Here is a 286,379-nt window from a genome sequence, read left to right on the forward strand (position 1 = left end):
CGGCATTAATTTAGGAGGGGGATTGATTGCATCCAGTGTTTTATGAATGTCCACAACAACCCCGTCTGAACCACTGAATTCAGTGAGAAACTGACCTTGCCTGCAGCTGTTCGTTCATTCAACTTATTGCGCACATTTGCTCTAGACACTGGATTTCGTGCATCTTTAAAACGGCGTTATGTACACAATCGTACATACAGAATGCTACTAGAAGCGCCTAGACAAACAAGCCTATATAACACTTTGACCTGAGTGTTTATGTGTGTGTATGTTCCCTAAATCTGTTCATAATAACACTCAGTGGTAATACACAAATTTTTTAGACGGGGAAATTAAGGTTCAGAAAAGTTAAGTTACTTGCACAAGGTCAAGCAGCTTGTAAATGACCCAGCTGAGACTAGAACCCAGTCCTGTCATCACAGCCTGTGCTTCCAGGCTGCTCTTTATGTTTCTTAAGGGCCCAGAATTCGTCTTCTGAGCACAGTACAGAAATATGATTTTAGTAAGCAAAAGGAAAGGAGGATGTGGGAACAGAAATCCTTGGCCAGATTCCTTTAGGATGCCAGTTTTCTCTTAGGAGTAATTGTCTTTGAAAAAAAAGGTGGCTTCTCTTTGCACACATGTAGGGAAGTAATAATGTGAGTGTCAAAACCACACTTTTGAATCAGACTTTCATAGACCATAAGCTTCAAAAGGACAAGGGCCAGCCTATATTGTTCATCTTCTACCTTTCATGCCTGGCACATGGTCATTAAGTACTGGTTGAATAGCAATCTGGGTTTGAAACCTTGTTCTACTGTATGTGAGCCAGAACAAATTATTTAACCTCTGTGCGGCTCCTCTGTAAGTACCTCATGGGGTTGATATAAGAACTGAGTGAAAAAATTCATATAAAGCACTTACCATAGTGTTTCACATAAAGTGAGCACTTAATGAATGACAGTATGATTAGACTGTTTCAAGTACATCATTTAGAAGATCCATAGCAGACTAAATAGCAAGAAAAGATAGCTCTAGGCTTACTTTTAGTAGTTTGCTGCTAAGTCGCTTCAGTCATGTTCGACTCTGTGAGACCCCATAGACGGCAGCCCACCAGGCTCCCCCGTCCCTGGGATTCTCTAGGCAAGAACACTGGAGTGGGTTGCCATTTCTTTCTCCAGTGCCCGAAAGTGAAAAGTGAAAGTGAAGTCGCTCAGCAGTGTCTTGACTCTTTGCCACCCCATGGACTGCAGCCTACCAGGTTCCTCCATCCATGGGATTTTCCAGGCAAGAGTACTGGAGTGGGGTGCCTGTGTAGTTTAGCAGCTACTAAAATACTTTTGTACACAATGTTAATAGGTAAGGCTATGTAGGTACCAAAGAGGAAATTAAATCTTCCCTCTGTATCCTTCAAAATGAAGTGAGGGAATGAATACTTTCCCTATTGCACAGGAGATGCGTGCATGCATGCTAAGTCACTTCAGTTGTGTCTGACTCTGTGCAACCCTATGGGCTGTAGCCCACCAGGCTCCTCTGTCCATGGGGATTCTCCAGGCAAGAATACTGCAGTGGGTTGCCATGCCCTTCTCCAGGGCATCTTCCCCACCCAGGGATTGAACTGGTGTCTCATGTCTCCTGCAGTGGCAGGTGGATTCTTTACCACTAGCGCCACTGGTAGCAGGATTTTAATTATTTTCTTGAGGCCAACACTTTGTTAGTCACTAAGTCATGTCCAACTCTTTGCGACCCCATGGATTGTAGCCACCGGGCTCCTCTGTTTATGGGATTTCCCAGGTGAGAATAGTGGATTGGGTTGCCATTTCCTTCTCCAGGAGATCTTCCCGACACAGGGATCAAACCCGAGTCTCTTGCACTGGCAGGTAGGCTCTTTACCGAGTCCCTGGGGGAAGCTCCAGGGCTAAGATACCACCTTCTAATTTTCCATGTCAACTGGAGTTTAAAAACGAAACCCCAATAGAAAAACTAGCTTGCGAAGTATGAGCCAGGTTCCTCTCACTCATTCATGAGATTCATGCATTAAATCTCCATGGAATACATTACAGGTGACCCTCACTTGTAATACCACGTTTGGAGAAACTGCAGCAGATGGTTAGCTCTTCCACCGTTACTGCCCTTTGAATACAGGTATTGTCACCTCCTCTCCTGGGCAGCAGTTTCTTGAGCTCAAGGAGGACCCAGATTCTTTTCACAGCAGGAGGCTCTGCCCACTGAAAGCTCTTACTAGTGAATTACGTTGTATTCCCGCCTTTGCATCTTCTGTTGTCTTGGAAAGGACAGACTTTTGGCTAACAGAGACCTTTCCATCAAGGTTTATTAATGGCTGTATCCTGCTCTGAAGTGAATGAAATCACTGACTCCTAATTGATTTGTTTCTCTGAGTTTTATCCTGCCAGATTGTGCCACAGTCAAAGTTGGCAGGGAGTTAGGACTCTGGAATAGCATTGCTTTGAGTTTCAGAAGGCTCTTCTTGTTCTAGTCACAAGTGGTAACAAAAGGCCATCACCACTTCCAACATGCTTGACCTTGATACTGGCAGAATCATTTCATACTGGGATAGCTGAATCAGAAAAATATGTTTTACCAAATATGAGACAATGAGGTAAAAAAGTAATACTTAAGACTCCACTGAATTCTTAAAAATAATTTTTATTTTGTGATTAGGTAACACATATACACCATGATAAATTCAAAAGGTACAAAAAGTATTAAGTGAATGTTAAATCTCTCTCCCACCCCTGTTCCCTGGCCCCTCAGGTCTCCTTCTCAGAACCAACCAGTTACCCACATTCTCTGTATCCTTCCAGAGACACGGTGAATGCAAATGTTTCATCCACTTTACACCCTGATGTATTTGAACCACTATTCTTGGTGCCAAGACCCCAACTGGAGTTTTACCACCAACTATGAGACCCAGAGTGAGGGGCTCGACCTCTCTGGATTCTAATTTCTTCACCAGGAGAAACTGGATTAGAACCGGATGTTCTTTATGTTCCTTCTCTGAGTCCTCCTAAGGAGTTAAAATAACTGCTATAAGCCCTAACTTTCCTTTTGATCTAAAGTTTGCACTCTTAATTTTTCATTAGAGCACAGACTGAGCCCGGCCTGCTGATCACGCCGCATACATCTTCTAAATGAGTGTTATTCTTTTGAATCTGTGTTTTCTTTCCAGACCCCTCCAGACCTGTATGATATGTTAAGATTTCACAGCTTCGGAAGTGAGATTAATTAACTCAACACTGGAAGATCTTCAGGAAAAGCTGTGTCCTTCGGACACTTTTGAAAACCAATTTTCTTCCTGAGAAAGCTGGAGTGTTGCTGAGGGAGAATCTAAAAGAGATATTAATTGATGCTTGGGAATTGACACCCATTCCTCTTTCATCTCTCCTAAAAAATATTCTTTAAGGGAAGAGGAAAGATCAGTTCTTCCCATTGCCTAAGCCTCTCAATAGAATGCAGTGTTCTTTATGTGACAGTTCTGAGCTTCGGTTTCTTACACGAAAAGTTCAGTCCCAAATGCACTTCCGTACATCGACCATTTACTTGTTTCCCCTAATTCCTCGTCCTCCAAATCCCAGAACACGTCTGCCAAAGGATAGGAACTTGTGGTCAGAAGGTACAAATTAATCTCCAAATTCTAGTCAACCTCCACGGCTTAAGAGCCCGTATCTTTTATGAAGTCTGTTTCTATCATATCTCCCTTTTTTAAAAAATAAGAGGTTTTTTTTTTTTTTAATGTGAACCATTTTAAGTCTTTCTTGAATTTGTGAGAATACCGCTTCTGGCATGTGGGATCATAGCTCCCTGTCAGGGAGAACTGTACTGGGAGATGAAGGCCTACCCGCTGGACAGCCAGGGAAGTCCCTACCATATCTATTCTGGCCTTCATTCATCTTCTTCCTTCTACCACCCAACTGAGAATTTAATATACTCACTGCTTTGCATTATTTGTAATATGTCTGTTGTTGTTATTCTATTAAATCAAGGGGCATAAACACTAATACATCCTTGAATTATGGAGAAAGCTTAGACAGCAGATTCAAGCTTGCTTAGTGATGGATAAAGGAAGAGAAAAAACAAAAAAACAAAAAACCTGACATTTGTTGAGTGCCTAAGGTGTACAGGAAGACACAGTCTCTACCCTGGAGGAACTCAGAAAGCGGTGAAGACTTGACTCGGGACGCTGACAATTCAGTAGAGTTTATGAGGGGAAGCCCTGACCTGCTGGTTAAGAACACGATACATAAGTGTTTCAGGGCCACTTGCTTGCTGAATGATTTGGGCAAGTTCCTAATCTATCTATGCCTTGGTTTCTGTCACCACCTGCCTCACAGGTTGATTTTGAGGATGAAATGTGGGGCCTGATGTCTCATAGGTACTCAACAGTGTTGGTCTCCCCCTCCTCCACCTTCCAGGGAGAAACATGACTGGAAGTTTCTGGGAAGAGAAGCAGCAGGAGAGAAGGGAAAGAAAGTGGCATGGCTGGAGAGGGCAGCACACAACTCAGACTGTTTGGGGACACCATTATCTTCCATGGCAGCATTTCCATCAAAATTGTTTTGTCTGTTTCACTAAGACTGAAAATTTCTAGGACATCTAATAATTCCTGTGGGGTTCTTGTTTTTTTTGCTTTGATTTTGTTTTTGTTTTTTTTTTTTGCCAGCGCTGAGCTGAACATACACTTAGTATCAGCCACTGTTACTGATAGCAAACCAGGAAGCGAGGGAATGAGAACAATCTAGCATTTGTTGTAGGAAAGACTCCCACAGGCCAGGTACAGTAAGACCTTCTTGTTGGGGAGGCCAGAAGTAGGAGGATAAAAACAAAGCGGAGGAACAGACTGATAAGAAGCAGGAACCAAGACCTGTAGCCAGATAGCAGTTTGCTGAACTACAAACAGAGGCGCATTCCAAAAGGCCCAATCGGGCATAAAACTGTGAAGCTGGATTTGAAACACAGGAAGTAAACAGTCCAGAGAGGTCGCTAAAGAAAAGTAATAAAAAGCTCAGAGAATGGACGGTGAATTTAGGGGGTCCTGTATATCCAAGGTTTTTTCCCCCTACAAATTCACAGGGCTTCCCAGGTGGCACTAGTGATAAAGAAGCCGTGTAAGAGCCCTGAGTTCGATCCCTGGGTAGGGAAGATCCCCTGGAGGAGGGCATGGCAACCCTCTCGTGTTCTTGCCTGGAGAATCCCATGGACAGAGGAGCCTGGCAGGCTACAGTCCATGGGGTCGCAAAGAGTCGGACACGACTGAACGCACACGCAGGCACAAATTCACAAGGTTGTAAATTTCCTTCATGCTACAGCGAAACCAGGGATGGTGCCATCAGTTTTTAGTTTTCAGCCTGTTTTCACAAGGTCCAGCCCAAGAGTGGGTGCACAAGATAAATGGGTGTGATGCACCTGCATTCACACTCGAGCCACACCATGCACAGAGCACATTAACAAACCTGAATGCCAGCTGTGGGCTCTATCCTGTGCCAGGAGGAAGCCTCATCAATCTACCCCCATAACTCAATGCCCTTCTAGGCTCCTGCAGGGCTGCCTGCCTTTCTATACAGACCCTCAGAGCACTGGTTCCCTGCAACCTAGGTGGTACACCCATCACTCAGGCCAGGATTCAGCCAGGATTCTGACTGCAGGAGTCCTGGTGAGCTGGCTACCACTGCTCCCCGACGCCCTGACAACCTGTCACCTCAACAAGAGGATGCCTCCTGCCCATGTTGCCCAATCACCTCTTCCCAGTCTGAGAAAAGCAGAAGTCGCCTTTGGGGAACTTGGGAGTAGCAGATGAAACCAAATGGGGATCAGGACAAAGTCTGGGGCAGTTCCTCTTTCCTCCTAGCAAAGGAAGTAATAAAAAGATTCAGGCTCCTGCCAACTCCACAGGAGAAGAGAGGACCAGGTCAGTGGTTTTCTTCTCTCCTCTGGTTGGGGAACAGAGAAGTAGGGAGTAAGTATTAGAAAAGAGGGAAATGTACTATACTGCTCTCTGCCTTACCCCAACCCAGTCACACTCGGGTGAGGTGTAAGGCAACACGATAAAGTCCTTAGGGTCTGGCACCCAACAAACCTAAGTGAAGGTTAGTTGTTATTATTAGTAACAATGGTTCTGAACTTTTCTGGGGCTCTGATGAAAGCCACAGACTTGCTCCCCAGAAAAACTCACCCAAGTATACACAAATCTAATTTTGCTGGTGATTTCAGGGAATGTGCAGCTATTTGTGTAACACTCTGATTAGGACCCCTTGAGGTCAGAGGGACGCTACTCCAACCAATAGACCTGCATAATTTGCAGGTCCAAGTGCAAAATGAGAATGTAGTGACCCCTTGCTCAAAAATTAAGAATTTCATGACGACAAGAGCACAACAGTAAACCAAGTGCTGGACCCTTCTCCGCATGGCATGGCATGACTGCACAGGTCCCACACCCACCCAGCTGGCTCACCAAGACCTCAGAGCTCTAGGTCAGACAGCTGTACCTTTGCTTTAAGCAAATGCAGTATCTCAAGAATGGAACTTACAAAAAAACGCATTTGAAAGCTGGCTGCCCATAGGACTCTTACTGAGCAAGCTTGTAGACATCAAATACTTGAATGCCAGAGATCCTGCCCAGCAAAGCCTTTGCAGCCTGGGGGAAAAGACCCGTAAATTCTAACAGCTGTGATGACAGGAACCAGCCACAGTTGCTGTGGACACCGAGAGTGGCCATACTTTAGGGAGGAGAGCACCCCCAGGGGCTGACTCCGGGGTGAGCACACTGAGATTAACAGGTGCTAGGTGTTCCAGGCAGAGGAAGGCGAGAGAAGGGGCGATGCTGTGCCCAGACCAGCACTCTCGTGCAAATGAGATGTCATGCCTGAAAAATCCCACTTCTGCCCCTGCTTTTCAGAAATGTCAGCAAACAGCAGGCTGTGTGCCCCCTCCCTTGGACACTCAGGTGTGGGTGAAGGCTGTTCCTTTACCACAGGTGCTGTAGAAACAAACCATGGTGAAGAAGCTAAAACTGAAAGACCTCAAGGAGGTCATGTAAGGAAATTTACCCTGGGACAAAATGCCATGGAGACTCAGTGGCAGGCGAGACCCTGCCATCAGGCGCCTCTGGGACTGAATCCCATTACCTCTAAGTAGTAGCTTGTGGCCTTGTGCCTCAATGTTTTCATCCGTAAAATAGGGATAATCGGAGTATTTATCTAGCTGGGTTATTGTGGGTATTGAATGCATTAACATATGTGAAGCATTTAGAACAACCTCTTGTTTATGCAACCGCTACATAAATGCTAGCTATTATCGGCAGCAATAGGACTGATAACAATGATGGAACACATGGGGGTGGGGGGTGGGGAAGCAGTTGCTGAAGGGTCCCAGATCTCAGAGATGGGAAGAGGCTTGGGTGTGGGTAAATGAGGAAGGGGAAGTTGGAGGCACTGTAACCACACCCTCTCAAAGGGCAAGAACTTTGGAATGAGAGGACCTTTGATGGGACTTCTGGGCGGAACCGCTTAAATCATACAACCTTTGTTGACCTCAATTTCTCCAACTGTAAAGAAGGAATACTATGTCCCACTTACTCCTCTCCCCACCTCTAGGTCTCCAGCCTACACTCTACACACTCTTCTCGGCACCCACACCCACACCTTCAGGTCTCTCCATGCTGGTGCCTCATGCTCCCACCTTGAGCCTGGTCCTCCTTCTCAACCTCCAGGCCCATGTAGAAAGTGCCCACTAGGTATCTCCATATGGATACCTCAGGCACCTGCAAACTCTCACTGTCTGTGACTGAACTCATCATGGCCCCGAATCTCAGTGAAAGTTTCCATGGTCCACCCAGCAGAAACCAGAGTGTGATCTCTGATTCTGCCGCCCCCCAACATCCATCAGCCATGTGCTTGTGCTAATAAATATGGCCCCAGTACAGCTACTTCTCTGAAGTCCTTTCACTTGTTTCCACAAATCCAGGACACCTCTCCTCTCCTAGACTCTGGCAACAACTTCATCACTCGTTAGCCTAGAAGACTTCACTCACTCCTGCTTGCCTAGCTCTTACTCATCCTTTGGGTTTCTCCTTAAAGGTCACTTCCTTTAAAAAGCCTTCCTCCACCACTCACTGAGCATTTCTAGTCGACTTAAGCAGCAATCTGTACTTGCTAAGGTCCTGTACCTCTACTGAGGTCCAGTGCTAAACTCTTAAGTTCTAGGAGGTCAGGGACTGAGTTTCTTCTGTTTACCACTGTCTTGAGCAGCTAAGAGCAGAATAAAGACCAGAAGCTGAAAATGCCTGCTGAACATTGCCAAAAACCTTACGTGGTTTGCAAAGTCACACTTAGCTTCTTAACTCATATTTCCCCAGACACAGCGCTTCTACAAAACATCTGCTCCGGATGGCACCCACAACAGCACCACACTTTGGACAGTGGGGAAAAACCATGGAAACCGTTTCAAAATCCTGACGGCAATTTAAATAGAAGCCTGGTTGGATTCAGGTGGGTAGCCGTCTTCGGTGCTGAGCATCCTCAGCCGAATACTCCTGTTTGGGAGCTGGCTGGGAAGTAGTGGGAGTTGGGGAAGAAAGAGCCAATACATTTCACAAGGAGGGGGTTTGGACAGAAACAGCACCACAGTCTGAATGAAAGGCTTGCTTGGAGTGGTTGGGAGTGGAGGAACAGTGGGGCTTTTTCTAACCCGTGTGGGACCCCAGAGCATTCATACCCCAGGCTTCCCCTTTTCTATGTGGGCAGAATCAAAATCAATGCTCCCCGTTCATCTCCCACGCTGTCACTGTGAGCACCTACACAAAGGGAGGCTGGCGTCTCCTCGGCTGAGTGCTCCGCACTCCGTCCTGCTCGGTGCAGACACGTAACCAGAAGTGCTGTGTGAACGCGCGGATTTCACTGGTTCAGAAGAGCTTTAGTGTTTTAATAAACCTAGCTGAGTTCATGTCCCTTCACCCTGAATTACTCTAAAGAAAAAAATGTATGTGTGTGTTTGTGCGTGTGAGCAGGCGCGTGTGTTATATAATGTTTGAAGAAGTACTAACACTATTCTGACAACGTTCCCCCACAAAACACCATTTTCTTCCAATTATAAAATACATGCTCTTTGTGGAAAATCTGGAAGTACACAAAGCTGTAAAAGAAATAATCACAAGAAACAATTTGGTCTATTTCTTATCAGGTTTCTTGCTATGCACATAAGTTTGAAATCCTGTGGGCTTCCCCTGCCCCCGACCCTTAACGTAATATCCTATTATCTTTCGTTATTAAAGAAACTTATTTTTTCTTTTTATTCAAATATTACAGCTTCACTGGAGAAAATGCTGAAAAGGAAAAAGCAAATTAAAATCATTTGCAATTACCATCCAGAGGCAATGTTAATAGTTTGTTATTTGTCTTTTCAATTTCTTTTCTAGGTATGTATTTTGGGGAAAAGACTATTAAATGCACCAGGATATTCCTTTATTGGATGCAGCATGACTTATGTGAGCATCTTCTTTTGCTGAGCATTAAGGTTGCTTTCGATCAATTCTGGTATGATAAGTGTTCTTCACAATAGCACTTTACATTGTTTTTTTTCCTTAGAAAAATTATTTCTACAATTAATTTCATACATTCAATTCTTAAGAGAGAAAACTGAAATGAAGGAACAGGGGAAAAAGCAATACATAATTTTTGCTTAAGAGTCCATCGCCATTTTAAATACATCTGTTCTTCAAACAGAAGAGAACTCTAACATAGAGGAATGGGGACAAAACTATTCTAAAATGCCAGACATATATTTTAAAATATAATTTAAATATAATTTTAAAAGAAGCTGCTGCTGCTGAGTCACTTCAGTCATGTCCGACTCTGTGTGACCCCATAGGCGGCAGCCCACCAGGCTCCCCCATCCCTGAGATTCTCCAGGCAAGAACACTGGAGTGGGTTGCCATTTCCTTCTCCAATGCAGGAAAGTGAAAAGTGAAAGTGAAGTTGCTCAGTCATGTCCGACTCTTAGCAACCCCATGGACTGCAGCCTTCCAGGCTCCTCCATCCATGGGATTTTCCAGGCAAGAGTACTGGAGTGGGGTGCCATTGCCCTCTCTGCAGTTGATTTCAAATTTTTGAAAGACAAAATCCAGGGCCAAATCTTTGAGTCAGAGCAACAGCTTAAAATAATTTTGCATCCACATGTCAGAATATCTACCACTCTTAAAACGAAAAAGAAAACCCAAACAAACAAAACACAACAGAAAAACAAAACAAAACAAAAAAACTGGCCAGAAGAAATAAACAACCAGGTTTATTCAAATATTACAGCAATACCCAAGGAATATATAATAAAAAATTGTTGGGTCAGTGATAAGGGTATAGACATCATTACATGTTTAAGGACAACAAAAACAGTGTTAAAAGAAACCAAGGACCCTCAGATGACATCTACATAAGCATGCCAGAAATTCTCCCGTTCTGGTATACGACCTGGTAGAGCCTGGAAAGGCAGGAAGGATGTGGTCTAGACACTTACGCTATGATTATTTCGAAGAAATCCATCGCCCTGCTCAGAGATCAGGCTTGGAGCCTGGTGTGTGCCTTTTATTTTTATGTAACCCAAGTACAAATGACTAAACAAAAGGGAAAGCGAAAGTCACTCAGTCGTGTCCAATTCTTTGTGACCCCATGGACTGTATAGTCCATGGAATTCTCCAGGCCAGAATCCTGGAGTGGGTAGCCCTTCCCTTCTCCAGGGGATCTTCCCAACCCAGGGATCGAACCCAGGTCTCGCGTATTGCAGGCAGACTCTTTACCAGCTGAGCCACAAGGGAAGCCCAAACAAAAGGGAAACCATATGTTAAAAAAAGAAAGTCAGCTGCCCCACTGGGGCCTATCTTCATAGAAAAATATAATCAGTGGGTCCTAGGGATTTCATCATTTCTTCAAAAAATATCCTTTGTGTATTATCATAATTTACAAATGATCTGTACCACCAATACCTCATATGGTAACAACCTCATATAGCAGAAAAGGGCAGGTATTATCACCATTTTATAGATTAAAAAAACTGAGGCTTGGATATTAAATGATTTTCCCAAAGCCACATTACTAGAAAGCGATGGAGTAATTGCAAAGCTAGGCCCTCTCCTAGTCTAATGATCATCCCAGGCCCACCATGTTCACCGGGCCAGACTTTGGAGGAAAGAAACACTTCAGTATCCTCTCAAAGGGCTGGATGGTGCTCCTTCCAACCTGGGCCCTGGCAGGCACTGGATCAAGGGCACTCTCAAGGGAAAAAGTGTTCGCAGGTGTTCATCTCAGATTCTGCCTGAGTTGCTGTAACAAAATGGTTCAATTATTAGGGAGGAGATGAAGAGAAAACATGTATCTGAGTTTATACCTTAACTGCAGTTAATATTCTTGAGAATTTCATACATGACGAAATAGACTCAAAGGTTAAGTGACTAGTTGGACCCAGACAACCTACTGAATTTTGCCCATGAAATCCGAGTGGGTCTCATCATTCCTTCCTTTCAATGACAGTAATGCATCTCGGTGGTGACAGAGTCACAGAACCTGGCTGTTAAGGGCTTAAAATCTGTCTTTCAGTGGGAGGTGGGGGTAGATTTGAGATGGGGTAGGGTGTGGGAAGGAGGTGTCTCTGATCCCCAATTTGGCTAGGAAGTGAGTTCCTTTCTTCATCATAGGCTTTATGCTGAGGCTTCAGTAGGGTTTTGGTTTGGAGAAAATCCTCTAGGTTCAGGCCTGAGCTGCTGCCTTATTAGGGCCTTTACCTTCCCTGAGAGCTTTCTGAGCAGGATTTTCCAAACCTCCCTGGCACACTGCAGTCCCTTCAGTGCTCACATCCCTGCTGTGAGTGCAAGCAACACACGAATCTTCCTTACCTCTCTCGGTAGGAATTGAATCACACCAAATGGCAAGCAAGCCCGAACGCAAAGAGCAACGTAATCCAGCTAGCCCCATTAATGTCTAACCTCCAGAAGTACAAAAATGGATTTATACAAAGTGACAGAACAAGGCAGAACTCAGGGACCTTGATCAGCCAGGGTCATGACCTCTGCCTTCAATTATGCCATTAAATCGGAAACGTGTCCAACCATGATTGTGAATGAGAAGACCCCCCCAAGAGCTGCACGGACGCTACAGCCCAGGGCTGCTGTGCTGGACCCGTGGAGGCTCCTACAGCTCACGCCGTGCCGAAGTCAGGACGGCAAAGGCACCACTCAACGAAAGCATCACGCTGGGGACAACGGGAGGCTCAGCTTCAAACTCATGGTGGTCTGCTGAGAAGCAGGCCGGGGTGGGAGCTCGAAAGGTTTCAGACTGACCACCAGTAATGCTGGGCAGTAGGGCCTGACTCAAAAGAATGGTTACACAGCTGCTCGCAGGTCACACGCCCCCAACCATGATCAGGGCTCCAAGACTGTGGCATCCTTTTATGTACCCACAGTAACCACCAGCATTGCTTTCTTAGATGACAAATAACAATGAAGGGTCAAATAAGTTGCTCTGATGGGAGACAGCTTGGTCATCCACAAAGGCAGAATTCTTCCTTCCCACCCAAGCCCCAGAGTCGGCTCCTGGCCAGTGGAGCAATGAGAGAGGCCGGGAGCAAGGAAACAGTGCTCTAGAGTGGAAATGAGAAAACACGCATCTCCTCCTTTGTCTGCCGCTGACCGGCTCCCTTAAACCGGGCAGGCAACCCTCCTTTTCTGGGCTGAGATTCCTTATTTATAATAAAATGACGGGGTAGCAGGTATTACTATGGTCCTTCGACATCAAATCTTCAGTGTTTTCTGGATGCCATGAAATTACCTAAAGAAGCCTGTTTGCTGCAAATGTAAAGGATGGAGTTGCCTCTTAGGGAAAACTGTTCAAAATGAAAGAAAAGAAGGAAAAGAAAGAAATGAAAGCAGGAGGGTCACATCAACTTGAAACTCTCTTTGGTCATAAGAATAGCAAAGCAATGAGTTCAGATAGTTTTGGAGGAAAAGAAAAGTACAAACTGCAAAACAGGAAATCCATTCTTGGCTGGCTGTCAAAGAGCCATGAGTCGGTGAAAATTTAGATCCATTTTCATTTTTAATTTCTTAAATCTAATATAGTCCCCAAGTTACTGAAGTATTGAGATGCCCACTGCTAAAATACACAACGCTGTCCCCGTCCCTCCTTAACCACGTGACTGTTCCGTCCCATTTCCGACAGGGAATGGTACAAGGAGCTGCTGGTTCTGGTTTGTCCCTGTGGCTGGTACTGCCCCTCTACCTGCTCAGTATCTCGACTACGTGTTTATGGACAGTGGTGAAACGCGGCCTTGATCTCTAGTTCTATGTAGACCAACCTTACCTCCCAGTAGCCTTCCAGCTCTTGAATTTGCAGGGACCCAATATCCACTTCTTTGACTCCTCCAGTGGCTACAGCAAGCACTGAGATGTTTATTGGATGGTTAGAAATGTACTTACCAGATTCCTCAGTCATCTCAAACTACACAACCAGGTTGATCCATCCAAGCTAAATTGGAAGTACAAAATCACTTTTCAGAAAGGCCTTATCTAGAGATAGAAATGAGCTTATTTAACAAACACAAAAACCAGGTTTCCACAGAAAGCAGAAAAATAATTTATTCCAACAGATGGCAGAAATAAGAAATTCAACCCGAAAATACTTTGGTATAATTCTGTGGGTCAGATTTTCCCTGGAAAACGTGTTCTCCTACTGACTGCCCCACTGGAGACTTATTGTCATGAAACAGTTTTTTAAACACTCCGCTGATTCTCATGTTGTGAGCAGGCAGGAGCCATCTTCCAATCCATCGGTTCCAAGGAGAGAGTAACAGTATTTCTCAGAAGACCAGCACTTTCCATCTCGGAAGAGTACATAAAGATTTTACAGAGGCAGCACAGTTTAGCTCAAAGAGGCACATCATTCAAAGTGTAAAAAAGGTGACAGGAAAAAAACACAGCACTGTAGAAAAAGGCACTCAAATGTGGGTGAACGTTTAAGGCAGCTGGTGGCCACAGTGGGCACGTCAAGGAGGTGGTCTGGGTACTGAGGTGATTTTACATCTAGAGGAGTTCTCTCCGTGACCTGCAAAACAAAACCGTTCCAGTAACTGGGCCTTTCCACCATCCTCAGGAGAGCAAAAGGGTAACACCAAGAAAGTCAACCAGGCTAATCATTTCAAATATTGTATTGGCCAAAAGGTCTGTTCGTGTTTTTCTGTAAGATGGTGTGGAAAAATCCAAACAAACTTTTTGGCCAACCCTATATACAGGTGCTCCATAAATGTCTGAATGAAAGTGGGCTTAGTTAAAACGCAAGGTTCCGGCAGGACTGTGACAAGAAGTCCAGCTACCAAGGACAACGCTAAACCGAGGAGCCCAAGTCCTGCTTGACAGTGTTACGGAAAGCAGGAAGAGTGGAGGGGACTGAAACCAATCGCACTGGGGTCTGACAAGTTCACTTGGCCTTCAAGAACCTGTATATGCACTTTTCCTCCAACAAGGAAGCCAGGCTCCCACAGGCAGGCAGGCTTTCCCTATGTCGAACTCCTCAACAGCAGGCTGCTTGGTACTCGAGATGGCTCACCATTCTTGCCACCCCAAGTGTAGGTGACAAAGGAGAACTTTTCTACAAGTTTAAAGCTGCAACACCACCTTTGCAGAGCTAGCAAGCATTTAAAATAGGTATCTTCACACAGTGGTCTCATGAACTCCTTCATGTAAAGCTGATTTGATGTTTTATAAAGTCACATATGCTTACTTTTGAAATTAAAAAAAAAGGAAAAGAAAATTAAACAAATAGTGTCTTTAAGAGGTAATTTCCACACAAGCACTGAGTTAGTGGGAAAACAAGCTGTTTATTTAGATAAACCTAAAACAAGAGATTTAGGTGCAGGTGGAGTGAAGGGCTAGTTAAAATTCAGATGAGGTGTGGTTGTGGCAGGCAAATCTGACAAAGATTGAAGGCTGAAAAACCCATAGGTAGACCAGATGGACTCTTGAGATTTTCCAAACCAGTGGCACATCCAAGAGAATCCACAGTGCAGGGTGATTAAATGATAGGTTTCCCAAGGCCCCGGGGCCAAGGTGCCTGGAAGCAGACAGGAGACTGCTGCTAAGTCCTCCTGGAGCAAACCGGGTGGGCCAGTTTTCCTGGATGGTGGGAAGCACTAGACTGCTGGGGGCCTGCCAGGGCAGGACACTGGAGACAGTTAACTGAAGATGTCATTAGAGGGCTTTTTTTTTTTTTACCATGTATTAAGGAAAACACCAGAGCAGGCCAGGTAGGGTAATGGCCAGAGCTACCAGTTTCTTCCTCGGCTTCATAAAACCTTGGGTGCGTGCTCGGCCACCCAGTAGTGTCCAACTCTGCAAACCCATGAACTGTAGTAGCCAGGCTCCTTTGTCCATGTGACTTCCCAGACAAGAATACTGGAGTGGGTTGCCATTTCCTCCTCCAGGGGATCTTGCTGATCCAGGGATCGAACCGACATCTCCTGCACTGGGCAGGTGGATTTACCGCTGAGTCATGAGGGAAGCCCTTCAGAAAAACTTTCCTCTGAACTGATATCATTTTCTCTTCTCCTACTTAAGCCAGCGGAACAGCCCTCTTCATAGATCTGAGTTTCAGGCAGATTATTAATTTTTCTTGAGAATATTTGAAGTAGTGAAATCAGATTGTACGTGTGTGTTAATTTCTATGAAGAGCATACTGTGAAACTTCCTCATTGTTTAGACCCTTCTGGGCAAATGAACAACCACAAAAGAGGAAAACGAGTCTTCACTTCTGAAAAACCACGTAGAGAGAGGGGATGATTTTCCCTCAAGCTCAGTGATACCAGTTTAAGATCAATGTGAGTGAGCATTATGTCCAGTGGCACAGACTTGTGGTCTGATTTTGGAGTGAATTAAAGAAGCATATATTCTAATCGTCTCTCTGATATGAAATAGCCATTTTGGGGAACTCGACCAAAGGGTCCATGTTCTCATTTTGTAAAATAAAGGAATCACAAGGCTACTTTCAGCTAAGATTGAGAATGAAAACAACAGAAAAATATTAAGGCTAGAACCAAGAAATTTGCTCAGAGAAGAATGAGTGGATATATTTTTTTAAGCAAAGAATAGATATCATTTTTATCCTTAATTTTTCATTTCAGATAAATTCACAAAATAATTCCTTCTTTACTATAATGTGTAATGTATATATTTATTGTAGGAGATTGACTACAAGAGGTATTTAATCAAACTAAAGGCATGAGTGCTTCACAATTCAAGGCAATGCACTGAATGGATGGCAAAACCTCCAGAGCCAAATACACTTAGGACAGAAGAGATCACCGTGAAGCCATTGTGGCCAGGAAACAAAGTGCAAGGATCTGCAAGCTGGACATTCAAAGAGAAAACATCAGAAAGAACGAAGAGAACGGGTGAGTGGGGACCAGACACCAGGACAATGCTCACCGAGTCGTGTGTTTACTAACTTGCCTTCTGAATTAGTGAAGGGCATAGTAAGAGGCAAGAAAAGCTAAGGAAAGCTAATTAGCTTGAGAAAACAAAAACAGTGTGGCTAGAACCAGCAGGTCACTGAGGAAAGTTGTGAAAAGAGAGGCTGCGAAGGTGGTTTGAGGGCAGATGTGGCAGGCCTCAACCGCTGAGTGAGAAAATGAGACAGAATCTGCAGATCAGTCATTCTTATCTTCTGTGGTGCATGGGACCTTCGTGACCCTGACAAGTTGTGCTTACAACACGTAACATACAGCATTCCAAACAGCATGTACCCATTAGAATCAGAGACCTCATGATCTACAAAAAAGCCCTACGGTAGCTCATACAGAACTACTGAGTTTCTGGGGCAAGCAGTGATGTGTTCCAGGAAGTGCTGTATCAGGAAGATAAACAAGGTAGTGGTTAGTAGATACCCCGAGTACAGAGGCAGCCACTGCAGTAATTCAGAGTTGCAGGGATCAGTTCAGAAATTAGGGTCCCAGAAAGAGAAACAATGAATAGACAGGCAGACAAGTGGTAAAACAGGCTCAAATGGATTCAACGGAGAGAAAGGAGAAAGAAGCCATCGAATGGGTTCTGACCCTAAGTGACAGGGAAGACTATGACAGGCTTAACCATAAAGCACCTTGAACTATTTAAACTTCTCACAAGTATGGCTTAATTCCAACCTCTCAATAGATCGCAAACCCCTTTAGAGCCCACAGATTCTTCTGAAATCCCCACTCATGGTGGATCACAGTGCTATCCATCTCGTGACACGCAAATATTTTTGGAATGTATAAGAAAGCAGCTCCCTCAGGGCAGAGGCCTAATAACCAATACTCTGTTCCTCTCTGGTCCAGACTTTGTAATAAAATAGAATGCCTGCCCTTTTAGGACTGTGGTAAACTATATAGACTCATCTAAATATATTACCATGATGTAGTTAACTAACTAACTTATAGAACAGTGGTCTGAAGCCACTCTGAGTAGACTCTACACAAGTATCACATCCCCAAAGCTGCAGGAAAATGCTGTTCAGTCATAAGTCATGCCTGACTCTGTGACCCCATGGACACGTCAGGCTTCCCTGTCCCTCACCATTTCCCAGAGCTTGCTCAAACTTATGTCCATTGAGTCGGTGATGCCATCCAACCATCTCATCCTCTGTTGCCCTCTTCACATCCTGCCTTTAGTCTTTCTCAGCATCAGGATCTTTTCCAGTGAGTCGAGTCGGCTTTTCACATCAGGTGGCCAAAGTATTGGAGCTTCAGCTTCATCATCAGTTCTTCCAGTGAGTACTCAGGGTTGATTTCCTTTAGGGTGGACTGGTTTGATCTCCTTGCTGTCCAAGGGACTCTCAAACGTCTTCTCCAACACCACAGTTTTGTAGGAAAATAGGACATTGGAAAAATAGCAAACTTGATGTGATAGTTCCCATAAGTATCTCATGGATCGAGGCTCTAGAGGCAGAGCCTCGACTGGCAGGGGGCAGAGATGGACTGAGGATTGTTCTTCGAAGTACTGGGTAAAATTTCCAGCCAATAAACATAATGTGGTATAGCTCAGTCTATCAACATATCAAAGCAAACTACGGCAATTAAAGTGTTTAAAGTAACAAAGGACTGGCTAGCTGTAAGTGTCCTGTCTGAGATCAACACAATTTCATCTGTATAAAAGTATTCCATAGCTTCCATAACTGTTCCTCATTTTTCTCGCTGAATACCATGCCTGGCTTACACCTCCTACTGTCCAAATCTGGCCTCTTAAAGAGTCACGTGCAGAACTGAATACTTTTCCTTACCAGGTGAGGACAAGTCTAAATCTGGTTTCTGCACTCTTTTATCATCCCAGATGTCTTCAAAGTTTCTAAAAGGGTTTTATTTAGCTCATTCTTTGAATTTTACCAGAGAAAAGTGAGGTTCTATCTTAAGGGTTTTGTTTGCTCCAATGTTAGGCAGAGATCAGATCTCCTGATGTGATAATTCCAAATGCCTAGAGCTGTGGTGCTATCACAATCACTCCCTTAGACGTGGGATCAGCACGACCTGACGCTCATGGCCACGGCTGCCTGGCGAGCTCTGTTTCCTGGCATTCTGCTTTCAAAGGAACAAACTGTAACCTAAGGGTTTCAAGCGGTCTTAGTCTGTGCTGTGAACCAGAGTATAAGTGTTAGGAATTCATCCACCGGGTTACAAACATGTGAAAATGAAAAGAATGGGCAAATGAAACAGATCCTCCCACACAGTATGATTCAGGGTAGAAGGGCCCAATTTACTTATGGTAAAAGGTGGAAATGAGGCTCAAAGGAAGGTAAGTGACTGTCTCCACTAGAACGAGATCCCACTCTGAGGCCTGAGGTTCTCAGCTTTAAACCCAATCAATATCCTCATAGTCAGTATAGCTAAGAGGAAGGACAGAAAATACAACTTGATGGAAAAAACAAAAAAGGCAGTTACACACACACACACTCTCACATACGAATCAGATTAAAAGAAAATCTAATTAAAAGGGAATTAAAACCCCTTTGGGCAGACAAAACTTTAAGAAAAAAAAAGTTGCCTACCTATCAGAATGCCAAAAATTCAAGCTATGAGGAAATGGGCACTCTCACACACTGTTGGTGGGAATGTAAAAATAGTACAGTCCCAACAGAAGGGAATGTAGTAAGATCTAGAGGAAGAATTTATACCTTTAACTCAGAGATTCTATTTTCAAGGACTCTAATCCAAAGATTACTGGTAAAAACACAAAAATACGAAATACATGCAGGATGGCACTGTGGCTTTATCATCAATAATAACAAAAAGACTGGAAATAATCCAAAGGGGTATTAATGGCTATACAAAGAATGGAGGAAGATCTCTATACATGGATAGGAGGAGCAATCTCTGGGATATATTTTTCAGTGAAGACAGCAAGGTACAGAATAGCAAATGTAATATGACATCTCCCCTGTAACACCTGTGTATGTCAAGGGAGGATGGACATGCATGCCGACATATACATATGTATGTGCTATCTCTGCACAATGAAATACTGCAAGGATAGAGACTTCTACGAATGTATCTTATTTATAATTTTGACTCTGGAAATGTTCTACATATTCCCAAAAAAGTAGCAAAGAAAAAAGAAAAAATTACTATAAACCGAACACAAAATAAATCATTTAAATCTAATTGTATATCAAAATGATAACCACCAGATGAACTAATTATTTCAAGTAACCTCAGAAAATAGTATTTTGTTTTTTAAACAAAGCAGCAAAGAAATTCTACACTGCATTTGATAACCTTATAATTAGTAGATATATTGGTGTTATTTTTAAAATACTTTATATTACTTAATTACCACTTTGATTACCCTATAATATATAGTTTAATATGTCCTATAAAACACAGGATAATCCTATATATCCTATAACATCTGGATAATCAAAGTCAGTAAGCTAGTCTTCAGGAACCAAGATTTTCAGCATAAGTGAATGAAATTCAAGTATAAAACCAAAGAAGTCAAATAAAAACCCTGTACTGTTACACGTGAATTAGAAATACCGACATAAACTTGTGATTTTTTTTTTTTTTAATAAAAATGTGTACTTTCTGGCTTTGTCCATGGTAAAGACTTAGAAGTAACAACCCACCCTACCAGAAATGAATGCACCCAGCAATCAGATGGTTTTAAAATACTACTTCCACTAGGGGGAGAAAAGGGTCAACTAAGCTTGAGGACTGACTCATGAACCAGGGATCCTTTCAGTCAGAAATTTAGAAAGCAACTGGAGGGAAAGCTGATTCCAGGTGAAGAAACACAGAAGAGAGGTCTGGGACACCTTGATGTTGCCAGAAGCAGAACTACCAAAGACTAACAGCGCGAGGACACGGACGCTGGTCCAGACAGGTGCCCGTGGGGCCCAAGACAGAGCTGAACCTAAACAGGGTGATAAATGTGTACTGATTACAACTGAAAAGCAAAGAATAGAAAACCCCATTGGACTCCCTGGAAGTAACTTGGGCACCAATATCTTACTCTGAAAATTAAAAGGAAAAATTAAATATATATCCTGCTTTTCTTATCTGATCTATATGTCAAGGTTACTAAATAACCCTAGTCGATGAAGAAAAGTTTGTTTCCACAGAAATCTTTCACCTAATCAAATATGTAAGTAATAAAAGAAGTAAAAAATTTCCATTTTGCAATTTCTACTGCAATGCAGGCTAAGATCATCAATGGATAAAAATCACTGGATAAAGGTTGACAGAGACCTCTTCACCTGGAGGGATCAGAATCCAGCACCTTGGCAAAGACCAGAGAGCCAAGCACTGTGTGCCTCCTGATATAAGGCAATATGAAGTTCACAGAACCATTTAAGTATGCTTGCCAAAAAAGCTGAACCTGAATCTAGGGAAGCATTTAGCACTAACCTCCATTTAACAAAATGGAGATAGAGGAACAAATGACATGAGAAGTTTTCTGACTCTTGGCCAGTGAATAAATCTTTCCACTACACCACTCTTCACTTCTCTGATGCTCAGGAAACCTGCAATTTTAAGACCAATTTTCAAAACTTATCTGTCTCTCTCTGCCAAAGCATTCACAGATACCCTTCATCTAAAATCTGTCTGCCACTTCAAGTTGCTGAATCTCGAAATACCAAGTATAAATAGTCATGTTCTTGATCTGTGCCCGAAAGACCACATGCAAAAGTAATTCAAAAATATTCTGGGTAAGAATACAATTTTTAAAAATCTTGTGGATAAATCCTTTGGTAGAGTGAATGGCCTAAGTTCTATTTCTGCTATTCAGTTGTGTTTGCTTTCTGAGCAGCCTGCCCTTGCCAAGTGTTAAAAGAAGGAAAAGTCCAGGCAGACTCTAGCTGACCGACTGACAACACTGATGGGAAAAGGTCAAGGGCATAGTCACCTCAATGACTGAGTACCAGTGAGCAGGTCTTCTTCCTCAAGGCCAATGATACTTGAGGTACCAGATGGTTTCATTTTTCAACTGTGGTCCAAAGAGAGGGTTGAGTTGGGCCAGAATTGCAATCAGCCAACTAAAAAATAACGGGGAAGGAAGCACAACAAAAAGTGGTGAAGTCATGCTGGAATAGGACCATTATAAGTTAGGACGAGGAGAGTGCTTTGGTAGAATTTAAATCTATTCTGTTCAGACCATATTTTCAATACATTTAAAGTTCATAAAACACATCATGTTTAATGGGAGAATACCTTATTAAAAAAAAAAAAGGCTTCACAGACCAAATCCTGTCTTCATTTTGATACATTATTGACACACCAATGAAGCTTCATCATAGCATGCCTCTGATCTTTTCACTCATATTCTTAATTCCCTTTCCAAGTATTCAAGATCTCCTGAATTCATATGACACTGTCATTCAAGAGTGTTTTTGCCTAATCTCAGTTTGTCAAAATCATAACTTCTGGGTTCAGGAAAAATCAGTTTACTTTATCCATTCTCCAAATGCTAAGACCCACAACCAATATGACACACCCATACTTTAAAAATCTTTTATCTATTTATTTACTGACTGCCCTGGATCTTCGCTGCTGTGAGTGGAGATTGCTCTCCAGTTGTGGCGCACAGGCCTCTCATCGCAGTGGCTTCTCGACTTGTGCTCGCAGGCACAAGGGCTTCAGTGGTTGCAGCTCACGGGCTTAGCGGCCCCGTGGCATGTGGGATCTGCCCAAACCAGGGATCGAACCTGTGTCCCCTGCATTGGCAGGCAATTCTTAACCACTGGACTGTCAGGGAAGTACAACACACCCATTTTTACTGGTACAGCCAGGGTTAAACCTCAGCCCACCATCTCCCAATTCCAATGTGCCACTTGAGCACCCCTTTTCTCATTATCATCACCACTAAAATGTGTTACATATCTGTGGGGCCCCAGTGGAGCTGAACCAAATGGGCTTCTAACTGCCCTTGCTTACTTCAAATCTGAAGTAATAAGGTATTCCCCTGTATCAGACTCGATTACGGAGGACGTATGATGGTGTTACGTCCTTACTTCAGGGTTAGAAGTGAAAAACAACACATAGCCCCAAACCGACTTTAAAGTTTTCTTCTACCATTCACAAAGTTCTGAATAAGTGCTCTTCTATCTGATACAGGAACCCACATACCCAGTGAAATGTGAAAATCACTGAACTCAGACCAAAGCAAAGAACAAAAAGAAAGAGTAAATCATACATCTGATAAGGGGCTAATACTGAAAATATATAAAGAACTCATACGACTCAACAGAAAGAGAGCAGGCTAACGTCTGGCCATTCAAACCATTCCATGGTTTACTTCATTAAATAAATATTTAAGGTGGCCTCAGCACACACAAGAAGAAAATGAAATGGCACCGCCCTCGCAAAGCTTACAGAATACAGCATCAGGAAGGAAATATGGTGAGGCAAAGGAGTAGAGAATGATGGAGGCAGTACTCCTGTGATGGGGTGCGCAGGAAGGCCTTTCCAGGAAGGTACTGCTACAGGGGAGCCCAGAATGAAGCAGAACACACAGTGCCTTTAATTCCTTTTCAAAATACATGAGTTTTTATTTAAATTAGAAATAAATTGCTCTCATTTACGGGGAGGGTGTCTGGTACCCAAGCCCAGACTCTTATCTGCTACAGATCCTAGAGGATGGATTTCAGCATCCTAATCTGACATCATTGTCCTGTCTGCATGGGGTCCTAGGAATTGCTTTCTAAGGAAAGTAGATAACCTGCTACAGTAGTCTCTTTCTGCTATTTTAGGACTTTAAATTCCCCTAGAAGAGAGGAAGTAGCCAAACGCAACCAGGCCACAGTCTGGTTAGATCTCTTTTCTTCCATTTGCTGTAATTTTTAGAACTCTCCCAATCAAAGGATCAATAAGCTGATGCTGATCCCTGACCATCAGACTGCTGAAGAGTCTACACACACCAGCTCTAGCAGCTTTACCTACAGAAAGAAAGAAGGTACCAGCCCTCCCAACCCCACCCCAACAGAAAGCGGTTCTGTGACAGGAAATGTGACACCTGAGGACACTGGGCCAAGAGAGCTACCTCCAGCTGACTCACTTTATAAACAAAAAGTTAATTCAGAGGAGATTCTCTCATCTGTCCCTAGAACTCCAGTATTTGACACAAACAAAACATGCGGCCTTGTATCTGAGGTTTACCATCTCTCTGAGAAAAAGAGAGAGGAGGGCACAAAGGCAGACACACTGGAGAGCTGTGGCCACAGAGAGCACGAACAACGCGGAGCTGACAGTCATGGAAAATTCCACACAGACCCAGGGCTTTCCCGATCCCAGCAGGCAATGGAAGCAGACAGTACAAACAGTGTCCGTCCTTTCAGACTGAAATACTGGCCAATGCTTAGAAATGCTAAATAAAAACATGTTAGAGCCTCGCCTCTGTCTCTTCTCTTTACCAAAAATGTATAATACTTAATAAAAACAACCATCTCCCAGCACTTTGTACGATGAAGGACAGCAATGCCTCTTGATTCTGACTGAATGTTATAAACAGCCAGATAGCTTTAAAGAAAAAAATCATGTTCTACTTCACAAATGACCTTTAATTTTCCCACAACATGGTTAAGGAAACTGAGAAGAGAGAGATGAGACATTCGCCTGTGGTTGATACTAATTAAGTGGCAGCAGCTCCTGAACTCATCATCAGGTCGGGATGAATGTTCCTACTACAAAAGTTACCTTCTGAAATACTTTACCTGACAGCAGTTCAGAAGGCATCAGTTTAGCTAAATCTAAACTGTCTGGGAGTTAAGGAAACAAAGAATCCATCTGCTATCTATTGGTGAGGTCCACCACTGAGCCTTTGGTACCTGAGGTGAAAAAGAAATATCCAGAAGCAAGAATGAAGTCCCCTCTGCTTGCTCAGATCAGTATTCAGAAACTTTTTTGAATTTAATTTTACAGACTATTTTTAATGTTTCAAGTCAAGCAAAACAGCTTACTTAAAACAATCACCACCACAACAAACCAAAGTTCAAGAAAATTCCTTGGGAAACAGCCCAGGTCAGTTCATTTGAAATTTCGTGGTGGAATTTTTCTCCCTTGTAACCAGCTGAGTTCTGTGCCTGCCCTTCTGGTTACTGCCTGACTTCAGATTTTTCTTTCAAGCTGATAAACACAGTGGAGAACTCGAAGGATTTAAAAAAAAAAAAAACAACAAAAAAAACCCCACTCTGAATTGATGGAAGTGGGTGGAGAAAGAGCTCATATTCCAATGAATCTATTACTTCATGTGTCCAAGAAAAGAGAACTAAATGTACTCTTCATATTTGCCCAAACTGTACCACATGTCTCCACAACCTGAAGTCCAGCCTAATAACTAACCTTCTGAGCTTATTCAAACTACCGGGGAAGCGACAGCAGTAACATCTTTCAGACAACAGTGGCGCTGGAATGGACCAGAGGTCAAGTTCACCTCCCTCATTTTAACAATAAAGAAACTATGTCCTAGGGAGCTTAATACTCCCGTGGCGAACAGGGAAAGAGCTGGAAAGGGAACTCAGGACTTGAGTCCCATGATACTGGGTTGCCTCCATGGGGCATTACAGACGAAACACATCGGGCAGCTTAGAGTTCCTCTTTTATCCCACAATTCTTTATCAATGCCACGCTCCAATGTCGGCCCGAAGGGTGCCAAAAGGAATCTCGGTCGAGGGGCCCCGCCCCCACCCCCACCCCGGGGTTCAGGAGCTTATGAGAGACAAACCAAGAGTGGTGGGAGCCTGCTTTTGGAAGAGAGAGGAATAGGGTATTCATCTACAAACACTCCTGGCCACTGATCATGAGCTCAACTCTTGGTCATTAGAATTCTTCAAGCACAAAATACCTCCTCCCCACAGAAAAGGCTATACCGAGCTCGCTCAAAATCCTGCTTTGTTCTTCTGTTCCACATTCAGATAAGAGAACAGGGAACACAGGCATGGCTATTTCCCGGTGACGCTCAGGTCAAGCAGACAGCGGCTCGGCTTCCCTGTCGGAAAAGGGGAGCCGGGCTAGGGCTTCCCTTCCGCGTTCCCTGCAGCAAGGGCCCCTTAAGAGGCAGCAGAGACGTGACTTGCCCTGTCTCTACTGAGATGACTTCTGTCAAACACCCTCATTCCAGTCCAGTGACGCAAATTCTTTCAAGGGCAGTGATGTTATTAGATACTATTAGAAAGCATGGAATTCAGTATTAGATAGGGTTAGATTCAATTTTAACTACATCAAAAATTAGTGGATGGTCAGGGAACTAGATGCCACACGCCTGCAACTAAGAGTTCGCGGGCCACAAATAAAGATCCTGTATGTTGCAACTAAGACCTGGTGTGGCCAAATAAATAAATATTAATAAAAATAAGTGGAGTGACTCTAGGTACCTGACCTTCAACCCCGAGCCTCAGTTTTCCTCTGTGTAAAACGAAGATAATAATCCCTGCCCTAAGATGTTAAGAACCAAAGGAATAATAAACTAAAGTGCTCTTGTAGTAGCTGACAAATAGATGTTCAATAAATACTAGTCATTTCTTCTCTTTCTCTGTGAGACAGCTAAAACTGTATTCAAGCCACAGAATGAAATACAACCTATTTTACTCTACTGAGGAGTTTCTCAGGCAGCACTGAGTCATGCTCATCTCCACCTCCTCTCCCACCCCCCACCCAGCCTGCATGAGGCAGAAGTCTAAGACAGTGCCCCCAAATTCCCATCCCCTTGCATATACACCTGTATAAACAGGGGGTGGCGGATATGATGGGAGAACACCGCCATGATTAGATTATGCTGTAAGATACAGCTGCCTTGACAGGGAGAGACAAATACTGGGCATCACTTACAGGTGGAATTTAAAAAATAAAACGAACTAGCGAATATAAAACAGAAACAGACTCACAGATACAGAGAACAGAACAGTGGTTACCAATGGGGAGAGGGGAGGGGAGGGGCATTACAAAGGTAGGGAATTAAGACATACAAACCATTATGTACAAAATTAGCTACAGGGATGTACTCTCAACACAGGGAATACGGCCAACATTTGATAATAACTATAAATGAAACGTAACCTTTAAACATTATGAATCACCATGCTGTACACCTGAAACATAATATTATACATCCACTATACCTCAAAAAAAAATATATATATAGCTCGCTTTAAGAAAGGGCAATTTCCATCAACAGATAAATGGATAAAGAAGATGTGGTATACACACACACAAATATTATTCGGCCATAAAAAAGAATGAAATGATGCCATGTGCAGCAACGTGGAGGGACCTGGAAGTTATCATACTAAGTCAGTCAGACTTACTTAGTATGATACACAGGAATCTAAAAGTTTATATGCAGGAACTGATTTGCAAAACAGAAATAAACTCATAAACAGAAAACAAACGTATGGTTACCAAAGGGGAAAGGAGGAGAGGGATAAATTAAGAGCTTAACAGATACACACTATTATATGTAAAATAGATAATCAGCAAGGAACTACTATTAATACATAGCACAGGAAACTATAGTCAACATCTTGTAGTAACTTACAATGCAAAATAATCTGAAAAAGAATATATGTACGTGCAGGTATAACTGAGTCACTTTGCCATACACCTAAAACACTAGTAATCAACTGTATGTGTGCTCAGCTGTGTCTGACTCTTTGTGACCTCATGAACTATAGTCTGCCAGGGGATCTTCCAGGCAAGAATACTGGACTGGGTTGCCATTTCCTGCTCCAGGGGATCTTCCTGACCCAGAGATCGAACCTGCATCTCCTGCACTGGCAGGGGGATTCTTCACCGTTGAGCCACCTGGGAAGCCCGTATTTCGATTAAAAAAAGAGAAAAGGAAGAGAAATTACTGAGTGGGCTTGACCTAATCAGGTGAGCTCCTAAAAGAGACAGGAGTCTTCCTGACCAAGGACATATGGAGTGCATATACCATTTATTAATTTATTGCAAGTCATCTTGTAATGCACCCTGTAATAAGAGCTCTGTAGTAAACAAATGAGTTCCTTTTTCTCCTTTAAAGTGAGCATGATGTCAAGCTTCCTCAGCAGACGGCGCTGGAGGGGCACGGCAGGCAAGGGCCAGAAGCTGGGGGAGTGGGTGTGAGGCCACCTGGTGGAACCTGCAAGGCTCTAGCCCAGGGCACGGTCATTCTTCGAGGTAGAGGCGAGGCCTGGAAATAACCTTTCTGCAGCCCTCTCAACATGGAAACCAGAGCCCCTGCTTGGACTACATGCTTCAAGGTCCTTCTGCTCATAGGGTCGCAAGGATTCCCAACACACACCCAGGTCACTGATCTCCCATGCCCACTCTCCTGCCTGTGCTCCGGAGTGTGGCCAAGTGTTTGCCCAGCAACTCCAGGCCAACTCCAGCCTGGCCAAACCAATGAATTTCTCCGCTCTCTGGTGGGCTGAACTATGCCTTCTCCAACAAGGTCTGGACCCTCTCCCAGTTGTCTGTGCCCGTCCTTGTCTCCCCTGAGCCCTCAGGTGCCAGGCAGAGTTCCCTTCTCTCTTATGGCTGCTCTTCTGCCACTGTGCACAGTTACAGTAAACTTCCTGTGTTTAATCTACTGTATGGTTTCTACCTCCTACTGAACCCAGGCTGCTAGAGGATGAGAAGGACCGGGCAGAAAGGAAGATTCTCTCTTGATAGCTTTGACAATGGAAGGGCAAGGAATGTGGATGGCATCCATGAGCTGAGGGCAGCCCCAAACTGAAACCCAGCCAAGGAAACAGAACGCTATTCTTCCACAGTCATGGGAGTCTGGAAGAGGACCCCAAGATCCAGAGAAGCTACAAACTTAGTTTCCATTAGTCTGAAGCCAACTATCTCTGCTACGGCCCTTTCACTACTACAGGGCAAAATAGGAATATGCCCTATTTTTGACAGCTCTGAATTTGAATTATCTTTCCTTTTTACTTCCATACTTTCTATACTAGGCCTTTCAGTTCAAATTCTCTTATCTGCCAAATTATAAATAAAAAGATTATACGGTCAGAATAAGATAAACAGATTTTCTCATAAAGTACATAATAATAATATGCTGGGCCAGATACCTAGATTTCCTTTCCACTATCAACAAGTCAAGACATCCTAATACTTCACACACATCCACGAGAGAAATGTAAGCAAGTCTCAGACCAAAAAAACTAAGCGAAGGCAAGTACTCCTCAGAGGGAAATAAAGTGACTACAGGTTGCTTTCCATACTCTGAGAGCATATACTAACCCAGATTAACTTGTGCTTCTGTTTTCAGACCTCACAGGACATGAAAAATGGTAGACAAAGCTCAGGGCCCATTCAAGGTAGAGGGTCTAACAAAAGTTTCATGCATACCCCCTAAAAAGCTAAGACCCCAAAGCGTTCTCTCTGTCTGAAGGCAAGGATAAATAAATCAAAGAACACCCCTGAGTGGAACGCTAGGAAAATACACTGTCTCAGAGACCAATACCAAGCAGGAGGGAGAAAAACACTGCCCAGAGAATTAGTCTTCATGAAAGTCTGCCAGCTCAAATTCATACTTTGCTGTTTTTTTGTTTGTTTAGTCACTAAGTTGTGTCCAACTCTTTTGTGAACCCCTGGACTGTAGCTCACTAGGCTCCTCTGTCTACGGGATTCTCCAGATAAGAATACTGGAGCAGTTTGCCATTTCCTTCTCCAGGGGAATCTTCCTGACCCAGGAATCAAACCTGCATCTCCTGCACTGGCAGGGGGATTCTTTACTGCTGAGCCACCAGAGAAGCCCATGGTTTTAAAGAAGAATATACTGAGAATTTTATTTAATTTAATGACACTCTGCTGATGGCCTTAGGCACCTGGTAGAAGCAATGTAAATCCTTTCTGGAGGAGCCCACCTTCATACCAGGCCTCAAAGAAGTCATACAAATAAAACTAGAGAAAACAGGAGATTCCCTGGTGGTCTGGTGGTTAGACTCCGTGCTTTTTTCACTGCCCAGGGCCCAGGTTCAACCTCTGGTAAGGGAACTAAGATCCTGCAAGCCACAAGGCGCAGCCAAAAAGCAAACAAACATCTATAGGGAAAATGAACACATGACAGTCAAATATAACTAAACGCATATGGAAACAAGGCACCATGAGTGAGAGACAGCAAAAGCAGATATAAACCTGCGAGGACTTCAGATAATGGAATTATCAGATACAGACTATAAATAAACTGCCTACTATTTTTTAAGAAATAAGATACACTTAAAGTATATGCAGGGAAAAGAAAGGAAGAGGCGAAAGAAAGGGGAAGACAGGAAAGGAAAACAAAACTATAATAACAGCAAAAAGAACTTCTACAGAAATGAAAAACTGTAATACTTGAACAGGAAAAAAAGTCAATAGGTAATGTTCTGGTTTTGGTAATAAGTAGCTTATATCAGCGGAGAAGGCAATGGCACCCCACTCCAGTGCTCTTGCCTAGAAAATCCCATGGATGGAGGAGCCTGGTGGCTACAGTCCATGGGGTCACTAAGAGTCGGAAACGACTGAGCAACTTCACTTTCACTTTTCATTCGCATGCACTGGAGAAGGAAATGGCAACCCACTCCAGTGTTCTTGCCTGGAGAATCCCAGGGACGGGGGAGCCTGGTGGGCTGCCGTCTATGGGGTCACACAGAGTCGGACACGACTGAAGCGACTTAGCAGCAGCAGCTGGTATCAGACTCATTCTATAGATAGTAATTATAAACTCTGAACAAAATACAAAAAAATAACTAATTGATGGTACTAGAGAGTGTCCAAAGCAGGTAGAATCTGAAGAGATTCAATCCTTGAAAGAAACAAGGAACTTTTATACAGCATTTCCCCAGAGGACACTGTCCAGTCTATGTGACGCTCAAGCAAAACACTGCAGTCTTCTTGACTTGAGGTATCAAAAGGTAAGTTCAGAGCTGCCAGAGCAGTTGGAAATTAAGAGGGGAAACCTCAAAAAAGATGTCACAAGGGTCCCAAAACATGTTTAAATTCCCCTTAACTCCTTGGCTCATCCCGGAAGCAAGCATGCAAATGCCAAGTGCTGGTGGAAAACACCCCGAGGGCCGAAAAGACAGAGCAGAAACTGCTGCTGCTGTGTGTGACAGAGAAAGAGAACTTGGAGTCTGAAGTTAGAGGGGCTTGAAACACCTCAAACTTTCCACTGAAACCCCAGAAGGGCCACATCTTAATGGAGAACTCACTCTAAGGGCAAAACTGAAATAGATCTACCCCAACAAAGGGTAAAACCAACCTTCCACAGGTTTAAGGTGATCAATTAATAATTTAAGTAGAATCCAGAATTCTACAATATCTTGTTGTTGCTCAGTCGTTAAGTCATGTCTGACTCTTTGCAACCAGGCTCCCCTGTCCTTCACAATCTCCCAGAGTTTGCTCAGATTCATGTCCGTGATGCTATCTAACCATCTCATCCTCGGCTGCCCCATTCTCCTTTTGCCCTCAATCTTTCCCAGCATTGGGTCTTTCCCAGTGATCTGTATCTAGCTTTAGTAAATATCTAGCTAGATTCAATATCTAGCATTTAGTAAAAAATACACAGGCAAAAGAACCCAAGAAATATAATCAACAGTCAAGGACAAAGGAATCGACAGAAGCTGAGTCCAAAATTATATAGAAGCTGCAGTTAAAAGGTAATGCTTCTCTGACTTCCCTGGCAGTCCAGTGGTTAAGACTCTGTGCTTCCACAGCAGGGGGCACAGGTTCGATCCCTAGTCAGGAAACTTCCCCATGCCAAATGCATATGAGGTGCACCCCTCCAAAAGGTAATGTCTCTTAAGCAGAAAGTGAAAGTGAAAGTCGTTCAGTCATGTCCAACTCTTTGGGACCCCATGGACTATACAGTTCATGGAATTCTCCAGGCCAGAATATTGGAGTGGGTAGCCTTTCCCTTCTCCAGGGGGATCTTCCTGGCCCAGGGATCAAACCCAGGTCTCCCAATTGCAGGTGGATTCTTTACCAGCTGAGCCACCCGGGATTTACCCACCCAAGATTATTGGAGTGGGTAGCCTATCTCTTCTCCAACAGATCTTCCTGACTCAGGAATCGAACCAGGGTCTCCTGCATTGCAGATGAGGGAAGCCCAAATCTGGCCTACAAATGGCTGCGTGCTAGAGGGCAAGGAGCTAGAGTTCTATGTGAGGGAAATCAAGGCACAGAAAGGCAAATAAATCCTCCTCCTTCCTATGCTAGCTCATGTAATAAAGGCGTTTATTGTTCTAGAATAAACACAAAACAAAACAGCATTATAAATATGTTTAAAGACTTAGAAGACAAATTGGCTATAAAGAATGAACAGATTGAGAATCTCAGCAACTAAATTAAAACATCAATAAAGAACCAAATAAAAATTCTAGAACAAAAAAGTTTACTATATGAACTGAAGAATATTTGGATGGGTTTACCATAGGTTGGAGACGATAGGAGAAATAGTGAACCTGATGAAAAATCAACAGAACTTATCCAATCTGGAGAAACAGGAAAAAACATTGAAAAGAAAATCAAAGTCTACCATATGTGGAATTGTAGTCTCAGAAGGAGAATGAATAGAGCAAAAAAAAAAAGAATACAGACTGAAATTTTCTCAAATTTGGTGGAAAACAGTTAAGATCCAATAGCTCAGCAAACCCAACCAGAATAAATTCAAACAAAACCACACCTATGCACATCATAGCAGAATTTATACTGAAAAGCAAAAATAAAGAGAAAATCTTGATAACATTCAGAGCACAAAGAATGCATAAGGAACAATTATTCAAATTACAGCTGAGTTCTCAGCAGAAACAATGGAGGACAGATGGTAATGGAAGAGCACCTTTAAAACTGGCTGAAAGGAAAAACCCTTCAAAAACGAGAATGGGGACTTCCCTGGACGCCCAGTGGTTAAAGATCCACCTTCCAAAGCAAGGGACATGGGCTTGATCCCTGGTGCAGCAACTAAGATCCCACATCCAGTAACTAGAGAGCCTGCCCAGAGAGCCTCCATGCCACAACTGCTAACCCTGAGCGCCACAGCAAGAGAAGCCCCCACAAAGCCCACAGCTAGAGACAGTCTACTTGCAGTGAAGATCCAGCACAGAAAAAATTTTAAAAATAAAAATAAATACATAAAATAAAGGGGAGGGGGAGAAAAATACAAAAGAATAGCTAAATGCCCTGGAGGAATTAGAATACTCAAAATATTCCCTTAACTTAAAGGAATGCATAAAAGGACAGAGGAGCACAAATGAGTTGAGCCAAACAGAAAACAATGAACAGTGAACCCAAACCTAGCTATAATCGATACATTACTTACATTAATTGTGTAAGGAATATCCCTTTGCCAAAAGGCAAAGACAGTCAAAATAGAAGAAATAGTAAACCCAAGCAGTATACCGTCTTCAAAAGGGCACGTTCTAAATATAAAGACACAGATATAATGAACACAGGAAAAGCGGTACAATTACTGATACAAATAAGACGGAGTAAAAATTGAGTTAACGAGTATCACCAAGGATAAAGATGTCTGATAATGTTAGAAATGTTAATTCATCAGAAGACATATGACAATCATATATATGCATCCTTCTAATAACAGAGCTGTAAAACATATGAAACAAACAAGGATCTTTCTTTTAAAGAGAAATAGAAAAACCCATGATTATAGCGCCCTAGAGCCTGTGCTCCGCAACAAGAGAAGCCTCCGCAGTGAGAAGCCCTCTAGCCTCAAAGAAGAGCAGCCCCGCCCGCTGCAACCAGAGCCCTAGGACAGTCATGAAGACCCAGCACCGTCAAAAATAAATACACAAATACAGTTATTTAAAAAAATAATTTTTAAAAATCACTGATAATAATACATTTTTCTTATTCTTCATTGCAAATTTTCACACACAGCATCATCGTATTCAAAAATTCAGCAAACCGTACTACAACATAATCAGGTCAAACATTACTCAACGTAGCAGAATTAAGGTCTTCTGGTCTCCTGGTCAACATTTCTTTTTCTCTGTCACTCTGCAGGTAAGATTTACAATTAGTCAAGTGCTTGCACCTTCACAATATAATACTAAATTTCTAATTTACTCTGAAGATGTGAGTTCTGTGACTTAGGGTAAGCTACAACATAACTCAAATTAACAACTAATCTAAGACCAAGAGAAGGTATAGAGTAGTAACTAAAAGGCCTGTCTGCTTAAGAAACAAAAGTGATCTTGCGCCTCAGAGAGGGAACCATATTTAGAGCATTCAGGCTTTCCTCTGCTGAACTAGTAACACAAGCTGGCTGTTCTGGCAGAGATCCTGATTTATTCAGAACTCAAACAAGGTACACCCCATGGAATCTAACCTTGGACTAGAACAAACTGGAAAGAGGGACGAATGCCACAAACAGAAGGCAATTCAAAAGCCTATGACTATTTCAAAACATAGCTTTGTTTAGGAAATCTAGTTTCTTTGGGCATGTCTTACTATAAACGAGGTATGTTCAAGAAACTATATGTATAGTGCCAAACAGTAAAGGTCCCTTTGAATTTCAAATTAAATGTATTACAGAATCACACCCCTGTGTAGAATAAGGTGTGTAAACTATTTGGAATTTGAATTCCATCTGCAGGTTTCAGGCAGATATTTTGTAAATAGGATAAATGATCAAATTTCAAAGAAACAAGAAAAACACAGTTGCATACAGGCTTCCCTGGTGGCTCACTGGTGAAGAACCGCCTGCTCACGCAGGAGAGACAGAGTCACTCCCTGCTCTGGGAAGGTTTCACACGCCGCAGAGCGACTAAGCCCGTGGGCCACAGCTACCACGCCAGTGCTCCAGAGCCCCGGAGCCCCAAGTACTGAGCCTGCCGCCACGGCTACCGAAGCCCCTGCACCTACAGCCTGTGCTCCCCAATCAGACAAACCATCGAAACGAGAAGCCCACTGACTGCAGCCTGAGAGGAGACTGCTCACCACAACTGGAGAAAAGCCCTCACAGCAACAAGACCGAGCACAGCCAAAAATAAATAAAATTTAAAAAGAAAAAAAGAGAACCTTAAAAAGAAATTGCATGAAGTCTATACCACCCAGCTCATTTCCCCATAAAATGGCCTCTGGAAGCATTCAATGTTGCGACACTGTGTACTAACTACCTTTATTAACACACTGATGACAGTACTGACCCACTGGCAACAAAGCCGCCGCCAGCACACTGGGACAAAGGAAAACCTAGACAGCAAGAGGCAAGGCTCAACCAGTTCTCAACTAAGTCACCAAGACTCAAAGTAACATAATTTCCAACCAAGTCCAGTTATTGTATTTTATACTTGAAAATGAAGACATGAGGCATGAGACTAATTGGAAAGGTCTCCTGCCTGTTTTAAAGAGAATATCCAGGAAATTAACCAGATTTCAAAGATCGTGGAGGACCAGAAAGTCACAGAACACTTTTGCCTCATTTTTGTTTAATCTCAAGTCATTCCTCTGTACAATAATTTTCTCTCTCTTTTAAGATCCTACCACCAACCTTACTGCTCATGCAGCAGAGATCAAAGGAATGAAAAAAAAGCTTTTTCAATCATAGGACCACTCCTTGGCTCCTGGATTGATAAAGAGCTCCCTTGCTGGAATTTCTAGAGGGCATTTGATTAGGTAGGACAGGCTGGTACTCAATCACCCCTACTTAGATGAGGAATTGTTGATGCAAGTACTTCTCATTTACTCTTTAGAGCTAAACACAGCTAGAATAAGAACGTCCTCTATTCACTACCTGTCAGACTTCCATTCTGGGGAAGTGTGAAATGTTTCACACTTCAGGTCTTTCGGGGAAGACCCAAAAAAGCCTCTTCACCTTTCTAAAAAGAAAAGACTAAAACAAGGCAACCGCACAAAGTCTCATTATCTAAGCCTGCGTGTCAAGGCAGTTAAACATCACCCTCAGCCACACTTCCATCATGCTATATGATTCAGCTTTAAACACCGCAAGCTGCACTTAAGCAAGTAATCTAATGGCCAGACAGCCAAAATTCATGGTAATTTAACTCTTTGACAGGGGCAGATTTTGATGTATGCCAATAACTAGCATTGGCTCCTACCCACAAACCTCTTTGAAAAACCTCAATGCAAAAGCCCCAGGATATAAGAAATTCAGATTCAGAGCCACAGAGAACCACAGCTTTTCGTCATAGGATCAGAAGAGCTGCTCCCACCATATGTGAGCACTAAACAGCAGCCGGCCATCACCAACACTTTTCCATACAAGGAAGTCTCAGGAAACCAGCAAGCTCTCTTTCATGAAAAAGAACTGCTGGTTTTAAACCAATCAATCCCTAAAAGGATAAATTTTATGGTATGTGAAATATATCTCAGTTTTAAAAAAGAGGGACATCCTTGGCAGTTCAGTGGTTAAGACTCCAAGCTCCCAACACAGGGAGCATGGGTTCAATCCCTGGTTGGGGAACTAAGATCCCACAGGCTACTCAGTGTGGCCGAAAGAATAAATAAATAAATACACAAATAAAATTTAAAAAAACAACAACAGAATACTTCAAATGCTGTTTTGCCATTTCTAACAGTATTTCAAAAATATATGTTGAGAAATGACTTCATATATCCTAAAGCTTTCACTCAACAGTTGATACCATCTATTCAAATCAGAAGCCAATTATTATCATACTTTGATACAGTGCATAGTTAATTACTTTAAAAGATTACCCTTTCTCTGGATTACAATTCCAGTTTAATGTCTATTCATGAGATAAACAAAAGTCATAGTAAAGAATGGCTTTACTGGCTTCATAACACGATATTTAAGTGAAAAGAATAGGCTCAGATACTTCACGGAAGTAAAATCTAAAGCCGTATGAAGACAATTTCCAGCTAATTACATGATTGAAATAAGTGCCAAATAAATTACACCTGTATTGCCAGAACTGGGCATCCGCACAATTCTTAGGTAACATACTGAACATAGGAAAATATCTTCTTTCCAATCTTAAGTTACTATTTCTGGATGTTACACCAAGAACAAACCCCAATTAAACAAAAGTATAAAGTTTCATGATAACCATGAAATTTAACTTGGTTAAGTTTCTTGATAACCTTAACTTAACCAAACTTAACTTGATAACAATGAAACTTAACTTGATAACCACTTACTTAACTTTTAATCACACATATGATAAATACCAGAAATAACCGATTATTATTTTAGAAATAAACTACTTACAAGAGATAGCAGCAAACTGAACAGGTCACCAACATAGTGATGATAACTCTGGGGGAAAAAAAACAGTGCAATCATTAGATAACTCTGCAAAAGTTGTAGGGGTTTAAGCTCCCTTCCCAAGTGATCAAGCTGGCAAGGACTGCACTCTAGGAAAATGGCTCTGATCTGCTAAAACACCAGTAGACATCAGTGTGCCCTGCGCGCAATCGGCAGAATTCTACGTAAGTCATTAACATTTGTATATAAGGGAATGTGAAAAGAAGCGAAAAGCAAAGGAGAAAAGGAAAGATATAAGCATTTGAATGAGAGTTCCAAAGAATAGCAAGAAGAGATAAGAAAGCCTTCCTCAGCAATCAATGCAAAGAAATAGAGGAAAACAACAGAATGGGAAAGACTAGAGATCTCTTCAAGAAAATTAGAGATACCAAGGGAACATTTCATGCAAAGATGGGCTCGATAAACGACAGAAGTGGTATGGACCTAACAGAAGCAGAAGATATTAAGAAGAGGTGGCAAGAATACACAGAAGAACTACACAAAAAAGATCTTCACGACCAAGATACTCACAATGGTGTGATCACTCACCTAGAGCCAGACATCCTGGAATGTGAAGTTAAGTGGGCCTTAGAAAGCATCACTACAAACAAAGTTAGAGGAGGTGATGGAATTCCAGTTGAGCTATTTCAAATCCTGAAAGATGATGCTGTGAAAGTGCTGCACTCAATATGCCAGCAAATTTGGAAAACTCAGCAGTGGCCATAGGACTGGAAAAGGTCAGTTTTCATTCCAATCCCAAGGAAAGGCAATGCGAAAGAATGCTCAAACTACAGCACAATTGCACTCATCTCACACGCTAGTAAAGTAATGCTCAAAATTCTCCAAGCCAGGCTTCAGCAATAGTGAACTTCCAGATGTTCAAGCTGGTTTTAGAAAAGGCAGAAGAACCAGAGGTCAAATTGCCAACATCCGCTGGATCATGGAAAAAGCAAGAGAGTTCCAGAAAAACATCTATTTCTGCTTTACTGACTGTGCCAAAGCCTTTGACTGTGTGGATCACAATAAACTGTGGGAAATTCTGAAAGAGATGGGAGTACCAGACCACCTGACTGGCCTCTTGAAAAACCTATATGCAGGTCAGGAAGCAATGGTTAGAACTGGACACGGAACAACAGACTGGCTCCAAATAGGAAAAGGAGTATGTCAAGGCTGTATATTGCCACCCTGCTTATTTAACTTATATGCAGAGTACATCATGAGAAACGCTGGGCTGGAAGAAGCACAAGCTGGAATCAAGATTGCCGGGAGAAATATCAATAACCTCAGATACGCAGATGACACCACCCTTATGGCACAAAGTGAAGAGGAACTAAAAAGCCTCTTGATGAAAGCGAAAGTGGAGAGTGAAAAAGTTGGCTCAAAGCTCAACATTCAGAAAACGAAGATCATGGCATCCGGTCCCATCACTTCATGGGAAATAGATGGGGAAACAGTGGAAACAGTGTCAGACTTTATTTTTCTGGGCTCCAAAATCGCTGCAGATGGTGACTGCAGCCATGAAATTAAAAGATGCTTACTCCTTGGAAGGAAAGTTATGACCAACCTAGATAGCATATTCAAAAGCAGAGACATTACTTTGCCAACAAAGGTCCGTCTAGTCAAGGCTATGGTTTTTCCTCTGGTCATGTATGGATGTGAGAGTTGGACTGTGAAGAAGGCTGAGTGCCAAAGAACTGATGCTTTTGAACTGTGGTGTTGGAGAAGACTCTTGAGAGTCCCTTGGACTGCAAGGAGATCCAACCAGTCCATTCTAAAGGAGATCAGTCCTGGGGGTTCTTTGGAAGGAGTGATGCTAAAGCTGAAACTCCAGTACTTTGGCCACCTCATGCGAAGAGTTGACTCATTGGAAAAGACTCTGATGCTGGGAGGCATTGGGGGCAGGAGGAGAAGGGGACGACAGAGGATGAGATGGCTGGATGGCATCACCGACTCGATGGACGTGAATCTGAGTGAACTCCGGGAGTTGGTGATGGACAGGGAGGCCTGGTGTGCTGTGATTCATGGGGTGGCAAGAGTCGGACACGACTGAGCGACTGAACTGAGCTGAACTGAATGGTACTGATGCCACAGTTTACAGGTCTATTCCAAACCCATCTAAAACTGAACACACAAGGCTGCAGCAATAATTAGCTTTGATCCCCAAGTAACCGCCCTACCTGATAGTATTCTCTGCAATGAAATGATACTATGCTTTTTAGCCTTGATCTCTCCCCATGTCCATTTCTTTCCGAAAAACAGTTAAACCTGGATCTTTGAGCAGTTGAACTCTGACATTTTAAAAAACCCAACTTGTGATATTCTTTTCACTTTCTCTTTCTAAAGGCTCCCCTTTGAAATCTCCTACTCCCGAAAAGTTCCACCACTTCCATCCCTCAGATTTGTCATCTCCTTGCTCATACCGCCCCTGCACCTGCAGTCACCAACCGACAAGGATTAGTTCTTTGTTTTTTGGCTGTTCTCGGTCTTAATTGCGGTATGTGGAATCTAGTTCCCTGACCAGGGATTGAACCTGGGTAGCCTGCATTGGGAACATGGAGTGTTAGCCACTGGAACACCAAGGAAGTCCTTAACACCTTTAAGGCACGCCCATCATCTGTAAGAACGATTTCCAATTATGGCATCTCCACACCCCACACAATACACAAGACTATCTCCTAGAAGGAAGGGAGCAAATATCACAACTCCTACATGTGATGAGTTTAACTTATCCTTTAGAAATTCTGTGCATGTGTGTGTGTGTGCATGCGTGTGTGTGTGTATACATACATATAGACACACACATATATATTTTCCCCCCTGTGTGTGTGTGTATACATACATATAGACACACACATATATATTTTTCTCCCGTGTGTGTGTGTGTATACATACATATAGACACACACATATATATTTTCCCCCCTGTGTGTGTGTATACATACATATAGACACACACATATATATTTTTCTCCCGTGTGTGTGTGTGTATACATACATATAGACACACACATATATATTTTTCTCCCGTGTGTGTGTGTGTATACATACATATAGACACACACATATATATTTTCCCCCCCTGTGTGTGTGTGTATACATACATATAGACACACACATATGTATTTTTCTCCCGTGTGTGTGTATACATACATATAGACACACACATATATATTTTTCTCCCGTGTGTGTGTGTGTATACATACATATAGACACACACATATATATTTCCCCCCCCTGTGTGTGTGTGTATACATACATATAGACACACACATATATATTTTCCCCCCCTGTGTGTGTGTGTATACATACATATAGACACACACATATATATTTTTCCCCCCTGTGGTTAATACATTGGCTTGTCCATTCACTCATTCAACAGACTCAGTGTCCTGCATGTACCAGGCTCTGGAGAGAGAGGAGAAAACAAAAGGGATGAAGTTTAGCAAAGAAAAGGCTCCTGGTGAGAGGGTATCAGGTTCAAAGAGGACAGAGGCCTGGGTGGCTGAGCACAGCAAGGAGAGCCTGGCAGGAAGTGAGGTCAGAGGTATCTTACAGCCTCTGAAAGGAAAAGGGAAGCTATTTTGGAGGGATTTGAGGAGAGGACTGACAAAATGGGGCTTCCCTGGTGGCTCAGATGGTACAGAATCTGCCTGCAGTGCAGGAGACCCGGGTTTGATCCCTGGATTGGAAAGATCCCCTGGAGAAGGGAATGGCAACCCACTGCAGTATTTTTGCCTAGAGAATTCCATGGACAAAGGAGCCTGGTGGGCTACAGTCCATGGGGTCGCAAAGAGTAAGATCCAACCAAACAACTAACAACACTGACAAAATCTGATCCAAACTGTAATAGGATCTCTCTGCAGGGTGAAAACAGACTTGGGAAGAGGAAGCAAGGTGAAAAGCAGAAAATCCAGTTAGAGGAGAGTTGCACTGTGGACCAGCCTGGTAGCAGTATGGGTCGTGAGAACTGGTCAGACTCTGGATGTATCCTGAAGGCACATTCTTCAGCAAAATATGTACCTCACACATGAAGCTTATAATATAATACATAGATAAATAGGCTTTAAGGGTTGCACTACCAAATTTTGATAGTTTCATAATAAAAATGTTTGGAGATCTATAAAATCAAGTCCAGCTTCTCACCTGTCATCAGTTCGCTCCATTCCTCCTCCTCACCCCTCTACTTTCAAACAGCATTTCGCTCCTGAACGTGGGCGCCCTAGTGTCCCCAAATGCATGTTTGTTTATCCTCCATCCCGAGCTCTTGTTCATCTCCTTCCATTCCCCTGCCCCAATCCAGAACCCCTCCCTCCATCTTCCTCTTCCCCAAAAGGCCATCTCAGAGAATGGGAACAGCTGAGGCCCCTTTGCACTATTCATTTGACACTGGAGAGCAAAGGTCCCTCGTGGGAATTCCCTGCTGGTCCAGTGATTAGGACTCCGAGTGCCCAATGTGCTGGGGAACTAAGATCTCGCAAGCTCAGAGGTGTGACATGGCCAAAAAGCACGAAAATATCAGTTCCTGGTGTGCTTTTTTTCTGAGTTATGGTCTGCTAAAGTATTTAGGGGTAAAGTGTCACAATGACTGCAATGTGTGCTCAAATGGTTCAGCAAAATTATGTATGTATGTATGCACACCTGGATTCAGAGACAAAGCAAATACAAAGCAGATATGAATGCCAACATTATTGAATCTAGGTGGTGTTACGTAACACTTACACTACTCTCTCTTTCTGTATGTTTAACAATGTTATGTCTGAAAAAACTGGAGCTGTGAACCCTTGGCACACTAATCCCCGCGCTCTGTCACCACCCCCTCCCCCTCCTCCACAAGTTTTTAGAGAATCTCTGGATTCCAAGAGGAGAGTGGGAAATCATAAAGAATAGGATCGGTCAGGAACCAGCATTCCAGGTACAGACTTCATTGTATTCCGCCCTTTTTCCGGTGCAGAAAAGATGACAGTAAGGGGCTTGCTTTAGGTTACACACAGATTCAGAAGACCTTTTTCCCTTTTGCCCCCATTTTCCCCCAGTTTCACGAGGTCCTGAAATCCTAATCACCCAAGTTCTGCATTTTGACATGCAGGGATCTCAGAGAAGAAAATTTAACAGCAAAAACTCCTTTCTCTCCTTCTTACACATCACCTTATCTCCTTAATGAAGATGTTTTCAATTCTCAAATCAGAAATGCTCTCCTGCATTAAAAATTCACCAGAGTCCTTGAAGCAATTCAGCTCTTCCGTTAACGTGTCTTTTCAGGAGGTAAAACAGAACCGGTAATAATTTATTACTAATATTTCCATTTTACAGTGAGGAAACAGGAACATGGAAAAGTTAAATTATCCAAGGTCATAGGGATCATCCAACTGGGAGCAGTGTTTCTCAAACTATAATACAGTAACTCCTAGGAGACACCTTGTGTTTTAAGACCTGTTCGATCCTGCCAAGAGCAGGAAATAACAAGGGCTGGGGTGGAGGCTATGAATCAAATCTAACATATTACTAGCAGGTCGAACGTGAATCGTAACCCTAAGACTACAAACTGAGTAACCCATGGACCACAGGAGGCATTTCATTACTCTGGGTTAGAGCAATGGCATCAAGACCCAAGGCTGGGCACAGCGGGCCCCAAATGGGGAACTTCAAGAAAGAAATGGTCAACGCTACCAGCACATTAATAAACGCTTTCTGAGCATGGAGGCTGGAAAGACAGTGGGCAACGAAAGAGCTGAAGACAGAAACACAACAAAAGAGCACTTTGTTGTTCTCTAAATCTAGCAGGAGAAACAAGCCCAAGAAATTAAATTTGGTTAACACACATTGTTTTACTAACCTGAGAATTCTCATCTATTACAGGCTGTAAAGATGACCCTACATAACTGATGCCATCCAAGGCGGGGAGTAGAGAGGAGCAGAATGGGTGGACCTAATGCAACCAGATGATAAATTCACCTACAATGTTTACTTTTTAAACAAATTATGATTTACTTGTAAGCTAGATGAAAGGAACGGGTCTAACACAAGTTTATTCCAGACAGTAAAAGAGGTTCAGGTCACAAACTATTAAGAGCATTTTCTTTCCTTTAATAAAGGCAACAGATCACTCAACAACCCTTTACTGAATGCCTACTATGCATGCAGAGCACTGTGAAGTCACCAATTAGTTTCAAAGACTAAAACAAGAGATGGTGTTCCCCAAAATCTGTGATTCATAATAAGCTTCACCCCACATGATCTTGCCGCTGAGAAAAAATGACTAAAAGGCAAAGAGGAACCAGAAAGAGGGTTTCCAAAGCTCCTTTGAAGATAAGACTATTTCATACCATAATAAAGTTTACTTACAAAACAGATAAAGCTCTATTTAACCAAGAAGTCGGGGGAGCGGGGGGCGGGGGGAGTCTTTCTTAACCAATCATTTTAAGAGCTTGTTACACTCATACACAAGTGCGGGAGCGCCCTTCGAAAGGTATGACGCAGGGGTTTCTTAACAATACCTCCTGATCTTCGGTAATTAACCTCGCTCCAGATCAGGCCCCAACTAGCTCCTGGCTCCCACTAGATGCAAGGCCTGGGTTCACGCTGCGGCACAAGGGTGTGCTGTGCAACTGCGACAGCCTGTGAGGCAGAGAGGTCAATTTCTGTTTTATTTATTTGATCCGTCCCTTTAAAGTGTAGGCAAACGAAGCCTCATTTGGGTAGACAGCGGGGCTAAGGCGACAGCCGTCTGGTGACGAGCCCCAACTTCTCCTCGAGGAGGGATACATCCATTTTCGACGGCAACGTCCCCACACACGGACGTGCGGAGAAAAAATTTCCCTAAAGCTTCTTCCTAAGGAGGATCCGCCGGAGGCCACCCTCCTCAGTTCGGGCTAGGAGACACTGCGGCTGCCGCGACAAGGAAGTCGGGGGGCGGCCGGGGGATCGGGGGCCGAGGCCTGACTGCAGGGCGGGATCACCCGGGCAAGGTCTCCGACCGGCGCCGTCGCCCCTTTCCCCGCCCGGCCCAGCGGGTTCTCACCGCGCTTCCCTCCCCAGGCAGGCCTGGCGCACTTACCCCCGGTTGGGACCCTTAGGGATGAACCAGGGCACCAGGAAGCCGACGATGCCCCAGAACACGCTCATCACGATGAGAGGGACGGTGAGGCCGGTATACGCCATGGTTGCTGCGGGAAGCGCCTGCCCCGGACCCGCCGCCGCACTCGGGTCCCACCCGGAAGTGTCAACTCCGGCCGCGGGACCTGCGCGCGCAAAGGCCCGCCCCCTGCGTCTCCACGTGACCGCGCGCGGGACTCCGCCCCGCCCTCCGCTGGGAACCCGCCGGGCTCCTGCTGTGTAAGACACTGTAGAGCCCCAGAGCTAGAGAAGTGTGTCATCAGGGGCTCAGCAAAGTTTTCAGATAAGAAGGTGGCCCTTATAAGAAAAATGTAGTTATTTACAGCCTTATCTTCTTATGCAAGAAGCATATTTAGAGAACTTCATCGTAAGTTTCTGTTCAGAATTCTGTGTGGTAGCCACTGGGTCATGAGCTTTAAGTGCTTGAGTTTCGTTTTGAACACCTCACGACAGCCTATGACGCCGTTTAATTATTATCCCCACTTTGCAGGTGAAGAAACTGAGGCCCAGAAAGGAGGTTAAGGATCTTGCTCAGGGTCACATAGCTACTAAGTAGCAAAACCAAGATTCAACCTTTGTTGGTGTGATTTTCAAGGCCAGTGCTCTTAACTACTGCCCTACTGAATGACGTGGACTGTGCCAGGTTCGGAGGGTTACAGGAAACAGACACACCTACCCACAGGGAGTTCACAGGCTGGTGAAAAGATGGACATTGAGCAGGCCACTGAATGCAGTGTGAAGGTAGGTTGGACCACAATGCATGACTTTTCCACCCCAAGCCAGTCTTGAGCTGAGCCTTGAAAGAGGGGTAGGGATTAGCTAGGGTAGTAAGAAGAAGTTAACAAGGAATTTCTGATGCTTGCCAAGGATTTGCACACATGTTCAGTGTATGTGACAGCCTTGTAACAAAGGAAGAACGTAATTCTCAGAGAAGTTGATAGAGCTTTCAGGCAAAAGCAAGATGGAAAGCGAATCTATAAACCAACCCAGTGTGCTTTACCCTGGACCATGATTTCGCTGTGACAGTCACATTTCCCTCCCTTGAATTACCTCCTGATTTCTTTCCTCATTCAACTAGAATGAATTTTTGGATTAAATGGGAAGTTGGACCAAAGATCTTTGACATCTCTTCAAACATGATTTCAAACCTTTACCTGAAGGACAAGGTAGGAAACCAGTTGGTCTCTTGTGTGCTCATCCTGCCCCTTCCCAACAACTCAGTCGCAGCAGAAATTCTGTTGTTCTTAAGTTCCATTCCCGGCACCACCTTCAAAAGACCTGTTTCATTCTGTTAATACATGTCTTGTGGCCTTGTACTTGTTTGTGTGTATAAATCAACCAACCCTTTAGTAGAAGGCAAACTCCTTGAGAATGGGTGCTGTTTACCTGATCTGTCTTCCTTAGAAGCATTTTATGCCTAGAATGTGCTCAATAAACGTTTGTACAGCTGCAATGAATAGTTAAGAAAGGGTGACATCAGCCAGATCTAAATTAGAGAAAAAAGCTTGGTCTTTCTTTCCATTTCTTTTTTTAAAAGCTTATTTCTAATTGTGGCATACAAATATACATAACATGAAACATACCTTCTTAACCACTGTTAAGTGTACGGTCCGGTAGTGTTAAGTATCTTAAAACACAGTTGTGCACCAGATCTCCAGAACTATTTTATAACCACTAAACAAGTCCCCATTCTTCCCTCCCCTAGTTCCTGGCAACCATCATTCTACTTAATTGTTTCTATAAGCTTGACTACTCAAGATACCTGATGTAAGTAAAATCATAGAACATTCGTCTTTTTGTGACTGGCTTATGTGTCACTGAGCATAATGTCCTTGAGATTCATCCGTGTGGTAGCACATATCAGAATTTCCATCCTTCTTAAGGCTGAATAATATTCCACTGTATGTACACACCACATTTTGTTTTTCCATTCATCCATGATCGGATAGTTGAGTTCCTTCCACTTTTTTGGCTATTGTAAAAAATTTCCCCCTTTCTTAAATTAATGCAGGTGTTTTAAGTTGATCTTGGTAAGTCTACCTTTTGCCTTGCCTTCCTGGCAGCCTCTCTGAGAAGCAGATGTCAGGAGCACAGGCATGTAGCTGTTCAGACACTGGTTCTGTTCAGACACTGGGCTGAAATCTGTTTCAGCCGTTGTGAAAGAGAAAACACTTTAATCTGGGTATTAAATATGTGGGCTAGTATTGGCCAATAGCACCCTCTATCAGTCAGTCTGTCAAAAACATTTTATCACACATTCCAAGTGAAAGCTGTGGAGAAGGCCAAGAGCTAGGATTGTGTGATGAAGAAATATTCTCTGGTTTCAGGTCTCCTGTAAGAAAAAAATGAGACTTTGGGCAGCATGGTCCCAGGACTGCTGGAGAGTCCTAGAGACTCTCCCAGTGGGTCGGCCAGGTCCTCTCTTTTCTAACCACCAATCGATGTGACGCTGAATTTGACACTGAATTTTCTTCCTTCGCTTCACCAAGAACATCATTGCAACAGGTTGATTGCAGAAGCATTATATGAATCCATTTGTTTTCTACTAAGCCAGACATGAAAATCTGTATGCAGGTCAGGAAGCAACAGTTAGAATTGGACATGGAACAACAGACTGGCTCCAAATAGGAAAAGGAGTACATCAAGGCTGTATATTGTCACCCTGCTTATTTAACTTCTATGCAGAGTATATCATGAGAAACGCTGGACTGGAAGAAGCGCAAGCTGGAATCAAGATTGCCAGGAGAAATATCAATAACCTCAGATATGCAGATGACACCACCCTTATGGCACAAAGTGAAGAGGAACTAAAAAGCCTCTTGATGAAAGCGAAAGTGGAGAGTAAAAAAGTTGGCTTAAAGCTCAATATTCAGAAAACGAAGATCATGGCATCCGGTCCCATCACTTCATGGGAAATAGATGGGGAAACAGTGGAAACAGTGTCAGACTTTATTTTTTTGGGCTCCAAAATCACTGCAGATGGTGACTGCAGCCATGAAATTAAAAGATGCTTACTCCTTGGAAGGAAAGTTATGACCAACCTAGATAGCATATTCAAAAGCAGAGACATTACTTTGCCAACAAAGGTCCGTCTAGTCAAGGCTATGGTTTTTCCTCTGGTCATGTATGGATGTGAGAGTTGGACTGTGAAGAAGGCTGAGCGCTGAAGAATTGATGCTTTTGAAGTGTGGTGTTGGAGAAGACTCTTGAGAGTCCCTTGGACTGCAAGGAGATCCAACCAGTCCATCCTAAAGGAGATCAGCCCTGGGATTTCTTTGGAAGGAATGATGCTAAAGCTGAAACTCCAGTACTTTGGCACCTCATGCAAAGAGTTGACTCATTGGAAAAGACTCTGATGCTGGGAGGGATTGGGGGCAGGAGGAGAAGGGGACGACAGAGGATGAGATGGCTGGATGGCATCACCAACTCGATGGACGTGAGTCTGAGTGAACTCCGGGAGTTGGTGATGGACAGGGAGGCCTGGCGTGATGTGATTCATGGGGTCGCAGTGTCGGACACAACTGAGCGACTGAACTGAAGCCAGACATAAAGGAACTGTGCACAATGTCACTCTTTTGGCTACATTTTTTGGTTTTGTTTTGGAAAAGGGAGTTATTTTCTATAAAAACATTAACATGTTTTGGGTTTATTTTTTTAATGAATTAAAATCTTACAATGTTAATGTCTAACATGGTGAGTTATTTTGATAGATGTAATCCACATAATAAAGGTCTTTGGGTCCTCAGTAACTTTCATTTATTTTATTTTTGACTGATCTGGGTCTTTGTTGTTGCGAGTGGGCTTTCTCTAGTTGAAGTAAGTGGGAGCTGCTTTCCAGTAGCGGTGTGCAGGCTTCTCATAGCAGTGGCTTCTCTTACACGGAGCATGGGCTTTAAGGCGCATGGGCTTCATTCAGTAGCTCTGGTGCTTGGGCTTAGTTGCTCTACAGCTTGTGGAATCTTCCTGGACCACGAATTGAACCCGTGTCCTCTGCATTGGCAGGGATTCTCCACCACTGGACCACAGGGAAGTTGCTCAGTAATTTTTAAATTAGAGGAAAAGTCTCAGAGGCAACTTCAGTAGGATAGAGTAAACAGGAGTGGACTGAAACATTACAGTGCAAACCCCAAGGAGCTCCTAAACAGGAACACGGGGTTACAAAGCCACAGTCGGAAAGCTCCTTTCCAAGTTGATTGAGAAGGTTAGAAGTTAGTGGAGAAGCGGAAACTCCAGCATAATTCACTGCTGTTTGCTCTGCTCATATATAGGGAAAGTGTACTGTGGGCTGACGCCACCGATTATGGCAGCTACCATTTTTTGATGGCCACTCATCAGTCATTAAACAAGGTGCTCTGAATTACCTGTCTCAGTGCTCACAACACCTAAGTAGGTGTTATTAAATTCATTCTACATATTAAAAAAGAGAGGCTCAGATTTGTAACTTGCTCAAAGACTAGCTGTTTTAAGAGATAAAACTGGAATCAGTATGTAAGTCTTTGTAGCTCGTATTCTTCCTAGTAAACCATGCTCCCTCTTCTATCTCAAATAGTAAATCATCAAAAGAAAAAACCCCTTAAATTATATACTACTTTAAAAGATAGAGACATCTAACACATAAGATGAGACCTTTGAAAACCTGTTGCAGAATTAGCTGCCCTCATATTAGGGATAGGCTAGGATGTGGTTGATTTAGTTATTTCTGATGGACAAATAATATTTTACTTATATTGATGTGTATTTGTATTGTAATTATGGTGTTCAGGAAATAAATCAACCTCATATAGCTATTTACATTTGGATGACCTGCCATTCTCATGAAGACTTATTCATGGACCGGACTTTAGTAAAAACCCAATCATGTATGTATAGAATATTTCTAGAAGGATACCAAAGACTGGAAACAGTGACTGCTTCTGGGGAGAACTGAGTGACTTAAGAGTCAATATGACAAGGAAACCTACTTTTCACTGTATACCTTTTGTACTTTTTTATGTTGTACTATATATGCATGTGTGCATACTAATCGCTTCAGTTGTGTCCAACTCTTTGCAACCCTATGGACTGTAGCCTGCCACTCTGCTCTGTTCAGTTTTTTTCTTTAAAAGAAAAAAACTAATTAAAAAGAACAATGAACAAAGACCCAAGCCATTACCAGATTGGAACTGCTCAACTCTGTAGTCTATAGCATCAGCAGAGTACAGAGGACTAAAGTCCTGCCTGGTTCCCAGATCTGATTACTTCCTTGCTTACCCAGCTCACGTGGAAAGCCCTGTAGCTGAACATCTCAAACCCCAGTGCACTGTGAAAGCAGACACTCAGAAGGAGTTATCTGAAGTGTGAAAGTTTGGAGTCTTTCCAAAATAACACAGGGGGACTCACTCACGTAAGTGGACATCTACAAATTTGATGAAAAGGTCAGTAGGAAACTACTTAATTCAAACTCATTCCAGGAAACATGCTAAACCTCCCTCCCCAGCCTGAACCTTGATAAGCAGGCCCATCCAGCTGGCATTCTACAGCCCCAATTTCCTGCAGCAGCCCAAGCACAATACTGCTGCCTTTAAACCCTCCCGCTTTGGTCAAGAACCAGCATTTATCCAAACTCCCTGGAGAAAAACTTTTCCCTGTATTCCTGCAGACAAAGCCACTGCAATCTCCTCAGAAAGACAGTAGCTATCACTTGCTGAGTTCTCTATGCTCTACACACGGTATCTCAAGTAGTAAGTCTTGACAACTCTATTTGGTAGGTACTCATTTCATCTCCATTTTATAACCATACAGGCCCAGAGAGGTTAGGCCATTTGCCCAGGGTCACACAGCTAGAAGATGACAGAGCTGGGGTTAGCTCTCAGTTGATGCCAAATTTCTGCTCTTGATCATGCACTATTATTCACGTGACTGATGATAAGAAGTCTGGTGTGATTTGGGGGAGATGACAGTTCTCAAAACTTACCTATCACTTGATCATGTTGCTGAAAAGAAACCAGATCTGATTCCTAGGAAATAATCATCATTTAAGTGTAATGGTGAGAGTAACGGTTGGAGCCTAGGGCCGAGACCAGGAATCAGAAGATACTATCTTACTATAAATTTAACCTAGTTTGAAATCTTTTATTCAGATTTGGGGGCCTAAAACATGTGTTATCAAGAGTGAAGACAAAAAGAAACAAACTCCAGCCCTCACTGGTTGACCTGTTCATTACACCTGCTAGACACACAGCTCAGTGCGCTGATACAGTTGCCATGTTTTGGGCACCTACTATACTTTATGTGCTGTGATTTGTAGACATCCTGATCCACAATTTCCCAAATTTACCTAGTCATAAGTATCATACAAGGGCCATGTGAAGAGGTCTGAATAGACCTCTCTCTTCAGACCTACTGCATCACAGAATCTCCAGGCAAGGAGGTAGAGACTGTTAGCAAGCACCCACATTGACTCCTAAAATCAGGAGGGTCTGGTGGACTGCTACTTTAATTTTCAGTCTTGAAGATCAGTGTTTCTAGCTTCTTACATAAAATAGGGAAACAGAGGCTCATAAAAAGGGCTGACCAACGACCAGAACAGGACTTGATTCAAGATTCATCTGACTCCAGAGCTGGTACCATTCTGCTCACTGTTAAATCAACGCTGCAGTCAGAACATGCATATTGAGTTCTGTGGTTTGTAATCTTATCCATCTTCTGTGAAAAATCATTACTTGAGTGCAAGGTGAATGTTAGAACTGGAAATACTGAATAATAATAGCAATATTAGAATTTATACACATACTTTCGAAGTGTGCTCAGTAATAGCCCATTTGATCCTGGCATTTTATTTCTGCATTTTCCGTGAGACAGGAAGGCAGTGCAAGTATTATTTTCTTTTGGCTCTGACAGTAAAGAATCTGCCTGCAGTGCAGGAGACCTGGATTTGACCCCTGGGTGGGGAGGATCCCCTGGAGAAGGGAATGGCTACCCACTGTATTCTTGCCTGGAGAATCCCACGGACAGAGGAACCTGGCAGGCGACAGTCCATGGGGTCACAGAGTTGGACACAACTGAGCGACTGACGTCTTCTACCGAGAAAATGGAAGCTGAGATGAGCAGCTTGCTTGAAGGCCTCTGACCACCCAGTGGCAGAGCCGCGACTGGCACTTGATGGCTGGTGACAGCGCTCTCCCCACTACAGCACTATTGCTGCAAACGTAAGTTCTTCTGTTCCAGACGTCTAGGCTCTTATCAGACTCTAATAAAGGGTTGCTAAGAGTAGAGGGAGGAATACCAGAGGGGGCTGATGCGGGAGCTGAATGTCCTTTGATGCACCGAGGTCTGGGTTCAAATCCTAGCTCTCTTATGCTCTCTGGGATTTGGGCAGTTAAACTAAACTCATTTTCTTCAGCAGTCAAAATGGAAAATAATGGAATCAGTCAACATGTATTAAGAAACATCAGTGTCAGATAAACCCTGTTACTCAGATCAGATCAGATCAGTCGCTCAGTCGTGTCTGACTCTGCGACCCCATGAATCGCAGCACGCCAGGCCTCCCTGTCCATCACCAGCTCCCAGAGTTCACTCAGACTCACGTCCATCGAGTCAGTGATGCCATCCAGCCATCTCAGCCTCTGTCGTCCCCTTCTCCTCCTGCCCCCAATCCCTCCCAGTATCAGAGTCTTTTCCAATGAGTCAACTCTTCGCATGAGGTGGCCGAAGTACTGGAGTTTCAGCTTTAGCATCATTCCTTCCAAAGAAATCCCAGGGCTGATCTCCTTCAGAATGGACTGATTGGATCTCCTTGCAGTCCAAGGGACTCTCAAGAGTCTTCTCCAACACCACAGTTCAAAAGCATCAATTCTTCAGCGCTCAGCCTTCTTCACAGTCCAACTCTCACATCCATACATGACCACAGGAAAAACCATAGCCTTGACTAGACGAACCTTTGTTGTTAAAGTAATGTCTCTGCTTTTGAATATGCTATCTAGGTTGGTCATAACTTTCCTTCCAAGGAGTAAGCATCTTTTAATTTCATGGCTGCAGTCACCATCTGCAGTGATTTTGGAGCCCAAAAAAATAAAGTCTGACACTGTTTCCACTGTTTCCCCATCTATTTCCCATGAAGTGGTGGGACCGGATGCCATGATCTTCATCTTCTGAATGTTGAGCTTTAAGCCAACTTTTTCACTCTCCACTTTCACTTTCATCAAGAGGCTTTTGAGTTCCTCTGAGAGCCATAAAAGGCTCAGTTTGATGTATTAATCAATAGATTGTTTACCACAGGGGCAAGGGAGGATTTTAGATGTGGCTCTGAAGCTAATCTTAAGGTATGATTAGAAGTTAGATTGGAGTCCACTGAGGACAGGAAGAGTCCCCTGTCTCCACACACTGATGCTGCGCAGCTGAGGGCCTCACGCAGCCAGATGAAGCAAAAGGTCTGGATTTCTCTGTGCTCTCGTTACATTTCATATGTTGGAAATTAATTTTTAAAGTTATGAAAACAATAGGACCAAAAAAAACACAAAAACCTGTGAACCAAGTCAAGTCTTGCCTGTAGGGCATCAGTTTCCTGAACCATCTTTAGGAGAGGGCGTTTCAGTCACACCAGATAGCACTAGCAATGTCAAGACTTGGGCCGGGCAGCCAGGTCAGGGAGCTCCACGTCCCTGGGTCGGTTAGGGTGTGGAGGAGAGGAAGCTGGCCAGAGGGCAGTGCGGCAGGCCAGAGAGGGAGTGCTGAGCGGCACTGCTCTCGGTGGGGCCTTGTGCCTGCCAGGCACAGGATGACTTCCGTTGAGCAGGGCAGACCTCTGCATCAGGAACCAGAGCACTGTCCTGTCCACCCTGTCAGCATGAGGGTCTAAGCAGCAGCAGGGCTGTCTTAATCTCACAGCTACTACTGTGCTGCTCTCTGTAGATTATGAAAGACTCCCAATGGGGAACTGAGAATTAAGATGGATTTTACCTATAAAGCAATAAATACCATTCGGAACAAGAAAACATTTCCAACTTTTATTCATAAAATTATTAATCAAAACAAAGTGGATTTATAGAACCACATAAACAATAATAACAAAACAGGAAGGAAATAAAATACTCGAGAGAGAGACATCTTGAAAAGTTTCAAAGGCCTACATGCCAGGTAAAAAACCTACAGATAAACCATGGTTGTGCAACAGGGTATATTCATTCCTGCATTTTCTCAATAAGTTCCTCCTTATATTTTCCTTTCTCTTTCCCAACCTGTCGAGATTTGGCTTTGCGTTCAAGAATTTTTTTCCGATCTTTGTCCAGTTTTAGCCTGGTGATGACCACCTGTTAGGATGAGAAAACAAATAGATCTTGATTTCTTTTTTAAGGGGAAAGGACTTAAAAGCATAATTATCTCATACAGCAGATTGTCCCTCAATGATAGCAGCTTGGGTTCCTTCTTCTGCTACCCAATCTCCAATCCCTAACTCCTGTGGGTCTAGGGACCATTTATGTAGTTTAGTGATACAAAGATTGAAGATTATACTACCAACATGGATGGTTTGTCTGTCATCCCCTGGCTGGCAAAATACATTGTTTTTAAAAATACTGCATTCCCACCAGCTACTGGGCGATATAGAGATCACACAGATGAGTGAGACACAACCATTCTGCCCTTAAAGGATCTGAAACTCTGGAGGAGAGACTCTACAGCGTATAAGCTGGGAGTTTAAGAGAGGAACAGTCAATTTCACTAGCTGGGAGTGAGGGCTGAAGGAAGAGGTGTTCTCTCTAGTCCCTCTGCACACTCCCTCGTGGGGAAGTCATGCCTGCAACACTCTTGCTACCAGCTTGCAGACGGGCTGTCACCAAGGATGACAGAGCACACAAGAGAAGAATCTGGATCCTTGATGCTGCCACTAGCCAGTGAACCAACCAAGCCTGCCTGACCTCCCTCTGAAGTCCTTATCACATCTGCCTGTGTGGGCAATACTGATGCCCAACAACTTCAGCAGGAATGCTGGGACACGCAGCCGCTGCCACTGTGTGGCCCCGGGCCATACCTTGCTGGGGTGAATGCCCACGTGGACAGTCGTGCCGTTAGCCTTCTCACGCTGCACCCGTTCAATGTAGATGACGTACTTCTTCCTATACACCTGGACTACCTTGCCAATTTGCTGACCTTTGTAGTGTCCTCGAACCACCTAAGAGAAAATACAAAACTGAATTCTCCCCATTGCTAATGCCTGAATATCACAATAAGGAAACTAATGATCAGCAACATAATGGCTAACAATGAAACTTTCTGCACAAAAAACAGATTAATCTTGGCAGTCAAATTCAGCCTTTTTTCCCCCCTCCCTGGTATAAATCTGCTCTGTGTTATTCTAAGTCAGGTGGAGGTTCTTCACCTGGATTTTTTCCTTCTCTTACCTGAACAAAACATTCCTTGAAGTAGGTCGGTCATCACACAACTAGTCCTGAGAATAAAACTAACGCAACACTGTAAATCAACTACACTTCAATTTAAAAAGAAAGAAAGAAATTATATTGACATTCTCACGTAACCATCTAAAGCCCATGTTTTCAAAAAACAATTTATGACCTAGGGAAATTTTCAAGATATGACCTTTAAAGAAAAAAGAATACAAAGCTAAAAACAGTACAGTCTGAATCTTGTGTGTATATGCTTCATACATATGGGATACACAAGATGAAAATATATCCCAATGTTATCTAATGTTATCTATCCAATGTTATCTAATGTTATATATCTAATGGTTGCCATTAGACAGGAAGTAGAATTCTTAATTTATATTAGTCCACATTTCAAGATTTCTACAGTTAATACAAACATTTTATCATCAGAAAAAAATTAAAATGTCAAATTAAAACACTGTGGGCTATTTTCACACATTAAACATCTGTTCATACTGTAATTCTACTCTAAAAATCAACTAGATTATGGTTTTCCTAAAGGCACGAGCCTATTACACAGCAGCCACATGAGCAGAGAAAATGCCACATGTAAAGAAACGGAATCTCAATACTCTCATCAAGACTACAGACAGATGTTAAAAAGGAGTCAACACACCTGTGATAACAAGTAGATTAAACACGACACCCAGTGAGGAGGCAGACGGGAAAAGACTAGGTCAATGGACTGAGAGGTGAGGGACGTGGCGAGGAGGACATCCAGAGTCCAGCTGGGCACCTGGATGTACGGGCCTGCCTTTCCCAGAGGCATGCAACGGGGTGATTCCATACACGGGGAAGGCCAACTGGGCCGGCGACAAAGACGTGAGAGTCATCCAGACATGGCAACTCAAAGCCTGAGTTTACTCAGGGAACTGCTGGTATGACACAAGGGCAGAATGTAGAAATCTAAGAAAAACCAACATTTTGGAAGGGTTTACAAGAGACTGAAGTGGCCTGAAAGAATGGGAAACCAGGCAGTTTCCCTGGTGGCTCAGGGGTGAAGAATCCGCCTGGCAACGCGAGAGACACAGGTTCAACCCCTGATGTGGGAAGATCCCACATGCCACGGAGCCATTAAGCCTGTCTGCAGCGACTACTGCGCCTGTAGGCCACCACCACTGAAGCCCGAGCTCCTGGAGTCTGCACTCTGCAACAAGAGAAGTCACCACAGTGAGGCCCACCTATGAAACCAGAGAGCAGTTCCCACTTGCCACAGCTAGAGAAAAGCCCACATAGCAATGAAGACCCAGCACAACCATAAATAAATAAATAAAAGGGAAACCAGGGAGTATTGTGTTACAGGAGCGACGAGAAGAAGGTCAGATGCTGTGGAATGGTCAAGAAGAGAAAGGATTAAGTAACAGATGACAACAAGCTGGTCACTGGTGGTCGTGGCTACAGTGCTTTTGGTGGAGCAGAGGGACGAAAGTCGTTTATGGTAAGGCTGTGAATTCACCAGAGGTAGAAAGACGAAGATGAAAAAAGCCTGGCCCAAGAAGCCTGGATCTGAAGAGGATTGGAAAGAGGACATGTGCTCTATGGGGATGTGAAGTTAAGGGATAATTTTTTATTATTTAAGAAGGGGAAACATTAATGTGTTTAAATGAACAAGTATGGAGGAAAAGGTACAGGAAGCTGTAGAGAAAGGAGATAATGGATAGAAGGATCTGAAGAGGGGAGAGGGGAGAAGAGAGTGGTGGGTGTCACATTCAGTGGCAGAGGGAACGCTTCAGATAGAAACAGGATTTATAACAGGAGAGAAGGAAGACAGGAGGGGTGGAAATGCAGGTATTAAGCCAGAGGGTGTGGAGCCAGGAGGTCTGAAGTTCCTGGATAACAGTTTTAAATCCCTCTGTAAAGTAGGAGGAAGACCCAACTACTCAGAGAAAGAGGCAGGTGAGACTTAGAAGATACCAAGAGAGAAAAGGCAGTTTTAACAAACCTAATTGGACTATTTTACTTTCCTGGCTGGAGACGTGCTTACCCCAAATGACCTCTGGAGTTAAGAGACCTGTATTCCTGGCCTGGACACTCATTTTCTATATTACTCTTTATTATTTTACCTGAGTTTCACTGTCTTCATATCTAAAAAGGAAACAGTTCATGCCCCCTTTTCTTTATCTCACGTTCCAATTCCATCCAGATTGTGCCCCTGCTGTGTGCCAGGCTTTGCACTGAGGTCAGAGAAGTTCTCTGGCCTCAGGGAGCTTGGTCTGATGAGTAGTAAAGCAGCTAACAGGTAAACATACAGATATATGATCCATGAACAGGGCACATGGGAAGATACTGAGATGGTAAGACCTGCAAAATGAGGAGTTAGGTAAAGGGGAGAAGAACACTCCAGGCAGAGGGAGCATTCTGGACAAAGACTCTGAGCATTCTAAGGACCTGAAAAGATGTGTTTGATGTACAGTGCAAGTGGGGGGCTTGTAAAATGAGATGAGGTTGGAGAATTAGGCCTGGACTGGATCACTGGAGCCTTATCAATGATTTAGATGTTACAGTTAGCACATCAAGCACCATTGATAGGTTTTAAGTAGGCTCTGATTTGCAAAGAATTTGTCTGTAGAGAATGGACTAGGGTAACAGTGGAAGCTGAAGATGCTTTGAACTAAAATGGAAATACATAAAGAAGTGTCAGATTTAAGACTTGCTTTGAACGTAAAATCAACAGGACATAGTGACAGAAGAGAGGGGTTAGGGAAAGTTAAGAATAACTTAAAGGTTTATGGTATATACAGGTGGGGAGATAGAAGCATCACTTATTGAGGTGTGAAAGATGGGAGGAGAATCAGATTTTAGAGGCAGTGGGAATGTCAGGATCTCATGCATAAGAAGCTTGAGATGTCTGTGAGATATCCAAATAAAGACGTTCAGCAGGCAGTTAGATCTTAGGTCCGTGGTCAGAAAAGTGGTTTGAACCAGGATATAAAGTAGGAAGGTGTTAGCCTAGAGCAGATATTTCAAATTCTAGGTGTAAGGATTACCACCTAGGTAGACAGTGGAGGCCAGCCAATGGAAGAGCAGGTGCAGGCCCTGAGAACTCTAGTATTCAGGGGTCACACAGAGGAGAACTAGCCAGCAATAGGGCTGAGAAGCCGGAAGTAAACTGTGAGCTTGAAGTGTCACAGAAGCCAAAAGGGAGACAATTTCAAGAGTAAGGTGATGCCACCCATGCCAAATGCTGCTGAAAAAGTCAAGGACAGTCAGACTAAGAGGGACCGTTGAATTTAGTCATAAAGAGGTTTTTGGTGGTCTCAGCCAAAAGCAGTTTCTATAAAACAAAGAATCCAGGTTTTCCAGGTCTCACAAAACTGGAGAATCTGACAACTGAAGAGCCTGCATACCCCTAAATGGTACCTACAGGCGTTTCTGCACGTCCCTGACTGGCACCTACAGGCGTTCCTGCGCGTCCCTGACTGGCACCTACAGGCGTTCCTGCGCATCCCTGACTGGCACCTACAGGTGTTCCTGCGCGTCCCTGACTGGCACCTACAGGCACTTGCAATCCCTGGTTCCAGAGCATGTCTGATGGGAAGGGTCCAGAAGAGAAGAGGCTGGACCATACTTCCAAATTATTTTTTCCACTCTATTCCTGTCACATTCTCAACCTAACTTCTCTCCTGCTTCCAACCTTTTCCTCCTCAAACCTTCCAAGTCCCCGTCCCTTACAGATACACCAAATTCCTTACTTCATTCTCTAAAATAATGGTTCTCAATTGGGGGAGGTTGTCAGGGGTGAATTTTGCTCCCCAGGGACAATACCTGGAAATACTGATAGCTCTGCTTATCCTAACTGTGAGAAGGCGCTACTGGCATCTAGTGGGGAGAAGCCAGGGATGCTGCTAAACACCCCACAGTGCACAGGAGAGCTCACCACAACAAAGCATTACCCAGCCCAAGAAGTCACCAGTGCGGAGGCCGGAAATCCGCTCTCAAATGCGAGCCCTACTGCAACAGGGACCCTGTGGATGATGTTCACCACTAGAGTTCTAGGGAACGGTGCCTGGTCTGGTAAATGCTCAATATATATTCCTTCAAGTTGTGAATATAGCTCTGCTCTATCTTACTCACCTTCACTTCCCTTCCCTACTAAACATTCTAAGCTCCAGTCAGAGAACAGACAACTTATACTTTCTCAAAATTTCACGCCTCTGATTTGCTTCCCCATTCTCCCTGCCAAATCCAGCACCATCAAACGTTCAGCTTCCACTAAACCCAATGATGCCAAAATCTTACTCTTATTCCAACACCTTCCCCTGCAAAGATCCAACGCACTTCCCCCAAGCAGTGTCTGGGAACTAGCAACCTCTGGACTAAAAAACAAAGCATTGTTTTGCTTGGCTGGCAAAGCAAAGCAAAACTTCTTAAATTTTTATTATTAAAGAATTGAGTTGGAATGCTCTACATTAAGCTGGCAGGCGCTCTCTGGTGACTCTGTGCCCCAACTCCCGTCACCTGCAGGGTCACATCATCTGCCCCGGTCCTGAGGGCGTGTGAGTCTCTTGACTCCTCCACGTCCAAGCACTGTCGACACTCTCCGGCAAAGGCAGCGCCCGAGCGCCACGCACGTGGGTAACTAGAGCCCGGGAGACAATTACCTGGACCTCGTCGTCCTTGCGGATGGGCATGGAGCGGACGTTGTACTTCTGTCGCAGCTCCTTGGAGAGTGGAGACGACATGATTTTCCTGCGCACGTGGGAGGGGGCATTGAAATGACGTTTGCGGTTTTTGCTGCGGTCCGAGGTCACGAAGGGGTTGAACTTCATCGTGTTCGTCTGCAAATAGAGACAAGGGAAGGAGCGAAGGGACGCTGGGTGGGGTACCAGGGCTTTCTCTCCATCCGGGACACTTCTCTCCATCCCCGCCCAGGGGTTCTAGGGAGGTGGCCTCGGAAGGAGACTGAGGGAGGAAAACGAAGGATATGAAGGGTCTGGGTGTTAAGACAAGCGTGGAGGGCGCATGCTGAACTAAACGGGGGTGGGCAGGGGGCGGCACTGGGGCCTTGAGGCTGAGGGACGAGCGCTCAGACTGCAAAAGAATGCACGGTTGGGGGTCACGCAGAGAGATCTCTGGGGAGGCGGGCAGACCCCCGGGCAGGCAGGATTGAGTCCAGTGGAGCGGAGGGCTTCCTGGCCGGAGAATTCACCGGCTCCACTCACTTACCGAGCGACCGCCGAGTTCAGAGGATGCGCGCGTAGGGACGGAAGTGAGGCTTCCTTGCTGCGCAAGCGCAGAAAGAAAACAATGCTCCATTCCCTTCAGAACGAAACTGAATAGCGCCCCCTGAGGCTTGGGGTGGGATCGCAGTGGCTCGTTTCCAGGGACCCTGGATGGCTTAGGCGGCTCCGGGGATCACGCCCGGAACCCCGGTGACTTGGTGCCGCCGGGGAGAAAGGGCAGATTTGTAGGGCTTGCAATAAAGCCTTGTTGATGTTCTCTTTATGTGTGTGTTGGTCGCTCAGTCGTGTCTTAATCTTTGTGACCCCATGGACTGTAGCTCACCGGGCTCCTCTGTCCGTGGGGATTCTCTAGGCAAGAATACAGGAATAAGTTGCCACGCCTTTCTCCAGGGGATCTTCCCGACCCAGGGATTGAACCTGGGTCTTCCGCATTGCGGGCAGATTTTGTATAGTCTTAGCAACCATGGAAGCCACCTGTTCTTTTTAAAGGTACATTATTAATAGTCTCTTTCCTACTCAAAACTCTTTGCCCCTGTTACCCTCCTCAGAGGTTGTTTAGGCAAATGATCGGGGTGATTATACATCGTGGTGCTTTAAATGCAATTGGCTGACTTGCTTCTTCACAATCACTGAGAAGTCTGTTCAAATGCAAATTTTCATGTTCCACTACAGCCCTACAAAATCAGACAGTATTAGGTTGGGGTCAGGGGCTCTGAATTTAGAGCAAGCGCACCAAAGACTTTGAGGTGCACCAATGTTTGAGGGACATTACAAACCAACCATTTGTCTTTTGCAAAACTTCCCCCCAGTCTTTTAGAAAAGCTGGGGTTGTAGAATGACACATGAACTCAAGTGGCTCTTCAAGTTGCTGAGCCTTGGGGAGATGCCTCCATGTTTCTGAGCCTGTTATCTGTGAAATGGGTGATCTAAAGTAGATGACTCGTTGAATTGTTAATGAAGACTAAGTGTCTTAATCCGGTTTTGTGTGTTTAGAACAGTATCTGGCACATAGCACTCAATTACAACCAGCTATTAATGGCAGCCCACTCCAGTACTCTTGCCTGGAAAATTCCATGGACGGGGGAGCCTGGTAGGCTACAGTCCATGGGGTCGCAAAGAGTCAGACACGACTGAGCGACTTCACTTCACTTTATTATTCCTAAGGGCTTCTCAGGTAGCTCAGTGGTAAAATAATCTGCCTGCCAATGTGGTTTGATCCCTGGGTCAGGAAGATTCCCCTGGAGGAGGAAATGGCAACCCATTCCAGTATTTTGCCTGGAGAATCCAGTGGACAGAGGAGCCTGGTGGGCTACAGTCCATGGGGTCGCGAAGAGTCAGATATGACTGAGCATGCAGGCAGAGAGATTAGTCCTAGAGAGCAGAGGCCTCTTTGTGGGCCTTGCTCCACAATGGCCCTAAGGGCAGGCCACACCAGAATCACACTTTGGCCATTAACTCCCAAAGACGCAAACTGTAAGCTTTCTGTGTTTGATCTAACACGTGCAGTGTGCTCGTGCCAACTGAAGCTGTGCTCACTCTCCCTTTTTAAATTCTGTGAGTCTTTAAAAACTTGGTAGCACAGCTGGGATTCTTCCGACTAGCGACCCTGCGGGTTTGGAGCCATTGCCCTGCCCGACTCACCCTGGGCCCGCCCACCCTTGCCCACCTTGTCCCCACCTCACCCTGCCTGGTCGTGCCAGAGCTCCTCCTTCCACTCCAGGTAGACAGACAGACAGACACACACACACACACAAACACACACACACACCATTATGTGTGGTGTTGGAGGTGTTAACTGATGCTGTGGTAATCATGATGCAATATGTAGGTATATCAAGTTAACACACAGTACGTCTTAAATTCAGAATGTTATAGTTCAATTATATCTCAATAAAGCTGGGGGTAAAAAGGAAGTCACTTCCAATGGGCAAGGCGGGAGCAAATGCCATTATGACTGAGTGCACATAGATGGTCATAGAGTTTTCAGAGCAGCCCTTACAGCGTTCATCAGACCCAAGCACCCAATAAGTTGTTCATTCATACATTCATTCATTCACTTGCTCAGTGGCCCCTTCTTGGCTCATTCATTGTTTCCCTATCACATTCATTCATTTACCCACACATGCATCCATTTGCTCATTAATTTATTTGCCATGTATGTGGTACCTACGTGGTGGCACAAGTTTAGGGCTAGAGCAAAGAGATATGGGAAGGAGTGAAATCTGGTCCCTGCTCCCAAGGAGAGCAGGGCCTCACTGGTAAGGGGCAACCATGTGAGGGTAGATCCTTACAACCCAAGATTATCAAGATATAGTCACCATCAACTGGAGAGGACAGCCATTTCTTCATTCCCACCCTCTGCCCTCTGCTTTAGTCATGTCTGATTCTTTTCAACCCCATGGACTGTAGCCCACCAGGCTTCCCCGTCCAAGGGATTTCCCAGGCAAGAATACTGAAGTGGGTTGCCATTTCCTCCTCCAGGGGATCTTCCCCACCCAGGGATCGAACTGGCATCTCATTTATGTCTCTTGCATTGGCCAGTAGCGCCACCTGGGAAGCCTCTGCCTCCTATGGCTCAAAAGAATTAAGGGACATCACTAGATAAAATGACAGAAGACAGAGGTTCTGCCGTTCTAACAGGATTTAATAGATTTAATAGATAGAAGGTTACTACCCTGCCACATGCCTACCTTGGAAACGCGCACAGAGACTGGCATAAAGCCCTAGGATCTAGCATAGTGCCTGGCTCAGAGGGAATGCCAGGGGAACATTTTTATGCCTCCGAGGCAGAGAGTAATGTGGTGGGGACGTGTGAGAGCCCTGGATTCTGACTGCCTGGGTTTGGATCTCCACCACTTACTGGCCTGGGAGCTTTGGGTGACATATTTAGCCTCTTGGTCACTCACTTTCCTCATCTGTCAAATGGGAATAACAACAGTCCCCACCTCCTGAGTCTGGTGTCAGGATTCCGTGAATCTTTAGCACAATGTCTGGCACAAAGTAACCACTTAACACATGGTAGAAATAATTTGCCTTTTTTTTTTTTTTTTTTTGCCACTTTATGTGGCTCATGGGATTGTAGTTCCCTGACAAGGGATCAAACCCAAGCCTTCAGCAGTTAAAGTGTGGAGTCTTAACCACTGGTCTGCCAGGAAATTCCAAGAAACTATTATTTCTTAAATGAGTGAATTATTACAGCTTGTATTAGGTTGAGCATTTACTGTCAGACATTGTGCTTTATAAACATTACCTTATTTAATTTAGTAAACAATCCTTTAAAGTGTCCCTTTTACAGGTGAGAAAACAGGTTCTGAATGAGATGGGAGCATGATTCACTATCAGATACCTAATCATTATTGCTATCTTGCAGCCAATAAGATAATGAGAATATCTACTGTTACTAACACAGGAAGGTGTCTATTACATGAGGAAAAACGCAAACTACAAAATAATGTTAACAGCATGATTCCATTTTGTTTATGGAAGAATATCACAAAAGTATTAAAAATGATGATCCCTGATTAGTGAGTGGGATTATGGGTGACTTTATTTTTAATCCTACTTTCATTCACTCTTGATCTTTAAAAAATGTATTGGGTTATAGTTTATTTACAATGTTGTGTTAGTTTCAGGTATAATGGGTGACTTTAATTTTACTTTTTTCCCTTTTTGCTCTTCTCTGCTTTTCCTCCAGTGGGGCTATGAGCATGTATTATCTGTGTAATTAAAATCATGTTGTAAGGGTTTAAAATTTTTGCTGAAGAAGATCCCCCTACGGGATTTCCCTGGTGATCCAGTAGCTAAGACTCCATGCTCCCAGTGCAGGAGGCCTGGGTTCCACCTTTGATCAGAGAACTAGATCCCGCATGATGCACCTAAAGGATCGAAGATCTAGTGTGCTACAGCTGAGATCCACCGCTGCCAAATAAACAAAAAAACCTCAGCTCTAATACAAACTATTAAAAAAAAAAAAAATCAAGTCCCCCAGTGTTCAATTGAGCTTTCCTTTGCAGGCTGTTTAAAAGGGAGAAAATAGAAAACCAAAAGTACCCTCCCACTTTCAATTCCCAGCCCCTTTAGGGGGAGGAGTCAGTTTACTCTTTCGACAGGGATTATGGGTAGAAAGGCAGACCCGCACAATCCTCCATAACCCTGGTGGCGTGCGAGCCTGGGTCTGAATGCCGGCTTCACCACGTGCTAGCTGTGTGCCCCAGATGAGTTACTAAGTTCAGTGTCCTTTAAAAAGGAGGCAGCTGCCACCTTGTAGGACTGCTGTGAGGATTAAGAAAGACAAGGCCTGAACCATTGGTAGCTATTACTATAAGAGTTGAGATAAAAATTACTCATTTTGGTCGGAATACAGTGCATGACCTCATCACACAAAACTGACGGAGGACAACTGCTGGGAGGGGCAGGGCAGGGGAGCGTCTTGGGTGAAAGTTCTCCACACAGGCCCCTCACATTGGCTTCTATCTGCTGGAGCGGCTAAGGGACCAGCTTCCTAAGAAGGGATCAGGCTTGCCAGTGGCCTGCCATTTGTTTTGGGCAAGAACCAAAAACAAGCTTGTGACGTTTAGCTATAGAACCTAACTACACAGCTGCCACTTCTAAGCCCCACGGCTTCAGCCTACTTCTCCCCAAGCTTCCCAGCACCACCCCGCCGGCAAGCAGCATGCACTCAGCACGTGAGCTCTCCTGAGCTCCTCACTGAAGCACGTCTGCGACTTCGCCTCTGCTGCAGCTGCAACACCTCCCCAGGAGAATCCACTTCTGCCGGAACCAGCACAGCCCCCAACCCATCACCTAGCCCACTCTGGGTTTGTATCATAAGCCCTGATTGAGAAGTCCTCTCCCATGAATACACTATAGTCTGCACTTGGTTAGGTAACAGAAAGAACTGGTTCAGAAATCATAAAAACGACACCAGGCACTTCCCTGGCAGTCCCGTGGTGAAGACTCCATGCTTCCACTGCAGAGGGCAATGGGTTTGATCCCTGGTTGTGGAACTAAGATCCAGCATGCCAAGCAGCTTAAACACACACACACACACACACACACACACACACACACACACACATTACCTTAAAGGTTTTTTTTCATCAATGTAAAACACATCGGCAGCCAAGACACAGTAGCAACCTAAGTGTCCATTGACAGAGGAGTGGGAAAAGATGCGGTACATATATACAATGGAATATTACTCAAATGCAGTAATGACATTTGCAGCAACATGTCCATGGATGGACCACAGACTGTCATGCTGAGTGAAGTCAGAGAACAAGAAATATCATATGATATCCCTTATATGCAGAATCTAAAAAGAAATGATACAAATGAACTTATTTACAAAACAGAAACAGACTCACAGATTTAGAGAATGAATTTATGGTTACTAGGGGATAGTTCGGAGAAGGCCCTGGTGACCCACTCCAGTCCTCTTGCCTGGAAAATCCCATGGCGGAGGAGCCTGGTGGGCTGCAGTCCATGGGGTCACTAAGGGTCGGACACGACTGAGCAACTTCCTTTCACTTTTCACTTTCGTGCATCGGAGAAGGAAATGGCAACCCACTCCAGTGTTCTTGCCTGGAGAATCCCAGGGACAGGGGAGCCTGGTGGGCTGCCGTCTATGCGGTCGCACAGAGTCGGACACGACTGAAGCAACTTGGCAGCAGCAGGGGATAGTTAGGGTGTTTGGGATGACATGTACACACTGCTATATTTAAAATGGACAACCAACAAGGAATTACTGTGTAGCACAGGGAACCCTGCTCAACATTGAGGCCTGGACAGGAGGGAAGTTTGGGGGATAATGGATACATGTATACATATGGCAGAGTCGCTCTGCTGTGCTAAAACTGTCACAAGATTGTTAACTGGCCGTGTGTTAGTTGCTCAGTCGTGTCCGACTCTTCACAACCCCATGGACTGTAGCCCAAGAGGCTCCTTTGTCCTTGGGACTTCCCAGGCAAGAATACTGGAGTGGGTTGCCATTCCCTTCTCCAGGGGATCTTCCCGACCCAGGGATCGAACCCAGGTCTCCTGCATTGCAGGCAGATTCTTTACCATCTGAGCCACCAGGAAAGCCCCAATATAAAATAAAAAGCTAAAAATAACACAAAACATTGGGCCCATCTTTTGACTCTAAGCAAAGCTTTTCACTGAGCTTTGCATTTCCTCTGTTGGATTTCTCCTTTATCCTCCTTTTGTAAACTACGTCCTTACAAAAACCAATCCCAGGGTTCCAGGTTTCATTTTCTTTACCGTGGAATACGAATTTACAGATTTTCAATGTGGATGCAGAATCCTCAAGGACTGTCCTCCCCCAACCCTTTTCAGTCATCTTCTTCACATTGAATTTGGTGGGGTCTTTTCTGGGGGGGAGAGGGTAGTTGCACGACCCCTGAAGTAGGAGCATGGAGTCCTAACCACTTGACTGCCAGGGTATTCCCTGAGTTCAGAGGCATTTTGAGGAGGGGGTGGCAACTCACCTTTGCCAGATCTCTCCAAAGTATTCAACTTAGTTTTCCTCGATCCTTTCATTTTTTGATTGTATTTCACTGGTTAACTAAGTCACATCACTACAGCACAAAGCCCAACTGGCACAAACAGGTTTGGGAACACATCTCTGTCTGTGTGTACACTTGGTCGTGTCTGACTCTTTGCAGCCATGGACTATAGCCCGCCAGGCTCCTCTGTCTGTGGAATTTTTCAGGCAAGAATACTACAGTGAGTTGCCATTTCCTACTCCAGGGCATCTTCTTGAACCAGGGATCGAACCTGCATCTCTTGAGACCCCTGCACTGGCGGCCGATTCTTTACCACTAGTGCCATCTGGGAAGCCCATACCTCTGACTACCGGTGGGCATATACTCCTGGTCACTAGCTTTGAGTGTCACAATAACTCAAATGTCACACAGAGTGTTAAAGAGAGAATAGAGAGGGTCAGTGAAGAGTCTCTTGCAGACTGGTGTGCTCTCACACTCATCTCTGATATGTTCATCCATGTCCGTGCAGAGAAGGCTTTGAAGCACTGGGCAGCGGAAGGGCAAATGCCCATGCAAGTCCCTTTTTTACAGCTGGTGAGGGGTCTCCCTTACTTGATCTGGGAATACCTACGTGGAACAAGTACTGTTTTTGAAAATTTACCATGTACCACTCCCTGCATACATGAGCTCGTTCTGATCCAGTATAATTTATTTGCACAAACTATAGATTTAATTTCTGCAACAGTGCCTTGAGGTTAAGGACCTGAACTGAGGCTATGCAACTGGAAAGTAAGTAGATCAGGTTAACACAGCGTAGTAAATCAAGCTCAAATACCTCAATAAAATAAATTTTTCAAAAAAAGAAGAGGAAAGAAAGTAGCCGATTGCGGAACATTCTGTAGGGATTCAATAAAGGAAGATTGAATCCAAGGGTTCCTGACTTTCTGATCATGCTCACAGATATTCCCCATATTTCCCAGCTTCTCTCCTCTAGAATGAAATTCCATTCTGACTACGATCCCAGGCTCCGGGCTACCCAACCATAAGCAAGTCAAAAGTAACACACAGCAATGTTTCTGAAAATCAGCCTTTTAATCTATTTGAACCCAATGAGTGGGGAAAGAACTAAAACATTTTTTTTCCCTTGAGATTTTCCTTATGAGTCAGAGGTGTCTCTTCCATAGGAAACTGACATCCCCTATGTCCTCAAGGATTTTTTTTTTTTAATGCATCAACGTGGGATTTCAATTCACGTGCATGCCACACACTTCCCCACCCTGCCCTGCCCACTCTGCACAGGCACACATATTCACACACCCAAGGGACTCCTTTTGTAATGGGGGAAGTGAATGCAAAAAAAAAAAAATCCATCTGAGTGGCCACAGATACCAGAAATAACCAAATACAGTTTACACTTACTTCCATCAACTCAAATGCAAAGGGAAGCTTCTCTAATTGGAATCTAGAGCCAAAAATCACAAAAGGCAGAGACTTGAACCATCCATAGAGATAATTTAAAAATGCCTTCTACTGGACACTCCCCTTAATTACAAAAGTATGCAAACAATCTTGATATAAATGGAAAACAGTGGGCAGCTCTCTCACTGGGACAGAGGGGCATACCTAAAATTCCCTGGGTGGGATTCGTGCCTGGACCATGGCCCCTCCCTTCCAGGACTAAAGGGGAAGCAGAAGGGGGAGCAGTGGGGTGGGGGCCCACCCAGGAGCCAATGAGGAAACAGTGGAGCCACCCCAGGAACCAGGACTGAGTTGCTGTGTGGCCAGCTAATGGGGAGCTCGGTGGGGCAGGCGGGCCACAGCTGGGTTCAGAGAGGTCCAAGCACTGTGCACCCTTGGGAGCCCAAGGTGGACGTGCTAAGATGGGAGACGGGCTGGTCCACTTGGCTTCTCCCACCTAAGGCTTTGAGATGGCTGGCAGCCGTCTGGGAAAGGCCAAGACGTGATTACTTTAGGGTCGCAGAAAATGATGCTTCCCATCTGGACATCGATGTACAAACCATGTCTAGTCCTCAAAGGATGACTTCCCAGTCACAGCCTGCCCCTCCACCAAGCCATGCTGGGGCCACACAGCATGGGGGCTGAGGCACGTTGGCAGGGGGTGCAGAGGAACGAGATGAAGAGAGGAAGGGGAAGTCGCCAAGCGCCCAGTGACCAGTGGGCAGACTTGAGTCTATGCAGGCTGCTGCCCTGCCACTGGGCTTCTGCTTCTGGGTAGGAAAGGAAAGGCATGGGAGAGAGGGCCTTGAGGCCTGGGCTCTAGGTCAGGCAGGAAGGGATGGAGCAGAGGCAAGGGCTCCATCTACAGCGCCACATTTCAGGGCCCTGCCTGGGAAGTACCGTACTTTGTTGAAGGAGCCAGGTGGGAGGTGCCCTTGGGCAGCCGTGTCCAGAACCTGGAGCCCAGGTCTGCAGGCTGCCTGCCCAGGAGAGAACCCAAGTGGCCAGTGGGACCAAATCATGAGGGCTGCGAGATTGTCAAAGCCTGGCTGCGAGCTGATCGGCATGGGTCTGGGCTTCCCCCCAACAGGGAAGGGACTGCACCTCTCCCAGGAGTGTGTCCCCAAGCTGTCCTGGCCTTGTCTCTGGTCTTGGGGCTCCTCAGGGAAAGAAACGGGTGCCCCAACTTCAGGCAGTGTAATTTATCTAAAATTAAACTTGGGGAAAAGAGGTAGCGTCGAACCCAGGAGCCACCCCCTCCCTCCCCTCACCCCCACTTTGGGACACAGCCAGGTTTTGGGCCAGACAGAGGGCAGGAGGAGACGGGGTGCAGGGCAGGGCTGGTGGTCTCCCAGGTCCTTGGCCGTGGGGCCGGGCAGGTCATCAATGCATCTTGCCCAGCTGGATCTTCTTCCAGGCCTCCGAGGCTGTAAAGATACACGAGTCCAGAATGCCGGCCACAGTGAAGGTCCCACCAATGATGGCACAGATCTGAAAGTGGGGGGAATGGTCAGAGGTCAGTGGGGAAGGGAGCAATGGCCAGACCTCCCTAAATCACAAAATGAAGAGCTCAGCAAGTACTGACGCTCTGACCCGTTATGTCCACCCCGTGGTAACCAGTGGGATGTGGAACACATCCAGGGCTCAAGTAAAAACAATAATAAAAATAATTATTGGACTTCCCTGGTGGCCCAGTGGTTAAGAATCTGCCTTCCTTGCAATGTGGGGGTTCAATCCCTGGTCAGGGAACTAGATGCCACACGCAGCAACTAAAACCCAGAACAGCCAAATAAATAATTAAAAAAAAAAAAAACTGCTGTCATAAGGGGCTGGTTATGAATGTCACCTGTATGTCTGTACTTCCTCAATTTACATAGTAAGGTAAGAACTACAGCAAAGCAGACAGCACTCACACACACTTCTGTGCCAGGCCTGGAATGCTGATGTGCCCACCTCGCTGAACCCCCAGCCAGCTCTAGAGGGAAGGACTACTCTTACAACCACAGTGCAGCCGCGGAGACTGAGGCGCAGGGCCACTCAGTCACTCGCCCAATGACACAGCATTTAGTGGCTGAAAAGTGAAAGTCACAAGTATTAGTCGCTCGGTTGTGTACAACTCCTTTTGTGACCCCACGGACTGTAGTCCTCCAGGCTCCTCTGTCCGTGGGATTCTCCCGGCAAGAATACTGGAGTGGGTTGCCATGCCCTCCTCCAGGGGATCTCCCCGACCTAGGGCTTGAACCCCGGTCTCCTGCATGGCAGGCAGATTCTTTACCATCTGAACCAAACTGGAGTTCAAAACATGGCCCTTGGCTGCTTCCCAGGTATGAACAGCCCACCTCACAGAATTACTCACTTTGCTTTGAATTTGACAGGACTCCTACTTGTGACGCATCAACATAATGCTACATTCTCCTCAAAATGTTCCGGCTTACCTATGAGTGCTTTCTGGGGCTATCAAAGAAACCAAAGTGCCTAAAAGATTTGTAAGGAAACTTTAAATGTACTTTTTCCCTAAAGACATACTTAAATCATTCATAAAAACCAATGTTACCCACCACGCCGTATGCCCTGGAGGGAGGCACCTCTTCTCTCATGTACCCATTGGGTCCAGAGAGGGAAAGAGTTTGTCCAAGGTCACATAGCAACGGTATGCCAGAGCCGAGTCTCTGCCTCCTGAGCTCTCACTTCTCCCCCCATGCCACATTTAAGCAGGGAAATGACCACGGGGCTCAGGAGAAGCCATGCTGGGCTGCCCTGCAGGCCCCTGGCGCTGAGCACTGGAGGATTCTGGGAGACAGCAGCGCCTTCCTGGGTCCTCGGTGTCACGTGGACGAGGCCAGGAGACACAGTGGAGGCAAGAGGCAAGTGTGCATCGCACCAGCATTTATTTTTGAAATTATATTTCCACCAGATGAGCTAAGCGGAGGCCTGTGAGGCCCAGACAGACAGAGCGGGTCTGTATGGATGAGCTGTAAGTAAGCAGCTGGCATTCCAGTAATAACAGCCCCAGAAACCGGAGCAGCCCCCCAGGGAGAGAGGAGGATGGGGGTGCTGGGGGGATTATTATGAAGTGTTTTCAGCGGGCAAGGCCTCTCCCCGCCCGCCTCAGAGCATGACGCAGGGCCCCTTTTCAAGGAAGATGACGGCAGGGAAGCTGGGTTATTTCGGTAGAGTGGATCAGATGATGGGCAATTTTATACCACAAAAAGCTTTTAGAGCTTGGATCAGAGGATAGGAAAATGTGACTTAAGTGCGATGGAGCAAATAATAAAAAAATAAAAAATAACCACACACACATATCTATATTCATCTGCACACTCTGGAGCCTGTGTGTGTGATGATTCACACACACCTGGCACCCAGACTGAGCTGCTTTCACGGGGCTGGCCCAGAGCAGAGACAACACGTGCACCGAGGCACGGGAGCAAACGCAGAGCTGGGGGAAACTGAGGCCTGGGAGCGCGGCAGGCTCTGTGGGCATCCACTGCTGCTGCAGCCCTGTGCCCCATTACCCTGCGTGCACTCAGGCGCTGGCCACCAGTCAACTGAGGGGGACCTCTGGCGTCTTCAGGGGGACGGTCCTCAGGGGCTGAGAGGATCTAGCCGCTGCCTGACGTGGCCACCGCCCCCCGCTTTCCTCATTCTGCCTCTGGTCTGCTGGAGCGCCCCACCTCCGCACATCCACAGGGGGTGAGGTGAGGCAGGGGTCATGAGGAGAGGGTCTTGGGGTGCTCCCAGGCTGAAGGGCTCCCTGGACTTCAACAGATGGTGGCCACAGAAAGCCCCAGCACCAGGAGCCTGCCACGTCTGCACTCGTCCTAGAGGGTGGTCAGGCGTGGCCGTGACCCTCATCCCCAGGAGGTCTCTATGTCTGAAATGCAAATGTGGCCATGAGGCTGCACCAGATGGTTTGTCTGCCTTCAAACTTGGGCCCTCCCTTGCTGGTGGTAAGATGACGGCTTCACCAGACCTGGCTGATGGTTGAGGGGAATGACCAACCACACATGTTAGCAGGCGGATCCAGCTCCTGAGATAAAGGCCTCATGGAAGGGAGCATGGTGACTTGGCATCTCCCTAACCAAGGAGCGGGGACAGGGCCCAAGATGAACACGAAGGAAAACGAAGCGAATCATGTCCACGACACTCATTCCCCTGCCTGCTGCTCTGCAGAGCTGGGAGAGCCGGGCCTCTGAGTGCGGAGTCTGGGAGGCGTGAGCCTCCTCACGGTACACGGCCAAGGTGGGGAGATAAGGACTGAGGAGCCCGCAGCAGCCTTCCTGGCTGTGGCAGCGGGAAGAGCTTGGCCTTTGGAAGCCGAGTTGTCTCGTGGCTGTCACCTTTTAACTCGGCACGAGAACGCCTTCCCAGGCCCCAGTTTTTTGATCTGCAAAATGGGCAAAGCACTCCTACTTTGCCAATGATTGTATTGTAGGCAATGCCTCTGGAATGCCTAGCACTTAGTAGGTGCTCAGTAAATGGGACCTCATCTCACCTTCCAATTGACTGGAAGGCTCTGACCTTGTTGCTAAGATCTGAGATTTTTCTAAGCCTGCTGCTGCTGCTGCTAAGTCACGTCAGTCGTGTCCGACTGTGCGACCCAGTCTAAGAAGAACAACATATAAAATATCACTTATTCCCCAGAGCAGGTCTTTGGGGCTAAATTTCCATTCTCTACCTGACTCTTTAAGCAAAGGACAAGGCAATTTATGGAAGGACAGGGCGGTGAGGATGTCCCAGGTACTGCAGGCAGGTTCTTTATAGTTGCTCAGGTCCCAAGCCCTCTGAAGGTCCATTCTACAGATGCAAACAGGTTTGCAAGAAGCATATGTCACAAAGAACACGCCTGGAGGCAAAGCACCGCAGACCACAGAGCCTGTTTCCAGGCCTGGGCCAGGCAAGGAGCGCCCCTTAACTCCCCACGCCCTACCCCAACTCTACGGCTTAAAGCTCGCTGTCCTGAACGCCCCAGGGAGAGAAGTCAGCAGAAGAGCTGGAGCTACATAGGCTCAGGACATGTTCACTGAATCAAGGAGGGAGTGAGAGAGAAGGAGCAGAGGAGGAGTGAGAGAACGAATGAATAAATCAATGTCCCAAGGAGAGGAGGAGGAGGACTCCATGGCCCAGGCAGGGGGCAAAGAAAACTTGCTCTTCCCGGTGTGGGCCAGGGGCTGGTGGGTGGGGGAACAGACTCAGGATGTTGGAGGCCGCTCCTACTGCTCCCTGAGCCTCAGTTTCCTAATTTTTACAAACAGGAAGGCTGATCCCCATCCCTTCCCATGTCAGGACTGCTATGCGCTTGCCTGTGTCACACACCCCCCCTTGACTGCCTGTTCCCTTGGCCTCCTGCATCTCCCACCTTTAGGCAGGGGAACAACCTCGGGGGTGGGGGTAGGGAAGGGGAGAGTGGGGCTGCTGAACTGGGAGTGGCCACCCCAGCAGGCACACGCGAGCCCGCTCTGGTCAGCAGGCCCGCTCCGGTCAGCAGGCCCACTCCAGAAATGGAGACGAGGACAGTTCAGTACGGAGGCCCCAGTGAGTCTGGGAGATGCACGCTCCTTTGCTTCCATCAGAAGCCATCCATAATGCCCCTCTGTTCTCAGGCTGACGCTTCCTCCCTGTGGCTCCCCCAGCTGCCCGCCCTTCCACTGTGGGGAGAATGAAGTCAGCTCGTCTACCTTAAGAAGAAGGAGCGTGTGTGTTCCCTTGACATTTTATTCATGGCTCTTGATGCCTTATAATATGAAGAGGACACGTTCCAACCACACTGGCTGGTGGCCTGAATCCCTCTGTTGTTCCACCAGGCTCCGGAGTCAGCATTCCTGGGGGCAGCTCCCAGCTCTGCAACCCTGGCTGGGAAAGCCAGTGGACTCCCAGAGCCTCAGTTTCTCTCATCTGTGAACGGGGTCCACTAGGAGGCTCTGTCCAGCTGCCTGATGTACCACTGGAAGTGCCTGGGAACCGTTCGTTCATTTTGCTCCTACAGGCAGCCCAGCTTGCAGGGCTCGGGGAAAAGGCACAGTCTGAGGAAATAAATAATGAATCAGAGTCCCATCAAATGCTGGCGGCGGCAGTCAGGCTGGAGCCTCAGATGAGAACACCGAGGCTGTGGCTGAGAGAGGTGGGGGCTGTCGCGGAAGGGAAGCTGATGACTGGAGCTGGGAGAGGTGGGAGTAGAGGCGGGGAGGAGAGGGTGTGGTGATCTCCAGCCATGGGGTCATGCCTGCCGAACCTCCCACTTGCGCCCCTTATTCCAGGGGGCTGGGGGGAGAGAGTGGAGCCCTTTCCTTGCCATTTTTACAGTGGCTGCAGCTGCAAAATACCCAGCACCCTGGAGACTTCCCTGGCAGTCCAGTGGTTAAGACTCGGGGCTTCCAAAGCAGGGGGTGTGGATTCAAGCCCGGGTCAGGGAACTAAGATCCCACACGTCATGTGCTAAAGCCAAAAACACAAGAACCCCAAACCCTCCCCGTCACTGCCCCCTCTGTTCAGCACCTACTATGTGCCAGCGCCGAGACTGCACTTTTCCTCTGCTTTCCCACCCCATCGTGGCAAGTGGTGGGGCAAACGGGCTGAGTGCCTTTTCATAGTGAGGAAACAGAGGCTCCGAGACGGAATGACTTGCCCACAGTCACACAGCTATACCCAGTGGGCAAGCGGGAGGAACACCCAGGTCTGGGAGGCTACAGGGGGCCTGCTTTTCTTCAGTTCTCCCACCTGCTTCTCCCTGACCTGAAGGCTCCCCTCAGTCCTCATCTGCACGTACAGATGGCTTTCTTTTTTTTTTAATGGATGGTTTCTTTCTATTTTGTTTTCTCAGCTCTGTTAAGTCTTACATATCAGATATCCTGAGGTAAGAAGTCTCTGTCAGGGAAGTTCATGAAGAAGCTGTGGGGCTGTAAAAATAAGTGTGGTTTATACAACGTAGCCCATGCCATTCTAATACTCCTTCCTTGTGTCAGAACCTGCCCTAGAAAATAAGTGCCAGGCGCTTCTGTTCCAGACCCAGCTGGAGCAATTAGGGCCTGGTGCACAACCTTCTGGAAGAACGAACTTGGCTCAAATGCCCGGAAGGACCCGAACTGAAGGTTTTGTTTTTGTTTTTTAACCCATTTCCAGACCTGAATAACCTAGCTAATTTGGGGTTCTGCTCTGCTCCTCAGGTAACGGAAACTCTCTTGTGGGCCAAGGCGTGTGCCCTCCCCGTGTTGGCTCGCTGTTTCACACCGCCTCATAACTCGCTGTGCTAGCCCCACTCTGGAGGAATGGTGATGGAGCCCACCCTCCGGGGGAGAGAGACGCACCAAGGAACACCCGAGCGGGAGAGAAGCGAGGCTCTGAGACGGCTGCTGCAGCAGTGCAGCCGCCAAGCTGGCCTTCCCCAGCACACAGTCTCAGATGGAAAACCTCCTCAGTTTTCTCTCCTCTCAGCTTCTGTTCTTTTACCATCCCATGTGCCCCCCACCCCATGCACCTGCTGCCTTTTGTCAATGGAAAAATCCTTGCAGGTGCCCAACAGATGAGTGAGAAGTAATTGGATAAAGGCAGGAAGACCTGCACATCAGCAGCTGACCAGCCTCAGACGGACAGCTTGCCTGCTTGCTTGCGTCTACACAGGCGTGACTGTGACTTTCCCACACGTGCTCATGATATTGGCTTGTTTCCTGCTACAATATTTCTTCTTGAGTCCCAAGATAGAAGTCACTGTATCAGATGATCCTGGTGTCTTATTAAGGGCTCCGTGGCTTCTGGGGGTTCTGTAGCTGGGACATCCTTGAGAGTCTTTGTTTTGGAAACTGCAGGCTCCCAAGCTGGTGGGGAAGGGTATGGCAGAGGCATGTTTGGAGGGCAAAGTCCTGGCCTTGCCATATCCTGGCTGTGTGATCTTAGAAGAGTTTCTTTACCTCTCAGGGCCTCAGCTAATTTCCAAATAAAACAGGAATGATACCATCTATCTTGGAGGGCTCCTAGTAGGATTAAAGGAGATGACTGTAAAATTACCTGGTACCCAGTAGCTGCTATAAGTGCAGCTCTATGATCACTCCTTTAAGCAGCTGTCCCTTGTATATTTCTGAGCACCTATATCCAGGCCAAGTCCCGTGCTAGATGTGGGTAACAAAGAGGTGAATTAGACCTGGAACTCCTCACACTCAGGCCTGGCAGCTATGAAGTGCAATCAAAAGACTGGGGGATTATTTCACTGGCAAGGAGCATCGTGAGGTCAAGGATGCTACCTAACTCAGCCATCCCTGCTGGCCAACGGGGACGTGTCATCACAGCTGCTACTTTCCGGTGGACAAAAACTCACGACCATACTGACCCAGTTTGGTATATACTTGGTGACTTCTGGTTGCTCCCCCCAAGTAGCATAAAACACACAAGGAAAGCAATGTGACACCTCCAAAGCCATCTAATCTGTCACCACTGCCCACTTGAAGGCCATCTCCAAAAAGGGCCTTTGGCAAGTGGCGAGGTAGGGAACAAATGTGTGCATGTGGGAGGGGGCACTCTAAAGGGGATCGCTTGCATGTTGTTAAACACCATCTGTTTATTCCCTCAGTGGTGGAATTTTCTGGAACAACACAAGGTAGCGGTCTGAACAAGGTTCTCCGGGTATCCAGAGAGAGGACCCTTGGGCAGCCTGGTGGAGAATTCCGGAAGGAGGATGCCTCCTCTGCTCAGGCTGAGAATGAACAGGTCTTGTAGACCATAAGAGCCTGGAGGGGCAGCCCTGAATAAGCCAGGGCTTTGTTACTTAGAATGCTTCGGGGAGGTCCCACCTGCCTCTCCGCTCCACACCCACTCTGCCGCCCCGGACTGCACCCACCCCTCATTCCAGCCCACCCACAGCTGCCTCCACACAGCCGCCACATAACGACATCCTGGCTTAAGTCCCCTCTTCAACAGCCCCTCTGAGGCGCTATTTGCAGAGGCCCCCTTTGGGGGTTCAGGGGCTTTGCACACAAGTGTCTGATTTTATAAAGAGAGAAAGAAAAGTCACAGCAGGTGCCTCCACTTCCCTCTTGGCCCCACCCTGCCCAGCGAGGGCTCCTGGAGGTCTCTGTACATGTGTGTCTGCGTGTGAGCGTCATCCCACATCTGCCGCCCAGTGACAGGGGTCTTTGAAGCTCCACAATGACGCCATCTGCCAGGGACAGCCGGCGGGCTCGCACTGGACTGACCCCCACAGTTGCCATGGCAACCAAGATGGCAGCATGGGGCCCTCAGAAAACTCAGCAGGCTAATGATGTCAGGAGGTACCCTGCAGAATGGTCCCCATTCAGGTGGAGGTGGGCAGGGCAGGGGTGGATGAGCGACTGGTGGCCAAAGGGAAGAGAAGAAGGCCTCCAGGCGATGCAGGTCAGGCCTGTGCCTTGGGGGTCTGGGGGACCTCCAGCTCTCAGAAGTCCTTCCCCATCAAAAGAAGCTACAAGGCCTCCACAAGACACGCTGTGCTATACGCCTCAGCACACACTACTCCCTTTGCTGAGACTCTCTCGGCTTTGCTCACCAGCCTAGAAAACGCCTCCTCACCCTGCAAGACCCATCCTGAGGTGTCCTTCTCTGAACTTTCCCAACAGAGAAGAGTCTTTGTCACTGGGGTGCCTGGTCCACATCAGAGTCCTGGCTGATCCGGACTGCAGCTCTGCGGGCTCAGCCATCTCCCTGGCCTGCCAAGAAGCAAGCTAAGGTCAGAGACTGTGTCTAGTTCACTGTTCCTGCTGCCCAGCACAGGGTAAAGTCTAGCAAATATTATTTAGCAAATAAATGAAGTCACTTCACTTCTCAGCCACTTGGCAAGAAATTTCAACACTCAGAGCCTCAGCTGTCAGGAATGCAGGAGCAAACAGAAAGCAGGCCAGGAGAGCCTCCTGACCCCATGGCGAGGTGTGGGCACGGTCATCTCTCCACCAGTGTCGAGGCTGCAGACCCCAGGGCCTCTGAGATGCACACCACGTCCACACAGGGGTGCCGACTTGCGTCTTCGCTTCTGTCCTATTCTGGGCCTGCAGTAGGAGTACTGGCTAAGACTCAGCGCCACGACCTACTTGGGCTGCTACCCTGTGGGGCCTTGGGTAGAATCACCTGCTCAAATTCCCTAATTTGGAGCCAAAGGGTTAGTGCATCTCCATCCAAGTGGCTGAGCCCATTCACATCAGAGAACATATGTGGGTCCTCCTGCTTCGTGTCCTCCCAGTCCTTATGGGGCAGGCCCATCCTTCTACCAGTTTGATAGCATACGATTGGGTCTTGGTGTTTTGAATCTCATTCCTCTGGTTTCTAGTGAACCTTGGCATCTTTCCATTTTCAGTGTGGTCTCTTCTGTCAGCAGTCAAGTCCTTACCTATTTTCTTTTTGATCACTTGACTTTGTCTTATTGACTTGTAGGAATTTTATCTCTTTTGGCCACACCATGTGGTTTGCAGGATCCTTGTTCCCCAGTCAGGGATTGAACCTGGGCCCACAGCTGTGAGCGTACTGAGTCCTAACCATTGGACCACCAGGGAATTCCCTTTAGGAACTTTTTGATATATAAATTCTGAAGCATACCTCTTTCTTGGGCTGTGCTTAGCTGCTCAGTCGTGTCCAACTCTTTGTGACCCCATGGACTGTAATCCACCAGGCTCCTCTGTCCATGGGAATTCTCCAGGCAAGAATACTGGGGTGGGTTGCCATGCCCTCCTCCAGGGGTCTTCCCAACTCAAGGACTGAACCCAGGTCTCCCCCATTGCAGGCAGATTTTTTACCATCTGAGCCACCAAAGAAGCCCAAGAATACTGGAGTGGATAGCCTATCCCTTCTCCAGGGGAACTTCCTGACCCAGGAATGGATCTGGGGTCTCCTGGATCGCAGGCAGATTTTCTACCAGCTGAGCTACTCAGGAAGCCCCACATCTTTCTTGAATGTGGGGCAAATATCTTCTTCCAATCTGTGTCTGGTATTTTAGCTTTATGTTAAGTACCCTTGGCTAATGAGAAGTTTCAAATTTTTATGGAGTCAGAGAACAGCAAAAGGCTATTTTGAGGCTCATATGAGCACCAAACTTTTAACATCCTTTGTATCCACATGGTTTTCTGTAACTGCAGAGCAGCCCTTTCCTGATCTGCTCTGAGTCCCACAAGGCCGTGGGAGGCAGGAAGAGTGGGGACTGTTATTCCTATCTCATAGAGGATGAGACGGAGCGCCTGTAGCGGCCATCCGGCCTTTGGCCTCCGCGCATCCCATCCTCCTTCTTCTAGTGACTGGCCTCTGACTTTTCTCTGGGGAGCCCCACTCCATCGCAGCCTTTGTCCTTGCAGTCTGGGTGGGGCTGGCCCACTGGAGCACACCATTCATTTTCCAGGCCACAAGGATGGCATGGGACCTGAGCCAGGCCAATGAAAATGCTATTCCATCCAGTACTTGGGGTAGAATTACTGAGAAAGAGGCACTTTCTACCGGTAAATTCTATTTGAAAATGAAACCAGTACTGAGGAGAGCAGGACGATGAGAGGGCTTTTCCAGACATCTGTACCTGGATCTAACCATACCTGAAGCCCATGTATCCTTCAAGCCAGCATATTGTGGGGTCCTGTCTCTTCTGGATCAATAACAGGGTCCTAACACAGACCACGTCAGAGCAGGAAATTAAAGAGCCAAGACTGGACAGCTAACTCTCTTCTTTTAAAATTCTCTCATTATTAAAAGTACAAAGAGGCAGAAAGGCAGTTTCCAATCTAAGAAGGAGGGAACACCACACCATCTCATCCACCTCCACCACCTCTGGCTTACTAAACTTCTCAAGGCCTCCTGGCCGGGGCAGGACACTGTGACCCTGCTGTTCTGACCCCAAGGACACTTTGAATGCGAAGTCAGGATAGAACAGTTGACAGAAATAGTCAGTACCAAGGAAAGCTGACATCAGCTTGAAACTGCCCCACAGAAAACTGGACTTAGTGGAGACAATGACAAAAAAGAAAAAAGAGAATAGGCGGAAGGAAAGAAAGAAAAAAAAATCTGACATTATCAGCAGCTAGCATTGAAAAGAATGAGTGAAATCCTCACTGTAAAACTTACACAGAAAGGATAAGCTCTGCTAAGGAATAATTCCCACCACAGTGAAAAACAATGGAGAAAATCAGGAACAGGAACAGCTAAAGATGGAATTGCTTAAGGGATGGAAATGAATGAGTGGCATTCCCCTCTGGAAAAGATTTTCTTGATGAAATGCCATTGATATTGATGCACCTCTGAGGACACTTCTAAACACTCTTGTGTGGACAGGCTGAGCACCCCGCCCTGCGGTCTGAGTCCTGCTTCTCGGAGGCGGCACCTGCCCACTCACCGTGGTGATGAACCGGTACAGAGGCTGCCGTCTCTCCGTGTACTTGACCGTGATGGGGCTCAGGTCGTAGCGGAACCAGATGGCGGGGATGATGCGGCCCGTGTGGCTGTAGGCGACGTACTCCTGTGGCGGAAGGAGAGAAAAGGGTGGGGTACGAGACTCAGACTCCAACCGTGTCTCAGGGCGGTAACTGCACAGGGTCCCCAGCAGCCTACTCCTCCACGCAAAGCCAGGCTTCGTGGACCCCTCCTCCCACACCCTTTCTTCCAAAGCTCTGCCATCAGCGTCCGGAGGGCCACCACTCACTGGGGGCATTTGGGACCCCTTTGACTGCTTAGAAATGGATGGCATGACCTTGGAAGCAGCACCAGAATCAAAATAGAGGCGCCTGAGAGCAGAGCTGTTGAAGGACCACTGCAACGTGGGCTCAGTCTGAGTAAAGGTCTATTTCCCCCTGCAGCTCCTGGGCCATGCAGAATCTACTGGCTTATCCAGTGGCTGTTCACCAAGCATCCCTCCTGTGTGCTGGCCCCGCGCTGGGTGCTGGGGACCTCAGGTGAGAACACCTTGCCCCCTCCCCAGAGGCGCCCACAGTCTGGAGAAGGAGGCAGATGTACAAACTCCTGCCACACTGCAGCGCTGCAAGTGCCGTGACTGAGGAACATGGCGCGCTGAGCGGCCCGTCAGTGAATGGCCGTGTCTCAGGGATGTGGGAAGGCCTGGCGAGGAGGGGACAGGCTAAGTCACACATGGCCTCCTGAGCACTGTGTGTGTGAGAGAGATGTGGGGAAGGGGCTTCTTCAAAGAAGGAACACAATGAACTGGAAAGCCAAAGGGCAAAGCCCCACCACCAGACTCCTGGAGAAGCCCCTGGCTGGGACTCCAAGGATACCAAGGGGCTGAATTAACAGTGCATCCACTTCAGGATGCTAAAAACCTCGGGGGGACTCGTTCGTCCACAGCAACTGGAAACCAAACTAAAGCCTCAACCCCAAACGCTAAGGGCCAAGCTTCTCAGGGACAACCTTGAAACCGGCCCTCTCTGTTGGACTGCCACCAGTCCCCGTGGGTGCAGCCCCTCTCGCTCACAGGGCAGAATGGGGCTGAGGTTGCAGAGAGCTGAACACACAGTCCTGGCCGCTGGGCCCTTGCCAAAGCCTCAGGGGAAGAAGCCTTGGGCAAAACAAGATCAGCTTTCTCCTGGGAGAGCTGATGGGGCAGGGTGACTGTCTGGGTCATGGCCCAGAGCTGAGGGACAGAGGAAAATAATAAAACAGAGCAGCGGTAGGTACCACTTGCCAAAGCCTTTTTTGTGGGCTCAGTGGTTTTAAAAGCACTGCCTCATGTGACAGTGATCTTTTGAGGTGGGGACCATCCCCATTTTACACATGAGTAAACTGAGGCACGGGGTAGTTGTGTGATTTGTCCCAGGTCACAGCCCGAGTGAGCGGCTGAGCTGGGTTTGAGCCGGAAGTTTGCTCCATAGCCCACACGCTTTCTGCTCAGATTGCATCCGCCTTCCCCATCTGTTAGATGCTGTCAGCACTTGAGGGTTCCAGTGAGATGCCCGCCAAGAAACAGGATGCCTCCGCCCCAGAGAGTTACCCCAGCACATCAGTGCAGGTGGAGCCAAGCAGAGGGACCCCAAGCCCCCTGGGAAAGAGAGGCTCCCAGCCTGGCAGTCTCAGAGGGCCCCCCGTTCAGACTGAGTAGGTGATGTGGTCGAGAGACCAGGTTCTGGAGCTGGAGAAGCTGGTTCTAATCCCCATTCATCCACTTTATAGCTCCAGGACCACCTCTCAGTGCCTCAGTGGCCAAATCTGCAAAATGGGGGCAATAAGAGGCCCAACATCAGACCTGTTGTGATGACTGAAAAAAAACGGTGGAGTAGAGAGCTGAGCATGATGTCCAGCCCATGGTGATTCCCCATAAATGACAGCTACTACTCTTACTCCTGGGGCTTCCCTGGTGGCTCAGACAGCAAAAACTCCACGTGCACTGTGGGAGATCCAGGTTCAATCCCTGGGTCAGGAAGATCCTCTGGAGAGGGGAATGGCTACCCACTCCAGTATTCTTGCCTGGAGAATCCCATGGACAGAGAAGCCTGGCGGGTTATAGTCCATGGGGTCTCAAAGAGTCTGAGAGGACTGAGTGACTAATACTTTCACTTTCCCTCTTACTATTACTATTATTAGCACCAAACAATATATCACTTTAAGGGGTTTGGGTGGTCCTTGAACAGGAAAAAAAAAAAAAAGAGGGAGGGACCTAGTGTAAAGGGGTCTTTTGGGGATACTTCAACCAATGGGCTTCAAGCATGCATGTCCCATGGTAGGGTCACCTCCGGGGAAGCTAAGGCTGTCTTGGCTTGAAACCACTGTCAGTCACCCTGTTCTGAGGGCTCTGACTAATCTTTGCTTCTCACCAAGGCCCGCCCACTTCCCCACGACATTGAGTGTTGGGGTCCTGGGACATACCAGTTAACCAACAGCCATCTAGTGTAATTCAAAAGCCTCACGATTTTGGATACAGAGCTTGTGCCCCACAAGCCAGAGTATCTGTTGTGTGCTAACCAATCAGGGTCCCATGTCTGAAGGACCAGACTCAGATACATGGCTGTGATGTTTGCAAACCCTAGATCTTTGGGAAAGGCTACCTGCCTACCCTTTCTCAACCAGATCACACCCTATCTCCCAGTTAGATTTCCTCCCCTTGACTCTGAGACTTGCCTCCCTTCTTTACCCAGGGCAAATGACCCCTTCAGGAAAGGCCCCTTGAAAGGAATCAGAGGGAATCACGCCGGACCGCTGCTTTCGGCCAGCAGAGGGCGCAAGTGCACGCAGCTGCCGCGCTACCTTGTTGGCCACGGTGTACTGGTAGGAGTACTGCTGCTTGCCGCTCTTGTCTTCGTAAACCGTGGGCACGATCTTCAGGATGTAGTCGTGGGAGGCGAGGGCTGTGGGAAAGAGCAGCATGAGGCAGGGCGAAGGGCAATGCCCGGCCAGCAGGTCTTTTCACATCATTTCAATCCTAAACCTGCTTGGAACTGTACTGAGATGGGGTGGGGGCAGGAGAAGGGGTCAGAGGGGACTGCAGGATTTCACCAAACAACCCCCGTTCGTTCTCCCTTTGGGCACCAGGGATTGCAAGGCTCCATCTGTCAGGATCTGCACTCCTGCACTGGACACAGAGACTAGATTCTAGAACAGTCCAAATGTCCCCCAAAGGGCATCTGCTGAGGAGGGGGTTGCTGGGAAAGGCCACTCTCCGGGGGGTTACCGTTAAGTGAAAAGACTCCAAGGGAGGATGGCTAAGCAAAAAGAACAGGAGGACTCACTCCTCTACATGCATGAATACATAGAAGAATTTCCTGAGAAGATACCTAAGAAACTACGAGCAGTTTTACCCTTGGGGCAGGGGAGGCAGGATTTGATAAAAATCACACTTCACCGTGCACGTTCTTGTCTGGTTTGAATACTTGTTACTTTTGAAACGAAATGGGTTCAAGATTTTAAAAAAGAAAAAGCCACCAGAAGAACCACATTTATAGATTACTGATTCATTTCTTTCCCCATTTTCAATTAATGAGAGATGAGTTCTTCCTCCATCTGGCCCTGTGTCCTGTTCCACGGAGACTCTTACGCCATCCCTGCTGGTTGAGCAAGGCCGTGGAGGGCAGGGACTGAGCCTTCCTCATCTCAGTGTCCCTAGAATCCTGCGCAGGGCCTGGTACGAAGTGGACACTGGCAAATGCCTACTGAATGAATGAATGATGGAAAGCTGACTGGTCAGACCCATGAATGGGAGAAGAGATGAATCAGCTTCTGATAAGCATGATGTAACCGGAATCAAACACTAGGCTGAGAGAATGCTGGCCCAAAGCCGCTAAATACCATCCGGGAAAAATGACATTCCCTTGGGCCTTCTGGGATGTGAGGAGAAGCTCAAAGATCCCTCTACTGCTGCCTTCTAGAATCTCCGGTCAGGGCCCATGCAGCTGAAACAAATACAGAGATTTAGGTTTGTGGGCTCTAATCCTGGTCTCCTGGCTAAGTCAGTCCAGAGTCCTCGGGCTCATCTTCTGTAAATGGGTAGAGGATGTGGATGGTGTTCACAGCCTCTTCCTGCCAATATGACATCTTAGTAAGGAAACGGCAGTGCTTCTTGAACTGTCTTGATACCTGACTCCCCTAAAACTCTGGGAAAAGCTCTGTAGTCTTAGGCTAAGCCTAGGAAGACCCCAACATCCCTCTGCTCAATCCTGCTGGCACTGAGATTGTCTGGAGCACTAGAGCCGCCCGGAATTTAAAAGGCAGACACCTGGGCCTCACCCCTGAAGGTTCTGCGCGCTGAGGCTGGGGTGGGGCACAGGCTTTGCATTTTAAACCAGGAGCCCCAGCACCACACCTGAAACACCGTGCTCCAAATCCCCATCGCCCCTGAAAAACATCTGAAGGGATGAGAGTAAAAATGCCCCATGAAAATTACAGCTGTTCAGTCTGTACAAAACACAGATGATTGTAAAGAAAAAAAATTAAAATCACCCACAAAGCCAGCCTGCCCAGAAAATCATATTCGTACTCTCACGTACAAACTGCCAGACTTCTGTTTATACATATATTTATGTTTAAATATGAGTCGGACACGACAGAGCGACTTCACTTTCACTTTTCACTTTCATGCACTGGAGAAGGAAATGGCAACCCACTCCAGTGTTCTTGCCTGGAGAATCCCAGGGACGGGGAAGCCTGGTGGGCTGCCATCTATGGGGTCGCACAGAGTCGGACACAACTGAAGTGACTTAGCAGCAGCAGCAGCAAATGTAAATATAAAATCAAATCATACAGAACCTTCTTCTGGAAATGAACACCACTGACATTGTGACAAGTCTGGGACACAGCATAAGGTCTACCGCCTTGGTTTTATCCATCGCCATATCCCCTCGAGCAGCACCGGCCACGTAGAAGGAGCTCAAGGACCTCATGCTGCCTGAACACCAATAAGGTTCTGACACATCACTGTCACGGCTGCACGCATCTCCCAGGAAAGACCACCTACGATGTGCTCGACCAGGCCCCTGGGGCCAGGCACCAATGTTGTGGCTCATTTTCACTCTTATAAACAATGATCTAATGACTATTATTTTCCTAAATCCTTGCATACTCTCGTTTCCTTAGCTTACTCTCCTTTGAGTAGAACTGATGACTCAATGGAAGTGACCAGTTTTAATGTCTTTGGTATAATTTGCCAAATGTCCACTGGAGACACTGCACCTGATCACACCTGCATGGGCTCCTGGTCAGAGGACCCTCCTCGGGACTGCCAGCTCCAACCTGATCCAGGCACACCCTGTGCCCTGTTGGCCCCCTCCTCCCCCTAAACATCTTTGTAAAAATCCAACCATAAATCACAAGGAAGCATAGGAGGAACCTCCAGGTACCCGCCCGTCTTCCAGCTTCAGCCATGAACAGCACATGTCCAATTCTGCGTCATCTCTATCCTCTTCCCCCATTTTATTTGTAAGCAAATCCCAGACCTCACATCAGTTCCTCTAAAACTAAAACTCACATCAGCCACTCTAAAAGACAGAGACACTTTCAAAGAAAGCCACCACAATGCCATCATCATCACTGCTAGATCATCAACGGAGTCCCTCTCCAGCATCTTCCACACAGTGGTCTGTTCTCGGGACAGAGAGCCGTGTGCTGCCAGGCGTGGTGGCTCCTGTACACAGGTGGTCAGAGAGGCTCTCTCTGAGGCGGTGGCATTCGAGCTGAGACCCGAACGATAACAAGCAGCCCCCATGGGGACGTGGGAGCAGAGTGACACGTGGTGGGTGGCTGGGGACCGGGCTTGGGAAATGAGGAAATGAGAGCCTGGCGGACCCCAGTGGTTCCTCCCCTGCTTTCATCAGCAGCCCAGGAGGAGGAAAGGCTTCCTGCCCACACCCTCCACGGCTCACATACCCTTCCTAGCCTGATCTTCCTCCAGTATCGGGTGGCTGAGGGGTCCAGGCTAACTGCAAGTGGGGGTGGACAGGCCCCTTGCAGGCTGCCCCCACGCAGAACCACAATGACGACCCCACCATATGAAGAATCATCGCCCTCCATTATAACCAGACATCTGCATGAAAACCAGAAAGTACAGGTATATACTGACACGCTGCTGGAGGTGGCACGAGTGGGCATGGACCCAGTCGGGAAGCAATATCCCGACGTAAAGCAAATCCCGTAAATATCAGAGGCATTACTGTGGTAGAAACAATAGACGTTTTCCATGAAAAGACGGTCCACCAAGATAGACCGTGGTGGAGCTGCTAGATGGCCGTGTCCATGACCAGTGGGAAACCTGCAAACTAACTGTGGTTACAATGCCAGGCCCAAACATCAGAAAGTAAACTGTGCTCTATGCTGGGGAAAAATGACTTCTGCTCATGGACAAGGAGGCCCAGTGACACGGAGAAATGAGAAGCCTGATTTGTTGGGGCGGGTCATGGAGGGAAGTTCTCTTTTGCTTGGATTATCCCAGTTCCATGCTTGGTTTGGCAGCGAGTACAGGCACACCTCATTTTATTGCTCCGCTTTATTGTGCTTCAAAGATAGTGCTTTTTTTTTTTTTTTTTAACACATCTGAAGGTTTGTGGCAACCCTGTGTTATCAGGTGATACACTTGTTGGCAATATTTTTAAACTAAGGTATTTACATTATTTTTGAAGACATGATGCCACTGCACACTTAACAGACTGCAGTGTACTGTAAATGTAACTTTTCTTTTTTTTTTTTAAATGTAACTTTTCTATGCACTGGTAAACCAAAAAATTCATGTGACCTGCTCTATTGCGATCTTCAGTTCACTGGGTTAACTGGGAACCAAACTCACAGTATCTCCGAGGTCTGCCTATAAATGTACCTCAAGAAATAATTAAAGACATACGGGTGAAAAGCTGCACTCAGGGGAGGAGATGAGAACAGTCCCGGTAATCTGTCTCGCAGGACCCAGTGGGTAGACCCACATAAGCAGATAGGCCTCCCAGGCCCGTTCTGGGCAAGGCCCCATGGGTGTGCACACACGTGTGTAGGTGTGTGTGTGTGTGCTCGTCTGTTGGTGTGCAAAGACGTGGCACACTCTTTAATCTGTGCCAAGGTGCCGGGGAACCTGGGAGGGAGGGGGCTCCGGGAGAGGCTGGAGCGGGAGGAGGGGTGGGGTGGGCGGCTGCCCAGGAGGCCAGGCTGAGCGCCCCAAAGCCGCGTTCCCACGGTGCCGCCTGGAGCCAGGACGAACTCTGGCTGTGTCAGCACTCCCTGGGGGATCTCGGGCGATCATCTCAACCGACAACAATTATGGGACAACAATAACTTATGAAATGGCAACAATAACAATGGCGGCCAGGTATTCACAGAGCGCTGACAGTGTGTCTCGGCTGCCAGGTCCTCCCCTGCCCTCCCCCGTCAGCCCCGACAAGTCACCCTCCTCCCTTCTCAGTCAGATGGGGTAATTCCGCGTCCTCACAGGCCAACCGGGGGAATGAAGCCTGAGCGGCGTGGCTCGCACCGAGGGCTTGGTCAACGCTCCCTCCCGTCCCCCTTCCTTCCCCGCTGCCCTGGGGAGCTTGGGCAGAAAGCTGTTCCCGGGGCGAGAGCGCAGTACGTACGGTTGGAGGTGAGTCTGTCTGCTCCCCCGAGAGCGTTGAAAGCGCCGTGGACATTGTGGACCTGCGGAGAAGCACAGTGAGGATGCCGCACCTCTAGGCTCGGGCCTGGGGACGGGGAGAGGCCAGGTGCCAGCTGGTCTAGAGACCTTGCCTGCGTGTAAAAGGAGCACCCAGCACGGTCTGTCTCGGAAAGTCCTGGGGCACAAGGCACAGAGGAGGCACAAGCTTGCTTCCGAGCCCTCGCTGCGAGACACTCAGGCCTGGGTCCTGAGGGTCGTCTCATTTAATGCCTTTAAGGATGGACCACAGGCTCATTACAGGAGCAAACCAAGGTTTGGAGAAGCACTGAACCCTGTCCAGTGTCCTGCGGCTGAGAGGGGGCTGAGTCCAGCTCAGGTCTGTCTGACCTCAAGCCAGGGCTCAAGCATGGAGGCAGATGGGAAACTCAGGCACGGGCAGAGGTGGGTGTCAGCACACTCCTCCTGAGACCCCACCTCCCCTTCAGAGAGGGCCCAGGGCTGCAGGCGCCCACCCTGTCTGCGGTGGGAAACACACATGAGCTGTGAAGACACGCCTCCTCCTGGTGGCCGGCCTGGCTGTGTCCCCCCAGGCAGGGGCTGAAGGCCACCTCCTACTCTCCTCTGAGGCCAGTGGGAAACCAGGTCAGCCTCCAGGAAAACTGAAAGCAGGGCAAAGCGTGCCCAGTACATGGACTCTGTCCTCCTGGGCATGCTTAACCGGGGTGGGCGGGGTAGGCCTCCTGGAGGGCTTCCTGGGGGGAGTGACAGCAGGATTTGTAGGAAAGTGGGAAGTTACTAGGCAGGCAGCGCATGCAGACACGTAGGCCTGGAGACTGAGAACCAGAGCTCGCTTGGCCCTAGAGAGGAATGGGATGAGGGCTGAGAAGGGAAGAGGTCATAGAGGGCGGAGGGGACAGGCTCCTACAGTAAGGGCCACTCAGGGACAGTGGGTGACCCGCCCCTTGATCCCAGCCTCAGGCCACTGACGTCCATCAAGCACTTAACAGAGCTGCACACTCTCAACAAGGCCACGGGAAGGCTTGTCCCTTGTGCCCGGAGACCAGCTAATGACATGGTTTCTAACCCCAGGACAGTGGCTGTGGAGGCCAGAGTGCTAGAATGTTCCCTCACATCATCGCATGTCGGGGTCGTACCTGACATTTGTTTGTATGATTATTTGATTAATTTCTGTCCTCCTCTCTAGACTATTCAACACTCCATACAGGCAGGGACCAGGCTCATCCTCACCAATGTGTGGAACACCCAGCACATAGTAGGGGCTCAATAAATATTTGTTGAATGGATGATGGATGATGAATAGGTAGATAAATCCTCAGCTAAGTATTTTACATTAAAAAAAAAAAAATCCTATTTCCATCATAAGAAGCAAGTAGAAGGCTATTACTGCCCTTGTGTCCTGCAGCAGCAGACGGCAATGCAAGACCAGCCCTGCCCCTCCTCGTCCCTCCCCTCTCTCCTCCTGTCCCCCGTCCCTCTTCTCTCTCCTCCTGTCCCCTGGGCTTGGCTGCAGCCCTTTCCTCATCTCCCCACCTGCAGCCTCGCCTCACCTTCCACAAGGCAGGTGGGTGCTCTTCCTATGACAGCCCCCTGCCAGCGTCAGACCCCACCTTCCTAAATCTAATGTGGGTTTCTCTCTACCTGAAACCCAGCTCCCCGCTCCCCACGCCAGGTGACACTTTGAGCCCTCTGCGCTGACTCTGATGAGCCTCTGGCATCTCATGCACAGAACACCGTTCTGATGTCATGGATACTTCTTGCTGGTCCACTTTTTTTTTTTTTTTTTTTCTGAAAGTGATCTTGAGGGTCTTTTATATGAAAATGACTGATTGGACGTGCCATAGAGCGGGTGCTCTGAAAGTGATCTTGAAGGTCTTTTATATGAAAATGACTGACTGGACGTGCCATAGAGCAGGGTGCAAGATGCCCCTGCCCATGAGACTTCCCTGTCCTGAGCTTGGCCAAGTCCTTCTCACCCTTCATCCTTGGCTTAGATGTCACCTTGGATGTCACCTCCTCAGGGAAGCCCACCCCGACTTTCCAAGCTGGGGAGTACCCTGCCCTCATCTCCATATCACTGCCCAGAATCCTATGCCCCTCTTCTCTCTTGTAATTGCATTTATTTACACTTAGTCTCTTCTTCACTTGAGGGCAAGAATCCACTGCTGTTACCCCAGGGCCTCAGGCAAAGCTTGGAGCAGAGCAGAGATTTTGAGGGGGTCTGATGAATCCATAACTCTCTGAGGCACAGTCAAGGAAGGCCTGGGGCCAGACACACCTAGTTTTCAAGCTGTGCACCCCTGGGCAGGTTACTGAACCTCTCTGACCCTGTTTCCTCTTCAGGAAAAATAAATGCCACCCGGCATCCTTGAGGGGGTTTTTGTGATGGTTCAACCGGGCTTCATCTGAACACTGGTCCCCAGTGAGAAAGTGCAGGCTGCGGTGCAGGCTGAGGGGTCAACAGCGCCCACGAGGGAGTGTGGTCTGTTGCCAAGATGGGGTTTGGACTCTGGGGGCGCCTCCAGGGAGCTGCGTGACCCTGGGCCATGACTCCGATCTCAGTCTCCCTGTGCACACCAGGGCTCACAGTGCCCAGCTCCCCTGCCGTGCCAAGGGTCTGCTGACCTGGTGGGTCGCACAGGCAGCTGGGATGCTGCCTAGCGCCCACAGATGGAGGGACCCGGGCCCTCTGCCTGCCTGCAGTTGGTCAGCTCCTGTCCCGCTGGATGGTGAGCACCCCACGTCTATCTCCCCCACGGCTGTGGGAGTCCCTGCGCGCTGGCGGCATCTCACCCTGCAGGGCCTGGTGCAGAATGAGGCCACTGCTCATTTCACTCTGAGCCAGGCAGCTGTTCAAGAGCTTCACCTGCATGAATTTATTTTATCTTCACTACAATTCTATGAGGAAGGTACCATTACTGTTCCCATTTTACAGATGAGATCACTGAGGGTTAGCAAGAATAAATAATTTGTCCATGGTCACACAACTTGTAAGTGGTGAAGCCAGGATCTGAACCCTGAAAGGCAGGCGGGGGAACCATCGCAGAGCAGTCCCTTGAACAGAAAGATGGGAGGCTGTGGGTGTGAAGCCTGTGTGAATTCACCTTCAGGCAGGGTCCACAGTCCTAGGACAGGCTGTGCTTTGCAGAGTGTGTGGACAGCGAGTCTGGCCCAGAGAGACCTCGCCCGCACTGTTCCAAAGCCTCACCTCCAAGAGGAAAACCTCTGGGGCTTCCAAAGAGCCTGAGAAGGCAGTGCTCAATCACATGGTGGGGCAAAGGTGTCAAGACAGAAGCAGGAGCAACGTGGAGGGGAAGAAGTGAGACAGTGCATGGGAGGCGGCCCGCGGTGTGGCCCCCGGGGAGAGCTGCGCTCTGCACCAGGCTGTGCCCTCTCTGGGACAACATCTAGTGTCTCTGGGGCTGCTGAGAAGGTAAAAGAGGACCATGCTTATGAAGGAAGGTGCTCAGCACACACAAGATTCAGTAAGCCTCAGCATGTGTGCACGAACGTGTGAGGCAGGCAGTGGGGGCATGCGTGTACTTGTGGATCCGTGTGTAAGACGTTCCAGTCCAGGGGTGTGGGTGTGTGTGTCTCTGGGTGGTGTATATGTGTGTGTGTATCTCTGGTAGGGGGTGTGTGTATCGCTGGGTGGTGTGTGTATATCTCTGGGTGGTGTGTGTATGTGTGTGTGTGTACCTCTGAATGGTGAGTATATGTGTGTGTCCAGGGATGACTGCTCTGGTTTGGGGGTTGCCTACAAGAACGCTTGTACACCCCAGTGTGTGTGTTGTGTAAGACCCAAGTGTGTGCCTATGTGGTGTGTGTTCAGTGTGTGCGCTCAGGGTGTACGTACGAGCACATGTATGTCAGGGCACACCTTTCAGTGTGTGTCTGATGAGTATGTCTGCTCATGTGAGCAGACGTGTGTGCACATGGGCATGAATGGTGTGTGTGCATGCGCTCGTGTGCTGACCTGGGCCCCGTGCACACATCACCGTGCCTGGAGGGGACCAATGCAGCGACCTCACCCACAAAACGGGATTCCCATCAAGCCAGACTTGGGGGAAGGAGCCAGGGTAGCTAGATCAGCACTGCGGCTGGAGCAGTTACGTCCAGTTCTGAGCCTCGATGCCCCCTTGCCCCGCAGGGCAGAGCAGCCCTCCCCGTCAGCACTGCGGTGCCGGGGGCAGAGGAGAGCCGGCAGCAGAGCTGCCTGTGGCCAACAGAGACCAGGCAGTCAGCGTCCGCCATCCCGGGGAGGAAACTGTCAGGCTGGGCCGGCCGGATGTGGCCCTTCCCATCAAAATCACAAGGACTCTCAGGACACTTCCTTCACACCTCCTGAATGGACATGGGCACCGACACCACGGCGGACAGGGCCCCGGACTCGAGGCCGACACCCGCTGGGGGGACCCGGACAAGTGGCTCCTCCGGGCCCGGCTCCCGCTGTCAGATGCGGTGCCCCCTGCTCCCTCCCGAGGCCAGCCTGGCGCAGAGAGAGCGCCCGCACTGAGGACTTGCTCGTGAAAGTCGGTCCCCTCCCCAGGCCCCAGTCTCAAGCTGAGGCTCTGAGAGCAGTGTGGGGGACAGGGCAGCCACGCTCAGAAGGAAGGTGGGGGGCATTTGGTGGAGCAGAGGCCTGAAGGGCGTGATCCCTCTGGAGGGCCTCTCTCAGTGCCCGAGCAGGACGGAAGAGGCGGTGATGCCCTCCTGCACCCACACCAGCTGTGGCCCGCTCACCTGCAGCGTATCCCCAAAGGAGAGCTTGTGGATGACGTGGGTCATGTCCGGGTTCTGCGGCTGGGCTGTGGCACTGTGTGTGGACACGTGGAAGTTGCCCGGGACCTGGGGGAGAGATGGAGAGCTCAGGGGCAGCCCCAGCGGGCAGGGTGCCGGGCCTCACCTGGGCTGAGCTTGGCCATTTCCCAGCCGTGGGACATGGCTCTCTCTTAGCCTCAGACTCCTCGTCTGTGGAAAGGGGGTGTTAACAGTACCCACTGGAGGGGGCTGCCAGGCTGTGGGTGGAGGAGTCATGTGAAGGGCCCAGCTGGGCGCCTGGTGAAGGACCGAGGCTCAGAGAGGCAGCCGCCCATCATCAATCCCTGGCTGTTCCCTGCATGGCGGGTAGCCGTGCAGACTCAGGAAGCGTCCTCACACCCCAAACACCATCACTAGCCCGTCTACCGCATCACCGCAGACTGGGGCCATTGAAGCTGAGACCACAGGGCCCCCTTTCCCCTCTGGTGCTGAGACCCTGCAGAGCACAGCCTGTGAGCGGTACTGCAGGATGACCATCTGCTCAAGCGAGCGGTACCAGAGAGGCCGCCACGGAGCCTCCTGGGGCCTCCCTCCCCACCGCTGCTCAGACCACTGCCCGTGGTGTCGTCCTGGCCCTGTCTTCCTCTCAAACAGACGTCCCACCCCTCAGGAAATGCTGCCAGCTCCACCCCCGAGATGCCCAGCATCTGACCCCTCCAGCCTCCACCACCTTCCTGGACTGGATGTGGCGGCAGCGTCCCTGCTGGGTTCCCAGCTGCCACCCTTTACTCCCCCGGGCCCTTCCCCAAAGGTGCCCAGTGGGGACCTTTTGAACCTGGGTTTGGTCCCGGCAAGCCTCTGCTCAGGACCCTCCAAGGCTTCTGTTCTCGAGGTGAAGCCACATCCTCGCGTCCTGCTCTGCTTCCTCCCTCTGGCCACGCCGGCCTCCCTGCTGCCCCGGGAACAGTGTGGTACCATCTTGGGCCTTTGTGCTGCGCCCCCTGCTGGAACCCTCTTCCACATGGCTCGCCCTCTGGCCTCTGCTCCGGGAACCCCCCTCCACCATCCCCCAAGCCCCTGATGCTGCTAAAGCACTCAGCATCACGTGCCACCTTGCCCTAACTTGTTCTCATCTGTGTCCCCCCACGAGAACAGAAACCCTCCAATGGTAGGGTCCGTGCCTGACTTGATGCTGTATTCCCCAGACCCTGACCCAGAGCAGGTGCTTAATAAACATGTACTGAATGAATGGAAGAATGAATAAATGACATTAATCCTTAAAATCGCACTTTTGGCTTTGGCACCCGGTAACTCCTGAATATTCACTGGAAGGACTGATGCTGAAGCTGAAGCTCCAATACTTTGGCCACCTGATGCAATGAACCAACTCATTAGAAAAAACCCTGATGCAGGGAGACATTGAGGGCAGGAGGAGAAGGGGACAACAGAGGATGAAATGGTTGGATGGTATCGCCGACTCAATGGACATGAGTTTGAGCAAACTTTGGGAGATGGTGAAGGACAGGGAAGCCTGGCATGCTGCAGTCCCTGGGGTCACAAAGAGTCGGACACAACTGAGTGACTGAACAATTTCTGTTTTACAGAAAAGGAAACCGAGGCTCAGAGCAGTGAAGAAACTTGCTATTGTCACACGTCAAAACTGGGGCGACTGACCTCAGCAGCCCTGGGCTGATGCCATGTGGAGGCAAGCCCTTCAGGAGGTACCAGTCCTTCAGGAGGTGCCAGGCTTGGGGAGATGACCCAGATGAGAGCCTGGCCCTGGATGAGCCCTTGGCCTGCTGTGACACAGACTCAGGACAGAAAATGCAGCTGCCTGACCACACTGGTCCAGAGGGAAGCAAAGACTGTGGGAGTGATGATGGACGGCCCCCAACTCATCTGGGGGTGTTCTCAGGGAAAAGAAGACCCTGTGCTAAGGCTCTGAAGATGAGTCAGGAACAAGGGAGAAGGGCATTTGGGCGGGACTGGCGTGAACAGGTATGGAGGTCAGAAGCTGCTGGGTCGGTGGCACGTGTGAGGAACAAGAAGAGTCAGGTATGAATGAACCCGCAGAGACCTGGGGCTGTGGCTATGGCAGGAGACAAAGAGACACAGGGCAGGGGTGGGGTGGGGTGGGGGACTGCTTAGCAAAGGCCCCGAACGCCACACTGAAAAACTTAGGCTTTAGTTCATTCCAGCTCAAGAAAACCTTAAAAAGCTGTACTGGAGGAAGGAATATGGCTTATGGCTTAGCATCCACCAGCCCACCAGTCCATCAAAGTCTGCTTATTTGATAAGCATGCCTGTTTCCAGCATAAAGCTGTGGGCTTCCTGCAGCAATATTCCTGTCTTCACTGGGACCTGAGCTTTGGACTGACGGGAGAGGTACCAGGCCAACAGCCTGGCCTCAGTGAGTCACAGTCAAGTGTGCCCTGGGCTGCTCGGAGGAGGGGGCAACCTGCTGGGCCTGGCTGGGGGGCGACAGGAACAACAGCTCGGCAAGATCTCCCTGGCGGGACAGCGCTGCCCACTTCAGGGGCCCAATGGTCGGGCAGCAGCCGAGGGCCACACACAGGTTCTGGTCTGGCCTCACTTCCTAGCTGGAGGCCCCTGGGCAAGGTCAGTACCCACCACTCTGTGCCTCGGTTTCCCCATCAGGAAAATGGGAATAATAACCACAAAGGGTTGTGGGAGGGTTAAATGAGATGAGGAATACAAATCTGACGGCAGGTGTTACTGGGTTGGCATCATGGCACAAACACATTCGAGCCGAGAGAGAGAACAACCCTTCTGGAAGAGGGAAAAAATGTACTTGTGCAGGGTGGAGATCCTACTGCATTCTAAAAGTAAGTTAACCTTCATTGTTAGTTAAATGAACAATATTTACATGTGAAAGTGAAAGTCGCTCAGTCGTGTCCAACTCTCTGCGACTCTATGGATGGTAGCCTGCCGTGCTCCTCTGTTCATGGAATTCTACAGGCAAGAATACTAGAGTGCATAGGCATTTCCTTCTCCAGGGGAGCTCCCCAACCCAGGGATCGAACCTGGGTCTCCTGCATTGCAGGCAGATTCTTTACTGTCTGAGCCACCAGGAAATATATTTTTCACTATGGAAAATGTCACGTGATGAAATTAGAACTAAAGTCCCACTGCCTGCTGCCCCCAGAAGTAAGAAGCTGACAGCATCCGGTGTGCATCCTTCTGAGTTTTTCTAGGCAGTGACACGGGGCCCCCTGTGGACAAGGCCGTGGGCAGGGTTTGGAACTGGGCTTGGAGCCTGGGCCTCACGCGGCCAGAGTCAAGTGAGTCAAGGAGGCTGGCTCCGCGCATCTGCCACCCGCGGCTGCCCCGCGAGGCTGTGACTCAGTGACCCACTCCCCCTCGGCACGGAATCCATCACAGGTGGCTGACTCATGCCAACACACGCTGGGCTGAAGAAAGCAGAGACGACACTTTTAGAGCTGTGACTTAGGAACCGACGTCAGTGTCTCTGATGGGCATTCAAAATCATATAGACGGAGCTGGGTTGGCCATCCTGTCCTCCTCCTGGGGGACTGGGTGATTAAGCAAGGAGTCCACGCAGCTGGGGGCTGCTTAAAACACGCGCACTCTGGGATCAGGCTGACCTCCTGATGAATGGATAAGGGGGTCACAGGGCAAGTGTGAACCTGTTGCTGGGAGATAGGGGGGGTGGGGGGCTGCAGACCTCACCGTCATCGCAGCTGCCTTTCCTATCAAAGCACCCCCTGACGGGGTGCTCCAGGGAGGCAATAACCCTTAACCCTGCACAGGAGGCTGGCCTGAGTTGTGACCGAGATGCCGGCTGGAAGCCACGGCGAGCAGGGGTGCAGGGACACAGCAGGGAGCTCCCTGGCTGTCGGGTGGCCTGGCTCCAGATCCTGGCTCCTGGCCCTTTAGCAGGTCACGTAATACCCTGCGCCTGTTTCCGACGCCCTGCTGCAAGAACTAAATAAGCTAACAGTGGGGAAGGGCCAGGTGAGAACCCAATAAGCGGCCACCAGGAGGTGAGGGCTGGTGTGACCCTGTTCTAGAATCCCAGCCCTCCTTGACCAGAGAAAGCCCGCTTCTTGGACATCATCCCTGCACACTTCGTGAGCACACTTGCACCGGAGTGCTGGCAAGTGCCAGCTGGTGAGATCATAGATACCCCACTGACAGGAGATAAGGCCAGCTGGGGAAGGGTACCGAGACTTGTCCTGTCCCCACTGCGACACGCACTTTACAGATTTTAATTTGTTCACATCTCACAAGTTGTGAGGGCAGTATCACTATCCCCATCTTATAGATGAGGAAATTGAGGCTCAGAGAGGCTAAAATTGCTTAGGCTTTTAACCAGTGAACATCGTTGCTAGGATTCTCAAGCTCTTTGTCTGACCCCAAAGAGCAAGTTCTCGTTCAGCCAGACCCAGCAGGAGACCCATCAGAGCCTGCTGCGGGGAGCCGCCTGTAGCCTTGGCATGGCTGCCATGCCAGGGAGGGTGTGGCGCTGGGCTGTTTCCCAGGTGGTCCTCCTGTCTCTCACGGGTGCCTCCTTCTCACCGTCTGGGGTGTCCATATCTGCTTAGCCCACGTGATCACACCCCCCGCCAGGGAGACCCCACAAGAAGGAGGTGTGTGTGGGCTGTTCGTTCATCTCCAACCATCTTTCCACCCCACAGATAGGCCTTCTCTGTCTCAGTGGGTCTCCTCCACTGTAACACTCACTCCATTCTCTCCCCAGCTGCTTCATTAAATTATACACTGACTTGAGGGTTTACCTGTCACCCCGTAACAGACCGTAAGTGCCACCAAGAGCAGGGGCCTCACTCACTTCTCTTGGCACCACATCCCAGTGCCGAACGTGGAGCCAGGCACACAGCAGGCACTGGAGAGTAGGATGCGTGAACAAATGAGCGGGCGGAAGGGGAAGCAATGGTCCAAAGGAGTTAGAATGGGAAAAGGACTGGAGCAACATACAGACCATGATGGTGGAGGAAGGGGAGGGAGGGTGCCCCGAGGGACCCGTGTCAAGACCTGTGAGGGAGCGGCAGCTCTCCAGGCAGAGAGGGGGCCAGAGAGAGGGCGCTGGAGGCGGAACAAAGGCCTGGCACGCCACTCATGCACCCACCTCCCTGCGCTGTGCGCACACTGGCCTTCCCTCATCTCCGAGGCCTGTCCTCCACTGCAGCCAGCATCCCAAGAACCCTACTGTGCAGTGGTCGTGTTCTCTCTCGCGCAGGGGGCTCTCCCTGCAGCACGTGGGTCAGTGGTCCTGTTCTCTCTCGTGCGGGGGCTCTCCCTGCAGCACGTGGTCAGTGGTCCTGTTCTCTCTCGTGCGGGGGCTCTCCCTGCAGCACATGGGTCAGTGGTCCTGTTCTCTCTCGCGCAGGGGCTCTCCCTGCAGCACGTGGGTCAGTGGTCCTGTTCTCTCTCGCGCAGGGGCTCTCCCTGCAGCACATGGGTCAGTGGTCCTGTTCTCTCTCGTGTGGGGACTTTCCCTGCAGCATGTGGGTCAGTGGTCCTGTCCTCTCTCACGGGGGGCTCTCCCTGCAGCACATGGGTCAGTGTCCACCCTGTCCCTGGAGTACCAGCCCCCCTCTTTGCTGATGTTCTCTTTCAGACTTCAGGGCCCACTCAGCCCTGGTTTCCTCCTGCCTATCTGGCCGCTCCTTCTGCCTTTCCTGCCCACTTCTAAACGCTGGTGGGCACCAGAAGTCGGTCCTCAAACTGCATCTTTATATTTTTGGTGCCATGAACCCTTCGTCAGTCTGCCAACATATACATTTTAATTGCTTCAAGTGTTTCAAATGCATAAAACATATAGAATCATAGAGTAAAGAAATAATATTTTAAACAGTAACAAAAATAGATCAAACATTTGCACATGCCTCTTTATTAATGCAGCAAACAACAAGACCTGGTCGCAGGCCAACTAATGACTGTAATTTCAAAACTGTGATGAGTGTAAACAGCATCTCAAAATGATCTGTGACAATTTTAATGTGATATATGCATAGTAATTTCTATTGGTGACTAGGTCATGGGTGCTGCTAATGCTACTATGGCTTATTGCCTACGTTCAGCATAGAAGAGAGTGCTGAATCGGAGTTTAGCACTTATAAAAGTAAACATGTCATTTTTTTTCTTCCATCCAGGTTCACAGACTCCTCAAATTTGATCTGCATTCCTGGGACGCCTGTGGACCCCAGGTTTAGAACACTCTACACCTCTCCCTAGGTGATCTAGCTTAGATCAATGATTCTCAAACATGAATGGCATCAGGACTCCCTGGAGGGCTTGTTACAACACAGATTCAGTAGGTCTGATGTGGGGCCTGAGAATCTGCATTCCTGACAGGTTCCGGGTTGCTCTGCTCTTGCTGGGGGACCCACTTTATTTATTTGTTGACATATAGTTGATTAACAATGTTGTATTAATTTCTGCTGCATCGCAAAGTGACTCAATTATACATACATACATTCTTTTTCATATCCTCTTCCCTTATGGTTTAATCACAGGATACTGAATATAGTTCCCTGTGCTATCCAGTAGGACCTTGCTGTTTATCCATTCTATCTGCAATAGTTTTCACTGCTAACCCTAAACTCCCAGTCCACCCCTCCCTCCCCCTTGGCAAGCACAAGTCTGTTCTGTCTGTGAGTCTGCTTCTGTTTTTAGATAAGTTTGGGTCATATTTTAGATTCTGCATATAAGCGATATCATACAGTACCTGTCTTTCTCTTTCTGACTTACCTCCCTTGGTATGATAACTATCTGGGTCCATCCATGCTGTTGTAACTTGGGGACCCCACTTTGAGGGGCGCTGACATAGACCTACAACAGCCATCATCTGTTTACAGATGACTCCCACATTTATATCTCCAGCCCAGAGCTCTCCAACGAGCTCCAGAAGCACCCCCTCCACTTCCAATTTAACATCTCCAGTGAGAATCCTAAAGGACGTGTGTCCAGAATTGACGGTCTGAGTCCCAGCCCCCACTCCCACAGAATCCATGCTTTTCCATGCTTCCATACATAGAAAACGGGATCGCCTGGCTGTCGAGACAAAAGCCCAGGAGGTTTCTTTGATTCCATTCTCGCCCTCACCACCCACAACCAATTGATCAGTAAGTCTTGTTGATGCCACCTCCCTGGTCTGGACCCTTCTCTCCAATACCACTGCCACAAGCATCGCCTGTGACCTCTGCTCTTGGCCCCGTCCTGTCTACCTCCGTGTAGATGCCCAGGTGACCTTTCTAAAGGTCTGCTGTCCAGGAGAACATTCCCTGATGATGGAAATGTTTCATATCTGCACTAATATGGTAGCCACTAGCCACGTGTGGCTATGGAGCGCTTGCAATGTGGCAAGGGAGACCAGGGGACTGAATTTTACTCAATTTAACAATAGTTAATTTAAATGGAGCTGTAGGCTACTGTACTGGATAGTGCAATTCTAAAGCATAAATCAACTACACTGCTTTCCTGCTTAAAACCTTCAAATGGGCCCCGACACACGCACCATAGATCCAAGTCACAGGGCACAGCCAAGACCCTGTGTGGTAGCTGATCAACAAAGGGAGCCCTGAGCCACACCTCCCAGCACGCACACCCTTGAGTATTTCTCCCAGTCCTTCCGTATTTCCACTGCAGAACCTGGGCTGGCAGCTAACTCCCATTAACCCACAAAATGTGGCAGAAGTGATAGTCTGTGCTTTAGCATTTAAAGAGACCTGAGCTGTGATGCAAGAAATCCACATGGAGAGACCACATGGAGAGAGAGACAGGTCCAATTATCCCCAGCATCTGAGCTGAGCCTCCCAGTCATCCAGCCGGGACTGCAGGAAGGAGGGCACACCAAGGAGGGCACACAAAGGAGGGCACACGAAGGGGGGCACACGAAGGGGGGCACGCTAAGGGGGGCACGCTAAGGGGGCACACACTAAGCAGGGCACACCAAGGGGGGGCACATGAAGGGAGGCACATGAAGGGGGGCACACTAGGGGGCACACTAAGCGGGGCTTTAGCTCCAGGTGGTTGTTTCCAATGAGACTCAGGCTCAGTGCGACTTTTAAAAGCCAGAAATCTGAACAACCATTGACAGGAGGGTGCTAGACCCCACCAAAAATAGGTACCCCATGTCCAAAGACAAAGAAGCAGCCACAACAAGATGGGAGGAGGGGTACAATCACAATAAAATCAAATGGGTAGGAGACTCAGAATCTGGAGAACAATAATACCAAAGAGGTTCTTACACTGTTGTGAAGGTTCTGAGTCTCATGTCAGGGTTCCCAATCTGGGAATCTGCAAAGGGAATGGGAATCCCCAGGGAGTTTAACTCTGAAGGCCAGTGGGATTTGATTACAGGATTTCCACAGGACTGGGGAAAACAGACTCCAGTCTTAGAGAGCAGACAAAATCTTCTGTGCACCAAGACTCGGGGTAAAGGAGCAGTGACCTCACAGGAGACTGAACCAGACCCACCCCCTAATTTTGGAGGGTCTCCTGTGGAGGTGTGTGTTGGCAATGGCTCGCCGAGGGGACAAGGGCACAGGCAGCAGCAGTCCTGGAAGGGGTCGCTTGGCGTAGATCCTCTTGGAGGTTGCCATTAACCCTACCATAGAGCCTGTGCCTCAGGCCAACCACCAGGAAGGGAGAGCAACCCACCCATCAGCAGACAACTGAATTAAAGTTTTACTGAGCATGGCCCTGCCCACCAGAACAAGACCTAGTTTTTCTCACCACCAGTTCCTCCCATCAAAAAGCTTCTACAAGCCTGTTAGCCTCATCTAACAGAGGGCAGACAGAAGAAGCAAGAACCACAATCCCGCAGAGGCTAGAAACAAAACCACATGACAGAAAGTAAACCAGGATGAAAAAGCAAAGGGTTTTGTACCAAATGAAGGGATAAAATAAAGCCCCAGAAAAACAACCAAATGAAGTAAAGATATGCAACCTTCCAGAAAAAGAATTCAGAATAATGATAGTGAAGATAATCCAGGATCTTGAAAAAAGAATAGAGGCAAAGATTAAGAAGATGCAAGAAATGTTTATCAAAGACCTAGAAGAACTAAAGAACAAACAAACAAACAGAGATTAACAATATACTGGAAGGAATCGATAGCAGAATAACTGAGGCACAAAAACGGATAAGTGACCTGGAGAACAGAAAGGTGGAAACCACTGCCCCAGAACAGAATATATAAAAAAGAATGGAAAAAAAAAAAAAAAAAATGAGGACAGCCAAGGAGACCTCTGGAACAACATTAAATGCACCAACATTTGCGTTATAGGAATCCTGGAAGGAGAAGAAACAGAGAAAGGACCTGAGAAAATATATGAAGAAATAACAGCTGAAAACTTCCCTAATATGGGAAAGCAAATAGCAAACCAAGTCCAGGAAGCAGAGAGTTTCGGGCAGGATACACCGAAGGAGGAACACACAGAGACACACAGTAATCAAAAATGATGAAAACTAGAGACAAAGACAAAATATTAAAAGCAACAAGTGAAAAACGACAAATAACATACAAGGGAACTCCCATCAGGTTATCAGTTGATTTCTCAACAGAAACCCAACAAGCCAGAAGGGAAGAGCATGGTATATTTAAAGTGAAGAAAGGGAAGAACCTACAACCACGAACACTCTACCCAACAAGACTCTTGTTCAGATTTGATGAGAAATCAAAAACTTTTCAGACAAGCAAAAGTTAAGAGAATTCAGCACCCAAAAAATAGCTTTACAACAAATACTAAAGGAACTCCTCTAGGCAGGAAACACAAGAGAAGAAAAAGACCTACACAAAATAAACCCAAAACAATTAAGAAAATGATAATAGAATCATACGTATCGATAATTATCTTAACTGTAAATGGATTTAGTGTACCAACCAAAATCACAGACTGGCTGAGTGGATGAGAACGTGTTCACGTATGCACCGCCACTTGCCACTTCACTCTACTTAACCTCCCAGCTGTATGTAATGATTTTATATTGTTAGGTTAATCATGATCCCATTATGTCTTGCAATCATAATTATCTTTTGTTTTTTGTATTGGTATTGATTGTGAAAACCGATAAACATCTTTTACTATTGTGATTATGTAACTATCATTCACTTAATACCATTTGTATCATGATTGGTCAACAGAAAATAAGAGAATTCTTTATGATTAAAACTACCATTTAATAGAAAAATCTGAGTCTACTTTTTAAAATCCAGATGCATAACAGGATTACTTTGACATTTTTTTAAAAACACAAATGCCCAGGTATTGCTATTCTTCTCCAAAGCTCCAGAAGCATTTCTAATGAGCAGCCATGTTTAAAAACAACTGGACTAAATGAAAACATCATGCCGTACACTTAAATATATACAATTTAACTTTGTTAATTATACCTCAATAAAGCTGGAAAAAAGGTAAATGTAAAGACATACATATATACAGAGTACAGATCAGAAAGATTTAAGAAACATTAACCAAACCAAACACAAGGCAATATGTGAACCTTGTCATTATTGTTTTGAACATATAACAGAAAAATACATTTTTTTAGAAAATTGGAGGAATTTGGACACCAAGTGGATGTTTGATGATAATAAGAGATTATTTTTTAGGCGTAATGATGGCATTGGGACTATGCTAAAAAGAATACTTGGTTTTAGTCACACTGAAGTATTTATATAAATACTGAATTATTTACAGATATAATGATATAATGAATGTCTATATTAAATAATCTAGAGTGAGTGAGTTGGAGAGTGGAGGAGGCATGGACAAAACAAGATTGTCCAGATGTTGACAGTTCTCAAAGCAGGGTGATGGGAATGTGTGTATGGGGGTTATAGTTTCCTTCTCCTTTTCTATATTTGAAATTTTTTAATAATAAAAACTTTATTAAAAAAATAAAAGCCAGAGATCTGGACGCCCAGTCTTTGATATTGGCTCTGATGGATCCGAACGCTGTTACAGGGCAAATGTAACTTGTTTTGGGGCTGGGTGTGGTCAGTGAGTTTGCAACCTCTAATTGAGATGGCAGGAAGAAGGGCATCTGAGCAGAGGCTGCAGGAGGGCAGGCAGAAACCAGGGGCTCAACGACTTCCCTGGTGGTCCAGTGGTTAAGAACCCACTTTCCAAGGCCGGGGACTTGGCTTTGATCCCTGGTCGGGAAACTGAGATCCCACGTGCTTCGGGGCAACTAAGCCAATGCAGTGTAACTGCTGAGCCACTGCACTCTGGAGCCTCTGCAGGCCCGTGCAACTAGAGAGCCTACACAACTAGAGAAGTCCATGTGCCACTATGAAGACACAGCACCATGGAAAAAAAAGCCAGTGGCTCAGTCTGTCTGGGACTGGGAAGGAGAGCTGGGGGACATGGAGACAGCTGTGCAACCTTGGCTGAGACAGTTAACCTCTCTGGGTCTGTTTCCTCGTGTGTAAAAAGCTGCCACCTCACAGCTGTTGCTCCACTGCAATAACACACAAAAAGCCCAGGAGAATGCTGGCCGCCTCCAGGGTTCCCCGGCTTTCCCAAATGCACCATGCTGACAACTTTAACTTAGGACCTGAAGCTCCCGGTTTTAGTGACAGAACAACATCGATACCTGAATGACCCTTTGGAGCTGACTAGGTATTTTCAAACCCATCCACTCTCATGCCTCCCCTGCTTTACCCCTCATCACAGCACTTACCACCCACTGAAATGCTTTTTAGTTTGCACACTGTCTGCCCTCCTCCACTAGAACGGAAGCCCCACCAGTGCAGGAACACTGCCCACCTAGTCCAGGCACTGCCCAGAGCCGACAGCCCACCCTGGAACACAGCAGGTGCTCCATGAAAGTGTTTTGAATGAATGAATGTGTAACAGCTCATTTAATCATCACAAAGACTTTGTGGAGTGAATGGGGTCATATGATTATCATCACACCCTCAGCCCAAAGATTTAAAAACTGAGGTTAAGATAGCTCGAGTGACCTGGAGACCTTTGCTTGGCCAAGAGAGGGTAGGACAAGGAGGCACACTCGGGTTCAGGGCTGCCAATCCCACCGTCTTCTCACCACCCACTCCTTCCACGCTGGGGAGAAGAGTAGCTCCTTCCTCAACCAGCCAGGTGGGGTTCCAAACCTCAGGGAGCCTGAAACCCCCACTCAAGATTCTCAGCAAGAACTGCCAGGTACCTTGATGCTGGTCCTGAGCTTGCCAGGGGCCTGGGGAGGGAGGGCGAGTGGGTGCACAGCTCCACCATCCAGTTTCCAGGGAGGAAGGGGATGGTGGGATGGGGAACAGGCGAGAGGGGACCAGGCAGGGTCTCCTACCTTGTTGATGCTGAACTGCCCCTCGAAGCGGCAACCCACCCCGTTGTTCAGTGGGATCTTCATCGAGTTGTCGATGTGCCCCACTTCATGCCTGCCCATCTCATCCTGGATGTCAAGCCCGACCACTGCAGGGGGCAAGGAGAAAAGAGTCATGAACACCCAGAGAAACAGGGACCCCTCATGCATCCACTAGATGGCCAGGCAGGGCCCCCAGCCATCCAGGAGCTCACAGTCTAGAGCCACAGAGAGGAGGAGACAGGGATGGCTGGAGCCAGAGAGAGGCGGCACACAGCGTTCCTGTCCCCCGCCACGACCACCGCAAGCGAGAGAGTCAGGGGGTGCAGGGCTGAGGACTCTGCTAGCTTCGAGGCTGCAGGGGGGCGGCGGAGGGCCAGGCTTAGAAGGTGTCTTAATCCTGGTCTGGCCTTTTCCCAGCTTGCAACCTTGGCTAAGGCACTTCACCTCTCATGTCTTGGTTTCCTTCCCTGTGAATGGGGAGTGGGGGAGGGAGGGATAATAATTAAGGCTTCCTTGGAGAATCACAAGGATCAGATAATTAGTATGTGTTAAAAATGCTTACAATGGGGCCTAGTGCTCAGTAGGTGGCAAGTACCTAATGGACGTCAGCACTTACTAAGTCTCAGACAGTCTCTGCGTTCCCTGGGCATCATTCAGGGTCAGGCAGTCATTCATTCACAACTCACACCTTCCTTTACCCAGTGCCTGTTCCTGCCCTCTAGGAGAATGGGCACTTTTCTGAGTTCCCAGGTTAAAGGGGAGATCTGGGGCCTGGAGTCCTGGTCCTGGCTCCAATGTGACTCTCCATCACCTACTATGACTCAGCTTCCCAATCTGCAAAATGGGCAGGCTCAGGCCAACTGTATTCCCTGAGATGGTCTAAGTAGCAAGTGCAGGATCCGTGTAAACTATGGAGATGCAGAGATCGCCTTGAGAGGAAAGCTAAGAAAGCAGGTTGTGATACAGAGAAAGAGCTGCTGGAAGCAATTTTCAGTGAGCTGACGACTATAAAAAGGAAAAATGGGAAGAACCCTGCATTCCTCAGTGGGGGACGGAAGGACAAGAGGGCTCATCCATAGAAGGGAGTGTGATGCACTATTAAAAATGATGCTCCCGGGTCTGTAGTATGTGGGAAATGCTGATGTCGTAATGTTCAGATTAAAGGAAACACAAGCAGGTCTCCGTTTGATTCAGCAGTTCCACCCCCAGGGAGCTCATTCCCCAGACACACAGGCATTGAGACGTGTTGCAAGGCTCCGGCCAACCTGGTTGGAAATCATGACGATGGGAAGCAACCCAACTGCCCACCAACGGGGGACTGGTCAATGGCACAGCCCCCTCTAGGACACTGTGCAGAGGGTGCGAGGGAAAAGCTCGATCCATATGTGGGGAGAGGCAGCCTGAGCTCTGGGGGTGTCCTGTCCTGTCAGGGGTTCCTGGCTCTGCCCCTACTGGCCACGGCACCTTGAGCAAGTTAGCTAACCTCTCTGTGCTTCTGTTGCTTGCTCTATCCTAGTTAAAACAGAACTGACTATGGGCTAGACCCTCTTCCAAGTGCCTTTTCCATGAAAAGACACCCTCTGAACACCCCTGTGGGGAAGATATTATCATCAGACCCACCCTACACTGGGGGACACTGAGGCACAGAGAGGTTAAGTAACTCGCCTGAGATCTCACAGCTAACAAACAATGGCACTTAGAAACCCACAGAGTCTGGATCCAGACTCTGGCCTCTCTGCGAGAACACCTCATCTTAGTGCACTCACACAACCAAGGGATTCGGGACATGGCCTGGCCCCGAGTAAGGGCTGAATCAACAGCAGCTGTGCTTATTATTTTACCAATATCATGAGTAATATAAGAAGAGCCCCAAGATACAAACGGAAAAAACAAGAAATCTCAGAAAGGTCCCCTGTAGTCTGGTCCCAATTATGTTAAAAAAAAAAAAAAACCACCACCACCAAACATGACCTATGTCTGCAGACAGACAGACAGACACACAGGGGTGGGAGGAGGGGTCCCAGCTGCTGACAGAGGATTCCTCCAGGTGGCTGGCTTGTGGGATGAACTTACTTCTTTTACTTTTTTTTAATGTTACTTCTGTATTTTGAACTCATTACCTTTTTTAAAAAAAGTATCCCTGTTATTAGTTGTGTAACAGAAAAATATTATTTCTGAAAGCAGGATATGAGATTGCACAGGCAGCATGATCTCAGCCATGTTTAGAAGCTCAGGGACGGAAGGCCAGCAGGATGGAGCGGCGTCAAATGTCAACTGATGTTGTCATCGGGAGTGGAATTATGGGCGATTTCTTCTCTCTCTGCTGCTCCAGATTTTCCAAAGGTACAATGATGAGCGTGCATTTTTTTTTCTATAACACAAATCTGACGTTCCTTAAAGGAAAGTCTGAGTGTGGGGCTCTGGCGGGGTGGGGAGGGCCCCGTGGGTCAGCTCAACCAGCAGCTTGAGGTCACTCAGCCCCTCCTGGGCTGGAACCCAGCCTAGAACCACCTCTCCTCCCACCCCTGCCCTGCTGGTCCCAGTCCTCGGCCTAAGAATTTCCTTGTTCCAGAGATGTGGCCAACTCCCGAATGAGAAGCTGCCAGACCAAGTATTTTTCTAAGAGAAAGAGAAAAAATAAAAATAAAACCAACCCATTTCAACAGGTTCCCTGGCTCGGGGCCCACTGTGGATTCAACACTGTGATGTAATTCTCACCAAAAGCAATAACAGGGTTGAATCTCTCCCTATCTCAGACCCACCCAACGGTCTGCCCTTCAGGAGGAAGGGAGGGAGTGGGAGGAGAAGGAGGGTCTGCACAGGGTCAGCGCCAGGCTGGGCAGAGGGGCAGCTGGGAACCCAGCCTGCTCATGAACAGATCTAGGAACCAGTTCCTCAGAGCCTCCAACAACAAGCCGGAGACAGCACCACGCTGGGCTTCCCTGGGGGCGAGTGGTAAAGAATCTGCCTGCCAATGCAGGGGACGCGGGTTCAGCCCCTGGTCTGGGAGGATCCCATGCGCCGAGGGACAGTTAAAGCCCGGGCGCCTCAACTCCTGAGCCTGAGCTTCAGAGCCCGTGCGCCTCAACTCCTGAGCCTGAGCTTCAGAGCCCGGGCGCCTCAACTACTGAGCCTGAGCTTCAGAGCCTGGGCGCCTCAACTCCTGAGCCTGTGCGCCTAGAGCCTCAGAGCCCGGGCGCCTCAACTACTGAGCCTGTGCGCCTAGAGCCTGTGCTCTAAAACGGGAGAAGCCACTGCAGTAAGAAGCCTGTGCACCGCAGCGAGAAAGAAGCCCCGCTGGCCACAAGCAGACGGAGCCCGAGCGCTGCAGTGAAGATCCAGCACAGCCATAAATACATAATATAGATTTTTTAAAAGAGATAGCACTCTGCCTGTTTTACAGTTGACGAAATGAGGCCGGGAGGGGTCATCTTAGCCAGGGCCACACGGTTTCAGTAAGCAAAGGAGCTAGAATCTGATCCCTAAACCAGAATCCCAAAGAGCTTTGTTTTATACAGGTAATTCATTCTCTTGGTTTTGAAACAAATTTTTTTTTAAAGTGCTCACTTTGGCAGCACATATACTAAAGAAACAAACAAAAGCCAGAAAAGTGCCCCCCACCCACCACAGACACATAAAGGAGTGCACAGTAAAAGGGGATTTTCCCATGGCTAATAACTCTGCGCTCACCCTGTTCCAGGTGACTCCTCCTGGGTAGCTGGAGGTCTCCATGCCTGGGATTGCCTGGGAGGTTACGTGGCCTCCGGCCCTCCCCGCACACTACTCTGTAGCCATCAGCCAAGACCATGGATAACAACAGGCCAGCCCCCTTGCTGCCAGGAGGGACAAACCACGACGTCATTCACACACCACAGCTCCCCGTGGGACCAGGCTGCCATCAGACGTCCGCTGAACACACACCTCTGCCTGTCGTCTCGCCTCCCTCATGCCCTTACAGGCTCCTCCTGGGAGCCCTCTCTCACTCAATCACTTACGAAACATCTAGGTTTTGCTTCTTGGGAACCTGACCTCAGAAACACCCTACCCCTACCTCAACCTGGCTACTCTCTAGAGGTAAAGTGTTGGCAGTTTCTTAGATATAGTTTTTTAATTCCCCCGTGCACGACATCCTCCCCACGAAAAGTAGGCAGGGAGAGATTCCTGCTGCTCCTTATTCGCAGCTTGCCATCCACCTAATGTCCTGACTTATCTCACCACTTCTGCACACACGGCACTGTCTACAGGTGGCGTCTTGAGGAGCAGAAGGGTGCTGGGAATACTCACATTCGCAGTGCAAATTGGGGAGACTGATGTTCAGGCTGACGTCAATCTTGCCCCCGCTGTCCTTGTCCGGGTCATCGACGTACAGCTCGTTCACGCTGCGGGAGACAAGTACGGGAGCCTTGATGAGACGGGGGGACCCATCCTGGCTGCAGGGGACAGCCAGGGACACTTCACTTGGTAACCATGGCTCTGATAACCTGGACTCCCAGCTGGGGGAAGCCTGGGCCTGCCCGGGCACAGGGGAGCCGGGCTCCCATCTCCATATGTGGTTGTGGCTTAGTTGCAAAGTCGTGTCCAACTCTTGTGACCCCATGGATCAGAGCCCACCAGGCTCCTCTGTCCATGGGGTTTTCCAGACAAGAATAGTGGAGTGGATTGCCATTTCCTTCTCCAGGGGATTTTCCTGACCCAGGGACCAAACCCGGGTCTCCTGTGCTGCAGGCAGTCTCCTGCACTGCAGGTGGATTATTTGCCGAGAGAACCACCTTGGGAATTACAACCCATCTCCATGGCATTCTCCAAATTCGGGCCTCACCACTCAGAAGGAGGGGAGGGGGACTGGACAGGATGGTGGAAACAGCATGGTTTTCAGAGTCAGACGACTCATTTTCCACTTGTGATCCTGCCACTTCTTTATGGAACTCAGGTAGATAACTTCACCTCTATGAACCCATCGATTAAACGGGGGTACCCCACCCACTGTTCATGGGGTGTCCTGAAAACTTAAATGCGAAATCAGACCATATTAGGGATCAGGGCCTGACACCGACAGGCACACAGGTCCAGACTCCCTCCTCCTCGAGCTCCCCTGACTCCCTCAAGTGGGGCAGTCTCTGGGTGCCCATCCTCTCCCCAGCTCTCACAAGGCCCTGGGCCAGGCATCACGTCCAAGACATGACTAGCACATAGATCCCTCTCCTGTGTCTGCTGTTACAAACTATCACAAACCTAATGGGTTAAAACAACACACATTTATTCTCTTCTACTTTTGGAGGTCAGAAGTCTGAGATGGGTCTGTGGGGCTGTACTCCTTCCAGGGAGAACCAGTTTCCAGCTTCCAGAGGCCTCGGCTCCTGGCTCCTTCCTCTACCTTCCATGCCAGCCACAGGGGTGCTCTTCTCTCTGATCTCCTCTGTCCCTCTTGTGAGGACTCTCGTGATTCCATCCACCCGATAACCCAAGATCATCTCCCATCTCCAGACCCTTGACATAATCACATCTGTAAAGTTCCTTTTACCTTTGTAAGGTAACATACTTGCTGCTTTCGGGGACAGGGACCTGAATCTCTGGGTGGGGCGGGGAGGCAGTGTGGGGCAGGTAGCTCCATGGACAGCTAGGCCACCTTGCTGTCGGGGACAACAGCACCACATTGGGACCTGCTGGCAAGATGCTAAGTGTTCAGTGTGCGCTGACCTATTTGATCACCAGCTGTTCTTTTATTAACAAGTATTTACTTGTTGATTTGGCTGTGCCAGGCCCTAGGTGCAGCACTTGGGATATCTGATCTTTGCTGCAGCATGTGGGATCTTTATCTGTGGCATGAGAAATCTTAGTTGCGGGATGTGGGATCTAGTGCCCTGACCAGGGGTTGAACCTGGGTGCCCTGCATTGGAAGCATGAAGTCTTAGCCACTGAACCCTTAAGGAAAATCCTTCAACCGATACTTTTTGAACATGTACTGAGAGAGTGAGGAATTGGATAGACAAGGTCCCTTCCTTCATTTATGACATTTGCTCCCTGGAAGAAAAGCTATGACAACCTAGACAGCGTATTAAAAAGCCAATTTGCCAACAAAAGCCCACATAGTCAAAGCTATGATTTTTCCAGTAGTCATGTTGGACCATAAAGAAGGCTGAGTGCCAAAGAACTGATGCTCTCAAACTGTGGTGCTGGAGAAGACTCTTGGGAGTCCCTCGGACAGCAAGGAGATCAAACCAGTCAATCCTAAAGGAAATCAACCCTGAATATTCATTGGAAGAACTGATGCTAAAGCTCCAATACTTTGGCCACCTGATCCAAAGGACCCTGGATGTTGGGAAAGATCGAGAGCAGGAGGAGAAGGGGGTGACAGAGGATGAGATGGCTGGATGGCATAGTTGGATGGCATTACCAACTCAATGGACATTAGTTTGAGCAAATTTCAGGAGACAGTGAAGGACAGACTGGCATGCTGCAGTCTGTGGGGTCGCAAAGAGTCAGACACGACTTAGTAACTGAATAACCAACAACTGCCTTCAGTGAGCTGAGACACTGTTTGCCTCCTAAATAAACACGTCACCCCAACTATGATGACTGCTTTGATGGAAAGCTTTGGGGTGCTGCAGGAGGGACTCACAGGGTGATGGACCCCTGGGGAGAGTGAGTTGGGAAGGTGTCTGAGGAGATGAGAGATGAGGTCTGAAGGATGAAGAGGCTGTCCTGGCAAAGAGGGAGGGAGAGTCGTTGGGACAACCTGTGCAGAAACCTGGAAGCAGGGAGGGCAAGGGTCGTTTGGGGAAATGCATGAAGGTCGCCATGGCTGCAAAGCAAAGGGAAATGGGTGTGATGCAGTCAGAGAAGGGGCAGAGGCCAGGTTAGGCGGGCACGAGGCTACAGGAGGCCTTCACACTGGATCCCAAGCACAGCAGTGTGGTCTGGCTGGCACAGGATCCCTCGGGCAGATTCAAGGATGGCCCAAGGGGTCCCTGTACACCAGGGAGACCTGGGAGGCTGCTGTTGTGGTCAGAGGTGGCAGCCTGGACCCGGTGTCCAGGAAGATGGATAGGAGGGAGAGATGCAGCGTACAGGGTGCAGAGCAGCCAGGACTTGCCAATGGACGGGGCGTGGGGATGGGTGGACGGAGGCGTGTTAGCAGATGGCTGCGTTTCTTTCTGGAACCACGTGTTAGGCTGGGAGCCCCTGAAAGAGAGAGCCCAGGACTACTGGGGAAGGAAAAACACCAAGTTCCATACGGCTGTGCCGAGCTCAAGGTGAATTGGAGACATCCTCGATGACCTCCTGAGTGGACACCAGGCGGCTGTGGCTGAAGCCCACCTCTGATTCCCAGGTCACTCCCCACAGGGAGAGAGCACCAAATCCAGAGACCAGCCTAATGGACAGTGCGTGAGGCAGCCAGGCTGTGGTTTTTTTAAACATAAAGTCAGGTCCTGTGGGTCCTGTCCACAGGCTGTAACATAAAGGACTGTTGGCTCCAAACAGCTGGACTCTAAAGCCTTGTGAATGATCACTTCTTTGGGAAAGAATGAGTCAGGCTGGGACAAAGGTACTTCATTTTTACTAAGACCCTGTCTTTGTGTCCCTAGCTCCTGGTGCAATGTTGCTGATGTTCAATTAACAAGAAAAGGTAGGCTTGGAAAGATACCTGGGGCCTGTTTCCTTGGGAGTCACAAGGATGTGCTCAGAGATGAGAGAGCAACAGGCCTGGCTTAGCCTTCAGATGGCTGGGCCTGCAGCCCATTAAGCCAGGAAAGGCCCAAACAGGTCTATACACATTCACGTGATCCCATCTGCTCCTGGGAAATATTCTGATCTCCATTTCATTCTCTTTTTTGGCCATGTCACGCAGCATGTGGGATCTTAGTTTCCTGACCCGTGCCCCTTGAAGTGGAAGTGTGGAGTCCTAACCACTGGACCACCAGGGGGTCCTTGATCTCCATTCCAGAACCAGGAAACTGAGGCTCAGAGAAGGTGAGCCCCTTCCCCAGTGAGTCGGTCAAGGTGGAGCCCCAACTCAGGCCTGCCTTCTGCCAGGCTCTCCAGGGCTCACACTGCCTCCCCTCCCTCCCACCCTCAGCATCCAGGGTCAAGGGTGAAACTGAAGGGGGCCCTGGCCCTCTGAAGCCACCGGGTGTGAGAGAGGGCACGGGGCTGGGCTTGGCCCGCATAAGTGATCAGCAGCAACAAGTGAGCCAGTGGCAGGGGAGCGATCAGGACCACAGGAGCTTACGAGCCAAATGCTCCTTCTCAAGCCCTCAGTGCCCCATTTCTATAATTCGCAGCCCCACAGGGTTGCTGAGTAATAAGGTCGCTGGGTGATTAAAAGAATGTCACAGAGGCAGAGCCCCCTGCTTCCCTTCCCAGCTGCGTAAGACTCTTTCTTGAAGCTACTCCCCGCTCCTACCTGGGAGGCGGGGCCCCTGCACGTCACTGAGGGCCTGTGGGATGATGTCACCCCCTGGCAATCCTCCGGAGGTGACCTCAGTGCAGAGTGAGGTGCAGCCCAGGTGTGGCGCCAAGGTGAGCTCACCCCCGAGGCTCTGGAAGGCCTCTCCCGGGCTGAAGTACCGACCCTGGACAAACCGGCCAAAGGACTGGGGAGGGACCGGGAAACTCACTGGGCTGAGAGCTGGGGCCAGCCTGGTTACATAAGGCTGGGGCTGGCTGCTCCCAGGCACCTTTCGGAAGGGCCCGGGGCTGCAGATAAACACGGTTCAATCACCTGTCCGCCCGCCCAATGAGGTCAACACAGCTACCTTCCACGTCCCGGGAAAATGTTCCAGGGACCCTGGGCTCCTGCCATGCCTTCCAGTGCCGCGGGCCCACCCCCAGCACCACTCACAGGTGCCTGCCAAGCTGAGCTAACCGCTACCAGCTGGACTGACTCTGACAGGCCAACCGAGGCTAGAAATCGGCCCACTGTATGTTACACACATACCTGAAGAAAAAGGAGGAGAGAGGAAAGGAAAGGGGAGGGAGAAAAGGAGAAAAAGGGGGCTGGTGGTTCCAGCGACTTCACAGGCGTGTGTGAGGATCGGTACAAAGCTGCCGGCTGCCCTGGGCCAGGGGTGTGCGTCACTCCTCTGTGTCTTGGGGGCTAGCACAAAGCACAGGCCCTGCTGGGGCAAGAGAGCGACACTGCGCAACAGACCTCCAGGCTCCCAGGGTCCTAACTCTGCCACCCACGGGCTGGCTGACCTCCTACAGGGGGCTTTCCCTTCTTCACCCGCTGTTTTTCCAGACGGAGGACGGGGACACAACCTCAGAAAATCATACACGCCCAGTGACTGACTGTCCGCTACGCTTACTGTTATTACTATAACGTTTACTGAGTTCTTTTAAAGTCCCAGGAACAGCGGCAGAGTCTACTTCACAGCCTTGCTGTGAGGAATAAACGTGTGTGCAAGACGCTTGGCAGTCCCTGGTACATTCTGTGGTGCTCAGTCGCTCAGTGGGGTCCGACTCTCAGACCCCATGGACTGTAACCCGCCAGGCCCCTCGGCCCATGAAATTTTCCAGACAAGAATACTAGAGTGGGTTGCCATGTCCTACCCGAGCGGATCTTCCCGACCCAGGGATCTAACCCACATCTCCTACCCTGGCGGGTGGATTCTTTACCACTGACACACCTGGGAAGTCCTGGTATACTGTAAGGCCCGCACAAAAGCTGGTCTTGCTAATCCAAGGAGACGTCCCAGTTCTGGGCACCCAGCTGGTGCCAGACACTATGCTGGGGCCTTTCACACATATTAGCTCGTTTAATACTCACGGCACACCACCGTTTAGTTACTGTTCTGTTTTCACAAGGATGAAACTGGGCTCAGAGGCAGATAAAAGACTGGCCAAGATCACACAGCTGGGAAACCAGACAGGCAGAATCTGAAGCTGGAGCCACTGGTGCCCAGAGCCATGCTCTTTCCACCGCATTCCACTGGATGGGACAGGATCAGTGAAATACCGAGAGGCAGGTGGCTCCCAGGAGGCCTGTGATGCAGGGGCCACCATCTTCCTGATGAACTCCAGATGCCCAGCCCACCTCACCCCACCCCTGGCCCAAGCACCTACCGGGCATGGAGGTGTAAGGGGTCCACTCCCTTTGTGCCCCTCCCTTTGTCATCTCTACCCTGCACCCCTTGGTGGGCTGCAGCATCTGCTCCCCACCCCCAGCCCCCACCCCAGACAAGGGCTCCCTGAACTGGTAACATAAAGTGCATGCTCACGACCTCTGTTGGGGTGAGGCACATTCCAGGTGGAGGACGCCAGACAGCATGGGGGTCAGTGAGCAGCGGCCACGTAGGGAGAGAGGAAGAGAGGGATTGGGGAGGTATGGGCAGGGGAGGGTAGGTGGAATGTAACAGGGGGCCTTGAAATTCTAGGCTGAGGCGTGAGTCCGATGACATCTACGGAAAGCAATTTTATTTGCTTTTAGAAGAGTACTTGAATACTTCGGATTCCTGCCCAAAGTCGCTGACCTCCATGCTTAATCATTTGATTTAATGGAAACTTACACAGCAGTGAGGCTCGTGGTAAGGGCCTGAGGTGGGAGTGGTAAGAGAGGGATGAGGTTATGCAGGCAAGTTTGAAATCCTGACAGTTCCAGGGGCAAGTGAGTCCATCTATGACCTACTAGGCGGATGTCCAGAAAGCATCTTTTTCCAGCCACCTAGTCCTGCCCCTCGCCCCTTTCCCCACAGCCACTGCCCTGGGACCCTCAGCCCCTCTGTCCTGGGTCATCATCCAGCCTCCCCTCACCAGGCCTTGGCCTCCAGGGTCACCTCATCCCACACCCATCTTTGCAAGAGGTGATCTTTCCGAGGCACGAACCTGATCCCATCAGTCTGCTCAGAAGCCTTCAGGCTTCCCGCTGCTCCTCCACGTGGTCACCATGGCTCTCTACCCAGCTTGGGCTCCCAATCCAGACATCAGAGTGGGTAACCTGGGCTCCTAGGGAGCCGTCCAGCCCCTCCTCCTGGCTAAGCTACTGGCCACCCCACTCTGGGCCTGCGTGTGAGGATAATGCCCAATTAATTCAGGGGAATGCCCAAGCTCCAACTTGGTGGGCAAGGGCCTCCTGCCTGTGCAGCCCCCTCCCCCTAGAATGGTGCATCCAAGTCTCTCAGGGAACTATTCCTAGCAGAAAACAGGAGTTCCCGTGTCCCTGGGGCTCCAAAATGCTCTGAACAGGAAAGGGCAGGATAGGGGGGCCTGGTACCAAGTCTAGGCTTTGCCCTCAGACAGGCTTAGGCCTGATTCTTGCTCAGACAGCTCACTAACCAACCTCGCTGTGGTTTTAGCCTCCTGGTGCCTCAGTTTCCCCAGCTATAAAGTCAGGCTGATGCCAACAGCAGTACCTGGCACCAGGGGTTCTGGGACCATTAAGAGACGAGCATTGTAAAGTGCTGACGTAGGTGACCAGCACATGGTCACCCACTATAAATCAAAACTGGAAAGTACAATGTGTTGTATTAAGCTGTAAATGATCAGTGGAGAGATCCAGTGATCATATTTCTAATTATAAATCTTCATCAAGTTAATAACGGAGAAGAGCCAGAGCCTGGGCAGTCAAAGACCGAAATGTACTGTGGCAATGTCCTCTGAGGATGGGGTGCCATTCCCCTGCGAACACGGAGCCTCTGCGCACCCTGCAGGGCCACTTTCCCATGGATAATTAACGGCCGGGTCAAAGTCCAACCACGCAGACAAACAGGTCTCCCTCTCACCCGCCTGGGTCAGAATAGCCTATTATGTCACTGAGAACCACAGGCCAGTGCTGGAGCGATGTTGATCCACCAGCAGTGACCTCATCTCCTCGGGTTACAATTTCAGGGTGGGGAGTGGGGAGGCCGATCCACGGTGGTCACCAGACTGCCAGGGAGGGCCAGCCATCCCGAAAAGGAAAGCAACTGTGACCCACAGTCCTTCCTGGACCAGCAGCGCTTCCTGGGAGCCAGGGGTGATCAGAGAAGCTTCTGAGAGAGGAAGGACCCCGAGGCACAACTCCTACTCCTCTGGAATGTTCTGTGGAGTCCTCGCCCTTAAGGACGCCCTCTGGGCAGCTCCTGCTCCTTGGTCACAAGGCCGCAGAGAGAAAGGAGGCATCAAGGTCACTGCATCATCGTGGACGGAGCCTCTGGCCCCACAGGCCTCTCCTCTCACCCCCCTGCCCTCCCTCTCTCCCCACGGGGAAGTGCTCATCAGCCCAGAGCCGGACACAAGGCAAGCACCGAGTGAATGGCCCCTGTGTTTGGATTCTGCCCCTCACCCCTCAAGTTTCTTCCTCTCCAGGCAGGTGGTGGGGCCAGAGTGTCCAGAATGCCCCCAGGAGCCAAGAAGAGGACGTCCTGGAAAGGGGAACGGGCCAGAGCGGCGGGGACACACCGTGCTCCTGGGGAAGGCGTGGGCCCCGCCCTGGTAAGCGGGCGAGCTGGCTGGCTTGCACACGGCCGCAGGCTCCTCCTGCCGCGGTCACCGGCTCTGACGTCCAAACGCATCTGCTGGGTGGTCCCTCGGCGCCCTGCCTCACTATGGGTGAAGCCGAGGATCAGCTGAAGGAACTGCCCCTCAGGACTTCGGCAAAAGGCGAGGGAGGCCCCTTCTTAACTCAGGAAAGGACAAAGAAATGAACACTCACAAGAGCACTTGTTACACACACTGCTTTTTTCTGTTACACAGGGAAGAAATATGAAATGAATAAAGGTCTGAAGTGATATGGATCTAGTGATATTAAAGTATATAAGGCTCTATGTTAAGGTCCTTGTAGGTAAATAATCTTGTTAAAATCTCACAAAACACCACATACCTTCCTTATCTCCCATCCTGCTTTTCTTCAAAGCCCTACCACTGCCTGACACATTCCATTTTTTTTGCCTGCTGACCGTCTGTGTCAGTGCCTGCATCTTTGGCTCCTCTTGAGCGTGCAGCACAGGAGTGAGTCAGGCAGATCTGACCCGACTTCCGGGGTCAGGACCAAGGGTGATCCGCACGAACCTATGGCAGTGCACAGCGGCCACTGGCTCCACGTTCTGCTCTCCCTGTGTGCTCACTTTGCTCTATCCACCCCAGCTCTCTATACATACACTGGGTAGCTCCTGCCTCGGGGCCTTTGCACTTGCCAGCGTCCCTGCCTGGAATACGTAAAGCCTTACACCTGGCACCTGGGACGTGGTCAGGGCTCCCTCCTCATAGCTGCCACGTGGGGACCCCTTCTCACCTCATCTAGAACATGAGTAGTCTGCACAGCAGCCCCCCTCCCAGGGAGTGGGGTGTGCCTGGGAGAGACCACCAGGTGCCTGGCACACAGTAGGTCCTTAGTAACGCCAGCAGGTCTCAATTTCTGGCTGCTCTCCCTGCTTCTACCTCCAAATCACGATGCGATGACCCGTGAAATATCCAGTGGCCCAAATGTGCGTACTTGACTAGGAGAGAATCCATTCTGGGGGGAACAAAGTCCTCTGTCTGACCCTTGCCTGGTCAAGGGGTTGTGTCTTAGGAAGCAGACGAGCCTCCTCAGACCTGGAAGGGTGCCTTGATTCTGGTGTACCCTCCCTTGTTTGGCCAGCAACACTGGGACCCAGAGAGGGGTGGCACCTTGTCCAAGGTCACAGAGCAGGTAGTAACTGAGCAGAGGCCTGACCCTGGATCTCCCAAGGCCTTGTCCAGTGTTCTTTCTACTGCTCCATGTGGGCTTTGGTATCATCAGGGCTACAAACAGGATCAAAGGAACAAGGAAGACAAAGTCTCCCACGTCAGAGGAGGACAGAAAGTTATTTTCAGAAGCGAATTGTGGCGGCTGGGTGGGGGAGAGGCAGGACCGTGGGCAGGGCCCCCCGCCTCTCAGAGCCTCAGTTTCCTCCTCTGTAAAGAGGGGACAACTGTGTCCCAGGGCCGTCTGAAGATGAAAGGCGGGATGGCTGCACAGCTACGCTTCCCGTTTCCTATTGTCTTGTGGCTGACGGAGAGGCACAGGAAACCAAGAAATTCCATGAGTGAAAAAGAGAATTCCAGTGTTGGACAGGGGAGTGGGTGGCCACAGCCCAGCCCCGTGATGACTTTCAGGGTTGTAAACATGGAAATGAAGAGGTCTGGAAGACAGAGGTAAAGGCAGGAAGCTTCTGGGTCTAATTCATCTTGGAGGGGCATCTGATGAGGCCGTGACTGAATAATTCCAGTGGCATTCGATGTTACACAGGCCCCAGAGGATTTACTGGGTTATCTAGACAACAGATGATTCTAGGAATCCGGGATGCATTCACAACGCGTCAATCACTGCCAGGAAGCCCACGCGGACTCCGCACCCAGTGTGGGCTCAGGACAGGGGAGGGGACGCGGTGGAGGGGCTGCCCTCTGATGTCAGAACCTCGCCTCCACTTGGGTAGAAAGCTGCCCTCTTTTTTTCCTCTGAATTCTTCCAGCTTTAACATCAAATGACCCTGTGATGACTCAGAGGGAAAAAAGCCCACTGGCCAAACACAGAGACGGCAAACATGAGCAAATGATTTCTGCTCCTCTGCGGACCCAGGAGGCGCCATCCGGACCCCAGAAGGCAACCAAAATTTTCTCTTCGGCTTCAACAAAGCGACATTAGTTTTCGCTCTAGCTTTAAAACCCTTTAGGAAACAGAGGAGGAAGTGATGCCACAGGCTTTGAAACTGGGAGGCGGAAGGTTCGGAGGTTTCTCTCCTCTGTCAAGCCCCTCCCTCTTCTTGTCTGGGGTCCCCGGAACCTCTGGAATGGCCCACCCCGGGGGGGATATAACTTACATTTCTGTCGTTATGAATCCAGTGAGCTCCGAGAGGAAGAGGAAGAGGATGAAGAGGCAGCAGCAGACAGAGACTGAAAGAAACGACACAGACGCCCAGTTAAGGGGTGGTGGGCACTGACAGGAGGAGGCCGGCCCCCGCCCTCAGACGGACCCCCCCAAAGCCCCTTCCGCCTCTTGGCCTGCACGTGAAGCAGCCCCACTCCCACAAAGGGAGACCACCTCCGGCTGACCTGACCTGCCCATGTGGACAGAGCCCCAGGTTTGGTCAGATCCTTCAGGGCAGCGGCCCGGGACCCTTCCGGCGCCAGTGACTGATTTCACGGAAGACAATTTTTCCATGGAGGGGGATGGGTGGGAGTGGAGAGACGGGCCAGGCAGTCATGTGAGAGGTGGGGGGCGGCGGATGACGCCTCCTTCCTCACCCGCCGCTTCCTTCCTGCTGTGCAGCCTGGTTTCCTACAGGCCAAGGACCAGTGCCAGTCCTCGGAGGGGCCAGCCCAGCTTCTCCCCACAAGAACATTTTAACACAGACATCAGTCACAAAATGACATCTGCCTCAATGGCCCACAGATGTGTTCTGTCTCGCTCAGTGGGTATATATGTTAGCACTTGGAGGGACTTCCCCGGTGGTTCAGTGGTGAAGAGTCCACCCTCCAACGCAGGGGCACAGGTTCGATAGCTGGGCCAGGACATAAGACCCCACATGATGTGGGGAAACCAAGCCCACACACTGTAACAGGAGAAAGCCTGTGCACCCCAATGAAGACCCAGCACAGCCAAAATGAACACAAAACAAGAGAAAACCCTGGAATCGACATCGACCAATGTGCAGATGCCACATTACAGCCCAGATTTCTGGCTGCTCCAGAACAATCGAGCCCTGCTTCCACGAGGGGGTGGCCTGAGCTCACCAGTTTGCCTCAGGCCTCAGCATTCCCTCCTGCCACCCAGATTCCAAGGCTGAGGCAGGGTGTTCACTGCCATCTCTCCCCGCCTGCTGTGCACTCATCAACGTGCCCGAGTCCCCATGTGAGGTGAGAAACGAGGACACCCAGAACCGCGCTTCCAGAGAAGGCTCTCTCTGTGGACTCATCAACGTGCTGTGGACTCATCAACGTGCCCGAGTCCCCATCAGAGGTGAGAACCGAGGACACCCAGAACCGCGCTTCCAGAGAAGGCTCTCTCTGTGGACTCATCAACGTGCTGTGGACTCATCAACGTGCCCGAGTCCCCATCTGAGGTGAGAACCGAGGACCCCCAGAACCGCGCTTCCAGAGAAGGCTCTCTCTGTGGACTCATTAATGTGCTGTGGACTCATCAACGTGCCCGAGTCCCCATCAGAGGTGAGAACCGAGGACACCCAGAACCGCGCTTCCAGAGAAGGCTCTCTCTGTGGACTCATCAACGTGCTGTGGACTCATCAACGTGCCCGAGTCCCCATCTGAGGTGAGAACCGAGGACACCCAGAACCGCGCTTCCAGAGAAGGCTCTCTCTGTGGACTCATCAACGTGCTGTGGACTCATCAACGTGCCCGAGTCCCCATCAGAGGTGAGAACCGAGGACACCCAGAACCGCGCTTCCAGAGAAGGCTCTCCGTGGGAGGGACTGACGGTCCTACAAGTCTAAACACAGAGAGTGGAACGGAGCTCCAGGGTTATCCCACGTCACTCATATTTGTCTTGCCCGCCTGGCCCCTGGCGAGGCTGGGATTTGTGACCCTGGAGTCATTTCTTGGGGCAGGGCATAACAAGCACCCTGGGGCTGGCCCTCAATTCTTCTCCAGCCCCATCTCCCAACAGCACCCGCAACATCTAACTATCCAGCCACCCCGGGCCATGTGCTGGTCCCTAAATGCGAGCATCCTCTGTCTGGAAGGCACCTCCCCGTCTTCACGCCTCCTCCTTCGTCACCACCTCTGCCTGGTGAACCCCTACTCATCCTCCCAGGTTGAGGCCCAACTCAAATGCCCCTTCTGGTGGGAAGCTCCTCCAGGCCTTAGAGGTGGAACCGGTCCCTCTTTCTTCTGTGCTACCAGCCTCCATATGAACACCTTCCACGTGTTATTGATTATCTGCAGCCCTGCCTTTCACTAGCTGGATAACCCGGAAGGCAAAAACTCCACAACCCCAGCGTCTGGCCTGGGACTGGGTACGTAGAAGATGATAATAGGCTTTGTGGAAGACAGGAAGCCAGGCCCCAAAATACAGAACACGGGCTCAGCGTGCCTCATCCGGGTATATCATAGAGGCGTGTCCCTGCTAACTCACATGCTGTGTGTCTCTGGGTAAGCTAATTAACCTCTCTCTGCTTGTTTCTTCATCTGCAAAATGGCACCAATAGTAACACCTGCCTTACGGGACTGCTTGAGAGTTTCCACAACACAGACTCTGGGCTTGAAACGGTGCCTGACAGGTAATAACGGTGCAAGCATTAGCTCATTTTAGGATTGTCATCAGGGAGACCCTGGTGGGTTCGCTGCTTTCAGGAAGCAGCAAATGGGTTGACCCTCAGTTTCCCACGAAGAAAAAAGTTCTCAGTCAGTCCCACCTACATTCAGCTGCATTCTCGACAGCCAGCACCGGGGGGACTAGGCCATCCTGACGGATGCTGAAGCCAGGTGTTCAGCAGCAGCAGCAGTGTTATTACTGCATCACCTGTTCATGGTAAAACGAACAGGCAAAGATGTGTTCGGAGGGAAGAAGGCGGAGAACAAGTGTCTGAGGGGCACCTAACACATGCCCTGTTGTGGGAACGTTCATAGATACAGATCACGTCACGCTGCCGTGTGGCAGAGGGCACAAGCCCTCGTGGAGGGTGCAGAAATGAAAGCTCATAGAAGGGAAGGGTCTGACCCCAGAACACACTGGGCGGGGGACTGAAACCTGACCGTTCTGCAGCCAATGCCCTAAGAAAAGGACCCTGAGATCTCAGAGCCCAAGAGAAGGATGGCACAGGGACACCCCAGAGTCCCCACCAAACCTCCAAACCCACACCCAGATAGGGGGCATGCTGGAGGGACTCCCCCATTCTTCCAAACTGTGAGAAAAGCTGTATGAGCAGAGTTTAAGGGTTTTACTCTAAATGATAAGAAAAATCATCAATCTGTATAAAAAGGCATACCATGCAAGTCTCCTTCTCACTCCCGACCCAGAGCCCCCTGCCCAGAGGTACTGCCCCTACAGTCTTGTGTCCTGCCACAAGCATAGGAGTTTTTCCTCTAAGCAAAGAGAACAGTGTCCACATGCTTTGCTCATGCAGCAACCTATGTCCAGGCAGGAGTCACATCAGTTTATACAGAGTGGCCATGTGGTTTGTTCTCATGGCATAGAAATTAATGTCAAATGTCTTCTCCAGCTGCTGAACAAATCCACTGCAGAAGACTGGCTGGCAATCCAAATTTCCCAGACTCACAGCCTTCCCCTTCTTACCTGCAAATAAGCCACTGCAGCTATGATGCCTCCTGATTAAAAACAAAAACAAAAAAACAGCCAGCTGGGCAAAGCACCCTTTACCTGCATCTCACACCTTTTCTGACTCACATTTCAGTCATTTTCACCTCTCCCATCCCACCTTCAAGTCCCAGAAGACAATTGGTTGCTATAAGAATGAACAGGTACAGACTTAGGAGGTGATTTTGAAGGTCAATGCCAACTGAGAGGAATCCAAATTTTCTAGCTGCCTTCCTTGCCCCAAGCCTGCAGATGGCCCAGGCATGGACCCAGCAGTGGGGTGAGCGCAGCGTTTGTTCAGCGGAGTCGCAGCGTCCAGCAGCCCAGGCTGCGGGTCCACTGTTCCTACACTGTTTCCAGACTGGGGGCCAGACAACAGCTCAGCACCACTGGGGCCTCAGGGCTTAGCAGAGCACCTGGCTCAGAGAAGGCAGGAAATAAACATCTGAGTCAAGTGAGTGAATGAATGAGAAACGTGAAGACAGGTAGGAAACATTTCCACCAAAAAAGCCTTCTGATACTGAAGCATTTTTCAGTCCATGTTTGGGCAAGATGCTCAGGCACGCTGACTCCAGACTTCTTCTGAAATTGACTTGGGCACGGGACAGTAGGAATGTGACCCCACGTTCGCTCCTGGGAGGCCAGTGGAACCAGCAAAGGGGGCCCTGGACCCAAGACCCCAGACGCTGGCAAGTCGGGGGGTTTGTCCAAGGCCACACGGCCGCCTCAGTGCAGGAGGCAAAATTCAAACCTCGACCTCTGAGTCTCCAACACCCTTGCTGCTTCCTTCGGTTATTAATAGCACTAAGGGTGACGTCAGGAAATGGCATGTTTCTGTGCCTGCCCTCCTGCTCAGCCATGTGCTCTTCAAGGACAATGACCGAAGCCCATTCATCAACGTGGTCCCAGGACTTGGCACGGGGCCTGGCCTCAGACCTGGTGGATAAATATTTGTTCACTAAATGGTCGGTAAGGGCTGGCTTCCCATGCTTACGCCTTTCCTTTTGTGCAAGGGAACTTGCCCTCTTGCACACTGTGCTCAAGCCTGCAAAGCAGACCATGTCCCCGGAGGGTCATTTGGCAGTACCTTCTACATTTTACAATGCACATGTCCTATGACCCAGTAATTCCTCTTCTAGGAAGGTTACCTTACAGAAATAACCATACAAGGATACAAAAACATATGGACAAGGCTGTCTGTAATAGCAATAAGCTGGGATCAGAACGCCCAGCCTCAGGAGGCTGGTTACATAAACTGTGGGGTGGCTGGACGATGGAACACAACACAGCTGGAAAGAGGCACGTGGTGGCCATCTACATGCTGGTCTGAAAGGTGTGCAAGACATCAGCTGGAAAAGGGCAGGGAGCGATGGTGTGCCTGGCACGCTCCGCCTGGAGAGAGGAGGTAAAATGATGACACAGGTATTGCAAAGCCTGAATATGTTTTTTTTTTTAATTCTAGGACACAGACCTGATTGTTAAACATATTTGACAAGGGAGAGGACTGCAGAGCCTGCAAAGAAATGGTCTGGGCTCTTGGATGGTTGTAGGAAGAAGACAGGAAACCTCATTGGAATTTTGTGACCAAGGTTCACAAATTCATTGAATGGACAGATGAACAAGCCCCTTTCTTCATGTCCCCCAAATACCTTTTCCTTGGGGATCAAGGCACGAAGTGCCACAGCTCCTGCAGTCGCTGATCCTCATGGGCCGTGGGCTCCAGGAGGACAGTAATGAGAAGAGGCGTGTGGTCCAAGCTTGGAGGGTTTGGCATGTATCCTATGCTTGACAGGTGTGATCACATTTAATCCCCAGATCAGAAAACTGAGGCTCAGAGAGGTGCACCGACTTTCCGAAGGTCACCCAGCTGCTAAACAAGAGAATGAACCCAGCTCTGCCAGACCTGAAGCCTGCTGCCAGGCTGCTCTGTCCTCTTCTCCAGGCATGTGGAGGTCCAGGCTCCAGAAGGCACCTGGAGCTTGGATGACTGAAGCTGGAGGAGGGAGAGCTTGGCAGGGCTGGCTGGGCTGCAGGGAGTCCCCAGCGTCATCCCCGACCTGACAGCAGCCTGCTCTGGGAGGCAGCAGTGGCCTCTTGTCCGACTGCCCTGCTCCAGGGCCCCGCTCAGGGGGCTGGCCACGGGGAGGGTCCCTCTCCCACATGAAGTGCTGGAGAGGCGAGGGTGGGTACAGGGAGGCCCACCTCTTGCAAGCTGTGAAACTTCAGACAAGTCGCTTCGCTTCTCTGAGTCCATTTTCTCATTGGGAAAATGTGGGTAGAGCATTCCTGCTTGCAAGCTGCTTTTGGTTTGTTTTTATTTAAAATAAACTTTATCGCGGAATAGTAATAGAACACAAAAATAGCACAGACAGTTCTCATACACTCTTCACTCAGCTTCCCCTTTGTTAACACCTTATATAACGCTGGTATATTGGTCAAATTGAAGAAATTAACACTACAACTGCTGACTAAGCTACAGATTTATTAGATCGCTAATTTCCCCTCTGGTGCCCATTTTCTGTTCCAGGACCTGGCCTGGGATCCCATTTTGCCATTCGTCATTGTGTCCTTAGTCTCAAATCTGTGACGGTTCCTCAAGTCTCTTCTTGGTTTTCAAGACCTTGCCACTTTTGAAGGGTGCTGGCCAGGTGTCCTGAAGAGGGTCCCCAGGCTGGGTTGGCGGGGGGGTCTGCTGCTTTCCCATGACTGCACCGGGCTGTGCTTTGGGGGGAAGATCCCACGGAGGTGAGGTGCTCCTCCCATCACACCCCACGGTGGGGGCCGGATGGATGACATCCACGTGACCTCTCTCTCACTGGCTGATGCTAACCTTCGTCACTCAGTCACGGGGCCACCTCTGGATGTCTCCACCATAGTCACTGTTTCCTTTCCATTCTGTCCTCTTTAATAGCGAGTCACTAGCCCACACTCCAGGAGAGGAGAGTTGATTTGTACCTCCTGGAAGTGGGTATATTAATATATATCATTTAGAATTCCTCTATAAGGAAGATCCATCCTTTCTCCCCCATTTATTTAGATCACTCCAGACTCACGGACCTTTTTCTTAATTCTTTGGCAATAAGCCAATAGTGCTATTATTTTTGTTTCACTTATTTATGGCTATGCTGGGTCTTCACTGTTGCACGCAGGCTTGCTCTTGTTGCAGGGAGTGGTGGCTATTCTCTAGTTGCAGTGCAAAGGCTTCTCAATGCGGTGCCTTCTCTTTAGCTTTGGCTCGCGGGCTCCGTAGTTGAGGTGCATGGGCTTGGTTGCTCCGTAGCGTGCGGAATTATCCCAGACCAGGCATCGAGCCCATATCCCCTGCATTGGCAGGCAGATTCTTAACCCCTGGATCAGCAGGGAAGTCCATACCATTATTTACTGTGTTACTCAAACTGCCGCAGCTTGGGCTTTGCCCTCTTTCGGGTTGGCTCCTGGGGCCTGGTGACATGCCCCCACCCTTTTTTTCCCTCTGTGCACTTTTTTTGTTTTTCTGCACAAGGAGTCCAGGTTTATTTTGTACACTTCTTGCCCCAGCCCTGCTCTCAGCCATTTCTCCCGGGAGCCTGGATCCTTTTAGTGAAGACTGGCAGTCAGAAACCCAAATCTGTGAGAGATGGTTACTTTTTTAAAGGGATAGAAACATCCTTACACCAAAAACTCACACAGTCTGAAAGGTGTGGAGAGAAAAGTCGTCCTCCAACCCCCAGGCCCCATTTCCCCTCCCAGGGGCAGCTACCCTTGATGATTTCTGGTGTCTCCTTCCAGAAACAGGTGATGCTATGCTCTGTGGGGTTACAGCAAGGACACGGCTGGGCTGAAGGACTGACTAGACACAGGGCCCGGCAGGATGCCCGTCCTTTCTTCCCTCTGCCTGTCTGCCCGTCTCCCACCCTGGCCCAGCGTTTCTGCAGGGGGTGAATGGGCACAGGTATGGAGGGTAGCGTGAGGGCACGCAGGGGGCTACTCACTGATGGCGCCAGTGTACGTTGGCTGTGTGAGGTCCTTGGGCACCTTCCTGTAGATGTCAAACCTGCGGAGAGCAGAGGGGACGGGGTGAGGTGGGCGCAGGGCACAGATGCCAGGCAGTGGGGGGAACAGTGCTGGCTGGGGGTCCCCCCAGGTCAGCAGCGGCCATCCTTCCCAGAGCCAGCTCCTCCAAGAGGCCTGAAGGACCCCCCGGGGCCCCACACCTGCCTAGTCACAACTTATCAGTCCAAGGCAGACGCCCGGGACCCCTCAGATGCCTATGGCTCCTGGCTGGTCTTGCCCCCATCAGAGTGTGTCCTCCACCAGGGCTGGGACTCCTTAGGTGTCATCCCAGCTGCACCCCCAGCCTCTCGCCTGGGCCTGGGGCACAGCACGTCCTCAGCAAGCGTCGGGGGAGTGAACTGAGCTCCAGTGCTGACGCCAAGGGAACAGGGGAATGCAGTCTTTCCTGAGTTCTCTGACGCTGCCTTCTCGCCTGGCGTCAGCTCCCCGCCCCCTCTTCCCCTTCCTGCCTCCACCTTCTCCTGTTCCCACTCCCCTCTTTCCGGGCTCCTGTGGGGTCCTTGTGGTGGAGTCTCCTGAACTCAAAGGCAGGAGGTTAACAGAAAATCCTGTCCGGGCCGACATCAGCTCGTGACAGCGCTGGCTCCCGCAACTGTGGGTTTCTGCCCAGAGGCAAAGCACATGCCTTTCTTTCATAGGGATCCCACCAGAGCAGACAGGAGCTGGGGGGTGGTGAAACTGGGGACTCTAGAGTCAGGCAGACATGGCCAGTTGTTTTTAAGAGTTCAGGCCCTAGAATCAGAGGTGTCCTGGTTTCAAATCTTGCCTGGTCTTCTTCCTTGCTGTGTGACGTCAAGCAAATGATGTCAGCTCTCTTAGCCTCAGTTTCCTTTTCTGTAAAAATGGGGCTGCTACCATGAGACCCTGCTCAGCTACCGAGAGGAATAAGGAAAAGAAACGTCTGCGGAGGTGCTGACATGCAGCACTCCCAGGGAACACACTTCGGGCACTTAGTTTCCCCGCTTCTGCGCGCAGAGGCTGGCTGCTCCATCCCCCAGGGCTGATGGGCTCGGGTGGTTTCTCTCGGGTGATTGGGAAACAAGCTTAGTGCCCTGCCAATCCCACTGCAATGACTTAGAAATCTTGCTTAAGGCCGCATCCTTGACTCCTGGGCACTCACTCTAATTACACGTGAAAGGTGCTTGGTTTCCCAAGACCTAGAGGGAGAAAAAACTCCTGTGGGCTGCAGAGCTGAAATGTATCACTTTCTCTCCTACCTGCTCAGCCACCAGTCACTGGTGCTTAGGCCCCAGAGGGCACAAAAGTGGGGCTGCTATGGTCAGGAGGGAGGGGAGCCTCACGTGACTCAACTATCACCTCCCTCATTCTGAAAATGCTGCCCCTTTTACTTTGGGAGGCAGGTTAGAGGGGAGACAGCATGTACTGGGGAGTGAGCCTGCCTGCGCTCGAAGGTGACCCTAGGACTGTGTGACCTTGGGTGCCTCACAGAACCTCTCTGTGCCTCAGTTTCCTTGTCTGCAAAATGGGGACAATAGTAACCATCTCACAGCATAGGGATTAGGACCAAATGACTTGGTGCATAATATGAAGCATTTAGAGCATGCCTGGAATCTAAAAGTGCTCTATGAGTATTTGCTATGACTATGAATGCTTCTTTGACACACACGTACGAATACCTACTGTGCACTACCCCTCCTTCACCTACTAGGGACATGGAGATAGAACGGGCCCTTGGCTCTGCGCACCTACAGTTAAGCAGCAGAGACAAAGGAGGACACAGAAGGAGAACACAGTGGTGCTTCATCACAGGGTGGAGGAGCCCACAGAGGGCACCCAGGGCGACCTTGAAGCTTCCTGCAAGAAGTGACGTGTGAACACAGCAGGAGGATGGGAGAAAAGGGCAGGTGCCGGTCCAGGCAGTGATCACAGCGAGAGCAGAGGCTGAGGAGAGGACAGGCTCTAGTGTGCTGGAGAGGCAGGAGGGCCCTAGAAGCCAGCTTCCTGGTTCAGTTAATGCCAGGGCACAGTCAGAAACAGGCCTCATGGTTTAAATAATATATGAGGCACCATTTCAAAACTGGAAGTTTTGGAGAAGGAAATGGCAACCCACTCCAGTATTCTTGCCTGGAAAAGTCCACGGACAGAGGAGCCTGCTGGGCTGCAGTCCATGGGGCTACATGACTGAGCATGAGGGTGGAGGGAGATGGGTTGGTTGCAATAAACTGGTAGAACTAAAAAAAAAAAAAAAACTGGGAGTTTTATGGGAAGTCGGAGGCCACTCAGAGTGAGGAGGTGGAGGTTGTCTAGAGCAGACTGTCAGAACCAGAGAGGGGTGAGACAGAGAGATGGGAGATCGTTACATGTGGGGGAGCTGATCAAGTTTATACATACAGTAAGGACAACGGGGGCCAGGCGCCTCACTGTTGGAGAAGGGACATAACATCTGGATAAAAACGTAGAATAAACCTTGCGGTGTCACAGTAGAAATGAAGGTATTGCTGTGAATTCATGGTTTTCAGCATACACAGAGAGATATTCATGTGTAAATACACACCACATATATATTTTTTCCTAGCTCATTCTGTAGAGAGGGTACAGGAGCAGTGACAAGTGACAGCCAGATAGCAATGAGCACATCAAGCTCTCAAATCTTGGTTTCTAAATATCACTCTTTACCAAAAGGAATCAGCTCCTTGGAGAAATGGCTGATTTGGATAGGGAAAATGCAAGATGAACTTGGGAGTATCTTCTTATGTCAGAAAGCAAGAAAGAATGATGAGATGCAATAAAAGGACAAGAAGCCAGCTTAGGCAAAAACCACTACAATATTGTAAAGTAATTAGCCTCCAATTAAAATAAATAAATTAAAAAAAAAAAAAAGAAGCCAGCTTAAAGGGGCTCCCACTGGCCAAAGAAGGGGCAATGTTAGTAGTAAAATGCTCTGAGCCCCAAATCTACATAGATGTAAAGAAATAAGTAAATCAAAAGTCTGATGAGGAACAAGATACTTACATACCTTCTAAGTACCTCCCCCACAAAATCTCTATTAATCATCAAGGGGAAAAGAGTAACCTGACAAGAGGAGAAACTCAACAGACCATCATCTTAATCAAGTGACCAAAATGAGTGTCATCAGCAAGGAGACACGTCATGTGCCTCCTGATATGACGTACTGGGGAGGGCACCCCATTCCACCCGTGGGGAACTTGCTCAAAATGCACAACTCAGATGAATTACAAGAAGACAAATCCAAACTCAGGGTCACGATGCAAAACGACTGGTCAGCAGCATCTGTCTAAAGTATCAAGGACGTGGAGGCAAGTGAAGACTGAGGAGCCGTCAGAGGCGGAGACTAAAGAGACATGACAGCTAAATCCCACGGAATGTCCTGGGTCAGAAAAAGGACGTCAGCGGGACAACTGATGGCACTTGAATAGGAACTGTAGATTAGTTAACAGGATGGTGGAGTGTGCTTTCCTGGTTTCGAAAATGGTTTGGTTATATAAGATGTTAACATTTAACGAAGCTTGGGTAAAGGGCATATGGGAAGTCCTGGTATTATTTTTGCAAGTCTGCAATTATTTCAAAATGAAAAGTTAAAAAAAATTTAATGAAAAAGACATTTAAAGCTTAAGGGGGAGATTCCATGTAAAACTCCCACTCAGTCTGCTTTCTTCATGTATGGTTGGTCATGCTGGCTTAAACAAAGGTTGGACAAGTGTGCCGGGTGTCAGGTAGAGTCCACCTTTGTTGGGGGAGGGAGGGGAGACAAAGGCTGAGTGAGCAAAGGTCTAAGAGGAGGGGTGAGACTTGGATCAAACTACAGGAGGCAGTGGCAGTCAAAGGGCGGAGGCGCTTCAGAGACAGTGAATGACACAAACCGAGATCACGGGCTTCTCATGCTGGCGGGTTCCCACGTATACTTGTATTTAATCCTCAATAACTCTAAGATACTGATATCTCATTTTTTCAGGAAGAAAACCGAGGCTCAGCCAAAAGCAACTTGCTTAATTAAAGGCAGCAAGTTAAGTTAATGATTAGCAGAGCTGGAATTCAAACCCAAGTCTAGGTTCATAGGCCACTGTCCTTCCACTGCCTGTGCTTGTGGGACTCAGTTTACAGCTCATTTATTGGTCAACTTAAACTCTCAAGTTTTCATTTATTTGCTTTTCTAAAGATGCTGTCCCACAGCAGGTGGCAATCTCCTGGAAGACAGGGAACAGTTCAAAATACATTCATTTGTTCAACTAAGTACCTAGGGCTTCCTGGGTAGCTCAGCTGGTAAAGAATCTGCCTGCAATGCAGGAGACCCCGATTTGATTCCTGGGTCGGGAAGATCCACTGGAGAAGGGATAGGCTACCCACTCCAGTATTCTTGGACTTCGCTGGTACCTCAGCTGGTAAAGAATCCAGCTGCAATGCGAGAGACCTGGGTTCAATCCCTGGGTTGGGAAGATCCCCTGGAAAAGAGAACAGCTACCCACTCCAGTATTCTGGCCTGGAGAATTCCATGGACTGTATAGTCCATGGAGTTGCAGAGTCAGACACAAACTGAGTGAATGTCACTAGATCTAGAACAGCAGCGCTCTAGTTGGTAGAAAATGAAAGTGGTCAAAGTCGATGTGGCCCCTGCCCTGGTGAAACTGTCGGTCTAGCAATGCTACTGGCTCCCTGAGAAGGGCCAACTAAACAGAATGTTCTTTGATAATGATTCCATTCCCACGCCACAAATCCCAGGCTGGGGAGTGGTGGCAGGGTAAAGAGAGAGCTGAAAAAGACCCTGGGTTCAGAGCTGACCACAAGCCAAGTGAGTCAGCAGTGAATGCCACTAAGAAAATGGGCCACTGGGAGGCTGGTGAGAACCCAGGCATGTGACAGATCAGGAAGTGAGCTGTCCTCTCTGGCTCACACTAGTCAGTCCCCCTCTGGGGCAATGCGGTGATGTGATTAGCTGTGGCCACCCACTGTTAAGAGAATGTAGAGTAAAGAGTAAAGAAAAAGGGGCAGAGGGGAAGAGATGCTTAGTGCCCACCTCGTGTGGGCTGGGCTCGTGCTGGGCCCTGGACTGGCATGTTCTCATCTAACTCCCTCAGCCCACTTGTGAGCTGGGGATTGTTAGCCCATTTTACAGATGAGAGTCACAGGCCGCTGATTTGGCCAAGCTCTCACGTCTATAAAGTGTCACGCCACGGATCTGAATCCAGGCCTAATTTACATTGTTGCTGCTTTTCTCAATGATGTGGGGATAACTAGGACCATTTGGGTAGAAAATATTTCTTAGGAAGAAAGATTAAAGAACTAGAATTGCTTAATCTTAAATGGAGAAAGCCCAAGGATGGATTCTTGATGTTTATCAAAAAAAACAACAAAAAAAAATGCTCTTTCCCCACTCTCCCCCAACTCCAGGAAAAAACCAGGGCCTCTTGCTGCTCAGCTCTGCCCAATGCAGGCCCTTGGGGAATAACCTGAATGAATGAGTCAATGGATGAGTCTACACAAAGATAAGGTACACTGGCTGGCCCTCCAAATAAGATTAAGATGAAATGGATGGTGGGGATACATCCTCAGGGGTTCCTTGGACTGTATTTGGAAAATTTCACTTACAAATCAGGCAAAATGGGCTTAAATGAAAGCAAGAAAATAATCAACTGGACTTAAGAACGAGTAAGCTTAGGTGCCAGGAGAATGGGAGCAGTGCCTGGAGCCAGGTAGACTAGATCTGTCACCTGCTGGGACAGGACCCGAACACAGGAACCCTATGGCTTCATCACACTCCGCTGTGGGGTCTAGAGGGTGTGCTGAGATCATTGTGTCCAACCCATTCATTTTACAGGAGAGAAAGCAGAAGTTCCAAAAAGGAGTGACTTGCCCAATTTAAAGTATAATTAAACTCAAGAGTATTTAAAACAAAAAGAAGCTAATAAAAAGCTTGTGAAATCCTTGTTATCTCATGCTCTTGAAATGTCATATGCTAGTGACTTTCAACCAGTCAATTTTGGGTGCACTTTTGGCCCCCCAGGGGACATTTAGCAATGTCTGGAGATATTTTTGGTTGTCACCCTGGGGAGTGGGTGGTACCCAGCGGGGAGAACTCAGGATTGCTAATGCATCCTACAGCCCTACAACGCACAGGGGGCCCCCTACAGCAAAGGATGTGCATGCCTAAGCGCTAAGTCGCTTCAGTCGTGTCTGACTCTTTGCGACCCCATGGACTGGAGCCCACCAGGCTCCTCTGCATGAGATTCTCCAGGCAAGAATACTGGAGTGGGTTGCCATGCCCTCCTCCAGGGGATCTTCTCGACCCAGGGATCAAACCTATGTCTCTTATGTCTCCTGCAATGGCAGGTGGGTTATTTACCCCTAGCACACCTGGGAAGCCCACAACAAAGGATACAGTCCCCCAGTGTCCATGGTGCTGAAGCTGAGAAACCCTTTTGTAGGCAGAGCAACAGGCAGTGGGAAGCTCATTTCCCACTGGGCCTGGGTTCTCTCCACAGAGACGCCTCCGGTTGCCTCTGCTCCGGCTGGGTGTCATGGCCATGGCCTTGATCACCTCCATGGAGACCAGGAATCTGGACTAAGTAGTCTTTCCCTGTCCTTTTTTACCCTGTGTCTGGGAAAGCACACTTGGAGAGAACTGGACAAAGGAAACCACAGGGAAAAAATAAAGTCCACCTAGATTTGTGACTTCTTATAAACGTGCAGTAAGAGTAAGTGGAGAAGACTCTTAAGAATCCTGTGGATGCCAAGAAGATCAAACCAGTCCATCCTAAAGGAAATCAATCCTGATTCACTGGAAGGACTGTTGCTGAAGCTGAAGCTCCAATCCTTTGGCCACCTGAGGCAAAGAGCCAACTCACTGGAAAGGACCCTGGTGCTGGGAAAGATTGCGGGCAGGAGGAGAAGGGGACGACAGAGGATGAGATGGTTAGACAGCATCACCGACTCAATGGACATGAATTTAAGCAAACTCCAGGAGACAGTGGGGGACGGAGGAGCCTGGCATGCCACAGCCCATGGGGTTACAAAGAGTTGGACACGACTTAGCAACTGAACAACAATGAAGTGAATCAAAAAGACAAAAACAAAAGTTGTTGGACCCACGCCTCCAACTTCATTACACTTTAGGATCAAACAAATTCTTTGGAATAAAACACACATCAACATCAGAACTAGAAGTCGATGAGGATACAGGGTTTACTTAACAGGAAATTCACTGTGCAGGCCACCTCCAGCCTACAGAGTGAGGGACGGCTGTATAACCTCACCCAGAATAAACAGGCATCAGTCTTCTCCTGCTCCCAAGCAAGGAAACAGCCACTGGAAATCTCTGACTAATGGATTTCTTCTGTAATTTCTTTTCATAGCAGAATGCCTCAGCTCTTGCTATTTTAACTTTTGCTGCTTGGGACCTGACTTCTCCCCTGTTCCTGAAGACGAATCTCAGAGTGCCCTGTGGTTCGCCATGTGTGGGCGGTCACCAGGCAGGCGCTCGTGATGTCACTGTTTCCATGGCCTAATGAAATTAGATGCCACTTAGGAGCAAGTCATTGGAAGTGGTGGGTCACTAGTCCCAAAAATAGGCAGCAAGGCTTTTAGTGGGTTCTTTGGCTGCTCACCCTTGCCCACCAGCTCATCAGAGCCCTCAGTGAGGCTCAGGGAGCTGGGTGAAAACTGCTTATTGGTTCACTTAGTCATCTCCTCCACCTTACTGAGAACCACTGGCATGTGCGTGCCCCATGTGTGTGCTGAAGGGCATACAGAGGTACGTGGACACAGCAGAGCTGAGCATGGTGGGAGAGAACTGTGCGAGCATTGGTTCTAATGACATCTAGAATCATTCTCACCACTCTGACTGCCAGTCCGCAGATCCTGTCCTTGACATTCAAACTATATACCACTCTGAGCTCACACACCACACCTCCCTCTGGCAAAATGAAGGGGAAAAAGTCTGCCTCTCCAGCCCCACTGGAGGAGCTTAGCGGGGAATAACAATAGCAAGAGCCGTCACACCGACGCTGCCACCGTCCCCGTTGTGACGTTCGCTGTGCACCTGGCCTTGGCTTGTGCCTGCATTAGCTCACGTCCTTTGTACAGCCCTGGTCAGTGGACACCAGCATTCTCCCCGTTCTCCTGGCCCCAGATTCCGGGCCAGGATTCAAACTGCTGCAGCCTGGCTCCAAGACCTCTGCTCTGTCCACTGCAACCCATGCCTGGCTGCAACAGGCTGGGAACAGGAGGGGTAGAGGCCTGTGTGTGCGGGATGGCTGGGTGATGATGCTCTGTGTATGCAGTACTAAAACACACACAGATCCACAGCCCGCCCACTGTGGCTCTCTCCCTCAATCTCAGTGCCCACGTGGAGGTTACCTATCTGCAGGGTGGCGTCCTAGCGCCAACTGCCTCCACCTGCGATGTCTCCTGTCTCAGAATATCCTCTCTGACCACCAGGCCCTAGCCAAAGAGAAAGAGGGATAAATCTGACAGCTGAGCTTCCAGAAGGCACCTCTCAAGGCGCCAACATCCCCCCAACCCATCTTCCTGGGCTCTGAGGGCATAAGCATTCTTGACACAGCTCCAAGGTGGCTGCAGGGTCTTCTGCTCCTGCTGAGCTGGGACAGTCAGATTTGTTCTTGAATCTCCTGTGGGTCATGCAGGGCTCGGCCCATTAATGGCATTCAGTAAATTCCAGGTGAAAATATAAAATTACATAGGCACAGGTTCACCATTACACCGTCTGTCACAGCAAACAACTGGAGACCGTTCAAATGTCCGTCCAGTGGGACCAGTTCATAAACTACAAACCATCCATAAAGTGGAGGCTGGTGATAAAAATAAACTGACATCCTTGCTTATTATCTTTAAAAAGAAACAACAGAAGCTGTAACCAAAAGCTAACAAAAAATGGTTGCTTCTATTATTCTTAGGAGATGCATAAAATATATTAAATATTTGGGATAAATATGACAAAAGAAGTGCAAGACCCACATACTGAATGAACACAATGAAATACTGTTGAGAAAATTAAAGATGTAAATAAATAGCGTAATATACTGTGTTAAAGGGTCAGAAGACTCAATATTGTTAAGACGGCATTTCTGCCCAAATTGATATGGAATCAACTCAATTCCAAGAACAAAATCCCAGCAGGCATTTTTGTAGAATTTGGCAAATTGATTCTAAGATTCATACAGAAATCACCGGACTTACAAGAGGCAAAACAATGATGAAAAAGAACAAAGTTGACTCTGACTTCAAGACTTACTATAAACGTTACAAAGAAAACATGGGAGAAAATCTTAGCACTCTTAGGTTAGGCGAAGACTTTAGATAAGACGCCAAAAGCATGATCTATAAAAGAAAAAAAATGTAAATAAGGCCTCATCAAGATGAAAAACCTCCACGCTTCAAAAGGCATTGTTAAAAGAATGAAAAGATAAGCTCATAGGAAAAATATGTGTGAATCACATATCTGTGAAAGGATTTATATTCAAAATAAAGAACTCAAAACGCAGGAATAAGAAAACAAACAACCCATTAAAACTATGGGCAAAAATTTGAACATTTAAAGAGGCATTTCACCAGAGATTCACTGATGGTGAATAACCAAACGAAACGATGCTAGTATCAGAGTTACCGGGGAAATATCAATTAAAACCACAGAGACACCAGCCTATACCTATCAGAATGGCTGAAACTGTAAAGACTGGTCACACCAAGTGTTGGTGAGGACACGGAGCAACTGGAACTCTCTGACACTGCCGGTGAAATGCACAGTACAACCATTAGGGAGTAGAGTTTGGCAGTTTCTGAAAATGTTAAATATATACTTACCATATGATCCAGCCATCCCACTCCTAAATGCCTGGGTAAATTCCAGGCATTTACCCAAGAGAAACGGAAGTATATTCCCAAAGACATGTATATGAATATTCATAGAAGCTTAATTTGTAATAGTCACAAACTGGAAACAACCCAAATATCTATCAACAGGCAAATGGATAGATGGCACATCCACACAATGGGATATTATCAGCAGCAAAAAGCAATAACATTGACACAAGCAACAATATGGATGGTTCTCAATGAAACCAATTGTGGTATGAGTCCATCTCACAGGTGTATGCATATATCAATTTGCTCAAACTGTACACTTTACGTAAGTGAAGTTTATTGTATGTCAATTATACCTCAGTAAAACTATTAATAGAAAAAATTTTTTCATGATAGCCATGACTGAAACACATCAAATACAGTAAGCAATCTATGAGTTCATAAAAATACTTCAAAAAACAAACAAACAAAAAGCCTCTTTAGATACCTTTGAAGACACAAGTCATTATTCTGAAAATTGGTAAATAATGGCAAAGCATGTATTCTGGGTTTTTTTTTGTTTGGTATACACAATGTATTTCTAGGAAACCAAATAGCTGATGAGGACAAAGTCCTATTTTATAGAATAAATTCAAAGAACAATGTGGAGGAACTAATAGAATTGGAAAAACCATCACTGTGCATCCTCTGATGAGATGTTGGATTTAGGGATTTATTACCTAAATTTCATAACAGACAGATCAGCTACCATCACCTGAACCCAATAACCGATCTTAGTATTTAAAAAAAAAAAAGAAAACCCATTATTCTGTACCTCTCTCTCAGTGCGATGCTGTACATTCTCAATGGCTCGCCTAGAATAACCTCACATTTCACCTTCCATCTGATCCTTATCCTGTAGCAGCCTGCCCCCCTCACCCACTCTCTCTTCCTGCCGTAGCTAAGATCACCCAAGAGTCACGACGGGCCAGATGCCACTGGCTCCGCTCAGTGCTGCCTCTGCACCAATCCAGCTGACTGCCCTTGCCCTCTCTGATCACGCCCTTCTCTTGGCAGCCTGAAGCACCATGGCATCCTCACTTCAGCATCTTCTCTGTCTGTTCCTTTTCCTTCTCCTGCCCGATATCCAGGTATACCCCCAGCATCTGTGTTCAGGCCCCCTCTCTTTTAATTCCCACCCTCAACTTATGACTTAATTTACTGTGCCAAGCTCAAGAGAGACAGGAGAAAGTCAACAAGACAGAAGTGGCCCCATCCTTGTGGCGCTCACATGGTAACGCCCAAGGAGCTTCCCCGTTCCCAGAGGCATCACACCTGCCTCTTACACTCGACGTGGAACAAAACAGAACAGAAATCAGCAGCTCCTCACACAAAACCTGCTCTTACGATCTGAAAAAAGGTAGAAGGAACTTCCCTTAGGGGTCATGGAGCCCAAACACGCACATCTGCAGACACTCACAATGAAACACGCGAAGGATGCGTTTCAAGACGTCTAACATCTTGTGTCATACATAAGGATCCCTGATTCTTTCCAAAGAATCAGAAAAGAACACAGCCTGTGTATTCCGGGTTCCCAAACATCTGAGAAGTGGTAAGCTGTGCTGTTCTGGGCCACCACGATGAGCAATAAAGTCAAGTCAACTGACGAGGAAGACGACCATCCAGGAATTCTCAGAGTATTTAAGATGGTCTATCAGCAAAAAGACGGAGGCCTCACTGTGCTAGGCAATGCCCTTACCTGTCTCCTGGATCCAGGCTCATTGGGGGAGGATAACACTCACACACAGCAAGGAGGGGGCACCGGTCTTATAATTTATGTTTAGCAGCATTAGCTCTAAATCCTAACACAGTAGTGTTGTGTTCCTTGAACAGTCAGGCAAGTGGGCTTTCATCTCAGACCCTTTGCCCTTGAGTTCTTGTATCTGGGATGTTTTTCCCTCAGATCTTTTCCTGTCTTGCTCCTTCACTTCTTCTAGGTCTATATTCAAATGTCACCTCCTCAAAGACCTGTCCCGGCGACCAAATAAAACACAGCACTCCGCACACTCCTTACTCTGCTGCCTGTTTCTTTACCACACTTGCAATCACCACCTTGTGTTATGTGTATCTGCTCACTGCTCCACTCCATCACTAACAGGAGCCTGCCTGCCACTATATAAAACACAGCACTCCGCACACTCCTTACTCTGCTGCCTGTTTCTTCACCACACTTGCAATCACCACCTTGTGTTATGTGTATCTGCTCACTGCTCCACTCCCATCACTAACAGGAGCATATGCCCAGGGCCCAGAGAAGCACCCAGCACACGGTAGGTCTACAGAAGTGCTTTGCAATGGATGAAGGAGGCAGTGTTTCTCAGTCTGGTCCATGGAACTGCCTCAGAACCCGCTAGGAGGATGGTTAAATGTGCAGATTCCAGGGCTCTGCTGCAGAATGGACTAAACCAGCACAGGGGTGGGGAGGGCAAGGAGTCGCATGGCCAAAAAAACTGCAGTTTAAGAGACATTTGGTGTGCAAGGACTGCTAACGTCTAAGTCGTATGTTTATTTCCAACTTCAAATGTATTTCCTAAGACATTCTGCTTGTACCCATCTGAATTACCACGGGTCAACAGAGGGACAGGCAAAGGGACTGGCATTTCCCGGTCCTACCCTGTGGGCCAAGCACTACTTGAGACCCTTGACCTACTTTATCCCACTGAACCCCTCCCCCCTCACCCACAAGGTACCATCAACCAATGTAGAAACTGATACTCAGAGAGGCTTAGCCACTGGCTGAAGCTCACACAGCCAGCAGGAAGCAGGGTCAGGGTTGGAGGCTGTATACTGACCCTCTGTGGCCTCCCCATAGCTCCATACTAGCTGCTGGGGGCCTTGGCCATCTGTGCACAGCCTGGCGCCAACAGCAGGCTGGGGGCACTTGGTGAGCGAGGGAAGGAGGAAGGGTGCCGAGGAGCTACAGACTGCAGGGAAGTGCCACTGAGGCCCCAGCAGAGCACAGCAGGACAGGGGTCCCTCACCCCCCTGACCTCCCCCGCCCAGCAACAGCCCGAGGAGCCCACGCTCCCCCAGCAACAGGAAAGGCCTGATGTCGGGCCCGAGGCCGTCAGGCAGCCAGGGCTTGGCTGGGAGTCAGCTTCCCATGCGTCCAGGCCATGGAACGAGGGCCAGGGCTGGGGGAAACAGCTACGGCCCCCAACGTGTTTCCAGATCACTGGAAACAGGACGCAGCCGGCGGCTCCACACCAGGACACGACAACATCCTGAGCGCAGACGCTATAAATGGAAATGTATTCTTAGAGGGGCAGGACCTGAGCGGAGTTTTTTAGAAGTGACCCATCATCGGATAAAAATACAGACGGCCTTTAAATGCTGAGCAGCAGGAGCTATTCGGGGATTAGATTCTCATGGCCATGGCTCCCCGCCAGGGCACAGCCTTCTACAGAGATTTAAAAGGAAGAAAACATTGAAGACACCTGTGGAAGGGGCCCCCTTCAAGGGACCCCAAATGCCCTTTGACCTCCACCTGCTCGGGGGATTCAGAATCACTCAGCCATGAGACCTCCTTTTGGACAACAGTTCAGCTACTGGGGAAGTGAAGGCTGAGTTCTGGCTGGTCCTGGGGTAGAAGCCTAGGACAGGATTAAGGTTTGAAGAGATTCGCAGGCAAGGAAGTATCACAGAAAAAGCTGGTGTCATGGGAGGGGAAAGAGCATGCACTGAGCACTTCCCATGAGCCAGTCTCTTAGCTCACATCTCCCCAACGCAGCCTCAAAACCATTCAATGTCTCAAAATGAGGTTCGTCCCCACTTTCACAGGAAAAGGAACTGAGGCTCAGAAAAGACTGGGTCGAGAGGCTGAGTTTTGGGCTGGGTCCCTGAGTGCAAGAAGACGAGCGGACACGAGGCCAGGGCAGCGAGGAGAGAGAAGCCCCAGACAGAGTGACAGCTCTGGCCAAGGGTCACGGCTCTGGATGCCCGAGGTCACGCACTCAGCAAGTGGCAAGGCCGAGGTCTGTGTCTCCGTCTGTCCAAACATGAAGTTACGGCGCCAAGCTTGGGAGTGGCTGTGTGCTTTAGGGAAAGAGGTCTGGCTCACAAGTGAAAAGGTGGGATGTTCAGACAGTCCCAGGCAAAAAGACGCAGGAAAGAGATCAAAGTATTCCCCTGTTTGCCTGGGGGAGAGCTTGCTTAGGGTCCCTTGGGCATATCCTGGTACTTGTCAGTTATTCCATAATAAACAGGTTACAAGCAGGAAGATAATGGCAGTCAGGGTCTTCACAAGACTTGTTGTGGGCTCGCCACCCCTGCCTCTCTATTATCGGCCCCTCACCCCATGACCCCACTCTTGGTTTCAGAAAGGCTCCTGCTGCCCAGCTCTGTCCCTTCTACAGACTGTGCTCTCATCTGCAGCATCTCTCTCTGCCAGCTCAACTCCGCTCCATTGCCGAGTGCCCACTGTGGACAGAGCACTGTTCTTGGTGTTAGGAGTACAACAGTGGTCAAGACATAAAGCTCTCTGCCTTCACTTAGCTCACATCCCAGGGGACACAAACAATAACGAACTCATATATGCCAGTGCCATGCAGAAAAATAAGCCATGCTAGGGAGACAGAATGTCGTGTGGGTGCTGCTTTAGGTGGGTGTAAGAGAAGGCTCATCTGACAAGGTGACATGCACACAGATATCTCATTCAAGTGGGACAGCAGCCATCTGGCTGTCCAGGGGTGAGAGCTCCAGGCTGAAGGGATGGTAAGTGCAAAGTCCCTGAGGCAGGGAACATATCTGGCAGGTTTCCCAAATGGCAAGGAGGCAGATACAGCTGGAATGGAAGATGAAGTCAGAGGCCCCAGGTAGTTCTTTAAAACTGAGCTCACACACCCTTTCCTCTGAGAAGCCATCTCCAATCAGCATCAGGCTGGCCACGGCCCCTGAGCTGCTCTCTCATCATTTGGCACACAATATACAGGTGTGTGTCATACATGTGTGGCACATCATGTGTGTGCAATCATGAATGAACAACACAGCTAACTCTGTCTCATTACTATTGTTGGTGTCTTCCACCCACAGGTGAATGGATAAAGGATATATATATACACACACTTATATATGTATATATCCATTTATCCAAGGATATATAGATATACACACACACACACACACACACACACGAAGTGAAGTGAAGTGAAAGAAGCTCAGCCATGTCCGACTCTTTGTGACCCCGTGGACCGTAGCCTGCCAGGCTCCTTTGTCCATGGAATTCTCCAGGCCAGAATACTGGAGTGGGTAGCAGTTCCCTTCTCCAGGGGATCTTCCCAACCCAGGGATCGAACCCAGGGATCGAACCCAGGTCTCCCGCGTTCCAGGCGGATTCTTTACGGGATATATACATACAAAGGACTACAACTCAGTCATGACAAAGTATGAAGGTTTGCCATTTGCGACAACAGGGATGGACCTGAGGTACCACACTAACGGAAATAAGTCAGCTAGAGAAGGAGACAGTGCCTACTGTCATTCAACGTGCGGAATCTAAAAAATACAACTAGGGAATACAAAAACAGTAAGAAACCAAACCTGTGTTACTTTATTATCACTTGTTTTCCCTCTATCTGTCCTTTATAGTGCAGCATCATATCCATTAAAAAAATACACTGGTGTCGTCTTATTTTCACAGATACGAACTCTTCAAGGGCAGGAGCTGGTCTTACACACTGTGGGGGCCTCAGTACCGGCACGTGAGTGGGGAGCATAATTTTTAAGCAATAAGAGATCCACTGAGTCACATAAGCCTGGTGGTCTTTCTGGGCCAAGAGCTCACCTGAAATGTGCAGGCGACTCTCCTCAGAGAACCTCGTGGCTTCCTAACCAGCCCCCAGCAATGAGACATCACAGAGGAGACCTACGGGAGGCAGTGGGGTGCGTGACTGGCAGTGGGCGGGCAGGGGGCCTCCTCCCTACTCCCCATTTCCCCCATCTGCCTCCACCTGCACTTCCCTCACCAGCACACAGCTTAGCTGAGCCCTCGTTTTCAGAAAAGCCCACATGGGAAAATAAAAATTTAAAACCACTTCACCAGGGGGTGATTATTCACGGAGAGAGAACACTCTTCCCTTTGAAAATGATCCAGGAAACAGCAAGCATCCCAAATGGGCCCAGACACTGATCCCCGAGTTGCTCACAGCGCCCAAGGAGGGGCAACGAGGCATTATATGTTCCCCAGTGGAAAACGCCCACCAAGGCTGGACAGGTACTGGATGAGAGAGGTGGGCCGGTGGAGCCTGTGGCAACCAGAGGATCCACAGCCCACCTAAAGAGGGGAGAAAGCCTCCTAGCTCGGCCTGTGGCCAGAAGAAGGGCAGCCAGATCAGAGGAAACCAGAAAGAAATCTGGGGTCTTACATGAAATTACCAATTTGAACATGATGGTGGGGATCAGTGGTAGAGAATCCACCGGCCAGTGCAGGAGGCACAGGTTCTCTTCCTGGTCCAGGAAGCCTCCATATGCTATGGCACAACTAAGCCCATGTGCCCAGTACTGACGCTCACGCGCTCCAGAGCCCATGTCCACAGAGAAGCCACGGCAGTGGGAAGCCTCTGTACCGCAACTACAGGGCAGATCCTGCCCTCTGCAACCAGGAAAAAGCCGTGCAGCAGTGAAGACCTAGCTAACTCCAAAATAAAAATAAATACAATAAAAATGATGGCAACTGGGATTTCCAGGGTTTTTTTAATTTGCTTTTTGTTTTTTAAATAAAATAATATGCACATCAAAGAAAACATTCCTATGGCTCAGATTCAGCCCGGGGACTGTTGGTGAACTTGGCCTTCAATCTTGAAGTATTTTTGTTACAGAATACACAGCAGGAATGAAAAGATAGCAAGAGGGCAGCAAGAGTTGGACGCTTAGAGCTAGGACACTGAGACCACGAGTCCCTGCGTGGCCAAACCAGGGCTTCTCAGGCATCGATTCTAGTGGCTGCCCAGATGCAACAGCTGGGACTGGATGTGGTGCGTGTGTGCTGGGATGGATTCGCAATGTCTGCCAAGGCCGAGGAACTGGGGGCACTGGTGACAAGCTTCCTGGGTATTCAACAAAGTGATTTAGTTCAGACCATTTTAACGTTAGAAAAACGCAGGTTCAGGAAGCAACACTGAATTCCCTAATGTCACAAATGAGAACTACCTGCGAATCCTATCTGGGGCTCTTCCCATGACACCAGGGTGCCCCTACATCTACCAAAGGCTTACCTTAGAGAGGAGTCATCTCTAAGTCAATAATGTAAGCTAATAAGAAAATCTGATTTTAACAGTGATTCATTTTCTCCATAGCTCTGTCGGGACCCTTTCTAACCAGCAAGGGGGTCTGAGCCCTGACGAAGCCACATGACGATGCTCCCCAGAGCACGCACACTGCCCCAGCTGAGGGCCTTGAGCTGGCAGAGAGGCCTGGCACCAGAGCGAGCCTGGGCCCACCTGGGAGCCGAGGCCTGCCTTGAGTTCGGCCCGCCTCCCTCCCACTCAGCGTGAGTCACAGCGCTCGACTCCAGTGTGCTGGCTGCAAGACCTTCAGTTTTACTTGGCTCCTGAGCAGAATGTACTTTTCCAAAGGACACTGATTCAACTGAACTTGAGTTTTGCAATGCCCTGGCAGGGGCAAGGCCAGCCTCCCTGAGCACACACTGTCCCAGGGAATGAAGACCAAAGAATGTGGTTATCACCTCCCTCACCTCCTCCTTCCTCCTCCCCAAGTGGGAGGATCAGTCCATCCCCAGGCACAGTCCCTTGGCATGCCTGCCATCTCACAGGTAACCCAGGGATGCCCCCACACTCTACAACCCACCCCACTCACATCACTGCTGAGGGCGGTTGGAAGAACACGGCCTGGAGGTCAGGCTGGCAGCGGCTCAAACATCATGTGCATTGTGTATCTGTTTACTTTTTTAAAAACTAGACCACTGCTTAGAGCAGGTTTAGGTTCGCAGGAAAATGGAGCAGCAGGCACAGAGATTTTGTCCACATGTCCCCTGCTTCCACACCTATAGAGCCTCTCCCATTATCAACCTCTCCCACAGAGTGGGGCATTGGTTACAATGCAGGTACCTGCATTGACACGCCATTATCACCCAGAGTCCACAGTCTGCATTAGGGTTCACTCTTGGCATTGAACACTCTATGGATTTTGACAAATGGAAAATGACATACATGCGCCATCACAGTATCATGCAGAGAAGTTCTGCTTACTATACAAATCCTCTTACTTTGCCTGAATAACAGAATCCCTCCCTCTCCCCACCACCTCAGGCAACCACTGTTGCCTTTTTCTTTTTTCTACACTCTTGCCTTTTCCGGAATGTCATACAGTTGGATTACATAGGTATATAACCTTTTCAGATTGGCTTCTTTCGCTGAGCAATATGCATTTAAGTTTCCCCCATCTCTGTCCCGGAGAAGGCAATGGCACCCCACTCCAGTACTCTTGCCTGGAAAATCCCATGGATGGATGGTAGGCTGCAGTCCATGAGGTTGCTAAGAGTCAGACACGACTGAGCGACTTCACTTTCACTTTTCACTTTCATGCACTGGAGAAGGAAATGGCAACCCACTCCGTTGTTCTTGCCTGGAGAATCCCAGGGATGGGGGAGCCTGGTGGGCTGCCATCTGTGGGGTCGCACAGAGTCAGACACGACTGAAGCGACTTAGCAGCAGCAGCAGCAGCAGCATCTATGTCCTTTCATGGCTTGGTGGATCATTTCTTTCTAGTGCTGAATAATAATCCAGTGTCTGGGTAAACCACAGCATTCCTGGTTTTTCAACCCCTGAGGTGTGGGTCCGCAAAGCCAGGGGCTCTACTGCCTCATTCATTAGCTGTGTGCCTTTGGACAAAATTTCCCCTGAGCTTTCAGTGTTTTTCATCTGCAAAATGGGAATAAAATTACTGACGACCTCATGGGATTAAGGACTGTAAGCGGAAGGACATGTAAGGCACTGAAGACAGTTCACAGCAGGGAGCAAGCACAAGGCAGATGACAGACGTCAGCTGCAATTTTCATCACTGATGAAACCACCACGATGGTGCGGCTGTCACTGCCCCTCGTGGGCTTACTCTTGCCTTCTCTCTGCAGAGCAGCATGGCGGGGTGGGGGGGCACGGGTTGCTCGAAGGCGAGTGGAGACAACCCTGGCTTCTGTCTCACACCAGCTGGCATTCTAATGCTGACTCTGTTTAAGCAACTAGCCGGACCTCTCTGAACTCCTGTGGATTACACCCTGACTCTAGTGTGATGTTGAGAAACAAATGGGACCACTAACTGGAATGCAGAAAGAGCCCTTAGCACCCGATAGGCAATCACAAAAGGTGAGTTCAATGCTATGAGGGAGAGATCCCGCATTTTCTGTTAACAGCCTGGCTGAGCTCCTGACGCAGACAAGGCAAAGAGTGGTGTATTAGAGGATGGAGATGCAAGCCTGCTGGTTAGTACTAGGACCAGAAGGAGCGACTTCAAAGCAGGGTGCCTGTGGGGAGAGGCAACTGCTGTCCTGCCCAGCCAGGACGGAGCAGACGTCAGCCAGGAATGGGGGTGGTAAGTCCTATGCAGCCTCGCTGGCTGGCTGTCTTCTTGGTAGCGAATGACAGCAGAGGGCTGAAATTCAGAGGCAGTGGCCAAAGCCAGGCAGTGTTCCTGTACTTTCTGAGGGGCAGGACGGGGGACACAGGGTCAGTTACAGGACAGCACCCATCAAACAGCTCACATGTGCATGCAAGTTCCATGCGACTGCAGGGCCTGCGCCAGGACTCCTCTCCCATGAAATCACCCTGATCTTTTGTCTACCCAGGACCCACCTGCCTGGGAGACCTAGCTGCCCGACATGCACCCAGAATGGCCTGTGATGCCGCACACCTAACCGTGCGGTGTCGGTGACCCTGGGAGGGAGGGACTGTCACCAGCCCCATGTTCCAAATGAGGAAGGTCAAGGTGGTGCTGCTCGGGCACCGTGGAGCTGCACCCAGACCCCTGGCTCTCAGATTCCCCAAAGCCCAGAGGCAAGACTGGCATGTGCAGAATCCACCTCACAGTTCCCCAGCTCTGTTCCTGCACGGCTTCCCATTCATTCATTCACTCAGCATCCATTCTGCAGCTGTCAGCAGCATCTACTCTGTGCTGGAGGCTGAGCTAGGACCTCAAGACCCAGTGTGAACCAAACAAAGGGAGCCCCTGCCTGCCTGAAGCCAGTCAAGCAGAGGTCTGTAACAAATGTGTAGTCACAGAGGAGATGAGTACCAGGAAAAGGCCTCCCCACCGTAGAAGAGCCGAGGCTGCGGGGTGCACAGTCCCAGAGGGGCTGGCCTTTCTCTGTGAGTCCACATTCTCCACTTGCTGGGAGTGGCCTTGGGAATTTGCCCCACCCCCTCGTGCCTCAGTTTCCCAGTTTGTCAAGCAATGCCCCCCTCCCTGCGTGGCTCTGAGGCGGTCCACATGTTAACACATGGAAAGTGCTAATTTAGCACAGCGCCTAGCCCCATGAGTGAGTGCTCACCATTGCACCTATTACTACCAGGCATCAGGGCGCAAGGTAGAGAAGACCACAAGCCTTTTCTTCTTCCCAAAGGAGAATCTCATCCTCTCCTCACCAAATCCCTGGGAGGGCGGTCTCAGCAGAGATGGGACCGCTGGACCCAGGAAATCAGGTCAGAAAGAAGAACACAGTGGGACTTCCCTTCCCCACAGTGGGACTTCCCTGCGGACCCAGGAAATCAGGTCAGAAAGAAGAGCACAGTGGGACTTCCCTGCGGACAACTCCACCTTCCAATGAAGGGGACATGGGTTCAGTCATGGTGGGGGAACTAGGTCCCACGTGCCGTGGGGTCTGGCCAAACATTTTTTTGAAAAAGAAAGAGGGGCACAGTGAGGTCCCTATGGGTCCAGAATGAGACAGAAGGGAGGGTCCCAGGCCCCAAGGTTGCAGCTGCTTCACACGGCGGGGAGTGCCCACCCCCCTCTTCTCCTGCCCCAGGCTCCCATCCCCACTCTGCCCTCTGCTTACCTCTCCCTGCCTGGCCTTTCCTTCTGGACCGTGCCCAGGCTCTCTTGACCTCAATAGCACAGAGCTGAGGTTCTGAATTCCAGAAGGACTTGGAACATTTTTAAAATATTTTTTATCTGGGCTCAGCAATGCAAAAAAGAAAAAAAGTATGTGAGCACATGCGCACACGCGTAAATGAAAGACCCATTAAGAATCTTCATACACAAACAGTAAAGCTTTGCCAAGCCATGCAGGAAGGATCAATACCACATCTGGGAGAGTAGTTATCCTGGGATAGCGGTGGGGTGGAGAGGGTGCGTCAAAGATGGAAATGGGAGATAGGTAGAGTCTCTATGCTATTTGATGTGCCCAATATAGTGTATGAAAAGTTCTAAAAAAAGCTTACAGGTACCAAAAAAGAAATCAGATGCTACAACACAAAAGTGAATGACTGACGCACACAACACGCATGAACCCCACAGACTGAAAGAAAGAAGGCCGGCACCCACACACCTGTGACCTTGAAGGATGGACAAAACTAACCCATGGCGAGGGAAGCCAGGAGAAGGGTCCCCTTTTGGTTGGGGTCTTGACCAGGATGGGACGTGACAGAGCCCTCTCGGGAGCGGGCAATGTTTTACGTCTGGATCTGGGGGTGGGCACATGTACATAAAAAGCCATTGAGCTATACGCTTTACGGTGAGCTATACTTCAATTTAAAAAGTAATCAAAAAGCTAAGAAGTTAAAAGTTAAGAAGAAAGAACATCAAATAATTGGCCATTGAGCCCCCACATGGGCTTAACGTAAAAATTAAAGAGATTCTTTTTGAGTTTCTTTCCGTACCAACTTGATGTTTGATTCCGTCATTTACACATCCACCCATACCTCCTCTGCGGACCATCTGAAAAAGGTACAAAAGGCAGATACACAGGGGAAGTGTTCCCAAGCCCAAAGGACGTGGGCAACCAGGTGGGAATCCTGATTCTGCCCTTACTCGCTGTGTGAGCTGGGCTGAGTGACGCGCCTGAGACTCAGTGATCTGATGAGCAAACGTGGTCAGGATTAAATGAGATAGTGCTCAGCACTGTTCTGGGCACATACCAGGCACTCAAAAAAAATGGGGCCTGTTACTATGGGTCATGCTTTCGCCCTCCAGAGCAATGTTTTACCAACTCCAAGTTGAGACTGACTAGGGAATTGAGGGGCTTCCCTGGTGGCTCAGCTGATAAAGAATCCACCTGCAATGTAGGAGACCTGGGTTTGATCCCTGGGTTGGGAAGATCCCAGGGAGAAAGGAAAGGCTACCCACTCCAGTATTCTGGCCTGCAGTCCATGGGGTCGCAAAGAGTCGGACACAACTGAGCAACTTTCATTTTCACTTTTTCGGGCTTTCCTGATAGTTCAGTTGGTAAAGAATCCGCCTGCAATGCAGGAGACCCCAGTTCAACTCCTGGGCTGGGAAGATACGCTGGAGAAGGGACAGGCTACCCACTCCAGTATTCTTAGGCTTCCCTTGTGGCTCAGCTGGTGAAGAATCTGCCTGCAATGTGGGAGACCTGGCTTCAATCCCTGGGCTGGGAAGATCCCCTGGAGAAGGGAACAGCTACCCACTCCAGTATTCTGGCCTGCAGTCCATGGGGTTGCAAAGTCAGACACGACTGAGCAACTCTTACAGGGAGCTGAGAAATCAACTTAGTGGGCTATGACCAGCATTTTAAAAAATATTACATGGGACTTCTCTGGTGGCCCAGTGGCTAAGACTCCACACTCCCAATGCAGGGGGCCTGGGTTCGATTCCTGGCCAGGGAACTAGACCCCACATGCCAAAACTAATAAGGATCTGGTGCAGCCAAATAAACAAATACAATTTTTAAAAAATGCTACAATATTTAAAAATTGGAGGGCTGGAGCCTTGAGCCTGGAGGGCTACAGTCCATACCATCGCAGAATTGGACAGGACTGAAGTGACTGAGCATGCACACAAAATAAAGTAAAAGGCATCCTTCTGCACTGCCTGTATAAAGGAATCACTCATGTTGTCCACTGGGCTGCGATACAGAATGCCTTTCTTTTTCTTGGCAATGCCTTGCAACATGTGGGATCTCAGTTCTCCAACCAGGGATTGAACCCTCGTCCCCTCGTCAGTCTTAACCACTGGAATGCCAGGGAAGTCCTTATAAACTGTATTTCTTACATAGGGTAGATGTCAAAAGTGATTAAGAGCCCTGTTCCACTGAACTCCACACAGCTCTGTGACACAGCAGGTACCACCTCAACGTGACAAAGCTTGGTTCTTGGAATCAAATAGGAACAATAATGTAATATGAGAATAATTCTAGTATCTCCAAGAAAGTCAGATGTTTGCTTTTTTTAAAGCCAACATGCTCTGACTCTGAGGGCAGATGAGGGACAGCTGGTCAGAGCAGGTAGCTTCAGACGTGAGCACTCATGCTCAGACCTGAATCCCTGGGGCTGGAAGAAAGAGGTCTCATGGCTGCACACCCTGACGGTGTGGCCAGCTCAGCCGGGTGTCTGCCCTTCAGGAAGAGCGAGGTGGCTCCAGGGGAGTGTCTGTAGTCCCGAGTGAGATGGTTTTAGGCGGAACCGAGACAGGGCAGCAAACCACCCGGTGAGGGAGCTCCCCGCACTCCGCTTCTCCACCAATCTCCTGAACGAGACTAGGAGAGAGTCTCACTTTGGGTCCGTGGATCTTTTTAACACCGCATAATCTCACTTTTTAATAAATCCAAGAGCAGGTTTCAGGCTTTGAACTTTCCACCAGCAATAGCCGAATTTTCTTTGAAATTCACGTCTTTGAATTTTATGGATACTTCGCATTCACAGCAGATGATGTTGGTCTTACCTTTTGTTTTTAACTCATCTGTTTAAATCTTTAAAGTAAGTCCACATAAATAAAATAGAAAGTTTATAACAGTATGGGTAGAGGTAGATATGGCAAAAGGTGTCAAAATGGCCCGGGAATGGTATAAATTTAATAAAACTGCTATAAACTTCTGAAATCTGTGGAGTCCTACCGTGGCTTTCTACAGCCTGACATCAATGGGCGTCACTAAAGGACACACCCTCTGCTGAGTAAGGGGTGACAGAGCTCAGGAGAGAAGAATCAGAGACCCTTAAGGAAGAGCAAAGTCAAGGCCAGCCAGCCAACCAGCTGTGGAGAACTCTTCATGGACCCAGGATTTTTTCAATAGAATGGTTTCTACCTCTGTGCCTTAGAACTCAGGTCACCATCACCAGGCCTTTCTGCAAATACACACTCATTTTGCACGGCAATAACGAAGTCTCTGGGCTTCCCGGGTGGCACAGAGGTAAAGAACCTGCCTGCCAGTGCAGGAGATGGGAGAGACACAAGTTTGATTCCTGGGTGGGGAAGATTCCCTGGAGTGGGAAATGGCAACCCACTCCAGCACTGTAGCCTGAAAAATCCCATGGACAGAGGAGCCTGGCGGGCTACAGTCCTTGGGGTTGCAAAGAGACAAACCACGACTGAGCACCTGAGCATGTAACAAAGTCTCCATTAGATTTGTCCTGCCATACTTCTTACTCTCCCCCTTTAACTAGAGTCACCCTTCTAAACTTTTTGAGATCTGAGTCTTAACAGAAGCACACAGACAGTAGGGAAAGTTCCCACACGGTCTTCAGCAGTGTCCCCTCGTGGTACATCGTACAGAACCAGAGAAAACCACAGAAGAGTTCTTGAAACCAGGAGATGAACCCTGGTACAATGCCATTAAGGAAAAGACAAACTTACCTGGGATTTTACCAGTTTTTCCCCTAATGTCCTTGTTTTTCTGTCAAGGACCCAATCCAGGATCCTCCCTAGTCTCCAGTCTCTGCTTGTCTGTCATGACTGTGACGCTTTTGAAGAGGGTTTGCCACTTACTCTGTAGAATCCCTGTCAAACCAGGACTGCCTGACGTCTTCCGGTGATCCAAGCCAGGCTGTGCATCTCGGGGACGAATCCCACAGGGCTGTCCCCTCCTGAGAGCTCCACACTGGGCACGTGAGGCTGTATGTCTCATCACTTGTGCTGCCAGCCTCGATCACTCGGCTAAGATGAGGTCTGCAGGATTCTCCCGGCCGTTGTCAGCCTCGATCACCCGGCTAAGATGAGGTCTGCAAGATTCTCCCGGCCGTTGTCAGCCTTGATCACTCGGCTAAGATGAGGTCTGCAAGATTCTCCCTTCCGTTGTCAGCCTCGATCACTCGGCTAAGATGAGGTCTGCAGGATTCTCCCGGCCATTACTACTTCCTACTTTGTAATTACTAAATATCTGGGGGGAGATACTCTGAGACTATAAAAGTATTTTGTCTCTACTTAAACTTTCACCCACTAATTTTAGCATCCATTAGCAGACTTTAACTGAAACAATTATTACTGTGGGGTTTTAATGGTGACTTTTAAATTCTGTCATTTCCAGATTTATTAATTGAAATTACCTGTGCCTTCCCTCTTTTCTTGTGGTCTTAAAATATATATATATTATATATATCTTGGCAGAAATTTACAAACTTTCCAGGAGGCAAAGCTGGCCTTGAGAGAAATCATCTCTTTCTACGTTTCCACTGGAAAACAGTCCACAACCCAGGCCTTCTTTCTTTCCATGGTTTCTCTTTCCTTCCTTCACCTGCTTCTGCCTCACCCTTCACCTCGATTTTCAGAGCTGGTGAGCACCAGGTTGGCCTGGTATTGTCAAAAAAAACCTAGCTATGCAGCATCCATGGAGTCTAAACTAGGATGGACATTCATTCACTCCTGGGTCATAGCACATGCTTTGTTTACCAATCCTGAGTACCTACTCTAAGCGCGAGGTCTGCATGAGGCACCTTAACCTAAACACACTCTAATCTTTACACCACCTTTATCAGAGCTGCAAGCGCCTTCCCATTTTACAGATGAGGAAACTGAGGCTCATTCGTCTAGCTAACAAACATTTAGTGTCCACAAGTGCCAGGTACCACTGATGGTGTTTGAGAAAGGAGAGTGAACAAGACAGGCAAGGCCCATGAACTGAGGAACTGGTGTTCTCGTGGACGGGATGGACAAAACAGAGACATGGCTGTTTTGAAGTGTGCTAAGTGTACACAGGAGCACACACGGTGACGTGGGGAGGATCATGGGGACACCGCAAGGCTGAGTGGTCAGGGCGGGACCTCTGAGGAGAGACCTGCAGGGAGAGGACGAGTCGGCCATGCCGAGACCAGGAAGGGCCTCCAAGTGGCAGGATAAGGGGGAAGCGTGGTCGAGCTGCTCACCCAGCATCAGTGCCCGCACGGCTGGGGCATGGGGAGCAGGGATGGTGCAGGATGAGCTCGACGGTGACGGGGGAGGGCGGGTCTCGCAGGCCCCGGCAGGCGGGGGAAGGTCTCTACTGTCCTCAGCAGTGGCTGTGCAGCGGCACACTGAGCGCCCAGAAGGGCGGACCCCATCTTACCCCGAGTGACCCCAGCGGTCAGCGACAGCACCAGGTTCCGGCTGAGGCTGGCCCGGCCTCCGTCTGCCCCGGCCAGGCCCTTCCTCCTCCACACAGGACCGGCCCAGGCCCTCAGGCAGGGCTCCAAACACTGTGGAACTCAGGGTCTGGCTCTGGAGTATGTTTTTGTGCTCAGTGAGACACACGGGTGCGGCCGACACCCTGGCTCCGTGCTCACTCAAGATCACTCTGGGTCTCTCGGTCTGGAAGGACCTGAGCCCTGGACGCACACGAGGCACCAGCTCCCACCCAAGCTGGTCTCGATTCTGCCACACGAGCCTCGGGGCAGTCTGCTTCTTTTGCAGTTCTGCAATTTGCACACTCTTGTTCCCATTTCTTTCTGTAACAAGTTCACAGTCATGCAGCTTGGCACAGTTAGGGCCCAGACTGGGGAGCCAGGAAGCCTGGGTTCAATCCCGCCTCTGCCACTAGCCAGGTGTCCCTGGGTAAGTTAGCTAGCTCCCGATGTATTTTAAGAATCAGGTGGGTTTCATTTTATTTGTTATTATTATGGTTTTATGACCTTGCTATGCAGCATGCAGGATCTTAGCACCCTGACCAAGGATAGAACCCATACCCTCTGCACTGAGAGCACGGACTCTTAACCACTAGACCACCAGGGAAGGCCTAGCTCCTGAAACGTACAGCGTTCATAATAACAGACCCTGTACCACTTCACAGCAACAGTCGTGATGAAATCAGTTAAGAGATGCAAGAAGGCCATGCAGGTGCCCTGAGACCGCTGTTCAGGGTTAGCTCTGCCCGTCACCAGCATGAAGGGCCAGGTAGGTCGGCCTGCCCCCCGTTCAGAGTACCAGCCCCACTGCCGCACACAGCAGGGGGACCCTGTCCTCGTCCTCACTCTGAGGACAGGGACGAGTCCGCTTCACCTGTCTCTCCCCTCCCTGGCATGCAGGGGCCTGGTCCTGAATAAACGCTGTTTGTTGAAAGAATGAATAAGTAATGAACAAACATGTAGGAGAATGGGGTGGGTAAATGTGCGTCAAAGGTAAGATTGAAAACTTGTAATTACTCAGGACAAACACTGTGAACAGCACCTCCGGCAGAGCTGGGGGAGGAAGACAAGGCCTGAGGCACAGCACTGCCGAAAGGCAGAAACACCGCGGGAACAGCCAACAAACAGTAAAGAACCCCAAAGGACTGGCTTTGGGGTAAGAGGAATCAGGCTCCCACGTCCAGGAACCACCACCTACTGGCTGTGCTGTGGTCTTGGCGAGGCCACCATGTCCAGCTGGGCAGGCTGTCCTGCCCAAGGACACCTGACCGAGGCAGGGCATGAGGGCTGGAGTCTCGCCCGCACTTGGTCAGAAGAGGTGTCAGGGCTGTATCAGGCTCCAGGGGCCCCACCCAAGGGGCTTTTAACATGACTCCCCCCAGAGGTGGCAGAGAGGCGGCCAGGAGCCCCTGGAAACCTGCCCCAGTGCTCCACACCTCCGTGCGCACCTGCAAAGTGGAGCCAAGGAGAGCTGCTGGGCCTCACCATGCGGGCAGGTGGCACCGTCACCTCTGCGACACTCGTTTATTTCCACGCGTTCTGTGCCCAGGGTCTAGAACAACGCCTGGCACACGGTAGACAATTAGTGTGTCTGCTGAACACACGAGTGAACAATTAGTGCATCTGCTGAACACACGAGTGAGTGACCGGGCTAAGGCACCACCTGACCCTTTCCCCACAGGTGGCCTGTATGTGAGTCAGGCCCTGATGGATGCAGGGGGCTCGACCATGAACCCTAGTACACTTGCCCACCCCTCAGTCGGGAAGAAAGGCAGAGAGGGCAAGGCTAATTGGGGGCTGGAATGCAGCCTTTTTCAGTCAGCTGGGAAAGGCGATAAGGAGGTGGCCATGGGAATCTGGGGACTGGGAGTGGGGAGGGACGGCCCATTCACACAGTGCAGGGAGGTTAAGATTCTGGCCCCGGCGGAATGCGGGCTGGGTGTGGGGCTGGGCCTGGGAGCAAAGTTCCTGAATGACTGGCTGGCCGGGTCAGGGCCCCAGTTCCCTCTTGGGAACCTGCACAGCCAAGAGCAGTGTTTCATCAAAACAGGAAAAATCATAGAGGAAAAATGCGCATGTAAGGGCACTGGTATTTACAGGGAACAGCCCTGCCTCAACCCAAGGCCTGAAAGATAAACTGGAGGTTGGGGGGGGTGGGGTGGGGCGGGGGGAGACACAGAGAGGGGATATGCATGGGAGCAGAGCCGTCCCTAATAAGGTCACCCGCTGTCCCCGGGCCTGAGGGAAGTGATGAACAGGGCCTGGGCTAGGTGGCATGAGCAGGCGATGTGAGACTCAAGAAGTCACAATCTCAGGGAGGTTCTCCTGGCGCCAGGACCTCCTGACCGGGAGCTGCCGTCCAAAGTGCTTCGGAAACAGACGTGCTCTCCCAGGTGTTACCTACAGGCAGGAAGTACGGACCTTGCCCCAAACCTGGCACGTAGGAGCCTCGGGATCCTGGGCAGATCCCTCACCAGCGCCCAACCCTCTTTGCTTTCTTTGGACAACAGGGCACTCCTCCCCTGGTCCACAGGGCACTCAGAAGGTCAGCTGAGAGTATGAACTTGGACCTGCTGGGCACACACTAGGTTTTCCCTGGGTTCCTCTGAGCTGCCTTGACACCACCAGCATCACCACCGTGACAGGCGGTGATTCGACAAAGGCTCCTGGGCCCCACCCCATGCTTCCGGGATACACAGTCCTGCCCTCTGTGACTTTCTTCTGTATCAACACAAGGACTCTGGTCGCGCCAAGGGCAAGTCGTGAGTGGCTCCTCTAGCGTGTGATGAAAGGCCGTAGCGCGTCACCACCCTCACCTGGACACTGAAGGAGACTCTGACGTGAGCCGTTCACAAAGACCTGCTTAGAAAGCTTCAAGGGGCAAAGACTTCTCTAGGATAAAGGTCACCCCCCCAGCTGTGCCCTGTGAGGCCCTAGCGGCCTGGCCCGGCTGAGCCCTCCCATCCGGGGTCTGCGGGGCTCTGCCCCGCGGCCACCTGCACCTGGACAATGTTCCCTCCCTGCAGGGCCCGGGCCCATGCTGACCCCTCCACCCGGGCCTCCCCGAGTGATCCCGAAGCATCTTTCAGAAAGCCACTCAAGCATCACTGCTGTGAGGTTTCCCCTGACCTCAGAAGAGCCCCTGTGTTCCTCCTGTCTCACAGCAGCTGATTAGTACAAATTTAATTGGATGCTTGATGTAATTGCTGAAAATGGAGGCTCCATGACAGGAGCAGCTATATCCCTCCCGTTCACCATTGCTCCCCACCCCCAGTGCCTAGCACAACCACCAGCATCCGTACGTGTACATAATGAGTGAGTGAATGGACGAATGACTGACTGAACAAACAGCCCAGGGTATGAAAAATGAAATGGGGAGGGAGGTTGGACTTCCGGCGCCCAGACAGAGGAGAGGCTTGAGTTTTCTGCTCTCTCTGGGCTGGGTAGAGTTAAAAAAAAAAAAAAAGAAAAATGAAATGGGAAGGAAAGCAAAGAGCAGATGGAGAGCCCCAGATTTTATTACCCCCAAAAGGAGCTATAAAGGGACAAGAAAGCAACATGAGCTGGGAACTCATGAGGGCTGCCTGGGGTCCTGGGGTTGAGGGGACCCCAAGAGGAGGGGGTTGGGTGCCAGGTGGCCATGATGGCGTGCTTGCTGACAATCCACACATTATTTCATTCTGCCTCACACAGTGCCTGGCGCTGGGCAGTAGTGAGGGTTACTAGCCTATTGTTACAGATGAGGAAACTGAGACCCACGGGGATGGAGGACGTGCCCGGGATCCCACAGCTGGGAGGAGGTGGAGTCAGGGCTGTGACTATTCATTGCCGCACACAAGGAAGAGTCCAGACACTAGTCCAGTTCTAGACTCAAGGGGGGAAGTCTCTTACACCAAGCATCCCTGCAAGAAAATGAAACAAATTTCTTAGTATCTCCCTGAAACTGCTGGAACAGACATGCGCATGGTTTTTAGCAGGAAAGGATGGTAAGAGGGGATGAACTGGACTCTCCAGGCCATCAACTGAAGAACCTACCCCAGCCAAGTTCAATGCCAAGCGTCTCATCTGCATCAATCCATTTAATCCTCAGAACAGCCCTTGGAAGCAGGCACTATCCTTAGGACCATTCTACAGATGAGGAAACTGAAGTTACAAGTTCCCGTTATTCCTAATTTGAGATGCTTAGCGCACTGCAGATATTCTCTTTAGTGTATTATTCTAGTGAAATTCAACGTACATCAATATGTTCCTCAAGCCCACGAGTGGCCTTGGGACCCCAATGCTGTGTTCCAAATGCTTTCTGATTCTCCATCTGTGAATTTCCTGCTCTGGGGTTTTCAGAGGCTCCAACCCTTGGCTCTAGTTCCCACAGTGGCCCACATGTCTTCAATGTGAGGCACTTTTGTATGTAGGGCTTCGGTCTCAGGTAAGCCTCCACAATCTGTTTTCAGTCTCCTTGAGGGTGTGAAGAAGGAGCATTCTTCCATCAGGAAGAACGGTCCCGCACTGTTTTGGGAAACATCCTAACACAAGCCGATGGCTCTCAGCTCCCCTCTGCCCATGCCCCAAGCAGCTTTTACATTCACTCGGTCCCTTTCTCCTTCCTAAGAACCATCCCTGCTCAAGAACCTGCCATGGCTCCCCAGTGCCCGATGCAGCAGACACAAGCCCCACGTCAGGTTCCTCTGGGTGGTCCACACTCCAGGCCCACCTCCCGCCCCGCTGCATCCCTTACCCTTTCCCACACTGCTGCCCCTGCTTCCAGTCTCATCAAGCCGCGGAGCCCCATGGCTCTGCATGGGGAGTGTTGCCCCCAGCCTGATGCTGACCTGACTCTTCTCTCGAGGGTCCCTCCTGCAGGAAGCCCCCACCCACCCATTCCCTGCCTGTGCACATCCTGCCTTTCATGTTCTCTCCTAGTCACATGCTGTTGCCGGTGTGGCACTGACTCCTCTCCAGCCCATATGAACTGACCTCACCTTTCTAAGGGGATTCTCGGCTCCTTGAAAGTGATGCTCAAGTTCACCCACCTGGACCTGGCATTCCAGCCTTGCCACAACTTCTCCAGCCTGGCTGCTACCCCAGCCTCATTCTCAACCCAGTTTCTCACAGAGAAGACACTGCCACCGCCTGGGGAACCTGGGGACAGGGGCTGGGGGTTCACGGATCAGGCACCTATTTGTTCTCTGGTCTCAAGTGCTATCCAGTTCCTGCCCGCAGGCCATGAACTAAGTCATCAATCCACTGTCCTTTCTGTAAATTGAAAAGGATATGACTTGCAATTTAATAAGTGACATTTGATTAGTTGCAGGTCAACATTTCCAAAACATCCAGTCCTTGTGGAAAATGTGAATCAAAGAGGCCTCTTGGCAGGAAGGTTGGACACCACAAGAGCCAGCGGCTGCTGGCCTGGCCCCCGCCGGCTGCACCCAGGCCCGAGTCCGCAGCAGAGACTTACAGGCTGCCCACGGCACAAACAGATGCCAGCTGCCCACTCAAACCTACCTGGCTGTGCTGAGGGTCAAGGGCACGCTCCTCATCACGCCCACGATGCATTCTCCGGTCAGTTCACCGCAGGCTGAGGGTTCACTCCTGCCCCTACCTCTGGACGGGCCTGGACCCCTCACCCGGGCATCTACCCAGCTCTGCTCTCCACAAGGCCTCAAGGTGGCATGAAGGGGAGGCTGCCCAGAGCCCTGCACCAAGTTAGATGAGAAGGTCCCCAAAGACCCCTGGACATTTTTGCTCAGATAACTCTTGATGGTTTAATTGTCCATCTTCCTTGTGGGAATGGAAGCTCCCTGAGAGTGGGCACCATGTCTATGGTGTTCAGCTCTGCACCCTAGAGCCAGGCACAGAACATGGCACACAGCAGGTGCTCAACAGGTAACTGTTACATGAACAAACGGCCAAATACGCAGGCAGGGTGCTGGCTGGACGGAGACCATCTCCGCAGACATGCTTTGGGGGAACTTATGGCTCAGTCAAGCCACCAGTGGAGAAGTGAGGGGGAACGCAGGAGGTCGTGTTCCCTGGACCCAGAGCAGGTGTGGCTGTGCTTCCTCTCCCACGCCCAGGGCCCTCCTGGAAATCAGCATCACCATCTCTGCCCGGAGGTGTTTCCCGGGATTCTGAGAAACACCACCCGGGCCGGGGGTCGGGGTGTGGTGCGGGGGACCATCCCAGCCCGCTGCTGTGGTCACCCAGGGCGGCCGCCGGCCACGCCCACCCCGCCCCCACGGGAGGCCCAAATCCAGCCTGTCCCTCAGCAGCTTCATCTCTACGGTGCGGCAGACATTCCTGGGTTTCGGCACCAAATACAGAACTAAATAAAGTGGGGCGGAGCCACCCTGACCCCAGCGTCCTGAGATTCCTACTTAAGGGAGAAGAGAAGACACGGCTGTAAGTAACGCACAGGTTATCTTTTTTCTTTCTTAAATCGCTTTTGCAAGAAATCGCATTTGGAATAATAGCAACAAATGAATACTCCCTGAATCCTAAGAATGTTACATGACTAACTGCCAAACAGGCTTAGACAGACCGCTTATGGGATTCTCACAACCACCCTGTGCGGTAAGTACCCCTTACTCTCCTCACCTCACACAGCGGGGGACACTGAGGAAGCCTGCAGAAGTCAATGATTTGGCTGACTGAGCAAACAGCAGGGCCAGAGCTCAAGCCCTGAGTGTGCTGGGGTTTCCCCTCCTCTCCTGATTATTACAATGTCCCAAAGAGGTTTCTTAAAAATACAGAGGCTGGGGCCCTGCTTCCCCATACCACACTCTCTCGGTGGAAATTTGCATTTGAACCAGCAACTGCCCCAGCTGACTGTGCAGACTGTAACTCCCTGGACCTCAACTTTCCCATCTGTGAAAGGGGTGGCCCCTTCCCCACAGAGCCACGGCGGATGATCAGGGCATGTGAGCTGGAGACAGCCACAAGGTACTGAGCACAAGGTCCCCCTGCAGAAGGCGCTCTGGGCCACCTGACCAGCCCTTCCACTTCTGGAGCCCTGGGGGCTAGAAAGGGTCTCTAAAGACCAGCACACACTGCTGTGGGGGCTGCAGCTGGACTGCTGTAGCTGCTTCCAGCTGGGGCAGGAGCAGACCCAGGAGCCGCTCACACGTCATGGGGCCTGCTGGGCCCAGGGCACATTCCTACTCATCGTGTCTTCCATGCAACACCTTCAGGCAACAAGAGCATGCGGCGAACCAGTTCAGCCTGTGGGAGGGCGGACACCACGTCTGCGCCCCACGTCTCCACGCCAGGAAGTGACACCGGCCGACAAACAGCTGGTCCTCCCTGGGGACCTGCACCCCTGGTCGAGCCCGTGTGCCCCCTCTCCTCCGGGCTATTACCACCAGCATGCTTAGGCAGATCCCAAAGTTGTAACCCCACTACCTGCAGGGGCAGAGTGCCAAGTGGTGGCCTGTATCAAGGTTCAAGCACAGAAATATCTGTGCCAACTAAATAATCGTCACAGCCACATGTGCTGGGCACTTTACACAGTGGGTGCTGCCATGCTGAGCGGTTTACCGAGTTACCTCACTGTAGTTCCACTGCCCCCCAGGACAAAGGTACCGTCACCAACCCTGCTGATGACGTGGGTAAGGTGCTGGCAAACCAGCTCTGCAAGGAGCGGGGCTGTGGCTCACTGCCAGAGAGACCGCAGTTCAATACACCTTTTTCAGTGTGCCCGTCACTATCCTAGGCCCTGGGGACCTAGGCAGAGCAAGCCACTGGCAGCCAGGTGGGAGACTCGGAGACCAAGCTCCCAGCCCTGGTCTCCACTGGCTCCTTCCAAAGGGAGACCTCCCTGACGGGGTTCCCTGTGTCCACGGTGGGCAGGAGGCCTACAGAAAGACCCTGTGAGGAGGTGGGCTGGGTTAGAGACACTGGCCAACAGGAGCCAAGCCCTGCCGGCTCAGCCACGACACGTGGCCCATGCCAGACTGCAACAGTGTCGTGGACGATTACACCATTTCTGAGTCTACTCCCTCCCTGGAGAGTGGCCCTAACAGAACCTTTAAGCATGGGGCTCAAAGTGGAGCCACGAGAAATACAACACTGCCACGTCCCAAACGATGACAATATACCCGATTCTGATTCTTTGGCAGTTCACTTTTGGCCAGTGAAGCCTGGAGCCCCATTCTTCTACAGGCACTGGAAATCCAGATGTTTATGTGAAATCTCCTTATCTGAAATGCTGGCATCTACCTTAAAAATTTTTTTAGATGGTTTTAGATGGGAGAACCAAATAATCATGTCTGTGATTGGGCAGAATTTGATGCCCAATGCTGCCAGTTTACAATCTCTGCTTTAGGATCAAGTGTGACAGAAGTTTCATAAATGGGGAAAGGGAGAAGAGGGTCCTGTCAGTGAATTAGGCCCCACAATGAGCCAGTAGCTGTGGGAGGCGCTCTCAACTCAGACTGGTGATCCTGTGAGGTCAGGGTGCACATCCCCAGAGAGCAGACTCAGAGAGGTGAAGTGAGCTGCCCAAGGACACACAGCGAGTGGCAGAAGCATCAGGATCGGGACCCAGGTGCACCAGTCTTCAAAGCCCAGCTGCCCTACGTCTGTCTAGCACCTCTCAACAGTGGTTCAAGAACAAGCTGAGTCCTGGGCAGCTGACTCTCCATGCTCCAGGGCGTGTGGGGCAGGCGGAAGTCCAAGCGGGGTGACGTCTGTGCAGCCCCACAGTGAGGGGCCTGACCCAGGAAGGGGCGGGTGGGGTGGGGCAGGGAGGAGGTGAGTGAGCCCTCTCATTCCTCCTTTGACTCAGGGTTAACTCAGCTCTGACAAACCACCTGGCTTTGAGAATGCCCTAGTTTCGAAGCTCAGCCACCCGAAGCCAAGTTGGGGAAAGTGGGCAGGCCTGAGAGGGGAACCAGCCTGGCCACCTGGCTTGCGGGGCTTGGGGGCAGGGCCCTCCACTCCAAAAGGAAGGGTTTGGCTCCACCCATCTCCCGGCCTTCCCCAGCTCCGGTGTTTAGAGTCTAATCAGCCTCCTGGAACCTGAACACCCATAAGTCTTCTCTGTAAAATGGGGAAATAAAAGCCCCCACTTTTGGTTTGTTGTGAGAACTGAATACAGTGATAGACTCACAGCACGTAGCACTGTGCCGGATGCCCAGGAAGTGCTCAGTAAATGTTTACCTCTATCACCATCCCTTCCAACCGTCCAGCAACTGTAGCCTCTCTCTGTCCTCCTTCCAGAAACATCTGCCTGCAGAGGACGGGTCAGGACTGGTTCTCTGCACTGGGAACAAAGAGGGGTCAAAACCCATGTGTCGTTATGCAGGAGCTGAGGACCTAACACTCACCAGGACGCAAACACTTCCTACGAAAAGTAGAAAAGGTACAGGATCCAAGTGCAGAAAAGCTGTATTCCCATAGCCCCTCTGAACCTCTGTTTCCACATCTGCAGAGAAAAACGATCATCCCCAGGCCCCACGCATCTTCTAAAGGCTTTCTAAACTCTGAAGCCCCACGTGACGCTCCTGTGATGATCATTATTAAGTTAGTTAAGACTTGTGGTACTCAGTCTCAGAAGTACACTTGAATAATAACAGGGACCCTTCCTCAGGTTCCCCAGCTTACCTTGAGAATCACTGAGGAAACTCTGAAAGATGCAGACCCCCAGACCTATATGGGCTGGACTTGAGCGTGGGGCCCGGACAGCACCCTGGTGAGTAAGAGAAACAGCCAGATCTAGAGAGGACAGAATTACTGGCCTGAAACTGAAAAGGGGCATTTAGGATGCCCACAATCAGGTGATCTAACAGAAAGTCTCGTTTTCTGGGGGCTGGAAAGTCTTGACATTAGGGACTGGCTGTTACTTGGCTAACTGTGTGGCTCTGGGCCAGGCCCTCAACCTCTCTGAGCCTCTGTTTTCTCAAAATGGGAAACAATTAGGCTGAGGCCCCTGGCTAGGGTGACTGTGGAATGTCAGGTGTCTGCTCCCTCCCAGCTTCCCCACCTCAGCTTCCAGAGGCTCACGGGTCATTTCAAGCAAGTGGAGCTAGCGGGGATGAGGGGACCCTGGGAGCCTCCAGTTAGGACGGGCAGCTGGCCACCCACTCCCAGTATGGGCGGCCCTGAGTAATGAGGGGTTTCCCAATTCCTCAGGACACCTTCATTTCCCGTTACCATTACCCACTATGGTAATGGTAACAGTAGAACATTTCCCATTACCACTGCTAGAGAAATAAATCCTTTCCGATGCGCTCAGACTCTTATAAGAAAACTGAAAACATTTTTCCAAACACAGAGATATGGCAACGACCGCCCCCAATTCCAGGGGACCTGGACCCCTCTGCCAGGTCTTGGGGAGTTTCATCTGTTTTGGGTTCTGAGCTGTGGGAGATGTGAAGTTCGTAGAGCAGGGCCCCACCTCCCACAGATTAAGGATCTGATTCCAGCTTACCTAGACCTTCTTTCATATAACAACCATCCTGAGCACCTGCTGTGTGCAGACCCCAGACTCAGTACCAGGATCCAGGGATGACAGAGAGGTTTGGTCCCTGCCCTCCGGAACTTAGACTCCACTAAGACAGACATATGTCAGGTGACAAATGGCACACAGATCACTGCAGTTTTGCTAGGTGAGCTGATGGACACGTCCAGGTGTGATCAAAGACACAGCCAGGGAAGGGACAGGGGTCAACACAAATTGGAGAGAGATCTTCTGGAGGAAGGGCACTGGGTGGCCAAGCTAATCCAGGGAGCTCCTCCTGCACAAGCTCGTTCTCACCCTGCCTCCTTTTCCTTCCCTCTCAGTCCCTGGCACAGTACTCAGTACTCACCATAATCCTTCCTTCTCAGTCCCTGCCACAGTACTCAGTACTCACCATAATCCTTCTTTCTCAGTCCCTGCCACAGTACTCAGTACTCACCATAATCCTTCCTTCTCAGTCCCCACCACGGTACTCAGTACTCACCATCATCCTTCCCTCTCAGTCCCCACCACGGTACTCAGTACTCACCATCATCCTTCCCTCTCAGTCCTCACCACAGTACTCAGTACTCACCATAATCTGTGCAATTATTTGTTCACCGTCACTCTGCTTACCCTTCCCACTACCTTGGAAATGCCATGCTGGTAAAGACGATGTCAGTCTTATTGTCCCTGGAATCCTCCTCAATCAACCTTTGAGTGAGTGCATGAATGGATGAATGAATGAACCCTGCTTCCCTGGGCTTCGATCTCCTCAGAGAGAGAGAGTAACAATACTTTTGGCCACGTTGCTGGGAGATCCAGCCTGTTTTCAATGGGTGGGCTTGGCGCTGGCCTAACAAGGGAGTGGGTGGGACAAAGGAGAGGGGAGTTAGGAGCAGGAGAGGAAGCTGAGCTCCTCTACCCCAAGAACAAACCACTCGGGGAGCATCCCCAAGTCAAGAGCGTAAAACAACTTCAGTAAGACGTGGCAGGGCACACAGGGAGCCCTCCCCTCAAGAGCAGGCAGGGAGGCAGTCCCCAAGGACAGCACCCACTGTTGCAGTCCCCACACAAATCTCGTGTCACTTCCTGTGCCAGTGAGCGAGTGACAAGTTCCCAAGCACGCCGAGGGGCATCTCCTGATTTCCCGACTCCCTGAAGCAGGCCTGGGAGATAGGCATACCTGTGCACACACAGTCACGTGTCCCAGGCAGGCAATGGTAAGCAGGGCAGGGAGGCGGGAGAGCATCAGGAAGACACGTAACCCCTGCCCAGCATGGTCACACCTATGGCAAGAAGCCTTCTCTGACCAAAGTCAGCAACCAGGGATAGAAGGCGGCCGTGAGTCCTGTGGGAGCCAGGGGTCATGCTCTGCTCCGGGCCTCAGTTTCCCCACTGGTTAAGTGACACCATTAGTTAATAGCTTGAGTCTCAGTGAAAACTATAAGGGGATGAGTGTTATGAGGTGAAAGGGTGATTTCATCCACCTCTCTCTGCACCAAGTTTTGGATCTGCCTGTGCACAAATTGTGGGCTTTCTGTCCCCCAAGCCAGCATTTCCCAAAGTGGGGCACCTAAGCCGCCCGAGTGACCCATGGTGATTTCAGGCCAGGCAGGGCCCTGGTGGTTAAATGGCATCCGACTTCACAGTGAGAAGGCCAGGCCCTGTCCAACTCCCTTGAGGGCACTGAGAACATCAAAGAGAACATCTTGAAGCAGAGCTATCTGGCCGTCACCTGCTTGTTTCTCTAGCACTTGCTAACATCCCCTTTTAAACAGACCCAGCCACTGTAGCAGGCACCAGCTGGATAGAAAGGAATAAACTTGCAATTATTTATTTGTATCTGCTTGCCGTAGGAGATACCTTTGTCCATTTTCAAAGATGTTATAAAGTTACCTTTAATAAGTAAACGTGTTACAGGAAAAAACCCAGTGTTGACATGCTAAGTCGCTTCAGTCATATCCAATTCTTTGCGACCCTAAGGACCACAGCCCATCAGTTTCTCTGTCCATGAGATTCTCCAGGCAAGAATACTGGAGTGGGTTGCCATACCCTCCTCCAGGGGATCTTCCCAACCCACGGACTGAACCCACATCTTTTATGTCTCCTGATTTGTCAGGGGGGTTCTTTACATTAGCACCACCTGGGAAGCTGAGTACTTTCAATAAAAGTTGCTGCTGCTGCTGCTGCTGCTGCTAAGTCACTTCAGTCATGTCCGACTCTGTGTGACCCCAGAGACGGCAGCCCACCAGGCTCCCCCATCCCTGGGATTCTCCAGGCAAGAACACTGGAGTGGGTTGCCATTTCCTTCTTCAATGCATGAAAGTGAAAAGTGAAAGTGAAGTTGCTCAGTCGTGTCCGACTCCTCACGACCCCATAGACTGCAGCCTACCAGGCTCCTCCGTCCATGGGATTTTCCAGGCAAAAGTACCGGAGTGGGGTGCCATTGCCTTCTCCGTCAATAAAAGTTACTGAATATATAACATATGCTGTTTAGGAACACACCCCCACAGTAGGGAAATGGTCCCAGGATGGTGGGAGATTGAAAATGCTGACTGAGTTCCTACCTCTGCTAGTGACATATGTGTCAAGGACCGTCCTTTTTCCCTTCTTTTGGGACCCACAGCCCAATCGGATCTCCTGACCCCTTCTGGAGCTGGGTGAGACCAGGGCCCCAGGTCAAGGCAGAAGTGACAGCCACACCCAGACCTGCCGTGAGGCCCCCACTGCCTCCCTCTCTCCCCACTGCCAGGCTGCAGAGGGCATCCAGCACACTCTTGAGAAAGACCCACAGGATGGTAGACACCTGAGGCTCTGGGCGCCGCGTGGGGCAGAGGCCCTGCCGCCTCGGGACTTCTCAAGAGAGATGAACGTCTGGTGCATTAAATCACTGAGGTTTTCAGTCTGCTTATGAGAATTACCTGACTGAGGCTAATACAAAGGGGGCATCTCTAGTCCAGTTTCCTGCCAACCTGGAATCTTCTATACCAGCCTGACATCACTGAGCAGCTAACAGATGCCAGGCACAGTCCCGAGGGTTTCACTGAGATGAGCTCAGTTAGTCCTCATGTCAGGACGAGGAGCCAGGCACTACCGAGTAGCGGGCTTATTATGTCTCAATGAGGTAATGGAGACCCAGAGGGCTTCTTGCCCAAAGTCACACGTTTGGGAAGCCATGAAGCTGAGACCTGAATCCAGGGCTGTCAGAGTCACAATGCCTCGTAGCCCCTGCTAAGCACATCCCCCAGGGACTGCCACGCCCTGACTATGTGTCAGTCCCCGGGCAGGGTCCTGCAGGAGATGGCATGAGTGGCACTGCCATGGCCTGGAGCCCCGCAAGCAGGCGGGAAAGGAGAAGGGAGGCGGCTGGCCCTGAGATGGACGGACACAGGATGGCGCAGTCAGGGAGGGCTGCAGCGAGCATGGCGCGTCACCCCCCAAAGAACAGGGGGTCTCTCGGAGGACGTGGTGCTCGAGGCCGCCCAGGAGGGTGGGTGAGAGTTCAGCCCGCAGAGATGAGTGGGGAGATGTGCCTCATCTAAGCCAACCTCCTGGAGCCACAGGGCTTGGCTGGGGCCAGGTCCACCACTCTGTCTACGGAGGGGCCTGAAAGACTGAGGACGAGCGACGAGTCTTTCAAGCGCCTCCCTGAGCTGGACGAAACACGCCTAGTCCTTTCAAAGTTCCTCTTACGGCTCCTCCAGGCCTCGCTACCGGCTCTTCTTTCAAAGGGTATGAGGTGTAACGGAAAGAACTGAAGCGGGCATGGTGAGACACCTCCGACCCACTCAGAAGTGACACAGGTGTCTGCTTCAGCACGTCCTGCACCAGCGGAGCGGGAAGAGGCTCTGCTGACAGCATGTGAAACTCCTCGAGGATCCCAGAACCTGGTGCTCTGCTTCCCCGCAGGAGGGCCACTTGAGAGTGAAGGGGGGAAAGACTGCTGATCAATAAGGAGTGTCACGGGGGCAGCCTGGCAAACACCGTCGGATCCGGCTGAAGGTCAATGCTAATGTGACGCCACGCAGGTATCAGGTAACCCTGACAGGATGTGCTAAGAAAGGCACTCCACCCTCCACCCAGCCTAACCCTGAGAAAACGTCAGACAAACCCAGGGTGGCGTACATTCTGCAGGACACCTGGACAGGGTTCTTCAAGCCTGCCAAGGTCACGAAGAACAAGAAAGACCAAGGGAACTGTCCCCAGGCAGCGCTGGGGGAGACGTGATCACTGAATGCATTACGTCCTGGAGCAATAAATGGGCACTAGTGAAACAGGTGTTTTTAAGTTTTATCTTGTGTTGAAACTTTGTTTCCTTCAGGTTGGGGTGCACTGGTTACCCCACCTGGCTGTGAAAGCTATGGTCTGTGGGCTGGCAATGTACGATCTTTTAAAACGTTTCTTTCCTGCCCAGTCTCCCCTTTCTGGTGAGGCTCCAGAAAGGTCTGCTACGTGTGTGCCTTCTCCTTCGGTGTGGTCTCTTGGGGAGTCAGTTGGGAGAAAGGAAAACCAATAGTATAACTATTTGGATACTGAAAATTGATTATCTTTTTGAAATAAAAAGCCTGTCTCCACCCACACCCCCCCCCCAAAAAAAAGGATATTAGCGGAAAAGAGGCAAAATCCAAATAAAGTCTGGAGTTTAATAATAATACACCCGTGTCAGTTTCCTACTTGGGACAGATGTGTGAACCACGGGGAACACTGGCGGGGCTCTGTACCACCTATACAACCCTCCTGTCACTCTAAACTATTCTAAAATTTAAAAGTGTCTTTAATTAAAAAAAGAGAGAGAAGCGACACTCCGATCTCCAGGGGACCTTCCCAACCCAGGGATCGGACCCAGGTCTCCTGCACTGCAGACAGATTCTTTACTGTCTGGGCCCCCAGAGAAGCCCGACAAAACATATGTCCAATGAGGCTGGGGGGCAGGAGTTGTCTGGCTGGCTCAGCGCTGTATCCCCAGCTTTGAGCACAGTGTCTGGCACACAGCAGGCACCCAAAAAATATGTTCAACAGACAATGTCTCCACCACCGCAGCCCAGGGCTGGCCTGCTGACTGGGGCTCCAGAGGCCACCAGAGCCAGGGCGGGCTGGGCAGCCCCACCCGGGTTGCAGCTGGTCCCCTGCCTAGGTGTACACATTTGAATACTGGCAACGGCCTCTGAGGCCCGGCCTCCACTCCCCCAACACAGCTTCCATGGCAGCAAACTGCAAACACAACCGAGCAGACAGCAGCTGGCATCGGGAGCACCCACGGAGCAGCCCCTACACCAAGGTGATAACACTCCCCTCTGGGGCTTACAAGTTGGGTAAGAAAACCAGCTCTGGCATCACAGACGAGTGCTCCACTTGCCCGTGGTCTGTGCGACTTTGGCCAAGCCTCATCTCCTCTGCCCAGCATGCTCATCAGGCAAGTGGGAATGACCCTGGGTTCCCACCTGACCTGAGGGTGACCTGAACCAAGAAAGGCCTCCAGCCTGGCACTGGATAAGCAGGGACCATCGTGGGCCCTGTGGGCACAGCACAGCGCTGGAAGGTACCTGAGAGAGACACCCTGGGGGCTGAAGGTATTCAGGGATTTGGAGAAGGGAGTGCCACTCCGACTGACGTTTGGCCAGCCCCAGACTGCTGAGGAGGAAAGGCAGGTCTGGTGGCAGAGCTGGCCGTGCACCCCCAGCACCATCCACAGGAGGAAAGCCCCAGGCCAGGAATCGTGCCCTGAGATGCCTCTGCCCAAATCTGGGGGCCCCTTACTCCTCTGCTTCCGGCTCCAAGTCCAGACCCACCAGACCCCCTCCTGAGTCCAGGGCTCCACCCCAAGTCCTGTCCACCGGGCGAGCATGTGTTGGCTCCCTGGTACGTGTGGCACACAGCCCACCCGCCACCAGCCACAGGCCGTCGTCAGCCCTCAGAAGGCTTTGGTTTGGCCCAGCATAACGTTCAACAAAAATAAAATTGAAAGCAGTTACTAATCATTTTCACGCAATTTATGAGATTTTCATCATTTCCTGAAAAACAGGGTGATCTGCAGGGCAACAAGCCACAGGGAGCTGCCCCTTCCCAACAGAGCGTCACTCTCTGACAGACTCCAGCCCCTGCACCCAGCTGCCCTCCCACCCCGTGTCTCTGACGGGCTCCAGCCCCTGCTTCCAACTGCACCCCCCACCCCAAGGTACCTTCTGGGATCCTGGGGGCATCTGCGTGTGTGACCCTGTGACCGCTTTGTCTCCCGCTAGAGGTTACTGCCTCGGTGTCCGGAGTCACCATGTGGGTGCCACTTAGAGAAGGGAGCCCACCTCCCGGCTGAATCACCCCAGGTGTCCTCACCAGGGCACATTTCTGCCCTGCACACCCCAGGAGTCCTGGCCTTACCATGTCTGCCCATCAGGTGCCCCTCTGAGCAGATCCACCAGGGCCGAGCGTGGGGCACAGCACAGAGCGGCCAGACAAGGCCAGGATGAGAGAAACAAACCCTGTTTTCTAAGCATACTTGTCCCGCAATCCACACGGTTTATCCCATCCTCACAGAAGTCCTGCCGGGAAAGTGTGAGCACCCCAACACGCACATGAGGAAAAGGGAGGCTCAGAGTCAGGCGTCTTGTTCAGGGTCTGGAGCCCAGTGCACACGGGGAAAGGCTTTGTATCCAGGGCAATCTGCCAAATGGGCTGAGCGTGAGGGTCTGTTCCCAAGGGAGGCACTCCGAAGGCAGCCCTGGAGGGACTCGCAGGGAAGAAAGCCACTCCTAAGGGGGCCCACAACCTAGCCCTTGCCCCTGAAGACACCTGCTCCACGTCATACAGGTGCGCTCGGGCCAGCAAAACACCCAAACAAGGCAAGCGTCACCAGGTCCTTCCAAAGTGGGGAAGGGGTATTTTAGTTCAATTCTGCTGTCATAGTGGCTCCTGGTGTGAAAGCAAGAGAGAAAAGGACGGTGCAAACCTGCTGGGGAGTCATAAAAATCAACACTGTCTGGGTGCCAGCAAGGCAGGGAGCGCATGGCAAAGCACCTGGCTCTTGACTCAGACCCCAAGTTCAAGTCCTAGTCCCACACTTCCTCAGCTGTGCACCCGGGTCACTTCCCAGCTCTGAACCTAGGCTTCCTGTTTCCAAACTACATTAATAAAGGAAACAATCAGCAGAGTGAAAGGGCACCTTTTTCACTGGGAGAAAATACTTGTGAACTATGTATCTGAAAAGTGGTTAATATCCAAAATACATAAGAAATTCCTTCAACTCCACAGCAAATTACACACACACAAAACACACAACAACCCCACAACCAAACAACCTAATTAAAACTGGGCAGAGGACCTGAATAGACACTTCTCCACGTAAGACACACAAATGGCCAACAGGTATACGGAAAGATCCTCAACATCACTAACAATTCAGTTTCAGTTCAATTCACTCGCTCAGTCGTGTCCGACTCTTTGCGACCCCATGAATTGCAGCACGCCAGGCCTCCCTGTTCATCACCAACTCCCAGAGTTCACCCAAACTCATGTCCATCGAGTCGGTGATGCCATCCAGCCATCTCATCCTCTGCCCCCAAATCCCTTCTCCTCCTGCCCCCAAATCCCTCCCAGCATCAGTCTTTTCCAATGAGTCAACTCTTCACATGAGGTGGCTAAAGTACTGGAGTTTCAGCTTTAGCATCATTCCTTCCAAAGAACACCCAGGACTGATCTCCTTTAGAATGGACTAGTTGGATCTCCTTGCAGTCCAAGGGACTCTCAGGAGTCTTCTCCAACACCACAGTTCAAAAGCATCAATTCTTTGGCACTCAGCTTTCTTCACAGTCCAACTCTCACATCCATACATGACCACTGGAAAAACCATAGCCTTGACTAGACCGACCTTTGTTGGCAAAGTAATGTCTCTGCTTTTTAACTTCACTAACAATTAGGGAAGCGCAAATCAAAACCACAGTGAGATACCACCTCACACTTTGTCAGGATGGCCATCCCCCAAATAAATAAAAGATAACCAGTGTTGGGGACAATGTGGAGAAACTGGAATTCTTGTATATTGTTGGTGGAAATGTCAATCAGAGAAGCCACTACGGAAAACAGTAAGAAGGGTCCTCAAAAAATTAAAAATAGAAATACCAAACCAGTAATCAGGGTATTTATCCAAAATAACTGAAATCAGGGTCTTAAAGAGGTATATACAGCCCACCGCAGCATTATTCATAACAGCCGAAATGTGGAAATAACCCGCGTGTCCATGGCCAGATGAGTGGATAAGGAGAATGTGGTGTATACCGCAATGCGGTGTTACTCAGACTTTAAAAGGAAAAACTCTGCCATGTGTGACAACATGGATGAACGTAGTGAACGCTGCGTTAGGTAAAATAAGCCAGTCACAGAAACTGTGTTAGTTGCTCAGTTGTGTCCAATTCTTTGCAACCCCATGGACTGTAGCCTGCCAGGCTGTTCTATCCATGGGATTCTCCAGGCAAGAATACTGGAGTGGGTTGCCATGCCCTCCTCCAAGAGATCTTCCCAACCCGAGGATCGAACCCAGGTCTCCCGCATTGCAGGCAGATTCTTTACTGTCTGAGCCACCAGCGAAGTGGTTAGTCATAGTCACAGAAGACCAAATTACTATGTCTGCTTATAGGAAGCATCTAAAATAGTTAAACCTACAGCAGAGAGTAGAACAGTGGTTGCCAAGGGCTGGAGGAGGAGAAGGAAATGGGAATTTGCTATTCAACAGGTATAAAGTTTCAGTTACGCAAGACAAATAATAAGTTCCAGAGATCTGCTCTACCACACTGCGCCCGTCATTAACAATACTGGATGGGGCACTTAAAAAGCTGTTAATAGGGCAGATCTCATTTTAAAGTGTTCTGACCACAATTTTTAAAAATTTAATTAATAAAGTGATAGAATTAGAGTTTCTTGGGGGGATGAAACTGTTCTATATCCAGATTGTGGGGCGGTCACATGACATGAAGTCCACAGAAGAGTACACCCAAAAAAGGCCACTTTTACTGCATGTTAATTAAAAAGATAAACCACAGAAAAATAAGTGACTATAATCGTATCTATCTCGTGTGACCAGTGTGATTTTCCAGTTCAATAACAGGCCCAGCACAGAGCACACACATCGGCAGCTGAGGAACTGTCAGGAACTGTCAGGCACCTCTGATAAGATGCGGACTGCCCCCTTTCCCCCTGAGAAATGCAAGCCGCAGACCAAAATTCAAGAGAAAAGTATTGCCAACACCCGATGTTCAGGGACCTGCGACTAAAGTTTGGTAACAGCCAGGCCACTCATCTCAAATAGGGTTTCCACCTTCTGGATAAACAGAACACTCAGTCCATTTCGAACGGATCTTGCTTCCTATCCAGCTGTGCTGCCCGGAAGGTTCCAAGAGGCAGCGTTCAAGGAAAGGATTATGCTTTCAGGTGTCTGAGCTGAGCTGGTCCCCTGGGGCCCCTTTGAAGTACCATCTGTGTGACCCAGCATCTCCGGGGGTCAGTTTCCCTGGATGTAAAATAGGAATAATGTCCAGAGAGTGGAGAGATTTGTAAAGCACCTTCCATATTCCCCTAGCTCTTGGTAGCACAGGGAACCCTGAGTCCCCCCTGCCTCTCTTAAAAATGAACTCATAGAAGCGTTGGCAGGCTTTTCTCCCTGGCTGGTACTTTTCCCGCACACTGTTGTTGTTTAATCGCTAAGTCGTGTCTGACTCTTTTTAGACCCCATGGACTGCAGCCTGCCAGGCTCCTCTGTCCATGGGATTTCCCAGGCAAGAATACTGGAGGGGGTTGCCATTTCCTTCTCCAGGAGATCCTCCCAACCCAGGGATAGAACCTGGGTCTCCTGCGTTGGCAGGTGGATTCTTCTTTCCCACTGAGCCACCAGGGAAGCCCTATTTTTCCTGCACAGACCAATGTAATTAAGTTAACAGACCTGAATGTTAAAGTTGACAACAATTAGGCTAATTACCACTTCCTTAAAGGATCAATTAGAGCTGTGTTTCCCAAACAATATTTTGAGAAATGGTAGTGGCCGCCCTATGAACCACATGGTGGCTTACAGAGTACATATGGCAAAAGCTGGACTGAATCAAGTGACTCGGGTTCCTTTTGTGCAGGACTTCTCAGTCTTTAGTAAGCTATGCGCATGCTACGGATCTCCCAGGAGGGAACCCATTATGGAGCAGCACAGACCAGGAGATGCTGAGCTAGTCAACCTTACGTACATCCAAAGCCCCTGGGAACCCTGGTAGACTACAGATGCAGATTCAGGGTGGGCCCTGTGACGCTGCCTTTCCAGCAAGCAAGCTCCCAGGTGATGCTGAAGTTGTTAGTGTGGGACCACAGTGTGAAAAGTAAGGATATCAATGGTAAGGTAACGCCCCAACCCTCACCACCACTGACCTACCATATTGACAGCTTTACTAGTGAAGAACCAACCCAGGGGAGGGAATGGGCTTTACTAGTGAAGAACCAACCCAGAAGGGGGAATGAGCAGGGCTGACCAGTGGGACCAGACTCCGCCCCCCAACCTCCCCTGCAGGGACCCACTCCAGCATCTGGCCTTCCCTGTGCTCTCAGCCTACTAAAGATGGTTCTCCTGATACAGAGGAATCTCCTCAGTCTGAGCTGTGCACTGGGATCACACAGGGGCCTTTATAAAATACTGATGCCTCAGCCTCCCACCCTTAGGTCCTGAGTACTGCGTCTGGAGAGCCACCTGAGTTTGGGGATTTTTAAAACTCCTCCAGTGAGTCTTAACATTCCGCCAGAGCTGAGGGTTACTGATACAAGGGGAGTGTGTATGGGTAAGTTTCAACCCAAACACCCTTCTCACATCCTGCTTGCCTCTCCACTACCGCCCAGGAGCAGTTCCAAAATTTAAAAAATGAACAGATTACCAGATGGGAAACAGAACTTAATGAATCCACAGCTGGCTAAAGATACTACAGTATCGAGGTCAGGAATCCAAACTGCCTCGGGAGGAGAGATTTTCCATCTCCTTCCATGTCTGGATGAGCACATAAACGTATGCCCTACACTCTAGAGCCCCAGGGGCTGGAGCAGGAAAACCTAGACCCTCCAGAGTGAGAGGCTCTAAGTCAAGGATCCTCAACCCCTGGGCCACAGACCAACACTGGTCCGTGGCCTGTTAGGAAACGGGCCCACACAGCAGAAGGTGAGCAGCGGGCGAGCTTCATCTGTATTTACAGCAGCTCCCCATCACTCGCCTTACCTCCTGAGCTCCAACTCCCGTCAGATCAGAGGCAGTATTAGATTCCCATAGGAGCGTGAACCCCAAACGTAATGCGCTTGAATCATCTTGAAACCATTCTTCCCCACCTCCCTGCCCGTCCGAGGAAAAACAGTCTTCCATGAAACCAGTCTCCAGTGCTGAAAAGGGTGGGGACCACTGCTCTAAATTACCGTGAGATCATAGTAGGGGGTCGGGGGGTCTTTAAAGACAATTTTAGAATCAGGTGTCAGACCACATGAGGCTAGTTTAAAAAAACAAGGGTTGGTGACTTTCTTAATGAGCACTTCTGGGAAAGGGTCAGAGATGAGAAAACCAATGAGTCCAACCAGAGAGGGATTCGGTTCTCTCTGAACTTGGTGAGTAGGAGGGGAAAGCTTTAGAGATGAGCCCACAGGATACAAGCGGGGCTCTGGGGCAGAGAGCAGCATTCCAACCCCCAGGACATGATCCATCATGTCCCTTACCTCCGCTGCACCTCAACTGGCTCGTCTGTAAACTGGGATAACAACAGTGTCTGCCTTGCAGGGTTACTGAGGGATTAAATGAGCACAGGAAGGATTCTTACAAGAGTCAGGCACTAGTAAGTGCTCAATAAACACAAAATACTGGCTTGATTTTCACCTAAAATGTTCCTCTGGTCTGATCTTTATTTCCCTTTTGCCCTCATTTTTAAATCTATTTATATTTTTTTACACTTGTTGTAAAGTATGTGTTTCCATCAGCTTACCCAAGTTCTTTCTGGGACGAAGCAGGGCAGAAATGCAGGCACTCAGGTAAGCTGCTATCTGCCGAGTGCTGACTGTGTGCTCAGAGCCCTCAGAGTGCTGACACTGGTGTAGGGAGTGAGGGGAGCTGCAGGGACCTCCTGGGGCAAGGCTACACGGGGAGCTAAGGAAATTGTCCTTGATCAGAGCCACAGGCCCCACTCAACGGGCTGAAACCCGAATGTGAAAAAAAATCATGTCAACTTCAGAAAGTTCCCCTGGGGCTCTGAGGAGATCTACGGCCTCTTGGAGATGCCCGACCACTCGGAAGGCGAGACTGAGAGGCGATGGAGGCTGAACCAAGATGCCAACAGCAGAGCTGGCATCACCGGCTTGAGAACCGTGTGGTCACACAGGGCCCCACGCTCGGAGGGCTGCGTTCAGACCTGGCTTAACATTCTGCTGTCACTGTCCCGACAACCTTTTCCAACAAGGGGTTCTGCATTTTCATTTTGCACTGGGCCCCACAAACTATGTAGCTGACCATACCCTACAGAGACAGCACATTTGCCCCTGCATCGACCCTACCGGGGAAGGCAACAAAGGTTGCCATCTCCTGAAAATGAAGACACTGAGGCTCAGAGAAGGTTAAGTTAACTCTTCCAGGGCTCGATGGTCAGTGACAGGGGAGCATCATACCCCACGTCTTCGGGTTTCAACTCAGGGGCTGCCGCTGTGGGGGAGCTGGCCACCTCTGCATGCCTGAGCGTCCTGCTTAGGCTCCTCTGGGCCTGGGCAACGGGAACTGCACCCCTGCCCCCACCTCGGGCCAAGGCAGAGACAGCAGGTGTTCTGGCCCCTGCAAGCCGGAACTGGGTCCCGGCAGGGCCAACACCCACGGAACTGGGTCACCAGGCCAGTTCCACCACTTCAAGGTCCAGCGACTAACGAAACAAAGCCCTGGGAGCAAGGCAAACACAAGTCACCTTTGAAAGCCGGGGGGCCCTCCTCTGTGGTCTGCCTACTCCCCTACCCCTGAGTACAACTTAGAAAAGCACATGTTCAAGGAAGAAAGGGGGGAAATGAACGACCCAGATCTGAAAAGGTACCCAGTAAAGGAAGAAATGGCATTATCAAATTATAATTGGCTTCCCTGACAGACTCTGAGAGACACGTCCTCAGGGCAAGGGTGGCCCTGGCAATTTTTTCTAGGCACTGGAGTTACAACAATGAAGGAAACAGATAAAAGTCTTTGCCTGAGGCAGCTCATGTTTTCATGGGAGGCAGAAAGAAAATAAGCACAAAACAATGAAGTGAATTACATAGTGTTAGGCAACAGGTGCTTTGATGAAGTAATACCAATAACGAAAAGAGTGATCAAAATTTCCTGGGTGCTTACTCTGCATCTAAATGCTTTGCACACAGTGGCTCAGTTAATCTTCTCAACAATGGGTACTGTTTTCATCCCCATTTCACAGACAGGAAAGCACACAGGAGGTGAGGTCCCACAGGCGCTAAGAAAGCAAGGAGTGCTAATAAGAAAGGGCAGGAGATTCCTTTCTCCCCCTTCTTCATTTTATTCTGTATTAAGGAGAGCAAAATGAGCAGGAAGCCTGGTTTTCTCCCTGGCCTCGAACTGGGAGAGGGGGAATTCAACCAGACTATGTCCCTCTCCATCTCCCGTGGTCTTTTTTTCTTTTGTATGAAAGGTTATTTAACTGCAGTATGTACATTTCACTCAACATAAGTTGAGCATAAATTGCACCACTATATACCTATAACAAAACTGATATACGTTCTTAAACTTCCATACAGTTGTGACCACAATTCAGTGGCTGGATTTTATACTCTCAATAGGTTTATACAAACTACAGAACAAGAGATGAGTCAAGTGGCAAGTGGCAAGACAACTTTTCAAACGTCACCTACGAGTACACGTAGAAGAGACTACAAAAAGACACGTGTAAAACTTCAGGTCGTCTCTGGGGTTGCTGGGGCAGCCCATATTGCTGGTGGAGCGAATCCTCTGTAGTTACTGTTTAGTGATTCTTTTGCGACCACACAGACTGTAGATGACCAGGCTCCCCGACCATGTGATTTCCGAGGCAAGAATACGGCGAGTGGGTTGCCATGTCCTTCTCTCTCCCCCATGGTTTTTAAGAGATCTGACAGGGCTGGGGACCCTCCAAGTCTTCCCTTTTCACCCACGGCTAACAGACCAAGCTCCAAGGCTTTGGAGCCAGCAGTCCCCAGTTTGAATCCCAGCTCCATTACCGCCCGGCCCTGGGCAAACAAGTCACGTGTCGCCAAGCTCTGCAGTGGGGCATCGGGCGGAGGGCTGAGCACAGAGCAGACACTCAGTAAATGTCTGATCAGTGAACACTGAAGTGCATGGGACGGAGGACCCTTCCTTTGAATCTGAGCCCTGAAAGGAGCACATCTTAGAAATGTAGGTTACTAGGCTCATCCTCCAAGGTGCGAGTGGAAAGTGTTGAATACATTCTCACTGTTCTGGAGTAGCACAAGCTTTCAAGGAAATTGATTAAAACACCTCATTAAGCTGGGGCTCCCATGGCACCTGGACACGCCCAATCTCCAACTCAAGGGGCACCAAGTCAGGAATTCTGTGCAACCTGGGACCCTGGCCCACCCTTCAATCTAGGGCAAGACCCTCAGCCCTCAACTTCCTTCCCTTAAAATGTGAGGTTAGGTGCAGAGTGAATGAATTGTATGCCCCAAAGTAGTGACTTCTTCAATAAGGTCAAAATCACCAGAACCTACTGAACCACACAGAAGACAGAGGCAAGGGCAGGAATTATCAGCCTGGGTAAGGGGAGGCTTTATGGAACCAGGGATCGAAGGGCCAACTACAGCTCTCTCGTGACCTGAATGTTAACTGTTGGTATGAGGTCTGCCCCTGAATTCCACCAGAGGAGCCTTTCCTTGTGTGAAAACTACCCTGTTCGCAGCCCCAGGGCTGCGTGGAAGGGGCAGACAGTGCCCACAGTGCCCGCCCGCCAGTGCAAGAGTTCCCAGGCCACTGTGCTCGTCAGGCTGACACCCCAATACGCCCACACGCCTGGGGGGCACTGCCAGGCTTTTCTGGCAGGAAGGCTGGCACTTTACCCTGGCTTCGTTCACACCTGCAGGGAGGGACCAGAAGCCCTAGTCTGTGGGTGAGGAAATGGCCTCATGGAGAGGCGGCTTGTCCACCAATATCCCACTTCTGAACTCCACACCCCACCAGGCTCTGAATTAAGCGCCTCTCAGGCTCTCAGCCCTACCAGGTGGGACTTTATTTTTAGCCCCAATCTGCAGGTGGTGACAGAGATACTGACAGGGCTCAGACACTTGCCCAAGTCATCCAGCTGAGCAGCTCAGGGGAGGTCTGTACCCAGAGCCTTCGCCCCAACTTCTAGAATATACCAACCTGCTCAGGGGAGGGGAGAGAGACAGGATTCTAGTTCAGCTCGCACTAAATTCTAACCCACTGCTATTTTTTCCCTGGTATACACATCCAGCAATGTTGCCTCAGGCCAGGGCAGCCCCTGGGGCTCCATACCTCAAGGGAAAGTCTGGTGGAGACCCTTGTCAGTCAGGCTTCCAGAAGGCCTAGCCTAGCACAACGTGGACCAGGTGGTGGCCAGACCCCACAAAGGGCTCACTGTGGTGATTGCAGAAAGCCGAGGCCAGACCCGGCTGGGCCCTCTCTGCAAAGCCCTGCCCACAGGTCCCTGATATGGTCTCCTCGTCTCCCCCAAGGAGCCCCCAGACCCAGAGCACAGGAGTAGGACCAGCGGAGGGACAGGCCTCCAGCTGGAGCCAGTGGGGAGAGGCTGAGCCTACGGAAACCTGAAACCCTCCAGCAGCTGCCTGGTGGGAGGGGGCTGCAGAGCCCTGTGGACCCCTGGGGGCTCATCCAAGGTGCCCTGGCCGCACCTGTCACTGGGGTGGGGTTCAGGAGAGGCTCTGTAGAGGGGAGGAAGGAGATGGCTTCTTAGCTCTCTCGCGCCCATCTAGGGGAGGGAAGAAACCTGTTTCCCAGTATGGGGGGAAAGGGATGCGACTTTGCGAGGTGTCAGGGCAGCCTGGGGAGGGGGACCCCGAGAGGGAAGGGGTGGAGCGGCCCGAGAGGTGGGTGGCCTCGCTTCCCGCTGCACGAGGAGGCCCTCCGAGCCTCCGGCTGGCTTTGTGTGCGGCAGGGGGCCCGCCTGGAGTCCCCGAGGGCCGGCGGAGGCATGCACAGGGTGGGGGACTGCTTTTGCGTTTCAGGCGGGAGGGATCCGCAGCGTGCCCGAGCACGCCCCGCGCGGGTGTTGCCACACTCACCTCCTGAAGTCAAAGGGCATCGTGCCGTCGCCGCCGCCGCCAGGGATGGGAGCGCTGCAGGCCAGGTGGGCCGCGGCGCCGCGTGGGTCCCAGCCCGCTGCCAACGCCGCCTCCGGCCGCCCCGCCCCCGCCGGCCGCCCCCCGCCTCCGACACTCGCCGCTGCCTCCAGCCGCCGGGAAGTGACGCTCCGCTCAGCGCATTGGGCACCGCCCCCGCCCCCGGCCGCCCCTTCCGCCGCACCGTTAAAGGGGCCCGGGGGCTGGGGTAGGGGGCTGGGTGCCGGGACGGAGGGGCGGGCCTTAGCGGGGCGCGCGGTGGGGCTCGAGGCTTGGAGAGGGAGGGAGCACCCAAAGATACAGTTATTCATGCCTTCCCAGCTCTCGCCCCCCACTGTTTTCCATCAGTTCTCTGTGGCCTTGAGCAAATCCCACTGCCTCCGTTATTTTGCATTTGCAAACCAGTTTTCCTGAGTTGAGGCCTCCCTGATAGCTCTGTTGGTAAAGAATCCGCCTGTAATGCAGGAGACCCCGGTTCCATTCCTGGGTCGGGAAGATCCGCTGGAGAAGGGATAGGCTACCCACTCCAGTATTCTTGGGCTTTCCTGGTGGCTCAGCTAGTAACGAATCCGCCTGCAATGCGGGAGACCTGGGTTTGATTCCCTGGATTGGGAAGATCCCCTGGAGAAGGGAAAGGCTACCCACTCCAGTATTCTGACCTGGAGAATTCCATGGACTGTACAGTCCACGGGGTCCCAAAGAGTTGGACACGACTGAGCGACTTTCACTTTCTTGAGTTGTGCAAATTAAATGGCATGGTACAGATTTGGGCTATGCACAGCATCTAACTCTGAGTAAAGGGCCTAATACCGTGACAGAAAGGTGGAGGTCAGGCAGGCCTAGATTTGTAAAGTGGACCCAACCACATCCCTGCTGAGCCTCTCTGGGAAACACGCTGGGCTTCTCTGAGCCCACACCCCTTTCCACATCTGCAGGAAGAAGCTGATGATGCTTACCAGAGGAGGTTTTTCCTGGGGATCCAATGAGAAAGTTGGGAAAGTGCGTAGTGTGATGCCTGGCACCTAGTAAAGGCTTGTCACCTGAAGCTGTTGTGTTTGGCCTGCTAGCTCTACTTCTCTGCTTGCATCTTCAGTACATGGTTCATTTCAGTGGTATTCACTGAGCCTGGCTCTGAGCCCAGTCTATTGTGGATGGCAGACCAAGACCTGTTGTGTGACTTGGCCCAGGGTGGACCTCTCTGAGCCTCAGTTTCCTTCTGTGAAATTCACAGGTAATCAGCATCTCCTTTCAGGATTGCTGAATGAGAGGAGCTGGTAGTTGTAATACAAGACCCAGGTGGAGGAAACTCATTTTGAACTTCCCCTTCTATGACTGGCCCCACCTCCAAGGCTTTGCTAACACAGAAGCCTAAAAAATCCCAAGGGAGGAAGGGGGGTGGTGGGGCTCATGTTCAAAAAGCAGGGCCAGCAGGCCATGTCTTGTCTATAAATAGAGGGAAATGGTGGTACCTGTTCCTTTGGGAGGATTCAGAATGCATGGTGCCAGTTCCTGTCTGGTGTAGGGTGTGGGCTGTGAACCACACTCTTCCTCTGGACCCTATACAGTGTTGCCTCTTCTTCCCTTTTCTTTCATTCATTCATTCAGCCAGCAAGGGGCCTGGCACCCTTGGGAGAGAGAAGGAAATCTCAGCTGGAACTTGAGTCCTAGGAGCAGTAGAAACATAAAAGGGGCCTTGAGTAGCCACTGAGCCCAAAAGACTGTTTGCCTGGCCCTCTATAGGAGGGGAGTCACACAATGGTGAACATTTGACAATGAGTCCTCCCCCTCAAAGTCTGGTCCACAGCCTGGTGCTGGTCCACCAGCCAACTGCAAAGGCGCCATGGGGCACATTCTCAGCCCTAGCCCAGACCTATTGAATTAAGTGTGCATTTCACACGGTCTCCAAAAGATTCATTGGCACATTTAATTCCTAGAGACACTGTGATAAAGGACCACGTTTTGGGGGGTTAGGGGACTTCTGCATTTGCTGTTTCTTTTGCCTTGAGCACGTTCATCTCTCTGTGTTGCACCCTGCTGTATTGAACAGAGACTATGCATGCCTCCCAGTAGATTCTCCCTTTCTTCATAACTCTTAGCTGTGGTAACAGAGTCCATGCTCCAGCCAAACTGCGTGGTGTCACATTCTAGTCTGTCTACTTACTAATTTATCTTACTTCTGTACCTCAGTTTCCTCATCTGTAAAATTAGGACAATAATACTACCTCCCGCATAGACGTGTTGTAAGGATAAAATGTGTCAATGAATGTCAAGGATTTAGGAGAGTGCCTGGGACAGAGTAAATGTAAGAGAGGTTTGACTATGGTTGCTATTTTTGCGTGAAGATGGAACTCCCAATTTTTGGCTGGGCATATGGGTGCTCAGAATGAAAGTTACATTTCCTAGCTTCCCTTGCAGCTAGGCGTGGCCATGTGACTAAGTTCTGGCCACTGAGATGTAAAGAGATGTAGCTGCTTCAGGGATTCTCGGTGGACGTTACCCACTGTGTCCCTCTCTCCCTCTGGCTACCCAGAGTGTGGATGCCACCATCCTGCTCCATTCAGTGAAGGTCATGTAGAGCAGAGCAACAAGATAGAGGGAGCCTGGGCCCCTGCCGTTGAATGACACAGTACCTGTCCTCGAACATCTCCCCAAACTTCTAAGCCAAAGAGAAACACACATGTCTGGTTTAAGTTACTGTTATTTTGTATTTTCAGACACTAACACCTGAACCTAATACTAGTACACCTGCCCAGCCTGGTTAATTTCTTGACTTGGTTTAACTACCACATGCAGAATAGGCCAGGACCCCCATTATATGGTCACATGGCACCCATAGGTTTTTAGGGGGAGAAATTGTCACAGTTTGTGATGAGATTATTATTAATTGGCTAGTGTCTACCTCCCTATGTTGACTGGAAGTTCTCCGTGGAGGGTGGATGTCTGTTTGCGCATCACTGTATCCTAGCAACCAACCAGAGCCTGCACATGGTTCGGCAGGTGGTAGGGGACCATAACTGTGTATTGAAGGCTGAATGGCAGTTTCCCAGAGAGGCAGGCCTTCTGTAAGAATTCCCAGAGAGAATAGGGGGAAGGGACACATCAACAAAGATCTCTGTGGGGACTCTTGAGGTCTGTAAGCCAGTTCCAGATGGCCTGTGTGCTCAGAAGACAGTGTAAGACGGGACAAAGGAAATCAGACGTTGTGTTACAGTAAATGAGAAAACCCTGCATCTCTTGACCAAGGGAGTAACTTACTACAAACTGAGTTTTAGGATTGCTAATCTTTCAGGACCCTATCGTAGCCAGCCTCAAGTGGCTGATATTCCCATGCCCTTGTGTAATCACCTCCCACAATGTGACGTGCCAAGCTGGGTAACCAACAGGGCATTGCAGAAATCACCTCATATGACTCTGTAGGCTGGGTAGTAAGGGCATTGAGGCTTCTCCTTAGGCTTTCCTGAATCACTTGTTCTGGAGAAAACCAGCTTCTAGGTCATAAAGATACTCAAGCACGGTTAGAGAGGGATTGGATGGCAAAGAACTGAGGCCTCCTGCCAACAGCCATGTGAGCGAGTCATCCTAGAAGTGGATCCTTAGCCTCTAAGTCTTAAGAGCTGCAGCTCCAGCCCACAGCTTAACTACAGCCAAGGGAGAAGCCCTCATCCAGAGCCACTCATCTAAGTCGCTCCTGGATTCCTCCTGAGTCTTAGAAACTTTGTGAGATAATAAATGTTTAGTGTAAGCCACTAACTCGTGGGTATTCAGTTACACAGTGTAGACAGTCAATAAAGACTCCATCCCCACATCCTTGTTCTACCAGCACCTTCTCCCTGCCTTCTTCTGCCTCATCCCCAACAGGCTTAGTGAAATGGTAAAGCACTGCAATCAGATGACTCTCTAGCTGAGAGACATGGACACACAGTTTAACTAGCTGGTTGTCTGAGTATGCAGTGAAGGATAAAAATACCTTTCCTGTGGCAGGTAACCTCTAAAATCACCATCCCAATAAACCCACCTCCTTGTATCCAAACGCTTTCATAATCTCCGTCCTTACAATGTAGGCTGGACTTGTGATTCACTTTGAATGAACAGAATATGGCAGAAACAGTGGCATGTCGCTCCTAAGACTAAGATACAGAAAAATTGTGGCTTCTGCCTTGAACACTGTTTCTCAGATCAACCATTCTGGGCAAGCCAGCAGCCCTGTGGAGAGGTCCTGTGAGAGAGCTCACTAGTGAATCTTCTGGCACCTGACAGCAACCATGTGATTGAACTTGGAGCAGATCCCTCAGCCTCAGTTGAGCCTTGAGATGACCGCAGCCCTGACCCACAACTTGACTGCAACCTCCCAGAAGACCTTGACCCAGAGGCATTCGGCTGAGCTGCATCTGGATCCCATGAAATGAGAAGTTTGTTGTTCTAAGCGACTAAGTTTGGGACAATTTGTTAGGCAGCAACAGGTAACAAATACATGGCCCTAAAAGCTTGCTGTAAAAATGAAGTAACATGTACAGGGCCAGGCATATAGCAGGTGTTAATTAAATGCTTGCTGAATGAATCAATTGATAAACACATGAACATTCTATAATGTAGAAAGTTCCCTGGCTCCAAATGCTCACTGGTCTCTACCCCCTCTTGCCAAACACATCACGGAAAGTTGTTTGAGGCAGGGAAATGCCCAAGTCAGATTTGTTTTTCTGTAATAGGAGCCTGGTTTGTGTTCTAGGGGTGTGGCTGGTTCAACTGTGGCCTGGATGAAGAGCTTAAGAAATAATAGTCCTTTGTCAGCTTGAAGAGGTGTTGAGGGTAACTTGGGCCTCATAACAGGCTTCTGAACAAATTCTCCTTTCTTGCTCTGGAAAGTCTCCTGGCCAGCTAAAAGACTGTCATTCATTCACTCATCCATTTTAAGTTATTCAGTGGACACCTCTCTACGACAGGTCCTCTGGCTGCAGAAAGAAGCACGACACGTCCCTGTGTTTAGGAAGCAAGGAGTAGGTAAGCAGAAGTGTGCTGCTATGATAAAGACTCGAGCTCAGGGGCCCCAACTCCTGTGCAGGTACAGTTTCATGCTAAGTGCTGTGTTAGGGGCAGCACCAGAGGTTCTAGGAGGCTGGTACAGCGTTCCTAATTCTACGCATGGACATAAATTGGTCTCAACACTTTCAGTTCAAGGTGGCTGAGATCATCTCAAATTAACATATCCTGCCTCGGGCCAGAGAGAGAGAAACAAAGAGAAAAAAAAAGAAAGAAAGAAGAAAGATAAGTCCAGACGTAGATTTGGTTTCAGGCACTTCAATAATTGCATTAGGAATCTCTCTCCCCATCCCTAGGCCCACCTTTTAAAATTTTTTTTTTTCTTTTGCTGTGCCGTAAGACATGTGGGATCTGCCTTGGATGTGCAGGGTCTTAACCACTGGACCACCAGGGAAGTCCCATAGGCTTATCTTTTAAATTCTGACTTTGTCTCCAGAGAGGCTTTCCTTTTGTGCTGGCAAAATGCTTGCCTGGAGCTCCAGGCTGTTTTTCCAGCTCTGCAACTCCAGCAGCTGAAGGCAAGCTCTTTCCTGCTGCCTCAGGCAAAGGCTCCTGGGCTGACCCTCAGGGGTTCTCGTTGGTGGCAGACCAGAATAGTGGGCTCAGGAGCAGGGATAGGCCAAGCCTAGACTGAATGCCCACCCTCGAGCCTGGAGTGGAATCAGCCTTATTCAACACACACAGATTCAGATGGAAGAAGTGTGGTTTCCTAAAGAAAGGTCAGGGGTGGGAATTCCCTGGTGGTCCAGTGGTTAGGACTCAGTACTTTCACTGCTGAGATTTAATCCTTTGTCGGGGAACTAAGATCCCAGAGCAAGGCCTTTAAAAAGAAAGAAAGTCAGGGCGGCATTGCCAAAGAAGGAGAGGATGTTGGGAGGAAAAATTGTCCGGTATCTTCTACGGGGAGTTAGGAGAAGCTTCGAGGAAGAAGAAGAATCTGAGCGGAGACCTTGAAGAATAAGTAGATTTTAGGAAGAAAAGCAGATTGAGTGAGTTATCTATTTCTGTGTAACAAATTATCCCAAACTTAAACATCAATTTATTGCCTTGCAGTTTCTGATGGTCAGGAATCCAGGAGCAGCTACCCGGGTGGTTCTAGCTCAGGATCCATGATGAAGCTGCAGTCAAGCTGTTGGCCAAGGCTGCAGTCTCAAGACGACTGGAGCGGGTGGATCCAGGCTCATCCACGGGGCTGTTGGAGGAGAGTTTAGCCCTCCCCACGTGGACCTGTCCTTAACACTGGTCATGACATGGCTTCTCCCTGCCAAGTGAGAGAGTCAACCTTCTATGAAGTCTCTCCAAAGTGCATGCTGTCATTTCCACCTTCTTTTATTCGTAAGTCCAGCCTCCACTCAAAGGGAGGGAATCTCACAAGGGTGTAATACCAGGAGGTGGGGGTCATCTTGGGGGCTGGATACATCCTGGGAAGGACACAAAAGCATGGTGCTGGGAGAGCAGGCGGCAAGGCTGTGGCCGTGGGTTACGTCAAGCTGGAGAGTAAGTGGGTGGGGACTGAGTTGTGAAGGGCTTTGAGAGATGTGTTCAAAGCGTGAACTTTCTTCTACAGACAGTTAGGGGCCCTGAAGTATATAAAGCGGGGTTGCGTCACAATATTTTGATTTAAGGCTTTGTGGGAGCCCAGTATATGTCCTCTCTTTCCCAGCTGTGCTTGGAACAAATGGGACTGCTATCTGCATGGGGGCTTCCTGACAGTGAATCTCTGAATGTGGCATACAGACCCAGGCAGGCACAGGAAGGGCAGGAAAAGGTCAGGCCTCCCTGGGGTGATCTGGGATAAGGCAGAGCAGAACGCGGTTCCCTGTGCGCAGCCTCCTTCCCAAAGAGCTGGACAGTATAGTCACAGACCTCAGGTGACAACTTGCCAATCAGAATTCACCCATCTCCCCACACAGTAGGTGAGGGGACCCCACAATTGTTGAGGGAAACCCCTTCTCGTGAAAATCAAAGGAGAACGCAAGCACGCCCCCCATCAGCCATCTGCCAAGTTTTAGACAGGGCATATCTGGCTGCCTCTGCTGTGGCATTTCACCCATGTTTTTCAAGACCTGAGAAGCTCACCAGGCTGAGGTCCCACTCAACTCGGTGCTCCTTTCTGCCAGCAGCAGTCAGCTCTGCTGGCTTGGTGACTCGGCATCACCTGGGCATCTTCCTCATCTCTTTCTGGCCTGGAGGTCACCTGGACCCTTTCCTCCGCAGTCGGTGGTGTGGTTTGGGGCTTCCCAGCGGCTTCATCCCCCATGGCTCCTCCCTCCATCCCTGCCCCTTGGCTGAACCTGGGGACCTTGGGGAGGCCTTTGTGTGGCCCGGGCATGAGTATGTGTCATGGTGTGTGGGACACCCAGGGAGCAGATGGGGCTGTTCTCCTGGCTGAGGGCGGAGCTGTGTTTCCTCATGGTGGGCTGGTGGCGGGCTGGGTGTTAAGCCAACCTTGACTCTGAGGAGGAAACAGAAAAGGAAACCCTGGAAGGCTCTGGGTGCAACTCCCATGTAACTGAAGTAAATCCCTTCAGTTCTCTGAGCTTCAGCCTCTTCATCTGTAAATCGTGGATCTCCAGTTGTTCACTCATCACTCAAGCTGATAATTTGCTAGAGCACAAGGCCGAAATTCCCCTCACACAGGAGTGTATAGCACCCCCAAAATAGTGGTAAATATAGGGAAGCCCAATAATAATGTGCCTCTGGCAAGGTTCATGTATTCCAAGGTGCCTGCAAATGGAGAAAAATCAGATGAAAATCAGGCTCACTGGAACCCCAAGAGCTGCATGATGAGAGGTGAGGTCAAAGATGGAAGGGAAAGCTTTGAAGTCAGAGGTCAGAATCCCAAGCCTAGTTCAGTTGATACCTGTCTGAGTCACCTTGCTGCTGCTGCTGCTGCTGCTAAGTCGCTTCAGTCATGTCTGATTCTGTGCGACCCCATAGACGGCAGCCCACCAGGCTCCATTGTCCCTGGAGTCACCTTGGGGCTGTCTAATTTCCCACCATGATCTCCGTTTCCTGCTCTGCAAAATGGAGAGAATGCTCACTTCATGGGATAGTTGAGGAGGTGAGTGTTTATCCAGTGGTCATATGTGAACTCCCCCTGCCTTGGATCTGGGTTTAGCTGGATACCAAATCCCATCCGCCCCTCCAGTCTCATGGCTGTATCGGTGAAGTGAAGAGATCTGAAGGACAACCAAGCCCTCTCCTTGCTCTGTGAATTCATTCTATCCTCTCATTTTTCTCCTTCTTTCCAGAGCAAGTACATTTTTAGCAGACCCGAGACGTGGTTTCCTATGTGAGTTAAATTCAAGAAATCCTAAAAAATAAAATAAAATAAATACATAAGTATAAATGAAAGAAATCCTCACTGAGCTCTAGTCAGTGGGTTGTTGTTGTTTTTTTTTTTTTTTTTTTCGGCTGTGCTCCATGGTATCTGGGATCTTAGTTCCCCAACCAGGGATTGAACCCAGACCCCTGTTATGGAAGCATATAGTCTTCACCAGTGGATCACCAGGGAAGCCCAGTGTTTAGGTATTTTGGATGAAGGAGACATTAACTCTAGCTTCCACTCCAGAAGAGTCACCCCACTCATCATTCACACTTAGAGTCATCAAAAGACCACTGCTTTTTCTGCCCTGACTCCATTCAAGTCTATATTGATCAAAGACTCTAATCTGGCCTCAGTCAGGGTTTTCAAAACAGGATTGGTTTTTGTGAGATGTTTTTGTTTTCTCAAATTAATTATTTAAAGAAACAGTGATAATTTAATTTAAAAAGTAACTATTTAAAAAGATATTCAAACAGGAAAGGGGGTTCACAGTGGAAAATGAAGTCTCTCTTGTCCTCCCAGCCCCCAGCAAGGGCACTCACTTCTGAAGGTTTTCTTCAGTGGACTGGGCCTTTTGGTGGCCAGGGGTGACCCCAGCCTTTTTTGGGAAGGCAATGGAAGCCAGCATCTCTCTACTTTGCCAGCCAGGAGCTCTGAGGCCAGGAGAGAGGAGGCAGAGTGGAGCGTCCCATGGAGCCGAGGGTCTATCAGAAGGCCACAGGGAGGGCAGTATCCTGGGCAGGGTGGGGACACTGAGGATGGAATTGAGTCCCTCAGGTGGTCTCTCGGGGAGACTGTGGGGTCTCAGGTTCACCAAGGGAGACCTTTAACCCACTTGCAAGAGACCCACCACCTTATCAGAGAGATCTTCTACAAATATTTGTTGAGTGACTATGACAGGCCTTCTGGCCTTCACCTAGGGTAGGAATTGGGAAATGGGGCTGGAAAGGCCCCAAATCTCACTGTGAGAGCAAGCAGGAGGGAACGCTGACCAAACATCTTCTCACTGTCAAGGACTTTTTTTAGGTTATTTTAAAATTAATTTTTAAATACACAAGTAGTATAGGAATACATTTTTCATGTAAAAAAAAAAGAAAACTACAGATAAGGCTAAATCTTCCTTTGATCTCTAACTCCAGTCTTGGTTTTCTTCTACCTCTCTAGAAGGAATCGCTATTTTCAGTTTGGTGTGAATCTTGCTAACATTTTTCTCTGCATTTTGGCTTGTGTTTGTTTCATACATATTCTTCTGCCACTTCACTTTTGGATTGATAATATACCTGGGAAGTTTCTTTTCAGGCGGATACAGATCTATGCTCAGGGCTTCCATGGGTGGTGTTTCACGTCAGCCCCATTCCAGAAGATCAAGCACGGCTCAGAGAGCCAGGTGACTCACCCCAGCGAGTGAGAAGGGGAGCAGGATTCAGACGTGGATTTGTCTGCGTTTGGATTGTACCTGCCCTTTACCCAATCTGCTTGTGGTTTATGCTCTAAGTTTCCTGGTTTATGATATCATCTATTTTAATGGCAGATTAATCATAATGCAAAAGACAAATCAACTACCTCCATTCCCTGTTAAAATACCTACATGGCCCCCCAGTTCGCAAAGGATTGGGTCTAAGTCCCTCGACTGGGTAAGAATAGATCTTTTGGACAGAGGGCTTCTTGTCATTTCTCCAGCTCCCTGTGGCCAGGCCCCACCTTGTCATCAGTTCTCCATCCAGCGTGTGTTTTCTGACACCTCCAAGCAGTTCGCTCCATTCTGACACTGTCTACCTGGAGATAGCATTTAATCCCACAGGCTAAGTGCCCACTGCCCACTTCAATTCCATTCTCAAGTCCAGGTTGTCACCTGTGCTTCTGAGTGGTCAGCAAGGGGAGGTTCCCATGAGCCCCTCTTGGGTTCAATTAACTTACTAGAGTGGCTCTCGGTTTACCAGTTTATTATAAAGGATATTATAAAGGATACAGATGAGAGTCAGATGAAGTACTTGGGACGAGGTATGTGGAAGGGGCTTCCATGCCTTCTCCAAGGAACCACTCTGCCAGCACCTCCACATGTTCACCAACCTGGAAACTCTCTGAACCTCATCGTTTTGAGTTCTTACAGAGGCTTCATTAATTACATAAGCACTATGGATTAAATCATTGGCCATTTGTAATTGAACTCAATCTCCAGCCCCTCTCGCCTTCCTGGAGCTCAGGGAGACAGCTAAGTTACACCCCTCTAATTACATAGTTGGGTCCCCTATCAAACAGCTTTCATCTTAGAGGCTTTCTAAGCCACCTCATTAACACAAACCCAGGTATGGTTGAAAGGAATTTGCTATGAATATCTAAAGACAACTTTAGGGGCTTCCCTGGCTGTCCAGCTTTCCTGATAGCTCAGTTGGTAAAGAATCCACCTGCAATGTAGAAGACCCCGCTTTGGTTCCTGGATTGGGAGGATCCCTTGGAGAAGGGATAGGCTTCCCACTCCAGTATGCTAGCCTGGAGAATTCCATTGCATTGTATATTCCATGGGGTCCCAAAGAATCAGACACGACTGAGCGATTTTCACTTGCAGTTTCTTTTCACTGGCTGTCCACCGGTTAAGACCTCCCCTTCCAATGCAGGCTTCGATCCCAGATCAGGAGCTAGTGCCTCACAACAAAAAAACCAAAGCCTAAAACAGAAGCAGTATTGTAACAAATTCAACAAAGACTTTAAAAAAATCAAAAATTAATTAAAATTAATTTTTTAAAATTCTTATTAAAAAAAATTAAAAGACAACTTTAATCACTGAGGAAATTCCTAGGGTTTTAGAAGCCCTGCACCAGAAACTGGACAATGACCAAATATATATTTCTTATTATAAATCACAGTATCACATTCCAGAAAAAACAAGGTACTTAGGGTTCTCTTCAGGCCCGTTGTTTCTCTCCTCCTCATCCCTGCCCATGCAGTCTGCTCTGCGTGTGGCAGACCAGCTCCCCATCTTAGCCCCTCTGTGCCTGGTTCACTGTAACTCGTCCTGTGCACCTTGGTACAGGGGTCATCCCCTCCTGGGCGCCTCTCCTGTCGCCCATAGGCTAAGCTAGCTGTTTCTCCTGTGTGCCCTCAATGTCTTGTACTTATTGTTATCAAAGCATTTCCCCTCCTATTTAATTGCCACTATATTTGCCTTCCTCTTCTTAAGGGTGATGACATAAAATTCATATTTTATGGCAAGGTAAGAAAAATGTAAACATAAAATTTTTCTTTGCCTGTTTGGGCCCATTCCCTCCCTGTTAGTAAGTATTGTACAGCTGTGTTAACTAGACGTCCTTTGGAGATAACAGTCCTTTTCAGGCTCAGCTTGGGACCAAGATGATCCATGACGCAATACTCTTTGTATGCGTAGATTTGGATTGTGTAAACCATCAGTAATGAGTCATTGACATATAACCTTTGTCTCAAAAATTTATATTACCGTGTTTTGACCTCTAATGGGCAGAGCAGTCCTTAGAGCGTTCTGAAAGACTATCTCCCAGATTATAATTGGCTCCAATAAAATATTCAGTTCCTTTCTTAGACTGAATATTAACTTTTTCATTGACAGGGGTTAGGTCCTTGAAGTGAGGGTCACTGTCTCACTCACCTGCACCTCCAGGTCCCAAACAGTGTTTGTGGAGTACACGAATGCCTCAAGAGAGTGAACAGAATCTTGAGGCAATCTTCAGAATCTTCACACATCCTAAGTGAACAGAATCTTCGTGTTGAGATTTCACTGATGTGAGAGGAGATACACAAGATAATAGTGCTGGGAAGAGAAACCCATAATCTCTTGAAGTAAATTTGCCCAAACGCAATCATACTATACAATTGTGTGGCGACTGTATGGGACCATATTTTCTCAAGCCATCTCCTAGCTCAAATGTTTCTCTTAGCTCTGTGATGTTACTCTTATTCTTCTCTTTCATCTGGTCTTTCATGCTCTTGAAAAGGGATCCATGCCCTGATTTCAGGGGATCTGAAATCAATCCCACCAAGGCTTCATCTCCTTAGTGATGTCCCTTGTTTCCAAAGGGCATCAGAGCCCTCTGCCCACTCTTGAAACCTCTGCCCACTCTTGAAACTGGCAGGGGTTTCCTGAGAAGAGGGACGGGGGAGTTCGCTTTGGGAGGAATGGTTCCCCTCCTCAAGATAACAGTTAAAATTCATTATCTCTTTGCCTCAAAATCCCAAAGTCATCTGTTACTACTAAAATTAGGGAAAGCCCAAAGCTTTCACCCATTTTTCTCTCATTTCCCTTTTCTCTGAGAAAATCCGAGGTAAAAGCTCTCTTCATTTTTTTTTTCCTTAGTATGGTCTAGTGCTCTTTTCAGTATGAAAGGGTGAAAGAATATTTTAAAAATAGAGAAAAAGAGAAAGTAAAAGAGTACCAGTCCTGAGATACCATCACATTGAGAGTTCTTTCCATCTTTTTTTTTCTATGTAATTTGCTGTTGTTCAGTCAGGTTTTAAAAAATGTATGTAATATAGATACACCCAAAGTATATATAATGCAGATGTATAACTTAAAGAATTACAGAGTGAAGACTCATGTATCCATCACCCGTTTTAAGAAATAGAACTTCACCAATAGCTTAAAGCAAGCCCCCACGTGCCCCCGTCTCCCAGCCCACTCAGAGGGAGCCGCCATTTTGAATTTTGTGTCAGTCCTTTGCTCGTCTTTAGTTTTACTGTATTTGTGCTGTGTAAACATACAGTGTAAAGCTTTTTGCCTTGATATAATTGAAGTGTGTTGTTTTCCAGCTTGCTTCTTTCATTTATGATCTTTGCGAGATTCAGCCGCACTGATGTGGGCAAGTGTGAACTACTCATTCGCAGCCCTTCGTGGTGGCGCATTGCACGTGTATGTCGCAGTCCCGGTTATTTATCCATTCTCCTGCGGCTGGACATGTGGATAGCTTCCAGGATTTTTTTTCTTTTAAACATTTTATTAAATGGAATGATTAAAGATATATTTTGTTGTGATAAAATATATATTAACATAAAATTTACCATTTTTAACCACTTTTAAGTGTAGAGTTCAATGGCATTAAGCGATTCACATGGTTATGCAAACATCACTACCATCCATCTGAAGAACTTTTTTCATCTTCCCAAGGTGAAATCTGTAACAGTTAAACGGTAACTCTCCATTCTCTGCTCTCCACGTCTCACAGCCACCATTTTACTTTCCCTCTCTATCAGGTTTTACTGCTCTAAATATCTCATGTAAGTACAATCATAAAGTCTTTGTCTTTTTGTGTCAGGCTTATTTCACTTAGAATAATGTCCTAAAGATTCACTCACATTGGACCAGGTGTCGGAACTTCCTTTTTTTTAAGGCTGAATAATATTCCATTGTGTGTATATACCACATTTTGTTTATCCATTCATTTGTTGATGGACACTTGGGTTGTTTTGACCTTTGGATCCTGAGAACAATGCGTTTATGAACACAGGTGTACAAATATCTGTTGGAGGCCCTGCTTTCAGTTCTTTTGGGTGTATATCCAGATGTGGAATTGCTGGATCATGTGTTAATTCTACTTTTCATTTTTGAGGAAATGCTACACTGTTCCCCACAGTGGCTGCACCGTGGTACATTCCTACCAGCAGCTCATAAGGATGACAGTTTCTCCACATGCTTATCAACACTCGTTCTTTCTTTCTTTTCTTCTTTTAGTAATAGCCATTCTAATGTGCATATAAAGTGATTTCAGAATTTTTGACAAACAAAACAGCCATGACCACGCTAGTACATATACCCTGGTACATATTTGCAAGAGTTTTTCTAGTTATACAGTTGATAATTGAATTATTGGATAGTAAACTATATGCAGGGCAGGAAGCAACAGTTAGAACTGCACATGGAACAACAGACTGGTTCCAAATAGGAAAAGGAGTACGTCAAGGCTGTATATTGGCACCCTGTTTATTTAACTTCTATGCAGAGTACATCATGAGAAACTCTGGGCTGGAAGAAGCACAAGCTGGAATCAAGATTGGCGGGAGAAATATCAATAATCTCAGATATGCAGATGACACCACCCTTATGGCAGAAAGTGAAGAGGAACTAAAAAGCCTCTTGAGGAAAGCGAAAGAGGAGAGTGAAAAACCTGGCTTAAAGCTCAACATTCAGAAAATGAAGATCGTGGCATCCGGTCCCATCACTTCATGGGAAATAGATGGGGAAACAGTGTCAGACTTTATTTTTTTGGTCTCCAAAACCACTGCAGATGGTGATTGCAGCCATGAAATTAAAAGATGCGTACTCCTTGGAAGGAAAGTTATGACCAATCTCAGTAGCATATTCAAAAGCAGAGACATTACTTTGCCAACAAAGGTCTGTCTAGTCAAGGCTATGGTTTTTCCTGTGGTCATGTATGGATGTGAGAGTTGGACTGTGAAGAAAGCTGAGTGCCGAAGAACTGATGCTTTTGAAATGTGGTATTGGAGAAGACTCTTGAGAGTCCCTTGGACTACAAGGAGATCCAACCAGTCCATCCTAAAGGAGATCAGTCCTGGGTGTTCATTGGAAGGACTGATGCTGAAGCTGAAACTCCAATCCTTTGGCCACCTCATGCGAAGAGTTGACTCATTGGAAAAGACCCTGATGCTGGGAGGGATTGGGGGCAGGAGGAGAAGGGGACGACAGAGGATGAGATGGCTGGATGGCATCACCGACTCGATGGACTGAGTCTGGATGAACTCCGGGAGTTGGTGATGGACAGGGAGGCCTGGCATGCTGTGATTCATGGGGTCGCAAAGAGTCAGACACAACTGAGTGACTGAACTGAACTGAACTGAACTGAAGATATATGTATGTGTATTATTTTCCATTGTGGCAGGGTCAATATATTCATCATCGAGAACAGATGATTGTTCTCGTTTCATCACACTATTGTGAAACTTACCATTTTTGCCAGTTTGGTGGGTGTGAAATAATATTTCAATGTGGTTTTATTTTACATTTTCATGAGTAATAACAATATTAAGTATCTTGCCATGGGTTTCTTGGTCATATTTATTTCCTCTTATGTAAAATATCTAAGTCTTTTGTCCATTTTCCTATTAAATTGTTTGCCTTAGTTTTACGAATTGGAAGACTTTATCTCTTTTAGATACTAAATATTTATTGAGTATACAGTACAAATGTCTTTTCCAAATTTATGGCTTGTCATCTCATCTCTTTTGATGTCTTTTGATGGAAAGGAAATTATTTTAATTTAGCTAAATGTTTTTCTTTCAAATCTTTTTCTTTATGATTGTACTTTCTGTCTTTTGTTGATTCAGAATCTGTCTCTACCTGAGATCATAAAGATATTCTATATTTTCTTCTAAGTCTTTTGCCCCCAGCTATATTGAGACATAACTGACAAGTAACATTGTGTAAGTTTAAGGTCTACAACATGATGATTTACTGTATGTATCACATATTGTGAAATGATCACCACAATAAGGTTAGTTAATGTATCCGTCATCTCACATAGTTACTATCTGTGTGTGTGTGTGATGAGAATATTTAGGATCTACTCTCAGCACATTTCAAGGACAAAATACAGTATCGTAAACACAGTTACCATGTTGTACATTAGATCCTCAGCATTTATTCATCTGTAACTGGAAGTTCATATCCTTTGACCAACATTGCCCCATCCACCCCCCCAGCTCTGCCGCCAGATACCACACATACATGATATCACATAGCATTTGTCCTCCTCTGTCTGGCTTACTTCCCTTAGCATAATGCCCCCAAAGGTCATCCATGTCACAAATGGCAGGATTTCCTTATTTTTCATGGCTGAATAATTCTTTTAAGAATTTTAAGGTTTTTCTTTCACATTTAAGGCCTTGGGCCACCTGGAGTTGATCTTTTATGTGCTAAGGGTATTGTTTTCCCCATCTGGATAGCCAAATTTCCCAGATTTATCTGTGGAATCAATGTTTATTTCCTCTCTGGGCTTTAGGGCATCTGCCATCCAAATTTTCTAAAAAGTAAATAAATAAAATTAAAAAGCAATAATTAACAAAATCAGGCTTTCTAATATGTGTGGATCCCTTTTAGGGGCCCCTCATTTTGTCCCATTAATCTTTTTGCCAATCACTGTACCAACTTCACGCAGTTGAACTTGTGGTTGCTTTACTAATTTGATATCTGGGAGGCTAAGTCCCTGCCCAGAAATCTGCTTGGGATTGTCTTAGCCTCTCTGGGCCCTTTGCTCTTCTGTATATTTTGAAGGTACAGCATGCCAAGTTATACGAAAAACTGAGCTGGGTTTTTGCCTGAAATAGTGTTAGGATATTTTGAGGAAAACTGCCTTCCTATCCACCAACATAGCATGTGTCTCCATTTAGGTTTTCTTTAAGGTCATTTAATGAAATTTTATGCTGCTGCTGCTGCTGCTGCGTCGCTTCAGTCGTGTCCGAATCTGTGCGACCCCATAGATGGCAGCCCACCAGGCTCCCCCATCCCTGGGATTCTCTTGGCAAGAACACTGGAGTGGGTTGCCATTTCCTTCTCCAATGCATGAAAGTGAAAAAATAAAGTGAAGTCGCTCAGTTGTGTCTGACTCCTAGCGACCCCATGGACTGCAGCCCACCAGGCCCCTCTGTCCATGGGATTTTCCAGGCATGAGTACTGGAGTGGGGTGCCATTGCCTTCTCCGATGAAATTTTATAACTTTCTTTAAAAGGCTTTCACAGCTTATCCTAGGTACCTTATATTTTTTATTGCTTTTGTGAATAGTATTTTGTGTTCATGGACTTATAAAATGTACTTGTAGTCACACTGCATATAATGTGCTTTTCCCACTTATATCATATTGCACAATTTTTTCTAAGGGTTGCTGACTATTCGTAGGGAAGAGTGACTACCCCACTGTTACCGAACATGCCAGACTTCTGCTTTTATTTTTGCTCTGGTCTCAATAGATGGTTTACTGTCCTCTATACACTTGGGAGGTGTGAGGTCTGACGACCTTGAATCACGGTCCTTGTCCTCTCTCACCTTAGACAACATCCTCAACCTCTCTGTTCCTGTGTTCCTCATCTCTAAGAGTGAGATCACAGATGATACCTGCTCCATGGGCTAATCATGATGATTATATGAGAAAGAAAGAAAGTGAAGTCGCTCAGTCATGTCCAACTCTTTGCGATCCCATAGACTGTGGCCTACCAGGCTCCTCCGTCCGTGGGATTTTCCAGGCAAGAGTACTGGAGTGGGTTGCCATTTCCTTTTCCAGGAGATCTTCCCAACCCTGGGATTGAATTCGGGTCTCCCACATTGTAGGGAGACGCTTCACGGTCTGAGCCGCCAGGTGAGCGTATGGAGTAAAATGACTGTGGTAGAACCTGGCATACAGTAAGAGTTCAGTGAAAATTAGATATGATTATTTCTCAGTAAAATATTTGTTTTCCTTCATTTTTTGCCAGGTTTTGACTGTTCTAGCTAAAAATCAGTGTTTGAAAAATTGGGGAAGAAAAAAGTCAGGTGTCCCCTGACTTCACCTTGCCCCCCTCTCAGGATCTCCCTCCTTCTGCTCCTCTTGTCCCCCCGTCCAGGGTTAAATCCAGGAGACCAGTGCTGCAAGGAGGCTCTCAGACCCTCTAGTTGACAGGAGTGGAGAAAGAGGACACCTCCTCCCAAGGGAATGCCAATTCCAGGCCAGCTCTCGAATCTGTTCCTCCTCTTCATTCTCCAGCCACTGCCTGAGTTCGGGTCTCACAGCTGCTCCGCTACCTCTTGCCTCTCCCCGTCTTGTCACACTGAGCAAGACGTCCCCCGCCACAGCTCCAGCACCGAGTATGACCACCACATGCTGAGAGTCATCATCGCTCCCCCAGTGCCCTCAGGATGAAGCCCAAGTCCATTAGTTACTTTTCAAGGCCCTACATGATCTGACCTCCACCTAACTGCTAATGCTGACCAAACTCCTATTTCTCCGTACCTGACAGATGTCAGTGATCTGTGCTACAAAACTGCTGGGTAGGAATCCTTCTTCCATTTTGTACGTGAGAGCACTGAGGCTCAGAGAGGTAAAAATGACCTCATCAGAGACCCCGCAATTAGGCAGCACAGACACAAAAATTTGAATCCAAGTCTCTGGCTCCCAGACAGCTTTTTTCCCCTGAGTGAGTGGCAAAGCCTCAGCTTATCCAGTATAACCTGCAAATAACCCTGGGAGGGTTGATTTTTGCTCACTCACAGCGTTTCTGCAGAAGTGAGTAAAAGGGTCTGAAATGGGTCAAGGAGAGGGAAAAGGTCAAAAGATCATCCTGAAGAAAAAGAGAAAGTGTGCCCTCTCGGCACTTTTTTTTCTCAAGCTGAACCCTGGAGTTGGTGGTGGGGTGGGGAGTCGGCTAAGCCTGGGGCAGGGAGCGGTGATGTGGCTCGTGGGAGAGGCAGGGCGGGGACAGTGAGTGAAGTAAGGACTGAGAATGACGTAGGGGGTGATGGAGGAAGTGATTATGACCAGGAAATAAGCTTTTTGAAACCACCCTAGGAAGATCGTCAAAATATTCCTGGCATCAAATGGCATTTAAAAAATAGTAATAGTTACATTTTTAACACGTGCCACTCATTTGCCTGGCCACTCAATCCTTTCAGTGACTCTGAAAAGCGGTCATTCCTCTTACCTTTTTACAGAGTAGGAACTGAAGCTCAGACAGCTGAGAGAACCTGCTCAAGGTCTCTCAGCAAGAAAGTGAAAAAACCCAGAATACCCTACAGATCTGCCTGGTGCCCCAGCCCTCCACTGTGCCATCCTGCAGTCAAATAGATTCCCCAAAATGTGGCCAAGTACTCTGGGGGCCACAGAGATCATACATGTTTTGCTAGATGTAAAGGTTCCAGCAATACCAAAGAATGTCAGAGGAAGACGGTCGTAATCCTGCCATTGGGTGGATGCGGTATTAAGACTTCCTGCGTGTCTGGGCAGCCAGATCTGTGCAATTCCAGCCTGAACGTTCCCAGGTCCACTTCCAGAGCCTGCAGAGGCCTGTGTCTGGTCCTACCTGACAAGGGTAGGCCTAGTGCAGAGGAGTGACCAAGGATCTGCTTTCGAGTGTGGGGAGTGAGCCGAGCAAATGTGAGCTAGGCTGTCCTCCCACGACTGCCCAGAGGCTGGATCTGGGATGGGAAGGGAAGGGGCAGGGGCAAGCAATGGTCAGAAGCCTCTTTCTGCTCTCTTTATCTGAACTCTGTAATGATAAGGGCAGGTCTAGATGGCAGTATAATTATTTTTTTAAAAACATAAAATTAGTGTAGAGAAGGGCTTCCCTGGTGGCCCAGACAGTAAAGAATTCGCCTGCAAAGCAGGAGACCCGGGTTTGATCCCTGAGTCAGGAAGATCTCCTGGAGGAGGAAATGGCAACCCGCTCCAGTGTTCTTGCCTGGAGAATCCCACGGACAGAAGAGCCTGGCAGGCTACAGTCCTTGGGGTCACAAAGAGTCGGACATGACTGAGCAGCCAACACTTTCACTTTCAGAGAAGAACTTAATTGTTCAGAAGAGTGGAAAATGGCATGCCAAGCCTCTACAGAAGAGACCACTCTAAACAGTTTCAAGTGGGACCCCGGGACGCCAAAGGGCAGCAGGTCCCAGCCTGACCAGCAGCCTACTGTTTGCGGTGTCAAGCGCTCAGGGTGCTGAGCTTTGGTCTTGCCAAGCAGGAAATGCCAGGAAGAGCAAGAAGAAGGGAAAGGAAGCCAAGGTGCTTGGAGAAGGAGGCTGAGTGGAAAGTTGGGGGTGAGGTGGAGAGAGGGGCTTTGGGAAAAGAGCAGGGTACTTATATGGAGTTTCCAGAAGCCTCCACAAGCCCTACATCCTGTAACCCCCTTCTCTATCTCTATGGGAAACCAGAAGTAAAATCTATTATTGAAACTTCCATTTCTGGCAATACAGTGGGCCAGACTGTGCATATTCTTTATTCATATATTTCATGATAAAGAAAGTGAAAAAACAGGGACTTCCCTGGCGGTCCAGTGGCTAAGACTCCGCACTCCCAGTGCAAGGGGCGCAGGTTCGATCCCTGGCCAGGGAACTAAGATCCCATATGCTGTGCAGTGTGGCCAAAAAAAGAAAGTAAAGAAAATCAAAAGCAAAATGTACACCCTTGGTAACAGTTCAGGATTGGGTTTGTGGAGGGAGGTAGTCAGGCTATGCTGAGTCTAGCCTCAGTTCAAGAGCAGGGCAGCTGCAGGGTTGGTTCCCACTGGGTAACAAGTCTGTGCAATTTCCTCCCTTTCTTCCTCTTTCTCTCTGGCCATTTCCTCCTCTCCTTTCACTGTATCTATCTCTACCTATCAATTTATCGTCTATTTATCATTTACTTACTTTTCCCACACAAAGTGGATTATATTCTGCTGCAAACTACTTTTTAAAAATTCAGTACCATCTCGTGGACAGCTATGCCAGCCCATGATCGTCTTATACAAAGGCTGTCAGTTTTAGGAGCAACATTCTCTAAGGTTAGAGAGGTCTCATGTCTTCCAGAGCTTGTCTGGAAGAGATATCATATCCTCCACCAGCTTCTGCTGCTGGCGGGCCTGCCATTCACCCATTCTATTTTCTCAGATGCCTTTATTGGCTTCTCACCGTAGCCAAGCTTCCAGAGCCCCCATCTCTCTGGGCTCACAGGTGAAGAAGGCCCTTTCACATTCTCACCCTCCCTCCTGTCTCACTCAGCTTCCCTGACCGGCCCCTGCTCTTCAGATCGGCCTGCACCTCTTGGCCTGAGCACTTGTGCTGTACTGAGCTTGGGACAGCTCGCCCCCAACATCAGCAGCTCCTTCTTCACCTTCCTGGGGTCTGTGCCCCAGCGTCGCGTTCACACTGAAGTCCTCACTGTCTGCCCCAGGCGCCCTCCACTCTCCTTCCCTGCTTTATTTCCACCCCTAGATGACACGTCATGCCTTTTGCTTATTTCTTTACTGGCTGTCTCCCCCTCTTCCTCCCACTAGAATGCCAGCTCCATGAGTGCGTTTTTAATCTCTATTATTTTAATCACTATTACGTGCTGCTTTTTAGTCTCTATTATTCCCAGGTGGCGTTAGTGGTAAAGAACCTATCTCCCAATGCCGGAGACATAAGAGACGCAGGTTCAACCTCTGGGTGGGGAAGATCCCCTGGAGGAGGGCATGGCAACCCACTCCAGTATTCTTGCCTGGAGAATCCCATGGGCAGAAGAGCCTGGCGGGCTACTGTCCGTAGGTCGCAAAGTATCAGACACGACTGAAACCACCCGGCGCACACGCATTCCCAGAACAAGGCCAGTCGTGGCGTGTGTGCGAGCTAAGTTGCTGCAGTCATGTCTGACTCTGTGTGATCCTCCTCCATGGGGACCTTTCTGACCCAGGGATCAAACCCACATCTCTTACATTAACCTACATTGGCAGGCAGGTTCTTTACCACTAGTACCACCTGAGAAACCTGGTTAATCAGAGATGCTCACTAAATATTGGTTGAATTGAATCCAATATGGAAGTTGATTTCGGTGGGTGTGCTGCATCCTTGCTTGCTGAAGAGGGAAGAAGCACTTTCTTTAACCCAGCTCTGAAGACCCTTCATGAATTTGCCTTCCGACCACTCGTGTCTTCACTGGCCTTTTGCTACGTGGACTTATCCTCCAGATGCCATGGTACACCCTGGTTGGCATCCAGCCCCCCAGAGCTGGATGTCCTGCATCTCTACCCTACCCTGGATAGCTTTTACTGGCCTCCAGGCACAGCTGTAAATGCTCACTCCTGCAGGGGGTATTTTCTCCCCTGGCCAGGTGATAGGACCCCTGGGCTCCTGCAATCTCCTGAGCTCCCCTCTCTGGTTCCTATCTGTCACCCTTCTCCCAGAGGCCTGCATCTTCCTCTGCCTCCCTAGGGGCTCCCGACCCAAGTGCCTGGCACACCGAAGGGGTCGTACATGGGTACCGGGAGAGAGGGTGAAAGGCAGAGTGAAGTGGCAATTACAGGGGATGGGAGGGTGAGCAGGGGGGGACTCACCTCTGGCACCATTGGGTTGAAGGCTGCTCTAGCCCTGATCCAATCACGAAAGAAAGTCTCCACTCATGAAAGGATTGAGAAACAGATGAGCAATCAAATGCCTGAGCACGGAGTAATGATGATTAAGGAATGCTGGGAAAAGGCATCATTACATGGCTCCAAAAGCATTCGAAAGCTCTTCAGGAGAGTTCAGGAGAGTGGTTTGGGCAGGCGGGGCCGGACTCTTATCAGAAGATGCCAGACCCCTCATTCCTGCCCCGCTAGGTCACTGTGAGCTGAGAGCAAGGCTCCGTGTCATTGTTTGCACTTCGCCTTACCTCACCCTCTTTTGAAAGGCGATGATGGGCAGGTCTGCAGAAGGTCCCTGTGGGTAGGTTTTAGTATTAGTATTAGTACTGGCCACCCCTAACTGGCAAGTGGGATCTTATTTTCCCTGACCATGGATCAAGCCAGTGTCGCCTGCATTGGAAGCGCAGAGTCTTAACCACTGGACTGCCAGAGAAGTCCTGTGGGTAGGTTTCTAAAGCGGGAGAATGTCATCTGTAAAATGGGATAACAATCACGAGGCAAGATTTGTCTTGTGAAGCAGTTAAAGAGTTGAGATGAGATCCTGCTGGCGCGATGTGGGGTACTGGGCTTGGCATATATGAATAGTAAACCCTCAACAAACACGGGAGGGCATGGTTAGAGTGTATTTTTCCTCCAGAACGGCAGCCCCCTGAAGTGGGGATAGGACGTCTGCCTCTGCAGTGTTCCCAGAGCACCTTGCACACAGTGGGCACTCAGCACACAGATGTCAAAGGCGGGTTACCTAACCGCCTTCCGGCAACAGGGCCAGCTCTGGGCCCCCGCGCTCGTTCCCACCGCTCTCGGTGCTGCAATCTGCCATTTCCCCAGCTGCTCTGCGCAGCTCTGACAACGCAGTGATTGCCTGGGGCACATGACTCGCAGGGTACTTTTCTAACTGCTCCCAGGGGCCGAGGAATCCCCAGGGCCTGGCTCATCGGGACAAGCCGATGACTGGGACCCAGCGTGGTCTGCCTTCTCGGTCAGCAGGCTGATCTGGAGGTTCTGTGTGGGGAAGCAATGAGCGCAGGCCCCCTGAAGCAGGAAGTGTCCCTCACCACGGCCCCTCTCGGAAGCTTACTTCCCTCCCTCCTCTGACCCCGAGCCTGCCTTCACCCTGGAAGATGATTGGGCTCTCTGTTGGAGTCTTAGCTAACCTCTGAAGGTCAAGTTCGTGGACCATTTGTCAATACTAATGGCCAACTTTAATGGAGCACTTACTCTGTGCCAAGTCCTACACTAAATAAAAAGATTTTATTTCATTTCCTCTAAAGAGACACCCAACTGTTCTCCAAACATTCTGTCCTTTGATGCATCTGGGCCTTGGCACAGGCTGTTCCTCGGTTTGAAAGGCACTTCCTCATTTTATCTGCCTGGTGAATACTCACTCTTCAGCACCCAGCACTCTCTGTCTCTTCCTGCTGGAAGCTTTCTTAGCTTGCCCGAGACAATAAAGTCCCAGCCTCCCGTGGGTCGCCACAGTCATCATCTGGGTGTGTGTGTCTCTCTCCCCCTGAGGTGTGGCTCCCCAGATGCTACGGGCTGCCACGTTCGCCTCCTTATCCTCCGTGTCCACCTCCGCATCCAACTGGGGCACTGGAAATGTTGGTCCCTCCTTTTTCAATTCCTTGGCTCATCATCTCTGTCCTTTGTATGCCCCTCATCACTTTGTCTTTATTCCAAGTACAATGCTTATTACATGATGCTGCTGCTGCTGTTAAGTTGCTTCAGTCGTGTCCGACTCTTAGCAACCCCATGGACTGCAGCCCTCCAGGCTCCCCCATCCCTGGGATTCTCCAGGCAAGAATACTGGAGTGGGTTGCCATTTCCTAGGTATTTATAAATGTAAGTTGAATGACATAAATGATACTATGATCTTGTTTCAGGGTACCAGATAGGAAGTGTTGAATTATTTTGCTGTAGACTGCTTGGTTACCTTTAGCAAGAAATCATCAGAATAGATAGGGAAAGAGGAAGTCAGAAGAAGGAAGAGAATGGGAGAAAGTACTGAACTAGCATTTTCTGAGCACCTAAAGGTGCCAGGGATGTGTTTCATTAACTCTCCACTGTAATCCAGTGAAGTGAGTATTACAATCTCCTTTGTATAGACAAAAAAACGAGGGCACAGAGGGGTGAAGTGATCTGCCTAAGGTCACACAGCTGGCAAGTGGCAGAGCTGGGATTTGAGCCCATCTGCCTGCCTAGTTCCACCAGCTGGATGGAGAAGTTTGGGTGGTCCTCAAGTATGAGAGGGTGGGGGAAAGTGAGAAGGGCCTGCAGGACTCTGGCGGAGAAGGAATGGGATACGTCTGTCCTGTGGGTCAGACCCAGACTCCTGAGTATGCATCGTCCTTGCCTGAATTTCCCAGAACAGACATTTGCTGGCCTGTGGACCCACCCAGACTCCTCCAATACATTTAACCGCTTTCCCTTGAGACAGTTCTTTATAAAAAAAAAATTGAAGTACAGTTGATTTACAATGTTGTGTTAATTTCTGCTGCAGCAAAGTGACTCAGGTATACACACATATACATTCTTTTTCATATTCTTTTCCATTCTGGTTTATCCCAGGACATTAATGAGCATTCTCTGTGCTATACGGTAGGACTTTGTTGTCCATCCATTCTATATGCGATAGTTTGCATCTGCCAATCCCCAACTCCCAGTCCATCCCTCCGTCTCCCCTAACACTTCAGTTCAGTTCAGTTCAGTTCAGTCGCTCCGTCGTGTCCGACTCTTTGTGACCCCATGGACTGCAGCACGCCAGGCCTCCCTGTCCATCACCAACTCCCAGAGTTTACTCAAACTCATGTCCATCGAGTCGGTGATGCCATCCAACTGTCTCATCCTCTGTCATCCCCTTCTCCTCCCGCCTTCAATCTTTCCCAGCATCAGGGTCTTTTCCAAGGAGTCAGTTCTTCGTATCAGGTGGTCAAAGTATTGGAGTTTCAGCTTCAGCATCAGTCCTTCCAGTGAACACCCAGGACTGATCTACTTTAGGGTGGACTGGTTGGATCTCCTTGCAGTCCCCTGGCAACCACAAGTCTGCTCTCAGTGTCTGTGAGTTGAGACAGCTCCTCTTCACAAGTAGCTTCTTTTTTTTTCTAACATCAGTCCTGTCCTAAACACTTCCCTCTCAATCTCTGGCCCACAGTTTGGGTACCCCTGACCCCACAAGATTGTGCAACACTCTGTAAGGGCTCCAAGAACCCGCAACTTCTCAATAATGCTGAACTGGGTGAAATTTCCCAGTAACCTCCTCCCCTGCCTGACTAACACTCTCTTAACTTGGCAATGCAATGTCCTATTTTTAAGGAACCTAGTCATTTGGTTTAGATTCTTTAGTTGTTTTATTTTAATGACCTTCTGAATCATTCATTTTTCTTCTTTTGAACTGATTCATTCCTGGCCACTTCCTTGTATAGAAATCCAACCCCTCCTTTAAGACTCAGCACCAACACCCCCTTCTCATGAAAACCCTCTTCATCTATACCATCCCTCTCCAGGAAGAGATATTGCCCTCCCTCTCTTTCTGAACCATTCATCTGGCCTTTATTATATTGCCCTATCATCCTTGTCCTAAAAATAAAAATGATATGCCGGCTATTTGAACTGTTTCTTATCATTCTCATGGTGACTCTAGAAAGAAAGTAATTATCATTTCCATCTAAATGTAGTGAAATTGAACCTCAGGGAGCTTACTAAGCCTCCTGCTCCAGGTCACATGAAATTAGTGACGAAGCCAAGATGCTAAGCCCAGCACGACTGTAGAGGGAGTGTCTTGAAATGTAACTCTTTGTGTGTGGGTGCCTGCCTCTTACTGCGATGCCTGTCGCCACCATCTCCCTGCTCCCCAGACGGTAAGCTCTGTGAAGCCCTTGTTCCCTATTGCATTGTATGCAATAAATATCTGCAATAAATAGCTGATGTTCCATAGATGTTGACCAATGGCTAGGAGACTTCCTGTCCCTTCTATAGAGTTAGCTGCTCCAAGCTTTACACAATCTTTGCATGCTTACAACATCAATAGCCTGGTAGCCAAAACAATCAATACATATTGACCGAAGGAAGTAAGAGAAAGGCATGGGCTTGGAAGAGTCCAGTGGACATATTTTCCAGTTGAAAAATTTCAATCAGAAGTTTAAAAAATTCTCTCTGTAGCTCAGGACCCATGCTGCCAGACAAGACCTCCTCCTCATCACTTTTTCGGGTTGAACTAACATTTAACAGACTAAGGGTTCGATTTAAGCTCACTCCACCCATCTTTAATGGATGTCTACTCAGCCAGGCCCCATGCTCACTCATAGACAAGTGCTGAAGTTGGCTCTGTGAGCAACTCACCAGGTGGAGGTCTTCTGGATGCCCACTCCCCCTCCACTCCTCTGCAATGCAAACTCCCTACTATCTTGAGATCAGGCAATGGTGGGGCCTTGGAAACAGGGGGACAGATGGGCAGTGGCTCTGTCTGGTCCAAGAGGAACCAGGCAGGAAAGATCTCAACAAGACAACAGCCTCCAAGAAGTGGATGTGAGCAGCAGTGTGGAGACCTGGAGGAGACTGGCTCCATGCTGCAAGTAATATGAAGACAGGTTTTGGACCAGGAAGCAATAATGAAGACCTGGATGAGGTTGAAAGGTCTGGGAAGGACATTAAAAATAAGAAGCCACGGGGCTTCCCTGGTGGTCCCGTGGCTAAGACTCTGCATTCCCAATGCAGCGGGTCCAGGCTTGATCCCTGGTCGGGGAACTAGATCCCACATGAGGCAATGAAGATCAAAAATCCTGTGTGCCACGACCAAGACCTGGTGCAACCAAAAAAATCAATTAAAAAAGCCAGTTGAGGATAGCACGTGGCGGCAAAGAGAGTTAAGGCTCCCCTTACTATCCAACTGAATGCTTTTTTCTTCAAATCATGCTCTGTTATCAACATTGTCAGCCCTGCTTTCTTTTGTTCATCTTTTCCTGATTATCATGTCTTTCAGTTATAACCTCCCAGGGATACTTGGACTCGGTGAGTCTTCTGTTACCAGCATTTCATTGGTCATTTGATTTGGAGGTTTGGGGGCCAAATTGCAAGCCTCGTCTTTTAACAGGAGCATTCTTCCTGGGAAGCAACGGAGCCCAGTGGCTACCATGGGCTGCTGGGCTGGAGGGCCTGCTGACGGCCTGCCAATATTCAGCAGGGGCTGGGCTGGAGGGCCTGTCGATGGCCTGCCAATATTCAGCAGGGCACGCAGTGCACTCCTAGCACTGTCTCACCTGTTCCCAACCCAAGATGAGTTAGAACAGAGCATCTCCACTCGACAGATAAGGACACTGGGGCCCAGAGACATGAAGTCAGTTGCTCGAGGCCACCCAGCAGGAATGCTGACTTGGCCTACTCAGGGACCTACACATTTGGGTGAGCCAATGACTGTCTTTGAGCTTCTTAGATTTAGCTGGAAGGGCAAGGAGCTCTCGCTCACTTCTTTTCATGGTCAAGAATGAGACTCAAGGACTTCCCTGGAAGTCCAGTGGTTAAAACTCTGTGCTTCCAACAAAGGGGGCACAGGTTCTACCCTTGGTCAGGGAACTAGGATCCCACATGCCACTTGGCATGGCCAAAAAAACAAAAAAAAATGAGACTCAGACATGTTGATGGCAAAGCAAAAGCAATAGTGGTAATAATAGTGCCAGCAAGCATTCAGAATCCACTATGTGCCCAGCACCATGCCACTCGCTTGATGTGCTTCATCTTTACTTTTCTCAGCATAATGATTAAGAGCCAAGACTCTGCAGCCTGACAGCCTGGGTGTGCATCTCAGCTTTGCCACTTACTGGCTGTGTGAGCTTAAGCAAGTTACTTTATCTCCCTGGGCCTTAGTTGCCTCATCTATCAAATGGGGTTGGTGATAGCACGTTATAATAGATTCCTCGCACATAGTAAATGGTAGATAAATATTACTGTTCCATTTTAAGAATATCGATTTCCTCTCTCCTTGGCTTATGAATGGCAAGTATATAAAAAAGAAAACTGATAGAAGGGAAGGGTTCATTTTTTAGAATTGCAAGCAAAAGGGAAGAGATTTTTTCAATAAAGATATTAGAGTCATTTGCTGCAATCACCGTTTATGAACGGGGAAGCAGGCTCAGAAGGTTGGTAAGTCAGTTGCCTGAAATCACACACCAGCACCAGGAGGATTTGAACTCAGGCCTGTCTGATGTCACAGCTCCTGTCCTTGGTTCCAACGCCGTATGGCCCACCCTGGTGGTCATGGAAAAATCTGGTCCCTGGCCCTGTGTTGAAAATGGAAACATGAGTCACCAGCCATCCCCGGGGACGGCTAGGGAGTGAGAGGCGCTCAGCAGTGGGCCAGAATGTTCCGCCAGATGCTGAGGAGACTCTGCCAGCAGCTCCGTCTCCTTCATGCTGAGGAAAGGGAGGAGAGGAACGTGGAGGAACGCAGGTCACAAGCCAGCGGAGCGCAGCCTGGAGCGGGCCACGACCTGGTGAATCGCCTCAGGCCCGCACATCTGGCCTCTGGAATGCTGAGACCCCGGGGGACAGGCCTGGGGTTTTGCTGCTCTTTGGGGCAGGCTCCTCCTCCGAAATAACCCAGGCTGCTGGGTGGAGAAAAGTCTCGGGCTTTCTAGACTCTCCTGGCCCAACTCATCTGGTGACCTATAAAGGGGGCATTCTTTGCCCACTGATGGAGACTGGGTTTCTGTAGACACAGGATCAGAAGAAGCAAGGCACCAGAGTCAGACGGCTCTGGAACCAATTCCTGGCTGGGCGACCCTGGCCAGTGTCTTGGTTTCCGCATCCTCGCAGGAGCGTCACGTTCGGCAGGGTCTGCAGGAGCAGGAGTCTGCAGAAAGCCTGGAGGCTGCTGGCCACCCCATCAATGCTCCTGACCCGCCCGAGTCAGTGAACAAGTGAGCAAGCTTGCGTGGTGTCCAAACAGCCACCTCAGAGAGGTGGGTCACCACCTTGAGGCTGGTCTCCATAGTGGCCTTGTGGCCGACCTTTTTCTGGTTGCAGTTTCCACTTTGCCCCCAAAGAGCGCCAAGTCCAGTCTGGCTTCTTTCAGGGGCCAAGTTGAAGGTGAAGAGTAAGGAAGAGCATAGCCTTTTTGCGCTTGATGGGGCCCCCCTGACTCATTTGTGATGCTTGGGACTCATTTGCGATTCTGCGTGGGAAAGTTTGGGACTGGCCAGTGTGGCTTGGTGGGAGCTGTGATTCATTCGGGCCCACAGGGAACAAAAGCCCAGGTCCTAACAAGGGCCCCTCTGCTCTGGTCAGCCTGGTCCTTCGGTCGAGGGGTGAGTCACACACACACCCCTCAGGACTGCTCCTATTTTCACTTAGCCTGGGCCTTCAGAAATCAAACAGCCAATTCCTCTTTTCTTGACTTTTGGAGGGGATAAGAGGAGTATAAAGAGGGAGGACTGACAAGAGGAACTAAGCTGCCATTGGTTCCAGGGCAGCCCCTGGAAGGGATCACATCTCGGGAAGGAGCTTGTAGGTGCAACCTTGCTGTGCCTCACAACCTCGTTCCTGCCTGGCTGGAGGCAGGGCCCGCAGCCTCCACCTCCAGACTCTCTCCCTCAAAGTGAAAAACAACCCACCCGCTACGACCTGCTGGAATTTTCAAGTATCCTAGATGATAGTTTGCCGAGGACACTGGTCACTGGGTCCCTGCTTCGGTAAATCACATGAGCTCCATTTCCCACAAAATGAGGATTGCCGCGTGGAGCTGACAAAGTTGTCATGGACCGAAAAGAAGATGATGAGCGTGAAACATGGTGCGTGTGCCCTGGTAGAATAAATGCCCCCCTTCCCCCACTCCCCAGTTTCAATGAGGAACCAGGAAGTGGGTGTGATGTGAGCTTCTCCTGTGACTCCTGTCTTTGTTCCACCCTAGGGCTCCGCTTATCTGGAGGTCAGACCTGCCTGAGGCTGAGCCCTTGGTTATCTGAAGCTCAGCTACAGGCCCAGAGTAACAGGACAGGAATTCTGAGTTGGGAGTGAGAGTCACAAAGTCCAAGCGTGTTTCTTTAAAGCCTCAGCTGAGTCGATCAGAGTAAAAGAAGATAGAAGCAGGATATCCTCAGAGGCCATCATTTCACACAGTGTGACGTGGGCTGACTCACTTCCCTTCTGGGCCACAGGTTTTTGGTTTTCTTAAATCAGTGAGACAGATAATAATTCTCACCTCTTAGGTCTGTAGGGACTTGGACATGACCGACTGATCAGGAGCCTGGCTCTTGGATTCAGATCCCAGGTGAATGAGGCCATCTTACTGCATGGAACCTACTTGCTCATCCTTTTGGTAGGGATGGTCAGGTTGCTGTGGGGATTAAATGAGATAATCAGTAGACTGGCCACAGCTGGTGGATGTCAGCATTCAATACCTGATAGTTGCTGTTATCTCCATCACTGCGTTTAGTTCCTGGCATATGCCAGCTGTTCAATCAGTGCTAGCTATTGTGGCAATGGTGATGCTATTAACAGAGAAGACAAAAAATAGCATATCAGCCGTCAAAGCAACACCAGAGGGCGATTACAATCTTATCTTAGATCATCTCTTATTTTACCACAGAGGATGAGGAGACCCATGCAGGAGGAACACCCAGCCTGAGGTTACCGCAAGCTCACTTTCCCCAATCAGAGCTCTTGGAAGATCCCACTTAACCCCACAGGCTGGGGCCATTTGGAATGAAGACACTCACGAGCCTTGGTCTCTCCCTAGGATTTGCTGTGTCATGGCCAGGGAAGGAATGGAGGGCTTTAGGGTGGCTGGAGTCAGCCAGAAAGAACTGGAGGGCATCAACGGTAGCGCAGGGAAATGCTGATGACTTTCCAGAAAGTTCTGTCCCAGTTGACTCAAGGTGACAGCCCTGCTTCTAGAAGCAATCCAGGAGTGGGGTGCATGTGCAAGTGTGTGGCTCAGAGACAACTATTCTAGACAATAATGATGGCCATGACTTGGTGATGCTGACTGTCGGCTGGGCCCTGGGCCGAGTGTGTACATCTCACGGATCTTCCGTGGGACGAGTACTCTTTTACCCAGCAAGCTGAGGCACAGAGAGGGAGGACACTGGTTCAAGGGCCCCCCTGCTGGTCCATGGTGGAGGGGACTCAAGCCTAGGCCCTGTGGCCCGGAGCCTGTGGCCCGCACGCAGCCCAGATGTGCCATGACTCACACCTGTGTCACCCTTCACACTGTTTCACCGGGTTTTCACCTCTGTGATCTCACGGTCAACTCCCATGCAGCCCTTCAGCCTCATGAAACGGGCCTTGCTGTGTGCCTCTAATCTTCACAGTGACCCTTTCATGGTATTATCGTGATTATCACTGCATTTTGCAGTGCAGAGACTGAGGCTCTGAGCGGTATGTGAAGTCACAGAGCTGGGAGTGACAGGGCTGGCAAACGGGGGTGTTTCATTCCACAGCCCAGGTTACCTCCTCTCCAAACATCAGCACTGTCCCTCCAGAACCTTCTTGTATCCAGAGTGCCTACTCTGTGATACGTGCCCTCCTGGGTGCTGGGACAGGTGTACAGTGATGGGCCAGGTCTGTCCCTGCGTGGATCACAGTCCACGAGAAGTCTGTGAGGTAGTGTTATTACTCGTTGGAGGCAAAAAAAGCTCTGTCCCCTCAGCTCAACTCCTCCCAGCTCTACCACAAGCCTTTAAAAATTTTTTTAATTTAATTTTTATTTTATATTGGAATATAGTCGATTTACAATGTTGTGTTAGTTTCAGATGTACAGCAAAGTGACTCAGTTGTACATGTACATGTATCTATTCTTTTTCAAGTTCTTTCCCGCATAGGTTATTACAGACTATTGAGGAGAGTTCCCTGTGCTGTATAGGAGGGCCTTGGTTATCTATCTTATATACAGTAGGGTGTATATGTTAATCACAAACTCCTAGTTTATGCACCCCCCAACCTTTCCCTTTTAACCACATGTTTATCTTCAAAGTCTGTGAGTCCTGTTATTTTGTAAGTTCATTTGTGACGTTTTTTTAGATTCTACATATAAGCGATATCATGATATTTGTCTTTCTCTGTCTGACTTCACTTAGGATGACAACCTCTAGGCCCATCCATGTTGTTGCCAATGACACTACTCCACTTGTGACCACTGCCTTCTCTCCCTGCATCTCTGTGCCATGGCTATAAAATGGGGAACATATCAATTTCTACTCCATCTGGCTGTTGGGAAGAATTCATTAGGAAATGCTCATCCATGCCCAGCAGTTACGACAATAAGTGGCTCAAGGAAGGTGCTCGATTCCCTGTCAAAGCCTGTCATCATTCAGTCTGCAAGCATGCATTGCAAAGCTGCTGTCACCAACTCCACTGACAGCTGAAGAAACCAAGGCTCTGAGGGGCCAAGTCTGTGGCTTTACACCAACCAATAGGTGAAGCTGAGACAGAACCCTGGAGGGTCCTGGATGCATGTTCTCTTCCCCTGAACCCATGGTACCAGCCTCTTGTGTCCCCTCCCCTCTGGGTTCTGGAAAGGAGGCCCAGGGGATGAGGGCTTAGGCAGGCTGCTGGCATCACAGCAGAAACTTCAGGAAGCGCAGCACTGAGAGGACTTCTAAGAAAGAGGGAGGCGGGAAGGGACGCCCTTGTCCTGGCCTGAGAGCCAGAGGTCCGCCTGGCTCCTGGCCCGGAGGCTGGCTCTCCAGGGGCCCTTCCTCCGGTCCAGTCTGGCTCAGCCCACACACATGCTCTGCAAGGCTGAGGCCAGCTGCAATCTGCCCGCATCCAGCGCCTTCTCCGGGCCTTCCTGGTGGATGCCTGAGGCTGAGGACTGGGGGGAGGCGGCCAGGGCTGGAGGGAAGCCCTCTGCCCCTGCTGCATCCAGGCGCTGAGAGCGCTGTAGGGCCTGCCCTTCAGGATAGTGGTCTTGAGCTCAGTCTGGCTTCACCCCGTTTGTGGGGACACAGGTCATGTACCCAAATGACAGCCCCAGTTTTCTTGACTGTAAATGGGGAAATGATAGCACTGTCACCCGGAAGGCAGGTGACGCTTTCCTTTCTCTAAGCAGCTGGCCTGGAGCAGGTGACTCAGTGATGTCATTTCCTGTTCTTGTAGGCCGGGCAACAGGTGATAGGGCCTTGGCTTTCCTGGGGCTGGGCCTGGGGTTTCTCAGTGCTCTAGGTCTCCAGGGGATCGCATTACCAGGGCCCTATTCTCTGTCTAGCAGTGGAGAGACCACCAGGCAGAGTCCCTGGGACAGTGTGAGTGGGGAACGGACCTCAGCCAGGCTTTGTGGGCCACAAGGTGCTGTGGGTCCTGAAACCAGGGAGTTGTGTGGCTTAGGACCAGCACCCGGATACCCTGAGCCTGGCCTCAGTGCCCTAGCAGCAGCTGGGGGGCTCCTGCTGGAGCCCTTGGAGCTCTGGCCCCGGGCTGTGTGGAGGTCTCATTAGATAATACGGCCCTTCTGGGCTCTCTGCAGCCCTGTCTGGAGTTTCCTCTGAAATGACCAGAGGCAGGGCCAGGTGACTGTGTCAGAGGGAGGTCACCAGGATGACTTGGCCCCAGGACCGTGACCCAGTGGAGCCCCGAGCCCGGTCTCCAAGGGCCAGCTGGCTCGAGAGCTGGAACCCAGGCCCCTTCCTGGCTCTCGGGGTCTGCTCCGGGAACTCCCTGCTCCTGGGATGCCCTGACCCTTTGCGGTGTCCAACCTGCTGGCCTTGGAAGGGACCCGGGCACTTTGGAAGGGGTTTTGGAGGGCTGAGCCAGACAACTCAGCCCAGCTGGCTTTGGCTCACTGACTCAATCCTCACCTTGACCTTTCCTTCTCACCAGCTATTTATGGGTGTTTCCTGTCCCCTGAATAGGTAAAGAAAAGGGAAGTGAGAGAAGCTCAAGGCATGGTGGCTTTGTCTTTATTAATAATTTTAAAAATGACACGTGCTTGGAGTGAAAAATGTCACTGCTTGAGAAGCACACACTCTGAAAATTGAAAGTGCCCTACCTCCCCATCCAGAAGGACGGTGTCGGTTTGTTGTGTCGGTTTGGCTGGAGCCCCACCAGCTCTGTCCTGAGGGATTGATTGTAGCGCCCCCATCCCCCACCCCACACACATACACACTAACTTTGAAAAAATAAAAGCAGGGAAGCCACTCTATATACATCTACATACAATCTGTATACATATGGGGCTTCCCTGGAGATTCAGGGTAGAGAATCTGCCTGCAATGCAGGAGACCTGGGTTCGATCTCTGGATCGGGAAGATCCCCTGCTCATTCCAGTATTCTTGCCTGGAGAATTCCATGGGCAGAAGAGCCTGGCCGGCTACAGTCCATGGAATTGCAGAGTCGGACATGACTGAGCATCTAACTAACACTTACATTGAATAAATATACACTGAGTATATTGAATGAATATATCACACTGAATGAACATGCAGTAAACTACTATCTGCTTTTTCCCTCAGCAACAGATGCTGGACCTCAGAGATAATCCTTTAGGGCTGTAGTTTTCAGCCCTGGCTGGACTTCAGAGCCCCTGGGCAGATATGGAAAGTCTCAGTGCTGAGGCCCCACTCTAAGTGAGTTACATTAGAAGCACTGGGGATAGGACCCAGGTATCAGGACTTTGAACCCAGGGACTCCAGTGTGTGGCCAGGACTGAGAACGCTGCTCTGGGCTCCCCGCCAGCACCCGGGAACAGGAACCAACCTGCCTCGCAGTATGTGGGGTGGGAGCTAATGTGACCAGGACTCTCTGATTTTATTTTATTTATTTATTTAAGGCCAAGCCAGTCAATTTATGGGATCTTAGTTCCTTGACCAGGGATCGAACCTCTGCCCCCCGGCACTGGAAGTGAGGATTCTTAACCTGGACTGTCAGGGCAGTTCCAGGACTCTCTGCTTTTTAGAGCTGACAGTGCTGAGTTCTGTCTGGGAAAATGAAAAAAAATTTTTTTTATTTTATAAAGTCAGAGAAATATCCCCAGTGTCGTAGTCTCTCTTTCTCTTTGGGATGGTTACTTTGCCAGGGCTAGGACCAAGTGGGTTGAAGGTTCTCCTGCCTCTTCATCAAAGAAACCTGTCAGTTAGGACCTGGAAGAGCCACCCAGCTTATCCTTGACCAAGTAAGCCCCATGGGACACCTACTGTGTTCATTTCCACAGAAGGCATTTTATAAACACTACCCCTATTCTGGAATTTGATGCTTTGACAATTGGAACTTATTAATGGTACCACCCTTATGGCAGAAAGTGAAGAGGAACTAAAAAGCCTCTTGATGAAAGTGAAAGTGGAGAGTGAAAAAGTTGGCTTAAAGCTCAACATTCAGAAAACGAAGATCATGGCATCTGATCCCATCATTTCATGAGAAATAGATGGGGAAACAGTGGAAACAGCGTCAGACTTTATTTTTTTGGGCTCCAAAATCACTGCAGATGGTGACTGCAGCCATGAAATTAAAAGACGCTTACTCCTTGGAAGGAAAGTTATGACCAACCTAGATAGCATATTCAAAGGCAGAGACATACTTTGCCAACAAAGGTCCGTCTAATCAAGGCTATGGTTTTTCCAGTGGTCATATATGGATGTGAGAGTTGGACTGTGAAGAAAGCTGAGCACCAAAGAATTGATGCTTTTGAACTGTGGTGTTGGAGAAGACTCTTGAGAGTCCCTTGGACTGCAAGGAGATCCAACCAGTCCATTCTGAAGGAGATCAGCCCTGGGATTTCTTTGGGAGGAATGATGCTAAAGCTGAAACTCCAGTCCTTTGGCCACCTCATGAGAAGAGTTGACTCATTGGAAAAGACCCTGATGCTGGGAGGGATTGGGGGCAGGAGGAGAAGGGGACGACAGAGGATGAGATGGCTGGATGGCATCACTGACTCGATGGACGTGAGTCTGAGTGAACTCCAGGAGTTGGTGATGGACAGGGAGGCCTGGCGTGCTGCAATTCATGGGGTCGCAAAGAGTCGGACACGACTGAGTGACTGAACTGAACTGAACTGAACTGAATGGTATATGTTAGTAACTGATGCTTTTGAACTGTGGTGTTGGAGAAGACTTTTGAGAGTCCCTTGGACTGCAAGGAGATCCAACCAGTCCATCCTAAAGGAACTCAGTCCTGAATATTCATTGGAAGGACTGATGCTGAAGCTGAAACTCCAATACTTTGGCCACCTGATGCGAAGAACTGACTAATTTAAAAAGACCCTGATGCTGGGAAAGATTGAAGGCAGGAGGAGAAGGGAACAACAGAGGATGAGATGGTTGGATGGCATCACCGACTCAATGGACATGAGTTTGAGCAAGCTCCGGGAGTTGGTGATGGACAGGGAAAGCTGGTGTGCTGCAGTCCACGGGCAAAGAGTCAGACACGACTGAGCGACTGAACTGAAGTGAATGGTATGTGTATCTGGGTCTGTGTGTGTTCACATGCGCATCTGTGTGTATATATCTGTGTATTTGTGTCTCTATGTATGTGTGTCTCCATGTACGTATGTGTATGTCCATGTGTCTGTGTGTGTTTGTGCTTCTGTGTGTGTCTGTGTACATCTGTGTGTGTGTGTGTGTGTGTGTGGTCTGGGGAAGTATGTCTCATTCACCCTGTGTCCTGGCTGGCATGGTCTGCGGTGTGTCAGTAAATATCTGCCAAATAAAGGCCTCTGAATAGGTGGCGCTGTTTGCGAGATGCTGACTCCAGGCCCTGGACTTCAACTTCACTGGCTGGGCCTTACCCTCAATGACTTCTGTAGGAGGTGTTGCTGCTATTTGCCCATCTCCAGGTGAGGAGCCGAGGTGGTGGTGGGTGACACGGTCACGGTTACTCTGTACTCCGCCTGTCTTCACTGCATGGCACCGCGCCCTCTGGGAGCTGACCACCAGCCCCGGGGCTTCCCCTGAGGGACGGGTGTTTGCTGAACCTGGCTTCCTGCAGGTCATGAGACAGACGGTCGTGACCTCCATGAGCTGTGCTTCATCTCCCTGGGCCAGCGGTACTGGGGATGAGACGGTGATCGTGACACCAACTAGTGAGTTTGGTGTGTACTCTGTGTCACTGTGCTATGACTGCACTGTGAGCTCATCTCATCCTCACACTCCCAGCTGAAGTGAGTCCTTATTACCCTGTTGACACACACCCTCCTGGTCACTGCTCTGCCCACAGCCTCCAAGGTCCTGCTGTGAAGCCCTGCAGGGTCTGGCCACTCTGCTTCCTTCTTCCCCAGCTCCCTCCCCAGGATTACTAGGATTCTGAGAATAAACACTAAATATTTGTTCTCAAGAAGCTTATACGGAAGTGAAGAGCCCGATGTGTAAACCAGTAGTCACGCTCCACTGGGGCTGTGCTATGGAGCTATGACCCACGGCACTCCATGGCCACAGGGTGATCGCTGTCCCAGCCTACCGCAGCCCAGGAAGGATGCCTGGGCCAGGTGTAAAGTCAACCTCAACCCGAACCTTGAACACAGCCTTTTTAAAAAAACTGCTTTATTGAGGTATACTTTAAATATCGTGACACTTAAGAGTACAATTCAGTGCTTTTGGGGGTAGTTTCACCCACTGGTACAACCATCACCATAAATCACTTTTAGAACATTTGGATAGTCCCCAGTCAGAAGCCTTTTCCATGCCCATTTACAGGTAGTCCCTGTTCCCACCCCGCCCTACACAACTGCTAATCTGCTCCCTGTCTCTGCCGATTTGCCTTTTCTGGACATCTTATTAAAGCAGAGTCATACACTGTTTAGTCCCTTATGTCTGGCTTCGTTCGTTCATCATAACATCTCTGAGGTTTATCTGTGTGGCAGTGTCTGTCATCTGTCTGTCCCTTTTTATTGCTGACGGTTCTGGTGTGTGGATCGGCCACATTTGGCCTATTCATTTCATTTATCGGTTGATGGACATTTAGGTTGTTTCCAGTTTGGGGCTATTATGAATAACACTTCTATGAACACTGACTCACACCTCTTTGTGTGGGCATATGTTTTTGTTTCTCTAAGGTGGAGACCTAGGAGTGGAATTGCTGGGTCACGTGGGAGGTTTATGTTTACCTTTTTGAGGAGCCATCAAACTATTTTCCAAAGATGTTGCCCCGTTTTATGTTTCTACCTGCATGGTATGAATGTTCCGTTTCTCCACATCTTAGCCAGCATTTGTTATTATATGTCATTTTGATCACAGTCATTCTAGTGGGTATGATATAGATCTCATTTGACATTTGTGCTTCCTTAATGACTAATGAGCATCTGTTCAAGTGCTTATCACCTATGGGTATGTCTTCTTTGGAGAAATATCTGTTCATCTTGCTTATCTTTTGATTGGGTTGTGTGACATATCGTTGAGCCACAGAAGTTCTTTGTAGAAACCAGATCATGAGTCCTTTAAGAGATTCGGTTTTGCAAATATTTTGCCCTAGCTTACTGTTTACCTTTTCATTTTCTTAGTGGTGGCTCTTAAGCACAAAAATTTTGAACCTTGATGAATTTCAGCTTATTGATTTTTTTTTTATTTTATAAACCAAGCTAAGAAAGCTTTGCCTGACACGAAGTTTATAAGATTTTCCCCTCCGCGTGTCCTTTTAAAAGTTGTATAGTTTTAGTTCTTACATTTAAGTTAATGATCCATTTTGAGTTAATTTTTGTATGTGGTGTGAGGTAAGGGTAAGTTCTTCCTTTTGCAAGTGGACAGAGAGCCGGTTATTCCATCACTATTTGTTAAGCAGACTATCCTTTCTTCCAATGAACTGCCTTGGCATTGTTGTCAAAAATCAATCAACCACAAATGTAAGGATTTATTTCTGAACTCTCGATTCTGTTCCATTGACCCATATGCCAGTACCACAACATCTTGACAGTAACTTTATAGTGAGTCTTGAAATCAGGAAGTGAAGATCCTACAAATTTGTTCTTCTCTTTCAGGAATGTTTTGGCTATTCTAGGTATTTTTCATTACCATATAAATTTTAGGATCAGTTTGCAAATTTCTGGGGAAAAAATGCCTGCTGGAATTTTGATAGTGATTATGTTGAATCTAAGGGCTTCCCCAGTGGCTCAGCGGTAAAGAATCTACCTGCGATGTAGGAGACCTGTGTTCAATCCCTGGTTGGGGAAGATCCCCTGGAGGAGGAAACGGCAACCCCCTCCAGTGTTCTTGCCTGGAGAATCCCATGGACAGAGGAGTCTTGCAGGCTACAGTCCATAGGCTCGCAAAGATCGAACACAACTGAAGTGACTGAGAGAGCAATGTTGAATCTATATATCAACTTGGAAGACCAACATTGTCTTCCAATCTAAGAACATGGAATGTCTCTCCAATTACTTACAGTTTAATTTCCCTCAGTGAAATATTGTAATAGTGTATGTCTCGTATTTCTTTTGTTAAATTAATTCCTAAATATTTTATTCTAGTTGACACTATTAGGAAATGGGGCGGGGATGGTGGTGGTGGTGTGTCACACGTAGCCTGCAGGATCCTAGTTCCCTGACTAGGGATTGAACCTGTTCCCCCTGCAGTGGAAGTGCAGAGTCCCAACCACTGAACTGCCAGGGAATTCCCTGGAATTATACTCTTAATTTCATTTTTGGCTTGCTCATTGTTTGCTACGTGGAAATAAAATTGACTTCTATGTACTGATCCTGTATCCTGTGACCTTGTACTTGTTTACTAGTTCTCATAGTGTCAAACTTTTCTTTCAGATTCCATAGGATTTTCTCCGTATGGGATTACGTCATCTGAGAATGAAGCCAGTGTCCTTCTTCCTTTCCAGTCTGGATGCCTCTGGCCTGTTTCCTGTTCTTGCGAGGCTTGTTTCTGTTTGGGGGTGTCTGCCTGAATGGTTCTTCCCCTAGATGCTCCATGGCTCACTCCCTCACCCCCTTAAGTCTTAACTCAAATGTCAACTTCTTGCCAAGGCCTTCTTGGAACACCCTACTTACACTGAGCCCCTCCCCCAACCCACTCCTACTTCTAACCCTTTTCTTCCTTTGTATCAATATTTCTCTACAGCACTGACCGTTTCAGACTTTATCCCTCTCCCCTCTCAAGATGGTCCTGAGAGTTCCAAGAAGGAATAATGTGCCTGGAAGGAGGGCCTGAGTTGGTCTCAGCCACTGGGGGATGAAGGAAGGTATAGAAAGCGTGCCTCTGGGGCTCTCACATTCCTGCCCCACCCTTCGTGGCTGGGAGGGGAAGGATCTCTACACAGATATTAAGGAGGCAGTGGGTGGGGGTACCCAGGGAGGCTCATATATATCCATGCCTGCCTGAACACCCCAGCCACACTCAGACAAGGCCTCACTTAGACAAGGGTTCTACCTGAAGCTTGATTTCACCAGAACAGAAAATGCGGGCACTCAGGAGATGGGGAGACTAGAGATGGGAGCTCAGTGACTCCTCCAGCCGCTGACCCTTTGGAGACCATCCTCTGCCCCTGGCGACCAGGAAAACACATTCCCTCTCTACGCGGGATTAAGGAATAGGATCTCTTTACACCCTCTCCCTTGTCTGGAGCTTGTCCCAGAACTAGGACAGGGGCTAGGTGGGGGTGATTCCAGGGCCCAGTCTAGGCGTTTGTGGGTGGGGGCTATGGCAGAAAAAGCCCCCAGCTGGACGTCAAGCGGTCCTATTCTGCTCTGTCTTTGCAGCAGAGTCGACTTGAGGCTAGAGAGTCAAGCCTTGGGTGGGTTTCCATCTCCATCAGATAGACCTGAGGAAGCCGCCTTATTCTTGGGGGGGGGGGTGGTTGCTCCCCCACTCTGGGCCTCCATTTCTTCATCTGCACAACCAGTGTAAGAACACCTCTTCTGGGCCTGGGGACTCCCCAAGAAGGTATTGACCATTAAAATATGGATTACATATTCATATACAATATACATACTTTTTTAGTGAAATACACATAAAAGTTATCATCTCAACCATTGGTTAAGTGCAGAGGTCAGTGGCATTAACTACATTCCCATTGCTGTGCAGCCCAAGGAGATACTGTCCTTTAAACAGTACTGTCCATGCCCCAGGCTCCCCTCTGGGGCCCCAGCTGTGCTGGTGTCATCCTCTGCCTGTCCATGTGCACCTGAGTGGCAAGATGACTCATGTGTTCCTCTCTCTCCAGGCTGAGACCATGTGTCGTTCATCTCCTGGTCCCCAGTGCGCCGCACAGGCTTGGCACAGACTGGACACTCCATAAAAAGGAGCGAGTTAGCCTTGCGGGAGGTGGAGCCATCACGGACCAAGCTGTTGGTGCAGTTTCTCAGGGTGGCTGCAGAGCAGCATGACGGTGCTGCTGCTGCTGCTGCTAAGTCGATTCAGTCGTGTCCGACTCTGTGTGACCCCAGAGACGGCAGCCCACCAGGCTCTGCCGTCCCTGGGATTCTCCAGGCAAGAACACTGGAGTGGGTTGCCATTTCCTTCTGCAATGTATGAAAGTGAAAAGTGAAAGTGAAGTCGCTCAGTCGCGTCCGACTCGTAGACTCATGGACTGCAGCCCACCAGGCTCTTCCATCCATGGGATTTTCCAGGCAAGAGTACTGGAGTGGCGTGCCATTGCCATCTCCGGGAGCATGATGCAGGGGGTCTCAAACCACGCATATCCCTCCAGACAGCACATCCAGATCACTTAACCCTCCGGAGAGCTTTAGAGAAGGGTGCTAGTCATCTCCACTTTAGAGATGAGGAAACTGGGGTCAAGGGAGGGTGTGTGACTTGCCCCAGCATCATCCTCTGAGGCTACTGGCAGAGCTGGGATTCAAAGCCAGGTGCTGGGGTGGGGTTGCACTAGTTTTCTTTAAATTATGAAACTTTTTAATTGATGAAAGCACTCTACATCATTAAACGCACTTTGAAAGTGATTACATTTCACTTCAATTGTAAGTTATCTTTTGTTAATATACCTTGATTTAAAGAATACCCTAAATTTGCATTGACAGGTTGCTAGGTGAATCATTAGACTGAATGCACAACTGCCTTATTACAATTCTTTTCTCTCCTCAGTGAGTCTGAAATGATTGAGTCTAAATTAGAGAACAGGACAGTAAACCTTATAAATGGCTAGTGTTTCTGAGATGCATCAGCAAGATCTCTGCTAACCCTTTGAATGAACCCTTTTACTTGAGTAAAGAACTTAGTCCAATTTAATAACATTTGGATTTAAGGCTGTTTTTTCAAAGCCTATTAGCAGTTCTCAGGGACTGGCTCAGATTAAAATCAATCAGCAGAGCTTCCAGAGTTCAAATCTCTGTGGATTTGGCAGATTGCGGATGCCTCAGTTTCCTTGTTTGTAAACGGGGACAGTAATGATTAATGAGTTGGCTGATGAAATAGTGCCCGGTGCTCACAGTATCAATTATTACTGTCTCACCTGAGCTAGCTGTTTTTGCTGATAGCTTCCACTTCACCAGTTCACCTCGAGGCCATGTGACTGGAACTCACGTTTTATTATGAAAAATTTCAGGCATACAGAAACGGTGAAAGAATAGCAGTCATGGACACCCTTACACCCTACATAGACTCAATAATTGTGTTGCGCCATTTAATTCATTTACTGGTGTGTGTATTTTCTTCTGAACATTTCAAGCAAGTTGCTAACATCATGACCTTTTACTGCCAAACACTTCAGCATGCATCTTTTAAGGTCTAGACATTTTCCTAAGCAACCACCAAAGTGAACATTTCTATAGTATCTTTTAACACCTAATTCATATTCAAATTTCTCTTCTCAGCAGAGGGTACCTTCAAATTTTTGGATTTTTGCCAACCTGAAGGATGCGAGTCTCTCACCTTCGTTAGAATTTTCTTGTCTCTTATTATGATTATGAATACACATCTTCTTACATGTTCTGGGTCCTTTTGCAGCTCTTTTCCTGGAACTATCTCCTTGTGGTTTTTGTCCATTATAAAATCATACTTTTGTTTTTTTTTAATCTCTATTTTTAAATACTCCTTAAATACCAGTGAAATTAGCCTTTGTCTACCACTTGTCTTTTTTTTTTTTAAAAATGTTGCTTATGAAGTTTTATTTTTGCCATAAAAAGCTTTTTAAAAATTTATGTAGTTGAATTTATCAAGTTTTTCTTTTACTGTTTCCGAATTTTGAGTCCTAAACTGAAAGGCTTTTCTCACTCCATTGTTATATAGGAATCCCCTCATGTTTTCTTCTACAAGTTTTATGGGTTCACTTAAAAAAATCTGAGTCTCTGGTCCATTGGATATGTATTCAAATGTGTGGTGTGAGGTATAGCTCTTTTTATCTTTTTTCAAAATGACTGTCCAATTGTCTCAAGATCACTTATTTAAAAGTCCATCATGTCCCAATGATTTGAGATGCAACTTTCATCATACATCAAATTTCAGTATGTACTTGGGCAAATTTCTGGACTTCCTATTCTGTTTCATTGCTCTGCCTGGCTATTCATGTTCCTAACTACACCATTTTAATTGCTGGGGCTTTATGATATGTTTTAATATCTGGTAGGACTTATCCCCACAACACTGCTTTTCTTTTTCAGTTTTTCTGTCTATTCTTGATTATTATTTCATATCAACTTCAGTATCAACTCCAGGGAAAACAAAAAACCATCCCATCTTCAGTATTTTCATGAAGATCATGTTAAATGGATATATTAATATTTACCTGGGCCATACTGAACATGTTATTCTTAGGCAGCTATCTCTGGGGCTCTGTTTTGGGTTGAATTATGTTCTGCCCAAAAGATACGCCTAAGTCCCAACCCCCACTTCAGAATGTGACCTTATTTGGAAACAAGGCCTTCACTAAGGTAATCAAGTTAAAATGAGATCATTAGGGTGGAACCTAATCCAGCATGACTGATGAAGATGGAGGCAGAGATTGGAGTGATGACTCTACAAGCCAGGGAATATCTAAGACTGCCCGCCAGGCACCAGAAGCTGAGAGAGAGCCCTGGGACAGATGCTCCCTTACAGCTCTCAGAGGGCACTAGCCTCGCCAACACCTTGGTCTTGGACTTCTGGCTTCCAGAGCTGTTAGACAATCAGTTTCTGTTGTTTTAAGCCACTCAGCTTGTGGTACTTTGTTTCAACAGCCCTAGGAACTAACTTTAAGCCCCCCAGAGGAAATCTTAGGCTAGAAGTGAGATGCCCAGCCATGGTCTCAAGACATTGAGAAGCATTTGTGTGCTTTCCTGACCCCAAGTGAGGCCAGCCAGGTCTGTTTCTTGCCTGCCTGAAGTTGGGTGAGTGAACCAATGAAAGCGTTGGAAAGCTGGAGGTGTGACTTCACTCTCAATGCGTGGCCAAACCCACTGAGATCCAGGCCAGCGAATGAATCATTTGTGCAATGTGGCTCAGTGAGTCAGGGAGGGCCAGGCAGAAAGCCCCAGTTTGAGGTCGATTTCCTTTCCCCCTTCCTTAGGAATCTAGAAGCAGCCCCCTAAAAGTCATTATCCCACGAAATGACCGCGAAATGATGCAACACTCTACCCTCATGATACACGCACCATGTGCTGTGGAGAGATAAGGACAAAGGACTTAGAGAGAGGGAGTGACAGGCCCCAGGCAGTGGCTCTTACTTGCTGCCTTTGGACAAGTTAGTTAACTTCTCTGAGCCTCAGTACCCTCCTCTCTTATTGTGGAGGTGGTTAATGGTACCTGCCTCACAGAGCTAGTGTCATGATCTAAGAGGAAATGTATATAAAACACTTGGCAAAAGGCTAGGCTCATAGCAAGCACTCAGGGCTTAATTGCTCCGTCATGTCCCACTCTACAACTCCATGGACCGTAGCCCTCCAGGCTCCTCTGTCCATGGAATTCTCCAGGCAAGAATACTGGAGTGGGTTGCCATGCCCTTCTTCGGGGGATTTTCCTGAGCCAGGGATCAAACCCAGGTCTCCCACGTTGTAGGTGGATTATTTACCATCTGAGCCACCAGGGAAGCCCAAGTGCTCAGTAGAGATTAGCAATTATTAGTAAAAATTGCCCCCAAATAACTTAGACATGAAGGCAAAATTGGTGGGCACAATTTCTGAGTCTTCAACTAGGATTCTGAACACACCACTGGTAACTTCTCCTTCCTTCAGGGGAGAGTTTGGAAGAGACAAACTATGACCTCATTTGCTCCCTTCAACACTAATTAATGTTTTCTAATCATAAAAAGAAAATTACGTCTCAATTCATACTGTCTAAAAAAAATTAACAACAGAGATCTGTCACTTCTCACTGCAGCGTCAGTTCCCCTGGTGGCTGGGGCGGGGCTTGGGACCATGTCAGCAAGCGGCGCCCTGGGTTAGGGCTGGGCCTGTCTGAGTCACGGAGCCCTGCTACTTCCTAGTCCCTCTCCTGGGCTCCTGGGTTCATCTGCATGTGTTTATCCAACAAACCTGCTTTGGGGTTTGTGCTGGGGACCGAGAAAGACAAGAAGTCTTGTCCCTGCTCCCAAGCTAGTGGTAGACACAGAGATGGTTGGCCATGGGGTCTGTTCACACAGGCTGCGGGGCTTCATCTGGTCCCATATCAAAACTGAGAGTTGGCCTCTTGGGACTCTTACTGCCCCCGTTTTATACGGCAGAAAACTGAGACTCGACTCTCAGGGTCTGAGCAGTAGATCACTGAGACCCATCTCGCAGAAGTATTTCATCCAGACATTTCTATTCTGCAACAGTCTTTGTTTCCAGGGAGACAGCCCCTCCCCTGGGCATCTTTCCCTCACATTCCTCTCCTAGCTTGGGGAGGGCCCCTTTTCTGGTCTTTCTTATCTCTATCCTGACTCTTAGCACCTGAGCTGCACTTGTCTAATTGACAAATCTGTCCCCCTGACAGAATGTTTATTGATGAAATGACTGTAGTGCTTTAATTCCTGTCCATCTGAAACCTTTTAACTTAACTGTATTCTACTGAACTAAGAGGTCAGCAATTCTGAGATCCCTCCCCTCTTTAATGCATATACCATTAAGAAAGAGAAATGCTGGGGATTTCCCTGATGCTCCAGTGGTTAAGAATTCACCTTCCAATGCAGGAGTTCAATCCCTGGTGGGGGAACTAAGATCCCACGTGCTGAGGGGCAAGTAAGCCCACGTACTGCAACTGCTGAGTCCACGAGCCACGACTAAAGAGAAGCCTGCATGCTGCAACTAGAGAAGCCCACTCTCTGTGATGAGATCCCAGTGCCACAGCTAAGACCAGGCGCAGCCAAATACATAAATATGGAAAAACCAAAAAGAGGGAAATGCTGGCTATTAACTATGTCAATCAACTATCCTTTGCCTCTGACCGTGAGTCTATATTCCACTTTGAGGAATGTTAAAATATGAAAAGTGTGTTTTAGGCTCAATGAAATATAAAAGCAATTGTTGCTTTTGAACACATCCTATGGAAAGAAGATTTCGTAGATATCCATATATTAATAATAACAAAATTCACTAAATATCCTGAGCCAGGCATTGCTCTAAAGTGCTTTTCATCCATGATCTCATATCAGGAGTTGGCAAACTTTTCCTGTAAAGGGACAGAAGCAAATATTTTAGGCTTTGTGAGCCAGGCAGTGTCACGGTTACTCACCCCCCACTGTAATGAAAGCAGCCACAGAGGATAGCTGAGTTTTAATAAAACGTTATTTGTGGACGATGAAATATGAATTTCATACAACTTTCGTGTGTCACAAAACATTCCTCTTCTTTTGATTTTCCTCCCAACCATTTAAAATATAAAAACCATTCTTAGCTTGTGAAGTGTACAAAAAGGGAATGGGCTAGATTTGGCTCATGGGCTGCAGTTTGCTGCCCTGTTTCATATGATCTTTGCATCAGCCCTACAAGATAGATGCTATTATTGTCTTCATTTTATACGTCAGGCAACTGAGTCTCAGAGACGTAAAGTAACTTGTCTGAGGACGACTTGGTGAGTGGTCAAGCTGGGATTCTAAACCCAGGTAGTCGAACTCTGTACCTTGCTTTTAACAAGTTACCTGAAAGTCGAACTCTGTACCTTGCTTTTAACAAGTTACCTGCAATATGGTAAACAGGGCTTATCCTAGATATGGCTGCCTTTTAATACTTTTAGCTTTCCCCCCAATTACAAAAGTTTCGCATTTGCGTTAGAAAATTCAAATCATACAAAGCTTTACAGAAGAAAATGAAAGTAACCCCACCCTCCAGAGACAAACACTTAAGGTTTTGTACACAGAGTTCACACAGTGCTGACTAGATGTGGTATGTTCTGGACACTGTGTGACTTTGGATAGGTTGCCTAATGTCTCTGGGTCCTTGTCTCCCAAATGAGGGGGCTGACTGAGATGATGCACTCCCATGGGCCTTCCTGGTCCTGACCGTGGTGATCTGTTTTTAAGGATTGTGCAATAGAAGCTGGTTCCGTCCTAACTGCCTGGGTGTGGAGGGTGAAGTCACCCTTGCCAGCCCGGCTGCTGAGTGTCTGTGCCTACGTGTGTGCTCACTAGTTCAGTTGTATCCGACTCTTTCCGACTGCACGGATTGTAGCCCACCAGGCTCCTCTATCCGGAGGATTCTCCAGTCAACAACACTGCAATGGGTATTCCCTTCTCCATTCCCTTCTCCAGGGGATCTTCCTGGCCCAGGGATTGAACTCCAGTCTCCTGCACTGCAGGCAGATTCTTTACCATCTGAGCCATCAGCTGTGCCTGTGGCTGCCCCAAATTCCAAGCACTGAGTGACTTCAGAGAGGCAACAGGGACACCAGGGCTGGAGTCTGGAGTTCTAGGAGGCTTAGGCTCCCTCCAGGGCTGGTGCCAGAGGCAGAGCTTCAGGCAAGCTGAGAGTCAGAGGCTTCAGCCAGAGCTGTGGGGATGCACTTGCAACAGGCCGGGAGGCCTTACAGACCGGGTTTTCTACCACAGGATGCCTGGGTCCTCCTCCATATCACCATCAGACAGGACTAGGATCTGCATCTGATGATTACCAGCTGTGTCATCTTGGGCACATTCTCCTCTCTAAGCTGTTTCCTTGTCAGTAAGATGAGGATAATAATCGCCTCATGGGATCATTGACTGCTTCATGAGACGATATCTGTAATGCAGGTGGCTCGGGGTGAGGCTTCATGAATGGCCATTCCTGTCCCTTTCTCTCTTACACTTTTCAACATCTCATAGGAAATTCTTCTTTTCAGCATCTCATAGGAAATTCTTCCACCATGCTACAAATTGTGGACCTACTACGTGCCAGGCACTGTAACTATGATAGTAGGGTGGGGAGATCAAAGGTCAGAAAAACACACTCCCCGCCCTTAAGCAACTCAGGGTAAGATAAGGATCTAAGAGATGTTTACATAATTAGAAAGTTGTGGACAGAGTCTTCCAGGACCTAGGGCAGAAGTGATGGCGCTACTGGTTTAGTCCCTAAGTCTTGAGACCCCATGGACTGTGTAGCCTGCCAGGCTCCTCTGTTCATGGGATTCTCCAGGCAAGAAAACTGGAGTGGGTTCCCATTTCCATCTCCAGGGAATCTTCCAGACTCAGGGCCCAGGAATCAAACTCGTGTCTCCTGCATTGCAGGCAGATTCTTTACAAACTGAGCTACGAGGGAAGCCCTAGAGCATAAGTCAGAGAAACCAAAGAAGGCTTCCTGGGGATGGTGCTCTGGAATCTGGAGCCCTAAGGGGAGCATCCTGGCATGGGAAGGTGGGCAGTGTGAGCAAAGGAGTGGGGGTGGGAAAGGATGAAAAACGCATCCAGGGGTTTGCCTAGAAAGCAGTGTGGGGGCAGGGCCAGATGAAGGGGTGGCGCCCAGTGGTGAGATTTCCCGGGATAGAGCGAGTTATGAAGGGTACTAAGCAAAGCCAAGAGCTGTCTGCCACACAGCACAAGGGGGATCGTACAAGGATCCCAGAAGAAAACATGAATGGTGGGAGCCAGCACCCTCTCTTAAGAGCACCCCCTCCAGATGGGACCCACAGCAGGCCCCAGATGGATAGTACTCCTAAGAGCCAATTCTGACTCCATGATGGATCTGTTTCTTTGACTTTAACCTTTGTTTTTCATTGTTTTTGTTACTATAATCATATATAATGACCTGCCTCAGGGAACTCTGCCCCTCTGCTTGAAGAGATTAACACCCTCCCTGAGGTTGGCCATTCCAGGAGATATTTGTAGGATAATAGTCTTTACTTCCTCAACTCCTCCCCGTCTCTGTCCTATAAAATAACGGGCATCCCAACCCCCCTGTGCTGGGCCCTGCTGGGCTTAGTTGCTCAGTTGACTCTGTGACTCCATGGACTGTAGCCCACCAGGCTCCTCTCTGTCCTCGGGAATTCTCCAGGCAAAAATACTGGAGTGGGTTGCCATTCCCTCCTCTAGGGGATCTTCCCAACCCAGGGATTGAACCCATGTCTTCTGCATTGCAAGTGAATTCTCTACTGTCTGAGCCACTAGGGAAGCCCAATACTGGAGTGGGTAGCCTATCCCTTCTCTAGGGGATCTTCCCAACCCAGGAATCAACCCAGGGTCTCCTGCATTGTAGGCGGATTCTTAACCAGCTGAGCTAGAAGATGGTTACTTTGAGACACTAGTCTGCCATCTTGGACTGGGTAGCGCTCCCAGTTTACAAACGGGGAAACAGAGGCTCAGAAACGTTAAGCCACCTGCCTGCCAAGGTCACAGAGCAGACAGTGAGCTGGGGCTACTTTCTGACTAGCATCTGTGGGAGCACCACTTTTTCTCCTCCAGTGACCTCAGAACAGGTCCAAAGTCAACTCTGAGCGCAGGATTTGGACAGGGATTGTAGTGTAAAATCAATCGGGCTACACAGTCTCCTCACAGCCCCTGTGTCCTTACCTTTATCACAGGAAGGAGGGAGTCGGGGCACGAGAGGAAAAGTCACTTTTCACTGTTAAGCTACACATTAACGGTGCCTCCAGGTTTATTCTACACTGCCTCCAGGTTTATTCCTGAGCACATCTAAAATCAGCAAGAGCCCAGGTGAGAAAGACCAGGTTCTCTCTCCTGAGTCAAAATCCCTTGATGCTCTTTCATGTTCCTCTGCCTCCCAGGACCACAATTCCAGTCCCTTCTGCCTCTGCAGGCACCACAGACCAGATTATATTGGGCCTCTCTTTGGCTCCATCTCCACCCAGAAGTAGCACCTCTACATCCTTCCCGGACTGAGGGCTTAGGTGGCTGCATCTTTACCACCAGACTCCCTAACCTGAGCCATTGTGTGTTGATTGGTTTCAAGGAGGGACCTCTGTACCAGCCACGCCTACTGGCATCCTGTGGTGACCTTCTCACCAGGCTCTGGTGCCAAATGCTGAAACACAAAATGGCATGATTATATAAGAAGTGCTCTTCTGGGAAGGGGAAAGCCAAAAGATCTAGTGAATCATAGCAAGAAGGCACGGGTAGGGCCTGGGCTCCTTATATCTATCATCTCTAACTTGGGCCTCAAATCATTCACAAAGTAGGCAGTTGTAAGACAATTGTTCAGATGTCAGCTTAGAGCCTCATTAGGGGAAGAGATTCAACTAGGATCACCCAGGAGCAAAATGACAGCATGGGGTCCAAGCTCTGCTCTTTCTAGACAGGCTAGAGAGGAAAACCTTGCAGAGCTCAGCAGACACCTAACTGTAGGGCCATACTGCCACTCACCGCTCTAATATTTGTATTAAAAAAGTTTGCTTTTTGAAAATGCGTAGGTATTAAAAACTGCTCTTGGTAAAACACACACACAAAACTTGGGGTAGATCAAGTTGGTATGCTGTGAAAAGTCAGCAGCTGTAACATTTCATGATTCAATGCGTAAAATATGTTGAGTTCCTCAGCTGAATAAGTAGTATAAACAAATACTTTCTCTCTCTCTTTTTTTTTTTTAAAGATACAGGGTGGGCGTCGCCATTATCTAAGGACCTCTTTGATGTCCTCACAGTGTTCACCTGAAGGCCAAAAATGCTCTTTTTAAAAGGCACTTAGCCTTTTACTTTTTTAGAATTTAGGCAGAAAGTCTGAGCATGTGAGAACACAGAAACTAAGCGAGGCAAATGCAGAAGTTGCCTCTGCTGATAAACCAGCAGATCAACGGCACTGGGCGGCAGTGAAATCCCCCGCTCTCCTAGAGGAGAGGGGAAGAAACCACAGAACGTTCCTGACTCAGCACCCCAGTCTGATGGCGCAATATTTATGTTTGTGTACCTAGCACTTCGGTGCTACAGGGGGTGGGGAGGTTGGAGCGCTTCACTAGGGCCCAGGATGAGGCTGACCGCATGGGGTCTCCCCAAACCTTTGTCCAGGTCCTGAAAATCCTCTTAAATCGCTGTAGGATTGTATTTCAAGACCCGCTCACGTTGATGGCAAGAACCAGGGCCCCGGGGCTGGACCAGGCTCCTGTTCCCAGTTGCAGTCCCCAGCCCAGCGCTTAGTAGGCGCTCAAACAGTACATATTTAGGGACTAAAAGAAAATCCCCAGGAGAAGGGAATGGTAACCCACTCCAGTATTCTTGCCTGGGAAATCCTATGGAGAGAGGAGCCTAGTGGGCTCCAGTCCATGAGGTCGCAGAGTCTGAAAAAACCACCACAAAGAGATGAAGCCGCTCAGTCTTAGGTAAACGTGACCAGAAACGTGTCTGGCGGCCCCTGGGGAGGGGGGCGGCGCTGTCGATCCGCAGTGGGGGCTCGCCTCACTAAAAGCCGAACGCCGGCAATCCACAACCGCACCTTGCGACCCCCACCCTTATTTCAGACCCCTGACCCGCCTTCCTAGGCTCACAACCACGTAAGGACCGCATGACTAGGATTGACATTTTCCTGCCTGGGGTTTGGTTGGACGGCATTTTACTTGTTAAATGTACATTTTAAAGTAACTGGAAAGCCTGGGGAACACGAATGTATTTCCCTGAACACTTCCATCCCAACCTACCCCGGTTGTTCTTGGGTGGACAAACTCAATTTTTCTCCGACCCTCATTTCAGTCTCCTCTCGGTCCCCTCACCCCCGGCAATGCGATACTGGGCAGGTATAAATCGCTTCTCCTCGGAACCCCGTGTTTCCTCGCCTGCTGGGTACGAGGAAATGAGAGAAAGGGGCGCATGTGTATCCAGTAACAAAGGAAACCCCTTTCGGCTCCGGTCGGCGGAGGACGGAGGAGCCGGCGCCGGGAAGCAGCGCGGTGGAGTGGGAGGAGGGGAGGGGAGGCGGGGGCCCGTGGCACGCGGCCGGGGTCTCCCAGGCACTCGCATACGGGAGTCAGCCCTCGGCTGGCAGAGCCCAACCCTCTCCCTTCCCCGCTGGGCCCGGAGAGTGGCGCGGACCAGCTCCCTAGGGACGCGCCAGGCGCAAGTCGGACGGCCGGACGGCCGGGCGGGGGCCGGAGCCCGAGCCAGAGCTTAGCCAGCGGACCCCACTCGGAGGCCGCTGACGTCTTCGCCTTTGGCTGCTCCGGCGCCAAACCGGGCAAGGCGGGTGACGTCACCATACCAGTCACGTGACCGTCATTCAAACAAACAATCCCCTCCCCCACAGCGAGCGCGCACCCGCGCGCGCGCGCCCCGCCCCGCGCCGCCCCGCCTGCTTACGCGGAGCCACGATATAAACGCTCTCCGCCGGGTCGGGCTCGCTGCGAAAGACTTCGGGGCTCTGGGTGAACCGCGGGTGGAAGAGCCGTAGGGAGAGCAACAAGGAAGCCGAGGCGGTCGAGAGTCCCACACAACGACCCCTCGCTCGGTCCAAAGGCAGTTTGGGTTTGGCGTAAAGAAAACCGGGGTCGGGCTTTTCCTCGAAAGCCATCGCCCTGCTGTTCGCTTCCCGGGACAAAGAACACAGGACGACTTGCACGCTGGGGGCGCTGGGGCCGGCCATGGTCATGGAAGTGGTCTCTCTGGACGCCGGAGGCCTCCGGACGCTGCTGAGGGAGCGCGCGGCGCAGTGCTTGCTGTTGGACTGTCGCTCCTTCTTCGCTTTCAACGCCGGCCACATCGCCGGCTCGGTCAACGTGCGCTTCAGCACCATCGTGCGTCGGCGGGCCAAGGGCGCCATGGGTCTGGAGCACATCGTGCCTAACGCCGAGCTGCGCGGCCGCCTGCTGGCCGGCGCCTACCACGCCGTGGTGCTGCTGGACGAGCGCAGCGCCGCGCTGGACTGCGCCAAGCGCGACGGCACCCTGGCCCTGGCCGCCGGGGCGCTCTGCCGCGAGGCGCGCAGCGCGCAAATCTTTTTGCTCAAAGGTACGCCTTCGGGGACGTTCAGGGGCGGGCCGCACGCCCTCCGCCGCCTGGTTCTCAGCTCCGGGGGGGCTGCTCCACCTGGAGCGCTTGGACGCCTGAGTCGCTTTGTGGGAACTTGTTGGCTTTGTTTAGCTCTAGGAACAAAGACTCGCCTGGGGCTCTCCGGGCTAAACTTCCAGCCCTGGTGGATGGGGAAGTTGTCTGAAGGCACCCTGTCTCGGCGGTACTAATGGAAAAAAATGTGTCTCTTTGTGTTCCCAGGAGGATATGAAGCTTTTTCTGCTTCCTACCCGGAGCTGTGCAGCAAACAGTCGACCCCCATGGGGCTCAGCCTTCCCCTGAGTACTAGTGTCCCTGACAGCGCTGAATCGGGGTGCAGTTCCTGCAGCACCCCGCTCTACGATCAGGTTAGTAGGGGGCTGTGCCGGAAGGGAGAAGGAACAGCTGGCAAAGGTGGCAGAGCTGCGCTAGTGAAAATATAGAAAGTGACGTGCAGCTTTATTTATAACAGGGGACACAGGGAGATTTCATTTATCCCATGGTTAAATGGTATGATGGAGCGGAGCCTCTAGTTGTGGGCAATACAGAAATTAGCTTGTTGGCCCTGCCTAGGCAAATGGGTTTAGACCCCTATTTATTTACACTCTTTTAACAACAGTGCTGTGAGGTTCACCCAATATTGAAACTAACTTGTCCAGCAGGGAGATTTTGTGGATGTGGGCACCACCATTGACGTTGAACAAAGCTTGACAAGCGTTGGATGTTTCTGGATTTCAGGGTGGCCCAGTAGAGATCCTGCCCTTTCTGTACCTGGGCAGTGCCTATCATGCTTCCCGCAAGGACATGCTGGATGCCTTGGGCATCACTGCCTTGATCAACGTCTCTGCGAACTGTCCCAACCATTTCGAGGGTCACTACCAGTACAAGAGCATCCCCGTGGAGGACAACCACAAGGCGGACATCAGCTCCTGGTTCAATGAGGCAATTGACTTCATAGGTAAGTGGAGCAGATGCTTGGGACTTTGCCACACTCCTTCTGTTTTAGTGACTGAGACTAAACTCCATGGCAAGAACTTGAGCGACATAGTTTTAAGCTTTCCTCTAGACATTAAAATCAGTCTGGCATGGGCAGCATCCCTGCAAAGTACGGGTTCAATGTCCCACTTTATAAATTAGCAAACTGAATCTCAGGTTGAATTGATCTGTCCAATATCAATCTGCTTAGTGGCGATGCTTTGCCTGGGTTTAAATCCCCGGATGTTTAAATCCACTGTGCCCACATTGCCTTCACGGACAGTATGTCTGTGATGACATGAGGTGATATTGACTGTACTGGACAGGACACGTGATATTTCTTAGACACCTGGGGTTGGTTGGAGTCACTCTCCTGGGCTGTCAAATAACCAGCTGCCCTGTTCTCCAGACTCCATCAAGAATGCTGGTGGAAGGGTGTTTGTGCACTGCCAGGCGGGCATTTCCCGATCGGCCACCATCTGCCTCGCTTACCTCATGAGGACTAATCGAGTCAAGCTGGATGAGGCCTTTGAGTTTGTGAAGCAGAGGAGAAGCATCATCTCCCCCAACTTCAGCTTCATGGGCCAGCTGCTGCAGTTTGAGTCGCAGGTCCTGGCCCCCCACTGCTCGGCAGAGGCGGGGAGCCCCGCCATGGCTGTGCTTGACTGCAGCACCTCCACCACCACCGTCTTCAACTTCCCGGTCTCCATTCCCGTCCACCCCACAAACAGTGCATTGAGCTACCTTCAGAGCCCTATCACGACCTCTCCCAGCTGCTGAAAAGCCACGGGAGGCGATCTTCACAACCCACCGGGATTCCAGGCTCCTGGAAAATGGACATGCAATAACTCCAGGGAAGGGGGCTCGTGAGGGCTGGTCCTTATTTATTTAATTTCACCCAAGTTCCACTGGGTTCCTGAGCAGTTGTAATGATGACTTCATGCCAAGATGTTTGCTGAACTCAGCACATTCCGGGACCAACATACAGTGGGTACATCAAGTCCCTTGGACAGAAAGGGGCAGAAGAGAGAGGACTCAAGTGTGAGAGCCGATTTCTTTGTTCTTGTCCCTGTTTCCTGAAGACACTTTTCATGCTTGACATACCTACCAGTATTACCATTCCCGACAACACGTACACATATGAGAATATACTTTGTTTTATTTATTTTTGTGTAGGCGGTTCACCTTCACAAATGTCAGTGTCTACTCCTAGAAGAACCAAATACCTCAATTTTTGTGTTTGAGTACTGTAATGTCCTGTAAATATATCCTAAGCAGGTTTGTTTTCAGCACTGGAAAGCACCAGTGTTGATTTTGTTTTGTTTTTTTAAGTTGCCAACAGTTGTATGTTTGCTAATTATTTATGACCTGAAATAATATATATCTTCTTCTAAGAAGACATTTTGTTACATAAGGATGACTTTTTTATACAACAGAATAAATTATGGCATTTCTATTGAAATCTCGATGCTTTTCTTGGTCAGCCCCTCTGATTCCTTTCCCGTAACTGAAACAGGGGAAAACAAGGTCCTTCAGAATGTGTTTTGACATCTGATCCCATACTCCTTGGTGGCCCCTCAGTCCCATGAGATGGCTGATTTGCCAGGGTGGTAGACAATGTGATCAACTCTAGAACTAAGCTCTTGGTAATGAATTCAAGTGTCTGCCTATGTTTTTCCCAACATGTCACACAAGGGAACCCAAGTGTACCCAGAGCGAAAGCTAGGAATAAGTGGCCATTTGCTTGGTTGCTTTTTTCATTTAATACCTTCCCCCAGGTTAATCTTAAAAAGCCTCCTTCCCTCCTCTGATCTCTACTAAAGAGATAAAGATAGTTTCCCAGTACATTTGCCACGAGTGTGTTTCTACTGTGTGCAAGGTGGGCTGTGCTTACCTCAGAAAAGATGTGCAAAGGATAGAGACCCAGCGTAGCTAAGTAACACAAGTGGGGGCACTGGGCCCTATGTCTGTTTCCTAATTTTATGGCCTTTTTATTTTATCACTTGCTTCTCACGCGCTCTTTTTCTTTTGAAAAGACCTTTAGTTGTGAAAGGAATACTGAGCACAGTAAGCCAATACAATGCAGACAAGTCACCTGGAGCTCCCACCCCAGCCTGACCCTTATTCTTCTGGAGTCCATTCCCTGGGCATCTCCGCACCTGTACCCAGCATTTTTGGTGGCAGCCTCCTTCAGGTCACTTGCTGCCCTGATTTCATGATTTTGTTGAAGAAGATAGACAATTAAATCTGGCTTGCTCTAGGGCAATATTCTGGATTTTCACTATCTTGCCAAGCAGCCCCAAACAGAGAAGGTGTAATTGACTACCAACCGGTAGCCCAGTCTTTAATGTTGAATTAAACAACAGGGAAGCTTCTGGATTGCTGGCCCCTTAGCCTCTGCATTCCTTTGTTTCTGGATAAAGTGCTGTAGGAAGCCAGAAAGCAAACAGCTTACGTTAGTTTTCCAGGGGTTCCCAGGGAATGGTCTTGGTCCAGCCCCATTGTTCAAGGCCTTGACCTTTCTCCACTGGTTCACCGTGCACCACTTGACTCCCAGGGGCTGAAAGATTCCTGTGTTCCCTGTTCTGAGAACTTACCCTGGGCCGGCAAGTTCATTTCCTTGACTGGGCTTCCGATTACAAGTGTGTTCACGCCTTTCAAAACAAACCATATCCAGTTTTGTTTTGTTTTGTTTTGTTTTATCAAACCCTAGACATTTACTGTTGCAAATATCTCCCTTTGTGGAAACGTACCAGGGACTTCAAGTCCACGGCAGATGCCACGGCTGGCATCACTGTGGGCTTGGGCCATCACTTTCTGCTTGGCAGGCATCGGCTGAACCAGAATTAATCTCCAGTGTGATCCACACAGTGGAAAAATACAGTGGCTGCCTAAGGGAGCCGCCAGTGAAAACAATTCACTCACTTACCCCAGTGCAAGCTACTTAACCTCCCTCCAGCCAGGACAGCCAGCATTATAATAACCCCTCCTCTTTGTGTGTTCAATTCCTGGTCTTCAGGCCCTCCAGAAAATGTCACTTTGGGCCTGAGACTGCTTTTCTTAGGAAGCATGAAGTGAAGTGAAGTGAAGCGAAGTTGTTCAGTTCATGTCCGACTCTTTGTGACCATGGACTGTACCCTTCCAGGCCTCTGTCCATGGGATTTTCCAGGCAAGAATACTGGAGTATGTTGCCATTTCCTTCTCCAGGAGATCTTCCCAACCCAGGGATTGAACCCAGGTCTCCCGCATTGTAGGCAGATGTTTTACCGTCTGAGCCACCAGGGAAGTCAAGATAAAAATTACTTAAGATGAGAAGAAAGATGCTTAAGCTATTAAAATGTTGCTCAGCTGGGAGACTGACATAGGGACATCTCATTTAATACTGATAAATGTAATAACAGCTGTCAGTTTTAGAACTGGTGTCCTGTGCTAGCCACTGTACTGCTTTCCATAGGATTGAATTTAACCTTTAAAGCAAAATCCATTTTACAGAGGCGGAAACAGAGGCTCAGAGAGGTGAAGGGACAGCCCTCTGATTGTAGCTCAAGGTCATAGAGCAAATAAATGGCCTTGCAGAAATGGAAACGTGGGTGTGTAAAAAGACTAGGGAAGGAAGCTCCAGTTCAGTCCAAAAGACAGCTCATGGGAGTGAGGAAAAGATGAGTTTTATAGCCAACCAGGCGTCACCATGGTTTTACCCCCATGATATTGAGGTGGAAAAACCATTTATCCCTTTGGGCCTCAGTTTCCTCATCTGTAAAATGAAGATAAAACCTATTGGACTTCACCTGGGAGGGAGAGATAGGCTCTTGAATGCAGAAGTGCCTGGCAGGTTGTGGGCCCTGGGAAAACGTCAGATTCCTTTCCCCTCTCCTGATGACCACTAGCGGTTCTTGGGGCCCAGTTTTCCCACCCAGAAAATGACCAGTTTGCACTGGATCTAATGGGTAAGCTTCCTCCCAGCCCTCTAATTCTAGGACGTAGAATATGCATCAGTGCATACTTTATGCTTTCCTGTGGTTTCCAGGCATCCATTATTCCATTAGGAGACTACCAACCCCAGATGCTTCCACCATATCCTCGCCTTTCTTTGGAATTTTGCAAATCGCAGCTAATTTGCTTTAGACTTGCAGCCTCTGGCCTCGGTTTCCCTCCCTCCCCTGGCTCCTGGCAGATGACATCATAGTGTGTACACCTTTAAGATTATATAAATCTGTGATCACACAGTAGCCTCCGTCCCCATGGAAACACGGAGGAGTTTCCCTTTTGTGAGGAAAGCTGTCTTGTCACTTCCTGCTGCTGACAAATCAGTTTAGGAGATTAAAATAAAGGGGGGCGGGGAGGGCGAGAGGTGGCCTCTGAGAACTGCTGGCTCGGTGGTTTCTGGTTGCCATACACAGAGGCAAACAAAGCCGAAGCCGTGTGGGGTGGCCCCGCCCAGCGCCAGCCCCGGCTCAGGTTTCCCACACCTCGCCGGGTGGATCCAGGTCACCCGGGGCTGTTTTTCTCCGCAGGTTGCGTTCTGAGGAGCAGGTGGGAGGGCTGCCCACTTCTGGGGACTTTCCTGGGGCTCTGCAGGGCGAACTTGTTGGAGAAGAGCCTCGGGGTCCACCCAAGCCTCTGCTCCCCTTTATGGGCTCAGGAGGTGTCTTCATCTTCCAAACAAAGGGTGTGGCTAGCTCCACCGTGCGCACAGCTGTGCCCGCCAAGGGAAATAGGGTAGAATCACCTTCTTTTTGTGGCTTTTTAGGTTAAGCAGTAGTCCATTCGTTCCTTTGTTCGTTCATTCATTTTTTTATTCATTCATTGAACAAATATTTATCGACTCTCTACAAGCCCAGGGATGCTTTAGTGCTAGGTAAAGTTCCTGCTCTCACGTAGCTAACAATGGTGGTGTTGGGGTGTATAAATAATTAGGACATAAGAAGGATGAAGGCTCTGAAGGTGACATATTAAGAGAGGGGGTCCTTTAGATTTTGCTGATCAGGGAGGCCTCTCTGATGGGGTGACTGGTGAACCTAAGACCTGAGTGATATAACCTATTTGAGAGGTAAGCTGGGAAGAGGATTCCAAGCCAGGAGGGCAGTAAAGACCTGAGGTTTGAGAGGGATTTTTGTGGACGGTAGATAAAGCATTTGACTTGGAGTCAGCTAGACCTGAGTTCAAGACCTGCTTCTGCCACTTGTTAGTTTTGTGACTTACTTACTGTGGGTAAGTTACCAAACTCTTTAAGCCTCAGTTTCCCCATCTGTAATATGGGCCAACAACCTCTGACCTTCAAAGGCTTTTTAAGGATTAAATGAAAGGTGGTCACATCTGGGTTCATCAGAGAGGCTTAGGAGAGACTCACTGTCCTCTGGTGACACAGCTAGTTCCCATTCTGGCCCCATTCTGTCACTTGCCCGGAAGCACCCTTCCCCAGGGAAACGGCAGCGCACTCCAGTGGGATTCTGAAGAATCCCATGGACAGAGGAGCCTGGAGGGCTACGGTCTATGGGGTTGTAAAGAATCGGACATGACTTAGCAACTGAACAACAACAACCCTTCCCTAGAGTCTCCTGGTGAAGGAAAACAGGGAGAAGTGAGTTGTCTGGCCCCATGTCTGGGCCCCAGGACTTACTCTAAGGGTTAGGGAGAAGCGGGTACTTATACATGTTTTCTGAATGATGGAGTGAGTGACCATCCCCTAGAAAGTGCTCAGTAGTTTGGTATCCCCCAAATTCTGAGACTTAGTTTCATATGCCTGAACAACAACTAATAGCTGTATGACCTTGGATTACTTCTCCACTCCACTTTCATCTCTCTAAAGGAGTCATGGAAGTATTTGCTTTACATGGTAGTTGTTAATATTAAATGAAATAATATATATAAAATATTTTGCACGGTACTCAACACACAATAAACAATAAGTGCTAGCCATTTTAACCATAATTATTATCAACACTACCACCCCCACCTCCATCGTCAGGAAAAAATTTAAAAAGGAAACAAATTTTAATATTTAGCCCGGGGCCTCTCTCCTAACTGCAGACTCCAACAACCTCCTTGACATATCCATTTCTTTGTTAAGGAGACTTCCAAATTTGGCAATTCCAAAAACAAACCTTTGAATTACCCCCAAACCAGCGCCATCTGTGCCCTTCCCATCTTGGTTACTGGCAACTTCATTCTTCCATTAACTCAGGTCAGAAACTTTGGAGACACCCTTGACTCCTCTCATTTTCTCATAGCATGTGTTTGATTCATCAGTAAATTAAGAAACAGGTCCATTTTTAAACCAAAACAATTTTCAAAATAGACCCGCTTCTCATCAATTCCAAAAACCAGCCCTCTGGTCCAGGTGCCCTCACAAGTTGCCTGCATTGTCACAGTGGCCCCACGGCTGTTCTCCCCTTTTCTGCGCTGCCCCTCTCTGCCTGCCACCAGAGGCTGAAGCTATCCTTCTAGGCTTGCCTATACATAGGACACATCTTTGACGACAAATTCAGTTTTTGCTTCCCTACACATTTTTAAAAATTCACTTTCATTATTGAAAAATGTTTTCATGGGGCAAAGAACTCTAATTTTCAGTCTTACTTCTTTAACCATTTTGAAGGCATATTCCATCATCTTCTGAGTTTTGTTGTCTTTTAGGAAGTCAGCTTACTAACTTAGTGTTGTCCCTCTGAGGGTAACTGGTCTTTTTTCCTCTGGTTGCTTCAGCTTTCTCTCTCTCTCTGTTTACAAGCAGTTCTTGTTACAATGTCTCTATAGTTTTCTTCCTATTTACCTTGCTTATGATGTATAGTTTTTTTCAAATCTGTGGCTTGATGTCTTTCATTAGTCTTGGAAGATTCTGTTACCCTCCACTTTGGTACTTTCACATGTAAACAGCTATTTTAACATCTGTGACTAATAACTCTATGGGTTCTCTTGTGTTGCCTACTGTTTCTTCTGTATTTGTAAAATCGCGTTTTATTCCCGCATATGCCTGGTTATTTTTGATTGTCAGGCTCTGTGTATGAAAAATTTTAGAGATTATTTAAGGCAGTGTTACTTTCTTTTCAAGAGGATTTACTTTGTTGTAGGTGGCTTGGAGGCCTAGGAATCTGAGAAAACCTTAACCCAACCAGAGACAGAGACGGCTTGAGAGGACCTGAAGCTGGACTTTAGACCCTGTGAGGACTGAAATCTTCTTCTAAAGCTGTATTCTTTAGTAGTTCCAGGGCTTCCCTGGTGGCTCAAATGGTAAAGCATCTGCCTGCAATGCAGGAGACCCAGGTTCAATCCCTGGGTCAGGAAGATCCCCTGGAGAAGGGCATGACAACCCACTCCAATGTTCTTGCCTGGAGAATTCCATGGACCATGGAGCCTGGTGGGCTACAGTTCGTGGGGTCTCAAAGAGTGAGACACGACTGAGTGATGAACACTTTCTTAGTAGTTTCAACTAAAAGTTTGGGGAAGTTCCAAGCCCCCTGAGCCCATATTACTTTTTGGGGTAATATATAAGAAAGCCTAGGAGTGGACCAGATTCCTTCCTGGTATGCCCTCAACTTTAATATTTGTCCCATTATACTCATGAGTCTTTTAAAATCTCTGCTCACATTGTTAGTCTTTCAGCCTTCCACTTCAGAACTGGCAGATAACCCTTTGGGGAAAGGAGACACCCAAATCCTATTCTCGTCCCTCAGGGTTTGCCTCTTGATCCCACAATTCCTCACTGCCCTTTTAGTGCTTGGATGTCTTCAATCTGAAATGCTTAAAAATATTTTGTTCAGCTTTCCTAGTCCTCAGCAATAGAGGGATGTGGTCTGTCCAGGAAAGGAGTTAGACTTTTAAAACCCCTCCACAGCACCCATCTCCTTCATAATAAAGGGCAAGTCTTTACAAAGGCTACAAGACTTGACATGACTTGTCTGGCTGATACATCTCTGACCACATCTTCTGCTCCTCTTCCCTTTCAATTATTTCTTCAAGACAAGGTGGCCTCGTTGATCTTCCTCGCACACGCAAAGTTCACTCTTGCTTCAGGGACTCATTCTCTTCCTTCCACCAAACAGACCTCCCTTGAGATCCCTCCAAGGCTGGCTCCCTCACTTCCTTCAGCTCACCTCTTTAATGGGCCATTTCCTGACCTCCACTCCATTTAAACTTAGCAACCACCCTGCCCCACGGCCACCCCATGTACCTTTTTCTGTTTTGTTTCCCCATGTAGCACTTATTACCACCTAACACTGACTTCTTTGTGTATGGTCTCTCTCCCTGCTGGAATGGAAGGCCTTGAGAGCAAGGATCTTGTCTGTCTCGTTCACTGTGGGGTCTTCTGCCCTTACAACAGAGCCTGGCATGTAGTGGGCACTCAGTCAATACACGTGGTGAATAAATGAGAGAACTTGGACGGCTCCAGACAATCCCTCTCCTTTCTGGGTGGGTCTTGGGCTCAAGCTAGGGGGAAGTGGTTCTTTTCTGCTCAACCGACTTCTTTCCCTTCCACATGAGGCAATTTCCCTTGGAGAATTTCCAGTAACACAACATTGGTGTGCAACTGATATAAAGCCTATAAAAGCATTTGGTAATCAGGAAATAACGTGAGGGTCCTGGCTCACCCTGGGGCTTCGTTCTCGGGATCAGGGCTGAGACTCTGGCAGGACAGCAATGGGGAGAGCTGCTCAGGGTCTCCATTCTGAGCCCCAACCTCCCACACTTTCCCCCACATTTCCTCCCTCCCATCCAAAGGAGAATTCCCCGCGGTGGGTGCCTCTAATGCGGAGATGGGGCAGTGGGTGATTCATGGGGAAGTCTGTAGCACTGCTTGGGGTGCTTATGACTCACAGCTTCTCATCTAATAAGAGGATTAGATCTCCATACTGAGTCTTCTGGAAATGTCCCTTGTCAAGGTCTCAAGTGACTATTGGGGATTCTCCCCCACAGAGCTCTCAGCAGCACCTTCCCGGCACGCCTCAGTCTGTTCGGCTGTCTGTCTGTTGCTCATTAAGTGCGTATGGAAGGAGGGAAGGCAGGGAGCGGAGGGGAGGAGGGGAGGTGGGGGAGAGGACATCTGACTCTCGCCAGATTATGAGCCACCGAGGGCAGGATCATGCCTTTCTCATTTCTGTGTCCCAACATGAGGCTGGGCTTATAGTTGGGGAAAGGAGTGGTTGGGGAAATGAAGGGATATTGGGGGATCTTGAGGGACCTCATTCTAGGATATTGCCAGCCTCCTGCTAGAGCCGCATGCAGTGACAGGCGGGTGGATGTCAGTGCCAGTCAGACTAGGGTTTGGTATTTATTGTGATGACACTGGAGAGTCTAGGGCAGATGGTCCTGGTCGAGATAAGTACCTTAGCCCACAATCCAGGCATGAAAGCTAGAGTTCTGACTGGTACCAGGGCCTCCACTGGACACTGGACGCACAGGAATGGAGAGGACACGGTCCCTGACCTTGGGTTCTCAAACAGCAAGTGGCAGAGACTGATGGGCTGACCCAGGATTTTAGTGTAACGGTCTGAGAGCTGGTGGTGAGGTGTGGAAAGGACAAGAAAGTGGGGAGATGCAGGGAGGAAAGGGTGGAGGGCAGAAGAAGAAGAAAAGGCTTTCTGCAGGGGATGACCCTTGAGCCCTAGAAGTCTAGGGACATGGCACAGAAACGAAGCCTGTCCTCGGGGGTATAAGCAGTGGTCTGAAGCCAATTTATTGTTGTTTAATAGATTTTATAGGAGGAAGAAGGGCCCTAGGACTTGTCGCAGGCCGAAACTGCTTGTTCTAGAAGTGAATTCCCAGGAGCATCACGAGAGTCCCTGCACCTGTTCTGTTCTTACACAAAATGGAGCAGAGCCCTGTGCCCCACACAGTGGGCATCTCAAATTGTGGGCACTGTGGGGCCCTAAGTGAGGCCAAGGGCATGGCCCTCAGGGAAGAAAGACTGAAAGGCATTAGCTGGGAGCCTGGCCCCGTGCTTCCTCTCCATATTTTAATTGAATGAATTCGTTAGGCTCTTCTCATCAGGGACCTAAAAACTGCGGCAAGTACAGTATTTCATGAAGATGAGACAATATGATTATGACTGCCTTGCCCCCATGGCCCAGAGTCAGCCCTTTGGGTTCCCATTCACATTGATTTGAATGTGACAGGACACAGCATTCAAGCCCAGTTATTGTACTATGAGCTGCTTCTCTGGTGTCAAGGGCCCTGCAGCCTTGAAGAGTCAAGACCTGGGTTCCACTCAGGCCATTGCTCATCCTGGGGACAACTTTATCTCTGATATCTCTGGCCGGAGCTGCAGCTGCTGCTGCTGCCGCCGCCAAGTCACTTCAGTCGTGTCCGACTCTGCGACCGCATAGACGGCAGCCCCTCAGGCTCCCCCGCCCCTGGGATTCTCCAGGCAAGGACACTGGAGGGGGTTGCCATTTCCTTCTCCAAAGCATGAAAGTGAAAAGTGAAAGTGAAGTTGCTCAGTCGTGTCTACCAGGCTCCGTCCATGGGATTGTCCAGGCAAGAGTACTGGAGTGGGGTGCCACTGCCTTCTCCGCTGGCCAGAGCTCGTGTCCAATATAGCCATGATAGCTCAGGGTCAGAAAAGAAAGATAAGGGAACTCTCATTTACTGAGCACCTCCTGTGACTATTGCTTTCCATATGTGATTGATTCAGTGCTCCCATCTAGCCTCTTCATCAGGGTTTATGATTAGTGCCATGTCATAGATCAGATCAGATCAGTCGCTCAGTCATGTCCGACTCTTTGCAACCCCATGAATCGCAGCACACCAGGCCTCCCTGTCCATCACCAACTCCCAGAGTTCACTCAGACTCACAACCATCGAGTCAGTGATGCCATCCAGCCATCTCATCCTCTGTCGTCCCCTTCTCCTCCTGCCCCCAATCCCTCCCAGCATCAGAGTCTTTTCCAATGAGTCAACTCTTCACATGAGGTGGCCAAAGTACTGGAGTTTCAGCTTTAGCATCATTCCTTCCAAAGAAATCCCAGGGCTGATCTCCTTCAGAATGGACTGGTTGGATCTCCTTGCAGTCCAAGGAACTCTCAAGAGTCTTCTCCAACACCACAGTTCAAAAGCATCAATTCTTCGGCGCTCAGCCTTCTTCACAGTCCAACTCTCACATCCATACATGACCACAGGAAAAACCATAGCCTTGACTAGACGAACCTTTGTTGGCAAAGTAATGTCTCTGCTTTTCAGTATGCTATCTAGGTTGGTCATAACTTTCCTTCCAAGGAGTAAGTGTCTTTTAATTTCATGGCTGCAGTCACCATCTGTAGTGATTTTGGAGCCCCAAAAAATAAAGTCTGACACTGTTTCCACTGTTTCCCCATCTCACAAAGGGTAGTAAAAAGTAGAGGGGCCTGAAAAGGCAGAGGATTCACTGAGAGTCACAAGTTGGGCTGAATTCAGCGTGAGGCCCAAGGCCCAACTTTGGCAGGGCCTTTCCACTGCACCAAGCAAGACAGGGGTGAGTCCTGCCCTCAGTCTGGGTGCCGTCACTCAAAGACTGGGGAAGGTGGGAAGTACTGATGAGGCTTTCACACTCCCAGGGCTCCCGGGAAGTGGGTTGATGTATCCTTGTATTCTCAGCATTTTCAGTAAATTAGCAGACCATGATTAAACTGATGAGGGCAGAGATGGCTAATGGCCACTAGTATCTGTTCTTGCTTTTTTCTTTAGTAATAGATTTTTACCCAGGTACACGTCTTACATTTGCCGTCTCTCCTGTAGCCAGGTGCGTCTATTTTAATAAGTCAGGCCTAATGTGTGTGCAACTTCCAGAGAGTATCCTTAAAGATTGTCCTTAAAGACTGCTTTTCTTCCCCTTTTCTTTCTTCTTGTCTGGAATACTGATGTGATGACTGGAGCTGAGGCAGCCAGTTAAAACCATGAAGCATAATGGGAATGATTCGTGCAGAGCATGAATATCTTGCAGAGCAGCAAGATAGGAGTCTGGGTCTCTGAGGACTGTCAGGAGATAATTCTCCATGGAATTTTTATACCTTCTGTGACATGGTTTATACAGAGTCACATCTTTTTGAGAATTTTTAAATGGCAAATAGCCTGAGGGAACGAAGATAGTGTCTTCTTTTGGAACAGAGAACAGATTTGTTCTGAACAGGATAAAGAACAAATGCTGGCTAGATTTTTTAGCAGCCTCCTAGAAGATAATGATTTTCCTAAAGTCAGTGTGTCTCAGCTCTGATACAAACCCATAGCATCCATCTGGGATTACTGCACTGGTCCCATGGAACTTGGGCGGCAAGAGGACCCAACGCAAACAAGAACCTCATGCTGCCCACTGTGCTGTGAGAAATAAACTCCCTTGTCTCTGACCCAGGAGTCCTGTGTCTTCTGTAAGCATCTGTAAAACTTTGGTTGGCTCACTTGTTAGTTTGCAAGTAAGAAAGAATCTCATTGAGCAGAGCAAAATCACTAGCCCTAGTGGGATTTTTTTTTTTCCTTCCTTTTTTCTAATTTCATTGAGATAAATTTTACCTCAATAAATTATATAGATTTGACAAATTATATATATTTGTCAAAAATCACTACACCATATTTTATTTTAATCTTAAAATAAATCTTATGGTGTAGTGATTTTTGACAAATCTATATAATTTTATATATATTTTAATTTTAACAAATGTATACAGAATACCCACTAACACATCCAACATCTAGAGCATATCCATCATCAAAAACTCCCCCATGCCTCTGCCCAATCAATCCCTACCCCAGCCATCTAAGGGTATATCTTTTGTCACGATAAATTAAAATTGTAATCTTAGGGTTTCCTCTAAATGGAATCACACAGTATTCTTTCTGTTGTGTCTGCATTTTTTCAATCAGCATGCTTTTTTTTCTTTTAGCATAGTCCATTTTGTTGTCTGTATCAGTAATTAAAAATTTTTTATTAGATTTTATTTTTTAGAGCAGTTTTAAATTCACAGAAAATTGAGTGGGAAGCACAGAGAGTTCCCATGTACCTTCTTCGCATACAGGCCCCAGACTTCCTGCCTGTCAACATACAGCCCCAGAGTAGGATGTTGTTACAATGATGATACATCGTTACCCAATATCCACAGTTCACATTCGGGATCACTCTTGGCCTTGTACATTCTACAGGTTTGGATAAATATATAATGACGTATCCACCATCGCAGTATCTTACAGAGTAGTTTCACTCCCTTAAAAATCCTGTGATCAGGACTTCCCTGTCGGTCCAGTGGTTAAGGCTCCATGCTTCCACGGCAGGGGGCACTCGTTTGATCCCGTCAGGGAACTAAGACCCCCTCATGCTACATGCAACAGCAAAAAAAAAAAAAAAAAAAATCCTGTGCTTTACCTATTCAGTCCTTCCCCTACCTGGAACCCTCGGAAACCACCAATCCTTTTACTGTCTCTGAGGTTTAATCTCTTCCAGAATGTCACTCCCCCTTCATGGATTACAACCTGGCTATGGTGAAGGGGCTTGCATAACTCAAAGAGCCATGCCCTGCAGGGCCACCCAAGACGGACGGATCATAGTGAAGGGTTCTGACAAAACGTGGTCCACTGAAGAAGAAAATGGCAACCCACTCCAGTATTCTCGCCTGGAGAATCCCTTGAACAGAGGAGCCTCGCAGGCTATGGTCCATAGGGCTGCAAAGAGTCCAACACGACCGAAGCAACTTAGCACACAGCACCAGGAGACGACGGAGGACAGCGGAGTCTGGTGTGTTACAGTCCACGGAGTCTTAGAGTCAGACACAACTCATCGACTGAACAACAATAACAACAACAATGTCATTTATGATTATACAGTATGCAGCTCTTTCAAACTGACTTCTTTCACTTACTAATACACATTTAAGTTTTCTGCATGTCTTTTCATGGTTTAATAGCTGAATCATATTCCATTGTCTGGTGTATGACCATTTATTTATCCTTTCACCTACTCAAGGACATCTTGGTTGCTTCCAAGTTTTGGCAATTATGAATACATAATTATAGATATAATTCATAAATAACTATTATAAATAATCATGAATAAAGCTGCTCTGGGTTTCATGGACATAAGCATTCAGCTTCTTTAGGTGCGTAACATGGAGAATGACTGCTGGATTGTGTTGAAAGAGCATGTTTAGTTTTCTAAGAAACTGACGAATTGTCTTCCAAAGTGGCTGCACCCATTGCCGTCCCACCAGCAATGAATGAGAGTTCCTGTTGCTTCACATCCTTGCCAGCATTTGGTATTGTTCGTGTTTTGGATTTTGGCCATTTTAATGGGTGTGTAGTGGTATTTTTGTTTTTGTTTTTAATTAACTATGGTTCTTGTACAGTATTACATAAGTTACAGGTGTACAATACAGTGAATCACAATTTTTAGAGGTTAGACTCCATTTTTGGTTATTTAAAAATATCAACTATATTCCCTGTGTTGTACAATATATCCTTGTATCTTATTTTGATATCTTGTTTTAACTTGTGATTCCCTAGTGACATATGTTGGAGAAGGCAATGGCACCCCACTCCAGTATTCTTGCCTGGAAAATCCCATGGACGGAGGAGCCTGGTGGGCTGAAGTCCATGGGGTCGCTAAGAGTCGGATACAACTGAGCGATTTCACTTTCACTTCTCACTTTCCTGCATTGGAGACGGAAGTGGCAACCCACTCCAGTGTTCTTGCCTGGAGAATCCCAGGGACGGGGGACCCTGGTGGGCTACCATCTATGGGGTCGCACAGAGTCGGACACGACTGAAGTGACTTAGCAGTGACATATGTTGGGTATCTTTCCATATGCTTATTTGCCATACTTATATCTTCTTTGGTAAGCTGTCTGTTCATATCTTTTGCTCATTAAAAAAAAAAAAATTGGGTTGTGGGAGTTCCCTGGTGGTTCAGTGGATAGGATTCTGCATCTCCACTATAAGGGGGCCCAGGTTCTAACCCTGGTCAGGGAACTAAGATCCCACATGTCAGGCAGCACAATAAAAAAAAAGAAAAAAAAAATCAGGTTGTTTTCTTACCATTGAGTTTTAAGATGTTTGTATGTGTATTTTGGATAACAGCCTTTTATCTCCCAGCCTGTGGCTTGTCTTCTCTTTCTCTGGAATCTGGTGAGAGTTTTTGTGTGTGAGAAAACTCTATTCTATATTCCTGTTGTTCAAACCACTGTTATACTGGACTTTTCTTGCTGCTGCTGCTAAGTTGCTTCAGTCGTGTCCGACTCTGTGTGACCCCATAGACGGCAGCCCACCAGGCTCCCCCGTCCCTGGGATTCTCCAGGCAAGAACACTGGAGTGGGTTGCCATTTCCTTCTCCAATGCATGAAAGTGAAAAGTGAAAGGGAAGTCACTCAGTCGTGTCTGACTCTTAGCGACCCCATGGACTGCAGCCTACCAGGCTCTTCCATCCATGGGATTTTCCAGGCAAGAGTACTGGAAGGTGCCACTGCCTTCCCTGGGACTTTTCTTGCACCTGACCCTGACTGTGACTAACGCCTGAAGTCACACTTCTGCTTAGAACCTTGCAGTGACTTCCAATCATACCCAGAATAAAAGCCCAGATCTTTCCCTGGCTTCCATGGACTCAGTTAGCCTGGTCCCTGGCAGAACAGTTAAAAGAGAGGTCCCTGAAGCCAGTGTTCAAACTCTGTCATCTTGGGGAAGTTATTTACCTTTTTGGTGCCTCAGTTTCTTCATCTGTATAACGGATTAATAATAGGAATACTTCCTCAAGTTGTGGGGCTCAGCGAGTTCCTATGTAACATGGTGTCTGGCACATGACGAGTGCCCCATACGTATTGCTACTGGCAGAGCCCCTCTTCCCCACACCACCTCCACTTTCTTTCTGAATCTCCTCTATTCTCTTTCATTTACTTCAATAAACAGATTGTGTTTTCCCACTGCAGAACATTTGTACCCTTCCCTCTACCTGGAACTCAAACCTGCACACCCAACACACACTCACACCCACACTCACACACCCACACACACTCACCTGCAGTCACACACCCACACAGACTCAAACACGCACACATATCCACACTCAAATACATATGCTCTCACATACTCACATACTCACACTCACATGCATTCACGAACACTCACACATTCACACACACCACTGCACACTCCCCTTTGTAAGGCTGGTTTCTCCCTTTCTCAGAGAGGTCCTGCCTGAATACCTTCACGCCAGAGGCCCCTCCCTCCACTTCCACACCCCCGCACCTTGCTACCTGACTACAGACCACTCCTGGCAACTCATATCAGGCGGCGAGATGCACCAGGCAGGCCCAGGCCTAGCTTCTTGTCTAGACTGACAGTGTATATTTCTGCTCCTCTGTCTGCACTGTAAGCCCTCGTCATTCGCTGGACAGGGCCCTTATCAAGCTCTTTCACAGTTGCATTCCCAGCCCTAGACCAGGTCTGGAATATAGTAGGTGCTCAAGAAATACTTGGGGAAGTGAATGAATGCACGAGTGGGAAGGACCACAGGTTGTCTGAAACCCCTGTCAGTGGCAGCTGAGGCTGAGTAAGGGGCAAGGACCTGGCCTGGCCAGAGCAGGAACGGGGTGGGGATGCCTGAGTGGAATTCAGCTTCCTTCCTCGGCATTCACTTGGGACTTGTCAATCCTGGCAGGCCGCTCTCTTTCCTCTGCTTTTCCACAGGACGAGGATGTGGCCTCCACTCTATGGAGGGCTGCTTCCGGAACACATTCCTTCTTCTGCTTCTGCTTTCCTCCCAGAAAGAAGGCAGACAGGCCAGGGTGGGGTTTGGGCAACAGCAGAGACAGCACCCAGAGTGAAAGCCCAACTATTTCTGTGTCTTCCATGGACTCAGTCTGGTCTGCTGAGGTGCTGTGGAGGCCTGGCGTGCTGCGGTCCATGGGGTCGTGAAGAGTCAGACACGACTGGGCGACTGAACAACGACAAACAACAGGGAGCACGGAGACGTCACTTTGCCGACAAAGGTTCATCTAGCCAAAGTCACGGTTTTTCCAATAGTCATGTATGGGTGTGAGAGTTGGACCATAAAGAAGGCTGAGTGCTGAAGAATTGATGCTTTTGAATCGTGGTGTTGGAGGAAATTCTTGAGAGTCTCTTGGACAGCAAGGAGAGCAAATCAGTCCATCCTAAAGGAAATCAATCCTGAATGTTCATTGGAAGGACTGTTGCTGAAGCTGAAGCTCCAATACTTTGGCCACCTGATGTGAAGAGCTGACTCACTGGGAAGGACCCTGATGCCAGGAAAGACTGAAGGCAGGAGGAGAAGGTGATGGCAGAGGACGAGATGGTTAGATGGTATCACAGACTCAATGGACATGAGTTTGAGCAAGCCAGGGAGATAATGAAGGACAGGGAAGCCTGGTGTGCTGCAGTCCATGAGGTCACAGAGTCGGACACGACACAGCGACTGAACAACAACACAGGGAGCACAGGCTGTGTCTGCTCCAGCACGCGGCGGTGCCCCAGGAGTACCGCCCCCAGGCCCGGCCCCTCTCCAGGCAGAGCGCCTTTCTGCCCCTCTCCCGCCTCACACCAGGACTGTGAGCCTCAGGCTGGGAGACTCGGTGGGGACCTGGAGCCCCCAAAAGTGCCCCCAGCCACCCTCTCTCTGTCGGTCTTGGACTTCACTGATGTGAAGGGAGGGAGGTAGGGGACAGATATGAGATCTTGGGAATCATAGATATTGACTAGCTTGAAAATGCATATTCATCCTTTTTTTAATTCTTCTTCTTTTTTTTAACCCTGGGTACCAATAGCAAAAAGTGAATTTCTTAGCATTTGCAAGGTGGAGGGGTTGCAGAGGAATCGAGGCAAAGGTATTAAAGATTTGGAAACAGTGCTTTAATTAAGAAGGCAGAGACAACTGAGTAGTTGGAAATAGATACTAGAAACTAGAAAAGAGATACTTGGTGTGTGCGAGCGTGTCACTGCTTTGCAGGTGCTGAACTGCGCATGGGGTAGGTGGTCAGGGAGGGGGCCTGTGTCCTTGCTTGTGTAAGCACTGCGGAGGCCTTTGTGTGACTGTCCAGGTGTCAACTCGGGCAATGTGCCGTCTTGTCGGGGTGGAGGGGAAGGACATGCCATGGGGTAGAGGAACGATCATCTCTGGGTGGCAGGCCAGAGTGGTCCTGACCTGACAGCTGGCCTGAGGAAGCTGAGGCGGAGCCAGGCTTTTCTGTGTCCGCTGCCCTTGGTCGGCAGGACTAGCAGAGCTCATGGTCATTTAAGGTGCTGGCTGGGTCAGACAGCTGGCTGGGTGGCAGGCCACCCGGGGCCAAGATGGTGCAAGCCTTCCAGGGGGCCATGGGAGCTATTTTTAGTGGCCTGGGCTGATTCCCAAAGCCTGCTGACTATTTCTGGCATCAAAAGATTGCCCTGAAGGATGTGGAAAATTTTTATGTTGAGAATGTCTGGTTTCCCTTTGGCTATGCAAGGGCAGAGGATGGAGACCAGGACAAAGGGCTTGAGGCCTGAGGGCTTCTGGGAAAATTCACCTGCAGTGAGAGCACCGAATGGCTGTCCTCCCCCTTTTGGAGACTAGCATGGACTGTTAAAAACACCAGCATCATGATGGGTGACCATCCCTGCTGGCTTGCCCACAGTATCCTGGTTTTAGCATTGGCCACTGGAACAGTCAGTCGCCTGAGTTCCATTTCAGCCCCATTTAGCTCCAGAAATGAATTAATACGAATAAGAAGGAACCACCTGTGTCATCTTCCAGAATGTTCACCATCATCCTACACAGTAGGTACTGCTATTGTCTTCATTTTACATGGAGAAGGAAATGGCAACCCACTCCAGTATTCTTGCCTGGAGAATCCCATGGACAGAAGAGCCTGGAGGGCTACAGTTCATAGGGTGGCAAAGAGTCGGATACAACTGAGGGCCTGAGCACACCATTTTACAGAGGCACTGAGGGGTGAAGCAAACTTGCCCACTGCAGAACAGTGAGCTGAGTTAATGGTGCCAAGATCTAGATTCTGCTATTCTGGGGCCACAGTACCCCAGTTATGCCAGGAAAAAGGATGACTTTGGACTTAAGAAAACCCAGGTTCAGTCACTTCCTAGCCAAACACTCAACCTGGGAAAAAGAGTATCTATTTGGTAAGGCTGTCATGAGGATCGAGGAGTGTCATTACAGGAAGCCTGACCTCAGTAGGGGCTCAGGAAGTGACGGCTCCTTTCCCCACTGCTTGTCCCTTTTGAGGTGGCAAGACCTGGTCACATAAATCCGCTGTCTCAGTGGTCCCACGGACACCCCTGCTGGCTGCACCTCAGGGCACCTGGGTACCGAAGCCTCCTGCCAGGCCCTCCTCTCTCCTGCTCCCTCCCCAGCAGTGAAGTGGGGAAAACGTGCCCTGTAGGTAAAAAAACACAGCCGCCAGCCCTGAGCCCTGGTTCTGCCCTTTTGCCCTGGGCATCCTAGCTGCCTCTGGCCTCCACTTTGTTCAGCTGTTCAATGGGTGACTGAGCCTACCGCCGTCGGGGCGGGAAGTTTCAGGGAGATTGAGGGCATCTGGTCCCTGACCCCCAGACTCCCCAGAAGCCCCCTCCCAGGGCAGGTGGGGAGCAGGGCCGCGGCCGAGGGGTGCTGGCACGCCGCTGGAGGTGCGGACGTGCGTGCGGCCGGGCGGGGCAGCAAAGGAATGCGGGGGCCCCGAGACGCGCTGTTCCTTCCGCAGGCCTCACGTCAGCGCTGGCAGGAAGGGCCCCACAGGCCACCCCCTCCGGGCTGGGGAAGTGGTTGAACAATAGGGCCTCCCGGAGGGATAGTGCTGGGAGTGTGTGTGTGTGTGTATACACACTGGGGTGTATGTGTACACTGGGGTGTGTGTGTATGTGTGTGTATCCTGAAGGGGGAATGCTGGAAGAACAGGGCCTTGTGTGTATATGTGTGTGTGTGTGTGTGCACACTGGGTTGTGTGTGTACACCAGGCTGTGTGTGTACCTGTGTGTTTCCCGAAGGGGGAATGCTGGGAGAAAGACCAGGGACCTGTACTGGGTTTCTCTGGAGGTCAGGCCCCTGCTGTACTATCTCACGGAATTCCCACAGCAGGCATGCAGAGGGTCATCCACCGCAAACCGGGTTTGTGCATGGCTAAAGGAAGGCCATGCACAAATGCCTTGCACGTGCACATGGGCTTCCCTGGTGGCTAAGACAGTAAAGAATCTGCCTGCAATGTGGGAGACCTGGGTTCAGTCCCTGGGTTGGGAAGATTCCCTGGAGAAGGAAATGGCAACCCACTCCAGCATTCTTGCCTGGAGAATTCCAAGGACACTACAGTCCATCAGGTCTCAAAGAGTCGGACAGGACTGAGTGACTGACATTTTCACTTTTGAGGGAAGGCCTGTTGGCTTCTGCCATCTTCCAGCAGTGGGGTTTGGGATGGAGGCTGGGTGAGGGGTGGGAGGAGGCCAAAAAACCCTGCTGCATGCCTGGTTCTGCAGTTCATGGAAAGTCGGCCTGAAAGAGAGGGCTGAGCACACAGGCCAGAACAGGTCTGTAGTAGACCAGCACCCCATTTTATAGGTAGGACATCAGAGGTTCGGAGAGATGTGCCTGCCAGCACACATTTATTGTACCAAAAGGGATTTAAGCTGCTAAAGAAAGAGAAAGCATCATGAGTAAGTCTACCTTTCTGTTTAGAGAAATAGAAACTTGCTTTAAGCTTTAAACTTGCTATGCCTGCTTTAAAATGTAGCAAAAATGATCAAATTAGACACTCATCATCGTGTCACCCCGAATGGATGAACTGGCAGCTACGGCTGCTCACAGCACAAAAAGGCAGTGTGACCTCCTGATGCAAAACACGCTGCACCCAGAAAGTAGTCTCGCCCTGAACTCAAACCTGAATTTGATCAAACCCCTAGATCTGAACAATTTACAGGAACTACAGGGGACAGATGGAGAAGGCAGTGGCACCCCACTCCAGTACTCTTGCCTGGAAAATCCCATGGACGGAGCCTGATAGGCTGCAGTCCATGGGATCTCAAAGAGTCAGACACGACTGAGTGACTTCACTTTCACTTTTCACTTTCATGCATCGGAGAAGGAAATGGCAACCCACTCCCGTGTTCTTGCCTGGAGAATCCCAGGGACGGGGGAGCCTGGTGGGCTGCCGTTTATGGGGTCGCACAGAGTCAGACACGACTGAAGCGACTTAGCAGCAGCAGCAACAGGGGGCAGAGGAACATGATAAGTGGCACCTTGAAGATGAAGTCAGCCAATGTCAGATGTGGGCAGCTCTGTAGATACACAGATGGTTTCTTCTGTAGATAAATTGCAAGGAGAGAGACGGAGGGAGGGAGAGGAATAATAAGCATGAAAGTAGTAATAAATGGAGAGGAAATCAGTAGAGTACAGGAGATTCGGAACCATAGCAACCAATCGCCAGGTGCACATATCATTTGGGATTCCGACCTGAACAAATTATAAAACAAACAAACAAAACCCCCAAACAGATGAAAGCCATTTGAGAAATAAGAAACCTGACTGGAGGCTAGTGATCTGTTTTGAACCAATGACCCTAGATGGGATTGTTGAGATCAAGCAGCTTTGAGATTCCTGACTCAGGGTGAAATGGGAACTGCCCTGGGTCACTGCTTCCCCGCTGGGCACCCCTGGCAGATAGGCACTCACTGGAGTTTGCAGAAGGATGGAGAGAGGAAGGAGTAGGGAGAGATCATTTCCTCTCTCCTGTCCTCGGCACTCAGGGTCATCTTTTTAAAGGGCTTGCATCTTGGAGGTAGCCAGGATCTGACCTTTCTGTTCTGTCTGCCCAGAACCCAGAGTTTAAACTTAGACCCTTTGAGCCAGAGGCTACTGTGATCCTGCTCCCTGGGATCTGGTGTAAGCAACAAGCTCCAATTGCTAGGACCTAGAACTCATGCCCAAATTAGGGGTGGCCCTCAATGGTGACATCCCACACCTGGGCGGACAGCCCTGCTGAAATCCAGCAGTGGCCCTCAGTCCTGGATCACAGCAGTAGGCCCTGGGACGTGAGAACAGAAATCCGGTCTCTTCCCCTGATCGTCCTTCCATTTTAAAGATGGGGAAATGGGGTCACTATGAGCTTTGCACAAGGTCGAATAACATTATTATTATTATTAATTCATACATATCAGCCTCAAAACCTTATTTAAAATGGTTTGCTTTCATTTTAAAAGTTCATGTCCATGGCAAAATATTATAAGTATCCACTAATCTGATTAGTAATAAGTGACTTCTTTACACACCTACCCGTAGTCTCCTGATTCCTCATTTCAGGAATTGCATTATCAGTTTCTCAGAGACCATCTGGTTGGCCTTTCTCAGTGGGGGTTCCTTAATGGCTCACAGGATCACTGTGTGTAAGGAATTAGCTTCTTTCCTCTGCGTCCTGAGCAGTACTAGTGATGAACAATCCTAGGGTGAACCGAGGACGTTTCCTCATGTCATTTTCCATGTTCTGTGTCAGATCCTGACCCCCAGCTGAGTCATTAAACGTACTGTTCCATACCTTTCTTTTTCCCTTGCTTTATCTCAGAAATGGCATATTGTTAGTAAGCAGAGAGCTGCCTCTTTGCTATGGCTACGTGGCATCCATGGTATGCTACTGCTACTGCTAAGTTGCTTCAGCCGTGTCCGACTCTGTGCGACCCCGTGGACTGCAGCCCACCAGGCTCCCCCGTCCCTGGGATTCTCCAGGCAAGAACACTGGAGTGGGTTGCCATTTCCTTCTCCGGTGCATGAAAGTGAGAAGTGAAAGCGAAGTCGCTCAGTTGTGCCCAACCCTTCGTGACCCCGTGGACTGCAGCCTACCAGGCTCCTCCGTCCATGGGATTTTCCAGGCAAGAACACTGGAGTGGGGTGCCATTGCCTTCTCTGACCCATGGTATAGATGCATGTAACTCACTAATCTATCTCTTCTGATGGGCATGGAGTTCATTTCCAGCCTTTTGCCCCTATACGTGAAGCGTTGGTGTATAGTCTCATGCACACATATGAGGGAATCTGTGAGAGAAATTCCCAGAGGAACAAGGCCTTACTGATTTGTTTCAAACTGGTCCTAGTGACTAGTTTGGAACAAAAAGGCTTTATATTCAGTCTGGGAGGAACTCGGCCTGGACGTGCAAACAGTCTGGAAGTTTGAGGAGCAGGGCAAGAATTCCAGATGTCCAAGGAAGGGAAGGAATGGCAGTCCCGTGAAGTGGATATTTCTGTTTCACTGCAGAAGCTCAAAGAGGTTGGGTCATTTGCCCAGGGGCACACGGTGAATAAGTGGCAAAACTGGGATTTGAACTCAAGTGAGTGAATCCAAAGCCTGTGCCCTTTCTGTTCCACTATCTGATGGGCTGCCCCTGTTTCCAGGACGGCCAGGAGCCCGGCTGGCATGTTGCCCGCCTTGGAGGGCATCACTCACATCACTGTCTGTTTGTTTGGCATCCCTGGCCTTGGGCAGTGCACAGTCTGTGAGACTGGGATGTCCGTGCTCTCTCTACTTTCAACAGCATAACTAAACACAATTGCTGCCTTCAAGAATGTGGGATGGCAAGCCAGCTGATTCATAAATTCTTTCACATGTTCATTTAGTTATTGGTAGACACTAATGACATCAAAGCTGAGAGGAGAGGCTGTTTTCTACCTTCAGGAGCTCTCAGTCATTGTGATTTAGAAGCACCTCATGATGAAAGAGGAGGAATGGACTGAGCCTGTCAGGCTGAGGATCAGGGAAGCTTTCTTGGAGGAGAAGGAGGCAGTTGACTGGGCCCTGAAGTATGAGTAGGAGTTTGCTAGGTGGGAAAGGAGTAAAGGAGGCATCAAGGGTAGGGGAAGGGGATTTCAGCCAAGGGAACAGTCAGCAGAAGGCCCAGGTTTGAGATAAGCAGGCCGGTCAGGAACTGCAAGTTCTTGGGTACAGGGAGTGTCAGAGGAAGTGGAGAGCAGGTTGGGGGCCCTTGAAGGGGATTAAAACCCACAGACAAATACACATGTTTGTGCAGTGGACAAAGAAGGGACCCTGGAGCCCCTGACTTGGCTTTAACTCCTGATCCTCACTGTATGACCTTGGGCAAAGCCCTTCCTGACTCGGCGCCTGGTCTGCTTGTTGAGGGAGCGGAAGGCTTGAGGGAAGGTTCATCAAGGGGGTCCTTGGTTAGGGCTGTGTGCCGAGCCCTCAGCACACGGGTCACTAAGCCATTCCTCTGCACTGTGTATGCATTTCATTTACCGTGACCTTCCCTCCTGGGGTCAGTCCCAGCCAGTCAACCCGGGAACTCCTGGGGTGTGGATTGGGGCATGGTGGGGCAAGAGAAGGATAGGCTTGCTCAGCTGGTCTGGGTACTGGCTGGGCTGGGCTGGGCATGCAGACAGCTAGGAAACTCCTTCTGACCATCCTTGGGATGGTTCAGTAGATACTGTTTGTTTGGCCTATACTGTATGAAACAGTATTCTAAGTACTTCTTACATATGTAGTTCTCATAACAACCTCATGAGGTTGGGTTGTTATTATCCCCACTTCACTGAAGAGGAAACTGAGGCTCAGAGAGGGTAAGTAACCAGCTCAAGACCACAGAGCCAACAAGTAGAGTAGACAGGGCCTGTTGAATGCTTGAGTCTCCAGTCCTAACTTACATGACACTGTTTCTCAAACCAGCATGAGATGATTTGAGCTAGTACTTGGATTAGCTTTTTATTTATTTTTTTTATTTTTATTTTTTATTCTTTTATTTTTTGGATTAGCTTTTTAATTCAATAACCAAGTATTTATTTTAGAGTGTGTTAGAAAAGAAATAACTAGTGTATCAAACTCATATGTTTCTGGTGAACTATTAGTCTTGTAATTTCACTAATCATCGTTAGTCTTAAGACTATATTCACTTGTTCATTTCAAACCATTTAATGGTTGTGTTTTTGTGTTAATTATGTTAATGGGTATTAGAAAAAAAAATGGAAGTCATGCATTAGACTCGTGATTTTTGGAAGTGATATTATTTCCTTTTAAAAAACAAGTAAAAATAGCAATTAATTTAAGGGAAAATTTCAAGTAAAAACAGGAAAGGTATAGGAAAAAAAACTACTGCAATGATACTAGAATAAGAGTGGGATGGGGCCCTGGTGGCCTCCTGGAGACAGTGGACGAAGTCGAGGGCAGAGGGAGCCTGACCCCTAAGGTACTGAAGCCTGGCCCCAGGTTTCCCCTAACCCACCGCCAATGTGAATCCCTCCAATGGCTTCCCGTTGCATTTAAAGACAACAAACTCTTCCCCAAGGTGCAGAAGGCCCTATATAATCCAGCCTGTACCAACCTATTTTCTGCCCTCCCTCACTGGCTGAGAGTTCTGATCATGGTGGACTCATTGCCATTACTGCCTCAGGGCCTTTGCACGTCCGTCCTTCCAGTGAATATTCTGGGTTGACTTCCTTTAGGACTGACTGGTTTGATCTCTGAGCAATCCAAGGGACTCTCAAGAATCTTCTCTAGCACCACAATTTGAAGGCATCAGTTCTTCGGTGCTCAGCCTTCTTTATGGTCCAACTCTCATATCCGTACATGACTACTGGAAAAACCATAGCTTTGACTATATGGATCTTTGTAGGCAAAGTGATATCTCTGCTTTTTAATACACTGTCTAGGTCTGTCATGGCTTTTCTTCCAAGGAGCAAACGTCTTTTAATTTCATGATTGCTTTCCTCTGCTTAGACCAGTCTTTTTCTAGATCTTCTTTTACACACTTCTTTATCACGCTTCTTCTCCCCAGAGAAGCGGCTTGCTACCACTCCCCCCACAGCTAGATGTAGTGACTTCTAAGTTCCACCATCACCTCATGCTGGCTTATGAACAGCACTTCTAACACCATCTAGATTTTTTTTTCCTTTAAAAAAAAATCACTGTATTTTGTGTTGTTCCATTAGAGCAAGAGTTCTGTCTTGTCATCGATGTGTCCCCAGATTCGTGTCTGGCACATCGTCGGTGCTCAGGAAATACTTGCTGGGCACATACATGTGTGAGTGGTCGCCGAGCGGGCTGGAGAATGGGTTTAATTAAGCTCGTGCTGCCTCATCTGGGAGGCAAGCTTCTCCAGAAACAGCTGAGAGGTTTGAGGTCCTCCAGATGAGCAGTCCAGGCAGCTGAAACCAAAAATACAGATGGGATTAGTCACCCTCAGAGCCTGGTAACGCTGGCCCCAAACTCACTCCTCATCCAAACACATCACAACACTGCGGGCCCCTGCGTCGTCAGGGCTCCAGGTGGCAGCTCTGGCATTTGAGAGCTGGTGGCAGCTGAGCAGTGTGGGCACGGGGGAGGCGGGGCTGGGGAGGGGTGCGGAGCAAACTAGGTCAAGGGCCACGGACCGGGTGCCTGGCCTGGGGACAGAGCAGTGGTGGAAGGCAGAGAGCTTCTGAGCACAGAGCTTGAGAAAAAACGCCTTGAAGAATGAACTCAAAGCTGTTGAAAAAGAAAAATTCCACTCCTAAACTGAAGCAGACCACTCAGCTGTGAAATCCATCCCCACAACACTTTGCCTGCTTGAAAGAGGAAATTCTCTGCTTTCTTTCTTTTTTTGCTTTTATAACAGCTTTATTGAAATATAATTCACATGTATAATTCACCCATTTAAAATATACAATTCAGCGGATTTGGGTATATTCAGAATTTTTCCAGCCTTACCACAATCTCTTTCAGAACATTTTTATCACTCCCCAAAAGAACCCCTTTTCATGGCCCCGTTTCATGGCCAGTGCTAAGAACCATGAATCTGCTTCCCTAGGCAACCACGATTCTACTTTGGTTTCTATAGATTCATCTCTCTGGACACTTACTATAAATGGAATTATATGGGCTCTTCTGTGACTGGCTTCTTCCACGTAGCACAAGTGTTCCCAGGTCCATCCGTGTTATAGGATGTATTAGTGCTTCATTGTTTTCTATATGGCCAAATAATGTTCCATGGTATGGATAAGCCACGTTTACTTTATTCGCTCGTTGGTTTATGGACATCTGGGGTGTTTCCATTTGGGGAGTATAATGAATGGTGCTGATGTGCACATTCAACAAGTTTTACGTAGACATATGTTTTCATTTCCCTTGGGTATCTATCTAGGAGTGGAATCTACTTTCTTCTAAAAGGAAAAAATATCCCCCAAGTCAGCATATGTGTAGGGAGAGTGGATTTAAAATATCGCTTGTAGCTGTGACAGAGCAAGTGAGCTTCATGAGTATGGGGGATACAACTGTGCCAGGCACATGCTAGAAGCTCGTGAACACTTTCGAATGCATGTTTAAAGACGTACTCATTCTGATATCCTCAGGGACAGGGCCCAGGGTGGAAATGCAGCAAAAATGGATCTCTGTCCATCCGTTCATTCCTTTGTTCTTTCAATGAATACAGTAGCGCAGAGCAGTTCATTCAGTGTCACTTGATTTAATCAACTGTTGAGCATCTTTTGCACAACGCTGGAGAAGTCCTTACCCCTGTGTGTGCGGAACTCAGTCGAGATGGGAAAACAGACCAGTCACCCACACTGTGACACAGGAAGGGAAACAGGACACTTTCTGGCCCCTCTCATTTTTGATGTTTCCTTTTTGAGCCAACAGTGCTTCCCTTAAGTTCTTGGGTTGGGGTTCCTCTTGTCCCCAGGGCAGAAGCCGCAGTGGGAAAAGGAGCTGCATCTGGAGGCGGAGCTGGGTCCGCCCTTAAGGATCCATCCCTGGTGCCCTTATACCTTTTGTCTGAAATCAAGGACCTACCTTAACTCGTTTACAGAGTCAACCTCATCTTGTCTGTTGCCTTTTTCTGACGTTCACCTGTTTCTGCTGGACTCCTGAGAGGAGCCTAAGCTGCGTGGGCACCCTGGCTTCAGAGCTGTGCAAAGACAGTCCTTGTCTATGGATCTGCAAGACTGATGGGCAGGACACAGGGTCCACAAGCAGCCCAGCGGGACAAGGGGACTTAGATGGGGACACGGGTGTTGGAGCTGCCGCTGGGGATCCTGTCTGAAAACATACAACCTTCTGTGTTTTATTGACTTGTCGGACACATTCTTACATCAGTTCCTGGTACACTTAGAGCTTCCGTGTGTATCTTTTTTTAAAAGGAGATATTGATTTGTTCATTCGTGAGCATTTATTGAGTACCTACTATGTACAAGCCTTCAGAGGGACAGAAAGATAAGTAAAACTGTCCCTTGAATCTTGAATGCCTCAGAGTCCAGCAAGAGATAAAGACAAGTAAACCACAGGGAGCCCTGAGTATGTGCTGTACTGGGAGATATACAGGAGATACAGTATTTTATTCTATCTCACATGTAATTTTCTCATTTAGAATATATTATTGCTACCACATTTATCATATATTATTTTAGTCACATATCTTAAATGTATTCTGTTCTCATCTGGTTTATATGTTAATTATTTATATTACCTTTGCTTTAAATGTTATAATTTTGCATCTCTTCTCAAAATATATTTTATAGCTTTTTACTGTATCTCTGGGTTTCATCTTTTTAACAATTTGATCTTTTTAAAAAGATGCTTTCTCCTTGTGATTTTAATGATGATGTATTTTCAATGGAAAAAAATTTGGAAAATATAGAAGAAATAAATACATAAATAAAGATAGCTCAAAAAGGAGGGGATCTTGTATATGTATAGCTGATTCACTTTGCTGTATAGCAGAAACTAGCACAAATTTGTAAAGCCACTATACTCCAATAAAAATTGATTAAAAGAATAGCTCCTAATCTCTTACCATCCAAAGACAGAAATTGTCTCCCCCTACTGTCTTTCCTTCTAGTCTTTCTTCTAGGCAGTATGCAATGTTACATATATTCTTATTAAGACTCATGGTATTTAATTTTAATGATACTGGTAGATGATGCAGATGTCTCAGAGGATGAAGCAACTTTCATTCCCAAAGAAGGTCTTGCTTTTCTTCTTCTCTGGATCGCCAGTCACCCTATCCTGGCTACTAAATTGAGCCGCCCCAGGCATAAGCAGCCAACATGGCAGTTCATGGCAGTGAGGGTTTCTGGAAGGCCTGGGACTAGAGTTCTGAGGCTGTGCTCAAAGCTAGGGAGTCAGCCTGGCTCCAGAGCCCAAGCCCTTGTTTACCCTGGGGTGGGGGTGGAGGTGAGGGGAGAGTGGTTGGGGGAGTGTGTCAGCTCCCCCCCTCCCCCCAACCCGAACAGCAAAGGTTCTAAATAAGGCCCTGGAATCTGCTGTGTCAAGAGACAGCTGGGAATCCGTGTGGCCCTGTGTCCTCTGCACCAGCCCCAGCGGGACATGTGTCGGGCAGGGGGCACTGGGAAGCCAAGAGCCACCACCCAACATTTGGCCATTCTCAGAGAACGGTGCATGACAGACATGGAATACTGAACCCAGGCTTGGAAGTGGAAGTTCCGGTTCTATTTGTTGACTGTTGGTAGCCAGTTTTCACAGAGCTAGAAAAGAAAGAACACCCACTGGCGGTTTGGGGCTGTGGACGGCCTCATAGGACCCTTGTGATGGTGCTAGGAGGTGGGTGTCTCTGCCCCCTTTACAGCGAGGTGGAAGCTGAGGCTGGGAGAGGTAGGGGAGCTGTCTGAGGTTACCCTAAAACAGGCACTGTCGACGCCTATGCTCCCCTGCCCTTAACCCAGGCATTTGGGGCCATGTCTGGGCTCTCTTCTCTCCAGGGGCTGAGCCCTCCACAGGGCGAATTTCCCGGCCTGGGCCCCCACCTCGCTCCCCTCCTCCCTCCGTCCCTGTGCGGGCAGGAAATACAGGCTCCATGTCTCTGCTTCTCAGCAGCCCCTAGCCTCGGCCTTCACATATAAATATTTATCTAGTGAATTAAACACAGAGAGAGGAGCCTGCAGATAAACCCAGACTGGAGAATAATCCTCCACTCAGGTTCTCCTGGAGGTCTCTACGTGCATAGCTGCACAGTGACATGTGTGTGGAGGAGGGGGTGGCGTGGAGTGGGTTGGCGTGGGGAAGTGGTGATAGAAGAGTCAGGTAATGGAGGGCAGTGGCTTCACACCCAGACTCTGGAGCCGGGCTGCCTGTGTCTGAATCCCAGCTGTGTGATCTTGGACAAGCGACCACCCTCTTTGTGCCTATTTCCTCCTCTAAGAAACAGTGCCGTAGCCAATGGTCTGCACCTCCTAATTCATGCAACGGCACTGGCACCAGAGTCAGCACAGTGCCTAACACATAGTAAAAGCTTTTATTTCAGTTTTGAAAATATTTATTTATGCATTTGGCTGCACTGAGTCTTAGTTGCGGCATGTGAACTCTTAGTTACAGCATGTGGGATCTGGTTCCCTGGCCAGGGATGGAACCCGGGCCCCCGGCACTGGGACCCTGGAGTCTCAGCCACTGGACCACCCAGGAAGTCCCAGTAAAAGCTTTTAGAGTGAAACAAGATATTGGAGAAACTGAGTCAAGATTCTGAAATGAAGTAACTTAACAAGAGAGGCTACTTGCACCAGGAAGCTCCCCAGAGGAGATAACATCTAGAATGTTCTGGAATTCTGCCTGAAACCCACTAGTGGCTCCTCTGCTGTCCTCAGGACCAACGCAGAGCGGGTTTGTTTATTGTTTCCATGGCTCCCAAGGCTCCACGCTGTCTGGAACCCAAACTAACCTCCTGATTTTGCCCCCACAAACACACTCGGCTTGCATCTTCCCCATCCCATTCCCCTCCCCCGCAGCAGCGGCTCTGCCTGCAGCCCCAGAGCTGTTTTTGACTTGGCCTCCCCTCTCTCATACCCTGTCCCTCTAACAGGTATTCTGAAACTGTTGCAGGAGGGAGGACCCCTTCCAGGGCCTGAGAGTGTGCGTCATCCGAGGAGATGCATGTGCTGACAAAGCAAGAGACTTCATTGCTTTGAAGGGAAGGGGCCCCTCTGGGTGGGGAGAAGGTGAGAAGACCCAGGAGGCCTGCTCTGCCACGTGGCTCAGTCTCCGGTTCTATGTGACGGGCTTAGCTTCTGAGTTGTCTCTGGCCGATCACTCCAACTCCTGGTCCTTCCCGGTGGCAAGTGCATTGTTAAGCCAAGATGGGTCCCAGCAAGGTGGGTCCTGGGAGATTGGTGGGACACATGAAGTGGTGTCTCCTTCTGACCTTTGCCAGCTCCCTCCGGTTGGTGGTACCTTGTTGGTTCTGCGTTCCTTACCAAGACCTCCTGTCATTAAGATAGCTCATGCAAGTGGCTGCTATCTGGCCTGGCCAGGGCCGTTCAGGCAGTGTTGTCCCTGAGAAAACCAACCACCTCTCCCGAGGACCACCAGCACTAGTCCCTCAGGCCTGACCCGTGTCCCGCCCGGATGCAGCAGGAGCCTCCTTCTGCCCGATGTCTGCTTCCACCGTTGACCCATGGGCAGCCAGAAAGCCTTTTAAGGTCCAGCCCCGATGCTGCTGTCTCTGCATTCCGCTCCCTGGAGCTTCTCGGCATGTGGAAGAAAACCCCAGATCCTCCTGCAGCTCAGCAACCCCTGGACCCCAAGGCGCAGCTCTCCGCCTCTGCTCCCGTGCCTCTCACTGTGGAACCACACAGCCTCCTTGCTGTCTCCCTCGCAGCCTGTGGGCTGCCCTTCCCTCCCCTGAGGTGTGTCTTTCTCAGTCTCCTGTGTCCCCTCCAGGTCTCCGCCCAAATACCACTTCCATGGGGCCTCCCCCGACCCCCGGCTTCAGTGCCCCCAACTCTCTCCCACACGTACACCCTTATCTCCTCTTCATCTCTTTCCTGCCTGCATTTTTCTTCAAAGTGCTCATCATCTCTACCTGAAGTTATATTACAGGGTAATTTTATTTATAAAATGTATAAATCAATTTTACAATTCTCGAGCACACAAAGCCCTGGGAGAGCATGAATGTTTCCTGAGGGAAAGAGGGCAGGGAGAAGGGATGCAGGCAGGCAGGAGGGAGGGAGGAAATAGAGCTTGTCTGATCTGATCCCATCCAGCTGGGAGGACACAGGAAGGAGGGGAGAGGTGAACCCCAGGTGCAAGGATATTTGGGGGCTGGCTGCTCTGGCTCGCAAGGCACTTTGGAATATGAGGCTAGGGAAGACTTTAGGACAGAATTTATGGAGTTTGAAATACCTGGAAAGGGAACCAAGAAACAGAATTCAGTACTGACCCTAAAATGTCTTCCTTTTCACTGGAAGGCAAGTTAACATCTGGAAAGGACAATGAGGATCAAATCGTATAAATCATATTCCAGCCTTGGTTTGAGCTGCTCTCCTGACGGTCCCTCGGCTCAGCAGCTGGGGAGGGTGTGGACGCGGGGTCTGGGGCCAAGGAGGAACTTGGAGCGGCGTCACACCCTCTGGAATGCTGTGGCGGCTATGAACTCGCTCCAGATTTGCACAGTTCCCGTCAGAACATGAAACCAGAGGAAAAACCCCACGAGGTCCAGACCGATCAGCACAGATCTTAGCAACAGCACAACAAGCTGGAGTCAGCCCACTTCCACAGTCGAGGTGCTTTCCGCCAGGCCCAGGGCTTGGGGACTCGCTGCCTCTGTGGGCCGGGGGCCCAGAGGCTCACTCTGTGGCCGTGGGAGGTGGGGGTGTTGTGGAGCGGGGCTGGAGCCGGGATCACGAGGGCTCCAGGAAAGGCTTCAGATCCCGGCATTCCCTGTGCGCTCTGGGGTCTGAGGATGGAATGTGATGGGTGACCCCTCGGGCACCCTGGTTCACCCTGCTATTTGAGGGGCTCACCCTGTGCACACCCTTGCCAGAAGTTGGCAAGGGGAGAGGGGACTTCAGAGTTTCAGAAACATCCAGAAGATCCCCGCATTTCTCAGTGAGTCACAGCCTCCTGTCTTCACCATCACAGCTGGATGATGCGGAGCTTGGCCAGCTTCTGGCCCCGTTTCTCAGACCTCCTCCTGCCTTCCATGCTAGTGTGATTGTATCAGAAAATAGCTCAAGCATTCGGCAAAGTTCAGAAAACCATATTGCAATCAAGCACCCCCTCACTCCTGTTTAACCCGTAACCATCTGCCTTATTTGCTTCATTTTCTCTTCTAATAAATAAGGTACATAAGGGCTGTGTGAGCATGGCCATGGTAGGCGGTGGTGAGGGGGCCCCAGGCCTGTCTAGGGAGATAAGCAGACCAGCAGATCATCCATCCTGCTGAAGAGAGGGTGCCTAGCCAATTCCTGAAGACAGGATGGCACAGAGTGCTCAGGAAATAGTGGTTTTCCTGATAATATGGCATCTCACCCACCTACGGCCTCTGAGGTGGGCAGTCTGCAAATAGGGCTCAGGGTCACTCAGCCAGGAAGGGGACTGGGGCTGTGAGCCTTGTTGGGAGCTGAGAGAGGACAGCCACTAGTCGCCCAGGGCCACCCCTTCCTGAGGGTGCAGGGTGGAGTCCCTCCAAGAGGGGCTGATGGCAAGAACCTGCCAGAGAACAGGGAAATGAGAGAAGTGCCTGGATTTTCTTGAAGCAGCCATTCGGGGACTTTAAGGCAGGGTCAGGGCTTTCTTCAGGGAAGGGGGTCTCATCAGGAGATGCCCTCTGCAGCAGCGACAGCCCAGCCTTGCTGAACCTGCTCACGGCCTTGATGCCATGGCAAGGAGCTGGGGCAGACTCATTGCAGCTGGGGATCCACAGGTAGGGTGGGTGAGAGGGCCCGGAGCCCAGGGACACAGCGACGCCCACACCTGTTGGCTTGAGCCATGGATTTGGTGACTGTGACACTCACCGAGGACTGAGCACCCTGTCCTGCCCTCCGAGAGCCCCATCTCTGGCTCCCTCTCAGAGCCGAGGAGTGGGGGAGGTCACTCGGAAGCTCTAAGCCCCCAGGGTGGGGCTCCTGCCCCAGCACGGAATGGCTGTGTGGACTGTGCTGGCCATCTCTGCCCACCGAGTCTCAGGGCTTCGTCATCTTTGAGCTGCAAGGATCAAGCGACCAGTGTGGCAGCCCTTCTTCCAGCAAATACTCAGGCACTCCACACTGCTGTGCTGTTCTAAAGCAGCAGCTCTCAGCACGGGACGCCGTACCGCCAGCAGCACCTGGGAACTGGTTGGAAATGAAAATTCCCAGGCCCCACCCCAGACCTAGGGAATCAGAAGCTTGGGGGTGGGGCCCAGTTGTCTAAGAAGCCCTCTGGTGCCCACGCATGCTTGGGCACCACTCTTTCAGGGCATTGACCTGATTGTGTCACTCTCAAGCTCTACATCTTTCCATGCCTCCCCATGGCCTTCTGGATAAGGCTCAAGGGCTCTAACCAGCATCTGAAGCCCTTCCCTGGTGGCCCTGACTGATGTGAGGTGCCAGACCTGTTTCCCCGGTCAGATGAGAGACTGTGGAGGGGCCATGCCCGTGACTCAGGCCTCCATCTGGTGTGCCCTGCCCCAGCCAGGCTGGCTGACCTCGCAGAGGGCAGGAGACGACGGTGGCATGTGTTGATCGCGTGCGTGGCTCTGAGTGGTGGTCTGACATTTGGAGGTTGGCTGTCATACGTGAACCCGGCCAGCTGCTGCAGTTTGGAGCCTCAGTGACCTCTTCTATCCAATGAACTTAATAATAAAGTGGCTGCATAGGTTACTGTCAGGATCAAATATGGGCAGAGCGCTCAGTCTAGTGCCTGGAAAAATAGCAAGAGCCTTAGGGTATCAGCGGTTCACAATCCCTTATCCCAAATTGCTGGGGTTAGAGGTTTCAGAACTCTGAGCTTTTCAGATTTAAAAAAGTGAAATATACCTTGTATTTACACAACACATCCAGTGGGAGGGTTCTTCTAGAAACAAACACACTGATGTTTCTACACCAAAATGTATGGATACGCAAAGAAAGTGCAAATAGTGAAGACAGTCTGTAAATAGCCTCCTATCAGTTCAGATCACTCCAAAGCCGTTGGGCTTTCCCAGAAGACAATGGCGAACCATGGAAGGATTTAGAGCCGAGAGGTGACACAGGTTGATGCTCTGAAACAGCAGTGCCCACACAAGAGCGAGCCTCAGAATCCCCTAAGCGGCTCGGTGAACGCAGATCCCTAGCTCCCCACACACGGTCACTCTGGCTTCGTGGCTGCCGGTGAGGAAGGCATGGTTACTCTCCCATTTTTACAGAACACTGAGGCCAGGGAGAGGAAATCACTGCCCAGGGCCTCACATGCTGGGCGCAGTGAGAGGCCTGTGGCTGGGAGAAGACGCAGGCTCTGGGACTCAGACTGGCTCTGCCATTTCTTGGTTGTGTCACCTGGGCTCGCTGAGCCCAAGTTCCCCCATCTGCAAGTCAGGATTGGCAGTCCTTCTTTGCGGGGTGGAGGGAGGGCGTGCTGAGACAAAGAGGTGCTGGACTCCTGGTGGGCGCTCAGGAGGAGCAGGTCTGCTCTCTGCTGGGGTGTCGGGCTGAGCCTCAGAATCCCCCAGGCCCCACCCCTGGCCCATGCCCCGGCGCGCCTGGGCCTGGGCTCCACAATGAGGAGGAGCCCTTCCAGCCCGTGTTACCCAAATATTGCCAAGACCTGGTGGGGTGTCTCCACGGTGACAGCACCCTGAGTGGGATGGAGGTGAGGAAACCACCCGTGTGCCCGGCTCCCAGGTGCTGTCCCTATGCCTAGGGCACTGCAGGAAGCAGGCTGGCTCACACAGGCTGGCACGGCCAGTGCCATCCCAGTGAAACTACAAGGGCAGCTAGGCCTGGGCGATGAGCCTTCTGGGAAATTCAGCAATTTGGGAAGCCCAAATCTGGGTGCTCCAACGCTAGGAAGTGCTGGTCACTCAGTTGTGTCTGACTCTTTACAACCCTATAGACTATTGGCTCCTCTGTCCAAGGAATTCTCCAGGCAGGAATACTGGAGTGGGTTGCCATTCCCATCTCCAGGGCCAATCCTAGAAGGCATCACATTTCCAACCCAGGCACTGACTATCGATCTCTTTCTTTTGAAAACTCTTTCATCATAAAGTTCACTGTTTGCTGGACACCACAGAGGGTTAGGGAGTGCAGAGTCTCCAAAGCCAGAGGCCAGGATTCAAATTCCAGCCCAGGCCGGGAGCTCAAGAAGGTTACCTCCTCACTGCACCTTCCTTTCCTCATTTTTAAAGGAGTTGGCACGTCCATCCTTCCAGGGGCTCCGATCCAAACTTCAGAGACAGGCTTGATTCTTCTCTCCCCCTCACCCCTACATCTGACCGTCGGGGAATCCGGTTGACTCTACCTTCAGATTTACTTGGAATCCAATCATGTCTCCCTCCCCACCCGCCCTCTGCTCAGAGGCAGCACTGTCCGTCGCTTCCCTGCTCTTTCTGCGTCCACACGGGCTCCAGACAGCTTATTTCCAGTGCCCTTCGCATGCCTCCCCGTCTCAATCAGTGGGAAAACTCAAGGTCTCGGTGGCCCACTGGCCCTGCCATGTGGCCTCCCCACACCTCGAAGGCTTGTCTCTTGCCACCCTCCCTTCGCTCAGTCTGCAGACACCAAGGAAAGACCTGCTCTGGTGCATTTCCCCGGCTGTTCTCTCCGGCTAGAATGTTCTTTCCCAGATGCGAGCCTGCCTCGCTTTCTGACCTTCCTCCGGTCCCTGCTTAAATGTCATCTGACTCCAACATTTAAGGGACAACCCCCATCTACCTAAGCGTTCGCTTTCTCCCTGCTTGCTTTATTTTCCCACGTGGCTCTAATCACTGTTCAATAACCCTGAATATTACTTTAATATAAGCATGTATGTGCCCAGTTGCTTCAGTTGGGTCTGATTCTGTGCGACCCTATGGACTGCATGCAGCCTGCTGGGCTCCTTCGTCCATGGGGATTCTCCAGACACGAATACTGGAGTGGGTTCTTGTGCCCTCCTTCAGTATTTAATTAAACATTCATATATTTAACCACATACTATATATAAAACTGTACATTATGTTATATATAAAAATATTTCTTTATTTGGCTCACCAAGTCTGAGTCGCAGCCTGAGACCTCTGGCCCTCGTTGCGGCACACAGGAGATTTAGTCGCAGCATGCAAACTCTCCGTTTTGGCACGTGGGATCCAGTTCCTTGACCAAGGATTGAATCGGGCCCCCTGCATTGGGAGCATGGAGCTTCAGCCACTGGGCCATCAGGGAGGTCCCATAATCCTATATTTTATTTTAGTTGCCCAGAATGTAGCCTGCAGAGGGCAGGGAATTTTGTGAGATCTGTTCTTTGCTGTGTCCCCAGCACCTAGAACAGCACGGTCCACAATAACATAACTATTTCACCTGATGCAAAGAGCTGACTCACTGGAAAAGACCCTGTTGCTGGGAAAGATTGAGGGCAGGAGGAGAAGGGGACGACAGAGGATGAGATGCTGGATGGTATCACCAACTCAATGGACGTGAGTTTGAGTGAACTCCGGGAGTTGGTGATGGACAGGGAGGCCCAGCATGCTGCAGTCCACAGGGTCGCAAAGAGTCAGACACGAGTGAGCAACTGAACAACAAATTCTCTGAATGAATGAATGAGTGACTAGTGCCTACTGTGAGCTTGTTGTGAGGATTAAATGAGTTAGTGCAAAGCACTCAGAACACGAAGAGCTCTTGGGAAGCTCAACATAGGTTTGTTACTGCCATCGGGCTGGGGTGTACAGAGATGTATGGAGCACAGCGATGGGAGAGGCTGGTTCTGCCCCTGCCAGGAGGATGTCCTGAACAAGACTCAGCTCAGGCAGACCCCTGGGGCTGAGAAATGGCCCAGTACCCTGGGATGCTGAGCAGCCAGGTGAGCTGGGCTGGGGTGGAGGATCAGGAAGCACCTGGAATGCCAGGTGAGGGGCTGTGCTCACTCTGGGGGCAGTGGGGACTTCAGGATGGCTCTGCGTGGGTGTGAGGGTTGGGGTGGGGATTGGGGAAAAGGGTTAATGACTCCGAGAACCAGGGCCTGTGCCTTTCGAGGGTTACGACCTTGAACTGGAAGCTTTGTTGCAGCAGCAGGGGACTGAGGACCCGTCCTAAAGAAACAGTTTCCCTTCCAGCCCTGCCATGGCTGAGAGGAGCCCTTCTAGTGCGCAGCAGGGCCCCACAGGGAGCCTCCCCATCCTGTGCCGTGCCCAGGGTTGGGGAAGGCAGTTGCCCATCTCTGGCAGTGTCCCAGCAGAATTCCCAGGACAGTGGGGAGAAAGAAAGGGGCAGCCGGACTGTGTGGCCCCCTGATGGGTAAGACGGGCTCAGGTGGCTCCTCGGTGAGGGGCAGTGAGGCGGGCTCTGCAGGCTGGAGGCTTCCGGGGAGGGTCTCTTCATTAACCCTCTAGCACGTGCTCAGCGAGCACCCACCGTGGGCCGGGTGCTGGGTGTGCGGAGGGACACAGCCCAGGCAGGGTCCCTGCCCTCCTGGGGCGGACAGTCCAAGGTAAGAGGCAGGAAACTCACCAAGGAGCAAACAATTACAAATATGAGAAGTTCTGTGAACCAAACATGCCTTCCGTGGCAGAGACCGTTGCATCGCGGGGGATCGGGGGAAGGCCTCTCACAGAGGAGGACATTTGAGCCAATATCTGAAGGCTTAGCTGGGGGTCTTCATGCAAACAGTGAGGGGAAGAGCGTGGCGTGCAGAAGCCACAGCGGGAGCCTGGCTCAGAGCCCGCTCCCAGTCTTGAGCTGTTCAGCATGATGCTGGGTTTTCCAGGGCTGGTCGCAATCAGCATTTGGGAAATCCACTTAAAAAACATTGTTTTACTTTAAAATTTATTTGTTTATTTGGCTATGCCGGGTGTTTGCCGCAGCACATGGAATCTTTAGCTGTGTCGTGTGGAGTCTAGTCCCCTGACCAGAGGGCAAGCCTGAGCCCCCTGCACTGGGATGACAGAGTCGTAACTGCTGGGCCACCAGGAAGTCCTGGGAACCCACTTTTAAGAGCAAAACTATTCTGGGAATTCCCTGGTGCTCCAGTGCTTAGGAATTGCCATTTTCACTGCTGAGCACCTGGGTTTGAGAAGGTAAGGGAATTTCAGAAAAACACGTATCTCTGTTTCATCGACTATGCTAAAGCCGTTGACTGTGTGGATCATGACAAACTGTGGAAAGCTCTTAAAGAGATGGGAATACCAGACCATCTTACCTGTCTGCTGAGAAACCTGTATGTGGGCCAAGAAGGAAGAGTCAAAACCGTGTATGGAACAACTGACTGGTTCAAGATCAAGAAAGGAGTACAACAGGGCTGTCTGCCACCACCGTGTTTGTTTAACACATACGCTGAGCACATCATGAGAAATGCTGGGCTGGATGAGCTACAAGCTGGAATCAAGACAGGCAGGAGATACGCCAACAACCTCAGGTATGCGGATGATACCACTCTAACGGCAGAAAGCGAAGAGGAACTATAGAACCTCTTGATGAGGTAGGAGCAGAGTGAAAGAGCTGGCTTAAGACTAAGTATTGGAAAAACTAAGATCATGGCATCCGGCCCCATTACTCCATGGCAAATAGAAGAGGAAAAGGTGGAAGTAGTGACAGATTTCCTCTTCTTGGGCTCCAAAATCACTGCGGACAGTGACTGCAGCCATGAAATCAGAAAACGATTGTTTCTGGTCGGGAAAGCGATGACAACCCTAGACTGTGTGGAAAGGAGACGTTACTCTCCCAGCAAAGGAAGGGTGGTCTTCCCAGTGGCCACAGACAGTTGTGAGAGCTGGACCATAAAGAAGGTACAACGCCAAAGAGTTGATGCCTTCCGACTGTGGTGCTGGAGAAGACTCCTGAGAGTCCCTTGGACACCCGAGAGATCAAAGCAGTCAATCTTAAGGGAGATCAACCCTGACTATTCACTGGAAGAACTGATGCTGGAGCTGAAACTCCAGTATTTTGGTAATCTGATGTGAACAGATGACTCATTGGAAAAGTCCCTGATGCTGGGAAAGATTGAGGGCAGAAGGAGAAGAGGGCATCAGAGGACGAGATGGCTGGACGGCCTCACGGATGCAATGAACATGAACTTGGGCAGACTCCGGGAGATGGTGAGGGGCAGGGAGGACTGGTGTGCTGCAGTCCATGGGGTCGCAAAGAGTCGGACACGACTGGGTGACTGAAAACAGCAGCAGAGAATTGAAAAGTGAAAGTGTGAGTCGCCCAGTGGTGTCCGACTCTATGCGATCCCGTGGGCTGTGGCCTGCCACGCTTCTCTGTCCATGGGATTTTCCAGGCAAGAGTACTGGAATAGGTTGCCATTTCCTCCTTCAGGGGGTCTTCCCGACCCAGGGATAAGATCTGAGTCTCCCGAATTGTAGGTATATTCTTTACCATCTGAGCCACCAGGGTCAGGGAACTAAGATTTCACAAACCATGCAGCGTAGCCAAGGAAAAAAAAAAGCAAAACTTCCCTAAGGGAAGTCAATATCAGGCTTACTATGATCTCCCCTGCTCTTCAAAAATAAAAATTTTTTAAGATCATCTTTCCCACTCTAGGATAAGAAAAAAGAGTTTGGTAAAGTAAAGATTTGAAAGTAAGAGAAGTGGAGTCAGGACTTTTCCTTTTGGAGGTGGGAACAACCCTAACACAGAACAGAAGGGTGATGAATTAAAGTATTTCATTCTTTCAAGTATTTATTGAGTACTTACTGTATGCCAGGCCTTGTTCTAGAGAATGTATAGCTGTGAACAGGACGAAGTCCCCACCTTCACGAAGTTTACTGTCTAGCAAGAGAGGCAGTGAACAAGCAAGCAAGTAAAAGTATCATTTCAGAAGTGAAACAGTGCCTGCTATGAAGGAAATAAGGTCCGGGTAAAACAGCTCCTGGGCTTCCCCAGTGGCTCAGATGGTAAACAACCTGCCTGCAATGCAGGAGACCCGGGTTCAATCCCTGAGTGGGGAAGATGCCCTGGAGAAGGGAATGGCAGCCCACTCCAGTATTCTTGCCTGGAGAATTCCATGGACAGAGGAGCCTGACGGGCTACAGTCCATGGACTCCCAAAGAGTCGGACACAACTGAGTGACTAACACTTTCACTTTTGCATTTTAGGACTGGGGTTGGGGTTCAGGAAGGGTCTCCCTCAGAGGGTGCAATTGGAGCTGAATCAAGTGAGGAAGGAAGACTGAGAGGATACGAGGTAAAACACTCCAGACAGAGCGAAGGTCCTGGGGCTGGGGGACTGCTTTAATTGGTTTGAGGAGCAGCGAGCAGGCCAGTGTGGCTGCGGTGATGTGAGGGAGCAGAGTGGGAGGTGGGGTGGTAGGGTAGAGAAGTGCTGAGAGGTGGTTCGGGCAGGGCTGTCAGAGGCCTTGAAATTTGATAATGCCATCTTCAGGCCTCCGGGACAGCCACAGATGGTCCGGAAAGGCTGGATTCAAGTCGTGTTCTCAGACATGGACCGCATGAGATACCAGTTCCGTGCAGTGGCTGTGGCCCCACACCCCACCATCCCTTCCTCTTCTTTCTTGTCCAAGCCTCTCTTTCTGGAATGTTCCATTAGTCCAGTTTGAGGAGGCAATGGGGGCTGCAGGAGTGAAGGGCTGTAGCCAGGGAGCTTGCTGTCTTTAGGGGATTGCAGGCTGGAGGCCCGAGGTCCTCCCTTCTCGGGCATGGCTCTTCTTGCCCCGTTCAATATACTGGCTGTATCAGCTTCCTTTCCCTGCTGCCTGCTCCAGATCCCCCCTTGCCTGGCCCCATCAAAAGTCCTGACACTCCACGCTGGGCCCACTAGCAACTCCAGGCCACGTGCTGGTCCCTGCCCAGCCTTGGCTCAGACACCTTCCTGCTTCTCTGTGAGCACCCCGCCTGCCGCCGACCCTCTGTGCTTAGGGTCTGGGCTTCCATGCTCTGCTTCACCTCAGCTGACTCTTGGCTCTGGCCTCCTTAGCTGGTGGCACACATGCCCAATCTGATGGCCAATCAGTGGATTCCCAGACAGAATATGGTGTTGTGAATTTGCCCAGGTTGACACATGATCACTGTGGCTAGGTCCTCTGTGGGGCAGTGAAGAAGATATCTGCCACCAAGGAGCTCACAGGCAACAGGGACCATGGAGCTCTAACAACTTGGCCAGAGGAGTAAATGCCCCTCTGTCTACACACCCCCAACCCCCCGTGGCTCACCTGGTAAAGAACCGCCTGCCACGGCAGGAGACACAGGAATGTGGGTTCCATCCCTGGCTCAGGAAGATCCCCTGGAGGAGGGCATGGCCACCCACTCCAGCGTTCTTGCCTGGAGAATCCCATGGACAGAGGAGCCAGGCAGGCTACTGTCCAAAGGGTCGCAAAGAGTTGGACATGACTGAGGGATTAAGCACACACACTCTACACTGCCCCCAGCCCCCATGGCCACTTTCTTTTACCAAAGACTGTTGTATCCGGCTCTCCAAGAATTTAGTCGTTCTTTCTCCACTTTCACCACACCCTGAAAGGAGTTCTGGGCAGAGATCAGGAATTCTCTGTACTCTGGAGAAAATGGCAGAACAGGCCTTTACCCAGTTATATATTTTCAGGAGAAAATTTTATGAACCCAATTTCTTGCATCTCTCCATACTTAGGAAAGTACTAAAACCATTAACTGGGCTATTTATTCCTTGAGACTAGCAGCAACCCTACTGGGAGATTTGCATGATTACATGTACCCCTTCTCCAAAATTGCATACCTGCTCACCTGCCCCTGCCTCTCTCACCTTGGAGCAGTTCCTCAGAACTATCTGAAAGTCGGTCTCCTGGACTATGGTCCACAGTGAGTCTCCAGATAAAACTGGAACTCACAGCTCTCACGTTGTTCATTTTTATTTCAGCCAACACTTTGACATGTGGTCTGTTGCTTTAAACATTTTTATTTGGGAAATGTTCAAATCCGCAAAGTGGTAAGAAAGCATCAATAAACGCCTCTCGGCCCTTCACCTGGAGCAGCGGTTCTCAGTCGGGAGTGGTTTTGCCTTTCAGGGAACAGGTCTAGAACCACTGTCTGGAGATATTTTTGCTTGTTACTGGCACCCAGTGGGTAAAGGCCAAGGATGCTGCTCAACACTGCTACAATGCTACTACATGTGTAGTATGTTGTGACTGCCCCTCTCAACAAGGTTTTTATCACAAGGAAAAAAAATTTAACTGTGTGAGGTGACGGAGGGTAAGATGGTTGTCAGCTTCCCTAGTGCCCGTATGCATGGTAAAGAATCTGCATGCAATGTGGGAGACCAGTTTTGTTCCCTGGGTCTGGAAGATCTCTTGGAGAAAGGAATGGCTATCCACTCCACTATTCTTACCTGAAAAATCCCATGGACTGAGGAGCCTGGTGGGCTGTAGTTCACGGGGTCGCAAGGAGTCAGAGACGACTGAGCGAATGTTTCCGTTTCATACACACACACACACACACACACACACTCTCATACCAGAGAGACGGAGGGGGTTCCCTCTAGGACAAAGTACTAAATCTCATGGCATTTGTGTGGTTGACCTCTAATCAACCTAGCGATTACATTGCTAATGTCCAGCCAACTCTTACAACCAAATGATGAAATTGCCATGCATAACTCTTAAAAAAAAAAAAAGAAAGAATTTTCTGGTTGATGATGTCTATAAAGACAAATTTAAGGGCTTCCTCGGTGGTCCAGCTGTTAAGAATCCACCTGCCAGTGATCCCACATGCCACAGCTACTGATGTCTGCAGCCCCTAGAGCCCACGCTCCACAAGAGAAACCACCGCAGTGAGAAGCAGGCAGATAGCAACAAGACCCAGCACAGCCAAAAGTAAACAGATCTTTAAAAAAACGGCTAAGATGAGAGACTCCCCGTCTACAAAATAAGGACAAGGTTGAGAAATCCTGCTCTAAATCAACCAATTCAGGTGCTTTCATCTCTTTTGCTCTATGAATCTATACACCTTCTCCCCCCACCCCTCCTTCCTTGTTTAACCCTTTCAAAGTATGTTGTAGCCGTCATGACCTTTTACCCCTACACGCTTCCTTACCCCCCGCATAATCACAACATTCATTTGACACACACGATGATCTTATATACAGTTTATATTCAGATGTTGCCAATTGTCCCAGCAATACTCCTGATAGCATTTCTTTTTCCCACCTGCAGCCCAGCCCAGGATGAGGTCTGTATTCTGTATCCTGCCTCTTTTCTCTCCTTCAATCGGAAACATTTAGTCCCTCGGTCCTCTGCGCCTTTCATGGTCTTGACATTTCTGCAAATCCAGGGCCGTTACTGAGCAGAGCGTCCTCGTCCTGTGGTGTTGGCCTGTCAGCTGGCTTGCTCAGGACCAGGCCCGGGCCCCGCACCTTGGCAGGGCTTCCCCAGCACTGCTGCCCGGTCCTCCACGTGGTACATCGAAGGCACGTGAGGTCCAATGGTCCCAAAGGAGCTCTGGGCTAAGGTGGGCTCTGCCAGATTTCTCTGCACCAAAGGTCCACTTTTCTCTTGTAGGATTAGCAAGTAATACGGAGGCTGAGCTTTGAGACCGTGTATACACCCTGCCTACCCCGCACAAGCTTCCCCGCACTGATGACTCTTACTTAAATCAGTTTATGGATCCAAATGGTTTTCTAATTCCATCACTCCTTGATGATTCTGCCCTGATGACTCTCCAGCATCCACTGATGACAAAAGAATTAGTTTTTTTTACTACAAATGGTTGTCAAATGATGTTACGAACCCGTCATTTCCTCTTCATTCATTAGTTGGCATTCTTCTCCAAGGACGAGCTTCCCTCAAACCCCCTCCCTCTGCCCCCATTTCCTTCCTCCCTCTTTCCTTTCCCTTTTCCTTTCTTTCTTTTTTCTTTATTTTATATTTATCAGGGGGAATTTGTGGGTTCTTTTTTTAATTCAGCATGGTACAATCCATTGCCATCATTATTCAATGCTCGATTGTCCCCTCCAAGTCAATACTTAAATTGTTCCACAGTTGTCAACAGTGATCTCCTGGAGCTGGCTCCTGTGTCCTTTTGATGTATCATTCTTTGGTCACTTCCTTATTTTCTGCCGAAACCTGCTTTTCCAGGCTCATCTTGTATTTTTCTTGTTCCCAAACTTGGGATTGTCCATTTTCCCAGATGGCCCTGGTTCCTTGTATTGGGAATGATATTAAAAACCAAGATCTGGTGGGCTCGTTTTTATTAGAGTGTCATTGATCCTAATCCTCTGAGCAGACAGAGCTGGAAATCACCATTCATTTGCGTTTAAATACATTTACAGGGGATCAAACTAGTCAATCCTAAAGGAAATCAACCCTGAATATTCACTGAAAAGACTGATGCTGAAGCTGAAGCTCCAATACTTTGGTCACCTGATGCGAAGAGCAGACTCATTGGAAAAGACCCTGATGCTGGGAAAGATTGAGGGGAGGGGCAGAAGCGGGAGACAGAGGATAAGATGGTTGGATGGCATCACTGACTCAATGGACATGAGTTTGAGCAAACGCTGGGAGACAGTTAAGGACAGGGAAGCCTGGCGTGCTGCAGTGCATGGGGTTGCAGAGTTGGACATGACTGAGAGAGAACAACAACAACAACATTTACAGCATGAGGTCATACTTTCCCCTCAAATTCCAGTTCAACACCACAGGAATTTTCTCCCTCCCATCTTTGTATGTCCCTTGCTGAAAACCCTGACTTCCAAAAACATCAGTGTGTTTGCTCATGGGCTCAGTGCTACAATAACCACAATGCAGTTTCAGACCTGGTGAGCCACAGCCAACCTATTGTATAAAGCTCGGTCTTTCCTTCCACTTCTGTTGCCTTTAGCTCAAGGGCAGCACGGTGTTTTGGCTGTGTTAAGAGGTGTCTTGGATTTGTTCTTTTTTCCTTCTCCGTGGTCTTAAGATACCACAATGATAGATCAATTTGCTATACAGTTAGATTAATTTGATTTTATTTGTTTAATTTTAGAATTTCACCCATTCTTCCGCTTCCTCTCTGGCTCTGTCTCCTACAGTTTCAGACAGTCTTCTGAGCTAAAAATGCCAGAGTGGTGCTGGCGATGCTGCTGGGAGCTCCTTCTGCTCCAGGTTCCCGAAGTACGGGCTGCACCCTACCGGCTCGAGCAGAGACCATTGTCCAGACTTGGCATGAAATAACAGTAGACCACACCACGAGAAACCCGTTTTTTTCCAATTCCCCTTCCATCAGCGGATTATTTCAGAAAGCTTCAGGCTGGTGCTACTGTGGCTTTAATGCCTCTTTAGCGATTGCTGATCTCTATAACAAAGAAAGAGGCTTCAGGCACAGAACCTGAAGAAGGCGATACTGTCTAGACAGAAGACAAGACATCGTTTTATCTGTTTGTTTCTTAGAGCCAGGCTGCCTGGCTTCCGATGGTAACCTTGCTGCTTCCTAGCTGTGACATTGGGTGGGGTTCTATGCCTCAGTTTCCCCATCTCTGTACCTGAGACATAATGGGGCCTCATCCTAAGGTTGCCCTGGGGCTGAACGAGTTAACGGGAGTTGACAGTGATGTGCCTAGCAGAGTACCTGGCACATGGTAAGCACCAGTTCTATTCATTTTTGTGAAAACTTTTCGTTGATGGGAAGTGATTCTAGCTTCCGTTCAGGATAGTGATGCAGCATTTCCTTTTAAGATTCATTTGATTCAGTGAACCAATTAAAAACAAAGATTAAGGTTAAAAACAATGGTCTGCAGATTTAGCAAAAATCATCAAAGCCCTATGGTATGAGGTGTGGCCCCTTCCCTGCGGGTTTCCTCGCTGCCCAAATTTTTCAATACAATAATGTAGAGGAAAGAACGCCTGGGCTCTTCCTCTCGCCCTTCCTCGCCCTCCTTCCCCGTTCTCCGTCTTGCCCTCCTCCCCTCTCTCTCATCCTTACTCCTGCCCTGCCTTGCTCCTTCCTGTCCTTCCCTCCCTCCTTCCAGCCAGGAGCTGTGCCATGTACAGCAGCTCCAGAGGTAAGTCGTGATGCCCATCCTCTTGCAATTCACAGTCTAGTCGGAGAGGCAGACTAGCAACCAGCTGATTGCTGCTCTAGGATAATTGCACTGACGTCAGAGCTCAGCATAGCATGTGACTGGAGCGGAGAGCAGTGGGCTTGCCTCACCCAGCCTAGGTGTGGGTGGTTGGGTCATAGATGGTGGCTGAAGGCAAAGCTACACCTTAAAGACCATGTAGGAACTATTGGGGTTAAGAAGACCGGGAAGGTGGCCCTGACACAGAGCTTGGCCTATGTAAAGGAGTTCAGCCTTTGAGAGCACGCACTGTTTGTTCAGGAAAACATAAGCACTCAGGGTGGCGGAGTGCGGGGAGCTGAAGCAGGAAGCTGGAGGGGTCTACAGGGGTCAGGGATGAAGGAGCTAGAAGGTCAAGTCCAAAGCTAGGGTTTCATCCTGTAGCACTGGAGAGCTGAGGAGTTCAGAGAATAGCAGGACACGGTCACAGTGCATTTGGGAAGATTATCTGGGTGCTGGGCCAGCTGGGGGGGGGCAGGCCTGGAGACTGAATGTGGGAACGCTCTTAAGCCTGGCCCCACATCTGAGCTACCCGTGCGTCCGGCTCCCACGAAAGAGAGGCCAGGTGCATTCTCAGCAAGGACCAGATCGCCTTCATCTGGCGGTCCTGAACAAGTCACTTCCCCTTCAGGAGCCTCAGTGTCTTCATCTGCATGATGGGCAGAATCTCACCTTCTCAGGGACCACAGTGACGCTCAGTCATGGCACCACAAGCAAGAGTCCTTTGTGCCTGTACAAGACTGTGTCCATGAGTGGGGTGGGTATTTGTGCTCAGTTTCCAAACTCCCATAGCGCCTGAGTCAAAGCCTGACATGCTTCACTGCTGCCAGCCCCGGTACTCCACCCACTCCTGTCCTTTCCAGGAGATGCTCCAGGTCATGTCTTGGGGTTCACGCGTCATAACTCTGTGCACACAAGAGGTTGCCAGCACCCAGTGATGGTCTGCCCCCAGCGCTGACACCTGCTCCTGAATCTAGATCTGAATCCTATCTGGAGGACCACTTACTTGGCTCCCTGCTGCCATCTATGCTCTGACCTCCTTCCTGGGAGTCAGGGGTACAACACATGCTCAAATAGTTTTTCACCCATCCATTCATCCATTTGTCCACCCATCCGTTCATTCATCCATTCATCCACCTTCATTCGGCCTCATCCATCCATCCATTTGTTCATCTCCATTCCGCCTCATCCATCCATCCATTTATCCACCTTCATTCCGCCTCATCCATCCGTTTGTTCATCTTCATTCCACCTCATCCATCCATCCATTTATCCACCTTCATTCAGCCTCCATCCATTCATCCATTTATCCACCTTCATTCTGCCTCATCCATCCATCTGTTTGTTCATCTCCATTCCACCTCATCCATCCATCCATTTATCCACCTTCATTCAGCCTCCATCCATTCATCCATTTATCCACCTTCATTCTGCCTCATCCATCCATCCGTTTGTTCATCTCCATTCCGCCTCATCCATCCATCCATTTATCCACCTTCATTCAGCCTCCATCCATTCATCCATTTGTTCATCTCCATTCAGCCTCCATCCATTCATCCATTTATCCACCTTCATTCTGCCTCATCCATCCATCCGTTTGTTCATCTCCATTCCGCCTCATCCATCCATCCATTTATCCACCTTCATTCAGCCTCCATCCATTCATCCATTTGTTCATCTTCATTCGGCCTCATCCATTCATCTGTTTGTTCATCTCCATTCAGCAGCATCCATCCATTTGTTCATCTCCATTCCGCCTCATCCATCCATCCATTTATCCACCTTCATTCTGCCTCATCCATCCGCACACCTTCATGGAGCCTGCTCTCTGAGCCAGGTGCAGTGCTAAGTTTTGAGGAAGGAGGGATGAGTGAGATGGACTCATGTCTGCTTTCACACATGGTGCATTTGTTCAGGAAAATATGTGTGTCAGGGTGGTGGAGTCCAGAGCACAGGGTTTAGGGGGTTGAGAAATGAGGCTGGAGAGGTCTGCGGGATTTAGGGAATAGTCAGATGGGGGAGATGACTGGACAGAGGTGAACTAGAGCATCTTAGTCTGTCACAGTGTTACAAAGGAAGGAAACAGGGCCCAGCCATCCAGGGAGAGATGATGGGATGTGCTGGAATACTGGCAGTGGGGGAGAGAGGGGACCTCCTGGTTGTATGGACTGGACAAGCTGATGGGCAGGATCAAAGGATCCTTGAGGAGCGGCAGCCAGGGTACCTGTAGGGTCTGAGGAAGAATGGCCTCTGGGGGCTCTGAGGCTTCAGGGACACAGGGAACCCCCTGCCTCAATGAGGAAGACCCAGGTTCAAGTCTTGGGTCTGCTACTCCCTGACTACGGCCTCAAGGAAATTACGTCTCCTCTTGGATGCTCAGTTTCACGATCTCTAGGATGGGCATCACAATGGTACTGTCCTCTGGAGTAAGGATGACGACAGACTCAACATCAAGCAGCCCAGCAGGGTGCCTGGTACCCAGAGGTGCTAAATACGCGTTAAATTTGCCCTCCTTTCTCTCTTCTTTCTCACCAGTGGCCCCTGAGGTTTCCAGGAGCCCTGAAGACCCTGCCTTGGCTGTGGCTCCTCCTTCAGTTTCCCCATCTGTAAAGTGGGCTGAGACTGGGGCCTGGCACCTGGAGAGTGCTGTCAGTGTCCAAGGCGGTTGTGGTTGCTGCAGCCTTGCAGATCCCCTTGTAGTCTGGCCGAGCCTGGCATTTTGGGCCCCTTGTCTGTTGCTGACCTCACAGTTACCTGTTGCCTCTTCCCCAATACATGACGGACTTGAGTGCTTCAGAGCCTTCCCACAGGTTGTTTGCTCTGGCAGGCTCACCCTTCCCCCAGCTGCCCACCGCCCTCTTACCTCTCTGCTTGGGCGCTGAATCCCATCACTTGGTTTTTTTCTTTTCCTGATACTTGCCAGGATCTGGAAGGATCTTTCTTGTTTCTTCAGTTTATCTGTTTATTTTGTGTCTCTCTGTTAGTTTGGAGGCTCCAGAAGGCACAGGCTTGGTCTGGCTCCCTGCTGCGTTCTCAGCTCATAGTACAGAGCATGTAGTAGGTACATGGTGCGTATTTGTTGAGAGAAGGAAGAAAGGAAGGGAAGGAGGAAGGAATAGAAGAGATGAAGGAGAGAAGAGGGCAGTGGAGGCTGGGGAGCCCCAAACCTCCTCTGCTTCTCTCCACCGTCCTTCAGATTTCAGTGATGGTTTTCACCTGAACTTTCTTTCTTCCTTGTTTTTTTTTTTTTCAAACTATTTTCTTGTGGTATGAACACTTAAGATGACACTTAAGTCAGACCAAGAAAGACAAATAACGTATGATACCACTTATATGTGGAATCTAAAAAAGGATACTAATGAACTTATTTATGAAACAGACATAGACTTGCAAATTTAGAAAGGGGCTGGGGGAGGGGGATGCACTGGGAGTATGGGACTAACACATACAAACGATACACAAAACAGATAATCAGCAAGAACTCACTGTGCAGCACAGGGAGCCTCCTCAATAACCTGTAATAACCTCGAAAGGAAACAGGGGTGAGATGGTTGGATAGCATCACCAACTCAATGGACACGCATTTGAGCAAACTCCAGGAGCCAGTGAAGGGCAGGGAAGCCTGGTGAGCTGCAGTCTGTGGGTCCCAAAGAGTCAGACATCAGTGAGCAACTGAACAACACAATATGGGAAAAGACTCTGAAAAAATATGTATAAGTAATGCATTTTGCTTATACAAGTAATTCATGGAACAACAGACTGGTTCCAAATAGGAAAAGGAGTACGTCAAGGCTGTATATTGTCACCCTGCTTATTTAACTTCTATGCAGAGTACATCATGAGAAACGCTGGGCTGGAAGAAGCACAAGCTGGAATCAAGATTGCCGGGAGAAATATCAATAACCTCAGATATGCAGATGACATCACCCTTATGGCAGAAAGTGAAGAGGAACTCAAAAGCCTCTTGATGAAAGTGAAAGAGGAGAGTGAAAAAGTTGGCTTAAAGCTCAACATTCAGAAAACGAAGATCATGGCATCTGGTCCCATCATTTCATGGGAAATAGATGGGGAAACAGTGGAAACAGTGTCAGACTTTATTTTTTTGGGCTCCAAAATCACTACAGATGGTGACTGCAGCCATGAAATTAAAAGACGCTTACTCCTTGGAAGAAAAGTTATGACCAACCTAGACAGCATATTAAAAAGCAGAGACATTACTTTGCCAACAAAGGTCCGTCTAGTCAGGCTATGGTTTTTCCAGTGGTCATGTATGGATGTGAGAGTTGGACTGTGAAGAAAGCTGAGTGCCGAAGAATTGATGCTTTTGAACTGTGGTGTTGGAGAAGACTCTTGAGAGTTCCTTGGACTGCAAGGAGATCCAACCAGTCCATTCTGAAGGAGATCAGCCCTGGGATTTCTTTGGGAGGAATGATGCTAAAGCTGAAACTCCAGTACTTTGGCCACCTCATGCGAAGAGTTGACTCACTGGAAAAGACTCTGATGCTGGGAGGGATTGGGGGTAGGAGGAGAAGGGGACGACAGAGGATGAGATGTCTGGATGGCATCACTGACTCGATGGGTGTGAGTCTCAGTGAACTCTGGGAGTTGGTGATGGACAGGGAGGCCTGGCGTGCTGCAATTCATGGGGTCGCAAAGAGTCAGACATGACTGAGCGACTGAACTGAACTGAAAAGAATACACTGTTAATCAACTATACTCCAATATAGAAAAAAATTTGAAAAAAAAAAACAAAACACTTGAGATCTACTGTCCTCAGAGATTTTGAAGTGCACAGTGCACTAAGCAGTGTCAGCTGCACACACAGGCTGTACACAGACCCCTAGAACTCACTCATCCTGAAACGTGGTATGCTGCTGCTACTGCTAAGTCGCTTCAGTCGTGTCCGACTCTGTGCGACCCCATAGACAGCAGCTCATCAGGGTAGATACCTTGATTAGCAACTCTTCTTGCCCTGGTCCTCAGGCCCTGGCACCCACCCTTCTACTCTCTGTTTCTGAGAATCTGACTCCCCTAAGGACCTCACACGAGTGGACTCATGCGGTATTTGTCCTCCTGTGGTTGGCTTATTTCACTTGGCACAGTGTCCTCCAGGTTCATCCAAGGCGTTGCAGATTGCAAGATTTCCTTCTTCCCCAAGGCTGA

At 49.0% G+C, this 286,379-nt stretch overlaps 4 protein-coding genes and 6 long non-coding RNA genes across 17 annotated transcripts; 5 read left to right on the forward strand and 5 right to left on the reverse strand.

The window, feature by feature from the left end:
* Positions 1-13,586: 13,586 nt before the first annotated feature.
* ATP6V0E1 (ATPase H+ transporting V0 subunit e1) lies at positions 13,587-43,930 on the reverse strand. The gene is made up of 4 exons (XM_086362188.1): positions 43,764-43,930; positions 36,671-36,718; positions 21,401-21,530; positions 13,587-14,078 (listed from the first exon to the last, which is right to left on the reverse strand). Exons 1-3 carry the CDS (start codon positions 43,865-43,867, stop codon positions 21,437-21,439), a joined length of 246 nt encoding a protein of 81 aa, XP_086218314.1. The 5' UTR covers positions 43,868-43,930; the 3' UTR covers positions 13,587-14,078; positions 21,401-21,436.
* Positions 43,931-43,984: 54 nt separating this feature from the next.
* On the forward strand, positions 43,985-47,571 carry LOC147350580 (uncharacterized). 2 transcript variants are annotated; one of them, XR_015148988.1, is made up of 4 exons: positions 43,985-44,189; positions 44,313-44,563; positions 44,901-44,988; positions 46,150-47,571. It is a non-coding gene; the product is annotated as an uncharacterized LOC147350580 (long non-coding RNA). The 2 variants fall into 2 exon arrangements; XR_015148987.1 differs by lacking the exon at positions 46,150-47,571 and adding an exon at positions 45,528-45,611 and having other exon boundaries at positions 43,995-44,189.
* Positions 47,572-52,792: 5,221 nt separating this feature from the next.
* Positions 52,793-59,454, reverse strand: RPL26L1 (ribosomal protein L26 like 1). 3 transcript variants are annotated; one of them, XM_086362196.1, is made up of 4 exons: positions 59,410-59,454; positions 58,845-59,021; positions 53,829-53,969; positions 52,793-53,109 (listed from the first exon to the last, which is right to left on the reverse strand). In XM_086362196.1, exons 2-4 carry the CDS (start codon positions 59,010-59,012, stop codon positions 52,981-52,983), a joined length of 438 nt encoding a protein of 145 aa, XP_086218322.1. In that variant the 5' UTR covers positions 59,013-59,021; positions 59,410-59,454; the 3' UTR covers positions 52,793-52,980. The 3 variants fall into 3 exon arrangements, with proteins under 3 accessions (XP_086218322.1, XP_086218323.1, XP_086218321.1); XM_086362197.1 differs by having other exon boundaries at positions 59,334-59,454; XM_086362195.1 differs by lacking the exon at positions 52,793-53,109 and having other exon boundaries at positions 53,670-53,969.
* A 7,530-nt stretch (positions 59,455-66,984) lies between these two features.
* Positions 66,985-180,159, reverse strand: ERGIC1 (endoplasmic reticulum-golgi intermediate compartment 1). Of its 4 annotated transcripts, none has more exons than XM_086362193.1 (11): positions 147,579-147,653; positions 126,658-126,719; positions 119,235-119,307; positions 116,854-116,997; positions 108,760-108,854; positions 104,458-104,582; positions 92,127-92,231; positions 87,346-87,406; positions 82,550-82,650; positions 79,695-79,817; positions 66,985-68,860 (listed from the first exon to the last, which is right to left on the reverse strand). In XM_086362193.1, the coding sequence occupies exons 4-11, from the start codon at positions 116,964-116,966 to the stop codon at positions 68,753-68,755; spliced, it is 831 nt and encodes a 276-aa protein (XP_086218319.1). In that variant the 5' UTR covers positions 116,967-116,997; positions 119,235-119,307; positions 126,658-126,719; positions 147,579-147,653; the 3' UTR covers positions 66,985-68,752. The 4 variants fall into 4 exon arrangements, with proteins under 4 accessions (XP_086218319.1, XP_086218320.1, XP_086218316.1 ...); XM_086362194.1 differs by lacking the exon at positions 147,579-147,653 and adding an exon at positions 126,884-127,089; XM_086362190.1 differs by lacking the exons at positions 116,854-116,997; positions 147,579-147,653 and adding an exon at positions 179,792-180,159.
* Positions 119,772-125,048, forward strand: LOC147350583 (uncharacterized). 2 transcript variants are annotated; one of them, XR_015148992.1, is made up of 2 exons: positions 119,772-121,521; positions 124,149-125,048. It is a non-coding gene; the product is annotated as an uncharacterized LOC147350583 (long non-coding RNA). The 2 variants fall into 2 exon arrangements; XR_015148993.1 differs by lacking the exon at positions 119,772-121,521 and adding an exon at positions 123,908-124,019.
* Positions 156,565-159,220, reverse strand: LOC147350584 (uncharacterized). The gene is made up of 2 exons (XR_015148991.1): positions 158,575-159,220; positions 156,565-156,971 (listed from the first exon to the last, which is right to left on the reverse strand). It is a non-coding gene; the product is annotated as an uncharacterized LOC147350584 (long non-coding RNA).
* Positions 180,160-184,307: 4,148 nt separating the features above from the next.
* LOC147350585 (uncharacterized) lies at positions 184,308-195,320 on the forward strand. The gene is made up of 3 exons (XR_015148990.1): positions 184,308-184,846; positions 185,939-186,220; positions 194,177-195,320. It is a non-coding gene; the product is annotated as an uncharacterized LOC147350585 (long non-coding RNA).
* Positions 195,321-208,376: 13,056 nt separating this feature from the next.
* Positions 208,377-211,930, reverse strand: LOC147350586 (uncharacterized). The gene is made up of 2 exons (XR_015148995.1): positions 210,481-211,930; positions 208,377-208,561 (listed from the first exon to the last, which is right to left on the reverse strand). It is a non-coding gene; the product is annotated as an uncharacterized LOC147350586 (long non-coding RNA).
* Positions 211,931-215,834: 3,904 nt separating this feature from the next.
* On the forward strand, positions 215,835-222,112 carry LOC147350587 (uncharacterized). The gene is made up of 3 exons (XR_015148994.1): positions 215,835-216,664; positions 220,265-220,385; positions 221,367-222,112. It is a non-coding gene; the product is annotated as an uncharacterized LOC147350587 (long non-coding RNA).
* Positions 222,113-232,796: 10,684 nt separating this feature from the next.
* DUSP1 (dual specificity phosphatase 1) lies at positions 232,797-235,880 on the forward strand. The gene is made up of 4 exons (XM_086362198.1): positions 232,797-233,404; positions 233,666-233,811; positions 234,182-234,401; positions 234,828-235,880. The coding sequence occupies exons 1-4, from the start codon at positions 233,038-233,040 to the stop codon at positions 235,196-235,198; spliced, it is 1,104 nt and encodes a 367-aa protein (XP_086218324.1). The 5' UTR covers positions 232,797-233,037; the 3' UTR covers positions 235,199-235,880.
* The last annotated feature ends 50,499 nt before the right edge of the window (positions 235,881-286,379 follow it).

This window comes from Bos grunniens, chromosome 20, assembly GCF_055505025.1.
Source record: "Bos grunniens cultivar Pamir isolate PY7600 chromosome 20, Bosgru_T2T1.0, whole genome shotgun sequence".
Lineage (NCBI taxonomy): Eukaryota > Metazoa > Chordata > Mammalia > Artiodactyla > Bovidae > Bos > Bos grunniens.

What these genes read in the sequence shown, in the direction of transcription:
- ATP6V0E1 (XM_086362188.1), bottom strand. Translation starts at nt 43,867, where the DNA reads ATGGCGTATACCGGCCTCACCGTCCCTCTCATCGTGATGAGCGTGTTC. An exon ending in CCTAAGGGTCCCAACCGGGG is followed by an intron (nt 36,719 to 43,763) that starts GTAAGTGCGCCA and finishes TTTTTCCCCCAG; the next exon opens with AGTTATCATCACTATGTTGG. An exon ending in TCAGTTTGCTGCTATCTCTT is followed by an intron (nt 21,531 to 36,670) that starts GTAAGTAGTTTA and finishes GTTATTTTTTAG; the next exon opens with TTGGCTGATTGCAATTCTGG.
- RPL26L1 (XM_086362195.1), bottom strand. Translation starts at nt 59,012, where the DNA reads ATGAAGTTCAACCCCTTCGTGACCTCGGACCGCAGCAAAAACCGCAAA. An exon ending in GCAAGGACGACGAGGTCCAG is followed by an intron (nt 53,970 to 58,844) that starts GTAATTGTCTCC and finishes ATTTTCTCTTAG; the next exon opens with GTGGTTCGAGGACACTACAA.
- ERGIC1 (XM_086362190.1), bottom strand. Translation starts at nt 180,159, where the DNA reads ATGAATAACTGTATCTTTGGGTGCTCCCTCCCTCTCCAAGCCTCGAGC. An exon ending in CCCCAATTTGCACTGCGAAT is followed by an intron (nt 104,583 to 108,759) that starts GTGAGTATTCCC and finishes TGCCCCCTGCAG; the next exon opens with TGGTCGGGCTTGACATCCAG. An exon ending in TGTACCGGTTCATCACCACG is followed by an intron (nt 68,861 to 79,694) that starts GTGAGTGGGCAG and finishes CCCCACTTTCAG; the next exon opens with ATCTGTGCCATCATTGGTGG.
- DUSP1 (XM_086362198.1), top strand. Translation starts at nt 233,038, where the DNA reads ATGGTCATGGAAGTGGTCTCTCTGGACGCCGGAGGCCTCCGGACGCTG. An exon ending in GCAAATCTTTTTGCTCAAAG is followed by an intron (nt 233,405 to 233,665) that starts GTACGCCTTCGG and finishes TTGTGTTCCCAG; the next exon opens with GAGGATATGAAGCTTTTTCT. An exon ending in GCACCCCGCTCTACGATCAG is followed by an intron (nt 233,812 to 234,181) that starts GTTAGTAGGGGG and finishes TCTGGATTTCAG; the next exon opens with GGTGGCCCAGTAGAGATCCT.